We start from the raw sequence: 288358 nt of genomic DNA, 5'->3' as shown, positions 1-288358 counted from the left end.
CTGGGTTCCTTCTGACTCACTCTGAAGATCTGCTCCTGTTCCGCTGCGCTGCTTGCTAATGAAGACATAGCCAAATGCAGCTCAAAAACCTGATTAAATATTTATTTGGAGAATAGCTTTAATTCCGGCCTTTTAGGGAGGAAATCCCCTTAGAGATGGAAGGTGTGTGTTTGAACTTCTCAAGATGAGGCAGTGCTTAACCTGAATTCCTTTACAGCCTTACTCACTCTTACACTTCCCTCGTAAAAGGAAAGCAGCACTTCTTCAAAGGAAAGCAGTGGGGAATATTGTGTTTCAGTGAAATTTAACTCTGCTGGTTTGCCCTGGTATCATACTCCTCCCTCCACAACAGACACAGCAGAGCCAAAGCACTGCCATACCAGGCCACATCAAAGGTGCTCACAGGCCAGCATCCTGTCCCCAACAGAGGCCCATAGGAAATGCCTTGGGAAGGGGATAATTACAGGACAGAAAGTAGTTCTTTACTCACTTGAAACTATTTCATTCCTTTGATCGTTATTACTGCCCTTTCCTGAACACTTTGAAGGTGTAATACTTTTCAGGAGATAAAAATACAAGAATAGCACAGAGTTTAATAGATTTTAGTGATTTAAAATTAAGACATAGGGGTTTTTTATCATTATTCTTTTCCTAATAATTTTAATATCCTATCTGCTTCCAGCTGCTACTGCACATGGAGTTTTCCACAAAATATTGCTATGCTAAGATCAGATTCCCAAATGGCTGGTTAAACTGCATCCCCGCACAGGTGAAGTCAGGTTTTGGGATGTGAATTCTCTTTACATCATTTCACACTCATCTACATCGATTTTCTTTTGCCATTTTGTCCCCAGCTAACTCAGGCAGACCTTTCACTGGTTCTCACAGTCTTACTCTCACTTTGAATACTTTAGGTTGTTAGGACACCTTTTCACCTTACTTCCCATATTATTTCCCAAATAATAGCTGAATATTCTGAAAAGCATGAGCTTCCTGCAAATCTGTCTCGGAAAACATGCACATTTATTCCTATGCTTGCTTATATTACAGGTTTGTATGCTATTACTCAGACAGGTAAGAATCTTCACTTTCAATCCAAGAATCTCATGTTTGTAGGTGTTAGTATCTCCCACCAAGACAATCTTTCATTGTTTTACCTTCTTTCTTAAGATTAATCCATTCTTAAGCTTTATGTATAGAAGCAGAATTTTGGGCATTGAAAATACTTTCAGGACTGGCTGTAAACACAGCTGAAGTAACAAACTGTGCTTGTCACCAGACCTAACTCACTTTTACTGAGGGAAAAAAACCTGGAAACACAGCAGGTGGTGGCAGCCATCACAGGCTGCTGTGGGAGCAAGAGAACAGAACAGAAACTGTGTTGGGCTAGAAGCAAGCAGAATTGTCTCTCAGTGGCAGTAAAATTCATGCCACGGACACATTGCTCTGAGATTTCTTGTGATTCATCTCTTAGAGGTCCCACTAGCAGCTGGACTGGATGATCCTTGTAGGTTTCTTCCAACTGAAATTATTCTATTCTATTCTATTCTATTCTATTCTATTCTATTCTATTCTATTCTATTCTATTCTATTCTATTCTATTCTATTCTATTCTATTCTATTCTATTCCATTCCATTCCATTCCATTCCATTCCATTCCACTTTTCCTTATGGTCACACCACACTCTCTGTGTCAACACAGCAAAACACCGAGGCCAAATTCTTTAACAGTAAAATTTAATTTTACTCAACCTGCCTATGACTTTCAAGCTACTTCTCAGTCCATAGGAAAAATAGGAAAAAAAAAAAAAAAGGGAAGATTGACTGTGTGTTCACTTTTGGCATTTGTACAAACCTGTCTGTATAGACATCTCGTGTCAGCCTTTGCAAAAGACTAACAGTGTCTCTCAGTTTATCTAGACAGCTCAGTATTATCAGCACAAACCCCATTTCGTACCTGTGCTATTGAAATTTCATTTCCCTTGACCAGAAATCCTTTTCTGTGAGAGTACACATCTGAAAATGAAAGGCATAGGAAAAGCCAGAATCTCTGGAGAATTCAGTTTGGCTCAAACATCAAATAATACTTTGGATCTTAAGATGGTCTTAAACTAAAAATGATTTTTCATTCCTCCATGCAGAAAAGATTTTTTTTTTATTTCAGAGAGAAATACAGCTTTTTGTCACGTAATCTTCCAGAGCATCCAGACTCGTCAGTAGTATAGTTTGTGAGTATCTAACTTGCCTGTCAGTCTGTATCATACTCATCAAGAGCATCTGCTACCACACTGCACAGAGAGAGCTACAGATTTCATGAACAGGTGTTTATTCAATACTGAATTTATTTAAAAGGTGTTCTGTTGTCAATTGATATGCTTCCAGCAACACCAAGATGTTTCAGGAATAAAAATATCAGGCACTTAATGAGAATTCTGTCTGTAACAGGTGAGAAGACTATGAAACAGGTCAAATTCACTCCTTGGCAACACTGGTTTAAAAGTTTTCCTAGCAAGTACCAAAAATCAAGGCAGAAAAATTTGTATCTGCTAATAACAATAACCCTTTGTTGCACAGTGTCTCAACGTATCTCTTGCACTAAGAATTCCAATGGAAAATCTGAAGCCTTTCAAGGGTGCAGGAGAACTAAAGGAAGCCAAAACTATTATCATTAGCCTTTATGTAACACTCCTTATGACTGAGAGTAGTGAATATGCAAGAGGTGTAGAAGTGGATGAAATTTGCAGGTTAAATGACTCAAAATAAAAAGGGAAAACAAATTGTACACATTAAATTTTGATGCAGGTATCTTCAGAATCTTACATGCTTATGGTCTCTATTTTTAAGACAGAGTTCACTTTATACCTCTCTTGACTTGATGAAGTTTTAAAATGCATCTCACGTAATACAATTACAAGAAAATGTGTATTTGTTGCCATGATGATTAGGAAAGAGGGGTTTATTTAGCACAGCAGGTCATATTTATATGAATGACATGCAAAATAAGTGAAGTATTATTCCTTTTTTTACATATACTCTAGAGCTCAAACCTAAACTATGAAATCTCCACCTTATATGGATCTCTGCAAAAATCTGCAATCATGGTGATTCACAAAGATCTTGAATTAAAGGCAAGTGTAAAAATCTTCAAATGTTTAAATTTCCTTCAATATGTAAAACAACAGCCATTTTTTCTGGCAAAAGACTGATACCTGTGTCAATGAAAAAAACATGAGGTTACTACAATTTATAGAATCTCATGGAATTCTTGAGCAATTGTTTAATGAAAATATAGACACAAAGGTCTGTGTGTTAATTATAACTGTAATGAATATTCATTCCAAAAATTCCTGTTGTGTCCTAAGAATATATTTGTAACAGAGAAGAGGTAAGGAGGAGAGCAAAGGCAGAAATCATTTCAATATGCTCACTTTTTGCATCTTCCTCTTTTTCTAACAGTATTTCTTCTTCACCTTTTCTTTCCTTCACATTCATTTCCTTTTATAAGTTTTCTCCCTGCCAGCCCAGAAGATATGCAGTAGCTGGATTCCTTGAAGCAGGAATATTGTTCATAATTTATAATCCATTGCCACTGAAAGGTACAGGGAGAAAGAGAAGAGGAAGAGAAGAGAGAAAGAGAGAGAGAGAGAGCAGAAACACAGAAAAGTGAATGGTAGCCTGCAATAAAACCAGTCATTCTTCTCAAGCTAAGGGAGAAAACACAAGCCATGAAATAATGATGGGTCTTGCAGCCCATTTGTTGACTTTTTGAAATAGGATGTAGTAAGCACAAGCAGGATAATTTAAAATATCAATTGTAAATTGTAGCTTGAAGCAGAGGAGAGGATGGAGGAGAGAGGGGGGCTCAGGTGTGACTGGTGGTACTGACAACTGACATGGGGACTGAGAACTACGCGAGCCACATCAGTGCAGGCAACTCCAAAATGAAACTCCTGTCAACTCCATTTCATCTCCACCAGTGTCAACACTGCACTCCCTCCATTATTACAGTAGCCTTCTATCTCTTTTCTGATTGCTATTGCAGTTCATACCTCAGGGAATAATGCCACATTATTTTTCACTTTGTGGATAATCACCTGTCTCTTTAAATCAACATCAGGTGTCAGCTCAGGACCTTCACAACTTAAAAAACCTCTCACTGAGTTGGTGGGAAGTAAGACTCATATCCTAGTGCCTAATCAGTTTTTTTAGCAGCTGTTTTATGAAAGTAGTCTCACAGAAGGATCACATTTTCACCCGTTTTATTGTCCTGACACCATTGTTTTGGTTGTGGAAGTGTGCTCCTCTGGCTCAATTTGCTTTACTAGGACACACTGCACTGGGGCTTTCGCAGCCACTCCTGATTTGCAAAACAAATACCATTACAGCAGTGCCATATTTCTGTGGGGTTTTCTTTCCCCAAATGAAGTATGTATAATTCTGATTGGGATAATCCCAATATTTTATGGCTGAACATGTCTAATTAGAAACCAAAAAAATCCAACAAAAAACCAAAAAGATGTGAAAATCACTCAATTTTAAAAAAGTATTTACATGGTTATGATTCTTTCTAAGAACGAAAGTCTAGGAAGATGAAATCTGACCATTGAGGAAATACAGAATGAAGCTCTGTAGATGCAGCTAGGTAATTAGAGGGTAGACACAAGTTCTGCTGGTTGGAGAGTGTAATGGTTTAAGCCAAAACCAGCACAGAGAGCGTTAGTCTTCAGGCACTGCCCCTGCCTGAGGCAACTCAGTGAGACCCAGGAACTGGCCACAGCAACAGAAGTTCATCCAAGAAGACACATGTTCATGCAAAGTGACTAACCAAGGTCAAAATGTTAATTTTCTCCAGGAAGACAGACAGTGGAACCTCCTCTAGACCTGTATTTTGCATCCTTTTTCCATCTGATGCTATTGGTTGACAGGTACTTTACATATTAAAATCTTTCTAGTCAACCCAGATAGGTAAGAAAGGTGTAAGTGTGTGATTTTTACCTTTATTTCTTTAGAAATCCCAGAGATTCACCGGTACAAAGAAAGGGAAGGAGAAAGAAGAGGGAATAAGGAGCAAGACAAATTATTAAGAGCAGGTTCAGCAATCACTGTATCCCTTTTGAATGGCTCATGATGAGCTGCACCTGTCCCATTTTCAGCTAAGAACTATTTGAGATGTCTGAGAAGATGAAAAGACTGATAATGAAGGTATTAAAAAAAAAAAAAAAAAAGAGGGGTATCATTTCTGCAGATATAAGAAAGAGGAATTGGTGTCCAAGCTGCAAAAGGAAAGAAAGGTTATATGTGATACAGATCAAGGGGTAGAAATCTGCAGATTGAGAATTGAGGATAAAAAACACATAAAGAAGAAATGACAGAGGAAATAAGCTAAGTGGTAAGAAATGAGAAAGGAGTAGCAAAATTAGAAGATCATGTCTCAACATGGCTTTGCTGGAGAGAAAAACATCTGTTGAGGTAATCAGAGCAGTTGTTGGCCACTGACACCCTCTTCTGTCAGGTGCTAGGGTGGCTCCATGGGTCTGTGGTAACAGAGAAGAGGCTCATGAGGGTCAAAATGCCCTTAGAGAAAGCACACTTGATCCTGCTTCATCACAGGGACAGATAAAACTTAATAAAGAAATTAACTCAATTTTTTGAATGGAGAAATTATTGGCATCTTTTGTGGCTTTTTTTTCCTTGGGTTCTATCTTTTCTATAGTCTTTAGAGACAATAAGGGAAATTTACTTAATTTAATATACTTACAGTTAGAACAAACTTTTGATGATTGATTTTGGTATTAAGAAAAAAAAAAAAGGGCAACTTAAACAATTAAACAAGTGCTTAGGGAAAAATCCTTTGTCTGCCCTCCCCATGCTAACTTCATTCCAACATCTTTTGTGGTGTACAAAAATCGTCTACTTTTCACAGTCAGATTTGAAATCAAGAAGCCTTTTATATTCCTATACATAGTCTGCTGTTAATTACAGGACTAAAATTGTTATTGATGAAAAGACTCATTAATTCCAACAATACAGACTAAATGGAATGTTTTGCTGTGTATAAGCAATAAATATCTCCACTGTTGCAGACCATAACATACTTCTGTCCTATGTTAAACCTGCCAATTAACTGAAGTAGTTATGATTGATTTCAACACCCACCTTTCCTCTACAATTAAAATCCTTCTACTTTATGCATATTAAGTGAACAACAGCGCGCTTGGAAATCATTCCCTTTTTGCTTGCCTGTGTCCATCTTGAGAGTCAAGAAAAGAATTCCTTGAAACTTTTTAAAATATAAAACTATACTTTTTGCCATATAGGTCAGTTTTGGAGGTGTTGCTGTGGGGGATTAAGACATCATCATTAAATTCCCTTTGGCACAAACAGCCTCAAAAACATTTTGGACCTTTCACCCCTGCATTTATTTCTCAGAGTTTTAGGACTGAGAATAATGAGAAAATAGATGTTTTTGTAAGATATATATATAAGGAAAAAATGTCCAAACTACTAACTTTAATTTATACACTTACTAAATAATTGAAGAGAAGAAGGTAATACTAGACCTGCAAAAGCATATACTCTGAGAAGAAATTAGATCATTTTGGATGCTTAACAAGAGCATGAGAGCCATTAAAGGAAGAAAATGTCACCCAAGTAGGTGCTTTTATGTCAGTAGAGGTCCAGCTGATATGCTTTCCAAATTTCATATGAAATGTTGAATTTCATTGAATTAGTTCGATTTTTTTCCCTTTACTTTTTGATTTCCATAGGTGTTAATGTACAGCAAGAGAGGCCAGGGGTGAAAGGGGAGAGTGTGCACTGCAATCATGATTTCTGAGGAAACACTTTTAAATGCTGTGCAGTGCAGTTCAGTGCAATGTATGAGCTTGTTTTCTTATCCAGGAAAATAAGACATCTGAATAGTAACTGAAAAATAGAAAAGCAAACAAAGAGACAAACAAGTAACAAACCTACTTCTTGCTATCATGGGGCCCTGCTAGCATTTGGAAAAAATGGATTTCTCTGAAAAAAACATTGATGAACTTCCTCAGAAACAGACACCTGAGCTGAGAGGGAAGGGATTATATACAAACCAGAGCAAAGGAGGTGAAGAAGAAGGATTAGCAGAACTAAGTGTAAGCAAAGCAATTTACCCCTCACTGAATTTACTTTGAGCTACTTAGGAGAGAAACGCTCTTGTGCTAACATTTGAGCCTTAAAGGGACAAGGTGCTCTTTAAAGCTAAAGTGCTGTACAGATGCACTTAAAGGCTGTTTGCCAGTCAATTGCTGTTCAACCAGTTTGTTCCCTACATCACACACAATGTAAAAGAACTGACATACTGACACGAAAGGGCAGCCAGGCATTTTCTGGATATAACCAACATAAAACATAACCTTGGCTATAGAAACATAATAGTATTGTCTATTCGTACATAGCTTCTACTATTAGTTGTCTTTTTGGTATCAGAATCACTCCTTGATGCACTGTTTTGAAAAGGTTTATTTACCCACACACAGAACATATAGTTAGAAAAAAATTCTTTAAAGTTTTATGATGTCCTTCTGACTAACAGTACAAGTCATCCTTATTTGCTAAATGGCCAGGTTAGCTGCTAAATAACCAGCTGATGGAATTCATTATAATTTTGTTTTAAAAGCTGACATGCCACTGTCCTGTGGCATTAAGACAATTACATTGCCCTGTAATTGTCTTAACACAAATCACAGATGTTTTAATTACAAATTTCATAACAGCTGTCCTTCACCTTAGCTGCCCTACACTTGCTTGAATATCTGCAGCCACCAAGTAGTGAAATTCCTCACAGCCTCCTTTGATTTTCTGACTCTTACCATTTCCTCCAGTCCTCCAATTCTCCATTAACAGTCACTTGGACCACCTTAAAATGAGTCCAGGTTCCGCATTTTCATACTTAACAACTTATTTATAATAACATGCCACCTTCTGCATGAGTTAAAGCCTTTCATTTCTACTTGGAGCATGATTAACAGAACTAAACACATAGTTTTCAGTGTTGATAAGAAGGACCAAAAAGAAGACAAATAAGAAAGAGGGGAGAGGTTTTTAGGTGTTTGTTGGTTTGGTTTTTGGTAGGGAAACACATTCTGTGCTGCATGTTCACAACCAAGACCTGATAAACAACAAAGCTGAAAAAAGATAAAAACATCTCACACACACGTACACAGACAGACTCACACCCAATTTTAATAACAGGTGCTCTGCTCCCACACATTGCTCCTGGCTTTTCTTGAATGCACAACACTGACTGTCCACCTTAAGTCATTCTTCATGAAGAAGAAATTACACAATTTCTTATTTGTCATAGGCTTTCAGAGTCTGCAGTGCTATTTTCAGAGAGCATTTGTTAGTGTTTTCAGCCACAATCTAGGCTTTGATTCCTCATCCTTTTGGCAGTAGGGAAATTTTTAACTCTCTTCTCAGGCTTCATGAGCACCTGCATGTCTGGCTTTCATAAAGTACAGTGTACTTTGGAAATTTCAACTGTTAAAAAAAAGGTAACACTACACAAAAGAATATTGTTCTACATCTTTCCACTGAGATGGCTTTGGTCTACTATGGCCACATCTGGAAAATTTTAAAGTTACAATATTACTTTCAAAGACTACTGGAGAACTTTTCTATTATTTGTTTTTCAGCTCAGATTTTCAGCAGAAGCACATGTCTTGGTAAGAAGAATTGGTGCTATCACATTTATGACAAACACTGAAATCTAGATTTTCAAGTAGCTAATGCCTTTGATTTCAGATTATCAACTTGAAAGCCAAGAAACAAATTTTCACAATTCTCCCTTAAAATTTTTTCCTTAAAGTTGCTCTAAGGTATATAGTCAGATCTTTGAGCTCCACATGAGCTTGCAGAAATTTGAGCTCAAAAATTCAGATGAATTTACAACATACTATATCTCAGCACTATTTTTTCCTTCTACATTATATCTTTATATACTGCAAATATATATACAAAATGATGTAACATTGTCTTTAATCATGGTATGAATATCCCCTAAGAATGTGTATTCACAAAAATAATTGTGATCTGCAAGGAATTCATGGAACACCCACGTTTCATTCCTTACTAGAGTAAAAAATCATGCTTATTTTTTCTTGAGTAACTCTAAAAATTAGTTTGCATGAAACTATTTATGTATTTTTGATTATTTATTTTCTATGGCTATTCTTATTCATCACAGGCAGAATGTTTTAATTGTTTCCTAATTCCTTTTTTCTTATGATTTGTCCTATAAATCATACAAATAGAATAACAAACATTCTTTACATCTGTTCTCTGCCTGCCTGTATTTTATTTACCACTGTTCTTTAAAGAACAGTTGAAATATAACTTTCATAGACACTTATTACCAAGAGACAAAAATTACAAAAATCTCTTCTCTAGTGAATTATAATTAGTGTAAAAATACTTTTATTTTCTATTGATATTTTATTTTTTTTTTGAAGGCTTGGACCTACCTACTTTGCATGAGATGGCTTCTGCTGAAGCCTGATGTCTGAAAATATCAACATTGTTAAACCAAGCAGACATATATCCCCAAAATTCAGTAACTGTCAAAGTTTTGCCTCATTACAAAGGACCATCCAGATGCCAAAGCACTGGAACAGAGTCTACAAGAGGCAGCATCTGGCACTTTGGCAAACTAGGCTGGCAGATGGTTTTACATTTGCTGTTGCTACTATTTTTTTTTTTTTTACTGCCAGATCCTCTTTTTTTTTTTCTTGACAGAACTTCATTTTAGAAAACTAGACACTATTTGAGTAACTGTTCTATTATATACAAATATTTCCTTGCTTTCAAATAAGTGATAAAAATAAAAGAAAGAATAAAATTAAAAAGACTGTGGCTCTGCATCTGTATTGTAATTACAGTGAACTCACCCATATAGCATGCATTTACTTGTGTGCAGATATTGAATTCTAAATTCAGACATCATGTTGATTTTTTGAAACAGATGAGATATGTGCGTCTTTTTACAAACAGCCTCACAGTAAATTTGTATCTGAGAAGCATGAGTAAGCTTCTTAAATGGGGACATTTTATAAACTCCTGTTTTCATAACAATTATCAAAGACCCACTTCTATCTTGACTTTTAAAAATAATCTCATTAATAGCTATGATGAACAACTCCACACCACTGAGTTTAAATTTCTCTTCTGTTTTAGAGCAAAAATACCACATACTTCAGTTATTTATTTCCCTAAGCAAAAACTCAGGCCTTGCTACTGACTAAAGAAAAAAAAAATAAAATTATTGGATCTGGATTTGAAATCCAAAGCTTCACAATGAATTTCTACCTTTTCCAAGGAAGACACAGCCAAGAAAGACTCCAGGGAGGTAGAAAGTCTGTTTAAGTGATTCCAGGTTTATGTCAATATCTGAGATTTGCAAGAATCTTAATACCTACCAGTTGCTAACAGTGTTTAGCATCTGCAGTGCAGTGTGACATTTGCTGGTGGACATTGGTTCATCAAAAGTCATTTCATGATGCCTAAATACTCAACTTTCCTACTCAAATAGTAGTTACGTGCTCTACCAGCTGTGTCATTGAATGTGTGTGTCTCTACTGCCACCTACCAGTGCCAGCACATTTCAAAAACCTATAGAAACAATGAAGGCAGCAATAAAAGAATGCCAGAGATCATCCAAACTGCACAAAAAGACAATATTTTTCTAATTCCTGCCAGGCAAAAAGGATCTGAATCTATTCATATTGTTGCACAAAGGTAAAATTTTCTGTACTGGCTTACCCTAAGTCTTCAGTGGTTTTCATCTCAAGTCTTCATCTCATTTACTTCTCAGTCTTTCACCAAAATCAAAGCAATATACTTTAAAAAGATGAGTTATTTATACATAGAATTGATGCACTTATACATATGACTGAAAGATTATCTTTAAAGCAATGTAAAACAAAAAAATGAAAACACTAAGTGCAATTAATGATGAATCAAGTGAAAGGTGTAGGCAATTCTTGTCCTTTTTTGAAAACAGAAATCTTGAGAAGAGCACATTGAACTCTTACAGTAAGGGCACCACGGAGAAGGAAGCAACATGAGAAGGTAAAGTAAAATTCAGGACACAATGTGGCACATAAGTAGAGAAAACAAGTGAGGAAACCCTCAAACTTAAGAGGGGTTACTGCCCTGATAATGATAGGACTTGGATTCACTATGGGACTGATTCACTTTGACTCATAAAGTCATTGCCAAGAGGCTAAGCACTGGAGCAGTGCAGTCTGAATTATGCGGTAAGGTCTACACATGTAACCTGGTAATTTGCCAAGGCCAATGTCAGTACATTATGTTTGCTCACTGTTTGCAGAATAGACATTTTGTTGCCTGCAGAATTTTAACTTTTTCTGTACTTTGATGAACTCTGGGTCCTGAAAGTTGAATATGTGTGAGAATTTTGCCACCACTGTCCAAACATTATGACTAATACACTGAGGTTTCTCTTGGTATTTTTCTTGTAAATAGCAGACAAAAAATGTACTATTTCAAAGTACAGCAAGAACAACAGCTATAGTAACTTTTTTTTTCCTTTGCAAAGGTTTTTTTCCAGTGTCTTCTCATTTCAGTGGGGAATCAATTCAAGCATTGTACTAAAGAAGAAAGAAAACATGAATGATAAAACATAAGTGGTCCCAAGAACATTGCAAGTGGCTGTAGACTTTTCTACGCATGTATGAGGCCCTACAGTCTTTATGTCATCAGATAGGTGCCACATTTGAAAAAATATTTCTATATTACTCAGCATATTATAATAATGTTGGCTGCAATTTACTTCCCAATGTACTTGCAATTGAGGTGTGAAAGGCCCCTGGCAAATGCATGTATTTGTTTGTGTGAGCTGAAGTTACAATGCAAATTTTGTCTGAGAAGACTGATATGAGGAAGGGGAAGAAAACCTCTTGGTCTCACGCCTGGAACATGTTGACAGTGAATGCCAATGACACAGACAGGACTGTGAGGTTTTACTATATCAAATTATTGACTGGGACAAAAATGACCTCCCTTAGCCGGGAGAGTGGCACTGCTTGGCAAGGACCACCAGACAGGCGCTGTAAGGAGCGTCAGAGAGCACTCCAGCCAACGTGGATCTGAGACAGAGCCCTGGTGCTCATGGCAGAAACTCACCATCAGAAAGAGTTTGGATAATGCCTGTGTGGAACTGAGTTTTTGGCAGACATAATCCCTATGGACTAGAGACAGCCAGCAGTTCAGCTGAGTAAGATGAAGAGAAACGAATGCAGCCTTTCCAGGAGACATTCCCAGAGCAAGGCCAGAGGTACCCCATCTCCATGGATGTACTGGGTTTGCATGGCAAAGTTTCAGTAGTGGGGGTGAGGAGGGCTAAACAGGCGGCTTCTGTCGGAAACTGACAGAAGCTTCCATTCCCAATGGAAGCAATGCCAGCTGGCTCCAAGATGGGCCCACCACTTGGCAAGGCCAGTCAACATCAGCAGTAGTGTCTCTGGGGTAACAGAGATAAGAAGGGGAAAAAAGATGTTGTGCAGCAATAAATGGGGCCAGAGAAGAAAAGAATCAGGATATGTGAGAGGAGCAGCCCTGCAGACACTACAGTCAGTGAAGAAGGAGGAGTAGGAGCTGCTCCAGGCACAACAGCAGAGATTGCCCTCCTGCCAAGGAGACCATGGTGAGGAAGCTGTGTCCCTGCAGCCCGTGGAGAACATTGGGGATGCAGAGACTCACCTGTAGCCTATGGATGACCCCACACCAGAGCAGGTGCATGTCAGGAGGTTGTAGCCCCATGGGAATCCTGGACTGTAGAAGACTTCTGCTAGGACCTCGGCCTCTTGGAGAGAGGAGCCATGCTGGACTAGGTTTAGTGGCAGGGATTGTGACCCCACGGAGAATCTGTGCTATTTCTGAAGGACTGCATCCCTTGAAAGGGGACCCACACCAGAGCAGCTAATGGAGGTAATTGTCTCATGGGAATGGCCCCATGTTGGAGCAGGAGAGAAGTGTGAGGAGTGCTCCTTAGGAGGGAGGAAGAGCATAAACAATGTGTGATGAACTGACCAGAACCCCCACTCTCTTTTCATCTGCACCATTCAGATGTTCCAAGGTTACAGCTGTAGTGGCTTCAAACTCCCTAAGGGGTTTTGGGAGAGGTTGCAGAGGCAGGGACTGCAAAAGAAGGACATTACAGACCATTCAGGGCAATTAGAACCTCCACTCCCTCCAAACTCTGACAATTTGGATATTACCTTATATATTTACAGGTGAGTGTGGGGACAAAGGTGGAAATCACAAGACGTGCAGTGCAGTCAAGGTAGGGTGAACTGATTGCTGTGAGATCTTTGGGGACACGTGGATTTCTGCACAGTCAGGTGTCAGGAGATATCCTCTCTAGGTTAGGGTATTTAGGATGTTGCAGTTTGAACAAAAAAACATTTTCCAGAATGAGCTTCTACTGACAACACCATTTGGAAAATACACATGGCATAATAGGTGAATAAGAGCAGCTAATTGTGCAGAGGTGTAGGATAAACTAGTTATCTTATTGTCTTCTTCTTGGGGGAAAAAAACCCTGAAAACATAAAAAGAAAACAACTATGCATCCATATGGTTTAAAAAAAATCTCATTTGAGATATGAAATACAGCATACAAATTCATAAAGTTTCATTTAGGATATGCCTGTTCCTCAAGGTATTTCTGTAGCGTTACTTTCTTATACTCCTGGTTAGCCAAGTGTGGTACCCTGTAAAAGTCAGATATGATATTTGTGATTCTTATTTGTGAGCTACACTGTGTGGAAATCCCGCCTCCAAAAGTCTCATCCAAGACTTCCTAAGGAAAAGGTTTATCTCTGTTTCAAGTCCTTCACCTCAGGAGGTACACCCTGGCACCAGCAGGGACGCTGCAAACATGGCCAGCTGGTGTAACTGAATGTTAGAGTTAATCCCTAAGGGAAAAGTCAAGTTACCCACAGTATCCTATGAGTTACATGCCATATGATATATATATATCTCTAAAAATTCAGAAACTAAATGGTATACAAAGAGAATGTAAGCTTTTCAGACAAGTGTAAAAGGCCTCACCTTTAATACCCTACTATTAAAGCAACACACTTTAAAATGTTGTGTGTCTCTAAAATAAAAAATCATTTGAGCGTTTTGCAAGGTTCGAAAGTCCAGTTAGCTTTCACTTAAAATTATTCTGTTAGGTGTGACTTAGCTTCCTCACCCCACTGAACTATCTAGAAAAGACAGAATATGAAAGGATCTAACATTACAATTTCTGGATTCTATATGAAATACCATATCAGCTTAAATAACAGTATTATTTGGTACAAGTAAAAAGCTCTTACTTACTACTACAGTATATAGTCAACTGTCAGAAATTCCAAGCTGCAGAATCAAGTAAGACTCCCACAAACCACAGTATCATAAAAACACGACCATTGTTAAAAACACCTAGGTGAAATCAGCCATTTCAATTCCGTTCTTAGCTATATTCCACCAAAGCATTCCCTTCATGCCAAATGTGCAGAAATCCCAACACAGTGAACACTGGGACTATCGTACTTTGAAAAACTCAACTAAACCTTGAATAACAATCTGAGCAGATGTTCTTGTTTATCTCACAGTATTTTGCTGGTTTAAAGCTGTGCAGAGCTAGAAATCTGTTGATTAAGGCCACTCTGAATGGCCCCAGCAAGGGTGGAGAGGAGAGAAACTTAACAGATGCAGCAAAACTCATCTGACCTGCTAATTACAAGTGATCCATGGATAATACTGCAAGTGTATTGGAGAATGGAAGTATGGACTTCAGGCTTTCTCTTGCTGATAAGCAGTGCCTTGCAGAAGCTGCCAGCTGGCATGAGCTACAGTAATTGGAACCTGAAATGTCCTAAAAAACACTGCAGATCTTCCGTCAGAACTGGAGAACCACAACAGACTCTAAACACCTTTTTGTGGGATTTCTTTTAGTCCTAATTGTTTTTTGAATAGAAATCCAAAACTTCTAGTACTTCTCTGAATCTCTTTATTTTCCTCATCTGCAACAATTTGTTTGTACATTTGTCCTACGTTTGGCCAATCATGTAATTTTTGGCTGAGAATGGCATGGCAGCTGTGGCTAAAAAGACAAACTCCCCTGCTAACCTGTAGTATGTAAAGTGTATGGACATTATGGAGGAAGGAGTGATGTATTCTCACCTAACCCACTTTAATATAAGCCAATATTCAGCAAAAAGTTCCCATCTAGTGTCAAGAGGAATGTACTCCCACCTTGTTGAACAGCTAGATATATAAAGTTGTTACAGATGGAAGGCAAACATCTGTCATGATGCCTTACCTAGCCATTGTCCTGGCTCAACCACTCTTTTTCTTTCTGTTCACATAGTAGCATTTGTCAGCATGAGAAGATAAAGTGCACAGAAGAAAAGGACTGCAGAAGCAAATTTAATCTGTTCCTTCATCAGAGGAAAAGGAAATTTTAGGAGCAGAATTATAGCGAGGAAGTTTCCATAGTTAAAGCTTCCATAATTAAAAGTTTCCATAGTAAAAGCTGGGTATTTATATGCTGACATTTGGAGGGTTCTGTCAGTTACAGAACCCAGGAATCCTTTTTGATCTCGACCAACAGGCTGGCTTATGTAAAAATCCAATCTACATTTTTTCATTATTGGATAAGCTGAAAGATCAAATCCTGTGTGTTTACAAGGTGGAGTTGCTTTTCGAAATTAGCATATATTCTTGAAATGAAACCAATTTATAGCACCACAAAAGGAGCACGTACAGACTGCAGTTGTGCACAGTGTGGTGTGTAAACCCCATTTCTCACAAAGCGCAAGAGAGAAGCCAATTCCAGAGCTCGCAGCTGGGTCCCCACTCCCTCAGGCGACCTTGTTAGCAGCCTCTCTGCCAACTCAGTCCCACACTGCACACTCCCCAGTCCCTCTCCCTCTGTTAAATACCAGGTATCCTAATGAAACACGGATTGCCCGTCAGCAGGGAATGTGAAGCATTGCTTGTCTTCATTCTATGCTTTAAACACATCATTTGTTTCGTTGCTTTCCTTCCCCTTCCCAGTCATTACCTGCTGTCATGTCATCCTGTCTCAATTCTTCCCTGATGCTTTATGTTTCATTGCTTTTCTTTCACCTTCTCTCCATGCTCTGCTAAGCACCTTGGCTGCAGCCAGCTAGAGGAGATGCTCTCCCTCGTTTTGTAGCTTAACAATCACCATGCCAAACCCTGTTCAGTTTCACTGGGTGCATTGGAATTAATAACCATTTGTTGTCTCCATGCCTTTTTTACTCTGTCACTGATTTAATGGAGAAAAAAATGTTTTTACTGGACAAAAAATTCTACAGCAAATTACATAATTTTGAAGTATATAAAATCCACTTTGTTCCATTAATTGAAAAATATATTTTCATATAATTTCACATCTGCGCAAGCTGCTCAGTGTAAATTGCCTTAAAATCTACATTGGTCTTAGGTGAAATCTAGAAAATCAGGAAGGAACATGATAAATGTGGGAACCGTTTTGAGAGAATAGGAAATAGATTTTGCCTATATAGACGGAGAGGCAAAAAGTGAGGAAAGAACTTGTTTATCACCTTTTATCCTTCCACCATCCTTCCACCCTCACCTTCTCTTGGCATGACACTATACTCAAAGCGGGACATGCATAGGCTCAGTTTCTCTGCAATTGTAGACGATCTCCGGTTTGATGAGTCAACTCAGCTCCCAGTTTCAGTGGTATTTACATTCCAAAACATAAGACTCTTAATGTATGTCATGTCCATAAAATGGAAATATTTAGCGTGATGCTACACCCTGTAATTCCTGATGCTTATAAGCTTGCCTGGGAAAGCTATATTAACTCCAGCTGTGCCTTTCTGGTGAAGCACGAAGGGTATTTTTGGCATGGATTGTTTATGTGTTGACAGGGAGTTCCCAGTGACTTAGATATCTGATCTTGACCTTAATAGTTTTTTGACCTAATTATATAGGGTTAAGTGGTAAAAAAAATGTAAGCTACATGGGTTTTTTCAGGTTTGCAGTAAAAGGGTGTATATATGAAATACTTAGGTTATTTCAGGTTCTTTCTCCTAAAATTCAATTTAGAGTAAGGGATTAATCTTAAAAAAAATCATACAGGTTTGTGTGACTCATGAATTATTGTGATTGATAGGCCCTTGACTTGACTGAAATTATCTTTTCTCACTGGAGTGTGAGTTCAATGCATGGTATGTGCAGTGTTTCCAGTTTGTGAATGAATAAGTTTGTATCATTTTTCCCCAGCACGCTGAGAGGACGCAGCATGACACAGCCTGCTATATGAGGAATTGATAAGGAAAAATCATGCCTATTCAAGCAATCACAAACAATTGCTTCTGCAGTTGCAGTCAGGGGAAGAACCTAGAAAGCATTCATGGAAAGATATATTTCGTTCACCTCGTCTTTTACCACAATGTGAAAGTGACAGCGAAACCAAGTACAGAAAAAGAACAGATCAGCTGACTGGGCAGGGGCCTTCAGAAATTAACTGCTCAGGAGTGAACACAATGCTCACTAGTACAAGATCACTGCATGATACATACAATACATACACTTATGTTTATAATGTGTGCATCCGCACTAGAATTACAGGACAGAGGTGTGCTTTTAAAGCTTAACCTCTCAAATCTCCATTATGTGCTTTGCTTTATACTTCAAAGTCATCTCAAAACACACAAAACAGCATTTCTTTTGTGCAAGACGACCTGGAAAATCAGCTCCACCCATTCACATGTACTACTGAAGCACATATTCTTGGGATATTGGATTCTCAGCATCAACTGCTCAACTTTACCACTTCATTTGCCTTTCCATGTAAACACACTTTTATGAACCAAGGGGAGAGTTAGTGGGCACAAAAAATGGTCTATATATATTATACTCAGTGAAGCTTTTTCAGAAGTAGGGAGCCTAGCCTACCTCTAAGAAGGCATCTCATATTTCCTGATACTCCAGGACAGGTCTACTTGGAAAGGGAAGAATGTAAAGCATCAGTCACTTTACTCATTGGGGTTTTTTTTAAATTCAAAATGTCATAAACATGTTTCAGTAGAATAGTTCATTTTGAATAATTTTTATCTTACTGTTTTGTGTATTCTTCATTTGTCTTAATTAAATAGCATTTTTCCTGTACTGGATGAGTGCAATTTTTATTAGCAGAGAAGGACATTGGAAAGATTTAAGATGGACACACAGACATCTGGACTAAGTTCTTAATGACAGGGACATTCGCAAACACGTCCTTCTTAAAAACAGTGGGGATTAAAATTTGCCTGCACTATTTTTTTTCCTTCTTTCTGTATTTGTTTAAGGAAAATGATTGCAAATGTTATCCAAGTGACTCAGACTCACTCATTCAAATAAACATTTGCAAATACTTCCTGCTCTCACTTGTTCTGCGCATTTTATTAGCAAAAGCATTCAGATTATTCTGACTACTTGCCTGAACACAGACAAACTAAACATTTCTGAGATAGTTTTTGATGGTTTTGTACATTCTATGCAGTGAAACAGGTATATAAGTTTACATAATAATATTTGCAATGAAACCACTGATTTGTAACTCTTTGAGGAGGAGTATGGCTTTGTATTTTTTTCTTTTTTTTTTTTTTTTTGTAAAGAAATCTCCCTTACTGTTTGGGTAAAAATAAGTAGACTCAGAGGAATGTTCAAATACATGTCATGGTGCTAAACACATCCTGTAGACTCTCCAAAACACAGAACAAGCACTACCAATAAAATGGACCTCATGAAGAGGGACTGTAACTATCTCCATAAGTATCCTGCTGGAAAAAAAATTAAAGATCTAAGTTTGAATGAGAAGCTCTGATGAAGTCACAGAAATAAAAAGAGTACAAGTATTTGCCCTCCTGAGTTTCATTTTGTTTTATCTCCTCATGTATATATGTTTATTTACTAAAATCCATTCAGAAATAAGTAATAGTGGGAACATTTTACTAGCAACTATGTTCATCTAACTGCTTTCTCCTACTTTTCCTGTCTTTACTCATTACTGCTATGTAAATTATAGAACTTACAGAGAATTTCTATAAATTATAGAGAAAGACCCTATCATGTTTAAATGGAATAGAGCTTTACACTGCAGTTTCATAACCAGTTTAAGACGACATAAGCCAGCTCAACCATCAAAGAGTCATCCACCACCCCCTCATTCCTGGGTGATTATTTCTCCACCCATAACTGCAGGCACATGAAGTCATATGGCCTTGCAATGAACTACCTCAGGGAAGTCATCTGAGATAATTAACCTGGGGAGAAAAAAAGCCAACAGGAAAAAAAAAAAAAAAAGACTATATTTAAATCTCCTTCTTCCAGCTGGGTGTTTTTTCAAAGAACATCTCTTCAGCTGTTTCATGGTGTTGGGTTTTTTTTTTATTTTTACATCGCAAGGGACAATACTTGGGTCAAGAAAACACTGCCAAGAATTTCAGGTAGTAGTGCCACCTTATGCAGACCTAAACTAACATGAAATGATGTCATCTTCAATTCTGAGCACTTCAAAGAGCTATTAGCTAAAACGAATACAATGCTACTTAAAGCAAAATGAAAACAACCTGCTTAAAAAAAAACTCCAATGAAATATGAAGTAAAAAGCATATTTTTAGACTGCATGTCATGAAGAAACATTCAATGCAAGCATATATATCTATGGCTTAAAAAAGAAGCAGGAAATCTGTGAATTTTTCACATATTAAAAAAAAATCAAATTACCTGTGTTATTTCACAACCCAGCTTCTGTTTCCTGCTTAAGTAAGAAAATGGACAGGTATCTTGCATCATCAGAATTCACCTTAGCATTTGTTATTTTCTCATGAAATTAAGGTGAAGGTCACAGTAGGTTAAAGTTCATAAAGTGAGATGCTGACAAATGCAGGCACATACATGCAGAGTTCTGAGGACTTTTGCTTGGAGGCACTGTAATTCTGTACGTGGCCAGTTTGCTTCTTCAAACTCGGCAGTTTGCACATCCCACTCGTTACTCTCTCAGCAGTGTGAGCAGCTGATTTGTACCAAAAAAACAGGTCAAGATCCATGAGTCTAATATTCCTTAGCACACTTGGCACTGATAGAATTGACATTCCTATAAAGCGCAGCTACTGTTTTCTTTCATGGTGGAGGAGATGATCTTATCTTTTGTATTCCACAGACTGTTGAATAGCTCATCCTCACAGCAAATACCCTTAACTAGAAGAATGACATATCACTTCACCCTAGGCCATTTTTTGCAACACATCTAACATATCTTTCACTTCTCATTTTGAATCTCTGCTGCTGAACTGAGAGAAATGTACGGGTCAGGACATTTCTGAGCTGTAGAGAAGTAATGAGAATGTCTGAGTAGCCAAATATTTAAGGTACTAGCCTAGGAAGAGAGAATCCCTGTTTTCCTGTCTGCACTCCAAAATTATCTCCTGGTTTTGCTTTTCTTAGACACTTTATCAGGTACTGGGTAAAATAAAGATGTGGTGCTTAGAATCGTATGCTCGCTCCACCTTAACATCGGTACTGTAAAATCATACTGTACCTCAGCCTGAGTCACCTACAGCCCTCCAGGATTTGTTCTTCTGATCCATACTCCCTGCTGGACAGTTCCAGGCTCCTTTGGCATGGTGAGTTGCACGGGATAATTTTGAGACAGGAAACTTCCTTTGTTCACTGTGTGGGAATTTATGATATTTGTTGGTGTGTTTGGCTACATTTGGGGAATCTGACCACTAAAAATTCAGCAGTGAGGCAATCTGTCCATCTGGAAAGGGTCTGCCCTTTTTCATGCTCGTTTCTGTAAATTATTTATCCTGCAAATTGGGGGCCTAAAATGCAGGACCATAGTAATTAATAATAGTGATTACTAAATAAGGAATAATTTTATACCCTATTGATGCAGCCATAACAATAGAAGTATAAAATAATTCACAATTTAAAAGGAAAATTTATATTATTATAGAATAAAGCTATGGGGGAAGAGGAAACAAGGTTTATTTAAGAACATCTGCCTTTCAAGCAAATAACTCCTTCAACAGAAAATGTTTTTTTTATCACATCAAGTATAAAATCAACTTCTTATTTTACCTCAAGTTCATTCTTTCAAAAGTTCTATTATATCTATTTTTTTTTTTTTGCTTGAGACACATTTGCTTTCTCAGTATTTATTATGAATAACATTGTGATATTTATTCTTCACAGGCACACCTTAAGGTTGAAAATTTATTTGAGGTAGAGATGCAAACATCGCAATATTAAGCTCTGCCTTATCCCAATTTTCCATGGATTTTGTCAGTAATTAGTATTCTTCTGTGTCAATAAATCATTTATATTTTCATTCTGAAACATAATTTCAGCCCAGAGAGAAACTGTAATAAATACTTATTATGCACATGATATATTACTAATGAAGAAGATGATAAATTGCTAATAGAAGAAAAAATGTATTGTGTAAGCCTTGCTGAAATACAGGTAATAAATTATTACTAGAATACTTAGAATACAATTTTCAGGTGATCAAAAATTTTTATTAGGTTTCATATGCCCTTCATACACACAGGGCTCATCCAGAAAAATTCTACAGTTTTCTTCCTGCTCCACTGAATCCATCAGGACTTTGGACACTGATATCTGCAGGAGCCACGTCAAGCTGGGAATTAGCGAAGGAAGAAAGACATCTAACGTGATTTTATGCATCAGCAGGTTGTCACATTGTCCCGCATGATGTCAAGTCTGAAATAAAAGAAAATTGTCCAAGAAATATTTAGCAAAATCAGTCCTAGAAGAAAATGGGAGTTATCAGAATTCTGACTGGAGGTCAGGGTGCTTGTCAGGAAGCGGCTCCATGGAGGAAGCTGAGAGCCAAGTGTGACAGCGGTTGCCATCAGGGCAGGGACCTCACCAGCATGGGATCTGCTCCCAAGGCTCCTGAGCAGGAAGGGCAGAGCAGGGCCTGAGCAGGGTCACAGCTGCAGGATGGGCTGGCAGGGACACGGGGACGGGGATGAGCTGCAGCCAGGCTGGGGTGGTGGTCAGGGTCAGGAATGAAGAAGTGGGAGGCTCAGGGACACGTCCACCCAGCCCAGGCAAGACCAAGGGCAAGAGCTGCAGCTTCAAACCAGGTCAGGGTGAAGACAGGGAGGACCTCACCTCTCTCAGCCACTTGCACACAGCTCTGCTGCATGGCTGCATGGCTGCATGGCTGCATGGCTGCACCAGGCTGGACCCCAGCCCACAATTAGCCTACAGGTGGGTGAGTGGATGAGGGAAGATTTGCACACAGGAAGGCTTTGAAATGTTGTGCTGCTCCTTCCGGGGTTTTAATCATACAGTCATCAGCTATACGATAACATTTCCAGAGTTAAATACCAGATACCAGAGCAATTACAAGAGGTCAGACAAGTAAAACCACCATATATATAAAATACAAATTCAAATTTCTTATCATCTCAGAAAGGAGAAATATTCCCAGTGAACATCTGTCAAAGAAAGAGTTTGACATTCCTTGGATATAAATAACACAAAATGGAGAAAGGCTCACATTTTAATGCAAAATCCTTAATCCAGTAAATTTAAAATCAAGGATTTTAACATCCTGAGAGATGTTAGGCAAGGTCAAAACTTGGAGTACAAGCTCTACATTCCCAGAAAGCTCAAGCAGATTTCTTTAATAGTAAATCAAATATATTCAATGCAAATCTTTAGTCTTTTGAAAGTATGTATATTCTACCAGACATTAGAAAGTAGATGTCAAAATTTCTTAATTATAGGAGGATATTTTAGCATCATTATACACTGATTTTAGACACTAGGAATGTCTACAACAAGATGGCAATTATTTCCTTCCAAATAACCTACTTCAATGCTTTGATGAGGTTTATTTTTAAGGTTTTTCACATTCAAGTTCTAAATACTTCAATATTTTAGTTATCCCTCAAAATGTTTTTGTAGACAAAACCACACATTTTGATCCTGCCCCCCAAGTAACTTAAACTATTGAATCAACACACAGGATTTTTTTTCTATTTGGAGAAAAATAAAAATATTTACATTACTAAGTACATTACATTACCTCTTTTTCTGATTAGTATTGTTTTAATCAAACTTTCTGTCATAAAAAATGTCACTTGTGTATTATTCTACATTGTTTTTAAACAGAACCAAGTAGTTACTTTCTTGCAATCCAATATCACAAACTACCTAGTAGTTTTCCTTCTTTTAATACCTGAGACATATGGTTTAGAATGAAAATGCTCATATTTCACTCTATTATCTTTTGGATATGGCATTCACAGCTTATTAACTAGGGATTCATTAAGCCATATGGTGAGTAGTAGTTTCACATCAGGTACAACTCCGTCAAATAATGAAACAGTCGCTCTGTTCTAAATGCACTTTTCAGTCCCAATGAGACAGGTGAAGATAATGCTTACTTAAACATTATTCTACTTAAGTGCACTTAAAATAGATTCATATCCTGATTTGTAGTAGCAAATCAAATCCAAATAGATGGGTTCCCAATTTCATTATCTTTTAATCAAATACAAAATTGTGCCAAATAATGAAGCGGGGCTCAGACCTCTCATTAAGGAAGAGCTCCTTTTATCTTTCCAAATAATAATAGGGGTTTATCAACTGCAATTCACACTTTAATAGTTTCTGACAAAACTCTTCTGCTCACATAAAAGCTTAGCAAAAGCATCTTAAAATTTGTAATCCAAATTGAGTTTGCCTCTTCAAGTTTTTTTATTGATGCAAAAAAGTCTAGCTGTGTTAAGTATAGGTTGTCAAATTTTGTCTTACTCCTACCTGAGTCCTAAGATGATAAACAATTTGCACTATAACCAACATGTATTGCTGAAAATTCCCATGTTCTTAGCTCTGAAGTGCTTTAAAATTAAATGATAACAAAAAAAGTACACCGTTCTGTCCATTATCTGCTTTTATATTACAACAAAAAGATTTGATGTTTTTTTTCCCTATTTTCAGATGTTTGCTGATTCACACAAAGAAAACCCCAGATAATGTCACAATTTAAAATACTCTACAAATTTAAATGTATTTTAGCTGTTTGGGAAATTATTCACTGTAGAGATGTCAAGGAATTATTTATGCTACAACTGAAAGTATATTTTCACTTTTTAAGATTTATATACAAGAGATTTTAGATCCAGTATATCAATGCATGTTTGCTGGTACTTGTGAAAGGAAGATCAGTACCTTAGTGCTATTGTAGCTCATTTTTAAACACAAGACCAAACTGAGTAGAATTAAACTTTTTAATGAAAATATAGTCAATAAATAATGAGCTTCAAAAGTTGCAGAAAAGTATCATCCACACATTTATTTGTTTTAGGTTACTCTTATTAGTACTATTAGCATTCATTTATTTGTACTCTTTGTATTTATAGTTGTTCTACTGAAATTTAAAAAAAAAAAAGAAAAAATAAGTTAAAGCTATATAGCTGTTCTACATAACCAAAATAACACAAATGTAAACTACTTAATACTTCCACCACATGGCCTTGAAGAGAGATTCCCAAATAATTTCAAATTTCCTTGTTCTCCAAATATGGATCCTCTCTATTCAGAATACTTGTGTGCGCTAATTCTTCAGTCATGGCAGCAGCAGGCCTGGAGCTGGGGGAATCTGTACATGACTGAGATTCTACTACACTGAGTGAAAGACTGCACACTGCTGCTGTGAGAAAATTTTATACACAATTAACAATTTTCTACCTAATTTTACTTATGCAGATGGAAATATATACATTTTGATAGGTATATTTGTAACTATAAAAACTATTTCATCTTTGAATACAGTTTCTGGCACAAGTTTTTTGCAAATGCTTTCCTCTGTCAGCTTTTTAGAGCTCTGTTGGCCAAGATACAGAAGAGGAAGTAAAAGATGACATTTATAAGCAACTCAAGTAATTTACATCCTTACAAATTAAATCTTCTTGTAGATAGCCACTTGCTAAAAAGCAGCACAGAGGACAAGCTTTGAAAGAAAGCTACTGAGATGAATGCATTTGGGACAGGAGGAGTTGAACCAGAAATATCTACAATGCCTTTTCTACATCATCTATGTTAAGACTAATGTTTAGGAGCCTTCTCCCTCATTAATACATTCATTTCCCTCTAAAAATAAATGAGGAATATGATGCTATCTGGATGGCAATGTGTTAGTGGTCCAGACAAGGAGCCGGGAAATGTTAGGTAGTTTGCCTTCAGCTTTCTAGAGACACCCAAGAAAAAAGCATTTAACAAAGGAGGAGGTGGAAAAAAATTATGTTACGGGGATTATGGACACCCCTCAAAGCAATAGTTACATCCATCCCTCTGGGAATCAGTAGAACAAAGCTAAATCTTTCTTTTAGAGTACAACCAGCATCAAGTGCCTGTGAAATTTTTATCAAGATGTAGTTTCCTATCTGATTCTTTGCTCACTGGAAATGAATAAGTCCTTTGCATCCAGAAATGCCCTTCCCAGACAGAGAAAATTACTGTCTCCTCTGTAATGGGGAAGAGAAAGACAGCACCCTTCTGTTAGAGATGGGAAAAGAGATTATACCGTGGGAGAAACACAAGGAAAGCAAATCCTTTGGGATATTGACAAGACACTTAACTGTGCCCTAGATTTTGGGTCTAGCTTGGAACTGTACTCACATTTGGTGCTAAAGATGAACAATAAAGTGTAGCTTAAATACAAATTATGGGGGCTATTTATAAACTTTGCAGATATGTGTGTGTTAGATTCATTCTCAGCACATCAGGGATTAGACCATTTAAAGGAATTTGGCCTGGAAATACCCAGCTTCTCGACCTTGACTTGGCTAAAGAGTAATGAGAAGTACACCGGGTTCAATGCAGATCTCGCTGGCACAAAAGTTGATACATATTGGGACATAAATCTCAAAACTTTAAAAAGAAGCAGCAAGGCTCCTGCAGGGTTTGCATATCAGCAGAATTAAGCAGTATCCATCACAAAAACTTCAGAATTGCAATTTTGGGCATTTAGTCTCTAAATTTTGCCGTGTATGAAATAACCCTTCCATATCTTATTTCTGTCTGATCCATGGTCTTCAAATAAACTTCATACCTAGTTTTATACGAGCATATGAAGTTTCACTGCAAAGTTTTTATAAATCAGAGCTCAATGAATCCTGTTTATCATTCCTTCTGCATTGATACTGTCCTTGGCAAATGGCCTCAGTCAGTGATGCAGAGAAGTGCACTTTAGTATTCAGCTAATGTACAGCTGGGACCCCTAATGACTCATGCTATTATAAAACTGACTGAGATCACCTAAGGAAAGAAACAAGATCATTACAAAAACCTCAGTATTCTCCAAGATTTGTAATGCTTGTGCTCTGAAGACAGAATTCCCTATTAGGTATACTCTGAAATGTCTAATGAAGGCTGTTGCAGCAATTTTGATGATATTTGCAATTGAGGAGTCTCTAGCTATTCTAATTGTTCCATTTGTTTGGAAAAGAGATGAAGGGTAAAAAAAGGTCAAAATGAAATTAACAGATAAGCAAAAATTAGAGATGAAGATGCTACATTTAGTTCAGTCAGAATTATAGAGTATTTCTAGGTCACGGTTAATAGCAAGTGTCTCAGCTCTCTACCCAGAAACTGCTGTAGATGATGGATTAGGTTTACTGGAATATTTCAAGAGATTGGAAAAGCAAGGATTCCTGGTAATGTTTATCTCAAAGACCAGCATTTTCTTATTTCTAATGAATCTAAAGCCAACTTGACATACTGTCATAGTTTTAATGAAATTTGAGGTTTGATATTCAGAAAGAGGAATCAGAGAAACAAGAATCAAAGAACAGATTTTCAAAAAGGAAATCGTAGACAGTGGTGACATTTATTCACACCATGAAGATTTTCCCTCCTTTACACATAACTCCTAGTTTTCTAGATATTTGATTTTGTAGTTTTTTTTCCCACCAAATCATATGCAGCAGTGAATGCTCCTTATCCAATTGCTGCAGCAATGACCCTGCAGCATTGCACAAAACATGTCTTATGAAGAAAACAGCCATGCAATTTCAATGTATGATGGGTAGTGAACACACAAAAAGGTACAGATTGCTCAAATAAACAAAGCCATCTACTGAACACCATCAACAGCAACTTTTCTCAGGAGAGAAGAAGAAAAAGTTATGATTAGTTGAAAAGTTAGGTGTGGCCAGTTAGTTGCAAAACATAATTTAAAATCCAAATTAATGTCGTAGCAGACTTCATCATTTCTATAAACAAGTAACAGAATAGTAATGAGGGCTCAGCTGTTCACATACACTGTATTTGATCCTTGGGTTGGGAACAGTTTCTGCTTTCAGCCCTGCATTAGTATCTTGTACTAAACTTCTATTTCAGTGTTATTCAGAGTCAGAAAGTTACTAAACACAAATAAGCATAAAAGCACACTATGTACCATACTTTGCAGTTCAAAGACAAAGAGGAAGGAAGAATATATAAAGGCGAGGAAGAAATTCCTCCCATTGAGGCATTGAAGGAAGGAAAGAGCAGGGATACCTGTAAAGTGTTTGAATAGGATTTCCTTCTACAAACAAAGACTTTTTCTTAGGTCTGCAAAAACACCTCTGGAAATGTAGCATGAAGGAATCAACTTTTGAAAAGTCAGATATAATGGAAGTATACAATAGGTGACATAAAATTGCTGTTTAATAAATAAATAAATAAATCCTTGTTATCTTTTGCATTTTGAATATTTTCACATTTTCCTGGTCAGCATATTTAATTGCTGTATTTTTATACAATTCATAGTATATGTTCCAAAATATTCTGGCTTATTTTAACACTAAATAAAATTACTACAGTGTTTCTTTAATTTAACTTCCCTGTCTGAAACAATACATAGAATTTAATTTACCTCTATAACTAATGCTAGGTAGGAAATTTGTCCATTGAGTTATACCTTTGAACATTTTTCTTGCAGGTAATGGAATATATAAAAATAAATCACATTTCACTCCAGTATTTCATGGTATGCTGTCAGCAAATGTCCAAAGAAACACAAACCTAAAGTGAAACCATTAACTTGCAGATAAATCACAGAAACTTCTCATTTAAAAATGATTTGTAAAGGTCTAATGAACTGTTAGGGATAAGAACTGAAAATTACCACATATTAGAATGGTAATTTTCCTCATCTCTAAAATAAATACAACCTAATTTTAGCTGGACACAAAAGTAAATTCCACTAGTCCCATTTATACCTTTTAAACCACAGAAAGGGTAACTATAACAATGCATGAGCAAACACCTTCTTTCACATTCATCGCCTAGGGAAAAATGTGAATATATTTCCCTCACTTAAATAAAATTCATGCCTGAACTGAGATTAAAATTAGAAATTTATTCCTGAACACATAAATATGACAGTACTGTATTTAATTTCTGACGACTATAACTGTCATGCTTGAGTTGGCTTTTCATTCTCTAAAATAGACTTATTTATGTATCACACCACATTACTGAATACTGTTAATCTTCACTATATTTAATACATTAGGCAAAAAAAAAAAAAGTTTCTTGTGGGTTTTACTGCAAGAAAGTATAATTGAGACAGTCATTTTGGTCTGACTTTGCCAGTTGTGGGAAAAAAAAGACAAACAAACCAAGCCACCACAAACACAACAGAAATTTTGTGGACATTTAAAACATGTCTCCTGACAAAGGAACTATCTTATAAAATATAGGTTAGAGCCTTCCATTCAGAGATGCCCAAGATGAAGATAATTTAAATTCTGCTGGTTTTTGGGCTTTTTGTCATTATTGGTTTGGGGGCTCTTTTTCTTTATTTGTCCACATGTTGCCCACCCCCTCTGCCCCCCTAATGAGTAAGAGACTGTACAATGGACTATGATAAGATACTACAAGCTATCCCTTGTTAATATCATGCTTTATGAGACAACAACAGCCTCAACATCATTTATTCAGTATTAGAACAATTTTGAACCTAAAGGATTTCTGCCTTCCCCTATGGCTCTAGTTAGAACGAACTTACTCCATTTTTCAAAAGCAATGCATATTCGGTATACATGGCAGAAAGAGTGTGAGTTGAGATTTCACATGCTCTCAACAACTCCAATGACCAAAGCTTTGGAGCTTCTGAAATATGCAGTCAGGCTCTTTCTCAGAAATTAAGTACATCAGAGAAGTCATGCCACTACTGGGAAAAGGAATCTGAAATGTCATTTGAGAATTATGTAGCTATCATGTACTATTAACACTTTAAAAATAAATCACAATTTTTCTTTAGGAAATACTGTCAGTATCTTATCTATCTCTTCCTCTGACACCCAAAGGTTTGCTCATTTTGGCATTTCTGTGGATTGAGAGTTTTACAGAGCAAAGGAAAAACTCATGCAACAAGTGGAAATGTTTATTGAGAGAAAAGAGGATGGCTTCATTTTTCCTCTAACATCAAACTGAGTATTTCAGGTAAAGTAAGAAATCCACAGATTTCCCCTAACTTCAGATCGTATTCTGAAGCCTAGTTTTCGTACATTGAGGAAAAGAACAGGAAATTTAACAGAAATGAAGTGGGGGGAAGATATCACAAACCAGTTCATTTGCAGAGATTTAGTCTTCATTTTTTAAGCAGTATTACTGAAAAAAAAGAAACCAAAACAATAGAATGACAGGTGGTTTTTAAATTTTTATTTTTATTGTCAGTCAGGCAAAGAAATTCTCAGCACATATCTAACGCAGACTATTGAAACTGTGTAAAAAAACAAGACACTGAGTTATGATCACTCTACTACAATATCCAGGCAAATCTTTAGTCTACCCTACTCAGAATTACTATGCAGTTGATAGTGTTGCCATGTTCATAGCTACCATCTGACACCACACTATCTCAAAATCCTCAGAAGGTTACTCAATCTCATCACATAGGGGTGTAAACTATAATGATACTACTGAAATACTATTGCTACATGGCTGAAGATTCTGCAGCACCAGCAAAACTACCTTACCACAAAACCCCACTAACACTTGCTACTAAATTAATTTACTAAAGACAAATAATGGAGGGATGGGAGGTGTTGTTAGTAAATCCAAAATTCTTATGAGCAAATCTAAAATTCAGGGATAGTTTCATTATGAAAATGTATAATTTCAACTCCTAAAACACCTGGAGAAGGTTAGCCCTGTACCAGTACCATCATCTGAAGAAGACGCAGTACATTTCATTCACCTTCTTGAAAACTTTCACCTGGGAGGACTGGATGTTGGAAAGGAAGGATAACATCATACTTTTTTTCCTAATTTCAGGTCTAGTGGCAGACTTTTCCTAGCTAAACAAAAAAAGGCACAGCTGTGGAATTAGAGCTTTTCCTAGTAACCTAAATGCCTACAAGGTATGTGAGAAAATTTTTGAAATATGCTCTATGAAAAACAGTCAGTTGTGAGAGCCAATATATTGTATTGATTATTCATTGAGTTTTTCAGACTTTCTAACACGACCTCTGTATTCTTGATACTAGGTCTCTAATACATCAAGAGTAGTAAAACTAAAATTACTGTTTAAAAAAGGAAAAAAAATATTAAAAAAAGATGCAGTTAAACTCTTCAGCTGATTTGTAACGGTTTAGTTGCTCTGTGACCTCTGCAGTTTTCAGTGTTACACAACTAGGGAAACAGTGTGCACGCAGAACTGACCTGAGCCACAAAAATGCTGGGGTTCAGGGGCCCAGTGTTAGTTAGGTGAGACATAAGACACGTCTGCTGTCACCTCTGCAGCATCCCAAGGACAGCACATTTCACGCAGGGAGATATATTTGCTGTGAGTGCTGTAGCCCAGGGAGATCTGAGAAATGTGCATTGCAAAAAATCAAGAGAAGAGAGAGTGAAAGCACATCATTTATAAAACAGCTTGACTGAGCAAGTAAGTCTGATTACCTGCACCGTGCCACTATTGTCACGACGGCTCCGCAGGGAGCACATTCATTTGTCATTTCCACCGTACCGTATCTCAAGACATACAAGTATTACATCGAATGCATTCCTCAGCAGTTGGCTCACAGCCTGCTTTCTGGCACATCTCAAATCCATAGATAAATGCTCAGGAGCAGCACGCTGCTCTTCATCACCCTATTTCTAACCTCTTGTAAAGCATCTGCACGCAGGCTTTATTTCACTGGCTTCAGGTTTTCCCAGGTTACTCGCCGTTACAGATATCTGCGTCTGAAATAGGTGAGAGTGCTCCTTGTGGGACTCCAGGGCCGGCGGGACCCTGCCAGAGCCAGGGTACTGCCAGAGGGGCAGGAGCCGGAGCGAGTCAGGGCGGCGTAGGCAGAGGGAGAGGGGGAGGCGGAGCGGGGTAGGGTAGCGTAGCCAGGGCGGGACAAGGTGTAGGACGAGCGGTTCAAGGAGCTGTAGGGAGGGCGTGAAAGGGTGCCGTAGGTGGCACGGGTCGAGGAGTAGCCCAAGCGCCCCTCGGGGCTCCACAACGATCGGGAGGTGGGAGCCCACGTGGAGCCAAAGCGAGAGGTGCTCTCATAGGAAGGGCCCCACTGAGAGCCACACAAGGAGCGAGAGCCAGAGGTGCCCACAAGCTGAGAGAGGGAGCGAGAGGTGGCGGCACAGAGCGAGCGGGCTGTGGGACCTGCCAGGGGCCGCGGCGATGGGGAGCACGGCAGGCAGGCCGCAGCCGAGGAGTCCAAGGGCTGAGCGGCCGGCGAGCTGGCGGGGCGGGCCCCCACGGCCACCAGCGAGGCGGAGCTGGGCGAGCACAGGGAGTGGGCGGCGGGGGGCCCGACGGGGCGGGGGGCCGGAGAGCACAGCGAGTGCGAGGCCGGGGGTCCCACGGGACGCTGGGGCGCCGGGGAGCACAGCGGGCGGGATGCGGAGGCAGTGCCCGCCTGCAGCACTGTCGGGGTGCTGCTGCGGTCAGCAGCGCGGGGCACCGGGGAGGCCACCGGGGAGCACAGGCCGTGCGCTACGGCGGCATTCAGGGGCTGGGAGGACAGCGTGGCCCCTGGGCCGCACTGAGGCTGGGTGCTGGGAGAGGGTGTGGAGCTGCAAACGACGTGTGAGATGGAGGCGCCGGGCACTGAAAGGGGAGTTGCAGACTGGATGGGGTTGCCAATGGTGTGGATTACTGGAGAGCACATGGAGTAGGATGGCGGAGCAGTCATAGGGACTGCTTGGGTTGCCCCATTGGGACTGGGGCCACCCATGAAGTGGGTCAGCAGCGCACTCACCGCATTATTCGCGGGGACAGAAACAGAATAGGACATCGGCCCCCCTCCACCTCCAGCGGGGTGTGTGGGAGCAGGACCTGTCTCAAACACTACGTGAGGCATAGTGGTGCAAACAGGGTTGGATGCTGGGGCTGGCATGGAGCTGTACATGGATGGAGCCATTGGAGCACACGTAGCAGGAGGCACAGTCTCGCATATGACACGGAAGCCAGGATCGCATCCCATCTCAAAACCGGGATTGATGCTTGGATTGAAGCCTTGGTTGCAGATGGTGTTGCATAAGGGATGGCCTGCAGGGAGGTACACAAAGTCATACACAGGCTGTCCCCCTGCACTGCAGTTTGGGTTGCACACTGGGATACATATATATTCACACATGGAGTTGAAGGCAGGGTCTGCCACAGGGACAGCCGTTCCGGCTCCCCCAGAGCCGTTCATGGGGACGGAGCCATTCTCACACACGGGGAGTGACCCGTTCTGGCCGATGGGCAGGACACCGTTCTGGCCTGCCGAGCAGCACACCTCAGCTTTGGCACATCCCTTGCAGTAGGCAAACTTGTGGCACCCGAGGTTGGCCAGGAGCCGGTGGCAGCCAAGCCTGTAAGGTGTAAACTCCACGATGGTCCGTGCCTGTTGGTTGGATGCCAGCGTTCCCAAACTGGAGCAAGACAAAAAAAATAATTAGGACCCTAATCCTCAGCTCTCAGAGACCTAAGCACTACAAGATGAGCACACAAATAAATTTGATTTGCTATGCCATACTTTAGAAACAAACTGTTATGACAATTTTGTTATTCTTGTCTTTTTCCAAAAAAACCCATATTCTCTGTTGTGAAAAGCGTGGGAAAGCTTTTGTCCCAAGAGAAGATTTGGAAGACTCCCATAGTCACTTCTGTAATGGGAATTGGAAAACCATTTGTGGTACTGACTTGAATTCTTAAAAAATGCAGCATCCTTCTGCCTTAAAGGTGTATTTATTGCTTACCATTTCCAGCAGTTCAACAGGGCAGCTTTGTGGAATCCAGTTCATTACTATTCAGTGAGAACAGTTCTTAACTTCTTGCCCTCAAAACTAGTCATACTTTTGTCTGTTCTCCTTGTCATGAAGAGAAGCAATGCATATTAATGAACAGCTACTTTTACTAGAATGTTACAGCATCTCGAAAGCTTCCAGTTTCCTGTGATTAACGTGTTATGAGCTTAGAATGCATATTGCTATTTCTCACTGTCGTTCTCTAATTGTTCCTATATGTGGTTAGTGCCAGTTCATGAATATTTAGAGGAATTTTATTATAAATTCAATAAGATTGTAAGGGATGGGGGACCTAGCTAGTACTTCTTGTAAAGAGAAGTGTGCAGACAGATATTTGGTGCACCCACTTAAATTAAATCTTGAGAAAAATTAAGCAGCAGCATTCCTTGCCAGCTTTAAATGATCAGTTTCAAGAGGAGTGAGGCTTTTAATGGAGTCCTGTTCATGTGCTAAACATCAAAAATATCAGAACTATTTTCTCTCTCAAAACCTGTTCTGAACTTGCACACTTTAGTCAAACCCCAATATTGTCCCCATTTCAAGAACTGATGAACTTACTCAATGGTCATTGGCTCTTTGAATAAACCACAGCCTTCTAATGTCATTACACAATTCTTCATATCCTCCTGGAGAGGATTACAGAAGGAGATCTCTGCTGTACATGGTACTTTCAGTCTGGGTTGGCTCAGTAGCTAGTTAAAAAAGAAATAAACACATTTTATGATTTTTAATCCTTACAAAATTGACAATGAGGTAAATAAATGGAAGGGGGAAAATTAGAGTATTATTAATATGCATTTCTTTTTTACATGCTTCTATGATCTCTATACATTACTAAGTCAATTGTTTTACTTTAAAAATCACACCAATCTCACTATATTTAAAAAAGGCAATAATATAGAAGAAAAATGTAAAATATTTCAAGATTATTTGCATTGTACTTAGGAAGTGGCCAATAAGAGTCCCCAGGTCTGTTCCTTAGATCCCGAATTCCATAATTAAAGTTACTTACCTTTACAATAACAGGTGGTCTGTTGACCACAATATCCCTGCTCACCATCAGAATTTCTCCACACTCAGGGTCTGAGACAGCAACCACTTTCATAATGTTGTGATCACAGAGATAAGGTCCATATTGATTATATGATATACACAGTGGAATTTTTTTCACTGTAAAACAAATTTTTTTTCTTTTATTTTTCTGTATTTTTTATTGATATTTCCACTTTCCTTCCTCCTAAAGTTTAACTCATGCTGACAATGGCTTAATTAAGTATTAAGTTATCATGGCATCTTTGAAAATGGACAGAATTTTTTCCTAACTTAGGGTGATACATTGCTATCTTCAGCAATCAGTTTCGCAGTTTTCAATTCATCTATTAGTGAATTTGCAAGATTAGTTGATGATAATAATGATGATAATTATTAAGCAAAATTTGGAATCTTTCCTCCCAGTGCAATTCTTAAGACAATAATTCAAATATAGGCAAATTAAAGCCTCATAAAATAGAATTTTAATCTCAGTATGAAATTTTGTCTTATAATGGTGTGGTTTAATGAAAGAGATCTTGTTTCTTCCAGAAAAAAGACATTAACTGTGAAAACAGGTGTTTATGTTCTGCTACACATCTTCACTTCCCAGCATATGGTATGCCTAGGTGCTCTAAGCAAGTGTTTTGCACTGGCTGATATCTTCTGGCCAAAGAAAACATTGCTTTTCTGATAGACAGCTGCAGCTTTATCTTTGTATAGAGTCCAGAATTGAAATTTCAATGAAACAATTTTTTAAACTATCATAAGTATCTCTAAACCTTGAGAAATTAAGGAAAGACTACAATTTACTTGTCACTATACATGTAGTATTGACATGGTGTTGATTTTTGAGTGATCACCCTAAAGGGAATTCAGCTGTAAATATTTACCACTGCACATCTCATTTCCCACCACTATTAGGAAGTCTCCACAGATCCTAAAAACCAACTAGCTCTGAAAAACAGCAAAGTGTTAGGCAATTTCACCCTCTTACCTTCCCTTGGACCCAATGTGACATTCACACAGTCTTTCCAAAACTGATCCATTGGGACACCACTGTAGGTTATAATTTGCGCGCACAAATTGAACTTCAGGGTTTTGTTCTCATTACGCAAATTTTCAAGCAGCCAGTTCAGCTGGACATCTTCACCATACATTGGGCAGTTGGCCATCTTTAACCTCATGTTAATTCCAGAGTCACTCAGAAATGGATTTTTCAGAGATGATAGCTCTCTGTCTATATGACAGTTGGAAGCGTTGCAGTACCCTGGGTGAATCCTTCTGTAAGCCCGGTAATAGGCTTCTTTGTTTTTCACAGAACCTGTTGAAGAAGATATATGATAATGAATCTGCTGGAGGCACAAGAACCCTATTATTATTCTACCCAAATAATAAAGATAATTAAATTTATTGCTTCTTCTTCCTGAAACCCAAAGTAGCAGGTTGTTGTAGAACGAATGCACCAGATAATGAAATATGAGATACAGCAGACTGAACGCACGGAAAATGAACACCTCAGGGAAAAAAAAAGAAAAAATTATAAACCTTATTTTACTTTTAAGTAGTTAAATATAAAAAATAGTCATGTAAATCTCAAAATGTATAGTTAGTACAAAACTGAAAATATAACTCTAAAAGGATAAGGGTGAATATGAGATGCTACCATTCTCTGAAAAGACAAAATATGCCATTAAAACAAAGAAACTGTCAATTGTTTTCCAACCAACCAACCAACCAACCAACCAACCAACCAACCAACCAACCAACCAACCAACCAACCGAAAATAAACAAAAATCCCCACAGAGCTTGCAAATCTACAATCAGCTGTGATCTACTGTTCATTCCTTTATGCAGTCTTGCTAGTTGATCTCCTCCTGTCTACTGGAATATGAAAATCAGTAACCCCAAAGTAAGAGCAGCAGAATATGCTAATAATACAGGAATTTAGTAAGTAGGCATATTTTCTGACAGACTCAGTACAAGAAGCAACCAGTAAGGTGTTAATCCTAGGTTTAGAAGAATTTGTGGGTTTTTTTAAATTATCTCGAGTCTGCTAATATTTTAAACTACTTTCAAGGTGAGACCAAAACATATACATATAAACAGTGTTATTTAAAGGGCTGGAATGCACATCCTGTTAAGAACAGGTAAAAAACTTTGGCTTTTTCTAGTTTGGAGAAAAGCAGGCTGAGCAGCAACCTCATTGTTCTTCCTAGCTTCCTGAGAAGAGGAAGTGGAAGGGGAGGTGCTGAGCTCTTTCCTGGTGTCCAGTGACAGGAAGCATGGGAATGGTTCAAAGCTGTGCCCGGGAAGGTTTAGTCTAGACATTAGGAACAATTTCTTTATTGTGAGGCTGGTCAAACAGTAGAACTAACTTCCTAAGGAGGTGGTTGATGGGCCATGGTTGTCAGTGCCTTAAAAAGAGATATTTAATAGTATGTTTCAACTTTCATTTAGTCCTGACATGTGGCCAGGACGAGATGGTCATTGTAGGTCCTTCCAGCTGAAATTGTCCTGTCCTGTACTGTCCTGTCCTATCCTATCCTATCCTATCCTATCCTATCCTATCCTATCCTATCCTATCCTATCCTATCCTATCCTATCCTATCCTATCCTATCCTATCCTATCCTATCCTATCCTATCCTATCCTATCCTATCCTATCCTATCCATTAGTATGTGCTTTGTTTGAATCATCTAAATATATTTCGAAGTTTTAAAATCAAGACCTTTGAAGAGAAAAGCATCTGCCTTTCTCAAAAATGAAAAGACAATTTCAGATTGTTCTGCACATTTAAACACAGGAGAGATTACTTTGATACTTTTATATGATTAGCCTGTATAATTTCCTCTAACCCATTCAATATGTTTTCGTCATACCTAGCTCATACTTGTAAGCTCCAGTGATATCTTCAAATTGCTCACTGCCAACACTCTTGGTGATTAGGCGTTGTCCACATGGCCACGTGTCACAGAAAAGTTTTGTTCTTTTGGCATTGTTTTGGGAAAGCCAGCCAACATAATTTGAATTTACTCGAGAAAACATGTGATGACCATCATAATCCAAGTCCAGTTCCCCTTCCCTGATGCTCCGAACCCATGTAGGACCACTGCAAGCTGAACCTAAACCAGAGAACAAAAATGTTATAATACATTGAAACCTGAATAGCAGGGAAACTCAGCAACATAATCTGAGTAAAATTATTCCAACTGTAGTAAAATTACCTCTGCCTGTTTCCAGAGGCGTTGGATCCAGACACTGCCAGTCACCACAGCACTGATTTATATCTCTGCGAGCCATCCAAGATTCATTCCAGCAGTGGTATCGCCTGTAGAATGAAGGAATATTCAGTTAAAGATGTCTCTTGGATTACCAAATTTAACACCTATGACAGAGGAAAACCATGTCAGCGATAATTTTTTGATCAACTGAAGATTTTGTATCTCTAAACACTGTTAATGACATTTATGACGGGAGTGGTTTTGTTCACTTTATATCTCTCAGGCTGGAAATTTGTTCCAGAACCCCACAGACCTGATTGCAAAACATGTTTCTTTTATTAGATAACATGACAACACAGTTCTTTAGATTAAGTTTAACAGGCGTTGAAAGGTTTATAAGAATTAAACAGTCCATTACAAGGAGCATCAGGAGGACAGCACAGGTATCAACCAAGTGATTGTGATTGGAGATAAAAGCCCAAATTAGGGATAAATTTTCCCTAGCATTTAATGATCTACTGTACACTTTTATGGCTTCTAAGCTTGATGGCCTTATTTTTTTCAGCTGAGAGTGATAAGCAGGCAGCATGGATTCTCACAAGAGGTTCTGCATTTTTCTTTTTTGAAAATCTACACTGAGTAGACTACCTCTTTAGTAATGTCGTGGTTTTGAAATGCATTATTAGGAAACTGAAGAGCATTACCCAGATAAAGAAAGAGATACACCAAAGAGAGACATGATATGCTGAATTTATATCGGTTTTCCTATAATGTAATTTTTAAAAGGAAAAAAGAGCTTTATATTTTTCTTATTTACCATAGTTTGTCTTTGCCACACAGGTTTTTACCAGTAGAGTCAAAAATCTCATTGATACCAAGGGGATTTTCAATTGAGCAAGGAAAACAGAAGCTTGTGACGACACGGCTTGGAATTCCCAAACATCTCATCACTGTAAGAAAAAATATGAATAAATCATTACAAATCACAATTAGTCAGTCAAATTCTTCACTTATTTATAAATTATTATCTTATATTCTAATTTGCAGTTATAGAAACACAATGGATAGGAAGCAATATTTGGGGTCCAGTATCTTCAAAATTCTTTTTAGTTCTTGAAAAGTAGTTTGAAATAAAGCCTAGCAGAAAGGAATGTTTTTTTACTCTTCCATCTTAAAATAAAAACCAAAAACATCCACAAAAACAGATGGTTTAAGTTCAGAAATCATTAACCTGATTCTGCATTGATAAAACAATTTTTTTTAAATAAATAGTGTGGTACACATAGATTCACCTACAGGACTTCAATTTAACTTTCTTCATTCAATGTAGAAGCAGGTTCAGTAGATAAATAGTATGAAGCTGGAACTGAGATCATCTGTCTGTAGAGTTTAGTGCACTATTATCTAAACTTTTGCTTTAAAAGGAAAATATAGCCAAATACTCTTGTGTTTTGGGGCAGACATTACTATAGATCTTCCTGTTCTTAACTTAATGTTTTTTCTTATCCTTCAAACATCACCCAAAGCATAAATTTTGGCTCTGCAATGGGGTTGTGGAGGTTGTGTTGGTTCTTTCCAACCCCAATTACTCTATGATTCAACAATGCTGCACTTGCTCTGTGTTTTAATAAAAGTTTCAGTATTGATAACTGCATAATATAAAGGTCACAGAGAAGGTAGAACTACTTTTCTTGTTCTTCAACCTGTATAGGAAAGCAATAGGTTGATAATAAACACTTTATCAGGAGCATGAGAAAAATATTTCATTTCTTTTCTAGTAAAATTCTTACAAGTGAAATTATTCAAGTAGTTTTTAGGGTCAGAAGTTTTTGATCCTTCTTTTCTTTCTTCTTTTCTCTATAAACTAGGTAAAGGCAAACTGAACTATCATACCTGTGCACATGACTGAAGCAAGAGATCCACAGTACCCATATCTGACCGGCCTGCATCTACCACTGTACCACTGCTGTAGAATAGGGACACTTCCATTCCAGGAAAATGGCTTTGTTCCTTTCAGGTAATCACTGTTTTCTGGAATCTTCATGATACTGTTAGTGGTATGGCTGCTTATCTAGAAAGAGAAAAGAAAAACAACATTTTCAAATGGCCGACCATGTCTTTACATTCTAAGCATGTCTCAAAATCATCAGAGATTAGCATTAAAAGTTTAATTTTCCTGTGAATCTGAGCACAGGAAGGATTTCCCCTGCTCGCCTGCTGCGTTATATTACTGTGCAGTCTGTCCTTCTACAATATAATGAAGTGTGACCTATTCAGAGGTCTCACACGCCCACAGATCTTACCATGTGATTCACCACCATGCTGACATGCACGGGGTCATTGCGCCAGCAGTGGTCACGATCAGAGCCGTGATGGTAACTCGCACCCATATCTAAGATCTTCAAACAGATATCCAGAATCCCATCTTCAAACTGAGGAAAAAAAACGATAAATAGGCTTCATGGTATGCTGATGTTGCTAAAGTAACTTTCTTATCAATAATCCAGTCTTTTTCAATTATATGAGTTGCTTTTCATCTCTCCTGCCTTTGTTTTTTCTTTTCTTTTTTTTTTTTTATTTTGTTAAATCAAGCACAGCTCCTAGTGGTCTGCATGGTATTGCCTATCTGCCTGAAGGAAAACCAAAGGCAAAAACATGTAATTTTTACTTATGTTTAACCAATGGAATAATTTTCCTTCTGAAGCACAGTGTTTGTTCCACCTGTTCCCAGAACATTGTGCAATTTCCCTCATCTTACTTTGTTAAAAAGATAAAACTTTGTTCCAGTTATTTGGGCTACAGTGAAATTTTCAGACATTTTGGTTCATGTATGCATAGTCTGAACTGATCCTAAAAGCCTTTGCACTACAAATAGGGCATGCATTTCTGAAAAAATACAAACAACACTACATTTATCAGTATATGGATGTCATCTATTTCTGAACAAGTATTAAAAATATACCTGTCCAAAGTGCCATGGTCGAGAGGTTATGTGCTTGTGAACTCCTTCATACAGTATGCCATGTTCATTCAGAACATATTCTTCTCTATGGGCCTGATTGTCCAAATATACAGGATCATCTGGAAAAGATGAAGAGCTTTCATTCAGACAAAATGTACCTTTTTGGTACTTCTGTGTTTCTGCATCACTGGATCCCTCTCTCCTTTACTACCAGTTTTTGATGTATACTTTTATGTTGAAGGTTGTGGGCTCTTTAAGCACTCACAGAAAACTCATTCCTACTTACAGCTAGATAATATCTTTATTAAATCTCTCCCTGCTGTAAAACACATTAATGGAGGAGTTTGCAATTTATCTTCACACTAAGCTGTTCTACAAGTCAAACACTCAGCAACATAGAGTTGTGTATCTGATTTAGATCAAATCAGCACAGACAATGTGAATGTTTGTCATGTAATGATTTTGGCGAGGTCCTACAGACTCCAGAATTGCTTGCTACCTGAGCCAGATCTAAAGAATTTAATTTGTATTTGTACTGTATTATTTTATGATGACAACACAGTATTCACAGAATTACAAAATGGTTGAAGTTGGAAGGGGCCTCTGGAGGTGATCTGGTCCAACCTCCAGCCAGTTTCCCAGGCCATATCCAGATGGCTTTTGAATATCTCCAAGGATGCAGACTCCTTAAACTCTCTGGGCAGCCTGTGCTAGTGCTCAGTCACTCTCACAGCAAAAATGCGTTTCCTGACAAACAGAGGAAACTTCCCAGTGCTTTCTGTCCTGTCAAGACACTGTAGTAGTTGTGGGGAAAAAAAATTATACCTCACCCCTACTACCACTAAAAAAAAAATTGAAACAATGGCTTGAGACAGTCTTGAAATTGGAGGAAAAAGATTAAAAAGAACAGAATTAAATCTCTCCTTGATTCTCATTGTTTCTGTTACTATATCCTTTACGCACCAGGTAAATAATAAATATCTTCTACAGTTTTACTCATCACTAGTTTTTTTTCTTAAAACAATCTGATTGTCATTAGAGTTCTTACCTGCACACCAAGGGTTAAAAAGGACATAAAAATCTCCAAGACACCGCTGGTATGTGTGACCACAAGATGTGATTTGCATATTGAGAATATAACGGCCAATGCAGACATTGGAAGGAGGAAACACGCTGATACTGATGCATTTTGGCTGATGAACTTTGTAGGAAGCACTCCAGCAGGTTTGATCCAGACATCTGCCCATTGGGAAGGTGCATTTTGTCTCATTTGATTCACAGGGTCTGAGGCCTTTTCAGGAAAATAAAAACCACTTCCATCAGACTACTAAACAAAGTACATGTAAAAGGCTGGTAATTTGCTTAGGCATCATTTGCAAGGCGAAGCTCCCAAGGGTGGATTTCTTTTTCACTTGTCACTTCTCTAGCAGAGTGAGAAAACTTTACATATTAGAAGAACTACCTGATTTAGGGGAAGGTAGTCTCTTCCCATAGAACATGAGTATGTTATGGGAATATGAAGACTATGAAAGAAGTCTTCTGAAGTTTATGGGAAATATTATTAATCAACAAAGGACTAGGAAAGTCTGCAGAGTGCTTGGGAGTGACTACCTGTCTCCACGGTGAAAGCAGCCTGGTCCACGCAGTCATCCCATTCTCGATTTTGGAAGCGAGCGTATAAGCTAAAGGCTTGCCCTCTCCTTATTATCTGTCTGTCAGTTCCGAAGAAATGGGTATTATGTATTTGACAGTTGGAAGGACAGTTCAAGTCGACTTCTCCCAGCTCAATAACTGCAGGACAGAGAAAGGAGCACAAAGAAAAGCCCCATATAATTAAGTTCCAGCTTCGACTGTGGTTAAGATTAAGTGACAGAGGAGACAACGATGAAAGAGAGATAACTCTTTCAAAATACATTCAAGACTTTGTTCAGAATTCAGTGAGACTTAAATTGAGACATACATCCATAATAAAAGTTCCTTTACAAGTTCACTACTTTCCTAGCTTGCAGATGGAAACTTGTCTAACTCTTTGATTTTTGTAGCTGTGCTACAAGTTTCACTTCTTTTACATAGTGCCTGATTGTATTATAAATACCTGATGCTGAAGGCCAATATTAGTATCTCTATGTGAAAAACTGACTTTGCATTGTAAGTCTCTCCACACATTATAAAATTCTGTCTACAGTTTTGCACATGCTATCATTTGAGATGTTTGAGTTTTTTTATAAAAGAAATTAAAAAAATAAATAGAATAAATAAAAAAATTGATAACATGTATGTATTTGAAAGCTTAAGTGGCACTCCAAATTATTTATGAAAAAAAAGATATGTATAAATATCTATCCAAGACTTAAAATAATGTTAAATATGCATGCAGATGTCTCAGTCTGCACTCCCAAAGTCATAAAAAAGTTTGCAGATATCATTGAGGAACTTAATGGAAAAGGAAATATTCACAAATTGTGACATTTTAAAATGCTGACGATCTATCCCAGGTGCTGTGATTAGCTTGACAGAAATCTTGGCCGATTCCCCCTTAGGCATTCTGCTTGCATATCAGTCATTTCATAGGAGTAATTATGACACTGGAGCCAGAAGGATGGGTGGCAACATTCATCTTTACTTATTTGCATACAACTTTTTATTTTCCAAAGTTCTTCGTTCTAATTGAAGATGATGGGAGCCACAGATTCTCAGCAGTTTTGGAAATTGGCTTTACTGATGTACAAAGTCTTGTATTTTATTATAATATTAAAGTGTTAAGTTTGGTCCTGCTTGGCCTACAGAAAAATCTAACAGTGCGACTTCTCTAACTACATGGGTACCTATAGAATTAATATTTAAGGGAAAATACTGTTTCCTATCCAAAACCAAGGGTGTATCCACTCAAGGGGAGACACATAGCTAAGCCCTTAGGATCAGGACATTTTTAACACAAATCAGTGGAGTTTCCCAGGATCACATCCTGAATTAAATAATAATTTAAATTAACTGGGGAGAAGGTGGGAACGGGTGGAATAGGCAAAAAAAAAAGCAGTTTTTTCTAATTTGTTTTCCTTCAATAAAAATAATCTTGTTTCTCATCTAACTGTTTAAACTTAGTCATGCATTGGTCATTCAGATCTTCAGCAGAGATCAGCAACAAATGCAGAGCTGCGTACTACCCATGATAAAAATTTGCACACGATCAACAATAACCAAAAAATACAGGAGTGCATTGCATCATTATTGCTCATGAATACAACATATCGCTGACAAGAATGAGCAACAGAACTGAACTGAACTGAAAATCTCATATCTTAATGAGAGTTGTCAACCATAACAAAAAGTATCCTGGTCACACCGAAAGTGCTTATAGCACACATGGCAAATTCCTGCGGTCAAGAACACTGAAAGAACCTGATCCTTGCCTGGCCTCTGGAGGTGTTTATAAACCAAGACAACTGCTCTTCATCCACTCAGTAATCCAGCAGAACTGGAACATCAGGGAGCTGAGGTATTACATTTCCCAGGGTGTTCTCTAAAGTCAGCCCACAGTTTGCTTATCAGATTTAAGTATCGCAACTGGATCATAAACGAGCTAATGATTACTTTCTTAAGCAAAGACAGCTCAGAAAAATTATGAAAGGCAATTCAGTTTCACATTTCTTATTGGTTTTCTGCCTCTGGTCTGGGAGAAACCTGACTATCCATACCAGTCACAGGGTTTTCTCTATCAATTCATATTTTCCCTTCATTCAAGACAGAATATGTCAGGCATTCACTGGAAAATAATTGCTTCTAGCATGAGAATACTGAAAGCTAGTACTCTGTACTAATGCTAGCAATAAAGTTTATTCTTTTCCATGCTATTTCCTATTGTCAGAATTGACTGTTGTTTCACTAAATCTTTTCCATAGCTTTATCCTTCATAGTAGTTTTTTTAAAAGTAGTTTTTTTCCCTTTCTCTCTAGTTCCACAAAGAACATCCAAACATGCAAGTAATCCCTACACAAAAATATGTGCAATTTTTTAGGCCTGTACACATGATCATTTAATTATTTCTGTTTTCAGTCCTGGTTTAAGGGACATTAAAGTTTCAAGACACTTACCTTCCATTTTTTCTTCTTCTACATGTACTGGTGTCTGAAGCACAGTACTGGTGGATATACCAGCTCCTCAGCAAGGCGCACTGCAAGGTCTGGCTGATCTCCTCTGCCAACCAACCTAATTTCCTCTCAGTAACACTTATATTCAGAACTAAGAGGCCGTCACACGTGTTGCATCAACAAAATACCAGTTTTAAAAGAGGCCCCACCCATGTGTCTACTGATGCTCATAAATGATTCATTTTAACTTCCAGCATTATTAGGGAGAGTCCTGCGGCTGAAGGGAGGGAAGAGATCTTGGTAACCTCACCTATAGCACAGTGCTCTCAGTGTCCCACAGCTTGCCCTGTCTCAAAAATACTTTAAAGCCAGGATGAATCTAAACACATTTCAGGGTAAGCCATTATTTGTAGCCATCCAAAGTTGCCATAAATACCAGCACCTACTGTTCCCTTCTGGCTAGTCATCTTCAGAGACCTATGGAAAACAATAAGGAATATTAGACTAAAGCTGAATTTACACTCTCAGAATATGATAAGCAGTGGACATTTTTAGCATAATGTAAGCAGAAAGCCCAGTTTTCAGACAGACTGCACAGCACTCCCTCCAAGGGGAGGTCGGAACAAAAACAATCAGCTACAAACTTTTCCAACTAAATTGTAAAATATGCAGAGTGCATTGAAGTTGATGATAAAATTTAACCTGAAAATTACATAAGTTGTTTATACTATGTATGTATTTATTTCCTAGCACACAGTTTTGCATCTTCTTAGCTTAATCCACCTCCCTTCCCTGAAATTTTGAAAACCATTTTGAACAATATCTGTGAACAAAAACCATGTTAATGCTTTAACACAAAATTTGTGCTGTTTTATTTAGGTTCCAGGCATATGTAATAAAATAAAACAAAACAACCACAGCAGTGTTCTCTTTGTACTCTCAGTGATGAGTAGTTTAGCCTGCAAATAGGAGACATGGACTGAAATTTCTTCTGGCAAAACCAGAACAAACATGTGCTACTAGTTTCCTCCTATCCTTCTTATGCTTCTATGCCAAGCTTTACTCCATAAGCTATCTTTTGAATCCCTCAAAGTTATTCTTTGGATTGAAAAACCTAACGCTAAAAAAAAAAAAAAACAACAAAACTCCAAGAAAAACTAAACACAAAAATCATTCATTGATATGGAAAGATTCAGACACAATGACTGAAGTTCAATGATTTGCATAACTGCCTGGATTCTAGACAGTCCTTTAAGAAATTGTGAAATGAAAAAGCTTAACAAACAGTGAAATAACTTAGTAAGCATAACTTAACAGCTCAGGTATTGTGAAATAACTTCAGAGAAATTAAAGCAAAGAAAAAAAATCAGCGCATGAACAGTGAGTTTGGAAGAGAGCAGTTAAAAAAGTTTGTATGACTGATGCATATGAAAGTGAATGTAATTTTCAATGTGTTCATATTTTGAAAATTATAAATGTTTGGCTTGTCAGTAGACAGACATAAAAAGTCTGAATCCTAAGAAGTTCATTCACGTCTCATATATCAGAAAGATTTTCTTAGTATTTGCCATTTGAGTATTGAAATTCAACTCACTGAAAAAAGAAAAATTAAAACTACCACTTTTTCATAAGAAATAATTTAGCAGCCATACATACATAACCAACTTTCAATCAGCCTACAAAATCGGAATGGTAGTGGTCAAGCCAGCCACCAGAGACTTGCCTCCAAGCAGATGCACATACTTGCATCCAGATAATAGAACAGAAAAGTGCCAAAGCTGTTCACAGATTCCAAGAATATATTAAAATCCCCTCAAATACATTTAGTCCAGTCTTCTGAGTGAAATATCTCAGTAAATGAAAGCCTGTGACAAATAAAAGAAAACAAATAGCAAGCATCAGTAAGTGGCTGCACCTGTGGGTTCAAAGAGACTTAATTAAGCATTTAAAATAATAAAGACCTGAATCAGGAGAAGAACACTTTCTGTATGGATATGAGTCACTGGCTTTAGTAAGTATGCTTGCTTAGATCCTTGAAGCTGCTTTGGTGCCTATCTGTCTCTGCAGGATCATTATATAGATGCCCAGCCCCACAGCAAAGCCTCCCAGAGACCCAAGTTCCTGCCTATCGGTGTCTGCAGAGCCATCCAATTGCTGCTGCCAGCTCACAGCTAACAGACTGGTTGGTCCTCTCACTCAGGCCCAAGCCTCATGCACCTGAAGTAAGAATCTTTAACAAGGCAGAAAATCATAGCATTCTGGCTCTCTTGATGCACTCTGTTCTTACTCCTTTTGCCTACTAAGCCCTGCATCATGTTCCTTGCATTCATACAGTAAGGGCCACCAGTCATCCATACAGTAAGGGCCACCACACAGTAAAAGAGCCATGGGAAACTGAGCACGAACAGGAAACACAGCTGTGGTTCAAAGAAAGGCTTTGTCTCTCAGTTTATGGCGCCTCTGATGTGTCCAGACTGCTGACTTTCAAGGCAAGCTGCTGACATCTGTCCAAAGTGTCTCCTCCTGGACAGAAACAGTTCCCCTCCCTGCCTGACAGTGAGGTTGCCAAGCTGAGGCTGATGAGCCCTTGGTTCCAGCTCAGGGTGCTTTCTCCTCTGCCTCCATCTTTTTCCTTCACACTTTACTCATCATTCACACAAGCTGTCCTCGAGGTTACTACAGTATCTTGCACATCCAATATTCTCTGACATGTACAAATCAGATGAATGCCTGATGCAAGGCTGAAAATTCTGCAAGATAGCATAATTAGGAAGATATTCCAAAATTTAAGCTATTTAGGTTATTACGTTTCTTTAACGACCTTGACATTGGCCTTACAACAGTAAGGCTAAACTTCAGTTTTGCAGTGGCTTGGTGTTCTTAAATATTCCTTATGTTGCAATAGACTGACACGTGATGAGCATTTACAAAGTCAAGTGGTGGGACTGCTAAGGGTCCAAAACCCCCATAGCTTTCAATTACCCATTAAGCCACCAGGAAAGGGTGAGGATTGAACAACAGGGCACTGCAATCACAGGAAGAACATCTGTGAATGGCACTGATGCAGTTCCACTGCATCACTAATATATTTGGGAACAGTAGAGAGGTTGCAGTAATCAAGCATCCAAGCAAGGAATCCTTTCAGGAAAAAGGTACACAAAATGACTGCTCAACAGGGGAAAAAGGAAGGAATCAGAAATTATGTGAACTGAGATTAAAGTGTTTTGGTGAAAGTGTCATCTACTGGAAAGCTGGGGTTATTGCAGTTGTTAAAAAATATTTTTCAACTTATGCTTGTTTCAACAACCAGCTCTAAAGTTCCTTTTTTGTACTTGGTAATATAACTGTATTCCTTTGATCACTGGACCTGGAGTTGATCTTATAGCAATGTCTGACGGTGTAAAAAGATAGTGTCAAGATAGTGTATTTGAAATCATTAAGTGGCATCACCCTCTGCTCCTGAGAGTTCAGGAATATTCATGTCTAACAAGGAAGGGGGATAGAAAAGAAAAAATCAGATGCCACAGGTTAACTCTAAAATAAGCACGTGTTAGGAATCCACATTTGACCTTCTGAAGTTTCATATTACAAGGGCTACAGCCTGGCAAACTAATAGAACTCTGTCACAGAACACACCCAGAGTTTCTTAAAATTCATAAATTAATTTGTAGTGAAGTTGCCTTTCATTAAAGAGCCTGAAAGCACTGGCAGGTACTCTGTTAAGTGTAAGCAAGCATTACAACATCATATTTACAAATGAATTAGGACAAAGAAATGCTTCAAATGAAATCTTAAACAAGAAGTCTGTGTGTTTTAAGAAGTATATGGCAGCCTTGTCTTTCTAGAAGCTGGAGGAAATTAATAGCATTAAATAATTATAGGTGGTTTCTGACACAACCAAACCACCACTTCTCATACAAAGAAACCTAAAACTCCTTCAAGGGAGCTCCCATCCCATCCAAGCTGGACCATTACTTGGAGTTCTGGTGGAGCTACTTGCTCTCTTGTCTCAGCCTCTTTACTGGGTTTGCATTTACTGTGTAAGCCACTATTTTGCTCCATGCAGTAGGATGTTTTTTCAATATCTCTGGTGCAGATGAGGAGCACACATACACCTACAATGTTGCAGTATATGCAGAATTCAGAAAGGTCAGTTACAGGACATGTACCTCATGACAGCAGGCAACATCATTTGTGCTTAAGGCATATTGTCAACATATTTAGAATAGAACCTAGGTAAAATGCTAATCCATGTACCTTAAGTAACAACAGTGACCAGGTTAACTGAATAGAATATAACCATAAACATTACATAAGTTTCAATTAGTAGGTTATAATAAAATGAAAAATTTTATTTGTTTACCAAAAAAAACACCCAAAAAACCCCAACAAACAAACCCAAAAAACCAAGGCCCCACGCCCTTTTCACAAACTATGCTAGAACTTATAGCTGAGTAATTTGCCAGGTAACCTACTGTAAGTACTGTAAATTCACTTTCAAATGAGCTTTTTCCCAACTATATTTAAAAATGGAACTGGAATAAACTAGCACTACTGTAAATTCAAACCTCAGCTCACTGAGCAGCAACTTTCCCACACAGGGAAACCTATAAATCACCCAGCTGTGATTATAACCCACCAGTCTGACTGCCCCAACAATCCAGTAGATACCACGGATCTGCTACCTGCACAGACAATGCTAATTGGAGGAGACTCAGTCTGAGCAGTGGGAGTTGAAAGAATAAAACAAGGTGAGACATTTACCAGGTTGGATCATAGGAGATTTGAGGCTCTCTGGAAGAATGCAAATTGGCTCCTATTCTGTTAATTTAAAGCTTTAATTTTTAATGAAGTTGTTTGTTGTTTAAAAATACCCATTTTGTTCTCTAATGCTTTTTTAGTAGATGCTTGTTTAAAATTTAGTCATGTAGGAGTAGAGTTCAACATCTTGGGGCACAGGTCCAAACTACAGATCTACATCCCTGTAAAAAAGTGAGTCCCACGTACTATTATTTGGAATATAAAGAGTTCTTGATTTCAGCTGGGAACTACTTAATGTTAAAAACAGAGATGAGGAAATACATTTATTCTAACAAACTGAGTTCAACACTTGACTGATGTAACTTTCTCAAGATTTTTAAAATTTTCCATGCGCTGCTTAGTTTGAACTTAAAAATATGTAGTTATCATCTGGTTTTATTTTAAGCAGTCAGGAGTAGAAGATAAAATAGAGTTAAAATTAAAAGGGACAGAATCTTAAAATTCTTGTTCCTTTCAGATTTCTACAGTAGATATCTTACACATGTACACAACATGGTTTATAAAGAAGACAGTAAAGTGTATGAAGAGTAAGGAAGACACCTTGTATCAGAAATGCAAATCCCAATTTTCTTTTTTTTATTTGAACATGTTCAGGCACACTTTCTACATTGAGAAACAGCATATTAACTCGCTTGTAGGCTCTGGTGTCACTTTGGGGTTGCTTGCTCGGCTTGTTCAGGACTAATTAGACAGCAGGTTTAAGCAGACAAACCAACACATTTGCTGGAATACCAATCAATGGCACTGCTCTAATGGTATTTGCCTCAGCTTTCAGAGTCTTACCAATAGTAGGGGATTAGCAATTGATTTTAGTGAAATGTGGAGCTCTGTTTTCAGTAGTACAAACACAGCACAAGACACAGAATAGAAGTGTCAGAGGGTAAGGAGCTGGAAATGCTGGTTTAGATGGAGATGGGCAGTAGCACAAACCAAAGCAATAGCTATTGTTCCCCCCTTGATGGAAGCATTTTTATGTATTTTTTTAGCTGTGTTATAGGTTCCACTTCACTTCTGATTGCTCATCCAACTCAAACTCTGCTCCTGCAACAGATTTTTACTTCTAGTTCATTACTTTGTCATAAGGGACAGGCAGGTCACGTCAACCACTAATAGCAATGTATGAAAGGAGGTCAACACATAAGTCAGGACTGGCATGAACACAGCTGATGTCTCTCAGTATAAAGCAGCAAATACTTCCAGCTCCTGTACAAGCATGGCATACAAACATAGTCTTAGAATGATGCAGTAAATACTTCCAACTCTTTTACAAACCCAGCCATACAGACACAGATGTAAACACCAACACCTTTCTTTGAAGGCCCTTTTCTCCCTTTACTAGAAGTTCCTGAGTCAGTAGGCTTTCTTTTACTGCAATAAATGTTCTTGGCTTGCTTTGAGGTGTCTGCCTTGTGGCAAGATGATCCTTGATGTCATATGTGGTGACACATGAGGTGTCATAAAGCACCTTAACATAGAGTGGCTACAATCAGATTTTTAACACAACCATTTCATAGTATTTTATCTTTTCCACAATAGCTTCTGATACTCACCTAATTTTATATTAAATAAGTTTTACTAAGCAAAATACTCACTAATATGTTCTATTAGACTATATAGGTGCTACCATCTTCAAAATGGAAAGAAACAAGAAGTCTTACAAGATGTTTTAAGAAAGGTTTAAGAAACTACTTTAGCTTAATTTAGATTCAATATACAGATGTTATTCAGTACTCTGTCATAGGCACAGTGCAGGTGTTTTGACAAAACTTTTTGTAGTTCTTCTTGATTCAGTGTTAATTTATACCATCAAATGACATTACAGAATTCAGAGGAAAACAGCTTTTTTTATTAGAGATTTTTAGCAAGATGCAGTATATATAATGTCATTGTGCTCACTGGATTGAATTTTAAGTAAGTTAATAAACTGGATTTAGACAAGTGTAAGGTGTTAGTTACATCCTGCCATGCTTTGTTTTGTCCTGAAAATTGGTATGGACTATTCGTTTTTACAACTTTTAATGAAATTTCTTCACAATTTGAAAAACATAGCATAGGACTGAATATGCATTCTTTTATACCCAGATGATCAGTAAATGAGAAATTATTGGCTGTGTACTGTTCCCCTCTATACACAGGCAACTTCTCCTAATGCAGCTGAGCAAAATTTCATGATGATGAAAGTAGAGGAATGACAACTTAATTGCATCATAAAAATAAGCAAGGAGACACCTACACACCCAGATATCACATACTTCAAGCAGCACCATCCAGTTTTTCTAGTCAGGTTTTAAATACGACTGCATTTTAAGGATGTACTGAAATGCTTTGGGCAAGTTTGCTACCTACAAGCATGGATTCTCTGCTTGCTGAACTCACAGTAGCCATAACCTTGGTTTGCTGCATTTTAAACTAAAACAGCTGCCTTCAGTAATGTCTTGGTCTAATCATGAGCTTAATTATGTTTCAACGCTTTTTTTTAACATCAAGTCTCTCAGTTTCTGTGCAAAGACACTGAATACTCACATGTTCTATGTCAAATAATTTTGCTACACTAAGGAATCAATAAGAATATCGGGTCTATTATTTTGCTGGTTTCAAACACCACACGTTAGAGAGTGCCATCCTACCAGCCCATACAATAATCTGAAATGAGTTCTTTTCCATAAGCCCACATCTAGCTGAGCAGTAATTACAGTGAAATGTCCTGTCATCTTTCCAAAGAATAGTAATTAGGGATATGAGCCTGGATGTCTTGTATGGTTATGGAAACATTTGTTCTTCCCAGCTAATGATCAGCCAAACAGTAAATCATTAAAAGGAAAATGACAAAGGGTGTGGGTAGTGACTGTCATCAACCTGGTTCACCAGCCCCAAAGTTTGTCATCATCCTTCGGAAGAGAAAGCCTGATGATGCCAAAGTTTCAATTCTTTGTGCTTCTTTAAAGAAAACAAATATAGCTAATTAATCTTGTTTTTTTTTAATTGGTAACAAGTCTCTTCCTCTTTACTGTTCTGGGAAAACATCGTTGTATTAGACAAACTATCCCTGTTAGGGAGGGCAAAAGGAGTCAAAACCATCTCACAGAAAATGTAGCAGTGTATCTATGACTACTACAATAATTTAAAAAACCACCTAAGAGCTCAGGCATATACCTCTCTGAAACTAACTTAGAATAACCATCACCTTCTACTTTCTAGTCAGACCAATTTTTACTGCTTACCTACAGATTGCCAGGAGGAGTGGAAAAGACCTCCCAGGCTGCCTCACTCCTCCATTTTTCTGAGAACAAGAATCGTTTGTGTTACATGCACAGGTAAAAAAGTACCTAATGGACATGAAATCTAGAGCTGGTTTTGGTTTAATGTCATGGCATCAAATAAATATTTAACAAAGTAACTATTACCAGCTCTTGGTATTATAATATTTTTTTTATTATTATTTTGCAATTAACACTACTAATTGCAACTGGTACCTTCTTTGCAGTTTTTTGAGTGATACACACCAGTGTGTTATATGACCAGTAACAGTAACATTTTCTTGGGACTTGGGAGAATCACACTCCAGATATACAGGAAAAGCTGCTTCAAACCTAACAGCGTAGGTGTGACTTTAGCTCTTATCTTTCAAATTATGTATGACCTAATCCTAAAGCCCTTCTGGCAAAGTTTTATCCTCTCCACAAATTCAGTGAAAAATCATATTGTTAACCTCGTTTATCAAATAAGCACCTTTCTTTTTTTTTTCCTTTTTCTTTCTAATCTCAAGTATGGCAAACTTAGGTGAATTTCCCTTCAATGGGTGAACACATTCCAATGTAAATTTTTTTTTTTTATCTACTGCTAATTTTGAACTTGTTCAGACTTGTGAGACCTTCAGGCAAGCTGATGGCCACCACAATAATGATGCTGCTTTGATTTTGGAGGCAGGAATGGGACAGTTCAGAAAAAAGAATTTTTAGAACATAGGAAACATCAGCACAGAAAGAAGACAAAAATTGTGAAGATGATAACAGCAAAGCAGGATTGAGAGATTGTTTAATAAAGAATGCTTCCCTCTTTTCAAAATACTCTGATCAATCCTTTATTGATTTTTTTTTTCCCAAAAAAGTAAATGTCATCAGGTCAACTCAAAACTATTCCCCTTGCAAGTATTTGTTTTTCTTCTGCCAAGCAATAATGCATTTCAGGTTTTGCATTTCTTAAGCCAGTATACTGCATACAAACCACAGGCATGTTAAGACACAAAGACACACATTGCATTTCATAACCTCACCGTGATGAAACCGGTTTGTACATATTCCTGGAGCATTTTATTGCTCACATTGAAGAAATCCCCAAAGTGCGATGGCTGCTATTCATACTTGTGATATAAAAAATTTTAAAACTGATAACAGTCCACAACAATATAATTTAAACACAACCCCAGTAAAGTATGATAATAGATAGGACACAGGTCAAGAACAATAATGGTTTAGGATATTATGCAAGATTTACAAACAATGTAGCTACAATCTGCATTAAGCACCACAAGCAAGCTAATAACACAGAGCCATGGTTTAATCCCAACACAATAACCAGAGAGATATATTTTTTCAGATGTTTGATGACACACAAAACTGTAATTATAGGGATATTCCCATTTAGCTGTGTGTAAGGAATGGCAAACAAATTATAAAAGCCTTGTGCACAGAAGGAACAGGCTGGCAGCACCTCAAGAGCATGTCTATCTAACATTTGTCATTTACCACCGTCAACAAATCACTCCTGCAGAACAGGTTACACATTTGTACTGAAATTCCACTGCTTTCATTATAACATCAAAGAGCTTCCAGATCAGGGCTGATCTGGATCTCAGAGCTTGTTTGCCATTATGGCAGTATTTTTCTTTAACCATTTTTTTTAATGGACACATATGTATTATAAATTGCATATTATATTAGGACACATATACAATTTACCAGTCTTTTCTAATCCATGTTGTTGCTCAATTTTCTCCCTTTTGTGTTAAAAATTCCAGTAGATTTTCCACACTGAGAAGCAGACTTATTCGACCTTTTAAATAAGTAAATCCAATGCATCCTTCAAAGTCTGCCTATACCCCAGACCAAAATATATTTTTCACATGGTTCTTCCCATACATATTCAATTAGTATTTATCACTTGGTGGAAATCATGACAAAGTTATGAACCATTCTCATTTGTTTATAAGTCAGCTATACTTTATTTATAAAGTCATTTACAATCTGCTGAAAATTAGATAATTCTTTCCTGCACTTCAGCGTTTATGGATACGAATTTATCTTGTTCATATATCAATCTTTGTTTATATAATGAAAAATCTGTATTAAAATCTGTATCCTGCTACTGAACTGACCTTTCAAAAGTATCTGTTCTGACAATCCATCAGTATGATTAAAAATTTACACAAGTTTGGCTATATCTGGCAAGTTAACTTTCTGAAACAGCTTAGTCTTTCAAGTTCATTTAAAGATATATACAGAAAATCTTGGAGCAGAAAGAGTAGGTAAAAATGACAGAAAAAATAACATTATTCCTTACTTGACATATTATTAACCTGAACGACTTTTCCTTGAGACAAATTTAGATAGATTAAAAAGTTTACTAAAAAAAAAAATAAAAGCTCTTCCATAAAATAGAAAAAATGCCTTTGTATTTTAAAAAATGAGTGCTTGCTATACTCTAAGTTGGAATATAACTTCTCATATTTTATTAAGAATCACCATAAAACACAGCTTTAAAAGTAATCTAAACACAATTGGAATAAAAGGTCTTTAAAAAAAAAGTCATGATAAAATACAAACTATTTGTTATATCAGAAGGACAAATATGTAGCCAAGTAAGTCATATATGGCACATTTTTGAATAATTTGATGACTTATTTGCCTATCAATAATTACTTACTTAATTGTTACATAAGAAATAGGCAAAGTGTAATCATATCTCAGCTAGTGCACTGCTCGGTCCCATGGGGATTTTTTCTTTTTTTTCCTGTTAGTGAAAGACTCAGAGAAAACAAGCATTAAAGTAGAGAATATTGGGGGTCACACAGAGAGTAAAAGTTTTAATTGTCTTTCCAGGAGTTCCTACACAAAAATCATACAGAGCCCACGTAGCTAATGTTTATCAGCATGATGCAGAGCTAAGACATGTTTATGAAGAGCATTCAGGCACCTACATGGATGAGGCTCTTGGCTTCTTTTAAACTGGCATTCCATTGTTTTGGTGAAGAACTGCCTAAATATCTCACATATTGAGCTATTGGGGACTCAGAAAAAGAACTCACACTCTAGCGTTTTGAAGTATATTTGAAAAAAAAGAAGTTGGTAGATGGCTCTAAAAATTGTGTTTTAGAAGAAAATATAGTGTAAGAGTCCCAGAAATTCAGTTCTGTGACAATTCCGTAGTGCACCACATAAGAAATGTTTCCAGAACAGGACAGAATATCTTCATATTAGAAATGCATACATTCACATACTAAAGTTGAGTAGAATTTGTATGATGAGAAAGATACTAAATTTAACAAACATCTAAATATAACCCGTTTTATTTTGCTGCCTCTGTCCCAAATACAGACTACTGAAGAGTACCCCAGCATGGAGAAAAATAGCATATTCATGGATGAGTCACAACAGTAAAACCAAATGCATGGAGTTACAGCAGTGATGCTTCAAAGAAAAGGAAAAAGAGGGTTGAATTCGGGTTTTTTTCTTTTCTTTGGTTTCGAAATAGCATCATCATTGACATTTTGTAAGCCCACTTGGAACAGCACAGCAAAGTAATTTTCAAATTTTCACCATTTTAGGTGCATAACTTTTCTACAGAAAGGTATTATTTTGGTTTACTCAAAAGGCAGCTGAAGTAGGTAATCAAAGCACTTCTGAAAACTTGTTTATAAAAATCATGCAAACGGCTTGCAGCAGATAATTTAGCTCTACATCTAATATTACAGCTTTGACTCAATCATAACTTATACACATGGAACTATTTTAGAGCGAATCAAACCTGTGATTCCTTGTGGCAATGTAGTCCCTTTTGAGTAGTAGGATTTTTAACTGACTGTCATCCTTCTCTTAAATATATATGTTAGAATTTAAAACCAGTTGACCAGTTGACCAATTATATAAATTATTTAAACTGCTGACCAATTACTTTCAAACATAAAGCATTAAAAGCCACTTGTGGGTTTTATTGGTTGACTTAAACTAAAGCGTCACAAAGTGACTCTTCTGAGAGCTGGGGATCATGAATGAATGTCAGAACATTACAAGGAGAAAACATTAAAGGAAAATGTTTAGGATATTATGGAAAAGACTTTAAAACATTATTATTTGAATTTTCTTTTTTTTTTCTTTGCTATGTTTTTTCCCCAATTGAATTACTTTAAAATATTCAGTGATATTGCAGCTGCCTTGAACTAGGAGGACTGGTTTAAGCTCTTGATTATTAAGATCCCACATTAAGAACACACAGATTCAGAGACTTGGCATTTACTTTTATTACCATGTTAACAGAGAGAAATGGCTGGAAGATTAGGACTTGAAATCCCAATCAAATTCCATGGTCTGTTCTCACAAGAAATTGTCCAGTACTGTCTAAATTTTTGTTAAAAAATGTGAAGTGTTAACTACAGAGATGTTCCCATGGTGTTCTAAAAGTATTTTTCGGGGTGGGGAATCTGTATTTTCTCTATTATCTCCCTAGTAACTAGAATCATGTGCTGTTAGAAAATTGAATTATGCAAATGACTGACGGTTATAATCTTTTTTGCTTTTTATTCATTAGTGTGATTTCTTTTTCCTGAATCTCAGAAGACTTAAAGGATAGATAATTAAACAATGCTTTAATATTGCCCTCATATGAATATATTAAACTGGAAATACGTAGATATTAATTTAAATAGGTATATTATAATTTTTACCTGTGTAACAGTTACACCTCTGATCTAGGTATAAAATTTTATTTTATTAATGATGAATTTACTTTGAAGTTTTATATTTTGTCTCTCATTGCGATTTTCAGTTTTAAAGGAAGTTCAATTTTTCTATGCTTCCACTGTTCACATATAAAGACATTTCATAGCAATTGTGTAGCTATATGGAGTCTATAAAACTATAAATTTAGATTATTTACCATTATGCAGCAACTTACTCTAGAAAAGCATTAAGATGCTGATTGTTACATGGAATGCAAAAGCAATGAGAATGAAGCATATTAGTTTAGAATTCTGTTTCAACCAGTAGTATTTTAGAAAGTTGAAAGGGAGAGATTATTTTGCTTTGAAGAATCTGTAGATAAACTTCTATTTAGGTTACATATTACCTTAAGTCTTTTATCTCCCAGGATCATGGTTCAAATACTTCAAGGAACCACAGTTTATGAGACCTCAACTACATTTCTGCGGAACCAAGTTAATACAATTTTTTTCTGACAGACTTGAGGTGTGGCATAGCCTAAACAGCACCATAAAAAAATTGAACATTTCAGCTCATTGCAGCAGACATGGATACTAGAAATTACATTAACTAGCAGTCTGAATCCTAAGATTAATGAATACAGGCAAATTAACTTTTGTGATGTTTGGGGGTTGCATTCTACAAGACAGCATTTGCTGAATCATCATTTTTCCTGTTGCATTTCAGTAGGTTGCACAGAAATTTAGGGCTTGCCCAACTAGAAGCTTGCTAGCACAATACCACTGTCAAACAAACAATTCACAAAAAAAAAAAAAAAAATTACCTTGCAAAAAGGTAATTAACTACAGTGGTAGAAACATTTGAAAAATCTACAGACATCTTATAGTTCTTTCAAGAATAAAATATTTAGACTAATTATGAATTATTCTTGTAAATACTACACAAGCACTGGTCATATCTCAAACAAGGGAAATGGCATCTTTTCCTTCTGAGAGCTATCCTTGTGGCTTATCAATTGTATGGGACACAGTAGTTTGTTTCTAAGGTAGTCTGCTTCTATCTATGCTAACAAAGAAGAGGAAGGAGTAAAAGGTCTCCATGAGCACACCTTGGCTATTTGAGAAGCAGAGCATCAGTACAGCAGCCTGGAAGAACAAAGAACATTAGTTCTGCTCAGTTAAAATAGTTCTGCCAAGAGAATATCAACCCTTCAACAGTAACCATTGTGTTTTCCACAGACACTGTGCCAGTGCATTAGTATTATTCCCTTCTAGATCACATCATCTTCTTTCTTTAAATTCCACTCAAAACTACAAAAAGAGGAGACAAGGAAGAAAGAAAAGGACTCTGGAGAAAAAGCTGAAAGCCTACATTGCTTTTTAAATCTGGAAAATATATGCTCTGCATACACATTCTAATTAACAGGAATCAGTTGCTGATACTAAGATTAACTATATGAACACCAAGAGAAGCAGATAATTGTGGAAATTAATAAAAGCCTAGGGACAAAGTAGCTTGCAAGATCATATTTATCATCTTGAGTTAAAGATAAAACTAATCAGTAAATGCTTATCTGTATGTTTGAAGGAGAGCCTTAAATCCTGCATTAAGCGCAGCAAAAATTCAAAAGGAGCAAATATAAAATTCTAGTTCTCTAAATATAGGAGTGAAATGTGGTAATTCCTAAGGAAAAAGTTCAAAGACAACATGTTTTCTGTTCTGCATGCAAATCTGTTCAATCTCAAATCTGCAAGTTACCTGGAACAAGTTTTAATCTTATTTCAATAATAAAATAGCCCATTATTTTCAACTGAGTCAGTCAAAGTTAATGAGCAATACTAGAATGTTGAGCATGTTGGACCACTAAGGAAACAAAATCTTATGAAACAATGTGAGAGGTCACACAGTTACCTGATTTCTAACTATTTATTGTTACAGTGTTATCAGTTTTTAATGTATATTTATCCCTGCTATTATACAGGGAGGGAAATAATGAAGGATTAAAAAAAAAAGGGAAAAAAAAGCTTGGGAAAAGGCAGGGGAAACAAGATGGTAAAAGAATAGGAATGCAAAATACAAAAAGAGACAAAGAAAATTAGAGCAATGGGAAAAAGAAGTGAAAGAAATCAGAATAAATTGCTAGATATAAGAGGCAAGTGAACACCTGGTTGAAGAAAGTGGTCTTTTCGGTCATAAAGAGGGGTCAGCACATATCTCTGGCCACTGCTAGTTAAAGGTGCTTTCTGCTTTTCTGTCAAAGAGTATATATATTTATACTAGGAGTATAAAATAAATAATTTTTGGTACTGTCTCCTCTGCTTCTTCAAGTTTACAACCACATTGTTCTCATCTAACTTGGAAAGTGTTTCCAAAATAAAGCATTTCACACATTTGAGATTTTCATTGGACCTTCTCTTGCAACAGTCCTTACATCTATCCAGCTCATAAAGCTCTTAGATTCTCATACAGAAAATTATACAAAAAATTTTGTAATTGCTAAGTGCCAGATGGATCAGTCTAGAATTCCTTTATAGGAATAAAGGAATGTTTTCTCTATACATGAAACAAATTTTTCTTTTAAAATGCAAGTCTGAAAATCCTGTTCCTTCTTATAATAATGTAGCTCCTACTTCTCTTGGTTATTTGCATAAGTAGTCATGCACAAATGAAACAGATTGCTGAGTCTGGACTCAGACTTCAGGCCTTTAAAATTTTGACATGCACATGCAGAGCTTTAAAGCAGAATTTGTCTGCAAATGTGTAACCTAGTGAGTCATCTTATCCCTGTGACAGTGACTCCCCACAGTTATACTCTGTACATCCCACTCTTACCCAGTTACATCCCTTGCAAGATGCATTTTGCCAACATGACAAGGCTTCAGATTTTTCTTCTTCGGTTTTAACTCTCTCGTAGAAAGGAGAAGTTAAGAGACATTACAAACAATTTTATTTCACCACTGAAAGAGGGATCTTGGGATAGCAACTCAGTTCTTTCATTGTAAGGACATGGCCAAATCACCTTTGGTTTCTGGAGGGAGCAAGGAGAGGGCAAAGTTAATATGTAAGTAAGTCAGCATAGCCAGCTTGTCATGAAATACCATTAAAATGTTTCCCCCTCTGCTGCTTCCTCCAAACTCTTGGTCTCTCATACACTGCCACAATGTTCAAGGAGTTGTATTCAACTGGATCACTTCATTGCTCCACTCACAGCATTGCTTTTCCAATAGCTTGCCTGGCCCATAATTTGAAGGACAGCCTACAAAGGTATGAGGATAGAAGCTCCTTAAGCCAGCACTGTCATTAAAGTTGCCGTATAATGAAACTATGGCCTAAGCAACTCACTTAAAACTGCACTTCACGTCAAAGGGAGATGGCCAGAAACTGAACTTAATGCTCCATGGCATGTCTACACTCTAATTGAAACATGACAGGGCAAATTCACTGCCCAAGGATCCACAGGCACAGACTAACCTCTGTCTATGATCATGAACTTGCTGTCCCCAAAACAGAGAGGCCTTGTCCCAGCTTCAAACAAGCATGCATGGGCCTCAGCAGAGGAAATAGCCCACAGGCTTTTGTGTCTGCTCACCTCTGCACCTCATGTATTCTTCCTCCCCTTATGATACATCATCACAGCAATGCAATGATGACTTTTTGAAGTGTGCAGAGCGTCCTTTCCCCTGTGCCTTCAGATGGCCATTAAAGCTGTCTGCAGCAGCACACATCCTGGGTGTCAAAGCTGGGGCTCCTAAAGTCTCTGCTGCCACCACTTTTCTGGCTCCTGTTCACTGTGGCCAACTCCTAATTCTCTCTGAAAACCACCATGGGGTGACCCACATGTGTGTGGCACAGCTACCAAAGCTGCAGTTCACCAGAGATGCTGCTTTGTGCAGTCAAGCTCCTGCTCCTGGGAAATGGTGTGAGAAAAGCAGCTGGCTTGGAGATCAGCAGTATTAATTCATACCAAGGGTCAACATGGAGGTATCCCTTCTTCCAAAGGGAAGGAGTGAAAAGAACAGCCAGTGCTGTGGAAACTTCCCTTTTTCTTACCAACAAGGTGCATCATATCCTGACACAACCACAGGCTTATTAACACTCTTTAAAGATGACTGGCATGGTAGAGCAGCATATCATTTCAACATGGATATTACAAGCTTCATTATTTTATTATGTGCTTACTTTACAACTATTTCCTAGCCTCCATTGCAGCTAAACATGAGGAATAGCCTTCGAGATCACCATACCTTTAGCTCTCATTGCAAACTTCTCTTATGAGTTTTTCTGCACATTTCTAGCCAAGATCACACCTTTTAGATGTAGTATGAAATCATGCCAGTATGAAAAATTCCTCCCACCTCATAGCCACCATTTGTGAAACCAAAAGAAGGCTTGCAACTTCTCTTCTTGAGATTGTTTAAATCACAGATAATCAGATAATCTCCATTAGCTAACACACAATGCCTGAGTTGGATTAATTTTCCTCACATGGCTTGAGACTTTGCAAAGCTAAGTGAGCAATTCAAAGCATTATTTTTAGCTTATCTTAGCATTTAAATTTCTGACATCTGAAGCTGAGGCAGCTACAGCCCACAGAAAGAACCCCGTGCTTCTGAATTATGCTTGAATTCCAGGTGCTTTCTGGAAAGTAAAACCCAACACAGATTCACATTAATGCACTGACAGCTTTCCTAAGACAGACCACTTAAACTATAACAACACATATGCAATGTGTAAAAACAGAATGGAACTATGTTCAAAATTGATATCTTCATTTAAATCCTGTTGGAGAAATCAAGTATTACTTACTACCCTTCCTCTGCTAGAAATTCTTTCATTTTAAATCATGACAATGTGATACAAGAAGCTCCCAGCTCTTAAAGATCCAAAAAGGAACTTCTCATATTCTGGCATTTCTGTCTGTCAAAGGAATTGACACAATACTTCTATTTACCTTTTTAAAAATACTACCTCTTCTTCAACCCACTGCAAAACCCTATTGATCTTGCTTCACAGTAGTATCAGATAAATCTTAAGTTAACACCACAATATATTGAACCATCTCTTGTAACCCACAGCATTTTTTGATGGAATTTGGGGATTTCATGAATGAGCCATGAAGATTAAAAATATGTAATCCTTCTGCACTTGTTTTTAAAAAAGATATTTTTAAAAGATAGGAAAGCAAAAGATATGTACCGTGACAATGCCATCTCAAGGTTTAGCTCAATTTTCAAGTGTTTATTTGCATAAAGCACAATTTTGCATGAAGGCATAGCATAATTTATAATTATTTTATCCACCAGGAGCCAGACACAGCTTTTAGATGTTAAATCTGCTGACGACAGTTTATCTCTTCCTCCATCTAAAAGCAACTAATGCATTGTCAAGGGCTTGTCTGGGCCAACAAGTATTTCTCCCACCTTCTGCAGGAAATACCCTTAAATTTTATTTTCATAGTGACTGAAAAGAAGGAAGCCTTACCTTTCTTCTTCTTTATGTAAAGAAGATCTCTTTTCACGGTAGAATTTTATTCCAAGAAACTTTGTATTTCTCTACAGACCATCTACACCCTTTGGGAGGCAGTCTACCATAGGAGCACCATTTTGCTGAAGCATCTCCTGTTCTACCAGATGTTCTGTTCAGAAAGTTATTCTGATATTTGAAGATTTAACAGTTTGTTGACAAAATAATCTCAAAAATGTCTTACAAAAACAGTCTGATATTTTGATAGTGGTATCTGTACAGGGATTTCATTTTATTTCAGCTTTAGTCTGCTTTCAGAAAATGTTACTGAGTAGATTATAACACCAACCTGAGAACAACAGGCTATGTTTAGTGAATTTTCTGATCCTGCAAGAAGCACTAAGGAGAAGTGGCTCAACTGGCCCAGTATGCAAAGCTAAGATCCAAATAGACAGATTTTACAAAGGCAAAGAGGAAATGAACAAAATTACCCAGTGGCCATCCAAATCACCAGTCTGCATTGTAATTTTTCAAGTACAGTATGCTGTCACAATACTCAAACAAATGCTTTCATAAAAGCATGCTAAGAAAAAAAAAAAGAAGATTAACAGAAAAGTTACAATCAGTTCCAAGCAAAAATGACTCAATGACAAAAGAAAAAAATAATTACTTTGGAGCGGATTAAAAACTTAGGTACTGAAGTCATAAAGTCTTTTTGTTTTCTTTTAGTGTTGTGACAAAGTTTTAACAGTCCATGAACAGCATATTGTCTATTTTAGATTAAGAGTCAACATTTGCTGTTCAAGTGAAGAGAATTAAATTGCAGCTACTACTGCAATATTTGTATGTTTTTTTATTTAGAAAAACCAAAGCCACTTCTTTAAGATGGAAATACACATCCTACATTATTGATTAGATCTTTAATCTAATCTTTAATTCCTGAAAGCATTAAGACTACAAGTTAGCACCTTAGCACAAATTTAAGTATTCTACAAATTGTCATTCCTTTCAAGTAGAGGTGTAGCAACCTAAGACATAAGAGGGCTGGGGTTCAGGTCTTGTTTGGAACAAATGATGACCATTAAAGTATCTTGAGTAACCTGGGGTGTACATTTCTGTGGAGAAACAGCAAAAACTTCCACAAATAACCTTGATTTGGTAATAATGTTACTCGTGGTATGGCAGGCAAATTTATCAGCCAAAGGTCCTCTGCACAGTAAGTAGAGAATAGATTTCTTTTGGAAGGAATTAAATGCATAGCAGTGGGAGTTTATGTTAAACATAGCTCATAGCACAAGACACTGGTATGAAAACATATGGCCCTCCTTCATTCCTTTCTCCTATTCCATTTTCATCCCCTTCATGAGTAAGCCACAGAGCTTCGCAAAGCTTCCATCTCTTAACTCAAGACAGCCTAAAACCACCCACCATTTTGGCCAGGACAATCATCAACCCAGATGAAGTCTACACCAATCTTGCAACTGGACTACAAAGCAACTCTATTCCTCTCACTAGTAATTCCCTTGGAGGTTTCCTTGCTTCTCTTCAAAGGTTTTATTGCTGAATGTTATTATTGCCACAATTCTCCATTCAAAAATGCTTTATGTAAAATACTTGTAGTCTGTGTATCCTTGCTATTCCTGCATTTTTCTCTACTCAGTGTATAAGCAGAAGGAAGTTTGCTAGGAACAGGAGAGTTCACAACAGCTGCTAAATGGTGCTTTATGTCAGCATAAACTGTATATATGCACAGTAATATTTTAAAATGGTTAAAATTTCAGAAATCAGAGAATTGTTTCAGGAACACGTACACTGCCTAGAGAGCTAAGGAAAACCTCCCAGGAGCCCAACAAAGCATTCAGCACAATACTGTCAAAAGTGGCTTTGTTGGTTCCAGCAACAAAGCTCAGGGTGATTCGATCTGTTAGAGATGTGCTCAGTGATGGGAACAAAAGTGCAGAAAGTGGCTTTGCTCCCCAAGAAGATTTGAGAGCCAGTACAGTCTGTCACAGGATAATACAGCCTGAAATATATGGAGTCTCAGGAGATTTCAACAGCTTAATGGAAACACATTCTGGTTTTGCACCCTTTTCACTGACCTGAGTTTTTGGCTGTCCATAGAACAATCCTCCACCCTCCCACTCCTCCAAATACAATTCCTTCTCCAAACATGCCGACACAAGAGGAATAAGGTAAAGCAGTTCTAGACCAAAACAGAGCAAGCTGAACCTTTTGCTTAAGTACTTCATGAGAATTAAGCACTTTTGTGCCATCTTCATCACATCAGATGTCTGAGAGTGCCATCCTCCCGTCCTTTGAGCAGTGAGCTCCACAGTGTGGACAAGAGCTGTTAAAGCAGCCCAGGCACACAACGAAGCAGCATGAGACTGAGCACGTCCAAGTGCCAGGACTACTCAAGTGCTTCCAGAAGGAAATGTAAGCTAGGACAGGCTGACTCAGGTTCCCTTTGCTACAGAAACTCCTGTAGGTCTGGTACTTTAAAACTGCTTTTTCAGAGATTCATTGGTGTTATACTGCTAGAGTGCTCACTGAATCACAGACAAGCAAATATAAACTCCTACCTCTAGAGAGTATTTTCAAAATCCTGCAGAATAACAGCTGCATTTCTGCACTGAAAGACCGGGGGCCTAAAGTGCAAACATCCCAGGAAACAGCCTCCTACACAACATGTAACATCTAAGCTTGACACTGTAAATTAATCCAAAGGAAACATGCTCTTTTACGTCCTTTTTATTACAGAAAAACAAAAGGCTTACACTTGACTTAAAAAAGCAGCATTATTTTATGAATCCAAAGTTATTACAGTGAAGTTGCTTTAAGAAACCTCTAGAGACTGAAGAAAAGAAATAAAATGCCCCTCCTGAGACAGCATTCTAGATTACTTGAGTGACCACAGCAAACACCTTAATGTCACATCACTTCTGACACCCAGTATATGACTGTCCCCCTTTTTTTCTCCCCATGACTTGTTCAGTGTAGCTTGGGGAAGGATTTGATGAAAACAGCAGTACATTTCAAGTCTAATTTTCAACAGTTCAGTACACATCTGATAGATACTAGAGTTCAGAAGCGACTGACACACAGGCTTCCCTCCTAACTCCAGCTATTAAGTGCTACAGTTTGAACAGATCCCAGTGTGATCCATTTCTACAACAGTATTTATCATTATTCAGGTCCACATCTCAGAATACTTCCCAGCTAGTCAACTGGCTACTACTGACTATAAACACAAACAAAAATAACCACAAGAAAAGAAGGCTCCACGTTGAAACAGTTCAGCAGCAGAACTCAAGCATTTTTTTTTCCTTTTCTTTACACTCCAGAGAAAGAACAGCACGGTTCCAGTGACCACGTCAGGTTTTTTTAAGTCAAATGCTGCAGGTTTCCAGCCTGAGCCAACATTAAATATGCAACTGATCTGTACTGAAATCTTAAGAAAAGAGACAAAGAAAAGATACTACTGTCTTAATAGTCCTACATTTTGACCAATCAGCACCGAGTTGTGCAGAAGTCCAAAGAAATTTACAAGTTTTTCATTAAATGATTTTTAAAATTTTTTTCAATAAATTGCTCAGAGCTCAATGCCACTAAAGAAAATACCCCTTTCTAAAAACATTTTTAAGCACCTATTCCTCATGTATATGCTAAACCTACACCTCCTAAAGGTTCTACCAGAAAAATAAAACCTCAACAAAAAGGAAGAAAACTAAGGTCACTATGTACAACTGGCTATAATAAGAAAAATGAAAAAAAGGCAATTCATAGAAAGAAAACAGAGAAAATATAAAAAATGGGAAGAAAACCATATCAGATACCTGCTACTCAGTTTCTATGACCACACTTATAATCTTTCCTTCAAAAAGGAAAAGGTTTGTATTCATAATCTGACATGGAATTTTTTTTTAAATTCCTAATCTCTTTACATGTTGTTTATCTGTTTGATAACCAAAATCTTTCAAGTCAGAGATCTACTTAAGGTACTCTGCATGGCAACCTGAAGCCAGCTGTTACCAAGCTACTTAAATAGAAGAAACAAGTTTCTTTCCCACAGGGAAGAAGAATGCAATACATTTTCCCTGGTTGTAATTCTACAGCATTATCAAATTTACTCAAACATAGAACTTGTCTATTTAAACTTACTCATGGTTACTACTTAAAATTCCTTAATTTAGTGCTGTAGCACTAAATAGCAATTTCTTATGTGATCAAGCTGCCTTATAAGGAGGACATAATATTTTGTATTATGCAGTAATATACCCTTAAAAAAAAAGAGAAATAAAATGAAAAAACCCAGCATGAATAGTTTGAGGTGGAGTAATATAAGTTTTGTTTTTGTACTTTTCAAGGCATTGATGCCAAAGGCTGCTTTATAGCTTACCATTGGAGAGTTTTAGCCCTGGACACAAATTAGTCCTTTTTGCAGTCACAGGTTTGTATTAAAAGTGGCTTTTATGATGAAACAGGTAACAAACATGCTTTATACTGATCAATCTTTACCAATGTTAATATTAAGCTTCATTAACTCCCTCCTACAGAGAAGGTAACAGTCTCAAACAAAACTACCTATTTCAAAGATATATAACAATCTCAAGTATACACTGTAAAATAAATAAACACCATTCATAAAGCTTGTCATTAGAATTATACAAATAGTTGGAAGGTGTTCATATTGATGTCTTTCTTTATCAAGCTGTGCTGTGGATTCAGAAATCTTACAGAGCTTTTGCACTCTAAGTGTGCAAGCACTCACAGAAAGTAATTACCAGGCAATCATATTCTAAAAGGTTTTTAACATAATTTTCCAATATTTTTAGCTGCTAAAGCAGTAATAAACAGCATATAATTCCCATATTCTGTATCTAGTAAACATTCTTGACTGCTATGGTAGAAATGGTCCTCCAATTCCCAAAAATTTACATTTAATTTGAGGAAACAGAAGTTTGTTGTTTTGGTTTTGTTTTTCTTTTCCCATACTAATGTGCAACAGGTAGAACATGTGACTACTAGGAAACTTTTAAGTTGTCTTCAGCTATCAGGCTCTAAAACACTTTACAGCTCTCTTAACTTTTCCTTGTTTTCAGCTTTAATTTTTCTATGATTCAGTGCATAGCTGGGCTATATTAATTGCAGTTCATCGCATATAGTAAGGTCAAGTAACATTATCTCTGTTTTGGAAATGAACAACTCAAAACTCTTACAAAAATGGTATATAACTGTATCTGAAAATTTCTTCAGTTTAAATTGCTCTTTTTTAATCTACTAAGGACTATTAAGAGAACATCCATTTTTTTCTGTCAATTTCTGAGAAAATGTGAATACATGCAAGTCAAAACTACCATTATGCAGATTAAACGATCCTCTTTCATGAAGATAACCAATAAATGACAATCGCCAATAAATAAGTCTATTTGGAAATTCTAGAGAATTCTCTTGCTAAACAAGTTAGTCTTTTTTCTTTTCCATAATGTCTTTCTGTTTAAGCTCTCCATCTGAAAGTTCTGTGTATTTTCCATTCTTTTCCTCCTCTTGTTCTTCCTCACTGCCTTCATCTGTGAGCTCTCGATCGCCACTTTCCTTTTTGGCTCCCTCATGCTCAAACACCTCTCCCTCTGTATCAGCTGTGCAGATTCCATAACACATGATGCTGATGACCCCCAGGGGTAACCCAAAGAGAAAGCATCCCAGCAGTGGTGAACTCTTGAACACAGACTGTTGAAATAGAAAGTAAAAACCACTTTCAGTGAATATAGAAAGTTACTGCATTACTTCTCTTATCACTCTGTGTATTTATTCAAAAAACATCCAAAATTAAAGTCAGTGTTTTTTAGAGGGATCAAGGAACCAACTAGGTTGGAAAAGACCTTTCAGAATATCAAGTCCAACCTATGACACAACATCACCAACAAGAGCACAGCACCAAATGCCACATCCAGTCTTTTATTAAACACCTTCAGGGATGGTGAACCCCATCACATCCCTAGGCAGCCCATTCCAATGCCCCATCATCCTTTCTGTTAACAACCTCCTCCTAATGTCCAACCTAAACCTTCCCTGGCACAACTCAAGACTGTGTCCTCTCATCCTAATGGATACGTTATTTTGATTTTTCTGCTTGTATGGTTTGGGTTTTGGGTTTTATTATTGCTGTTGCTTTCTGGGTTTTTTTATAAGGTTTGTCTGTTTGCTTTCTTCTGTAAAAATGGCAAGGAGCCCTCCACTTCAGCAATTTCTACTATAAGTTCATAAAAAATGACACAAATTCAGTATTACAATATTGCATTGGGATAGTTAATATTTACATGCCAACTGCATATCCTATGCATTCTTTGAAGTTTTAGAAACAACTGTTCTAAGGGCGTTAAAATCCACTTTGAAGAAAAAAGTTTCAACTCTTACTTGTGTCTTCTTGTCAAAAATTAGTCTGCAAAAAAATTCTGGAGAGCTTCCTGTTGAGGAGTAGCTTAATGGCACAGGAAGAAGGAACAATGTTTTCAGAAACTGGTGGCTAAACACTTTACCTTCACAGAAGTTTGGAAGACACTCATTTAGAAGCAAGTGAATTTCAACTTAAATTCACATAGGTTTATTTGCTTGCGAAGGACAAGAAAAGAAATGGATTTGTGTACATCTTCCCAACAAAATTTTGTTAAGCATAATTAACTTACGAGAAAGATAGTAAAAATGCTTGCTTTAAAACGACACAAAGAGTAGTATTTAATCCCTTACGCTCTAAGTAATTAAACAAAAATGCAACATTCCTTAGAACAGTGAAGTGGTATCCAGTTTCAGGTAAGGATGTCAAAAGGGTCAAAGAAAAGACCTTGAATTCTCTCTGTTCTATCCCTTAAAATACATGTCAGGCATACAGAAAAGCAGTGAAAAATGAAGAAACTAAGATATGTTGAATATTTATCACACATATTATTAAAAACTTTATTGAAGTTGGGTTAAACTTATACATATACCTATAATACATACACAATATATACAATAAAAACAACTCATATAAAAATATTTTTAAAATGCTATGGAAGTGTTTGTATCCTGACTGACAAGGGCACCATCTAATTCAATGAAAAATAAAACTTACCACTATAGTAGACTTGGCATCATAGATTATTCTCTTGATTCTTTGCAGAAGTCCATCACCACCCTGTGCCTGAAATTTCAAATGGAACCATGTCAAAACTGCTGACACTTTTCAGTTATGATTCCAAAAGTTCATTCTTCAGACCTTGCAATCTTAAGTCCCTTTAGAAGGAAATGAAAAGTAATTATTCTTATATCTCATGATGCCCAGACACTCCCACTTGGCAAGCCTAGACAGAGATTATTCAGCAATCTCATGAAAAGGTCTCTCACAATTGTTTTAAACAATCAGTGCCAACTTGGACAATGGGCTGACACTCTCTCTCCTATGATAAAGAAACACTAACAAAAACTAGTAACTGTTCCATGTAACAATGGTCAAACTGCAGACTTCTTCTGAAGTTCTTCTGAACTTTACTGCAGTTGTTGAATATCCACTTATGGATTATGACAGCACAGTTAGAAACATCTAAGAACTAAGCAAAGAGAAGATACCAATATGTAATAAATAAAACCTGTGTCAAGCAATGACAGGCTATACCTACACTGCCCCCTAATTCAGCAGTGCTCAAAATAACTACATGAACCAGAAGGCAGTCTGTCTACTCAACAGGACTGGTTCTCACCTTCCTTGGTAGCCAGAGAAACAAACTCATATTTGGAAGTCAACTCATCAGCACATGATCTGACCAAAAACCCCTCAAACAGCAAAAGAAGTCCACAAAGATGACCTGCAAAAAGTTACCTATAGAGTTCTTAGAGAATAACAGTATCATCCAGGTGAATAATCCAACACTTCCCAAGGAAGAGAAGTTGGAAAGCCAGACTGCTCAGAAATTTCTCTGTGGTTCAGAAAGTCTGCATCCTATTAGTTGTTTACCAGCATACTTTGAAGACTCTCATTCCTCAAGAGCTGCACAATTTTTTGGGCAGAGAATGCAGCCAAAGTGGCGCAATTTTATGTCTACAGACACCTTAAATACAGACAGCTTAAATGAAGTCATTTTTGTATTTTTGTATTGTACAGAGATGTGAATTTAGACTGACCTTAATCACTCTAGCTGAGATACTGCAAACAAAAGATAGAAAGACCTAACTGACAATACAGCAACAAACACAAGGCATCACAAATGATTCTTCTCTAAGTAAAAAAAAACAATCAGACAGAAACCAATTACATTTGCTGTTTCAACCAGAAAGAGACATACAATTAGAGTCTAATTGATGCTGATAACTCAATGCACTTAAAAACCATTAAAAAAGCGAGAACTCAAGAATAAAGAACCACCAAGTTATAGCACTACCCCTCACACTGCAATGGAAAGCATGGCCAGTAATGTCCTGAACAGCACATAAATCCACCTATACCATGTTCTACAAAAACCAGGCAGATTAAATAAACAGAAATAAACCCCATATGACAAATATCTTCTGCATTATTTGCCATTACCAGCCAATGACTTAAAACTGCTGGCATGAAGTAAAGTGGGATTCAGCTAACACAGGAAGCACTCAATATACAGCCAATTGGGGTTTAAACCAAAACCAGGCTTCTCCCAGGAGGCAGCCAAATTATTAACTATCAGTTGCCCTTCATGGCAAAACCTTTTTTCCCCAGAAGCACAAATGAAAGTTCTGCTCCATGACCTCTTTCCTCATCCACACAACATAGCTTTCTGTTCAACTTACAGTACACTGAGGGAATAAATACCCAACAATATCCAAGTCATCAATTCCAATTAACTTTGCTGTTTTAACAAACGACAGCTCTTTTTTAGTTTTAGAGCAGAGAGGAGTAAGCTCGTGTCCATTTCTAACATCCAAAGCAAGTATAATACTGGCTTTTTGACTCTGAAGTTGTAATTCCTCCAGCTATTTGATTTATTAATTTTCCACCCAAAAGAAAAGGTGCAGTTCAATTATGCACTATCATTCAAAATTTTAAACAAATGCATTTAATGCAAACCAGGAGAATAAAAATCTCTCCATTTATGACTGCACCAGCAAAAGGAATATCAAAAGAAGCTGTCTACCATTATGCTATAAACAAAAGAAAGCTTGCTTTGTACAACATGTAAGAGCATGACTGCAGAATTTACAATCACATATTCAGTGACAGCACCCAAGAGTAAGACAGGACAGGAATATTAAACACACACATAAATATCAGAGTAACAAATTTTTTCCTTATTTTAGCATCTAAGGAAATAAACATTAACCAATATATTCCAAGCCACTATGAAGACTTACTTCAGCTGTACCATCCAGGATATTGTTAATAAATTGAACCATGTCTTCTGTGCTCTCAATGTGCCTATCTGGTAGAAAATATTGCTGATTGGAGGTATTCAATACAACAATAGTAGGGATTGTCAAGTCACTGGAAACATAAAAGAGACAGTTTATCTATTTAAACAACTACCATATAAAATATTCCAATTCAAGTAATCCCTACATAATTTCAAAAGGTAATCTATTAATCTCCATATGTGCTCTTTGCAGTAATTATTTAAAAACAAGAAAGCAAGAGAAAAGGTATGGTATGGCATGGTATGGACATGAATGGTATGGGCACATTTCTCACTAGTATTGTTTTCCTTCACATCTCTGTCAGTGACACTATTGAAGCTTACAGCATTTTACATACCCAGAGCAACAGAAAATCAGGCGCCTTATGACTTTGCAAATGGTAAGAGATCACAAATAGCAGCCTTGTATACAAAATACATTAAGTATTTAAGTTAACAAAGGCAGAAGTGTAACTCAAAAATTTAATCCCACACAATCATTGTCTAACTGATCACCTTTACCAATCAACATCTGCTGGTCCAGTTGAAAGAAGAAACCATGCCAAGCATAGCTTTTCTACAGCTCTTTTAGATACGGTTTATGAGGAACAGAGTTTTTAAAGAATTATTACTCAGCAGTTAACTTTCATGTGCACATACATCACAAGTGGAAAGAAAAAAATGTTAGACATTATCTCTGGCCACAAACCAGTTTAATCTCCTGCTTGCTTTAGCACTAAATTCAAAATAAGAGCAGGTTAAGAAATTTTAATACTGCAAAAGTACACAGTTCAAAAAGAAAGATTTAAATATATTACACAATATATTGTACAATATATCTGTAGTCTTTATCAATTTTCTATAATTCTGTCAGTAATGAATTCAAGTATTTCCTCCACAGCAGAAGCAATGCAAACCTCCTTTTTCTAACCTTTTCACCCTTGTCTAATGTGCCCCATCCATTTACATTTGTACTACATGCAAAATTGATGATGATTTCAGTCTTATCTGTGGCTATCAATTCATAGTAAGTTATTTAATGAAAATACTGGTTATTTACTCAAGATGTCCATTCTTCTTTGGAGTCACTGAAATTATCCTAAATTTTTTCTCACATTTTAGGTGGGGCTTTTGGTTTTAATTTAAATTCAAATGCAAACCTAAAAGTGAAAAAGTTTATTAATATATGCCAATTTTCTGAACTTCTAGAAAGCTGAATACTTAAAGATTTAAGGAGCAGACTCTCTTCCTAATACTGAAGCTGAAACCATGGTAACACCTTAAAAACCGTAAGGGCAATTACAGGGATAGCAAAATAATGCCATCTTTTAAATACAACTTTAGAAAAAACAACCAAATAACACAACTTTGTACACCAAGGCAACCTGCAACATAAGAGTCAATAAATACAATATTTCCCCTTGAAATTTTTATTCTCTTCTTACTAGGGACAAAGAAGAAATCTAAGTAGAAGGCCCTCTAACCAAGTCACTGTTTCTGCAAACATCTGGTAACAAGTTCCCAATTCCTGCCAAAATATGTCCTTCCAGCAAAACAGAACAAGTTTTACTTTTTAGATGCAGTATTTCTGTTGCATTTAACAGTCTGGTAACTGATGTTCTTGGAATTGGGTAGAGCAGCTGAAAGGTAACCTCCATGTACAGATTCTTTATGCTATACAGAAGTTCACAAAAGCACATTTAATGTGTTACTTTCAAGAGCAGAGGAGAGTTCTACATACCTGACAGTGATATTACACACCTTAGCTGTATTTTTGCTTTCAGTAAAATACCGAAATGCATTTTTAAGTAAAATTTTAGGCAAAATTATGTATTTTAATTAAAATACATAATATTCTGATTTCTTCTTTTGTGCATGGTTGCAAATGTACCATTTCTAATCCAACAAAAGCATGTTCATATACTGCTGAAAAGACAGAAGAATTATAATGTCTACTAATGGAGTAACAGTCAAGTTCATAAATGTACTTTTTTCAAGGTCTTATTCTATCCCCAGAAATCATACAATATTTTTTCCTTTGTAAAGAAATCAGAATTTGTTCCTATGTGCATGTAGCACAATAAAAAGTGTTTCGGGATACAGTTCTCATTATTCAGATTTTTTCTATTTCTACTTGCTGCCACCTGGTGACAAACTGAAGCAGTTGCAATACCTTTTTTTTTTTTAACTCAAATTATTCATGTAGCCACATGAAGAGCCACTACTTTGAACATTATTTGCTGCATTCTTTTGCAAATTCCTACTCATGCTTGAAAGGTATACACTGGATTTAGAAAATAATTAAAAGCCGGTGAGTACTTGAACCAGAACTTTCCATATACTACAAATAATAAAATCAGGCATTTTGCAGATTCAGGGAAACAAACCAGCTGAACAGACCTTGCCACTAGATCACTGCCACTCCAAGTGGCAGTTCTGTCTTTTTTCCCTTAATTTCCTTCCTCCCAGGTATCTCATCTCCCTTCCCTGTTTCTCTGCACATCCGTGCTGGTACTCAAGAGAGCAGAAGGGAAAACATTGTTCAATCAGCAAAATAACTTCCCTACTTGCTCAGACAAAAACCAGACACTTTTCTGACAGATAAACAGGATGAAAGAGCTCAGCAGACAGACATAAGAGCCTGCACAGGAGAAGCAATTAATGAAGTGAGGGAGGTCTCACTTTTGGCAATTATAAAGCACTAGTTCAATCAAATCACATAATTTGTATGGAGAGAATTGTTTTTAAAGCAGGAGTTAATCTACAGACATTCTAGAGAAATACAGACCTTGTGCTTCTGGGTCCATATGAAGCTTCTAGAATCTTTAAGGATCATGAACACATGCTTAATTAATGTTTTGATCCCCGAGAGATGGATTTGGAAAACTTCAAGAATTATAATACTGACTCCTGGTTTTCCTGTCTTTCAGACCTCCAAAGGCCAGAGGAGAAGAAGTAGTGAACTACAAATGCCAAGCAACTCAACTCTCTAATTATGCATGTTTTACAAAAGGATCATAGTAAGGGCAACTGTCAAGCATCTTGTTAAACCATTTATATATTTCAAAATATACCATGTAAAATATACCATGTACATATCAAGTGCAGACAGCATCTTCCACGCATTCTATGCTTCTCTGCTGAAGTGCATTTCTATGCATGACATAAAGATACACTAAGAATGAAAGCCTCACAACTCTAACAGTAATTTAACAAAGTAGACCTAAAAGATAAGCTTTGTTAATCAGCATTATCAGTAAGCTAAACATCTAACATTAAATTACGTATTTATACAATTTAATTTAACAATTAATTGATACTACAGTACAGGCTGAATTCTGATGACAGTGGGCTTTTTTAAAGTCATGAAAGCCAAGAACTTTCTGTAAGATTATTATCAATTAAATACATTTGGTAACAAATACAACCGAAGAAAGAATATTCAAATAAGAATTTACTTACTCCATTAGTAAACTATTAATGTAATCATTTCCATCCATATGGCCAAACTGGAAATCCCTGAAAGATAAGTAGTTAAAAATGAAATTATGAAGAAGAAAACGCAATAGTGGGTTTCAGCAAAACTTCTCCATTAATATTTTTCCTATAACTGAAAATGAGAGCACACACTCAGGAATGTAATTAAAAAAAAGTGATGATCTAGAACACAGCATTATCAAACACAGTCAGTTAATGGAATGGTTCTATTAAATATCAGTATAAAAATATAAAAGCGTGCACTGTAACATTTTTCACTTAGGAAAAAAAAGTGACTGCTGTCTTAGAAAGATTAATGCAGAAGAAGTATTAAAACATCAGAGTCCCATGTGTGTCCCAGAGTCCCTACCTGTGAAAGTGATCCCGATAATCTCTGGCAACTTCCTGAATAATAGACTTTAATCTGAAAGGAAAAAAATTGGCATGGATATCCAGGATAAAATCCTTCTAAATACAAACAACAAACATTGAGATTTCCCCAGTAAGCAGCAACGCATACCTCATCAGCAAAAAGGACTATAAAAAAACACCTTGTTCATCTTGCTTAGTTCCTAAAGGTTGAAAATGTCATACACAGTACTTGAACAGAATTTTTTTAGTCTGTATATGCACCCAGAATGGGATGAGGGAAGGTCTTGTTCCTCTCAGTCTCTTTGGCAAATCCCAACCCCAGCAAAAACATCCCTTGTTTTAAGTTCCACAGACAACTAATACATAAGCATCACTAGCTTAATTTTCAATGTGAGTGAACTGAAGTACAGTCATTTGTTTAAACTCACTGAGTTCATCTCAAAGTCATCTGAACTCAAGCACTTCTGTCTTTGTTTAAAAGGTGACACAACAGCTTTTAAAAGCTATGAGATCACCATTTGCTCCTGTGATCCCATTAACAAATGGCAAAAAAGTGATACAGGAACTCCCACCATCTCAGTGAACTCACATGCGCTTCAACCATGCCATAAATTAAGTAAAATTAGTACACTTAGTCAGAACATTTACAAGTTTAACCCACTCATTTAACCTATATTTCTCAATATTTAAGCAACTTCCAAACTTCCCTATGTCATATCAGCACATTTCTCCCATAGTGTCACCAATACTTAATTCTGTACCTGGTATGTTCCACTGAAGAGTTTTTATCATCAATGACTGCAATAGCCACAAGTTTTCCTAAAATAAGGAATAAAATTCTTGAAACCATTTAAAAAGAAACACACATTCTCCAATGGGAAATATGTCAATTTAGAAGATCAGGTACTTTCCAGGGACAGGAATTAGTTTCTAAGTATAAACAAGAATCACAGCCAAAGAGCCTCTTCAAGCTGACCAAGCTGTGGTCTTAGAGCTACTGAAAATAAATTAAGATGGAGCTCAATGCCACACCACTAGCATTGCATGAAAAGTCTATCTATAGAAAGAAGTCAAAAGGGAAAAAATTCATTTCCTACTCAAGCTGCATATTTACATATAGCTAAATATGAGGCTATGGAGACCTGTATTATATAGCACCAATTACAAACTGATTATAAGCGACTAAATCACTATTGTATGGATTTAATAACAATTATTTTTCATATTGTTGTGAGCATTAGAAAAAAAAAATGGAAAATTTACTGGCATAGCCCAGAATTCATGACATCAGAAACAAAATTTAGTTCACAGCCCTCTGTCAGTGGAGCTTAAATGTCAACACTAGAATATACCAATCTCTTCAAGATTGACTTTGTGAAGCTTTTCTGATTAAAAGAAAAAAAAAACTCCAAACCCAAAGAGTAGTATGGTCAATCAGATAAAAGTATGTTTATAAAGCTGCCCAAAGTTTCTCCAGATCAAAGCCTTGAAGTTAGGAAAGTAGATCTGCTAACAGTCATCAACCATATTAACCCAAGGCTCCAGAGGGCTGATTTTTCAGTTCTCTCCAGAGGCCACAATTCACTCAAAACCCTCCCAGTCAAGACAATTGCTCAGCTCCTACCTATCACCATGCCACAGGAAGCATTCCCCTCAAAAATAAAACGTCACTCTTGTTCAAGTAATACTGAAGGGTTTTAAGGGCAAGACTTATGATTCATTCCCATACTTCCTTGTGAAAAAGCAGTAGCTTCTCCCCATTCCACTACTTCCATATATCAATTCTCATTTTTTCCCCATTTCTTTCCACCCTAAGATGATGCCTAATAAATACACCAGTAGACAACTAATAACCTTTTAGACTATAAAAGATTATGTAAATAAATTCCAGGTACTATGTGTTAATACATAAAGCTCTTTAAAGTAAATAATGACTTCTCCAGTGTATTAATAAAGTTTTGGGTTTTGTTGGGTTTTTTCAGTTATTTGAGGAATTGTTAGTCAAAAATGTAACAGGAAGAAATACATTATATTTAAACAACTCACAACAGCATTTCTGTAAATAACGATTCAAAATGTAGGTGTCACAATATTAGCTTTATAAACATGTAAGAACACAGATACTTCATATTCTTTAAAACCTGAAAGAACTCAGTGTTGATTGAATCTAAGTATTTTGAAATGGAATACAGATGATAAGATGTCCTGGCCTGGAAAAATCAACACTTAAGAGTATTTCCACAGGTACCTCAGTGTGTATACACCTTAAGGACAGTACAAGTCATGTGTCTTTTCCAGAGGTCACCTGGCTGCAAAATTTTCATCTGACCTGCAGAACTTTTGCTAAAGGAAAGCTGAAGTTTTCTGGGAAAAGTCCACTTCAACACATGCTCCTCTCCCTTTCTTGCCACATCTATTTCAAAGATATCTAAATCCCCTAGACACAACATATCTGGGCAATCTAAATTTGATACTTCTAAATCTAGTTTTAAAATTTCCTGTATTCCAAGAGGTAATATGAAACTTATGCAAGATTTAAGGTGCTCTTAAATTAAAGTCCTACTAATTTTTGTGATTATCACAGGATTAGACACACTAACTTTTATGTCGTGAGGAATGGACTGGTGTAGACTGTGCTTGAAACCTCTAGTCACAGGTCAGTCCAACATCAACAAAAGATTGCCACTATCTGCTCTAATCTGATATTGATTAATTTCTAAAGTTTAAAAACCTGTTCTTAGTACTCTTTTGACTTTTCTTACTGTTTAGTACATAGTGTCAAATGGTTTAGCAGCAGCAGCAGCAGCATCTCACCTGTATCTCCAAGTTCATACAGTGTAAAGCCATCGACATGAAGGTAGCCTTGAAATCTTTCTCTGTTTATCCATGATGACAAATCACCATCTTCATACTCTAACATTAAAAAAAAAAAAAAAAGAAAAAAGTATTAATTTTTTTTAAGAAATGGGCCATCAAATTTACTATTTCAGTACTATTGAGGCAATCATTTATTTTTTTCCATTTTTCCTTTTACCTTTGTTACATCAATTATCACACTTCTATGGGCATTTCAAGTTTTAAAACTTCTAAAGCTATTTTCAATCATTGAACAAAAAAGCATATTATAGAAAAGCAAGAAAAGTTGATTTGATAATTTTATTTTCCAAATCAAGGATAAATTATACCATATTAGAAGCTAACTGTGATCCAGTGCAGAAAGTAACAGGTTTAAACCCTGCTTTTAAAGGAGTGTGTGTACATAACTTGTCAAGTAGAGATACAAAAATACAGAAAGCAGTATTTGTGAGAGTCCTTAAATGAAACAGAAAGATGAAAAAAAGCAGATGCATTAAACAGCACTGTGAATGTATATGAACCAATAATCATGTATGACTGACAATCTACTGAAGGCTAGTTTAAGATCCTAGATGTGTTAACCTATTAAGAATTAAATTCTAATACATACCATCAATTAGATCTAAACCACAAGTAAAAAGTAAAACATCTATAAATATATACTCCATTTTATATGAAAAAAAATGCACAATAAATAATTTGTCTCAAATTCTATTATAAAGACTGAAGTATCAATAATTTCAGGTTAACAATTATCTGCCATGAGGTAGCAGCAAGCAATTCCAAGCACAACACATCCCATGGATCTGCATTCATTTCCCCCACTATGGAGAAGGAAAAAACCCAAACAAAAACAAGACAAAGGTCAGAGCAATAAAGTGCATTTTGCTATAACTTTTTCCTTATAGCGCGCTCTTCATATTTCTGCCAGTCGTAACAGTTGCACATAAAACTTTATCCAGACTCTTTAACTGTGTCTTCATGATTTGTCTGACATCCAATAATTTTTCTGGTACATGATGAAAAAGTAAAATTTTTACAAAGTAAATTAAAGGCCTGAATTATTACAGTTTTTGTATTTGTTTTAGAAGGTGTGGAAAAAGCAAGCAGGCCACAGAGCAAAAGAAGTGTTTCTGTGACAAGCTTTCCTTCTCCCAAACAGCTAAAAGAGATCAAAAGAATTAAATGCAAATCATGGAGGCTGTAGAGTGAATTTTTATTTGGAAACAACAAACTCAAGAGGAAGACAAGTACATCCATTTATAAGGTCACAAAGAATACTACTTATCCTAAGAAATTAAACCCGCAGAATGACCTCTGAGTGATGTCCTTCCAACTTAAAGTGAAAACTTGCATTTGAAACAATCTGAATCAAGAGGAGATGCTTTTGAAAGTAAGTGGTTATGCAAGCCCAGGCTATGCAATGCAACTGAGTATGTATACGTGCTTCTAACATGCCTGATGGTACAGTCTGAGCACAATATAATACTTTTATGTGGATGTGCACACATATACACAGATATACACTTTTACAGCAGTGGCAGGTGTACTGGCCTTAGGTACTGCATATACACACTGTAGAAATAGCAATGCTATAAAACACTACCAGTTTCAGGTGGCCTTTCTACAGCTTACACACTGAACAAACCAGGTAAAGTAGTCTATGTATATGATGAATTTGTACAGTGAGGGAAGCAGTAACTTTTCTAAGTATGTTAATGCAGGCAAAACTGCAATACTGGAAGCTACATCTTACTGAAAACATAAAGCAAACATCACCACTTCAACTTCAGTATTGCTTGCATTGCAAAATGCAAAATTGCAAAATTCTTTGCAATGCTAAATTCCTTGCATTTTGTTGTGGAAGAACTAGTAAGTAAGTTTTATCTCTTTTCCTTCAAGAAAGAGCTGCTATTTATCCTAAAACTGAAGAATTTCCAAGTATCCCTACATACCCTTCAAAAAATCCCAACTCCTCCAGTTTCTCCATATATGCTTTAAATATCTTATCTTAAGTTAATGTCCACTTTTACTTACCATCATAAACAAAGTAAGTTCCATCTTTGAAGACCATCACAGCAGGTAATTCAGGCAATGTCACATACTGAAAGAGTCAGTTTTTAATCAATCCATGGAAGATTAAAAGATTTTTAAGCAAAAAAAAGCCCATCTGAAAACGTGTAAATGTAGTTCATGAGGAAAATCTCTAAGTATACCTAAATATTTTCTATAAATTTATCAGCTTCTGTATATTAAAAATAATGCAACATAAATATATTTTTGAGAGGTGGATCTCACAAAGCATAAAAGAAATGTGATTTTTACTGAGATCTGCAGTAGCATGAGCAGTTTATGGATTGGACATGGACTCTAACTAGGAAATTGTAACTTGAGGGTTTTATCAATCATGCTTTCAGTTCCCAATTTGTGCTGTTGTCAGCATACCTGTCATACTGCTGCCTCCACTAAATGGACACACAATTTTGCAGAGTAAATAAATAGTACCACCAGTAACATGTGCCACTAAATCTGGGCCATTTCCTGTGCTTCAGACTGATGGGAATATAAACAAAAAAGCTTCAGCACACAGGGCTGCATACAGACCTAATTTAGACAAAAGCCTGTATTACCATGCTAAACATGGTATTTAAGATGGCCAGTAACATACTAAAAAACAAGCCGCAAAATCTTTCTTCTTAGAACTCGAAATAATTTTACTCAGCTCATGTTTTTAGTGAACTTCCATAGAAAAAATACTGCATCTACTTCTTACAGCTTGCTAGCATTCTAAGATAAAATTTTCACAGCATTCTGGTTTAAGAAAGAACTGCATTATAAACTTAATTTTGATCATGTAATCTGAATCATCTGATTTACTGATGTTTTGGAAAGGTAAAGGACAGCATCATTTCCAAATGACATGCCTTCTGTCATTCTGTATTAACTTTCTTGTAAGTTAAGAAAGTTAAAAGCAGTAATTTATAAATAATATAGTAGCTGATATGAACAATCAAGAAGGTAGTCCCAGATGATGCTTTGTTCTCTCACTTGCCTAAAACCTAATTTAACATCGTTGAAGGACAAATCAATCTGTGTACAGCCTAAAGCTTGTGAAAGATGCCTTAAGCTTGGAACAATATTACCTAAGGTGATGAAACAAAGCCTAACAGTGAACAATGTAATGCAAAGGCTCATCACAGTTCACAACCACAAATTTCTGAACAATTTTTGCTTCTCTGAACACCATCACTACTTCAGCTTAAATGACACTGGTGGGAAATTATCTTCTGTGGGGAAAAAAGCTCACTGCTTACATCAGTGTGATCACAGGACCTCAAAGACTTCCAGCCTTTTTTACTCTTTCCATTGCACAACTGAACAGTATTTTTCTTGCTCAACTGGAGCTGAAGTGCAAATAGTAATATTTAAATTAAGATATAACTTTGGAGACAAGGCTTCTGGAGAACTAACAATGCACTATTTGTAAAGAGGCCAGTTCTACTTATGGCGTTGTAAAATGCAGCTGCCTAAAAAAAACCCCACAACATAAAACCAAATTATGCTACTTGTTACCCCATTAATCACCAAGTAACATCAAAGTCACATATCAGTAGGCATGGGGCAGACTTAGGTCTCACTTGGAGATAACAATAAATGAAAAAGTCTTTTAATTTTGTTACAACAAGTAAGCAACAATGGTTAGACTCACTACAGTAACATCAATTTTTTCCACCCTTGTGGTGAACTGTAAACAATTTCCTTACCACGGAAGCCTTAAAAAAAGCCACAAGAGAATTCTGCAGCCAGTGGACTGGACTGGCTGATGCCTGGGGCAGATTAATGTGTTGATCAGCTGTAGTGTACAAGATGAAAATAACTTACCTCTTCACTTACTTCTGCTGACTAAGGAAACAGCAGCAACTCATGCTACAAACCTCCTAGTTAGCTTTAAAAGTGTTTGGTGAAAAGACTGTTGGGAGCAAAACTGCAAAACTCTTGTTGGGAGCAACAAGAGTTTTGCACTGGCTAAAAATCCAAGTATCTACTTTCTTGAGCAAGTTCTGTGGCCCACACTGACTTCTGCTCATCCTCTGAATAATTTTATTAATATGACTGAACAAGTATTTTGGCCTTGTTCAGTCATATTAATTCAAACAAAGCAATGACAGACTGGAATTTGGGTTGTATTATTTTCCCATATAGAGTCAAACATTACATGTTTCAGTGTAATTACTTAGATATCTACCAAACCCAAACATACTGTAAGAAGCCACCTCTCTGCCATCAAAACGGCAAAATTACATAGATGAGGAGAAAAATGCCATTTCTGGGGAAGCAGTAGGAATGGAAACAGCTTACCTCAGGCAGCACATCTTCTGAGGCAGAAAAAAAGTATGTATAAACTATTAGTTCTGAAGCAACCTCAATGTATTTTTCCTGAAAAAATACAAACAATGTTTTTTTAATTTCTGAACTTTTAGTATGTGTCAAACAAAAGCTTTGTCACATACTTTATCTTTAAAGAGCAATTTGAAAACATATTTATGGCATAAGATTGTAAAAGATAAATGTAAAAAAACCCCAAGAATTTGTTACAAGCATGCACTTCAGTTTTTTTGAAAGATTTTTAAAATTACTCCCTAAATAGCCAAAAGAAGTAATTTTATTTAATCAAGGTTCAAACCTTTAAAGGAGATTCACCACCAACATACACAAAAAGTACACGATGTCTCTTTTGCACATGCTCAAACATATGCTGGCTAGGAAGTGGCCTGATGAGAGGTCTGGAAAGGGAAACAAAGACATAGAAAAATCTCAATTTGTGCAACCTGCCAAACCCAAACAAATAAAAATTCACAAGAAAATGTCATACAGTTTTTTGTAATGTTTTTCAAAAAATAAATTCCAAAATTTAGAAAATTAATTTAGTTTTTCTATTTATTACTAAAAGAATTATTATTATTGTATTTTATACTAAAAGAAAAAATGAACATTCCCTCCCACCCTGCTCCCCAACCAAGTAACATATTAGTTTCATCAAACAGAACACTGAAAATACGAAATTCAGATCTTACTACAAAATGCTGCTATGATTTAAACATGCATGCCTTTTACTGGTGACAGAATCACAGACTGGGCAAGACTGGAAGGGACCTTAAGGATCATCTGGTCCAACCCTGCCACCCTGAGCAGGGACATCTTTCACCAGACCAGGCTCCTCAGTGCGCCACCCAAACTGGCCTTGAACACTTGCACAGATGGGGCATCCAAAACTCCTCTGGGCAACTGGTTCCAGTGTCTTGCCACCCTCACAGTAGAGAATTTCTTCCTAATATTTTTTCTAAACCTATCCCCTTTCTGTTGAAAATCATTTCCCCTTATCCTGTCAGTACAGACCTTGATAAAAACTGTCTTTCTTAGGAGACGTCTTTATACAGTGGAAGGCCACAGTAAGGTCTCCATCATTTGAGAGAGAAAAATCTGAATGTAAGCACAACACCCAAAAAATGTGGCCTTAGATATAAATAATCTTAACTTAGTACCAGTCTCCCATGCAACCACACTCATAGCGCATATATAGTTTTTTATTTCAGTATCTTGGTATCTTGTTCTTTTTTAAAGAGGTCTTGGCCCACTTCAAAGTCCCACATAAGTTTGAAGTCAGCAGAACCAGTCTCTGAGAAGAGTATACTCACCCTGCCACTCTATTAGCAAACTCAATTATATCATCTTTGGTTCTAGGTCCTCTGTAGTTGTATGCCAAGTCACCTTTCAAGCTAGACAAATTAAGAACAGAAAAGCAATCATCTGAACTAAATTCTACATATAAGACTTCTCAACCTTCATGTTTACAGTCAGTGATAAGCCAAAGAAGTGGTCAGTAAAATATAAAACTCAATAATGCAATACAATGGAATTATGGAATAAAAGCTTATTTACACAGTATCTGATTCACTGATTTGTTGAAATACATAATATCCTTTTATAATTCTTTCTTCTAGTGCACAGTGCTCACTTTGTAAGCATACAGATAATTTAGAATACTTAGAACACATAGAACACTTGTTTATGACCATATTAAAAAGCCTCCCTAAAATGATGAAACAGCCCACACGCAAACCAAACCCAACCCACTCAACATCTATACTACTCAGGGATTAGTCCTTGTAAAAGGAAAGCATATACACTTATTTAATGCTTTTTTATAATTGAAATGTATCAAATGATCTGCAAAACCTTTCAAATTTATGTATTACGCTTCAGTGAAGTGTTGGTCAGGTTACAGTATTCTGTTGAGAGGGGATGTAGCACGCTTGCATTAGCAAAGCATTCAAGTCACTTTTACTAATTCTGACAGGCTTTCTTTAAATCCATAGAGATTTAGGAAATTCAGAGGAATTTTCAATTCCTCTATATGGCATGAAAATTTTCATCCTTAAAGATTATCAAGCTGAACATCTCTGCTTCCTTTTCTGAGAAAACTAACTTGACAAGACTTATTATCACCTATTAGGAATTCTGTTTGCTTAAAGAATAACCTGCTAAAATCCCCAGTATGTCCACAGTAAAAAGTACTCAGAACCACTGAATCTTTATTTAACGTGACATTGTACTGGACTATACATTACATGGGTTCGAAACTTCTAAATGGACAGGGCTATTTTTAATTTTTTGTCATGAAATTATTGATAGAAATTCAATAGGAAGGACTGACTTACAGCTTAATGGTTGGATAGCCTCGCACTCCAAATTCAGATGCAATACCTGAAAGAAATGAGTTCATGCCAAAGTGAACCAAGACTTTTTTTTCTCTCCTACCTTAATCTTTAAATATGTTTTACTATTCAAGCCACAAAAACAAATGAAAAAAATACCACTTAGTTTAAAATGGATTACTTTCCTTGCTTACAAGGAAAAGCTTGCTGTTATTAAGCTACATCATTAAATTTTGGAACTTCTTTCAGAGGTGCTGCAGGGTGCCAGGACAGCCTCCCAATTCATGTGCCACAACTCAAATGTCATGAGAAATCCTCTAGACAGACATGCTTGGTCTGCTTTCACCAAAAGTAGCGTGCATTGAATATGCACATACAATTGACAGAAAACTTAGAGGCAAAAATTAAGCACTGGGGATGAAGAGCTGTAAATACTAATGCTTGAAAGAAATGGCTAACGAGAAGTGCAGAATCATACTGCAGTTATTACAAAACGTTTTTAAATCATATTCCACACAAGTAAATGTCTACTATCATTAGATAGTAGACACCTGCTTACCAGAAGCAGGTGCTTTCTAAGCAGATACTTACCTGATGTTTACTGAAGTGATTAAAAGTAAGACAATTGCAGAACTTTTTCCCTCACCTCAGATCTTTTTAAAAACTTATCTTGCTTCCACCAATTAGAGGAGTATAATTTGCAACCACCCATCCACTTGTGGACATAGCAACAGCCACCTTCAACTATACTTTCCACCAAATTCAGTTTTTTCCAAAAGTTAAACTACACAGTCTCAAAAAAGGATTAAATAAGTCTAAAATTGTGGCAATACTTGTGCAACTCCCTGTTGAGCAACAATCCCCGCACTCAGAAAGCACCTAGAATCAATGCTTGTTACAAAATCATTCTGAAGCTACAAAAACACGCCACAGCAAGCAGATGTTGGATGCCTTGTGTGCAAAGAGTTAAGAAATTGACCCTAAGGTTGTTCACCTAGATCAGGTGCAAGCACCTTATTGCACAGCACTACAAATAAAACCAGCAGCTCACCTACAGGCATCTAATCAAAGACAACTGTTCTAAGAAATACGCATGAGGATCAATTTGATTCTGATCCTTTTCTCTTACAGTTTACTACACAGAACTACAATGCATTAAAATGTGTATTAGAGCACTCAATCAGAAGAGTTGACAACAGTTTATTTCTCCTTGTACAGCTCTTGTGAGTGCTTCGGAAAACAAGAAGAGACAATTTTTAATAATTCTTTAAACATTCCAGCCATGGGAATTACCAAAATTCTCTCATCTTCATGGAAATTACTTACTTACATCATCACCTCTACTTCTTGATATCAAGAATACTAGTATTGATATAGTACAGGCAAACAGCAGCAGTTGTGCCAGCCCTAGGTGTGATGCATTTCTACTCTGCTCACACACAGCGGACTCCTGAGGCTAAACACCCTGAAAATTAAACTGATACCACAGCAGGTGACTGCTCTGTTGATGCAAGAGCTGTATCCTTATTCCACAGAGCCACCAGAGGCAACATTTACTGGATGATTTATATGTTCACCTGTGATCTCAGCTCTCTAACAACAAGCTTCCCAAAGTTCAGCTCTTTCATACTACTTCATATTCCTATGCAGAGCAAACCACTCACGTTCCTTTCTAGTGACATGCACACATTGCAGCTGCATTTCCTTCTGATATTTTCAAGACTGAATTACTTTGATTTCAGAGAATCTTTAGACTGCAATGATATTAAGCTGAGTTGAGTTTTTTGTATTCAGATGTAAAATTTCCTCTTTCAAAATGAGAGTAAAAAACTATTTTAAAAGATTTATCAGACACTATGAAACCGGTAGCAAATCAGAGAAGAAAATCTTTTCCAGGGCAGAAAGGAACCCTTGCTGCTTTTAGTGATTTTTATATAAGTAAAAATTAATTATATAACAAAAACATAGTACCAATTCTGTCCTGGGTATAAACCACAAGATTTCAGTAACAGGATGACAAATACAAATATTTCAGGGTAAGACTTTATACAATTTATATTATTTAGAATTTTATATACATGACTGGAAAATTAGAGAACCATGAAATGCATTCCCAGTTTTGAAGTTACCTGGTTGCATCAACTTGAAACTTCTAATTCTCCAGACTTACTTTTCCATAGAAAATAAGTATCTTTAAGAGGAAACATGAAGTCATATTTATTTGGTTTTACAGAAAAAGATATATACAATAAATTGGTCTTTGAGGCAAAATGATTTTAATCTCAAAAGACCAAACTCTCCCATATCTAAGCACAGGAAAAACTGGAATACCACTGAGAAAAATAGTCTGCATAACATTTTAGGCAAATACAGCAAACCTGAATAATCAGGTTGAATGAATATTAACTAAAAACACTACATGTATTTACAAAATTTTACTTCATGTAAATCTCACTTGGGCTCCACTCCTCCCTATACCTACTCTTTTAAGTACTCTCCTGGTTCACCATAGATTTAAGCAAATTGACAATAAAGAAGCACACAAACACAAAGGAAGTACTGTTAAGCATTCAACAATCCTCTCACGTCTACCCAAACCACTTCTCTGAGCAGCGAAGGTTTGGGTTTTCTCTGAAAAGGTCGATACATATGAAAGGCATCAGCACTGAAAAAAGCACTGAAAGCACTAAATTTGGTTCTTTGAGAAGACATTTACAGAGAAACATGGGAAGAAATCAGCTGAGCAGTGATCAGTGATGCAATGAATTCAGTTATTTCAGCAGGCTTTGTGGAAGAGTTTCAGGACCGATTACCTGAAATGAGTAAGAGTAAGAGCAAGAGCACGGGCACTCCTCCAGCAGTAACAGAAGGAACCTAAAACTGGATGCTCTCCAGAGACACACCACACAAAAGTGCTTATATAACAGTACTCTAAGAGGCATATCAAAAGCAGATCTTTGAGAAGCTTTTACTTTCCATTTGTCAGGAAGAATTCCCTCCTCAGGCAGAAACAAATGCGCAAATAAAAAGCACACACTACAGAAAGTTGTCACTTTTGGAAGGAAAAATAATCAGACAATTTTTTTACAATTACTGTTTGTGTATTTGTGCTATGACACAGAAGAACAACTACAAGAAAAAAAATTAGTTTCAAAACAGAGGCTGTGATGAAATTACCCCTAAACAAACCATACTTACTAGAAAAGGAAGTTGCATCCATCTTCCCAACTTTTACTGGAGAACCCATGTTTCTCATTTCTATTCCCACTTCATTCCACACAGGCTCCAGTTTCTTACAGTGGCCACACCAAGGTGCATAAAACTGAGAAGCAAATACATTTCACAAAAAATAAAACTAGTAGGAATTAATTCTACAATTAAGCCTCAAATTATTAGCAAGACTTATTTTCCAGTCATGGTACTCTTTATATCTTAATTAAATTGCAAGTTACAAGGTTAGCATGACAAGCAGCATTTATGATTTAGTCCTACTTTTAACATGAATGCACAAGTTTGAAAAGAATACATTAAACTGCTGCACTACTATATGATTTCTTATTTAGGAATAGACTGCATGATAACACTTTTTTTGAAAGTTAGAAGATCATATAAACCATCTATCCAGAAATATGAATTTGTCAACAGGCAGAAGATGATATCAATGTTTTGGTATAACAAGATAAGGTCACAATTGAACAAAAGTTGGATTTTGTTTTGCTATACACTGCTGATAACTCTGAAGTAGGTCATATAGTTTTTCCCACTCAAAAAAATCCCTAATCAGAGTAACAGAATTTTGAGAATTACAGTACATATTTGGGTGAGAAAAGGAATGTTACCTCATTCACAAGCAAACTCATTCTTTTTAAAAACTCTTTGTCCCTGAAATAAGGGCCCTGAGTCTTTCCAAACAATTTAGAAAAGTAACAGGGGTCTCATATATTTGGTCTTTCAGTGCTAACAGAAGTCTAGAACACAAATCAGCCGATATATTTAACGAAAGGAACTATAAAAATTCTCAACAGAGGTTATCACCTCCTGAGTGTGTTAGGTAATCTGCTTTCCTTTGTAAAGCTCTGCAAAACATAGACTGAAGCCTATTCAGCAGTCTATTCAGCCTATTCCTGGCTCACCCTGAACAGCAGACAGATTGCTTATCTATCCTGTCAGAATCACTGTCATGAAGCTTTCCTGCACCATGTACAAACAATTTTCCAAGCAATGAAGCAGCTTGACTACAGGGTGTAGCACTGTGCATTCTGTCTTTTGATTTCCACCAGCAGAACTTCCTGTTTTTCTGAGATACTCACATCTACAAGCCAAATATCATCTTTGCGGTTTTCTTTAAACCTGGAAAGGGGAAAAAATGAAAGTAATAAGTTATGTATCCGAAAATAAAATAGTGAAATGCATGTATGAAATAGAAAAACTCTACAATAAGGTTAATATAGAGGTATAGATACAAGATTTCTGGTTTGTTTCTTTCTTTGAGGGCGGAGAAACAGAGGAGATGCTTATTTTTTAGCGTAATATTGCCCCTCTACCTGACACTACACACACAGCTGTGCCAATTAGGTTTCTCTAACTATTTCCTAAGACAAAAAACACCCGAAACAACAAAACAGAAAAACAGCAAGAAATAAGAATACACACCAAAACACACAGAAGATATTTGACTAGCATGTGGAATCTAGAGGGAAGAAGTATTTTTCAATTGCCTTAGTTATATTAAATATATTTGGTTTTTTGGTTAATATATATTAAATATATTTTATATATATTAAATATATTTGGTTGTATTTTTATATACCAAGTAATACAGACTCTTTGAGTATTGGCTTAAACTGTTAATCTTAGCTTTACTAAATGCAAACTAACTAAATTATCTTTAATATTAACTTGCAAAGCAATTTTAATTCAACCTCCTTTAAAATTCTACTATAGGCGTGTCAGTTTACAGTTCTATTAAAGCTGCACACAACCAAGAAATCAAGTTAATGGAATAAAAATGATCAAGTTATTGATAAAACCCAGAGAAAAAGTGGTGCTACTGAATTTTCTTAATGCTAGACAAATGGCATTTAAATTAACTGGCTGGTTTTATTAACTGATAATCTGTCACTGAATTCTAAAATCTCTAATACAAAACTAAGCTTTATAAATCAAAGTTCTTTGGTATCTCCCAAAATGCTGTTTACACATTTCACTGTTGTCACTACAACATCATAAGAATTACTGCATTAGTTGACTAGTTCTGCGTAGGGAATTAAATTAGCTAGAACTTTAACCGGAGGTTTATTTTTGTACAAGACAGACTTTGTAAGTGACTAGGACTGGGACTAAAGTCACACTATGGCATACATGGTACAACACTTCAACTGCACCACTCTTCTTGCAAAATGAGATATTTACATATAATTATGCATAAGCGTGGACCTATGATCCAATTAATACAAGTTATAGCTCAACTTGTCAGTTCCCAATATGCAGCATGCCTATAAATGGCCCATAAGCAGTAGGCAGAATTTATTATATTGCATTTAAAGATGAATCTGTAACACTCCATAATGGTCTTGAAGAAATACTAATGCTGATATTGGCTTACTGTTTGACAGAAATAATTCAGAAATCATGACTACAATCTAATTACAGTGTTGAGTGTTTGAAACTCAGAATTGCAGCATTTCACTGGTAAATTCCAGCCTATGTTATTGATGGCATACCAAGGCTGCTGTGCCTGTACATCAGCAGGAAAGGTATTTGCAGAGACTATGCTATAGAACTGCTAAAGGAAAGCAACAGTTTTAAGTCATAAAATTGCTTAGTTGACAACCTCACTAAAAGTTTACTTCACCACCCCAAGCACTATAGAGCTAATGAAAGAACCACTAAGAGGCCAGCATCTCCTGAGAAGTCTAACAGAGCTACAGCTAACTTCCAGTAACAATGCCAAATAATTGGCTATGATGCAAGAGACAGAAAGCAGTTACTGAATCATAAGATCCTAGGCTGTGCTTCAATTTAGCATATCACTTTTTCTTTGTATAAGAAGAATTTACAATTAAATGTTCTCCTTCCTCTGCCACAGTACAACTGTTATGGCAAATTGTAAAGAGCATTAAAGTACTGAGAAAGGTAGACTGCTACCTTGCCAGCACACAGAAAGAAAAGAGAGCAAGAATGAAACATCTGGAGGCTGAGCTTTCCAACAGAGTTTAATATTGTATAAAAAATACTGTACTTTTTATAGTAATGAAAAATTTCAACATACTTCTAATCAACTTCCACAGAAACTAAAATCTGAAGTATATAACAAGACCCTATCAAAACAAAACCCTATCACTCTAGTTTTGCCAACATCAATGACTAAATTACCAGACAATACTAAGGAAGTTCACTTTCACACTGCTGAAATCTCTCTACAATTTCACCAGAAATCTCTCTACGAATGAGCAGTGAAGCATTTTCTGAAGATGCTGTTTCTAGGCCCTATAAATATGCTTTCCAGGCAAAAAATTTCAGTGTCTCTTCTAACTGTTCTGTGCAAGCCTCTGTCAGCTGACAGAAACACAATCACACTGATGGGAAGATGGCATAAATGTTGCACATCCTTGAATCAAAATTATTTGTCTCAAACCCATACATCTTCCCAGCTACATGATCAAATGTTCTCTCAGCCCCCACTTAATCATGAACAATTAAAAGAAACCAGCATGAAGCAAAACTGAATACCGAGGTCACAATTTCAAGGGCCTTCAAACAACCCACTACTGTATCTCTTCCTTGCTTCCCCTTTGCACCATTTCTGATGCTTCTGATCCTGGTTTGAGCCACCCCACAGACAGAGAAACACTTCCTTTTTAATTTAGGTTACTTATCTGCTTCATTATGCCACTAGAACACCCATCACAAGTATGAGCACTGACCTGAGGCAGCAGATCTGCTATCAGAGCAGCACAAGCCAAGAGGAACCACAGCTCATTTTATGCACCCCTCCTGCAGCCCAGCTGGGCACTTCTGTCTGCTCTGCTCCTGGTTTTCCTATATCCTGAAAGCTTAGGAAAGGGACCCGTGCCCTGTACTAGTTCCCATTGTTTATAACCACTAAAATTCCAAAGAACACAAAGCTTTCAGCAACAGCAGAACACCCATAACGTTTTGTTATCTCTCAAATGGAAAACTTGAAACTCCACCAGTTACTGCTCTCCGGTTTGGAGTAAAATTAAATTAAAATTGAAATTGTTTAAAATAAGTTTTAATTTCAATTACATTTAAATTGTTTTTCTGACCTCTCTCACCACTTGCCAATTAGCTACAAAAAATCACCCACAAAAACTGCCTAAACAATTCTTCGATTCTTATTCTCAATTGCAAATACATGCTTCTATATAGTTCTACAATTGAAAAATTCAAGTGTTATAAAATATGATTTCCTTTTATCAGTTACTTTAAGAAGTTATGTGACAACAGAATCATGACTCGTCATTCCAGAACAGCAAATATATTTAAACACACACGTGTGGAAACATGATGTAGGTGCACAGATAGGCTAAGTAAATGCATCTTCAGACCGTGAATATATGAGCATGTTTTAAAAACAAAAAAACAAGCTTTGAAAACCAAGTCCAAACAGTTCCCATGCTTCAGTTGTTGTTTCAGAACACCAGAGACACTGCTGTGTCTCTCCTAAGAACTTCTTCCTTATGTTCCCATCCCCTCACCTATAAAATCACTACCCCTCATCTGATCTTATGATTAACAAACAGTATTGTGAAAATGTAAGGGGTTTCCTGACAGTTTAGCTCTTTGATGCAATTTATTGTGGACTGAAACTTCATGAAAACGTCACCTTAAACTGGCTGAATTTATCCCAAAGCAGTCATCTAATGCCAACTTCTCCTCCCTACCAGTCATACCTTCTCTTTCAATTCCAATAATCATGCTGCACTTTGTAGCACTTGATATCAACCTGATAATCTGACCCAAAAAAACCCCCAAAAAACATTTGGGTAATTTTCATGGGAAACAGCAACTATGTAGCTACCAAACTGCTACAGCAAACCAGTACACCAACACTGACACTACACAACCAAGCTCATGGCAGGACCAGCCACTTCAAATCATGCACAGTCTTGGGACTAATTCTGTTATAAAGGCACATTTTTACACAAATATTACTGGCACTTCAAGCAGCCATGAACTGGTCCTGCAGCCTCTTTCTCTCTTCCATTTCTGGCCACGCATGAACACACTTAGACTCATTTTCCCAACCCCTCATGGCAGCCAGGTTGCAAACTCTAATGAAGAACTTGGTTAAATGCAATCAGCTTTACCTGGGGCAAGCACCAACATACCAATGTATGTATTTACCCTACCAGAAAGAAAGAACAAGCAAGGAAGCCTAAGAAAACTTCTGGCAAAACCACCACAGTAACAGCTTTAAGGAGCTGAAAAATTAAAATGTTCCTCAGCTTCATTAATTGAACCTCCTCAATAGGTGAGACTGAGGAGAGACCTCATGGGAGTGTACACTTTCCTCAAGAGAGGAAGCAGAGGAGCAGTAACTCATCTCTCTGGTGGCCAGTAGCATGACCCCAGGGAACAGCATGAAGCTGCGCTGGTGAGGTTTAGGTTGGGTATCAGGAAAATGTTTTACAGCCAGCCAGTGCTTAGGCTCTGGAACAGGCTCCCCAAGGAAATGGTCAGAGCACCAAGCCCGACAGAGCTCAAGAAGGGTTTGGACAACATTCTCAGGCACGTGGTGTGACTTTCTGGGAGTCCTATGCAGCAACAGGAATTGTACTCCAGTGATCCTTTTGGGCCCCTTCCAACAGAGAATATTCTATGATATTTCAGGCCACAACCTTTCTGTCCTTCCTGCGACAAAAATCACAGTACTTTCCAGTGTAGCTTTCTCGACAAGAACACCACGCACAAAGTCGGGGGTCATGTTCCCCACAAGAAGACAAACAATATCTTGGCAATTACGCAAGACACCCCAATACTTACGACTCATCTAGATCCTCCACGAAACCCGCACCTGACGCCACCACATGTGCAACCACTGCGAGGGGAAGGAAAAGGGTTCCGTGAGTGATGCCCGAACCAACCCGGGGCGCTCACCCACGCCAGCTCACAGCATCCCTTCCCTCCTGCCCCCACCAGCGCTTCCCTACACTGCTGCCTGCCCCAGCGCTGCCCGCCGCCCAGCCCCGCCGCTGTTCCCCGCTGTGCCCTGCAGCCCAGCCCGGCGGAGCCGGCACCGCCCGCCCGTCACCTGCCGCCCAGAGGAGGCAGCGCGGCCGCCCGCCCGGCGCCGCTGCCATGTTGACAGAGCCGCGGCACGGCCGGAAGGGGAAGCGCCGACCTCTCGCCACGGCGCAGGCGCGGAGGGAGCCGCGGGCGGCGGGGCGGGCTCCGGGGGGTTCGCCCTGCTGAGGGGCGCCCGGGGAGGCGGGAGGGAGGCGAGCGTGGCGCCGTGACGGAACGCGGGGTGAATATTCTCGTGTCCTGTCCCCAGCGGGGAGACTCGTTCAGTTGAATCAGTGCTCTGTGTGAAAAACGCCAATCGTTTTTAAAATTTAAAAAGTTTAATAGTAATAAAATGGGTAAAGAAATAGTAAAACAATTAGAGTTATAATAATTCGGACAAATTGAATTAGGACAATATAAGACAATAAATACCAAGAGTTACGGACGTCCGGGTACCGTTTTCTTGGCAGCACGAGCCCGAAAAAGGACCCCCGTTAACAAAGGATTAACTTTTAAAAGCAATAGCTTGTTGCATATTCATACACTTCATACATGATGCATAAAATCCATTCAAATACAGGATTCTGTCTGGTCATCCTCAACTTCTTCCTCCGAATCCTAACAGCGCCTTCGAGGTGGGAAGAAGTTCGTTTCTTCTGATAAGAGGGCAATAAATTCTCTTTCTCTGAAAGATGTAGGTGTCCTGTGGTTGCTATCTCGCTGCGAGTCCTTTCTTTAAAAAAAGTATCCTACATAGCATCGTTTCTATTTTAACATTTTTTCTAACCTAAAACTATATTTAACACAGTACTTAAGAGAATTAATACAGCATTACTTTCTAACACAACACATATAATGTTCGTTTTAATATTTGCGAAAAGCCAATCATAAAAATACATGCATTTTTCACACTCTGCTTCTTTACAAGAGCAAGCCTCGCCCTCCCTCCAGCAGGAACACGCGTGCCCCCTGTCCTGTTGCTGGCTTGCTGCCCTGGGTAGAGCTCGCCACCTGCCTTGCTGCTGTTATAAATTATCAATAGAAAAGCCAAATTATCAAAATTGCAAAAAGATTTTATTTATCTTTGTCCGCGACCAAAATACGGCCCTCAAAACCACCACAGCTCAAAGAGAACGTCGAGCTGGGTGAACACGGATCCGACCTCTATCGCCTCGAACCTCCCTCTGTTCATGAGTGCCGCTTCCAGCGAGGCTATTTTATACAGCTTTTTATGCCTGAGGCAGGAGTGCCCCGATTTCTTTGGTAACCCTGCATATGCATGAAAGTTTCTTTCACTGTGCTGGGCTGGACAATTGCTGTTTAGGTAAACGGGACATTGTTCTCCTGCTGCCTTCAGGAATTTCGACGTTCCGAAATAGACATCTGACCCTGGGCTGCTTGTGGTCAGAAACTAATTTGGATTTTGCAATCTCATATAATACATTCTCTCTTTAAGCATGAATTATTTCATAACATATATTACACTGCTGTGTCAGCAGCCTTCCTTCAGCACGGGCATGAAAATTGCTCACTTTAATGTCAGTGTCATTCCCTCGTTCCTTCAAACCTGTTACAGTCTTTCCTATCTTCAGCTATGGGGTTTTTTTCTGTCAATGGAAATTTGCAGGTTCTTGTAGGGCAAGTAGTCCTACTTGTTTAAAAACTTCAGTTAAAACAGGTCTGAGATTGTTCAGCCTGGAAAAGACAAGGCTTAGGGGGACCTTATTAATGTGTGTAAATACCTGAAAGGGGCTGCAAATAGACCAAAGCTGGGCTCTTGCCAGTGGTGCCCAATGACAGGACAAAAGGGAAGGGCCGTAAAGTGAAACACTGGTGATTCTGTCAGAATTTGAGAAAACACTTCTTCACTGTGAAGCTGACTTGAGTGCTGGCCACCCACCAGTCTTCCACCTCAGGGATACTCATGATGCACCTGGACTTGGTCCTGAACAACCATCTCTAAATGGTCCTGCCTGAGCAGAGAGTTTGGACTAAAGGACTTCCAGAGGCCCCTCCCAACCTCAACTACTCTGTGGCTCTGTGATCTGTTCCATTTCAGTTTCGATTCCCGTAGTGTAAACCCTTATCATTTCTCCTTATGCTAGAATTACTTTCCTCGGCTGTACGTGTAAAAAGTTTGAGATCTTTGTCGGAAAAGGATAGATTCTTTCCAGGGACCATCCAGTTCCTCTGAATTAAGTCTTTAAGCCTTTTTATCTAATGATAGAGTCTATTATTCCTTTGAATAATGTCTACAACTTGCAGACAATGAAGTTGCTTCATTTTTGGGCTGCTCTGTGTGAGTGTGTGCACAAATGCTGGTACTTACATGGATGTAGATACATGTTGATGTTCTCTTGGCTACTCATTGCTTTCCACACTGGGCCATACCTGCTCTGGTGAAGATGTACTGTTCACATAATTCTTTGTGGGTATAGCCTGTTGGATTCATCAAATAATCCCCAGAGTTGTCCAGCCCTTTGCAAAATCTTTCATGTCATAGTATGAGAAACAGGTCAAGGCCTGAGAGTATATACAATAGCTCACATTAGAATTCTGCAATATCTGACTCTGGCCCATGGTAGATGCTTTTTTTCCTTCTTACATTTAACTGAAGAATTTTGCAATATTATGACTATTTATTTTTTTTCCTTCTCACCCCTCAAGCTCCAGTGTTGGGAGAACTAACAAGTTCCAGACATCTGTATTGAATGAACAGTGACAATTGTTCACTGAATTCAGAAAATGTCTTTTCCGCAGCATTTCACCCTCTGTACACCACAGTTAGCTAAGTGGTGTCTGTATGCCTGACAGACATATGACCAAATGAGAAATGGCATCTTTTTGATCCTAATCTAATTACTGTCTAGACTGAGACAATGAAAACTATTTACTCCATCAATCTGTTAGTAGAAAATCCATACGGGAGAAAATGGCCATAGCCAAGTAACTGTTAAATTAGTATAATCCTGTTCTCTTGCTCAGACAGTTCATGACTGGCTTTAAAAAACTTTTAAAGGGAAATAAACATTTTATATAGCTTTGCAGAGATTTGAATGAAGCTCTTTGTACACCCTCTAGATCCTATTTGCCAACTTTTATTCTTTTTGCAGGTAATGGAATATGATTGTTCTAACTTTTGTATTTAGTGAGCCAAACTTGTCTCCTGAAAAAAAACAGCCTGTACACTATTTTTGAGCTATTTTATCTTGAAATTGAAGAATTTGCTGTGTATTTACTTCTTTGTAACTAAATTTAGGCTCACATAGACAACTCTATGCTATATTTATACAGTTATTGCTGAAGCTTTACTGTGTAAAATCCATATAAAAGATGGTTCTTGCACTGCAGCCGAGTAAAAGTATCATGGAAAAACATGTAAAAACATGGGAACCAAATAAGCTGAATAATGACAGATGGCATTCAGAGAAATGTCAAGGGGGTTTTGTGGTTTTATTATTTCTACTATGGACATTTTGTTTGAAGAAAATGCAGGATTAATGTATTACTATTAATGGATTATTATATTGAGTGGAGAATTTAGTGTAGAAAAGGGATGATTTGGCATATGAACTGAACAGGAGATATGAAAAAAAAACATGGTGAAGGGTAAGAAGCAAAAAGCCCAGACAATAGTGTTGAAATCCTGGGAGATATTGCAGGGAAAAGTGGGAATTATAGGGAAATTAGCAAACAATGAAATATTGGAAATTGAACATACAAGGGTTCAAAGACTCCTTCCAATCCATATTGGGTAGGATGATTTAATGGTCCTGCTGTCTCTTTTTGTTTTTGAATCTCATAGTGGCAAGTTTCAGCAAAGACAAGAGCCAGGCTTTGCCTTTTGGCCTTGCCTTGAAGGAGGATTTGCAGAGGAATCTAAATGTTGCAGGATTTTCAGTCTGTTCCTGCAGGTTGTACGCTCTTCTTGATCTGTATGAAGGGCATGGAAAAGGATTTATATGTAAGTCTGTCTAAATTATGCAAGGTGGACTTAGTTTTACTGGAATGCATTAACTTTTGCTTTAGGATAATTAATATCTTTCAAATTATTTCCTGTCTAACTTTCGTTAACATTGTAAACAGAATATCAAGGTTGATTTCAATACATATTTGCATAAATAAAATACTTAGAAAATTAAAATTCTTTGTGCACATCTATGTTATTTTACAGGGGTTAACATATCCATGACACCATATTCAAGGGAAACTTTCCTGGGGAAATGGCCCAGGAAAACCAAAGGCAATGCAATAAAAAGGGTAACTTAAAATGAGGCATGAGGGAAGCATATCTTGACACCAATAATCCCTATATTAACGGTGCTAAACTTTTGGCCTGTGAGCTTGGTATGACTCACCTACAGAATCACAGAATGGTTTGGGTTGGAAGGGACCTTCAACATAATCTAGTTCCAACCTCCCCTGCTCTGGGCAGGGAGCTTTCATTAGACTCAGTTGCTCACAAGCCCCATCCAACCTGGCCTTGAACAGTGCCAGGGATGGAGCATGCACAACTTCTCTGGACAGCCTGTTCTATTGTCTGACCACTGCCATAGTAAAGAATTTCCTCCCAATATTGAATCTAAACCTGCCTTCTTTCAGTTTAAAGCCACCCCACCTTGTCCTGTCACTACCTGCCCTGTAAAAAGTCTTCTCCAGCTCTCTTGTAGGTCCCCTTCAAGTTCTGGAAGGTGCTATAAGGTCCCACTGGAGCCTTCTCTGTGCTGAACAACTCCAACTCCCTCAGCCTGTCTCCACAGGAGACGTGCTCCAGGCCTTTAATCATGTTTGTAGCCCAAAGGTTATTTTATAACTTGCTTCTGATTCTTTCCTTCATTCCTGAGAACCAGGAAAGCAGCCAGTGGCTAAATCTAGTAAATTATTTGTTAGTGTCACTATGCTCCCAGCCACCATCTTGCTAGGGCAAGTCAGGAGCAACTTCAGGGCAAGTTCAGGACATGTGTGTACTCTTTGCAGTGAATTAAGCCTGTTAGTCCCAGGAGTCTGATTCAAGCTTGTGTGCATGCACCCATTTTTTGTCATCTCGGGCACATTCATTTCCTCCTTTGCCTTGGGAAAACCTGCTGTTTCTCTTTGGCCAGAAAATTTGTGCATCCATTTTCTATGCTGTCTCTCAGAATTAAAAGAGCAAAAGCTGAGGTGCTTGACTGTAGAGAACCTAGAATAAGATAACTCTAACAATCCCACACATGACTGAGGACTTAGTGTAAGTATTATATAAATTAATAATGTCTTCAGTCTTACTCTGTCATGCACAACAGCCAGTAGACTGAGCTTATTTACTAGCACTGAAAGAACCAACAAGACTTAATTGTAGCATTTTTTGATGGTAAATAGCAGCAAGTCACACTGATGATAGAGATGAAGACACCAAAGAATTTTAACAGAACTCACAAAAATTACTAAAATTCACATTACAGATTTCCTTATTTTTGATCTTCCAGTAACTCAACTAGTTTTTTCATCAGTTCACTGAAGGAGTCAGACTCGATGATCCTTCTGCATCCCTTCCAGCTGAGATGATTCTGTGACCTGTACCATGGCACCAACCCTCATGTCCCCCCATCGATCTGGCTGCTGTGTTTGGGACCCCATGGCCAGAGATGACAGCTCAGCCTCTGACTCACCAGTCTCACACCCTGCCTGTCCCATGGCAGCCCTGGAGGCCCTAACTGAGCCCTCCCCATGGCACAGTGTGGCCACAGCTCTCCCAAGGCCAGGACACTTCGCTGCCCCTTCCCATGTCCTCGTCCTTGAGCCAGGACCTCGGTGGTGCTGGAAGGGAAGGCATTAGCAGGCCCAAGCCTCCCTCCTGGCCCAGTGCTGTTTCCCTTGCACTGCCAGGCAGTGTTCAGGAGTTTGTTTTTACAGTGCTCAGCAGTGAGGGCAAAAACAAAAGCCCTGTGGCAGAGGTGAGTAATGAAGCCTCCACCCTGGGCACACCCGAGCTGGCTCTGCCCCTCCCATTGTCCCCTGTGGCTGCCCCAGCTCAGGCCTCCAGGAGCCTGGGAAGGAAGGAACAGACACAGCTCATCCTCTCCAGTCTGCTGGCAAGCCAAGACAAATCAAGGCAAGGCAAGGTGTTTTTTCCCCTGTTCCTGCTGACTGACAGTTTTGCTGAAATTATATCCTGTTGTTATACAGGCAGAGGGGAGGGAGGAGCGTAAGGCACACATGGGCTATAGAACACAGAACTTCTTTATTGTAGGTAACCCCAGGAGTGACCCTGACCTTCAGCACTGTCTCTGAGGGTCATAGGGCTTTCACCATTAACTATTCAAGAGCCTACCAACAGATAGGGGGTGAGAAACAGAAGATAGGAAGGAAGGGCATAATGACAAGGTGAAGAACAAAGTGAATCACTGGCAATTTTGCTTTTTCTTCTCATTTTTTTTGCTACCAGTTTTTTGTGTAAGCTGAGAGATCATGGAAGTAAAGGAGGAGAAACACTCTGGCTGTGATCTCCTAGCCTACAGCATATTAGGGAGTATGAGAGCTGTATTGAAGCTGAGTGCAGGAGAGGAGGATGCGCAGATGGCAATTCTAGCTAGAACCATCTAACTGAGGACCAACAGGGCTGTGGGTGTTCAGATTATGTACAAGTGTGTCTGTGTATGTGAGAAGGGGGAATGTAATATGGGGAAGAATTATCTGCACATAATTTCATCTCAAAGAAACAGTAGCTTGTTCCTTCATTGTATCAAAACTTCTGTTACCTCTCAGCTCCTGTATATCCTTTAATTTACATAGAAACCTAATACACTTCTAGCATTGCTGCTTCTTACATCCTGAAAGACTGAATTTTGTCTTTTGCTGCAACTCAAAGCTCAATCCAATCTGTCACATATCAGAAAGGGAGACATGTCAAGGACTTGCATGAGGACTTCTGAAAATCATTTTCTTATAACCCGTGGAAACTTGATGCAATGGACCTTCTCTCCTCGCTTGCAGTGCTTGGTACCTGTCCCGTTGTAATCATGACCCTATGCTTTTGCCAAAAAATTACTTTAAGAAGAAGAGAGAGGAAGGAAATGTCAGGGTTTTCTCTAGTGAATTCCTGTGACTCTGTCCTTCAGGTAAGACTGCAAAGTAGAAGGTTGTGTTCCTTACCTGCTAACATTTTGAAGAGCAGAGAGAAGGTTTTAATCTCTTTTTTCACATTGATTTGGAAAGTTGCTAATGAGTTAGGAAATAATTCAGTGACACAGCATGTCACACACACTGAGGAGACATTTGACTTCATCTTAGTGGGGGGTTTTTTGTTTGGTTTGGTTTGGTTTTGCCTGCACAACTGTTTTCTTTCAATGCCCAGGGAAAAGCTTCAGTTTCAGTAGGTTCCGGACCCAGTCCTATCATATCAAGCACTTGCTAATAATACACTATTTATCTGTTTCAGATGCTGACATACAAATACTATATACTATACAGATTTTGGAAAGAGATGGCCTCCTTCAGCTTGTGATAAATGCTGTTTGGAAACAATGCATAGATAGCCACAAAGGGAAGCTTGAAGAATGGGAAAAGGCAAGCGCCCCTCCATGACCTGTACAGCCCAAGAGAGGAAGCTGTGACCACTTGCAGCACCAGAACAAAGAACACCATGCAGACATGATTTTGAGCCTGCAAGGGCTCGGCTGAAGTATGCACAGGCCTCAGAAAAATATGCTTTTGTACTGTTTCATATGAGGAACTACACCCTGCCACCATGCTGCAGAGCGCAGAACAGGGACTGTACAGCTGTGTCAGATGTGAGCTCTGGGGATGTGAGGTGCCCTGCACAGCTCATCAGTGTGTCAGCACATCCTCCTGTGCCTCTGCTGTCAGGATTTTTCCACCACCCCGAGTACCTGAACTCCATATTTCAACTACAGGCTGACAGTGTCCCTGTTCTTGTAATTTGCGGCACTTTCCAGCACGTGGCACAAGAGACTGAAATGGATTTCCTTCCTAAAATATCTGTGCAGCTGCTGCCGAGTCCGTGCTCCAACACCATCAGGGTTGTATTCCATAAAAGAGGGAAGGTTCTCCAGATTTCTTATGGCACAGTAGTGATGTTCCTTTACACACAGAGAATGATTGCATATAGGTTTGACTGTGTCTGGGTAATAGCTGCAAGGGAAAGGGTACTGAAATGCCACTTTTGCAAGCAACAGAGTGATAGAGGAACTCGTGCTCATGTCAAAAAGAGTAATTATCAAAAATCAGAATCTCATTTACAGAAGTGGCAGCTTTCCTGTGGTTAAACAGGAACAGTTGGTCCCCTATTGAATAAGGGCTCATAAATGCATAAATACATTGATACAGTCGGGCATGCAACTGTGAGAGAATGGAGGAGATTGCTGGCTGGAAATATTTTGGATGCAAGTTTGTGAAGGGAAGGGGCAAGTTGGGCCTTGCTCTGGTGGGGCAATGTCCTGCCCCACACACCCCATGTCCCTGGGCCTTATCCCAGCCTGGTGGCGGTGGCCACCAATCCCTGGTACACTGAAGGCAATGCTCCACACCTGCCTCTGGAGCCCCCATCCAGGCCTAGAGTGGCCGAGACAAGGGAAAAGGAGGAAAGAAGGCAAGACGAGAGGTTGAACACGAACAAGAGGCATAGAGGAAGGAAGATGTAAGAGTGTTCTGATATGGACTAAGTTTTGGAGGTAGATTTGCTGGTCAGTTGGTAACACAGCCCACGCCAAGAACTTATGATAGAGAGGGAGGAAGAGAAGTCATGAAAAGCCAAGATGCTGTCTAATGAAGAAGGCAAACCAAGGAAATTACACATCTTCTAATATTGCATACAGTAGTATCCCTCAATGATGCTGGTACTTTTTGGTTATATTTTATTATTTGTTTTGTATAATTTTGTTGTATTTTTTTACTTCATTGTTTATTTGCTAAATATATTAGCTATTATATGAGATGTGTAAACATCAAAATGAAGTTTTCAAAATACTATTTCTGAGCATTTACACAAAGCTTTTATACAAAAATTTTCCAGTTATTCATGGGGTTTTTGCTGTTATATGAAATCTTTCATATGTTATATGAAAGTATATAAAATATGTTTCAATTTTAGTAATAATCCAATAATTAATTTACTAATTTCTAAATTAAAATATATTCTGAAATTATAGAAAAAATATTTTTTTCTTTAATTAGGTAGAGGTGTTCTGTATTTTTAGAATATTCATGTCCTTAGTATTTACCTGGTATCAAAGGGTTAAGATTACAATGCTCACAATTAAGAATTGCTGTGAAAGACATGTTAAACAGAGCAATAATCTGAATAAATATTACTCAAATAGCCTTTCATATGTATCAGGCTGAAGCAACAAAGGGGAAAGGAGGATACGTACTTTAATTTGAAAGTGGTAAGCCCACATTTGTGAACAAATACTTTCTGTTGTTATATTTTTATGCACTTTTATAACTATATGCCACCTACCAAAGTGTTTGTCTTCATGTTTAATACCAATACTGTCACAAACAAGGTTGTCAGTAATTGCATCAATTGGTATTGAATATTTTGATAGAAATATGCAAATTTGTGCTGCTCTAAGAGTTTATATCAGGTTTTTTTTTCAGTACAAGAATAAGCTATACTGATATGTAGTATCTTCCCCTAATGACTTTAGCAATAATAATGGGTTTGTACAACTTTATCAGTACCTAAGTCTGTGCCATAAAATGAACTAACAAGTGACACATTTGTCATAAATCATAATTAAATTCAAAGCAATGATAAACTTGTAATGAGATAAATTCATGTCTAATTAGAAGGACAGATAATTACACATTATCTGGTACACTTTAGAGATTTTTTTAACGTGCTTTGCGTAAGATTCCTTTCAGTTTTTGCAAGGCACATCATAAAGTACAATCTGAATTAAAAGCATAATTTTGAAGGCATTAATACTGCTGACACTGGCAGTAGGACTGATCGCTAGAGGTTCTTTTTGGTTACAGGTTTTTGGGGGTTTTTGTTGGGTTTTTTTAGGTGTTGTTTTTTTTGTTTTGTTTTGTTTTGTTTTTTTTGTTTTGCTTGGGTTTGTGTGTGTGAATACGTTGAAGATTTAATTCCTTCTAAAACTTGTTTCTTAAAACATTCTCTTTTTTTGTATTTCTATATACATTCCTTTTATTACAGAGACACCTGGTGGTCTTCGGTTGTATTTGCAAAAATAGTGTTTTCCTTTTCTGTCCCTGGATTTGTTTTAAAGTTTGCTGTATCATTTATAATATATTACTTATTTAGAATCCCCTCCATTATGAGACTATGCAAGTTGCAAATCAGACTGAGAACACTTACACGTTATGCAGCATGCACAAGGTTTGATTCTCATGGCTGATCATGGGTTTGTCTCTTGAATCTTTCCTGTCAGGGCTATAAGTTGACCAAGTGGTGTAAAAATATATTTCTTCCAAAATTTATTTTTAGGATAATGGGTGTTTGGTTTTCATGCTTTGAGCATTAAGTTTGTGTTTTATTTCTGATTTGTCTGTTCTAAGAGATTGAAATGACGACCAAAAATTTATGTCAGAACGAGTTCAGTGTCCCAGTCAGCGTGTTAGTACATTAAGGAAAAGCTTTCTATACTAGAAACACTGGCAAGAGCAGGACTATTCTGCTGTAGAAGAGTTTTAATAATACTCCTTGCATGCAGCATTTTCTAAGTAATAGGCAATTACAGGTAATTACACGGGATGCTGATGTTAGAGCTCTTCTCACACTGCTCCCAGACTGTCAGGCAGACAGTGTTGATCAGGTCCTGTTCGAGCAGCCTCTCCCAGTTTCCAGGGCTGTAGCTGCCCTGTCACAGCAGTGCTGACACCCGCCCACAGCAGGGCCCTGCTTGCACAGCTCCTGCAGGTTCAGTGACCTCCTTGTAATGCAGCTGGGCATGGCCACAAACAGCTGCACTTGGGTGGGTGTGTGCTGTTGTCCAGCCATGGCATTCCTAACCAGCAGCTAGGTTTGGATTTTAGGTAGAAAAACCCTTCTATTCACCCTTTCCTCATGGGCACGTTCTGTGAAATTTCAAATGCTAGGTACCTATATTTTAGTCATCATATTGTTGATGGGAATCAAACTGCTTTTTTGCTGCTAAAACAAACACTATTCACTTCAAGAAGTACAAATTACATAGGAACATCCTTATCCAAATGTAGAATGTGCTTTTACAGCTTTTACCTTAGTGAAAAAAAATTGCTGTTGTATTTTCTTTTGTAATTATCCTTGTGGGGTATTTGTTTTGGCTTTCAACAGTTATCAGGCCTGTGCTTCATGATGTCATTTAATTAATGCAGAGGGGTTTTTTTTGGTTTTTTTAAAGAAAACTTTACAGACACTTTGAAGTAATTTTTTGCAATGCTTACATTTACACTTCAGTTGAGGAGTGGTTTTCACATCTGAATTTCTGTTATGCTTACTGCAGTGATTTTCAGCATGTTGCCACACAGTTTTGTTACAATTTGAGAGAATAATTAATGCAAAAGAAATGTATGAAACTCTAGGGAGCTGTCCTCTGCAAGATTTGTATTTAGCTTTATTATACTTTAATTTTCACCCTTCTGCTGGCTGCCAGAATGCTTGCCTATCACTATGAGAACCAGAACATAATCATTATATTTTTGGGAGATACAGAGGAAATATAAAAATTTATTTTCTTCCTAACTTGGCCACATCTTTTTATAGCAGAAAAATATTCAGCATATAGAAGGCAAAAACAAGAAAACAAAAGAAAATATGCTTTCTGTTAGTTACGTGGCTGCTGGTGTAATTTAAGTCAAAGCACATTAGTAATACTGGGATGAGATAAAATTAGAAGTATCCTTGGTGTGCAGATGTTACCGGGCAAATAAAAACCTTGCAGCTTGAGTCAGTACACAGACAAAATTTAAAGTTACACATGGACAAAGAAGTTAGTGAATTCTTGATGACCTGAGTGATTTAAACAAAGATTACTTGTACATCTTGATTTTTAGACCTGGCCTATAAAACTGAATGCATATATTTGGAGGTATTGCTTATTTTCACAAATAAAGATGATTGCAGACAAAGAAATAATCCTTTTGAAATTCATGTCAAATTGTTTGACAACCTCTTTAATTGATGGAACTATGCAGAATGCAGGACCTGAGCAAGCTTCTGTCATTGTCGCTCACTTAATAAAGGAATGCGTCCCCATGCTAAGAAATTAATGACTTACATGCCTCATATACTCTGAACCTACACTGAATGTAAAGTTAAATCAGAATACACTTTCTCATTAGGTTTTTTGAGTTTATAAAAAAGTCTCATTGTTTCTTAGCACTAGTAGAGTTATCTTTCCCCTTTCAGACTTTCCAGTTATATCTGTGTTTGACATGATAGTGTTGCTAGATAACAATGTTACACAATTTTTCTCTGATATCCTGATGACTGTCTGGTTGGGTGGTATCATTATAAATGATGGCACTTCATGTCAGAAAGTTGGAAATGTAAAAGTGGAGCAGGAGCCATCCTCTGAGTGCCAGAAGTAACCAGCTTCCAGCCTCTGTCTTCATGGGAGGCTCCATTTTCACACCTGAAAAGCACACAGTCCACCTGCACCCCCTTCGTTACTGTTAGGTTCTTGAAGCTGCAGATGGAGATGATCCAGGTATTATGGGATGTTATAAATGACCATCACATCCATCAGTTCCTGGCACAAGGGCTCCTCCTGCCTGGCTGTTGAGTAGCATCCCAGTGTGCCAAGACAGACAAGGTTCTCTGTCCCGGACTGGTCCTGGGCACTGTCTCTGTTGACCCTTTCTGTGGCCAGGTTTGTGTCTCTGCGAGCTCTTGTTTTTGGTTTCCCCTTTTGCTTATTATTGACTAAAGAATTGTCAATGTATTGAAAAGGTTTTCGATCAGATGTTGCATAAGAATTCCAGTCGTGGCCCAAGGACCAATGAGTTTGGTGGAGAGGGACTAGTGCCTTTCAAGGGACTGAGATGGCCATCAAAGGCTTCTGGGATAAATCATGTTCTAGTCAGCTGAAATATGGCAATGCAGTCAGAAAGAGATACTCTTGAAGTATAGCCTTTACAGAAGAGGAATTCTCTCTGCACAAATGGTCTGGACACGCTGAAGACCATATTTCTTTGGTTTAGGACTTCTGTATAAGATTTTCATTAATCAAAACAGAGCTGCTCTCTGATGATAAAGTTTGTGTGTTTACCCAGTTCTGTAGTTGCAGGGAATATTTCAGATTTTCAAGTCTCTTGCTTTCCTCCTTGTTCCCATAAAGGTAGCAGTATGTAGATCCCATAAATAAAAACTCTTAGAAAATCTTAAAACATTTTCCTGATTTGGAGATGGGAAATCTGAGGCCCATAAGAAATACAGCCAGGTGTCTATGCACAACAGCTTTCAGAGATAACCCAGAGCCCTGTAACAAACCATATCAAAAGCCACAACTAACACCTGGGGTGCAAAATCACTAATTGTAAGAAGTAACCATTTGCTGTATTTTTGGGAAATACACTGAATTAGTAGTAGGAGCCCGGAGTGTCTTAAAGGGAAGACACAATCTTTCTACAAAATCTACAAAAAATAGACCAAATCTACAAAAATCGATAAAAATTATACCAAAGGCTTTTTCTTCTGTGATGACTACACTATCTTGAAAATAGTCACAGCATATGTTTACAGCTTACCTATATTCTATCTCAAAATTAGTGACAAGCATATATGAAGTATGAAAACTATATTTTCTAGTTTGAAATACTGCATTTTGCTATATATGACTTCATTCTTATTGCACCTATGCTGGGACATGGACATTTTGCTTGTGCAGAGTCCAGCTAATGATAATAATATTGTTATTTTATATAATTTTGAGTTGAAGAAAATTGCTTATGCCAGCTCAATCAAGCACACAGCTTTAGTTCCTATGAAGCTAGTAGATGCTTGTTATTTATTTCATATTACATGTTCATATTGCATCAATATAGGGTGAATAATGAGATATCCTAATAGCTTACCATATTAATCAATTTGCTTAAAATACACCTTCAACAATTTTGAAGTATTTTATGTGCTCAGTTTAATTTCATAATTAGTCTCCAGTAAGCAAATCTACATAAATGTCTGAGCTGTTGACATAAAATGTAATAAACAAGCACTTACATTAGAAACTGGGTTTTAATTTTGTTTGATCCTACCAGCCAAAGAAGTCAGTTACAATTCAAAATTAACTGTATGCTCAGAATGTAAACTAGAAAGTGCATAGATACACTTTTTCAATTATGTAAAGGATAAATGGACTGAAGGAAACAACTGTAAGCAAAAGCAAAGGAAAAAAGGGCAAGTTTTATTTAAATAATTTGCTATTTGTTGTTATTCTGATACTGTGCAAAGTGTGATTTTTTTTCCCTCACATATGCAGAAAGTATTGTCGATGAGACACTATGCAACACCTGCAGGAAGAATTAGGACAAAATGTAATAACAGTTGTTCTGTAGCTTCCTTAGTCCTTTTTTGGCTACTCCACAGTTAAAATTTTCTACAGTTAAAATGGAAAATGATTTTTCAGTTTCAGGGTAAGGTGCCATATCAGATTAAATGTGAGTAAAAATAACTTCGTAATACTGACCACTATAATTTTAGTTCCTATAGATCTCATCAACCACCCAAGAATAAACCCACTTAGTTCGTGCAAGTTTATGTGTCATTATGCATATGATGACTACTACCCTTCTTGAACTGGAAAGGTTAATTTGTGACTCTAGATCTGCACCAAATACCTACGTGGTTTCTTTCTCCTTCTGATGGAGGGGGTTAAAATGCATACTGTAGCATGGGCTGTAATATGCTTGCATGGTAAAGAGCAGAAAAAAAAGAAAAATAGTTTTTTGTTTTAATAAAAACAGTATTGTATTGTTTTAGATGGACATCCAAACACATTTTTATTTCTTTGCAATGGTTCTGACATTTTTGCTTTTTCAAGGGCCCTTTGATAAAGAGGGTGATTAATTCCCAGGGTTCTTTTTGTCTTTGGCGAAATAGTTTCTAAATTGTGGATAATGGCAAACATCTGCAGAGCTCTATTTGCAGAGCCAACAGGATGCAAGTAGATTGTGGGGTGCTAATGTAATAACTGTGATAAAAAACAGACACTGTATTAAAGAAAACCAGCCTCTTGGGCTGGTAACTATTATGATTTTCTGTATTATATCTCTCTGTATACTTTCCACTTGAGAAGGGTTGTCCTCTTTTAAAAGAGAGTCACTGCATTATGTTATGCAGAGCTTAAACCGTGTCCCATTCACCATCTTACCTGCAGGACACCCTTCCCTCATTGCAGATGGGCTGGAGAGCTGAACAAGGTGCTGCCAGTGCACCCAGCGACAGCCTGAGCCTCTGAGACTGTGAAACACCAAGCGAGAGCCCCTCCTGCCGCTGTGAGGGCTGGCAGGGCAGGGGGAGCTCCTTGTGGGGGTCTGCCAGGGCAGGGCATGTCAGCCAATGCCTGTCCCACTGCCCCAGCACCGGCACCTCCTTGGGCCCATGGGTGGGCTGAGCAGGGCCGTGGGAGGTGGGGAGCAGCCCTGCTGCTGCAAGTGGGATTGTTCTGTGTGAGGAGAGGGGTGCAACAGAACCAACAGAGGTCATTCTCTGTATTTGAAATATTCAACAAAACATAATAGTGTCATGGATTTTCTGTCATTAAACCTCCAGTGCTGCACTGCGATGGCCTTTGCTCTCTCCTAGCTTTGTCATCTTCTCTTGGCCTGAGGTTGGAGGCTTAGAATAAGGGTTTACGTTTTGCCATGGTTCAAAAAGAAAGGTTTGTTTTTCTTTGATGTAATCTGAAGGTATTAACATGTAATCTATCCCTTTGGGGATTTGAGACACAATTAAGCATTCAAAAATTCAGCATTTGCTAGACAAGAGTTTCAACAGCAATCTAGAGTTTCCAGCCTCATGAGTTAACAAAGAAACAATGACAGAAGAATTTTCTAAATGCTGTCTCAAATTACCAACATTTCAAAAGTAGCATACTCATCATAAAAACACCTGCACAAGATACAGAATTAGACCGTAGACACGAATTAAATATTACTAGTTTACATATCTGGTAGTGCACAAAAATGACACACAGCTGGACACTCGGCTGTGGCCCCTAAGAAAAGCTTTTTCAGCCTATTTTTTTTACAGCCTGTGTAGAAAACAGCCCTGTTGCCAGATGTTTTGTTGAGGTTAGATCTGTGATATCCCCTCCAGAACGATGGCCAGCATCTTTGTAATGAACAATGTAGCTTATGCCTTAACTTTCCAGCATCCCACTGATTTTCACAGAACTCTATGTCCTCCTTCCAGGCTTTGAAGCTGCAAAAAAGAGTGGTGTTTTGTTGGCTGGTGAACCAGTCTGTCAACATCTCGGGACTGTAAATTACAGCATGATTTCCATGGTTTGCTTGGATTGGCAGAAACTAGTTGTACACATGTCGGCATCCTGTGATTATTAGCAGCAGCAGAAACTGGAAGAGCTAACATAACATGGGAGTAAAGGAGATAGCTGCTAAAAATATTTTTGAGGGTTGCTGTTATCCTGTTCTGATTCTTCCGTTCACGTGAGAAATTATTCTGCTTATATTGACCTGAAAACATTATGTTCTGGCAGGCAATCATACAGTCTTGATTGAATTTCAAGAATAAAAAGACCCTCACAGCATTTTTACTTATAGTATTTCAAATTTATTTGCTTGTTTTGGCACTCTCTTTTCTCCTATATCTGAGCTTTGGGTTTCTGCACATTTTTTAAAGATTCTAATCTGACAGCGTCCAGGAATCTGAATTCCATATCATCTGTCATTTACTTCATGTGGGACATAGATTATATGCATTTACTTCATCTGCAAAGCCACAGAAAATATTATTACCAAAAGGTTGTTGTGGGGTCTGATATTTATGAAGGCTGCTCTAATCCCTTCCACTGAGAAATCTCACAAGAGAAAATTTATGCTATTCAGAACATTAGCTCTGAAGAATATGAACATATAAGGCAAACATCTAATTAAAAATCTCACTGTGAGAAGATTTACATTGGCTTTGAGTTAAATAAAGCAGTATTATATATGATCTATAGATACTCCATGCATTAGACCAATATCAATCTGAAAAACAGTATTAAGGAGTTTAAGTGTTCACATAATTAAAGGGGAATGTGGAAAAATTGACGCATTATATGAAAAAAAAATATTTATGATTTCTGTCATTCTTTTATCTCAGATATTATATTTTCCCTAATACTGCTGTTTATAAAGTACAGTTTGCCTTTGGAGTTTTTTTGTACTTGTAATAACATCTGTGTTTATAACTATAGTTTTATCATTAAACCTCGTAATTTAATATGGATAAATTTGAAATATCCATGAACATCAGGGAAAATGCGAGAGATGGGTCCCCCACAGAAAATCTGGAGTAGGATTTAAAGGACAGACTTTAATAACCTGCTATGCCAGAAACTTTCCTTGTGAGAAGTCACAGTCATTGTGTTTTATGGTCTTAGTTTCAAGAGAGGGAAACAGTATGCTAACATTAATTTGAAAGAATTTAGATACTCTGAGAATGTTATATTTCCACCTGCCTGCTGGAATTTCTTAACAGGATTTCATCAGAATGTTATGAATAACTTAGTGCTGATTTAGATATACTTTTATTAGCTACTTACATTGAGAACATAGGTGCCAGCAACTGAAAATTAATTTCTGTGTGGATTCTTCCATAGTGTTGTTAGGCGGCTTTTAAAAACTTCAGTGTTCTATGGATAGTATGCCTTAGTTGTCTTTATTTTAATATAACACCCACACCAAATCCAAGTAAACAGAAATATGTTTCAGCAAAATGCTTTTTCACTGAGAATGCATGCCAGCAACAGAACTGTTGATGCAAAAGTTTTGTCTTCAATTAATTTGTAATGGGTGCAGAGAAAAGGGGGCTTAAATTTTAAAAATTATATTACCTTGAATATTTATAAAATATCTTTAATTTTTCAGTCATCAACTTAGAATTTTGAGATGGCTACATAAGGACATTAAGTGCTCTCATTTTATCCTTTCTAAATTACTGCTCTATATTTTTACATTTGATTGTTAGAAATTTCCAGAATTGTTAGAGTGTTGGAAATTTCCAGAATTTCTAATATTTATAATTTCCAATTAGAAATTGCTTTTTAGTTTAATTTCTCATAGGACAGTAAAAGGTTTTGCTAGCTGTACAATAGGCACAGCATTCTTTCTTAGATACCATAACACCATCTTTTGTCATTTCAGTTGGGCAGCTTTCCCCCTGAGACTCCAGCAGGATACAGCTGAGGAGTATGAAGGGATTTTTTGTTGGAGAATTCATTTGACAGCAGGCTAGACGTAGTAAGCTACTAGATTAGGTGTTTGCAACCTCTTTGCAAACAGCTGATTCCTCTTGGACCAGATAAACTGTTTTTTGGGGAAGGGCCAAGCTTCTCCAAATGGGCTGACCTGTCCTGCTGCTGCTTCTGTTGTTGCTGCTGGGTTATTGTCTTCCAGTTCCCTGGAGCTGGCATGAAGGGAAGGTTTTACTTCCCTTTTTTTTACTTCCCTTACTTTACTTTACAGTTTTACTGAGTCCTTTAGAGTCCTGGAGCTGTTAGCTGTCGCTGGCCCAACAGTTGCACTTCCATCTGTTTTTACTTTCCATATCTTGCTTGTTTTAGCTCGCCTGCTTTCTCACACCTCAACAAGAATTTTCTCAGTGAACCAGAGCCAAGGTCAGGCAGAGGGGCTGTACAAACCAGGGACAGCTGAACCCTGCAGCAGAGAGTCACACAGCTACTAATAAGAGTTACTGTGAGAAAAGTACTGGTATAGAAGCCAAGAAGGCAGTGAAGCAAAAAATCAAAGTCAGAGAGGGGGGAAAAAAGGGCAAAAGAACATAGTATAAATTTTTAAGACACTGGATTCATCATAAGAGTATAATCTATTCAAAGTCTAGTTTGGAATTTCATGTCCCTGAATGCAGGTATGAAGTCAGGACCAAGTATCAAGGTATGATAAATGAAAGATAATTGTCAAAGGTAACAAAGACCAAGAATATAATTTTAAATTCCTGCATACAATTAAGTTGATTTCTGTAATACAGTTTTGGTTTATATTAATTTGTTTTAAAATATCCAATATTAACTGGATTGGAAAAATACATAATATTGCCCCAGTCTCATGGCAGGTTACGCTGGGTGTAATGCCACAAACAATTTTGTTCATCTTCACACTTCAATGTCTGCTCACAGTAATGATTTCTGGAAATGAACTAGGCAATATTTTTGGCCTATTTATTATATTTTATTTTTAAGCTTATTTTGACAGCACAAATGTTTTATATGATCATACAGTAACAGTGAGTTTTGATACCTTTGTCTGACTCACAGTGTATAAAGTACATGTTCCACAGAATAGAAGAACAGTGTTCGTGACTAATTTTTAAGTCTGGTAAATATAATTATGGATAAATAATTTACCAAGTTACTTAACTCTTTGTCAAAATTTCCTTGGTATCCTCCATTTAAAAGAGGTTATTCTTAAGCCAAAGTGCCTGTACTGTTGTCTCAGGTTCACTGGTCAGCTCCAGTCAGGACTCAACCATAAAAATTGTTGATATAACTGATATAGGAGCTGATGTAATCTTTTCCCATGCGGGAGCCACATAAAGTCAATTTGAAACACAGTTTGTTTTTGACTATCTGGAAAAATCCATAAATGTCCCTCCCAGAATGCAGCTATATAATTGAGCAACATCTGGAAACACTGGTATGTTCAAGTCCAGCCTTCAAAATGTGACAGATGTTTTTCACATGGCTAGAAATGTAGGCACATGTCCTGGTTTTTCCCAGAACATTTTTTTCTGCTGAGTCAGTTTTACTGAGAAATAAAAAAAAATTCCATTTACAGCATTTTCTCTTTGTATTTTGCCATGGTGACAAAAGCTATCATTTTAATGTAACTATAACCAATATTTCTTTGTCAGAATCTGAAACTGTGGTTTCATACCTTATTGGATTTAAAAAAAATATTTCAGCAGCACAATATTGTTTCAGAAGCAACTATTTCATAGAGAATGTTTGGTCACATCAGAACAAAAAATAAAGATAAATGGATAGGAAAATAGTTATTTAAAATATTCAATAAACAACAATATAAGTATAAACATATTCTCAAAAATTCTAGCTTTTTCCATAACTCAGTGCGGTTCAGTTTTGCAAGCTTGCAAATTATTTGTGCCGTAGTATATATGGAAGATTTTATTGAAGCAAAGATTGTCTTGCTTTCAGCAAAATTTTATATAGATAACATAAGTACCTGTTAAATTGCTTTATTAGCTATGCCTATTAAAGATCTCCATTACTTCTTTTTTTTAGAATATTAATATTATTAGCAGAAAAAAATTTGAGCTGTGATTATGTGCTCACAGGAAAAAAAAAAAAGAAATACCAGAAGATATTTTAACCTTAATTGTAGTCCACTTCAGGAAACATAAAGAAAGCCTACTTGCAATCTAATCCTGCTTAATGTTAAGATAACTGATTCTTTTTCTTAGCTGTATTCTGTTGACTTTTATGACCCTGAATTAATTTGCTATGTTAGAATGACAACTGACACATCATTTATATGGCAAGAGATTTATAAAATCCATAAATGCATAAATTTTGAGTCAGAAACCATTTGCACAGGTAGTTAATATTTTGTGATAGACATTTTTATATTGTTGGAAAAAATAGTAATCTTACTGGGAAAGTTTTTGAAGCTATGTTGCCTCTCCTAAAGATCTTCTTTCACGTATTTAAATGATAATACATTTAACAAGGCTTTGATGAGCACTTGAACAGGACATCTAATCAGAATATGCATTAGAAATGCAAAATTGTTCAGTGTCTTCAAACATTATAAAAACTATACTTAGGTAAAATAGGAGCAAGCTACGGTCTCGTCTTTTCTAGTAGCAGTTGCTGGCACTGGTTGACAGTAATTCCTTTGCAGCATAAAATATTAGCATGATCATAATACTTTCTACGTTTTAGCCTCAGTTAGGAGTTAAAAGGTTTCTCTCTGATTCAGTTTAATCTAGTCTTCCTCTGGCGCAGAAAATATTTTATTTTAGCCAAACACAACTCTGATTAAATGGTACATGCTAGTGAACTACGCTAGTACAAATTAACTGTGTGCTCAGCCCTTTATGAAAAAAACATGGAATGAACTTTAGGAGAGGAAATTTTGTTATGCATCTCCTTGGTTTCATCTAAACATTGCACAAGTCAGGGAGAACAAAAGGGATGTTTCAAGTGACTGGAAGAGGATTGGAATAAAGTAATTTCCCATTCTTGTGGAGAAATCTAGAGCTCTAGTGCAAGGCACTCGAGCCAGGCACCTTTGGCATTTTTTCCCTGACAGAAAGGACCTTCAGTTGGCTGAGTGCTCACAGCTGCCCAGAGAGATCCCAGCAGGAAATGCAGTAAAAGCTAATACTAATGCAGGTGTTCTCACTCAACATGACAATCAGACCTCCACGGCACTATAATCTGCTGAAAGCAGTTTTCCCCAGTTTCTCTATCCTGCTTGCTAATTAAACTTGTATTTTCACATATTGCTTAGAATTTGAGGCTGTGAAAGATAATAATGTTTCAGATCAGATAAAATTAGAATTTATAAAGTTGGAAAATACCTCTAAGATCATCAAATCCATCCAATAACCTGACGCCACTGTGTTCACCTCTAAACCTTATCTCCAGGTGCAACATAGAATGACAGAATATCCAGAGTTGGAAGGAGCCCAGAAGGATTATTGATACATTGACATATCCATACACTGTTGGGACACTCCAGGGGGGGTGATTGCACCACTTCCTTGGCAGCCTGTCCCAGTGTCTGACCACCCTTTCAGGGAAGAAATTTTTTCTTTACACTGAGTCTAAACCTCCCCTGGTGCAACCTGAGGTCAATTCTTCTGCTTCTGTCACTTGTTTATTGGGAGAAGCAACAAACCCCCACCTCCTTTAAGGCAGTTGCAGAGGGGGATAAGGTCTCCCCTGAGCCTCCTTTTCTCCAACAAACAACCTCAGTTCCCTCAGTCACACCTCATAGGACTTATTCACCCTTCGCAAACTTCATTGCCTTTCCTTGCTATAATTATATATGATGAAACTGGAAAAATCAATAAATAAAGACAATATTAATTAATAACAATTTAATTTAGAGTTTATTACTTTTAGCCAGATCACAGTTTACATAAATGACAGTTTAAAGCCAAAAGCAGTTAAGGGATTTTAAATAACCTAAGGTCACGTGTCCCCTCTTGGGATCTAGCACTTGCTAAAGCCAATAAGGAAGAAAAAAATCACATCAAAGATGAGGTGATTTTGTTATTTTCTGAGTGCTTTCTTGACTATGAAAGCCTGTTAGTTTCAAGTTTATGAATATTTTTTATTCATTTGTGTTATCTCTGCCTTATAATCGTATATATTCTCCTTTTATTTATATACACAACTTTTAGGAATGGTAATCAGCAGGCAGTAAGTTTAATCTCATTTTTCAGTGAATATCACCTTGCTGTCTAATTTATATTTTCATATAAATTAAATTACTTTGTAGCTGGACTATAACATTAATTTTAACAAAAATAGGCCCAAAGTCATATACGTGAGTGTGGAGGATTTTTTCCTACAGTTGAGATAATTTTGTCTCAAAATACATAGTAGAACACTGCATTTAATTGTGAATAAAGACCAAGTCAAAACCACACATAAGTTAAGTTAACAAGTTTAACTTCTTCAGGCTGACCTCGGTGGTTCGAATCAGCCACAGATTAAAAAAAAAGTAATCATAGAAAACATGTGCATATAAAAAAATGGAAAAAGAAATGTTACATTTCTTAAATCTGGTCTTTTAGTCACAGGACTGTTGACAACTGCATCACTCACAATCAGAGTTGCCAACAGATATACTTAGCCAAAGGCAAACTTTTACCACTGACATTCTTTATTGACAGAGAAATAAAAGCACATACTGACAAATTTAACAGAAAGCAGCATTGGGTTTTTTCTTAAGAAAAATGTTATTATATCTGCTGTTCTGAAAGCAGAATTATAATTGCTTTTCTAAACACCATATACATTAGAAAAAAATTATCACTTACTTGGAAAGTTTCTCATTTTGCTTATTTGAAGAGTCAAAAGACAATTTCCATCTCATTTGGTCTTGCCATTCCTTCACAATGCTGTCTACATTTCCGTTTGTCTGCTGTAGCAAAAAAAAAAAAAAGACAAATAAGATCAATTGTCACTAAATCTTTTCATTGTAGTAAACTAAATTGTTATGATACAATAATATGTCAAAATACCAAAAAAGTATAATGTTGGGGGATTTTGGTTCAAAAACTGCTTGTGTTTTCCTTTTTTGCCACCTTTCTGTGGGAAAAGCTCTCCTGGAGGGTGAGCAGAGAGAAGAAAAACAAACAACTGAGCAGGAAAGTGCAGTATAGAAGCTGTATATTGAATATTTCTTAGTCTTTAGAGATATATCAAAAGCAACTCTTTTATACAGATCCTTTGATCTTTCTAGATAAAAATCTCTACCTTTACAGATACGATTACAAATCTCCTTAAACATTTTTGTAAGACTTTTTGTAATTAATTTTAATTACTAACATTTTCCAAGACTACATTACTTGGACAACTTTACCTATAACTTTAACAGTAGACAAAGTGCTACTTGCTTAAAGCAATCACTCACAATGATGTTGGCCTTAGCTTTCAGTCCCTGTTTGCAGAACAGTAGAACTCAAGACTCTGAGATTCAAGGCTTATCACTGTGATAGGCTGATAGTAGGCACAACCCATATATAAAACTAAATTTATCGGTAATCTAAGTACACTTGAGTTAATATTATATTAGTTTATAGACATTTTCTGTTTCTAATTCAATATCAAATTGTCCTGCATATTCCTTCTCCTCGCAATTTCATATTTTTAAGCATGTTTTTCATTAACAACGTCACAGTTTTTAGTGATTGTTAAAGCTGAGTCCTCATAGCTAAATTAAGAGGGGTAGAGAACAGAGCTCCTTTTGTGTTAGGAAAAAATGTCTCTCAAATCTAGGCAATGGATGGAGAGGAGATTAAACAGAACAAGGAGTGGAAAACCCTCACCAAAGAACAGCTTCTGAATGGATGCTTGCACTGTAAGATAAAACTATTTTTCTTAGATTACATGTAAAGATGTTACTGTAAGACTGAAGGGATCCTTACTTATAGATATTTTCATACATAAATGTGGTTGATTTACTTTAGTTTCCCCTCCCACACACCAAATTTCCATATATTATTCCCATCCTCATTTAATTGTCACAGATATTTGAGTGAGGGATTTAGTTACTAACACTTTATATTTTTAAAATGGGCCTTGTAGCTGCTCACATTATCTGTCTGAATTGCATTAATGAATAAAGTTTCCACAGAATGGTTTTTATTCTGTTTCTGTTTTGCTCTGCCCTTTTCTTCTCATTTGGAAGAAATGCTAGCCATCAACTTAGGTCACGTTAAACAGTACAGAATGTATTTCTTTGGCTTATCTATGACAGGATCTTGGATATTGGAAAAGTTCATCCTTTCATTTCTGCTGGGCATTCCTGTACTTAAGTGTGATGGAAAGTCACTAAGAATGGAAAGAGAGAATTAGATTAAGCAGAATACATTAGAGAGAAGATAATCTGAAGCAGTACAAAATTGTGCTGAGCAGTTTGCTAAATTTTTGAAAAATGTGAAGAAGTTAAACTTTAAAAGAAGGTGTTAAGAGAGAGAGTAAATATATTTTAATGTATAGACATCAGCCTTAGTATTTCTCTATAAATGATGAAGACACTTAAGTCCCTGAGCACACGTAATAAGCAGTGTCCTATTCCATTTCTGTAAAAAAAGTTGTACAACAACATGGCCATAGCTTTAGTCATGATAGTAAAAACAAAGTTTAAAATGGACTCAGGTTTCTCATTTATATATTCCCATTGAATATATAAAATTCAAAATAAAATTCAATTCAGAAGTAATCTTTCCTGTGAGATGGATATAATTTCAGGCTAACCCAGAGCAGCCCCTTGCATATGTTAATTTAGGGCTCTCAAGGGTAGAGATAGAACAGCTTCATTGACCAATGGGCTCCTCATTACTGAGGAATTATGTGGAAAAGTTTTGTAGAATAGATGCACTACAAGAAGTGTGGGTTATCTTAGAGGTGTGACATTTGTAACAATCTGGATTCTCAGATGTGTCCTTTATCTTCGTGGGCCCTCATCAGTTTAGATCATTGCTGACAGGTAAACTTTGAAATATCAGTGAGTATGGCTTAGAAACTACATAGAAAGAACCAGAAAAATTATGCATTGTACTTTTAATAAGAAAGTATTTTAAATCATAAAAAATGGGGTCTTTAGATGAATAACAGCTCTCTTTTACAACCTCTCCTAGTTCATGCAGCCTATTTGTGACATACGAGTACATCCACAAATACTGTTCCTGCTGTCATGACTGGAAGTGATTTGCACCACAACTCTAATTCAAGACATCTGCCTCATACTCTGCCCAGACCAATGCTTTTTTTTTCCCCCAATGCTCTTCAGTAATACTGTTGGAAGTAGATGTGTATCTCTTTTTTGTACTCTCTTATGTTGTATATAATAGTCTTAGGTGATTAATAGTGTTTGTTTTGAAGCTGTGATTAATTTTTCTTATAATAAAATGTAGAATAACAAAAAATAGAGTAAAAGTTTGCAAGAAGATTCTTGCAGAACAAACCAACCAAAATTACACTGATCCTATCCTAAACAAAAAAACAGCCAGATGCTTGACTTTCTACGCATAAATGAGTTCTGGATTTCAATTTACATTTAATCCTGGGTAAGGACAACTGTCCTAATCAAGATAATCACAGGAGTGAATAGAAAGATCTTAAATATGTTCTTGCTTTTTATGGCCTCTTTAACTGCTGTTGACCTATAAGTAGTACTAAGACACTAATTTTCAGCATCTGTATGCTGCTGATGTTCATCTTCGTTTTGGACTACAGGAAAAAATCAGAAACACATCTTTCTTCGGATGTTATTTATAATCTGATGATTCAAAGACCTAATTATTGTAGCTTCCTTCTGAAATAGACACAGATGAAGTCCAGATATTTAAACTTAAATAAAAACATTTGTTTTATTAATAACATAGATGCTTCCATCTTGCCAAATTTTGTCACTTAAAGTACTGAAGATACAAGATGTTTTCATTATTGAGAATGGCAGCCTTAAAGACAGAGAGATAGTATTTCATATAAAAGTGAGTAAACTAGTACTTTTTAACTCAATAACTGTTTTTAGAGTGATTAAGGTTTTTGTGGCAGTCCGTTTAAATGTTAAGTGCCAGCAGTATTGCTATCCTAGTAAAAGGAATAACTACTTTTAGATCAGCAATGAAAATTATGAATGCTCATTTACTGTGAAAAACTGGGGGTTTTTTTGTTTGTTTTTTTTTTTTTTTTCATAGTGGAATAGACAGTGTTTGTAGTACTAATTTAGGCATCTTTCTTGCTTCAGGTATGGTCAGATGACACAATAATTATATCCTGCTGCTGTTACAATCCCTTCTGTAGAGCCAGGGTGTTCTTGTGGAAGACATTGTTGTTCTTAGGATAGAGGAGGCGGGGAAAGAAAAGGTTGTTTCTAATGCTGTACTTATTAATATTACTCACATTCTAAGAACACAAAGCAGCATCTCATTCTGCAGCCTTCCCAACATGATGCTGGAAGATACATATGCTTCTTGTACACCTTACTGCAGTATTTGTCAACTTTTTCTGAAAAAAACCTTTGTTTTACAATTAATATCTGAGGAGGAAAAATTGCAAAACCTGAGTATACGAAAGACTCATAAAGAAATATATTTACTCTAAAACTATAAATTTTGTGTGTTGGACTTTTTGCATTTTTCATCAGAAATATATGTAGAAATTACTTGATTTCTTTTCTAGGAATGTGTTGGTAGCATGATTTATTCAAAGTCATATTTTGGGGTTTGAAAGTGGTGAATTGAAAAATCCTGATGTGCAAATTGTGTCTGTGCTTTCTTTGTACCCACCTATGCAAGTCAAAATCAGTGCATTTGTGGGCAAATCTAGACACCACAGCAGCATCACAGCTGTGTGCAGTTAATAAAAGATTTGGCAGGACTCTCCTTACACTCAGGTTATGCTGAAGAGCAGGATAACCATATCTTTTTAATTTAATTCCTTTTAGTTTTCATATTGAAATATCAGACAATAAGCAATTTTTTTCTTTCATTAAAAAAGGAAAATTCTTACTTTATTCTTAATTTCTTTTTAAATTCTTCTAAATTATGTTGCTGCTATTTCAACATTACATTGCTTCAACATTAAATTGTAGCCATAAATATAAATTATGAACTTCTTCCATCAAATGTACCAGAAATTTGTAATGATATTTTTTATTGAGACTTTACTTGGAAACTATTTTGCTGAGTTATTTATAAAGTATGGAAACCTTATATAGGCATTCAGTAGAAAATAATATGTATATCACAAACGGAGATCAATTGTTCTTGCCCTTTTACTTCTATTGCTCATCTTGAAACTGCTAGAGTGTCGTACTCTTGCAAGTTCCATAACTTCTTTTAAAAGACTTAGAAGAGTTTGTGTTGGATGGGACATTTGAAGGCCATCTAGTCTAACTTGCCCCTCACAATGAGTTGTCTTCAACTAGATAGAGTCAGAGACCCACCGAAGCTCACCTTCAATATTTCCAATGAGAAGTCGTCCACTACCTCTCCAGGCACTGTATTCCAGTGTTTCAACACTCTCAGTGTAAAAACAAACAAACAAAACCTCTTTCTTATATCTCATCTAAACTGATTTTCCTTCCGTTTCAAACCATTACCCCTTGCCCTATCCCTACATGCCCTCGTAACAACAACCATCAGTTGGTCAGGAGACACTCAGAATAAAATCAGGAACAGATAAAATAACTGAAATGACTAGTCTTGATTTTTTTTCTTAACCAGAAAACACTGAAATTCTGGTATCATGTGGAAATAAATTCCAATGAAGAAGAATCTTCAAATTTAGAGCCTATTTTGATAACCTGCTCTACTAATATTTCTTGTTGAGAATCAGTAGTAGTTCTGCCAAGCTGAGGATTTTTGAAGTATACTTCTGTATGATAAGCAATCCATTTTCGGGGGGTATATATTAATTTTCACTAAAGAGTGTAATGAGCAACAGAAAGTGAAGCTTATGAGAATTTTTAAGCATGTAAGTAATTTTAGCACAACTTTGCTTACCACATATTTGCTACCACAAAATGTGCTGAAAAGTATTAATAGGCCAACACATCAAGTGTAATACATAGTTATTTCCTGTTTCACTTCCTATAAGCAAAGAAGTTCAATCAGCAGCATAGATCTTTACAAGATAAATCATCCACATTTATCTGCTATCACTGTTTGCACTTGTGGATCAAATTAACTTGCACAGGCGAAGTCAGAACTGAAAACTAACAAGCTGAGTAAAGTATTAGCCCTAGATAAGCTTCTTACTGTTATGCTTTATCACTGTGCAACTAAGATTTTTTTTTTTAAGTCGTTGCTGTTTGATGTCGCTTTTAAGTTTTATCATCTGTTTTAGAGTTTCTTGGGAGTGAGGTGTTACATACATAGATAGTTTTATTAATGAAATCTAGTCTGCATGTCGCCTGTTCAGGTGGATTGACCCTGGCAGGACACTAGGTGCCAGCCAAAGCCAATGTATCACCTCTTTTTCAACTGGACTGGGGACAGAAGATACAATGAAACGCTCATAAGTTAAGGATGTGGCGAGATCGCTCAGAAATTGCCCTCAGGGTAGCAGAGTCTCAGGGAAATTATTTTAGTTCCTTACCAACCAAATCAGAATAGGGTAATAAGAAGTGAAACTAAATTTTAAAACCACCTTCTTCCCCTCCCCTCCCTTCCTCTCAGGATTAACTTTATTCTTGAATTCTTCCCCCCAGCAATGCAGGGAGACATGAAATGGGAGCTGTGGTCAGTTTGTCAGGTGTTGTCTCTGCTGCTCCTTCCTTCTGAGGAGGAGGAGGAGGACTTTTCTTCTCAATCTCCAATATGGGGTCCCTCCCATGGGAGATGGACCTCTATGAATTTCTCCAAGATGAGTCTTTCTCATGACGTGCCGTTCTTGACAAATTGCTCCAGTGTCCAATTTCTACAGGGTGCAGTCCTTCAGGAAGAGGCTGCTCAAGTGTGGGTCCCCTAGGGGATTACAAGTCCAACCAGCAAACCTGGTCCAGCATGGGCTCATCTCTCCACAGGGCCACAGCTCCTGCCAGAAACTGATCCAGTTCAGGCTTTTCAGTGTCCCAACCCCCCTTTGCACATCCACCCGCTCCAGCACTGGGTCCTCCACAGTCTAGAGATGGATCTCTGGTCTGCCACGGACCTTGGGGAGCTGCTGGGGCGCAGCTTTCTCACCACGGTCTGCACCACAGGCTTCTTGGGAGACTAATTTGGTGATTGGAGCACCTCCCCTGCCTTCTTCTACTGACCTTGGTGTGTGCAGGGCTATTTCTCTCACATATTCTCACTCCTCTCTTCAGGTGCAGTTGCTGTTGTGCAGGGTGGGGCTTTTTCCCTTTAACCACATTATCCCAAAAGCCCCATCACCGCCACAGATGGTGTGATGGCTAAGGCTCAGATGGCTTAGGCAGAGCCTTAGCCAACATTGGATCCATCTTGGCTCTGGGTGAAGTTTCTAGCACCTTCTAACAGAAGCCATCCCTGTAGGGCTCCATGCCATGCATACAGTACCTAAACTTTGTGAAAGCAAAGCTTTGCTAAGATCACGTTTAGAATGTGTTAGAATTTAAAATGGGAGGAGAATGATATCTTTCTCTTGCATTTCTAATTTTAGAGAGATATTCTAGGAAATAATTACCCTGTGCCTTTTTCCTAGACTGTTTATCAAATGGAACCACAGTATGTTTTCCCATACCGAGTACTCTGTGCATGAGATTTGGTGGAGTCTCGGTTTTGGTCGCTTTGCTTAATTGATTAATCTCTTCTGTAACTATATCTTCACAGGTTTGCCTTTTTTTTGGTATTTAAGTTTGGGGTTTGCTAATGCTGCTATAGAGGTGGGATTCAAAATTATATGACTTCTTTGCCTCTATTTTCTCCTTCTTCATGCCTTGAAGGTACCTTCTATATCAAGTTGTCTTCTATGTGTCTCCATCCCCTAAGGGAGCATGTCTGGGTTGAGGTACGGTAAAGGATGATCTCCTATTCTTATATATTCAAACGAAATTGGATGTTTATTGTTTCAATTGTATGTGAAATAGTAAGATTAAAAATATTTCTATCAATAAAAAGAAACTAGCATATGCTTGTGCTTTTTTAGAATACTTGAGGAAGCCGAATTTCAAAAAGTTACAATTTTAGTGCTTCATCCCCCTCTCTATTTTCCAATTTCAATAGAAAGAATGTTCTGTTTTATTGCAATTTGTATTTGAAGTGCTTTATTGTTTTTGGCTTGAATGATAATTTCTTATATCTGCTAAGGAAATTGCATCAATACAGTAAATATTGTAAACTTCCATGTTTTGAGAAAGACTTGCTCTAACTTTCCTCTGAGACAAATTATTTAATCCTCTTCATTGGCTCAGTGATCCTGAAAAGGATCAGGTCTCTTCCTTTGTGGCCCCCCAAAGGGATGAGTCTTGGCATTTAAAAATTCAAAATTTGGCTTTCATGTTCTTTTAATGTTTCTCTATGGATCTCGGAAAAAGCAGGTCAGGCATGCTGCCAAAGCTCAAATGTGCTCAAAGTGAAGGGAGTCTATCCCACCCTAATCAAGCACAATTGACAACTAAGGCCATACATTAATGCATATGTTCTAGATTATTGATGCAGTCTATACGCTTTATCATATTTTCTCAGTACCATTTTCTTACAAAAATAACAACCAGCATTGCTTATCATTCTCTTGATGAATATATATGAATGTGCTTTGTATGAACTAAGAATTGTTTACATACATGGAGGCTTCTAAAAAGACAATTTAGCTTCATATGTAAAGGTCATGTGTCAGCAAACTTGCCTGTTGGCAACATCTGTTCTGCAGTTATTGCAGTGTCACAGCATCAAGGTAAATGGTCAAATAAGACTGAAAACCAAGAATATATTTGCAAATAAAGATATAAAAATAGCACTGTAATAGCACTTCCTAATTTTACAGTAATTTTTTTAAATTTAAATTTGGATGCATTTATAGCAATGCTATAAAATTGAGGTTCCTCCAAGAATTCCTGATTACAACAGAATGCAACAGAATAGAAGCTGAGGGGTTTTTAATAGCTTTACTATTTACTATGGGTCTATTATACATATTTCTTTTTTGTGCCTTTTTTCTTGAAGAGTACAGTTTTCCTTCTCAAAAGGTACTTAAATGACACTTCCAGGATTACTAGTTCCTTCACATGCTGTAATGACTTTTTCCTTTGTGTTTGTTTCTTATTGAATGATAAATTCTCTGTTACATATCTTCACTTGGGAAGACATTTTCAGTTATGACCAAAGTTACTTCCCTTCCTTTCTGACAAAATAAATGTGCATCAATTTCTTTAGAATCAACAAATTTGTTTAAATATGGGCAATGGACAAGCCTTCTTGGATTGCTCAGAGATTGTAGCAAGTGAAGAATGGTGGAAAATGAACGGGAAATCTCATGAATGGGTTGAAATTTGAGTAGTTGGAATCTTAAATTATGATGTGTATATAACTTGATTTTTTTAAAATGTGAAGCAATTTCCCTCAGTAGGGGTAATGGAATGTAGCCAGAGACTATTCTAGGGGGAGATGGGATCTATTTACTTGCAAAAGAAGCCATGCAAGATGCATAAAGTAGCTGTTGCCTTATTTTATTGTTTGGATTTGGGTTTTGTTGGACTAGGGTTTTTTTTTTTGTGTGTGTATGCTTATTTCTAATTTGATGCAGACTTGTGGTTTTGTTTTGTTGTGGTGTTAGGTTTGGTTTGGGATTTTTTGCTTCAGTTTGGGGTTGTTTTGTATGGAGTCATAGTTTTTGTCTTGGATGTTGGGGTTTTTTCCTTTGGTTTGTGTCTTTTTTTTATTTGGTTTAGTTTGAGTTTTTAATAGAAATGTAGAGAGAGACTTTTTCCACCTATTTTACCTATGTAATTTGGAAGACAATGCCTTTTTTCTCCTGGACATGGAATAGATTTTGTGAGTCATGGAAGAGTTGGGAGCATTTTCTAGTTCATTTCCCTAAAAAAAAAATAAAAAAAATTGAATGTCCTAGTGTCAGACAAGAGAAGAGTCATGCAGCTGTAATTACTATTCATGGCAGAAGGACTACTTGCTATAGTGCTGCTAAAAGTTTTGGGATATTAGTAGAGAAGCAGAGATATGTCCCTTAAAGCTAAAGGAAATCTGGCTTCTCAGTCTGAGGTTGTGACACAGGAATTGTCAGTATTCTATGCATTATGAGGGATTTTTTAAAATGGGAAATATTTGGCTTTTCATAGCCATGGCAAATCACCCCATCTGTGTCTAACTGTATCAGTTTTATGCCTTGAGGACCTGCCAATTAGGTAGCCTGTGATATCAGGCTTGAGACAGTGGTGTCATTGTCATGTTGGTTACAAAGATGTTGGAGTTTGTATTCCAGAAAGAAATAATTCTTACCTTAAATTTTAATATATAACTGTAAATTTTAATGCAAAAAGAGCTTTTCAACGTTTTGGGTGCTTTTTCCTAACTTTCCTTGCCTTGGTCTTTTCACCTCTCTGATAATCTAGAATATGCAGTTTTTCCAATTGCAGAGCTAATTACGAGAGTACATGTATTTTCAAGGTTATATCATCCAACTGAGTGAAAAACTAGTCTTATTCTGGGCTATTTAAAACTCAGGAGGGATAGCAGGATCAAGTAGTGGCATAAGAATCCAACCAATTTGGCTGAACACTAGGACCCGTGCTTCAGTACTGTGATTCAAATAACTAATTTAATCTTACATAAAATATTTTGATAATATTAATATTAATATTTTGGGACTAGGGTCAGAGTCTTCAGTTTAGACACAGAAGGAGAAATAAAAACGGAGCAAATAATGCTTAGTGAACAACAATATGACCAAAAGTTTTGGTTTGTATAAATGACTTGTACTTAAAAGAAAAATGTGGTTTTAGTTTTGATAATGCCTGACCAATGAGAATCTTTTTCAAGTTACTGTGGAGTGGCCTTAATGCTGTAAATAATCCAGTTGGCCAAGTCCCAGTACAGTGCAGATGAGAAAAGGATGCAGGAAATTCTGTTGTTTACACATGTGTCTGTTACACTGAGAAGCAAGAGGAGCCCAGCAAACTCAGAAGGTAAGGGAGTCCTAAGCTTGTGAGTTTAATGTTTAATTTCTATAAATCTCTTCAGGGACAAAGTCTGAGTTACTATCATGCTGATGATAAGGAGAAAAACATCTGAACTGCCCAGAAAAAGTACTGAAGATCAGAAAACAGTATTTGAAATATGTAGCTAAGTTATATCTAGCTGGATTCTTCTCTTCTATGTTTTTTGATACTGTCATGTAGCATTACTTCTAACATCCCATTAAACATAACTTGTTTTTCAAGTGTAGCAGAATACTTGCTTACTATAACCAGGTAAGTTTTAAAAATTTTCTAAGTAACAGTCTGTTGAAGTTATTTCTTAGTTTTGATTAAAAATTAATATAAATGCAGATGTTTCACAGATTATCCAGTTTTACTACTGAAAACCTTTTTAAACTTACTTTTTGAAATGTATGTGCAATGGCATAAACTGATAAAACTTTGGTACCTTTTAATGGGGGTGATATTATGTACATAAGGGTCATGAAAATATTGTTATGAGTTTGCAGAAGTTTGTACTGCATTTTTTTTGTTGGAAAGCAGTGTTTTCACAGTGTTTCTATTTTGATAAGTTATGCTACTCAATAATGAGTTGTATAATCCTAACTTCCTTCAGGAAATACCTGAAGATGGGATAAGAAAAATGCATTCTTAGCTGTATGGTACTATTCTAATGCAATGAAATATATTTTTTGATACTATGATTTTTTGATGTTGGACAAATATATTCAATCTATCATTATTTTAAAGGCAAGTATCAGAGATGGTGTGAGACACTGTGGATGATCCTTCTGCAATAAGAACCAAGAGTCAAATTCCAAAGCAGTGTTCCTAAGTTTAATAAGCCGATATAGCAAATAATACTAACGGGCTTCCTACTGACTATCCAGATAGCTGCATTTTGTTTGTATTTTGTTCTCACTGGTTCTTACAAACATTTTATGAAGCAGACTCTGCTATAAATAATCCTCTAGCTAGAGTCCTAGTTTTTAGTTTAGAATTCCTGTGCTGCTAGAAATGTTACTTTCATGTTTCTGAATGCAGTTCTTTGCGTAAGATAATGAAGATAAAAGAATTTCCAAAATATATTAGCTATCGCTAATAGAACTAGTCATGTCACTCCCAGAGACATCTACAAAAATATGAAATTGAAAAATGTGAAATTAGATGTCTGAGGGGTTCTTTTTGTGCATTTGCACATAGCCAGCTTTGAACTGAGGCCGCTCTTTCACCTTAAGTATAAAATAAGCTCAGGTAAACCTGAAAAATAAATCATTTGAAAATGAATGCACAAAAGGAGCTGTTAATGAACAGGTTCAAATTATTGTTATTTACTTCAACACAGATAGATAGATATTGGACAGAAAGGTAGATATTAGAACCATTTGAAGTGTACAAATTTGATATTCATGTAATCATAGATTCCTAGAAAGGCTTGGGTTGGAAGGGACCTTAAAGATCATCTCACCTCCCAGCATAGCAGGTTGCTTAAGGCCCATCCAACCTGGCCTTGAATAGTTCTGGGGATGGAATCCACAACTTCTTGGGGAAGCCTGTTCCAGGGGCTCACCTGATCTATCCACTAGAAAGAAAGTTCTTTCTAGTCCATACAATGATCTTTAATTAATGGTTTATTGTGAAAATTATCCTTCCTGAACAGCTTGATTCTCTGCTCATGCTAATTAAGTAATCCAGGTCTGATTTACACTGGGTTAAATAAGACTGGATTTTTTACCAAGGTCATTCTTATTTTATGTCAATCGCATTACTGGAGGAATACCAGGGAGGAATTTTCATGAAAGCTCCTGTTGTTTTGAATATTTTTAATATGTATTTTCAGTTGACTTGGATGTTTCTCCATAAGTTTTGTAGGTGTCCATTTTTGAAAAAGTGTGCCAACTTCCCTTCTGACATGCTGAGTAGTCACCAATTCCTCAAATAATTTATTCTCTTTTAGTGGCACTACATATTGGCCTAGGGCAAGGGCACTAAGAGACTATACATGCTTCTCTAAGCATTTAAGTGACATCTAGGATAAAACAGATGATACTTAGTGTTTTATTTTATTTGACCACTCTAGTAACTGTTGAATCCAGGTAAAAGTCACAATGTTGATTACTCCTTTGTTCATTTCCCTCAACGATGATTTAGTTGCTAAAGGGATCATCATGGATAATGTCTTACAGCATTAAATCACACAAAATCATAGTCCTTGAGCTATTGATAGACATGAGATGGTGTTAAAAGAATAGAATGGTTAGGGAAAAATAAGGATAATTACATATAAATGTCCAAGTAGCAATCTTTTTGTAAAGAACATTCTTAAAAACATTAATTATACAAGATATGGCTTCTAAAACTGTTCTGATGAAACCAAAAGCATCTCCGCACAAGAGAGTTGTCAATTCTGATGCAATTATATCAGAGTAGTTGAACCAGCCAAAGGGATATGCTCTGACCCAGAGAAAACAAAATATTCATGAGTGTTCTTAGTTGTCTGCTTATGTGGGTGGGAAAATCACTTGTTTCTAGACTCTGAGGAGTGTTTTGAAGAAAAATTGTTTTGTGTCCTAATAAGCATTGGAATGTTTTATGTCTTGGTCTGAAACAAATCATCAAATATTTGTGATTAATTTTCCCTACTCCCAGTGTTATGAAATTTCCTTTAAAAGTAGGTCATGTTTTGAATAGGAAAGCATCATAAATGACTTCAACTCTAACAAGACAATTCTTGATCTCTCATATCATAAAGCATATGGTTTTAAGATATTGTTAAGAGTTTTAAAACTCAAGAATTTCTCAAGAGTATAAGCAGGGATTAGAAACTTAACTTTTTCAGGGATATGCCATTACATCTTCATGCTTCATTGAAAATAAAATGAAAGGAAAAAAAGAAAAGACGAAAAAGCCACACCAGAAAAAACCCCAAAACAAAACATGACCCCTTAAACTCAGTGGGATAAAAAAGCCTGTAAATGAAAGTGAAGCTATCCAGTTCAAGGTCACTTTCCAAATGAGTAACACAGAAGAAAACAGAATTGAAGTACGGACTCTAGAAAATAAATTTGTGATGATTTTGTCTAAATAATGAAGCTTCTCTATACATTTAAATGATCTCTACTGTTTGGATGAACATGTTTTAGCATTGCATCTGACCTAATTCTTGTTCAGTAAAGTGCTTTTCATTATGGCTAGTCTGTCTTCAGTTTCCTTTTTTTTGCTTTTGAGGCTGAAAGAAACCCAGCTGACCTGACCTGTAGCCTAATCTAAAAATGTGCTAAAAATCCCACAGATCTATGAAATCCTCAGTTGTGTTTGGGAGTAGTTGAGCCTTCTCCACTATATTCAATTATAAGCTACAGTGATTCTCACAAGGAGGTGGATTTGGCTTTTGAACATAAGTAAATGAAACATGAAATAGTAGAATGCTAATACTATCAATAGCTGGGAAAGGAATTTAACCTTTGAGAATTCAACATGATACAATGGTCTTTTGTTTTAATTGTGTGCTATAAGCTTATTTGTAGCTTATTTGCAGTTATTAATATTTCATATTAATAAATTGTTTAACTAATACCCTGAATGAAAATTACCAGCTGAATGAGATGTTTTTAGTTTTCTTGTCTTCTTTGACTTTTAACTTACAGCTGGCTTTAATGCTTGTAAAGACTTCTAAGACCAGTTATGACTTACATACTCAAAGGCAGATCTAAGCTTGTGGATGATGTATACCTTGGGTATTATTTCCCTACATTTCTATAGTCTTCTCTCTTTCTGAAAAGTTCAGAGGAAATCCATGCAAGACAGTGCATGTGTGCACTGGCTGAGGTCATATCCAGTGTGTAACAACACACTGACAACTCGGATTGAGCTGAGTCTTTTGCGATTCTCTGTTGTGAATAGTCCTTTCTATTGTGAATGACTGCTGGCTCTCTTGCAACATAGCTGAGTGGTGTAAGAAGTTAGCTGCTTATCCTACTTGTTCCCAGTAAAGGGAATGACCCTGTTAGCACTGCACCCCATTTCAATGTAGGTTAAAAATGTTTGTCATGCTAAACACTCCCTGAAACTAACTTACTCTACACTCTGTGTAAACAGAGGAGGAAGACACATGCACTCGGTTAATTTTAGTCTTAGCTGTGGAGCTGCTGAAAAACAAACCAAGCAAATAAAAAAAAAAAACCCATACCATTTTAATGTTATTAGAGTAAATTTAATTGTGCCTGAAGAACAAGATGCCTGTAGGTGTTTCTGTAAATCACAGGAAGAGTTCACTTGTGTCTTTAGCTATAAGCATTAAGATAGTGCTTCAGTATAGTGAACTAGTAGTAAACAGTGTGAACCCTATTCTTCTGAAGCAATTACTTGTTTCAAGTTTGAACAACAGATTACTATTGTTCTAAAGAAATCTCTCTATGCTATTCAGAAGATACCTATTAGAGCAGATGTTTAACTGATATGAATTATTTTGTATGAATTAACCATTGCCTTATTTTAAATACACTCTGAATCTGTTCTCAATTGAAGTTATTGTTAATATGCTGATTCATAATCTGTTTTTCCTAATAATAATTCAGACAATATATTCCATGGAGATTACCCATCTTCACATAGAACCACTGAGATTAAATTAGAATTTAGGGGACTTGGCTACTTGTTTAACTCAGCAGTTTACATTAGGTTTTGTAAACCTGTTTGTAAGTCATTTACTCTGAAAGGATCTAAAACTTTGAGAGTTCATACTTGCCCTAACTACCTAGGAAGTTTATTTTGCCTCTTTTTTCATTAATCATATCTTCGTAAAATGGGGTAATCAAATCTCAAAGGGGAGCTAGCCAAGCAAACTGTCTCAAATGCCGCAGCTACCAAGTTTAGTTGGGTTATGATTGGTTTAGCTTCTACTTAGCTCTTTTTGAGACCATCTGGGAAAGCTGATGGTGTCACACACACTCCCTTCCCTCCCTGCATAATCTGATTATACAATATGTTTTTTTAACTGTAGTGGCTGAGAATCAATACTACAGACTTGAATGTACAAAAGATATGGGTGAAATGTTATGGAAGTGTGTAACCAAACAAAACATTCTTGGGGAAATGAAGTTACTGTAAATTATATTTAAAGCAGTACTTCAGAGCTTCTTTTGGCCTTATGGGTAAATGACAACATCTCTATGTACAAATATTTATGTTACCCATATTTAACCCTAAGGATTTGAATACAACTTCAAAGATGTGAAGAAAGATCATCTTGTTGCTGTAAAAGACTTTGAAAGATATTGCAATGATATGTAATCACTTGCATTACCCAGTAGACCTAGATCAGAGTATATAATTTTGGTTCTCATCTGAAGAAATAGTATCCAAACTGTTTAAAGTTTATTAAAAATTGGCAGCCAAACAAAAAAAAAAAAAAAAAGTAATATTTTTTTAGTCTTTACATTTATTGTAATCTGTGACTACCTTCTAAACTGTCTTTTTATGAATGCATATGTTTATAGTATGTATACATGGTACGTACACTGTGTATATAATCTGTATAATGTTAAACAAGATATATTGTATGCATGTGCTTACAAAAAACAATTGAAATGCTGAATAGGATTTTATTTTAAAATGGATATGTAGACATGGAGAGAAAATGATAAAAGGAAAAAAGGAAAAAAGGAAAAAATTAAAAAATGTACATAGAACCACAGTGAAGTGGACCATGTCCTTTTTTTGGTGCATCCTTTTTCAGAGAGAATTCAGCATTTCATTTTGAGCAAGCTTTAAGACACCCCTGACCCCCATCAGCAACAATAATGTAAAATATGCTGTGAAAGAAATCTTGTCCTAAATTACTGCTTTTAATTATTGACACTGTTTGTATTAGTGTAACTTAATAGAACAAATTCCCTTTACATAGGGATATTTTATTCTGTGGAAAGAAGTAACCACTCAGTTTTTAAAAGCCTTGAGCCATGTCAGCTATACCAATCCTGTGGTCAAATTCTCCTATTGGCATGGAAATTTTCACTATGTTTTACGGAAGCAATTCACACATTATAATACCTCATGGTTAGATGAAACATGGTATTGCAATCATTGCAATAAAAGCATCAGTCCAAATATAAAATTTTGTGAAACTCCATGAAGAAGTAAATGTTTCCTGCAAGACACTAATTGTTCCTGTTTATTCTAGATTGTTTCCCCCGGTGCTTAGAACTGACCTTCAGCCTGGGAAGTATCTGGAAATCCTTGATTATCTTGTTCACCCCTTTCCTTCATACACATATTCTCATATTTTCAGTTTCTGTTGGCAGAATAGATTTGGGGTGAAAAGCCGTTTTTCTTCTTTTCTATGTCCCTTACAGCTGGTTCCTGACAAGAGTGCAGAATTGCTGCTTTTAAGGCAGTTCAGTGTTGTCACAAAAGGAGCTTATTTCCTGTGGCTCTTCCCTACTTACGTGGTGTTTTGTGACCCCTTTGGCTAATACTTACATATTCTGAGATTCACAATTTGTGATCATAATTTTTTATTATTTACTGGATGTCATGGCAACATTGTTAAAACTGGGAGGAACAGGCTTCTAGAGCTCTTCAGAAATCACACTGCTCACAGAATCATGTTGGGGGGGACTTTAGAGATCATCCCCCTTGCTCAGAGTATCATATTTAGGAATTCTACACGGCATGCCTTGTAGATGTTTCACAAGAATTTCTGTCACACTAGAGATTTAATTTTTTTTCCAAAATGAGTGGGACAACTTACACCTGGAATTTTAAATCTTATTTCAAATGATTAAAATAGATTGTGGAAAAGGATAGCAAATGAGGACAAACTGGCAACATGACTGGCATGGCCAGCTTGAGGGCCACTTAGGGCGACTTCATGTTTTGGGTTTTTTTTAAGATATAAATTATATATATGCAATTTTACCCTATATGCCTTCAAGTGAATTATTAAAACCTTCAGGAGAAGCAAACTACTATTAATAATAGAAAGGATTCCTCCTCTGGAGTCAGAGAATTTTGCTTATCACAGTGGATACTGGAATATCAAGAAGCAGTATGCTTACTCCTCTTGCATAGTGTAAAATTCTTATTTCAGCATTATGGTGATTGCTATATTTTCCTTTGGTTTCTGGAAGGTTTACTAAAATAGAAAAAAGTTTAACCATTTCTAAGTCCTTCTTTCATTTACTGCTTCCTCTTAAGGTTTAAGTAGTTTATTGTCTTTCAGTCACTCTCTTTGCTGCCCATCCTTTGCCTCTTCTCCCAGGAATTTAGCTATACATGGACAACTAATATAATGATGCACTTCCTGGGGGTACTTCAGAACTGCCTTGTCTATCACAATGTTTTGTATCATAGTAAAATGCAATTTTCCCTGCAGAACTACTGTTTTCCTAAAGTTACTTTTTTAGGCCTGATCGAGCAGCTGGCAAACTTTGTTTATGGCTTTTTTAATAGAATGCAAAGTTGAAACGTGAGCCTTTGTTTTGCCTTCCCTGTCTGTCATATTATTCCATCTCATCATCTGATGTTGATCAACTCAGAAGTGGGATCAGACTCCAGTTTTACATGGAGTCTACTATGAAGGGCTTACTTACATTTGGTCCTATACCTTTCTGCCTCTGGATTTTTTTAGTGTCTCTTGATAATAAATTTATTAATTTGTTTTCAAGGCAAAGATGTCCATACCATAAAGAAACAATGAGAAAAATAGTGATATTTTGGGCTCCCAAGATTATAAATTTCATCAGACCTCTAAGAAGTGTGGAACTTAGTACTTTTCTCTTTACTGTTTCCTCTGACACCTCTCAAATATTTTTGGTTTACATTCTTCAGTTCTATTTGCCTTTTTTTTTTTTTTTTGGCAAAGCATTTGAGTTTTTATCCTGTCCTTTAGGAACTTTGACAATTAAAGAACTTGGAAACTAAGATTTAGGCCTGACATTGTCTCTTGCACTTAAATTATTCAGGTGGATGTTATGTTATAGAAGGAAAATGAGGTTGCATAATTTCAGTCTTAAATATCAGGACATTAATGAATTGCCACTGTAATTTCGTTTTATCTCAAAGAGACACTTAATGCATCATACTATCCAAAAATTCATGGCTTAAGAAGACCAGTTTTTTCACGTATTTTTACGATTTCCTATTTGCACAAAAAAGTGCAAAACAACAACAACAACCCCTCACTGAAGCAAAAAACCTGACAAACCCCAAAACATTTCTCTTTGTGAAGTTAAAAGCAAAACTTTATACTTTGTCATTTTCATAGCATAACTGGTTTTAGTTATGCTATGAAAACGACATTTAGTTTATTTACTGGACATGAGAAGGAAATAAAACAGGTTTTGGAAATAAATGAGATATTTATTGACATTTTTATGTTAACAGGAAACTAGAGAAGTATGAATAGGAGGGAAAAATTATCATTTAACTCCTAATAGGAAGTAAACAATTAGTATTATTTGTCTCTTCAGGCCATTTTTTGGCTTATTTTTAGTTATGACACATGTAAAGAATACAATGTTTGGAAACAACATGGCTTAAAGATTTACCATATGGTTTAATATTGTTAATATATAATTTTTTTATAGCTGTGGGAAAAAAATAAACAGAATCATCTTTGGATGTGCATTAAAAAGTCCTGAATGCACTATGTTTTATTTTTCATGAAGTAGGACAATCTGTATACTATGTCATGGTCTGTTTGGATCTTTCAAATTTACAGCACAGTGTACTTTGTAAATTAAACTTTATTTTATGAGCTTATGAGCTCATTTTAAAAAATAAACCTTTTAAAAAAAGTTCTCTGTGTCCAACAACACCACCAAAACATCAAGGCATCAAACAATGGTGGAATCATTTTTGTACAGAGTAGTCCAACACATGAGCTCACTAATTCATTATTTCCCTAATTCACAATCGGTCTTATTTACAAGTTCTCTAAATTGTATTTTTTCCATGAACAAACTAGTTACCAAGCTGTCAATGACAGTGCTCATTCTTTCTCCTCTCTTGAGGAGTTAATGTCTCCATACCACACTTACCAGTGGGATGTTTTTTTCACCATAAATTTCTGTCATTTACTCGGCAATATTTTTTCATCTAGCCACTGGGTGGGACCCCTAGGGGTTATTAATTAAAACCAACTTTACAACAGGAACAGACACACAAAATTTGATCTCCTTTTCTTGAGTTCATCGCTTGGTAGTTAGCAGCCCTTAGTTAACAGCCAAGTTTTCAGGGAGTGAGTTAAATCACTTCCTATATTCTTCTCACAATGACCACATTACCTCCACCCATTTCCTTAAAGCCTTCTCTCTCTGTCAGGGTCTGTTGATGGGTGAGCTGCAGCAATACCATGGAAAGTTTGGCTTTCCAGCAGCACTTACAAAAGAACATGTTGAGTTCTATGATTCATTTTGTCCTATTCAATTTATAGATTAGACAAAAGAAAATTAACTGATTTAATCTAAAGCAGACATTTTCTCTAAAGACAAAATACCTTAAAAAAGTTTGGCTGAGGTCTTAATAATTAAGAGACATGTAAATAAAGATTAAGTCATGCAGTTAGAAAAAGGATGTTGAAATTGTATCCTCAAGCACTGCCCTAGCTACAGAACTGACTGAAAAAGCTGAGTTCAGTGAGCAGGTATTAACATGGGGAAAGTGCAATAATTCTTTTCTCTCATGGTGATTTTGTTTAATGGTGCCACCAAGGGTGAATATACTGCTGTTTACCTAAAACAAGAGGTGGCAAAAATAAATCAAGAGCTCTTCTCTTTCTTACTGGTGTTCAGGATCATTAAGTAAATAGGAAAGGTTGCAGTATAATTAAATATCTTTCAGACCCATGTTCTTTGCCGTGTTCACCAAATGTCTTTTTTTCCTCTGAGAACTATCATCACTCTGTTCTCACTCTGTCATCACACCTCACTCACATGACACAACGAATGTTGCTTCATATATTTTGTTCATGCTCATTTTAAATAATTCCATTAAGAAAAATAACTTTAAAGTGATGTTGTGTTCCTTCTTATCACTCAGCTGTTAAAAGGGAAATGATCTGAAGGCTTCACTGATCAGAAAACCCCCATTTTCACCAATCCTCTAAGTTTATTTTATCTTTCCATCCTATTATCTTTTATCTAGTAATTACGTACACTGACCTTCATATGCTGTGCTAGCAAGTCTGTTGCTGCAAACTCAAGTAGTGACTTTAAAACTAGCTCCACACAGTATTGTTTCGTCAGTTTTAGACTTGTGATATTTCTGATGTTAAGAAATTTGTGTCTAACATTAGCATGGACCTTTCTTCTTTGAATTATCTTTAACAGACAAGTTAAAAATTATTCTTGTTCCCTCTGGAACATATATGATATGTATAATATATATAATATATATTATAATAATATATATATAATATATAATATATATTATATATATTATATATATATAATATATAATATTATATTATATATAATATTATATATATTATATATTATAATATATATAATATTATATTATAATAATATTATATAATATAATAATATATAATATATTATATATTATATATTATATATAATAATATATAATATATTATATATAATATATTATATATTATATATACATGATATATATTATATTATTATAATATATTATATATATTATATATATATAATATATAATATATATTATAATAATATAATATATATCATGTATAATATATAATATAAAATATATATATAATATTTTATAGATTTTAGATATATTTTTATATTTGATTGATATATATTTTATATATAGATCTATATATAATATTTTATAGATGAGAGTTTTCAGAGATCAATGTACATATATGATGTTTTCTGTGAGGTGGTCGTGTACCAGAGAAAAGAATTATTTTTTAAATAGCATTATATATATATATATAGAGAGAGAGATGATTAAAGATTCAATATCAACAGATTCAATACTAAAAGAGTCTTTAGTTGGACTGTTGGACTTGTTTTCATCATAATTTCATCAGTCCAGTATTTTTGAGAACATGGAAGAGTAGATCGATATGAACTATAAATAAGATAAAATAAGTCCATCCTAATCATCCCTCTGGAACTGTGAAATTTTTGACAGTTTCAGAACTTTTACAATAATCAACACGTTTTTCTAATTTTTAAATCTTTGCTTTCTTTCAAACTAATATTTTAGACCACTTCTTTAAAAACAAATACAAGCACAAATCTTCAAAATTCATACTTTTAATAAAATTCCTATTACCTACTTCATTTATTCAGCAACATTTCTATTGTTTTTTAGTTTTATCCTGAGTCAGCCATCTACTGAAATGGGTTGTGTTGAGATCTGCCTCTTTTAATGAAAAAAATGATATTTTATTCTACCTCTTGCAATCTTAAAGAGGGTATCTAAAAAACCTGTTTTGATTAGATTTTCTGAAAAGGAGATAGGGAAGTCAATACAAATAGAAACACCTTTTATTTACCACCTTGGAGCGAGATAGCACTCTGTTTTCTGGAGGAGGAGTGAGTACTTTTAATTCTTAATTTTTCTGAATTTTAGGTACAGGGTTGGGATCATCTATCCATGCTGGAAAGTGCTGGCAAAGTTCAGCCTACCATAAAATGATTAGAAGCCTAAGGGACCACCAGCCTTCTGTACAAGCCTATTTCAGTTGTTCCAGTGTAAGTTTGATCTGTCTGGCAGTGTCCCAGCCTCCAGAACACTTGAGCCATCACGATGGAGGGAAGCAAGGATTCATGACCAATGTTTCCTTTTTAGCCTCATGTGATCTCTGATCTTAACATTTCTCCAGCTTTGGAAACGTTACTGAATGTCACAGGACAAAATCACCTCAAACCTGTAATGAAACATCAGCAACAGGCTATTCCGATTTATAAATAACTCTCAAGTCTTTCAAATTTTCAGATTTTCAAATTTTTCTAAGAAAAATATTATCATTCTTATTTCTCCATCTTTTAGGATTTATAAATTGCGCATTCCCCAAGTTCTCGCTTCTTTTAATGAATGTGCAAAGAAGTTAGCAAAACACAGTGAAAAAACTACTGATTATGAAAGGTGTAATAAGTACTTCTGTAGATATATGTTAGTTTGGGGCAGGCACAAAAACTGTTAAGAAAATTTATTGTACTTTTTTAAAGTCCAAAAGTTTCAACTATTTCATTATGTATTTATTACATTATGTAATATGTTTTTTGTATATTATTATGTATCTAATTTTTACAGTGGTTTTGATTTTTTTTTTTTAATTAAAGCTTTAGGAAACAAAGGACTTACTACAACCCAGAAATTAAATTAACAACTGACTGCAAGAGTTTAATATTCAGTTACTTTGGCTCTACTGGGCTGTGACGGTGGTCACAAGGGTTTCAGGTGAAGAGAGAGACGAGAATGTTGATTCCATGTTCAGAAGGCTTGATTTATTATTTTATGATATATATACTACATTATAACTATACTAAAAAGAAATAGAAGGAAAAGTTCTCAGAAGCTAGCTAAGCTAAGAATAGAAAAGAATGAATAACAAGGGAGCTCTCTCCGACTCTGTCCCAGAGAGAGCTCGGTCCTTGATTGGCCCTTAATTGTACTCATCCAACATGGGCCAATCACAGGTGCACCTGTTGCATTCCACAGCAGCAGATAACCACTGTTTACATTCTTCTTCTGGGGCCTCAGCTTCCCAGAAGGGAAAATCCTAAAGAAAGGATTTTTATGAAAAGATATCTGCGACACTGGGCCTCATACAAGTTTGTGGGTGGCAATATCTTTGTATTTTGGATTAGGCTTATTCAAATTATATTGCTGGAAGTAGGTCAAGGAACAAGAAAGGCTCGTCCCTGATGAAGCTTTGGCAGCAGCTCTGCTGCATCTGTGTAGTGCTGTTGTGGGGCTCGATGGTACTACACCAGACAGAGATAATGAAGGGAACTGGGAGTCCTTCATTGTCCTTTTCCTCCTCTCATATCCGTACTCCACTACAACAGCTCTCCATAAGCTTCTAACAAATGGCAAATAAATGTCCTGAAAATCATGGAAAAGTTGAAAACAGCTGGAAAACTGCAACAAAACATGCAAAAGCTTCTATTCAGTTGAAATGAGACATAACTGAATCATACTGCCAAAACTATCTACTCTTCAGTGTTTTGTTAGCAGCATCAGCCTTCTGCGTTTCAAATGCAGGTGTTAGCTCTAATTGCTGAAACAAATAAACATTTTTTTTTTTACAAATGGATATCACAATACAGAAGCAATTTCTTTTTTACTTCTAACTACTTAGTCTTCTATTGAACTAGTAAGACTCTTAAGTTTGTTTATTTGTCTGAAATTTTTTGTTTGGTTGCTCTGGTTTGCATAACCAAGATGAAAAAAACCCCAAGGAGATATAAGTGGCTAGTCTCTACAGACTTTCCACATCAGCATTTTCTCAGCACTGGGGTAGGGAAACAATCTCTGAGAAACTGCTTTTCTTCTGGGCCAAATAAGTAATAAATAATCAAAAGATAAATAATGAAAAAGAATGCAACAAGATTTACTAGCTGAGTCATACCACTGCGAGGTAGGCTGTACAGTAAAGTAATAAGGACATTGCTACACTTTAAAGAATAATATAAGAATATACTACCTGGAAATCGTCTGGAAAGCAGACAGCAAAATAAAGCCCCCCTATAAAAAAATACTTGCTTTTTGTCTTGAACAAAGGAAATCCAAAGGTCACAGGGATTTTGATAATATTTTTTTTTCTTAGGTATGCAAATTTTAAGGCAAGTTTTGCCTAGTATGAAATTCCACAGTTTGGGAAAGAAGGCAAGTAATTTGTGATTGTAGTTCTAGACAGATAGCTTCCTCTTGCTAGATATTTAAAATATATATTTATTCAATTCAATCTTTTCTTGAAGGAAGAAAGCTTTGTTCTGTTTTTTTTAGACTCAAACATTTTTGAGAGCACTATGAATATTTAATGACTCTTCCTTTCCAAGCAAATCATAGCCAAATAATAGATATGTCTGTTTATGCTGTACTCAAAAAGTATTAAATAAAAGATATTTTAATAGCTATGTCATGTTGATAAAGCACATTTCTAAAACATGGGCAGCATCATTAACTCACTACTACAGCAGTAAAAACCCCAACTGTTGAAGGTTATTCATATGATATAATTAATTAAAAGCTAAATTATTGTCTGTCTTTGTCTTTTTTAGGAGTGAAATTAGATGATGAATCAAAACATTAATTTAGACTGTATTCAGAAACAAATGGAAGAGATGGAGGCTTTTGGGACCCAACCAACACAACCTGATAAATTAGATAGATGTTGGCAACCAGGTGACCACCTGTTTCATTCAAATCTTCCATCTCAAAGTTTCTACCCAAATTCACCTCATTATGCACATATGCATACAAGTTACAGCAGTGATTGGGAAATTTTTGAAGCAGTAAAAATACAGGAACTGGAGGAAGTCAAAGCCAGAGCTGCCCAAATGGAGAAGACCATGCGCTGGTGGTCAGATTGCACCGCTAATTGGAGAGAGAAATGGAGCAAAGTGAGAGGAGAAAGAAATAAAGCACGAGAGGAAGCAAGACAATTGAGAATCAGACTAGACAGTGTCATAAAAGAGGTTAGTGTGCTTAAAAAAATAAATCAGGATTTAGTAAGTGAGAAGGAAAACTTAGAAAATGGAACTGCTTGGAAAACGGAATGCTGTTGCTCAGAAATATCCTGTATTAAAAAAGACCAAAGCCTGTTAATGTTTCTGGAACCAGAACCTCCAAAAGACCTAACCAAAATCATCAAAATTCCTGGGGCAGAAGACACAAAGAAGGTAAAGAATGGGAAATGTTTTTTGTGGTTCATGAAGTAGTGACAAAGTATGGATGTGTATGTTGAAATGGATTTTTTCAAGAATTTTGACCAAAATATTGCCTGATCCATTCACTAGCAAAACCCTTTGGCCCCCTGACCCCCCCATCTAAATATTTCTAATATGGGAAAATATAGAAAACAATTCATACCCTTGCACTATGACTAGACATTTAAGGAACAGAGGCAGACTATTATATCCAATAATTTACATATTGTTTTGATTATCTCTCATGTTTTACAGTAACAGGTTACCTCTCTTATCTGAATTAATCATGTTTTTTGTACTTACATTCTTTCTCCCCTCCAAAAAAGCATATTAGGTTCTTGGCTTCTAAAGAACCTAAAGTCTAAAATCATTTAATTCTCTCTGAACTTCAGAAGCATGGGAAAAGGTAGGCAGTTCTTTTGCAAATTTGCAAGAGTTCTTATTTGATAAGGAGAGTGATTAAATCATGATATAGAATTTAAAATATCAAGTATCAGCATTGGTTAAGCAGCTCCTAACTTTACACAAAAGATGCAATTACATTCATCAAAAATCAAAGCATTTGTTCATGTTTAACTACCTTTAATTCTGTGCCTTGGAGTGCACTGTATAGTCTTCATAGACATCACCAAAAATCTTTACTTGTTTTCTGACAGAGAGCAGTGTTTGTAAATATAGGCAATTTTTTTCATACATTGCAGGAAAATGTTTTTCCCTGCATTGTTGAAAGTAGGAAAGTTTCTACTGCAATTCAAGAGAAACTGCCAAGATTTTAGATCTGTATGTATTCTGTTTGGAAATTTTACTCTCTAATGCATATTAACAAAATTATATTCCTTTGAAATCTGAAAAAAAACCCCCAAAAATGGTAATGTTAGTAGCAAGAATAAATTTTGCCAAAAAAGCATAACTTTCATATTTTCAGACAAATGTGCCATTGGAAGGAAATACCGCAAAATATACTTTAACTATTTTTCCTTAGTATAAAATTTTTCCTACTAAAAATGAAACTTTATATGTGAATGGGAAACATTTTTATTTTTTCAGTGGTTTCTAGTATTTTCTGATGTAAATTTTGGTATTATTCTAAAACCTCAAAAGAACAGAGTGATGTAAAAGAGGATTGTCAGTAAACTGCTAAAATTAGATTAGCTTTTAAACAAAACTCCTCAGCTATGGTAAAGCAAATACATTTCTAAGGGAAACTTGTTTATAAGAGACATTCAGTCTTCCTCAAAAATGTGTATTTTACTTTTAATTTTTTTCCGATTTTGATATTAGTTTTTCTTTTGTTTTGTATGCAAAACAAGTATCTTCAAAATAGATATCTACATACTTTGTTCCTTATGAAAAACTTGTATAAGCCTGCTTTAGTATACTTTACATAAAATTTTGAGTTCCTAATGTAAAGTTTCTCAATACATTATTTGTATGGATAAATTGCATTGCTAGTTTTGTTAGTTCTAAGATTCTATCTTCACCAGAGTTATAGCCAAAAAAAGAGAAATTGAATATATTTCCTTAGTGAAGACACATTTGAAATATTTTGGATATTAAGCTTGTCATAACAGAAGCTGTAAGAAATCACAAAATTACAGTTATTAAAACATACTGACATTTTTGCACTTTCTACCCATAGAACTGTCCAACTGTCTAAGATGTTACCTATTTCCTTTTTTTCTCCTACGTTCCTTAAATGTCTAGAAGAGCTTTGGTAGGCCTTGCTGGAGCTATGTTAGACTTTTTCCTTCACTTATGTTTTTCTCAGGTGTCATTTTTTTGTTTTCTCAGGATGTAAACAAAGACCAAAGCAATGACAATAAAAAAATCACCCCAAAGCCTCCCGATTTCTTCCCCAATGGACTTCCCAGCATCTGTGTGGAGAAATCTAAAATCAGTTTGGGCACTACAGCTAAGACAACAGAGAATGATTTAATACATGTATCAGTCTTAAATTTGCATTTGGCTGAGATGAGGAAAATCCTACAGAAGGAAAGAGAGTAAGTGCAAAATATATCCTACTTTTGAAATTCTCATAGAGGGGTTTAGACAGTTTCTAAAAGAGATATGGTGATTTTTGCATTTGTAGCTCATATGTTTTAAACTTTATTCATTGCTATTTGCAAGGCTTCAATAAGAATTTAGAGAAACAGTTCAGCAAAGCGTGTTTATTGTTTTCTTTGGCTTGTCTGTCATTTAAATAAGAGGTTTTCCATACAAATATGTAATTTGGTATCAATGCAGTGATATCTAATGTATGTTATACCCAGTTATTGGAGTGCTTTGTGCATAACAACAAATTTTCATATACTCTACCAGCAGACTTTGAAAGAGTCCAACTGCAGAATGAAAAAGGCTGGTTTTGAATTCAAAATATATGAATCAGCTGCAAAATTCTGTTAACCTCTTCACTTGTAGCAAAGTCTCTGTTAAAAGCCAGTAACAAAGAGGGAGTAACAGATTTATCATACATTTATGTAGCAGATCAAATTTGTCTGACATAAATATTAAATGTATATTTTGATGGCCTGAAAGAAGTTTTATGTTGTATAAATGGTCAATATTGAGAAAGATTGAATCTCACCAGAAAGGCTTTTCAAGGAAACACGCAGCATGTGATGCATAATGATGTAGTAGCAGATGTCAGGTGATGGTAATTTCAAAATCAGTTGAAGTTAATTATAAAATTAAAAGGAAGAAAATTTCCTGTCCATTGCAAATATATTCAACACTTTCAGTTCAGAGAGTCTTCAATGGCAAACTGTGCTGAAGAATTTCCTTCCTGTCAGTTTATTTCATAACTGTCACATACATAGCACAAGTCTGAGGTAAAAAATCCTTTCAATTCCTAATTCATATTTAATGTGTTTGTAATATGAATTAGATAGTTGTAGAAAGCATACAATAATTCTCTAGTTGAATCATATAGCAGAAGATGGCTGTGCTCTTTCTCCTTGAAAGGTATCTCATTTGCCTGTGAAAGCAAACATATGTGTGAGTTAGGAGACTGATGCCTCACATACCCATTTTCCTGGGGTGGAAATATTTAGGGGCCTAGGTGCTTCATCAGCAGTCAAGTATGCATACATATATAATAACTTTCATTTAGAAAATGGAAAAATTTTCAACTCACTTTTAGTCACTTCTCAGGAAAAACTTTAATAGGTTTTTGTTTGTCGGTTTGTTTACATGCCTCTCTAACCAATATTTAACTGTACTTCACAGAGACAGATTTTTTCATTTTTTCATTTATTCATTTATTCATGTTTTTATTTTTTAAATTTTTCATTTATGAATAATTTCACATTCATTTATTTTGTACTGTGGTATAAGACAATAAATTTGCTGGCACACAGTAAGAACTGGGGCGTGATTATAACATGCAACATGTGGCAATGCCGACCTCAGGCACCGAGCAGTGATTTCCACATAACAGCAGGGATGGGTACAACAACTCCCTCTCCAGGAGGGCAACATTTCCTGCATGGAGAGATGTTATGTAAGCAGAATATATGCAGCTTCTAAGAAGTAACTATATTTGGCAATGCAGACAGTAAATAGCTAGGAATAATGTTACTAGGATAAGTATTATCATAGTCACCAGTCTCGAAATAGCTGAATCTCTGTTGAGCAGGCTGTCACCTGCTACCTCAGAAAGGGTTGGTCTCCACCACTTGGTAGAATTGGCAGATTTTGCCATATTTCCAACTTCAGATTTCCAGTTTTCTCTCTTAGGTTTTATTCTTGCTCATGTCAGTATTTTTAATCCTGTTTATTCTTGCTCATGTCAGTATTTTTAATCCTGTATTCTGGAGTTGCTAGTAATGACTATCTCAACAATCTCACCCCATTTGCATTTTTACTCCTCTTATCTTGTGTGGCTCTAGCTTAAGTATTTTCTCACAGCTTCTTTCTCACAACTTAGCAATTTTCTCAGTGAACTTGAGCCAAGAACACACAGCTGTGTTGCATCAAAAGCAAACAGATAATAGACAGCTTGAACCCCAAGGCCAGAGGTTACTTTAGCAGTCAGTATGATCTTACTCATACAGCAGAGGACTTCTCAGCAGTTTCCTGGTTTATATGCAGCACCCTGAACTCTGACTGCATTTTTCTAGAGTCAAGTTAGCTTATGCAAATCCAGTGTTTGAATTTCCCTCTAAGTTACCTAACTAGTAACCTTCTTGGTTTCCTAACTCTCTCCATAAGATATTTTGATTTTCACCCTGAGAAGACTTCTGCTTTTTGCATTCTGCTTAGAGCTATCATCAGTAATGTTGACATAACCTTATGCACACAGATCAGGCTTTGCAAAGGACAAAAAGAAAGAAGGTCTAAAAGAAATAATAAAAGTAAAGGGATGAAAAATAATGTTTTGACATTCAAAAAAATATCTTGGCTTGAGTTTACAGTGTAAAAGTACACACCAACATGCTCTACTAGGTACTAATGGCTCACATCAATTACACATTTGAGGTCCATTAGCATGAATAGAAATTACAAACCTTATGAGTGGCTCTGCATTTTGCATAATCATTTGCTTAAAATAGCTATCTTTTGTCATCTTTTGGATCAGTGTTCTCATCTAATTGTCTTCTAATTTTAAGATAGTAATTTGTTCTGTTTTGAACTTAAAAGTGTTTATTTCCTCTAAAACCAAAAGCTCGCAAATTAGTTGATTGCTAGTTGATAATATCAAAGAGGAACTTCTTAAGACTGGCTGGGTAACACAGACAAGGGATATAAAAGGTTCTGACTAAGCAACAAAAAAATTCCTCTTTTTTCCTGCGAGGATCACTGAACACTGGGAATGGTTTTCAGTTTCCAGGAAGGTTGCTGAGTGTGCGTCCTTGGAGACATTCAAAAGGCATCTGGACATGGTCCTGAGCAATCAGTTCTAGGCAACCCTGCTTGAGCAGGGGGTTTGCACCAGATGGCCTCCTTGAGGTCACTCTCAACCTCGACCGTTTTCTGTAATTCTGTAATTTAATTAGATAATGAGTTAAAATGTCTCGTTACAAGATCCATGAAAAATGTTCTAAACTTGATTCTAGTAAGTAAGTTGCTTCTGATGTCTGCTATATTCTTTCTTCCACTCTTCATTTTCTTTATTTAAATAGTAAACTTTATGTAATCAGAATAATTTCCTTCAATTAGTGGCATCAGAGGAAAGTGATCTCACTTAAGTACTGTAACACAAAACAAAACTAGTGTCTTCTAAATAAGCGAAACATGTTGTACATTCCTCTTTTACTTTTCAGAATAGACCATTTCTGAGTACTTTCACTGCATTCAGTGCAGTCAATGCACAATTATTCAAAGTATTAGAATGTCATCTTTCATACTTTCACTTTCTACCATATTAAATGTCCCACTAAGAATTCTCTTAGTTCCCCAGTGAAGTCATTATATCATTCCAATGAAATATCCCTTTACTTTGAAAGCAAAACAGTTGAGTTGAAATGCATGAAATACATATTGCTCCATTTTGCTTTGTGAATAATGGTGTTTATTTTATTACTGTAATGTTATGGGATTTCTAGGTCTTTGCTAAGATAAGCAGTGCTATATAATAAATCTAGGCAGAAAAAGGAGATCCCTGATTCAAGAGCACTAAGTTTAGGTATAAAAGAAGAGAGAAGAAGATATTTCACTATAGTGGATTGCTTCATTAAAGTAGCTGACATTGCTTCCAGGACCTGAGTCAGCCCAGTCAGTGGCAACTCTTGTTATCTCTATATAAGCCTGCAGTCTGCTGCACAGAAATGTTCCAGACAAGTTCCATCAATAGACTTTGGTTTAACATGTGAATGTTTAAACCAAATATTGTCAAAATATATTCTAGTAAGGCCGGCAATAACGTCTTTGTTAAAAAGGTTGAAAAATTCCGTTAGCCTCCATTAGAATAGAATATTGCTACTGAGGCACACAACAGTTTCTTTCATTGCCAAGGATTAGAATTTTCTTTTCAACTATTTCATATTTTTCTCATTGTACAGGCATAGTACTTCTACACTAAATAATACATTTTCCTAAAATTCTTCTAGCATTTAATTCCAGGGGCTATTATTTTTTGAAACATGAAATATACATCTTTTAATAATGTTTTTTAATATCAAACATCAATCATCTTTGGTTTCTGGTCTCTATAGTGTATATTTCTCCTGTATACATGTGTTTAATCTGCTGTCTGTACTAAATGCAAGTGATGTAATATGTTTTCTTTGAAGATCTTCACTAATGTGAAGAAACTTGTGATAAATTAGGTGTCCTGAATCACTAACTGAATTTAAATTTTCTTCAGTTTATCTCAAAATTTTATTTCATTTAAAGTTTCAATTCTGTACCACTGGATTTCTGTTTTCTCTTTAACTATTATTTTTGATGAATCTTTTGGACTAATTATTCAATGATAATAAAAGTTTTTGAAAAAGTCAAGATATAACATTGACAAAGGCAGCATAACTCAAGCTATGAGAAGGAAATTCAATGTAACTTTTGTTCTGTCAGCTTCAAAATCGTACAATGCTAAATTTTAAAATACTTTTTTAGAATGAATGTATTTCTGGAGAAAGAAATGGAAAAGATGGAAAACGAATTATTTCTTTGGAAATGGAAATATGAAGAACTGAGACAAACCAAGCTGGAAAGCCTGAAACAGGTATGTTAGCAGTACATTGTTATCACACGGAGTAAGAAAGAAAATTTAGACTTCTGATTTCCTGTGTAGTAGCTAAGAGTGAAATTGTCTCCATGGTTTATGAATGTGACAAATCCAGAATATATCAATAAGTATTCTGCGTAGCCAGGTGGGAGTGACCTGGTGAGGGTGTGTGGATGCTGCCATGGCAGCACCTGGTACTGGTAAGCTGTGAGAGTGGCACTGGGATGGCTCCACAGGCTTCCAGGAAGGGCCAGCCAGGGCTGGCAGGTTCCATGCCCCTTCCCATGTGTGGTGAGGCTGGTGGTCCCGATATACAGCAGTGTGTGATCAGGGTCCAGTGGGACTTGTGTTCAGAGAGAAAGGGCCCATGTGGGGTAAGGGGATGCTCAGGAAAGCCCTGCCACCCTTCCTGAGAGGCTGGAGAAATAGAGCAGTAGAGGTGTAGAAATTGCCTGAAAAAATGTGTTGTCCCCATCGACCTGGACAAGGAAGTAAGGCTGGGCAGGATCAGAGAAGGCAAAGAGGAGATTAACCGGATCTTCACAGGGATCCAGAGATAAAAAAGTCTGAACCACATGGGAGGGGCAGTCAGAGGCTGTGAGTTTCACAGTGAATTGAGTCCCACAGTAGGAGGGCTGGAAAGGTATGTTCTCCAGCAACTGCAGGATGGCTCTTTTTCCAGATCTGCACTTCAAAAGGTTCAAAGATGTGGTAGTGAAGTAAGTGAAGAAAGCGATAACTTGTGAGGCATCAGAGCCAGCTTTAACACACACCATGCCTTAACATCAGGAGAAGCAGCAAGTGGTGGTAGTAGGAGGCTTGCTCCTGTGAGGATAGAAACCCCTTTGCTCCCCACTTGCTTTTTAAGGGTTATGTGGCTTGCTGTGGGCTAGGATCCAGAAAATTGCAGAGATTGCCGAGGTCTGTCCAGTCCTTAGACCGCTATGCTGCTGCTCATCCTGATGGGCACCAGCTGGGGGCATATTGGGAATGATCACAGAGCTCTGGGGTTTAGGTCATGGGGACCTGAACTAGGAAAGGAAGCAATGAGAGATTGCAGACCACAGTGAAATAAAGAGGTGGTCACTGGAAAACTCAGGGCATAGGTTGATAGGACCATGAAAGACTTCAGGAATGGTAAAACAATGTGAAGGGACACCCGCCTCAAATGTTGGTAAAAAATGCACACATCCTAGCAAACAAGCAGGGAGAATTAGAGCTGTATGTTGTTACAGAACTACGATATTGTTGGAACAATTCAAATACTGTGCCAAGTCCATGCAAGTGGAGTACCGTGAAGGACTTCTAGAAACACTGGCAAGGAAGGGCTGAGGGAATGGAAGTTGTCCTCAGATCTAAAAGCAGCTCAGTTCTTTTGAGGTCTCCAGAAGGATGGAGGACAATCAGACTTGTGAATTTAGGATCAGAGGACAGGCCAGTGAGGGTGTCATTGTGGTAGGAGTTTGTTACAGACCGCCTAATGAGGAAACAGAAAAAAAGTGTTTAAAGAGCACAGATCTTGGAGTTGTAAATCCCAGTTCTCGTGGGTGACTACAGCTGCCAGAAAGTTACAATAGCTGGTGCAACCACAGAGATTTCAGTGGGGTTTCAGGAATAAATTCTTGCTGAAGGCCCAAAAGGGGTGATGAACAGCTGGATCTGCTGTTGACTAATATGAAGGAAACTAGCTGGGTATGTGATGATGAATAATTTCCTCCTCTGTGGTAGCTTTGAAATAGTGGTGTCAGTCATCCTGAAAGAAGAAAGGTGAGCTGCAGAGGACAGACCCTGAACATAAGGAGAGCAAGATATTGGCTTAGTCAGGGAACTGCTGGGAAGGCTCCCAAGGGAGACAATTCAGATGGGTAAACAAAGGAGTCAACCAAACCTGTCAGGCCTTGGAGTACAACCAAGTTTTGTAATAATACTCAGGAGAACAGGTAGATGTGCCAGGAGACTGATTTAGCTCAGCAGGGCCCTCATGGTGGAGGTCTGATGCCAGAAAGCAATGTACTTTTACAAAGATCAGCCTTGAAGGAGTAATTTAAGAACATTGCCTGGTTGTGTTGAATTGGTGTTAGAAAATACATGTTCATTTCAATCTGTGTCCACGATTAGAAGAATAAGAAATATTTGTATTGCAGTTTCCAGGTTTTATCTTTCAGGACAATGGATAGAGAACCTCTTTGGTCCAACAAAACTCATATATATAGCTAAACATAGATAGTGAATTTAAACTGTCCTATGAGTTTAACATCTCAGATTTTGAATAATGGAAGAAATTTAATTAGTTTTCTTTCATGTTCTGGAAAGAATTGCAAGCAGTCTATTAAATCTCAAGTTCCAGTTAATAGGTGATGCATATGCAACGCAGCAACAAACTAATATCTATCTTTCATATTTGAGTTCCTTTAAATTTTAGTTCTTTATTTTCTGTTTGCTCATTAAGTAGGATTTTAGCTTGTTATACTTGTGCCAAACAGAGGAACTCTAGGTTTAGTTAATAGTTTTACTTAAGCAATTTAATCTTCATGAAATGCTTTATGGCACTGTCATCAGGAATAGAACAACAGAAAGTAAAAATTTTCTGAGAATTCATTGGAGATAGAGAACAATATTTATGCATTTGCATGTCTACATATATGTGTTGCTGCTTTTTTCTTGGGAACATGCTCAATTGCTTTAATTGCTAACAGGAGGTAATATTTTGAGCATTCTTTTCAGCTTCTGACATTTATGACATAAATCTCATTTTTAAATTGCAGAAAAAAAACACTGATCTGGATGAATCTGATTAATTTGAAAGAAATTATTTATATCAGTGGAGGGGGCTTCTGTAAGCGGAAACTCTACTGAAATAAACCAAACCTTGTGTGTTGACAACACAGATGTTAATATTACTCACTATACATTACTGTTGAGAAATGGATGCTGGAACAACAGACAAGAATTTTGACAGTGAAAAATTTGAAAGTGGAATAAAGCAAAGTGCAGACATCTACTAGTCTAAGCATGGAATCTGATTCCAATATAAATTTCCAATATTAAATCACAAAGGAATTTCTAGATTAAAAGCAGATCAATCATTACATCTGGATTATTTTCATGTCCTTGACTAAATTAATCTGCTATTTCCTTTGGTAGATTGCCTAACACTCCCACTGTGAATGTGAAAAAAAAGTGCTTGGTTTGCAAGTGACAGTGCCACTGCAAATTAAATCATTTTTAGGAATGGATATCTCTTCTAGCCTTTTGAAAATTGGAGAGATTTTGGGGAATGTTAGAAACTTCACAGCTGTCAAGACTTGATTATTAGTGCTCCCAGTAACTAATCACTTTTTTTAGTTACTTTCATTAGAAGACAAGTATTTACTCATCTTGGAACAAACAAAATATGGAAAGCTTTGGTGATCTTGATCGTCGTTTTAACATATTATCCATTCAGCATCAATTTGGAAGTTGCAAATAAGTTTTCAATATATTGAGTTAATTTAAAAAAGTAGCAAAGTGACAATCTATGATCATAGTAACCATGAGCATTATAGGCAGCTTTCTGCAACACTAGCATTGATCTTGACTTGTTTGAGGTCATAAATTAGAACCATTTTAACAGGTACACCAGAAAGTTGCATTTGGCGTTGTAACTGATAATTTCTCTTTTTTTGTTCTAAGAATTCTGTTCATCTATTAAAAGATGTAACAAACTTTGTTATTTTAAAAACAGGAAAGAAATTACTCAGTATAAAATTACACTAATTGTTGTATTTGCGTGGGTATCTACAGAAAGACAAAAATTGTTTGAAAAGCTGTTGAGCAAATAAAGAGTATTGACATTAGTTATACTTGAGTTTAAAGTAAACTTTTTTGCAAAGAGGAGAAAGCACATGAAAATTTTTACATCCATAATTTTGCTGGTTGAATGTCCCCAGGAATGGAGTATGCAATTTTTTCAGATACAGTTTAGTTTACAGCTCAATTAACCATCAGTCTGAGAAACACAAAAAGTATGTCTGGGTTTGATTAGTTAGGTCTTTGGACTCTGGAAAACAAAGCAAATCCTTGGTGTGTTGCTGTGATGTTTGCAAACAGAGAATTGGAATGAGCAAGCCTGTTGAAGTTTTAGGTTTTAGAATTATCATTTTATCTTATGTACAATAAAACATTCTTGTTTATACTCATTGCAAATCTTCCTCAAAAATTTATATCCATCTTTATAAATCCTGAAGGATGTGTTTTCTGGTCATTTAAGAGTTAAATAAGATGGGATATTTACAAAACTATCCTGAAAAAAGTGGAAAAGTGCATGTACTACTATAGTCCACTGGTGTGCACTGTAGACTTACAAATGCCACTGTAGGCAGTGCAGGTCTGTGTGGTTTAAAAGAATTTTCAGTTAGCTGAAGTACAGAATGTACTCTTCATCTCCATTATTTAGTGCTTTGGTAGTTAATGAGGTAAATTCCTATTCTGTTCGTGGGATATGAGGCAAAAATTACACTAATTGGTACTTAAATCTTTTTGGAACATCAGTGATAAAAAAGTATACCTAGATAAAAAGGAAAACAAGCTAAATGAGCATTTTGTATATTTGGCAGAGACATTTCTGTTCTTCCTCTTTTTTTGTTGTTGTTGTTCACAATTGAAAATAAGTCACCAGCTATTGATTTTGCAATAGAGCCAAAAAAACCCTTTAAACATTTTTTAAAACAAATATTTTCTGTTCTCTCTCAGTATATAGATGTTTTACTCTATATTACAACAATCTATGTATTGTTACTTAGGAACATTACTTTCTTTAAGAGATTGTGAATGGTTTCCTACCTGTTGTCCCCAGATGAATGAAGCTCCACTGATGTGAGTGAAGCTTCTGGATAAATTAAGTCTTCTCCTATCACTGTAAGCATTTAAATGCTCTTTAAAGTGGAACAGCCTATTTGAAGGCTCAGGTTTTCAGCAGGTAGATCTTGTTAAAGACTCTGGATTATTTCTATCTTCTCCAGAAATCTTTATTCTGAAGTTACATTGTAGTGTGAAGGTGCTACACAGCTGTTTACCTGAAATTGCTTTTTTCATTCACTTACTACATATGTGAAATAGAAAAGTGATACTCTTATAATCTTACAGAAAATTAGGATACATATAGTAAGATCATCCATTCTGCCACCTACTCTCCACCTGACTCAAAAAATGCCTTCTGACTGTTCCTTGAATCCTGCAGAAAGCATAATAATTACCAGACATAAACCTGAATGGCTGTACTGCCTCCTATGAATTTCTCTGTTAAATTTCTTACCTAAGATGCCCAGAAATGTTCAGTACTTTGCGTGGCTATCATAGGAAAACAATTCTGTAAAAAAAAAATTTATAGTGCTTTCATAGAAAATAGACAGTAGTCTATTTTAGTGTGCTAAAGGAGTTTTTATAAAGTTTGATATCAGAAGCCTCAAGGCTGAGATTTAAAATGTCATTAGGCAATTTTCTGTAAACAACATCTGAATTATTTGAGAATGCAAATGACTTCATAGAATGGAATCTTGGTGCAGTTAATTTTCCTTAATAAAATCTCATTATTTTTAGACTAGGTCTAGAATTTTGAGTGTTCCTGTGTAAATTACAATAACTGATCGGTGGCCAGAGAGTAAGGACAGAATTCTGTATTGTTGCTTCAGCAGCAATTCTTGCAAAGAGTTAACTATTCTTTCCACTCTTTTCATGTATCAGGTCCCCATTCATATTTAGTTTTATCTCTGGAAATGACATACTTAATGTTCTTAGTGTCCAGCATAAAGTATTATTTGTCATGCCACATAAAATTAAGGTGCCATTTGATGTTTATTTTCCCACAAATCTAATTTAGAAAGTGCAAGATAAGCCTACAGTATCATTGACTTTTTTGCTCATACTGGCTTCTGACAAGATATTTAAATTCCATTGACTCATACTTGCCAATATTTTCTCTGTCTTCATTGCACAATTTGCATTGAAAACACCAAGCAAGACAAGGATTATTTATTGTTTATTTTTAATTTAAGGACAAGTGAGAGATGAAAAGTTATTTCTGTGAGAAAGCATGTTCAGAAGAAACATGTGTGTGCATGCTGAAACATATTTCTGCACACAGATTTTCTGTGAAAGGAACACCATGCCCAAATGGCACCATTTGAGGAGCTTTGTTTAGCTTGTTGTTCTGCCCCTGGCAGAAAGTATAACTTGGTGGTGAAACGAGGAAGATGAGGGAGGAATGTGCGAATGCACACACTCATAGATGTGTGTGTATTTGTGTGTTTGTGTACATGAAGTGATCTTGGTCCTAGGGATGAGTCAAGGTTCTCCTTCCCAGAGCAGGGGAGTTGGATGTAGATGATCTTTGAGGTTCTTTCCAATTCAGGTCATTGTATGATTCTATGACTGCATCTTTAATTAAAAGAATTTTTCATAGTTCAGACTGAAAGGCCCAAAATTATGACAAAGTTGCTTCTTAATAATGTATTAATGTGGTCAGTTCACCATATGGCTCTCTATATCAGAAATTAATTCTTTGCAGTGTATAGTAAAAAAAAAAAAAAGGCTTTTTAATATCTAATTTTTAACATATGTTTAGCTGCCCTGAATTTACCTTTTGGTATTATATTTTAGCATTCATTTAGTTGTTAAAGTAAATATTTCTGTTAGTGGGCTTACTTGTCATTCATACACATAAAATCAACTTGGGCTGAATTTACTTGAGAAAAGTAACAAATCACTGAAGAGCTAAATGTGATGACAGGTAGAATGTTGAAAATGATGACATCAAAGATATATAATTAAAGATACAAGCATTTTGCAGTTAGTGATTCAGTTCCTTTTTTTAATTCTTATCTGGATAAGAGGAGCAATGTGTCACTTTAAAATTAACAATCCAGTTTGGGAGGAGGCTTGATTGAGAAAACAGCTTTAGATAATTTTCTTCCATTTTGAAGCAAAACTTTCTCTCTGGTGAAATACTGCATATTTCTTCAAGTAACAATACCTTGAAGTCAATGAGAAATCTGCTGGTGTCAATGAACCTTTGATCGGTTCCTAAACTGTGTAGTAACAGGTGATTAGGAATTGTCACAAAAGATCCTTCAGGGACACTTGTAACTTCAAATTACCAGTATGATGTTCTATTTTGGGTATGGCTCAGAAAACAGAAGACATGTAAACTGTAAGCAGTAGAACTATTGCTATAGGCACTTTCCACCAGACCACTGCTCTACAGAAATTATTTTATGTAATTGCTTATCCAGATCAAACAACTAAAGTTGTATATTTCAGGTTCTTACTCTGAAAGGAGAGCTGTATGGAGAAATGACCTATGATATATTTATCTGAACTCTAAGCAGCACAACACTTTTAAATTTCCTTGAACAAGTAATTTCCTCTGTTTCTTGAATCCTATTGAACTTACAGATCAGAAGAGAAAACAAGCTTGAGTACTGGTTTAATCTGTCCTTTTTAGCATAGGTTGTTAATGTTTAAGGAGAAAGCTCACTGCCTCAGAACACGGCAACTTTTGGAATCTGGTGTACTATAGTGCAATTTATCTGTGCTTTAATTAACATTGGTATCATATCTGGTACTCATCAAAGAACCTTGATGCCATTTTGATTTTCCTGAATATTTCACATTATGTCAAATCAGACTTGCAAATTTTAATTAAATATGTTGGTATGGATGCTTTTCCTACAGGACAGTAATGATTGCAAATTCTAGCGTGATTTCACACTATTTAGTATTCTAGTAATCTGACATGTATTTATTTGTAGAGACCTACAGTTACAGAAAACATCCTATTCCCAGCATCCCTTGACCATTAATCTGAAAAGTCAACAGTTCTCATCTGTAAGATAAGTGAACTTGTGTAGTCCCTAAGTTAAATGTAGAGACTTTGACTGTTGCTGTCATTTTGATGGTTTTTGTTATGATTCATTACCAGTTACATTAAAAAATGTACTGTAAGTTTAGTTAGCATCTTATTTTCCAATATATCAATTAACATTCCTATTATACCTTCAATATTATTAATTTGATAGTTTTATATTGACAAATAAAATTGGGTTGAACAGTGTTCTGATCTGCAACATGTAATAGCTACACAGTTTAGGAACTTCTTGAGTCTGAGGAGAATTTGAACTTGTTTTGAATGCTTCCTAATTATGCTGACCATTATTGATTTTTCTGTTTCCTTACAGTTCTTTATTTAGCTATACGTTTTTCTCAATTCAACAATATAAAGTGAGGATGGGAAGTTGGCTAAGAAATTGGTTATAAGCAAAAGAGTTATTGACCTTCTGTACAGCAAATAAAACTTCACAAACAAACAAATAAGCAAATATATTACCCATTGCACTATTTACTCTTTTTTTCCAGATGATTTTCTACATGTCTGCATTCATATTCTTATTTGAGGAAGGGTTGTCATCTTCCTTTTACAGTGCTTATTAGAATGGCTTATGACATATTCTAGTTCCTAAATTAATTACTAATAATAACTACATAAACTCACAGCAGTAAATAACTATTTGAAGTAACAGAAGGCAAGCTTTTATAGTCTGGACTTCAATTAAATTTCTAGACTGTTTATTTGTAAAAATACCAAATATAAAAATTATGTTCTGTAAATGATATATAAATTGTTATTGCTCAGAAAGTTAAGAATGAAAATTCAATTGGTCTGGTCATTTCTTTCCATAGAATAGGAGCTCATTTTTTCTTCCGTTAAGGTCTGTACATGTATTTCTGCTCACAGCCATACAAATCTATATTTTGTCTTGCTATTTAAAAGAGGTTTTGCATTAGTCAGTCTCAGGTCTTCCAGGGCTTAGTCTGTGTTCCTTTTTCTGGGAAGAAGCTTGTTGTATTAGGTTTGGCTAGGAAAAACAACCAAAAATCCACGTACATACATGGTCCCCTCCCTCTGCTAAAAACACTAGTAACCAAAGTAAGCTAAATGCAGATCATAAAAACCCTTAAACCAGGAAACTTCAGTCTTGCAACAGTAAATACTTGCAAGAATAAATAAATAAAAAAAAACTTGGATGAAAAGGGAATTAAGCAGAGTTTAATAAAAAAGTTTCAGCAGATGTCATAAAAAAAAAAAAAAAGATTCTCAGCAGGGGCCTATTCCATCTTATTTTAAAATATAAACCAGAATTAATTCGAACTTTTCAGCATAGAGTGAGAAGTCCTCCCTGCCTCCTCTCCCACTCATAAAGCTAAGATGTCAGTGAGGAAAATTAAGAGGTAAAATTTCCTGCTTTGTTTAATATTTTTTGGGCTTAAGAATGCCCAAAATCATCTGACCTTTGAGATTTCAAGTTACATTAGCAAAAATATTAATGTAATCCTATGCCTAAAACAATCTTTGCCACATACTTAGGATTTTTAACCCAGTTTGCTTATTCTATTACCACTGCCACCGGTTCTGTGTTGTGTCATAATCCTAACATAATGCTGTGTCATAAACTGTAAGGAAAGGCAGGCTACTGCTTGTAAAGTAAACAAATCTAGTGCTTCATTGTAAAGGTCAAGACCTCAAGTTTTACCTTGTTTGTTAGTGAAACATAAATATTAAAGTGTGTTTTTATTATTTTAATTTTTTAATTGACTTGAGCTACAGTCATTAGATCAGTTGACTATTGGTTAATATGGGAATTTTTGCTTGTTTATTCCCTGGAATAGAAATTTGACCTCACCATGCATAGTAGCAAAAAGAAATAGTCATCTTTTCATGCACTGGAATTCTCACTCTCCACATGAGTGATGGCTTGTCAAGTTTTGAGAGTTTTGGTTGGCATGTGTCCCTTATAAATTTCAAGCAGTATTCTCCAAGAGATTAGCTGAAACGTGTATTATTTCCTTGAATGAGATTAGAGAACATTTTAAATTCACCTAAACCACTGTATGTTTGTATAGATGAATCTTGGTTAGAACTCTAATTACTATGTTCATCTCTAGTCAAAAAAGGAAAAGTAGTTTGATAAATTAGTCGTGTTGGTCCATCTCAAATCTCATTTTCATTTAGGAATACAGCAAACAGCATCTTGTACATGCCATTTTTATGTAAGGTCATGATTATCTAAGCACCAATATTTTGCTAAACACAACAACAACAGCAAGAAGATAATTTGAAGAGCTTGCAGTACAAGGTATGCTGCAAAAAGATGCCCAGTGCATTCAAATTACTTTAGATTCAGTCTCTGTTTCTAATTATGGGAAGTACAGAAACCCCTTGAATATGACTGTTTTTTTCATTATTAAAAAAAAAAATAGCCTTCAAGTCAAATGGTACTTTAAGGATGCCTAACATTAAAGTTATGAGTAAATAGTAATTGAATTATGCTGGAACCAATTATTCAACTTTTGTTTCTGCAGTCAGGAATTACTCTGAAAACTGCTCTCAGGTTTGTACAGGAAAGAGTGAAAAGTGTTTGACTTATAGGCAATTTCCAGAAACTGAGAAAACTTTTGGAAGTGGTTAGTATGAAGTAGGCTAGAAAGGAGCCCAAATAAAAACCGATATTGGATAGTCTGAAAGACCATAGTGAAGGAGAACATTTTGTAAATTTGTAGAGTCAAATTACTGAAGTCGGCTAGTGAAGCATCTTTTTTGTGCAGCTAAATTACATTTGATATAGATGTTGGTACATTTTATACCAGGAGCATTACTTTGAAATACAGCAAGCCATAGAAGTAGGAGGAGAATATGGCTGAACAGCAGCTAAAAGGAGAAATACAGAGCAGGAGAAGTTGAGTGATGCTGACAGAAATTCTGGAGGTGAGGTTCTTTGCCCTAGACAGAGACAAAAGTTTCTCTTAGGGCTGAGAAAAAGAGAATGCTTAGAGGTGCTGTTGGAATGGGACAGAATTGGGGTGTCCAGGGCACCCAAGTGGTCTGTACTGAGGGTCTTTGTGGTGTGAGCTACAGGTGAGGGTCTTAGTCCCAGACAGATGGAAAATAAAGTCCTTCCACTGTTGTCCATATTATAATAGAGGTATAAGTTCTGCAGGAAATTATCTATGGCTTGGGTATATATAAAATAAGAGAATATGAATATTTGTTTCTAAACAGTAAAAGTTTTAAAGGAAGAATTATTTGATGGACAATTTAGTATTGGTAATTTAATTGGATTTTTTTTTCAGTAAGTAAATAGCTCTCACTTACTGCATTCATTTTACGATGGAAGAGAGAAGAATTTCAGGGAAATTCTGGTAAAATTCCCAGTATCTTGATAGATTGGATATTTGCAACTGAGAGATAATCTTAAACCGGCTGTGGACAAAAAGAAAAAAGCAGGCACTATTTATTACGGCAAAGTTTTCAAAATGCTGGAGGAGCAGATTACAGATTACATATCTTTTTCCCTAATTTAGAAATCTAGGTCTCATTTTCCTTGCAGGGGCATTTTTTTCTGTCTAAGATGCAGCAAACAAGATTCTGGTGGTGAAGGGGCAGTTACTTCAATGGTTCCTTATGTGGCAGCAGCAGGTAACCACAAGGATCTGAGAGGGTTCCCATGAGCTCCTCAGTGATCTCTGAGAGGATACTTGGAAAGTCAGGACAAGATTTAAGCCAGAGCACTTTCAACTTCAACCTGGAGAATGTACTCACAGGGATTTTATCTAGGCTACTTAGAAATTCAGTCAATATCAATATAATTGGCAAAACTGAGGAATGGTTCTTACTCAAATATTTTATTTTGAGGTAGGCAAATATATGGCCTGCTACCTTTTGGACAATATGAGGGCTTCCCAACTAGAAATGGTGGTAAAATATTGATATATTTATATTAGTAAATATGAGAAAAAGCTGCATCAAGAATAATGTCGAAGTTTGGTTTTTATTATTTTTAGTGTTTTCACTAATTAAATTTGCATATAGAAATGCATTTCTTCTCATAAAGTACATCAAATGTACATTTTCCAGTGAAAAATGAAGTTTTTATTTCCTGTGTTTGTCTCAGCTGAAATAGACTTTACTCATAGCAAAACTAATAGGTATTTGTATGGACTGGTATGATAGGGTAATGTATGGAGGTTTGCATTTTAAACTACAGATTTTTAAATTCGGCTCTGAAAGGTAATAAAGTACATGGTTCATTTTTCATGTCCATTAGTGATTTGGCTGGTCAGGACACGTGGATACGTTTAATATATCGCCTGACTTTAAAAAAAATAAACGGCATTTTTTGTATTTGCTTGTTTTTTAAACAATGGGTGAAAGTCCCTTAGTTTCCAAGACAGCCTACAAATGGTTTAACATTTGGTTTATATATCAGTGGAACACTGAGAATAGAACAGCACAAAATGTATCAGAAAAAATAATCACACTCTTCTTTGTTTTGAAATACTCATGCAAATATTCATGCTTTTCTGGCAAGCCTACAAAAATGTCTACTTGACAAAATTGTCCTTACATGTTATAAATATCAGATTCTTTATTTATAGCATGTGTTCTCATATCTTCATCATAACAGTCCATTCTAGTTTTAAATTTTTTCCTATATAATTTTCAAAATTGTTTTTCACACATGAAAATGTTGACTAAATAAGCATTACTGTACCTCTTGGTAGACACTTATTGTTTGGACATTCCTCTAGTCTCAATCTTGTTATGAACTGGGATTACAGTGAGGAAGGTTAGCATACCCTGCTTGAGCAGGCATGTTGGCCCAGATGGCCCACTGTGGTCTTTCCTACTTATCCATTCTGTGATACTGAAAGAAACTTCCAGTATTTGTTTAGTCATCTTGTTTAGTTTTTCCAGATGAAAAATGTAAGTATTTCTTGTTTAAAATGAGATCAAAATGCAAAAACTCTTCATAATTTTAAGGTAGAAATGAGTGCATGATGTGTTACTGATTTCGAATATTTAGATAGGTAAAGGTAGTTCCTCACTAGTGTTCAATGATTTACAAATAATTGGTGAAAGTAGAATTTTAAATAGGCATTATGGATAATTTTTTATGATAGATGTTGATAGAAAATTTGTTTTCCTTGAAAAAATAGTAGATTCTCTTGAACAGGAGGTGTTTATTTTAATGTAATACATAGTCTGTATGAAATTGAACTCACAAGAAATGGATGAAAGCAGTGCCAGATTCAGATGGAAAGAAAATTCTGTAAGATCAAAGGTAATTTTCTCACCTGACCATGTTCCTATTCTTGAACTTATTTATGTCCCTCTTCATATATTATTTCTGATTGTTGTAAATTTTCATGCTTAAACATTTTTATGTATCTATGGACAACTTCTATTCCTGCATAAATCACTTCTTTTAAACTAATCATACACAGAAAAGAGTTTTCTCTGTGTGCAGACAAGGGGAGAGGAAAAAAAATACTGGTAAATCAGCAACTTTGCATTTAATGTCACCATAGTGCAATGATATCAGCTTGCAGCAGACTTAAGCATTTGAGTAGAACCAGGAGGAAGAAATATTTGATTACTAAATCTGCTGGTGCTAGGCATTGTTATGAATATAAGCATTCATTAAAAAGTTCCATTTCTTGCAGGGCTTGGTGTCTCAAGATATTGTCAGGCACAATAACATTTATCAAGCTTTCAGCATAGTTGCTGATGGACTAAATGGTGTTCTTGGCAGGCTTGCATACAATAGGAAAAAAAGCAGTAAATTTTTTTTACTGTTTTGAAGCATTTGTCAAATGAAATGGTAGCAAACATTTGTCTTTCTTGTGGAAAGAGTGCTATGGATTCTAGTAGTCTTTGATTGCACGTTTCAGGTGAAAAAAGAAAAGAATTCTAGAAAATGCCAGACCTACTGGAAATAATTCATTGCAAAACTGCCCAGTGTCACACATGCTAAGTAATAATTTTCCTTGCCAGCAAATATCACACCTGCATACAACAGTCCTGATCTTGGAAACAGGAAACCTGATGAGTTTTCTTTAGGACCTTAGGAGCTTTAGCAGTTTTCCTCATGTTCTTACAGACTTCTAGGAGTAGAAATCTCAAAATAAAATTAAAAAAAAATAGAAAATCATTTTTAAAAAACGAAAAACCAGACTCCCTCTCCTTTACCCCAACAAAATAGGGATTACTTTGCAAGTAGCAAAGATTCTTGGAATTGTTTTCTATCCAGTTGCACATAATTGTCTTGCTATGTGAAATCCATCTTCCTCTTACACCTTTCTCAAAGAGAAGTGAGCAGTGGAGTGGAACCATGGTGTATCTTCCAAGTTCCGTAGATACAGCTGAACTAAAACTGGAAGTGATTTAAGAGAACCAGATTCATCAACATAGCTGTTTTCTTCTCTTGCGTAACTCTTTGATGATGCTTCTGGCTGCATGAGTTTTTTCCTGATCCTGCAACCCAGAAGTTTTTTCTCCCAGTTGTGCTGAGAGACTCTCTTTAAGCACTTGATACCATTCCTTTTAAACCATTGATAAAATATCTTCAGACCCTGTACAACTATGTTACAAATTGTAATGACATTTCACAATTAATTCAATGAAGGACTGTGAGGCTTCTGCTTGATGTTTGCTTGATCTTTAAGCAAAGCTTGCTTTCAACTCATTGATCCAATCTACCTAGCTGCCATATTTAAGGATGCATGTTTGCCATTCCTTCTAGCAGCTGAAGCACATTCCATACTTTGGAAGTTGATGACATCTCATAAATTACCACTGTGAAAGGGTGGATTCTCTGTCCTTGCATTTCTTATCGATGTGCAATAATTTGAAAGATGGTTGGTAAAACTGCACAATTTTTGAGTTCTTGGCTCTGAAAAGACTGCTGGTTATGACATTTTTCGAGAGACAATATTCCTGTCTGAGGTACAGAAAAGAAATATTTGCCTCTTGTGCTGAGTTTTCTGACTAGCTATGGGGAAGAAATCTGTAAGAATCAAATTCACTTGTGACTTTATGAAGATTTATGGTTATTTCGATAGGCTTTCTTTATTAGGAGGGTGTCATGGTCCTTAATTCATAATCAACCTGTGGGTTATTAAATTTTCAGTGTAATATACCTCTTGCTTAAATTCTGTAGGATAATTTGCAGCATAGATGAATGGAAATTACCTCCATGCACAATACATTGAAGATATCAAGAATCCTGAAAATATGTGTTCATTTATCTTGCTTTACAACATGAAAAAAGCCCTGCATCATCATTTTAAGGACAAAAAAAAAAAATATTGGTTTAAAATTTTAATTTTTGACCTGCACAAACTGAAGCAGATGTTTTACATTTGCACTTGAGTGAGGCTGCCTGAGGTCACTATTTTAAAGAGGAATTCTTCCCTCTCTGGGTCACAAGTCTGCAGGCCTCATTCAGCTTGCCTGTAGGCTCTCAGTATAAAGTCAGGTAGCACTAGAAGCTAATGATTTGCTGTGGTTGTGTAAGACTCAGATTGGAAATTTAAAAAAGAAAAAATAAAACTCTTCTATCCTCAGTCAAGTCAGTTTTTATTTGAGATATGCAGATTATCTTTCACAGAACGTGCCTTTGGTAAATAAAATGACAGTTTTATAGAATAAACATTTTACAGGAAGATTTTCTGGTTGGATTGGCAGTTTTTTCTTTCTGACATCATTGTCAAGTCAGATCAGATCAAAACTACAGGTTTTTTTTAAACATAATGCTTGTGTTCTGTCCAACTCTATTTTAAAAACTTCTTTTAAAAAGGTGAAGATCACAGTTCTCTAAATACATTTTCTGACCTTTTCCAAGTTTTATAGAAAGCTAACAAATCTTTGCACTAAAAAAAAAAAAAAAAAAAAAGCAGAATGGTGCATGGAATTTCTTCTGTTTACTGTCTGAAATTGTGATGACTGCTAGATTTCATCTTCATCATCTATTTTTTTTGCATTCATTGCACCTTAATTGTTGCCCTTCATCCTACTCTATCTTTTCTTAACTAAGGGGAAGGACAAAAATCTTGTTTCAATAAAACTTTTGGAGCCTCAGCCACTGTTATATTGCCTTAAACTAAACAAAAGCATTAAGATTTTCCTTTAATGAACTGTACAAGGTAGAGTTCCTTTTTCTGTGTCTGGTTTTTTCAGGGTTCTGCCTTTCATGTTATTCATGAAATGGTGTGGGTTAGCTCTAAGATGTAATTATCCAGTTTCAAAAGGTCAGTACTCTGTACTTCATTTCCACCACTCACCTTTGCAATTATCCACTTCATTCACACTACCTTGACCTCATTCTATGCTTCCACCATTATTCTTGTCTTGCTATTCAAAGTGAAATTCAGTGTAAGTCTGCACAGATATTTTATGGAGAGAAAATATTCGCATTTTAAGGGAAAATTAATGATCTCAAGATTTTTTCACATGTCGCAAATTTTTTCTTAAGCTTTCACTTTTCTTTATAAATCAGAATTTGGAGTTTCACACAAGAGCACTGTATAGAATGTAATGTCCCTGTGGCTGCTTTGGTTTAGCTGTCCACTCCCAGATTCTTGTGCAGCCCAAGCCTCCTTGCTCACAGGGCAGTACAAGAAGATTAAAAAGCCTGGAGTCAGTGTAAGCACTGCTCAGTAACAATGGAAATTTCCCTCTGTTATCTCCATTTTTCTCATACTAAATTCAGAACATAGCACTGTACCAGCTACTAGGAAGAAAATGAACTCCTATCCCAGCTGAAATAATGGCTGTTAAATATGTAAATTTATCGTAGTTATGTCTTGGCTGCAATGAATTAAAAATTTAAAGACATAGGTAAATAAATTTATCTTTCACATCAGATCTTCATGTGATAGTCATCTTCTGCTTAATTTCTTGATGAAATTCAATCTCGGATGGTTTTGTGATTTCTCTCTATTTGATGTCTGACAAAAATGAATTTGTATTGATTAGTGTCAACACTGTGAAAAGGTGAAATTTCAGACTTAGAATTTCAGCTGTGTATTTTGGCAGGCGCTTTGCAAGAAGACAGGGTTTTTCATGTTCTGGAACTTTCATGGATACTTGTAACAATAAATATGCCTGCATATTTATTTAGGGAAAAATATGGAGATGTGATTGTAGTCCAGTAGAAAGTATTCAAACAATTTGCATAACTTTGATGGGGAAGAAATAATATTTGCTGCTAAATAGGGGTATGTGATTCCTTAATTTCCAACTATTGTACAGAAATTCAGTGGATAGGTTCTAAAGACCTCATTGGGGACATGTGAGCATCAAACATTTACTTGTGTGTTGGAGTTGGCAACTTGTAGTCTATCACTCTGGACCCACTCAAATACTTTGATGACCTGTGCCCAAAACTGCAGACAGTGCTCAAGGCGAGGCAACACCAATACAGAGCGGAGTGGAACAATCCCTTTTACTGTCTTCTGATAATCTGAATGAGCTCCTTTTACTTTATTTGGTTTCTAATTGTTTTTATTTCTCAGAAATAAGGTGGGAACAGAGAAGTTTGCAATTTGATTTAGCTAGAGAATGACGTTGTCACTATTCATAGGATCAGGTTATGCTGTAACCACTCATTCTCTTCGCTCAACATTCAGAATATTTTCATTATTTGCCAGAAATTGATTTTAGAATAAAAGTAACCAATCAAACTGAAAAAGCAACCTCTGTGGCTCTTTCTAAAACCTTGTTGGCACAGATATCCTGTTTCTTTAATGAAGAAGTGTCTCACAATGTTTTCAGTCACCATTTTTATCAAACCATTGATTTTAGTTCTCACAGAACTGAAAATTGTAAAAAGCTCTTAAAATTCTGACCTTTTATTTCATATATTCACAATTCTCTTTTTTTTTTCACCACAATTAAAAGAACTGGAACCTTTTATTTTCACAATTTTTAATCTATGTTAATCTCTTTTAATCTCTTGTTAAGAACCAGATAATAATAACTTGTTAACAGTAAGTACTTCTCGATAATAATCTTCCGAAAAGTTTCCACTAGTACCTGATAAGTACCTGGTTTCTGTTATAAACATAAATTCACTTTACAATATTTTCATTTGAAGTCTGAGAAGTATTTAATGCAGCCTTGACAAAAACCTCTATGTAGTTGTCTCTGAAGAATAAATCAGTTCTTTGATAATTACTCTATGTGACTTAGTAATGTGTCTTTTTGTTGATATATTTAATTTGTCCTATATTAGGATTTGATGAAAAAATTCACTAAGATATCCTAAAATAACATTACAGCATTGGTCATAAAAGATAATATTTCACTTAAGACTATTAACCATGACCACAAGAAAGAGATTAACATGAAAACTTAAAAATCTTTCCTCTGATTATGAGGATAACTCTATGTAGTACTGAAGGTATACTTTCGAACTTCTTCAGTTTAATAAACATTCACTGCAATCCTTCTAAATTGTAAACAGAATAAAAACATGCTGATTTTTGTCTAGAGAATAAAAAGTGAATTTTGACATTGTCAAGCCAAAATCAATTTCAGTTTTATTTAAAACATTTTATTATTATTTTAATACTGTTTTTCCAGAAATAGCAGGAAAAGAATAGGATTTTGTTACCAGTTACTGTATAAAAATTTATCTACGCTTTACTTTTTTGAAGGTACATTTGATGAGAAATTGACTGTCTTGGTTATTTTAAAAATAAAATATTTAACTTTATGACACATGGAAAACTTACACCTTGGGCAGTTTTCTAAGGTGCCATCCTTACTCTGAGGTGAAGTCATTAGCCTCACCCAGTGAAAACCAGGGGGTTTTAATCAGATTATTCCTCTTTCTTTTTCTTTCTTTTTTGGTGATTCTTCCTCCTACCCTCAACCTTCCCAGATGGAAAGAATGCGGCGTGAGAATGCCTCTGAATGGGGAAAGAGAGAGCAACTAGAAGCAGAAAAACAAAGTTTGGAAGAAGAGACCAGAAAACTCAAAATGCAGGTAAAAGAAATTCAGGAACTTCTGGAGATGAAAAAAAAAAACTAAAGCAACACTACCTAAATTGAGTTGTGATCATTAAAATGCACAAAGTAGGCTTTTGGTTAAAAATAAGCTTATTTTTACTTAGTCTAGTAGTATTACTTAGTTGGATTATTTGGGGAGCATTCACACCCAAAATTACTATTTCAAAGTGTCAAAAAGTGTCCATAAAGCAAAGATTATACAAGACAAAGCAGCCCTTACTGCATCCCAGACTTAAGCAATTGGACCTCAGTGGCGTAGAATTTCTGTAGGGTACAGAAACAGGAAATATTTTCTGTTCATTTTTAAAAGGTGCAGGGAGAAATGACAAGTATAACAAGACTAGGAAGCAAAAGTGAAGATTGGGAGGAACAGAAGAGATTAAGTGAGCTTCGCAAGCTACAGAGTTCTGATGAAGGTCAAAGCAAACTGTGACACAAATCGTTTCCCTCTCTTGTTCAACATCAAATCTCTTCTTAGGAGAGGGAGAACTGAAAGAAGCGCCTATTCTTATTTTTTTGTGCCTCCAAAGATCTGTTCATTTATTGTCCTGCTAGAAATGACTTGATAATTTATTCAAAGACCCTTAGCTGAGCATATTTCCTTTATTTTATGGTTCTTAATGCTGATGACTAAATAGTAATCCAGAAGGCTCCAACTTTCATTGAGACTCTGAAAGTTCAAAAAAGAGAAAGCAAAAAAGTCCCCAAACCCACCAATCAATCACTAAATGTACATATCTGATGCTATGAGTCGTATATTGACAAACAGTAGCTTTTTTATATTTGCCTGAATAACAAATCATTTCATCTAATTTATGTGCATTTGCTGCTGAATAATGACATCTAAGTAACTAGATTTAGGGTTTAGTAACTAGGTAATTTCTCTTGGGAAAGACTGAGAGAGAGGTTTTATACTCGATAGCTGTTAAATGTAATCATAAGATTTTTCTGTTTCCATCATGACTGAGCAATGGCAAATGGAAGCTCATGCATATAAGCCTACCTGTCTAACATACTTTGCATGACAAACAATGGGTTTTAGCTTTTCTTTACTACTATTTATTTTATGATAACATATACATATCACATCATACATATCACATCAGTACTTTCTTGATTTATTTGTAATGCAAGTAACTTGAGGTTGGAGATATGGCCAGAAAGATGCTCATCTGCTTAGGCATATTACTATATTTCAAATCTCTGTTGCTTGGTAGGTCTGTGCTGGCTCGTTTATGTGTTTGGTTTTGTTTTAAAAAACAGTTAGTTGCATAGACAATTATTCGATAGCTGTGATCAACTCTCTCTGTTAGTATCAGCTCTCTCCATCAGTAAAACACCCCTATATCTGATTTAAAACAACTGCAAAACATGGAATCACAGGACAAGTCAGACTGCAATAGACCTCATGAGATCTTCAGTCCTACCTCCTGCTCAAAGCAAGACCAGCTCCGAAGTCAGATTGAGTTATTCAAGGTTTTGTCTAGTGAGGTCTCAAAAACATCCAGGTCTGCACGACCTACTCCGGGCAGTGGGTTTGTGATGGCCTGACCCCAGCTGGCAGTGAAGCTCCCACCCAGCCTCATTCACTCCCCAGCAGTGACTTGCGGGGACAGAATTGGAGGGGCAAAATTGAGAAAAAAACCTGCAGATTGAGATAAAGACTAACTAATAACTGGGAAGGGGGAAAAGGGAAATGAAGGAAAAAAAAAACAAGAGATGAAGAATGGACCAACACCACCAGCAGACTGATTGCCTAGCCAGTCTAAGCAACAGCTGCTTTGGAAAAAACATCACCATGTTTTTTCATCACCAAGAGTTATTTTGCAAGGGACTCTTCCTTCCCAGGTGTAGGACTTTGTCACTCCTAAATTTCACAAGGTTCTTGTTGGCTCCTTCTTTCAGCTTAACAAGAGAGCTTCCTGATCCCACCTACAGGCAAGGATATTGCCCCTGCCTGCCCCAGCCTCAGAGGGACACAGCAAGACCTTGATGGGAGCATTTTCCCTCCAGAGCTGTGAACTGAGCATGTGATGTGTTTCTCCATTTAGGCTGGGAACCATGCCCTGCATCTTCCCCCAAGGCTAAGCTCTCCTGCAGTCTTCAGAGGCATTTCCAGCCACATCTCCTTGCCAGAGTCTGGCATAGAATCCTAAGCATTCTTCTTGCTGTGTCCAGGGCTCCTGGCCTCTGGCTGCAGAGAGGAAGTGGTACCACTAAAAACGACACAAAACACCCATTGACAACATGAGTAAAATTAAAGAGCAACAGGGTTAAAGTACTGTGGCAAACCCTTAATGAGAAAATTTACCTTGCTGCTGCTATTAAATGCAAAACAGGTGTTAAGAAAGGAGAGTTCATTTTTCAAGAATTCCATCCTAACTCAATTTAGATGGAACCTGTCTACTCCTTTGCAGACACATTCTAATGTCACTTGTTGAACTTTGCTAAATTCTGAAACTGTTTCTGATTTTCTCTAATACTATAAATAACCTGAAAACAATTGCTTTGACTTCTGGTTCCCTTTTATTCCCCTTTTATTTCTGGGATGGTAGCTTCAAGTTCAAATAAAATAACATTATAAGCAGGGTTAGAGTAGTAAAAAAGAATGACTGCTCTAATGTGGTTGATGGTTAGATGTCTAGGTCAGCAAAAACTGAAACTACAGCTATTTAAAGGTCTTTGTCCATCTTTATGTGTATGATTATGGCTTTATTCAACAAGTAAGCACAAGACATACAGCTAATTTTTCATAGAATGAATCCTAAAGCAAAATGCAGTTGCCTAGTATCCTAGTTTTTTTCTAAAACCTCCACTTGTGAGATTATTTGGATCATCCATTGTGGTTGTTTAAAACAATATTCAGTGTTATTATTTGATATATGGCTGATTTGTACTTGTAGAGGATATCAGCAAACAATAGCAATATTTTTTTATTTAGTAATGGTTTTAGTAGTACTAAAAACATGGTATTGATACACAGAAATTAAATCCTTATATCCTTGTCTAAACAGTTTCATGCTGACAGTTATCTTGCTCTTTAATATGTATACATAGCTCCAAAGGATACAGAATTTGTGAAATCTCTTGCCACTTATGGTAGTAAACCATGTAGATTGAAGTTCTGAATCTAAAATGTAATATTAATTATGTCTTTCAAAAAGTGTGAGTCTTTAATATTATTTTTAGCTGGCAGTTTGTTGGTTTAAAATGCTTCCCCATGCAGTTTTTGAAAGGTTAAGTTCTGTTGTACAAGATGAACAGAATTGATGAAACAATTCAGATCAGACATTGTTGCTGTGCAGTTTTATTGATTGTACTTCTTGAAATGGAAAATACCATTTAAATTAATAGATGTATTATTTGACTGATATCATGGTAAGAAATATTAAATGGATCTAACTGGTTGATCTAGGAAGGGATAGCATGAAAGAACCCCACCTTGTTGATGGTGTAAATCAATACCCAAAACATGATGTTTATGGAAAAATATTTTCTCTTTCATCTGTGAATATGACCTTGAAACAAATTTATAAATTAATTTTGAGGAATATTCACTATTCTTTTGTATTATCTCTAATGATTATGGTAAATAGCTGGCTATGAAATATTAAATTAATGGAATATATTCATGGACATGTTAAATTAATGGAATATTCAGTGGACCTGAATATTGAACTGTGGAGCTTGTGGATGCATGAAATAATTTTTATTTTAAGTTTGATTTCTAGCTGTAGTATGATAAGGTTATTATGTTGTTAGCAAAAAACCCATATATCTGTGGGGTTTGTGAGAGGAGCTTAGGAGCTCCCCCATGCCAGACACAAGCAGCTCCAAGTGGCTCCAAAGGAAACCCAAAGTGGCCAAAGTTGAGCCATTGTGGGAGAAACAACCCTGCAGACACCAAGGTCTGTGAAGCAGGAAGGGGAGGAGTGCTCTGGCAGCCAGAGGATGGGTTCCCCTGCAGCCCATGGTGCAGACCAAGGTGAGGCAGCCCTGGAGGTCCATGCTGGAGCAAAAGGCCATCTTACTGCCCATGCATGACCCTCTGCTGGGCCCTGTGCTCTGAAGGAAGGTGCAGCCTGGGAGAGCACATGCAGGAGCAGGCTCCTGGCAGGAATCCCAGACCCTGCGGGACCACTCTGGAATAATCTTCCTTAAAAGTCTTTCTGCATGGAAAGCTCCCATCCTCAGCCAGTCCTTGAAGAACTGTGTGGCCAGCAGGAAGAAGCCACGCTTGAGCAGTTTGTGAAGGGTTGTATCCCATGGGAGTGACACCCCTCACTCTGATACAGGGAAACGTGAGGAGGAAGGAGAAGCAGAGAGAAAATGCATCCTGAGATTCCTCTTCTGTGCATAGACAGAAGAGGTAGTGTAGAAAATGAGTACAGAAATGTTGAGCCTGAGAGGAAGGGTGAGAAGGAAAGTAGATTTTAGTTTTTTCTTTGTTTTTAACTATTCTACTCTATTTTTAACAGGTAATATATTTAATTTTACCCTAGTCAAGTCTATTTTTGTGAGGTAACTTTATCTCAATCCATGAAACCTGCTCTCTTCCCCTCCACTCCTGTCCTGTAGAGGAAAGGTGTGAGAGAACAGCTGGGTGGATATCTGGAATTCAGTCAAGGTCATCTCATCATAGTGTCAGAGGTGGGTGTGTTCCTCACATTTCACAAGCAAAAGTTACTTTTAATGATGCAACTTCATTGAGGTTGATTTTCCTTGTATTTGTAAAATATAGAAATATTATCCTCTGTTGCCCTTCCCTTAGACCTTTTCCTTTCCTCCCTTAGAAGTGAAAGGGGTATTTCTTCTTTCTAAATATATGAGGTATTTAATGAGGTTTTCTTATATGCAGAAAATAATTCATCTGTTGTAGCCTGAAGTCTTCCTTAGCCATGAAGTCTTCCTAACATTATCAATGTGTAAGTCTTCCTAACAGTATCACTCTAATTTTTATGGTTACAAAGTTTTGGTGTAGGAATAGGAACAATGTGAATGACGTTCTTCCTTACTTTAACTAAAAAACCAAAACAAAACTAGTAAAGGCTATAAGATGAAATTGCTGCTCCTTAAATCTATCTTTTTAGTTGAACAAGAAATCAAAGTTCAAATATTCCCTTTTTTTTTTTAAGATCTAGAAAAATCAAATTAAGAAAAAATCCAAGATAAAAATCCTCTGTCTCCACATCTCTAAAGATGTTATAACACAACTGTACTCACTTCGGATTTATTTTTTAATAAAGGCTAGACAACTAAAGTAGCACACTTTTGATGAGAGACAGCCTTATTGCTCTGAGCTGCACAGAAATGTATCACAAGTTATTAATTAAAACAGCCTTTGCAAATTCAGTAGAAAAATCAAATTTAAGTAGTCAAGAAAAATAAATGGAGCAAGATAAAATGAAAACTGCTGCAGCTGCATAAACATACCTTTCCATTTTGGTTAAAAGACTTAATGTGGCTTTAAGACAAATTCTTTCATCATCCCTGCTTGAATTCATATTGCTTTAATTCAGAGTGATTTTGTGCACATTAATTCTTTCTAAAGGAAACCATGTGGGAAGTTCTGCTTCAGGTGTGGACAGTCCTTGCTCTAATCCCTCAGAGAGCGGACATGGCTGGAGCACTGAAGTTTTTGGGATGGCCTAATGCCACATGTGGATTAAGGGCCACAGGAGCAGGAAAATCTTGACTCCTGTCTTTATGTTTTGTCATGTTTATGTTAACTTTTGCTGCTCTGGTCTGTTTACCAGCTTCTGCTGTGCTGAATTCGGGGTGTGAGTAGGGCCAAATGTGGAAGGAGTTGCAAACTGCTTCCTTGTCAACAGTGAGCACATTCAGAGTGTGTAGATGTGATCTGTCTGCAGGGTCTCTGAATGCCTGAGGAGTGACAGATGCGTTTTGAGAAGGCATCACAGTACAGAGGAGGAGTTTTATGATTTGCCTGGATGATAAGAGAGGAATTTAAATACTTAAGGGTTATATTAATTGCCACATGTTTAATTCCTGGTTTTGTGTCACAGATCTCTTGGACTGAGTTGTATTTATTTTTTACTGTTCATCAGAACAAAACTCGAGAAGAGACGTAATTATGGTAATATTGTTAAACCCTTTGACATTCATCTAGCACTGTTCATCCAGTGGAGAAATAGGTTTGTTTCAACAAAAACCACTGGGGCTGGTTGTTGCAATGATAAAACAGTACAGGCTGCACAATTTGCTCCCTAAATGGATTTCTAAAACACAATATATTTTGTCAGAATTACAACATGGAGTACTGTTGTTATTATATGCTTTTTTTCTAATTACTTTCTGGTGAAATGCTCATTTCAATTCCTTAGAAAATTGTCTAAATTGTAGAGCTAAAACTAAGAAAAATAGAGCTTTACAGATATGTTTCCTCTAGCAAGTTATGCTGATATTTAATAAAAGACAGGGAAAAAATTACTGGATTACAAACTGTTTAAGATCAACACTCAGCACTGTACTTTTCTCAGAAGTTTCCAGTTTCAAAGATATTAAATTCAGAATTCTTGACAAGAAAATCTGAAAGTTCAAGAACAGATTTAAAAATGAATCTCTCATTTGCATCTGAGTAGTGGTATAACTTTAAAGCATTAATATGCTTCAAATTTTTAATTTAATTTTATTATTTTATCATCAATTTTCTAACTTCTTAAATGGGCCTGTAAATTGCAATGATACATTTTTCAAAGTTCTTATGAATATTTTTTAATTACACATTTTATTGTGATGATGGAAACCAGAAAAGCTATGTTTTTTTTGATGCATGTGTATAATTAGCTATTTTATATTTATTCTTTCTTTTTAGAAAAATATTTATTTGACTTTTATTTCACTTTATTTTACTTTTATTTCACTTAAGGATAATACCTTTAGTACTGTTCTGTAGTTTCCCAACTCTGTTGCACCACCTCCCTCCCTGTTTTTTTCAGTCAGTAGGAAAAGCTTGCTTTAGAAAAGCCAGTTATATTTTTTTTTTGCAGAGTAGCATGAGAGTATTTGCAGGCCATCAGAATAAAAGTTCATCTAGCCCTGTATCCCATTTCTGACATTGACCAAAAATGGGTATGTACAGAATACTTGCTAAGAGCAGCACAGGAATACTGTCTCAGAGAACTGTCATGGGCTCTTAGCAACTCATGTCTGAAGAGTTTCCAGAATGAGATCAGTGTTTTTCAACTCTAATGCTTCTTACTGAATTTTTTTTGGTAATTTTTATAAAGTATTTTGAAGCACATGTTATTTTTAACATCCACTATGCCCTGCCATGAAAAATTGTAAATTTAGCTGCACATTAGGAAAATATTTACACTGTTTGCCTTACATCTACTTTTACATTTTCATGATACTGAGACAGAAAATTAATTCAGTTCCCTCTTTCTTCACACCATCACTGATATGATCTTCCAACACCATGGAAACTGCTCAATTATTCCTCTCTTCTTTCCCTTCTCACTTATTTTTTCCTAATTCAGTAACTAGGTATTCCTGTATGTAAGGGCATTTTTTAATGTCAGCTAAGTTTCTCTAAGAATCATTGTGAAAGATCTTTGTGAAATGACATTTGAAGGCCTGCCAAGACCTCTGATCCAGCAGAGTCAGTTTATTGATTCATTCAGAAAACTGGCATAAGTTAGTAAGCCCTAAGATTTTTTGAATAAAAATTGTTTTGATTCTTCCTCAATAAATCATATTTGCCCATGCCTTATCTTATTTGTAACTAAGAATATCAATATCAGTTCTTTCTGGGCTTTTTTATATCCTCTTGAAGCATTTTAAAAATTGTCCTTGTGTTAGCTGTTTCCTAGGCTTTTTGAATTCTTTAATGTCTGATATCCCAGGACTTTTTAATGACCCATTTTGTCTCCTTGATTTATGACAATGTTCAGTTTGAGATAGATCCTCTGATGTAACCCATACATATATATAAAATATGGACACTGAATTATTTATTTCCATGCTTCTCCTATGTGAATTCAGAGGAAACTCAAGTAGATTTCTTGTTTCCTTAATTTTTGATATTGTTTATGTAATTGTCAATAAACTATGAGGTTTCATGCTGTTGATTTGTTAGAAAAAGGATTAATAATATTTTTGATAATTTCTGTAAGTTGTTCCTCCTATCCAATTTGGCTTCTGTTAGTTATCTTTATAAAAGTACTGCCAGATTTTAAGATCTATTTTTCTCCCTTGTAAAAAGATAATTACGCTATTCATGTGATATAATATTTCATATAGTTCCCTTATGAAATAACCACAGTAAACCCTACCCCAGAATACATATATATGTGACATTGATTTAACTTTCTTCTGCTCTATTGTCAGACTTGAATATGCTTTCAAATTGTTCCCAAAATCTGTAATAAGATAAAATTCCAGTCTTTAATTCTCTTTTTCCTCCCATTTTATTATTTCATAAAATATTTTTCTTAACTTTATTGCTGTTGATAGAAGGTCAGAAATTTCACTTGTTTTTTTTTTTTTCTTTTGTCTCATGATGAAGTTGTCATTTGGTAAAGAGGAAAATGTGCGTCCAAGTGTGCCAATGCTCTGTTCAAGTTTCATTCCTTTGAATCCAGCCTGTCAAATCTGATTAATCAGTGATTAATCTTTTCAGTTACATAGAAATTTTGGCCCTGTGTGAAATATCTGAAAGCTTGTCTCAGTTGTCAAGGTAATTGCTACAGTTACTGAATATTTTAAAATACTTCCTCTGATTAAATTCCAGCTTCTTTGAAGTAGCAGACTTTCAAATTCACTTGTTACAGGAAAAGGAGTTGGACTTATCTTTGTGGGGGCCTTCTAACTCAGCATATTCTGTGATTCAAATTATTTTTTCAGAATAAGTAAAAAAATATTTATTAAAAAGTAAGGAGAGGCTAATTCAGCCTTCAATTTGGGACGTGTTTTAGTAATCTTGGAAAAAGAACAAAAGGAATTGTTCCTCAGCAGTATCTCTCAAAAATACATGCTCATGGATTTGAACATTTTTGACATTTGGAAATTTCAGTTCTTTAAACAGTCAACAGTAGATGTTTGGAATATCTTGTGCTTTGCCTTGCTGTGCTGTGCATAGCCCATTGCTTTCAGAACAGCCATCTTGGGTTATTGTGTTCATTGAAGAGATCATGGCTCAGCTGTCTGTGATCTGGTCTCACTTTTTAACCCTTTTAGCCAAGTTGGTGTAATGATATGTCTCTATGTAAACCTTCATAATGTTTCTTATTCCTTCTTTCTTTCCTTTTCCTCCCTCCCTCTCTCCCTCCTTCCCTCCCTCCCTCCCTCCCTCCCTCTCCTCCTTCCTTCTTCTCTTACTCATTAATCCCTTCCTCCCTTCCTCTTTTACTTATTTATCCCAGTATATCCAGCTCAAGAAGTGGGGCAATGCAAATCTCACGACATTTTAACAAAACCAAGTGCAAGGGGAGCACCCGGGTCAGGGTAACCCCAGTATCAACACAGGCTGTGGGATGAACAGACTGAGAGCAGCCCTGTGAGAAGGACTTGGGGCTGCTGCTGGGTGAGGGGCTGGACGTGACCCAGCAATGTGCTCCTGCATCCCAGCAAGCCAAATGTGCTACATCCAAAGCAGTGTGGGCAGCACAGCAAGGCAGAGGACTCTGCCCCTCTGCTCTGCCCTGTTCTGCTCTGGTGAGATCCCTCTGGAATGCTGCATCCAGCTCTGGGGTCCTCAACACGAGAAAGACATTGAGCTGTTGGAGCAAGCCCAAGCCACCATGATCAGAGGGATGGAGCTCCTCTTCTGCAAGGCATGGCTGAGAGAACAGTTTGTTCAGAGCTGGAAAAGAGTGGGCTCAGGGGTGCTGCTTGCAGCCTTCCAGTATCTAAGGTGGGGAGACAGAAAAGGACTTTCCACAAGAAAAACGCGGAAGGGTTTCAAACTGGAAGAGAGTAGGTTTGGATTAGATATTAGGAAGCAATTCTTTGTTATGAGGGTGGCAAGGCATGGAACAGGCTGCCCGGAGAAATTGTGGTTGCCCCATCCCCAGAAATGTTCAAGGCCAGGTTGGATGGGGCTCTGGGCCACCTGGTCTGGTGAAGGATGTCTCTGTCTATGGCAGGGGTTTGGAATCACATGATGTTTAAGGTTCCTTCCAACGCAAACCATCCTATTACTCTCTAATTAAAGGGAAAAAGTAAACTAAATCTAATTAGAAATAGTGGAAACAGTCTACTATTTCTTCATTAGACCTTATTAAAAAAAAAAATTGGCAATGCTTTGACGCTTGAGAATTTCATAAAAATTTAATCCTGTGCCAAAGAAGAGAACAGAAAAAACAGCTTTTATTTAGTTATTATTTAAGGTAATTTTATCAAGATTCAATGAGGTAGTCCTCTAACAGCATAAATACTTATCTATGGATGTGAACACCTCTTGTCTGACCTCATCTCTTCCCATATGCTTTGCTATTCTCAGTTTAGGAATATTGATGTCTTTGCCTTTTTCTGATCCAGAAAATTTGTGATGAAGGAAAATAATAGTTTATGTAAGATAACCAAAGTTATTTCTCTACCTAAAGGCAAATTCCTTTTTTTCTGTTTTTTTTTTTTTTTTTTGTTTGTTTTTTTAATTTTTCTTTTTTTTTAAGATGCTTTGACCAGAATTTTATTTCTACTTGATGATACTAAGGAAGTTCTTTTGTTATAGTCTGAAACTGCACTTGTTATTGCAAAAACATTTTTTTGCAAAGAATTTCCTTTTTTTTTGTATATATAACATCTAATATTTCTAGTATCTTTGTTTAATTATAGTTGGGAAATGAATGTGTTAAAAAACAATTTCAAGACATTCTCAAGCTGTGTTGACATATAACATAATTGCAAAGGAAAATAAATAGTCTTCAACATTATTTTACCTATTATCAACATGCAGAAATATCAATCATGTCGTCATTTAGCAGAAATTCTTAGATAGCATAATAAATCCTTACTCTCGGCCATACGTCTTACCAAGGATATTTATTTTCACATTGCCAAATGTGTAATACAAATGAATTGCAACCATGTTGGAAGATGCAATTTCTTTAGTGCCAGATATTTAATCGACTGTTTTACACTATGCTTAAGCATGTTGTAGAAACCCTTACAAATGTTATCTTAGAAAACATTTTCCTGTCCTAGGGTTTTCAAGGGTCCTTATAATTTTGCAAGTGATTAGTCTGTGGAGACTTCTTTTTTTTTGCCAGTGTTGTAATGGCTGTAAATATTTAGAATCCAGAATTCTTCTTCTGTTGCACTACTGTAATTTCAGTGTCAGTATGTTAACCTCTACCCCAATATGTCAGAGGGGCACCCATTCCCTAAGGGAAACAGAGTCACGAGCTGAGCAGCACTTACTTTTTGTTTCCAGCAGAGCATTTTGTCCAAGCTTTATTAAAGGTCCTTTCTCAAGGGGGAGCAGGGGCATGCCCTCAGCTATACTGCCTCTAAATTGGCCCAAAGCCCAGGCAGCCCAGCCGCTGCCCTTGGAGCCCCTCTGTCCATCATTTAGTATCAAATGACTGTATCTGAATTAGTACTTGGCTAAGAGGCTGTAGAACTGTTGAACAGGGATTGTTTCAGCCCAGCCAGATTCACCAAGATAATAAGTTTCTTTTGTTCAGATTGATTAAATGTGAGGTGGTTTGTTTTTGTTTTTTTATGAGTTTTTTAGTTTTGTGGGTTTATTTGTGAATGTTGATTTGTTTTTGTAGTTTGTTTTTGTTTCTTTTTTTTTTTTTTTTTGGTGTGTTTTGTTTTTTTGTTATTTTTTTGTTGTTTGTTGTTCTGGTAAACGAATCAATTAACAACTTTTATGTCATGTTGAAGGTCAGCACTGGTGATGGCTGACCTTCAAATGGAAATGACTGTAATGGGCTCCTGTATAGTTGAGTGGAAATACCTTTTACCAAGTCTAATGGCCTAGAACTGATAAGTTTAAATCAATTACTCTACATTCACACTCTTGTGGTTTTAATATTACTGGGTGTAAAGGTATCTGCAGTTCTGAATTGTCTTAGACATTTACAACTCATCACACGGCACACCATGATTGAAGAAGGTGCTTTTTCCTAAGTAATATTTCCAGCTAACTAAGTGGAAGTGAATGCTTTTGGCAGTTCTGCATCCCTGGCTCCCATGGTATAAGGCAGATCAATTTACATGAAGAATATTGTTGGTAAAATCTGAAAGGTCGTGGTACTCAGACATACATAATAGTCTGCCTTCTGAAAAATCAATCTGTCTGCATTGATTAGGTGAGGAAAGCTATTGATGTTTCTGTTTGTTTCAGAAACTGATGGTTGTGCTGAGAGTAAACTTTATTTTCATTGACCTTACTGGGACTTCTTAAGTCTAATAAATAAAATATTTCATTTTATATACCAGAATAATCTTTATGATTTAGAAAATACTGACTCCATAAATTAAAAAATTTTAGGAAAATGTCCTATAAAGAGAAAGAACATAAGATCCTAGAGAAAAATAATGAGGCATTTTAAAATTTTTTATTTCCCAACAAAGCTGGATTTGATTCTGTTTTCACAACGCTCCAAAACGCTGCAAAAATCTTGCAGCTTATAAACTGTTCCATTTGTTTCCATCAAGATGTAATAAAAGCTTCAATAATGTAAAAAAATTGTGGTGTTCATACTAAAAGATGAAAGATAGTGAAGATAACAAAAACCTTGAAAGCTTATGGGATTTTTTTGATGAATGTATGCATCCCCTGCAATAGGAATAGAGAAATGTTAAAGAAATTATATGACCTGACACCATTGTGACTACAATGGTGTCAGGGCACTGCTTCTAAGTGATTAGGTAACAAAGGGTTGGAAATATATTTTCTGACTTTCTAGTAGTTTTTCCAGTATATTAGTTAGTTCTTATCCAAGAAAAAAATTATTTTCTTCCAAGTGCTTATTTTTCTGAAATGTTTCAGGTAATGCAATTTAACCTCTATTTTTTTAATAAAGAATTTACTACTAGTGATCTAAATACACAATGACAAGAGGTTTTCAATACCTTTCTGAGTGTGTGGTGCTTACTAGCTTCTAAATGCAGATAAGTTAATTTCACTGAACAGTGGATGCAACTCATACAGAAATGCTAAATCAAATGCTTCAGGATAAGTCTATATTAAATTTCATAAGATCATGTGCATGAAGCAGAAGTTTTACACTTTGGAATGCTGAAGGTCAAATGCCAATCAAGGAGAAGTTATGAAAGCTGGACTTTATGAGGGAAATGTCTAGAAATAGTTTCATTAAAAAAACCCCTTTGTTTTTTCTTTCTAAAGAAAACAAGATTTTTCTCTAAATACTGGATCTGATTCCCTAACTTGCATGCAGTACTTTGGAAAAATAAAATATATTCTATATAATTTTCTATAATTTTCTGAGTAGGTATATTTATACTATGCATTTGTGTTTTGTCCATTATAAAAATGTGTTCACATATTGAAAAAATAAAAAAGAATCAATTGATGAAAAAAACCCTCCAAAATATCTGTAATATAAACAATGTAATATTTTAAATGGAGTTTTAAAAAATACTGGTGTTCAATTTTGTAAGCCAAGACTTCACTTGTTCTTTGTATTCTCTAAATGATTAAATGTTCAAATACATAAATGGTCATACAAAACTAAACACAGAAAAATTTTTTACTTATTTGGGGCTTCTTGCTTTGAACCAAGAAGAAGAATATGGAATTATGCTTTAAAGTAATACAGCTTTAAAAATGATTGTAAACATATTTGGATTGAAAGCACATTCCACTTTAGGCTGTTTTATGAAAAAGAAAGAGTTGTTAGCTGGTGTGTTATAAATGTACATTTTATTTTAAAAAAGCTTCTTTGGGGTTTGAATTGTTTCTGCATAGAAGGTAAAAATAAGTTTTCTGAAGAGGCGTGCGACAAGGGGGGAACAAAATTTAGAATTTTTTTATCCTAAAACATTGATATGAATGACAAAGCAATGTAAAAAATACAGATCTGTTACATACTGCCATATAGCATATATGGAATAATAGAATCAGAGAATCATAGGATGGTTTACATCGAAGGGAACTTAAAGACAATTTGTTTCCATCTCCACTGTCATGGTCAGGGTCAATCTCTGGGCAACCTGTTCCAGTGCCTCATCACCACCACAGCAAAGAATGATCATAATATCTGATCTAAACCTACCCTCCTTCACCCTGAAGCCATTCCCTCCTGTCCTGTCACTACACATCCTTACAGAATGCCCCTCTCCATCTTTCTTGTAGGCTCCCTTCAGGTACTGGAAGGTTACAATTAGGTTATCCCAAAGCCTTCTCTTTCCCAGGTCAAACAAACACAATTTTCTCAGCTTTTTCTCATAGGAGAGGAGCTCCTTTCCTCTAATCAACTTGGTGGTCTCCTCTGGACTCGCTCCAGCAGCTCAATGTCTTTCTCATATTAAGGACCCCAGAGCTGGATGCAGCACTCCGGGTGGGATCTCACCAGAGCAGAACAGGGCAGAGCAGAGGGGCAGAATTCCCTCCCTCCCCCTGCTGGCCGTGGTGCCTTGGATGCAGCCCAGGGCACATTTGGCTTGCTGGGATGCAGGAGCACATTGCTGGGTCACGTCCAGCCCCTCACCCAGCAGCAGCCCCAAGTCCTTCTCACAGGGCTGCTCTCAGTCTGTTCATCCCACAGCCTGTGTTGATACTGGGGTGGCCCTGACCCAGGTGCAGCCCCTTTCACTTGGTTTTGTTAAATGTCATGAGATTTGCATTTGTCCCACTTCTTGAGCTTGTAGAGGTCCCTCTGGATGGCGTCTCATCCTTCAAGTGGGTTAACTGCACCACTCAGCTTAGTGTCATCTGCAAATTTCCTTTATCTTTGTCATTAATGAAGATATTAAATGACTCTGGTCCCAGTAGAGACCAGTACAGAAAAATATAGTTTGGTTTTATAAATACTAATGGTAGAAATAGAAACGAGAATATTTTGTAGTGGTAGGGAATCATAGGAAAATTGTGAACGATCCAGTTCATGGCATGTTCCAAAAAAACAGGAACACTGATGTGAGTTCAACTTTCTTACATCTTCAAGCAGTAAATCAGCACAATAACAGAATCAGAAGTCTTTACAGATGCCATTTATGAACACTAAAATAGATACTATGCAATCACTTGTCTCCCTGTTGTGATCTCTTACCTGCCAGATGTATTTTTCCTTCAACACAGTAATTATTATATATTAAGATATTCAGTATCTTAAATTAAATGAGTGGTGTGTGTATAAATTACTGAGCTGTGGATTTGGACTAGTAGAAGCAGGCTGATAGAGTCCAGCATGTAGGCTGCAGTATTTCCAATCTACCTTTGAACTGTGGACAAAAGATTTGAATTTGTATTTTTCTTATTTTTAAATAGTGCTGCTGGGCTAAGGAACTTGCACTGGAGTATTTGTTGAGTTTGGCTCCAGAGAAAGAGGAGCTGTTTCATAAGATCAGCTAAATTGATATTTAGAAATGTCACCCGTGATATGGTGGCCTTTTCTAATATATCCCAAGGCAAATATAACCTTTCACTCAAAATTTTTGTTGTTGAAATTATGTACTTGTATAGTCTATTTCTTATTTGGAGTCCTTAATATTTAGATGATTTTACAAAAAAAAAAAAAAAAATTAAGCAGATCTACCTTTTTTTTTTTTTTGCCTCTCAACATCGATTTATTGATTCCTATTTGGATATATGGTAGAAAGCATGTCCTTAGCATGGTAGGAAATGGTTGAGCAGAATTTGAATGTTTGATTGAACGATTCCTACTGAGAAAGGGAAAAATAGGCCTTATTGGATTGGGCAAAAAGGAATTGTTGGTGTGAGAAACATATGGGAAATGGTGGAAAGCATGCATACTAAACAAAAAAATGTTTGTTTAGTATGGTGCTATCTTTCTATGCATTGTCCTCGCAAGACAGGAGGAATGATGCAATAGTTTATTCTTTAAACTTTTTTACATTTTCTCTGTATTGTGTCCTCTCACCTTTTGCCCCAGCCTGCTGCAAAACCTCCCCCAATGATACCAACAAATGTTGACAGGAAAATTATGCTGCTTTAGAATAGTCCTTGGGTAAATTGCTCAGGAGACCTGTCAAAAATGCCTTACAGCTCTCATAGCATAGATATTAAAGTTTCCTTCTGGGTGATCTAAGGGAAGAATAGTGCTACAGTAGAAATATTACCCTGGCTTTGGATATGCTCTGTAAATTCCTTATTGTGAATTGTTTCCACCATACTGTACTAACTCAATTGCTTCTAGGAATATATAAAAATTATACCATTTTGGGGTGGTTTTTTAACCCTTTTTGCCAGGTAGCATTTCCGTGTTTTTTACTGCAAAGATCTATCGTTCACAAAAAACTCCAATGACCAGTGGGACAGAAAAGTTTAATATGTAAAAACAAAAAATTAATAAGTATGAATTTATTAATATGTTGTGCTAATATAATGTGCTAATGTGTATTTAGGACAACTTTATGGAATTGCTTACACAAGCTAGTAAGATAATTTAGATGGGAACATGACTTTTAACTTTTCCATATGGATTAAATGTACAGCAGCTGTGTGGAATGGCAAACTGATCTGGATTAATGTATGCATTAGATATATTTGATGACATATGAAGGACTGTATTTACAGAAGGACTGTAACTGGCAAAACTAATGGTTTTGTCAGTGTGATATCACCCATCTCAAGATGTAGTACAAGGCTGCAATTAAAAAAAAAAAAAACAAGCAATAAACAATACTGATGTTTTATGTTAAGGTGTTCATACCTCTTCTCTTCCCCGCCCACAGAAATTATATTCAAGTGACATTCAGAGGTCTTCTCAATAGATGCTTGGTAGTGGTCTTGTTCAAAATACAAATCTTGAATTGATTACAAAATTTACTGAAAATCTGAGGATCCAGGGCAAGTCCATTATGTATATCAGCTTCATAAGACTTGTGCAGTCTTGCCTTGATTTTGGGAAAAGCAGATATTGTGCTGCAGTACTCTGCATTGTTGGTTTGACCACACACAGTAAATTGACATGAGAAAAATGTATTGCCTGTCCTGAATGTGCTCCTATCATCTGTGCACAACATACTCAATAGAGCTGACTTGGAAATTTTAATTTGTTGTACTCATTTGCTAAGTAGGACAGCTGTTACATGCTACTGAACACTAGGGCAGTATGTCTACCTGAGAAAGGTAAATAGTGAAAAAACCAGATTTTGCTATGTAGTTCTCCTATTCTGAATGCCCTCCCTTCTTCTTCCTCCAGCTTTGTATGCTGAGCATGACATGGTATGGGATATCTCTTTGTCCAGTTGGGTTCAGCTGTCCCAGATGTGTTCCCTCACAGCCTCTTGCCCATCCCCAGTCCCCTCGCTGTCAAGGCAACACGAGAACAGAAAAGGCTGGGATTTTGTGCAGGTACTGCTCAGCAATAGCTGAAGCAGCTGATGTCACAACACTGTTCTCTCCAGTTATTCAAAATACAGCATTGTAGGAGCTGCTATGGAGACAAACAACTGTGTCCCGGCAAAATAAGTACAACTATGAAAGATTCCTTCAGGTTACATTGATCTCTATTTTGAGGATGATTTAATGCAGTGTTACTTTGCTTAAAACGAGACATCATTTGTCTGTCAATAGCATCTCTTTCAATAGTTTATTTTACTTCTTTATTTTGATAGAATGTAGGCAATGAACAGAAAGAGTGAGAGAAATTAAACTATGTCCATGATATATACTTATTTAATTATGTTTATAGAGAACTATCATTATGCTTTTCTAATTGGACATTTGCTTCTAATAGTTTTGTCAGAATTAGATTCACAGCCTTTAGAACAACAGCTTTTGGCTATAATCTGGAGGTGGACCAGGATCCCTGTACCTATCTTTATTAAAAAATAAACATTCCATCTGCTCTTTTTTTTTGTACATAACATATGGTGACAATAACAAAGTAATAATACCTAGGGGGAAAAGTTCCATCTCTCTGTGTAGCTAAGGATGGCTGCATAATACTGTGAGATTCTGTTACTGTCATTCCGTTACAATATGTTACAGAGGCAAAATATACATTTTGTTGGTCTGTATCTACGATGTCTGTGGTAATATCATGATCACATTGTAGTAACATGAGAAGTTTTGTGATTTGAACAGGATTGCATTAGAAAATTACTAGTATAATAATTCTAGTTGATTCAGTCTTAGTACGGCCAAGCTAAAGGAAACAGACCAGTAGAATCATTTATTACTATATAAATAGGAAGAATGCATATTTATTTGACATATTTATTCAAATCTAATTTGAAAAATGATTTTATCATGGAGTTCGTGATTATCCCAAGAATCAGGAACTTTTTCCACCACATCAAAAATTCAGTGCTCCTAATAAATAATTATATGGAGCATCTCAATTGTACTTCAGTATTTTCTCTTCAGAAATTAGCACAATAAAAGTTGAAAATACTGATTAAATGGGGGTGATACTGGGGGTGGGGGAGGAGGGAAAGGGAGCTGAAATTTTACTTTAATATCAGTAAAAATTACAGATTTTTGGTTACTGTCTAAATTTTGTATTTTGAATGTCTAAAGAAACAATTTTACTTCCAGATGTAAGTGCCTGACATTGCAACTAAGACAGAACTATGGCAAACGGGGGAAAAGAGTGGCAAAATCAGAATTTACAATAAAAGTTAAAACAAGCTTATTGGCTTGCTCTTAATTGCCTTCCTTTCCCATCTAGCAATTTCTCTGTGATAGAGCTTGTCCTTTTTAAATTATTGTTGTCTCTAATTACTTGACCATATTTGAGGATTCACTTTTTCAACATAATTCCTTCCTTTTTGCCATAGTTCTGTCTTAGTTGCAATGTCAGGTACGCACATCTAGAAGTAAAATTGTTTCTTCTGTTGTCAGGATTAAGAAGAAAAAAAAAACAACACTGTCTATTATTGTCCTTTTGTGCTATTTTAGATTGTTCTTCAAAATATTTTTATTCTTTCCCTGTCTACCATCAACATAAGCAGATTCCATGAAATACCAGTAGAGTTCAGCTCTGTTATTTCAGTTTCTACTTCACTGTGTATCAAGAGCATTCAGAACACTTAATGGCTTTTTTTTTTTTTTCCCTTAACAACTGAGTTCAGGAAAGGCCTTAAATCCCATCTCTTCCCATTTTTTGAGGGACATGCAGTTGTCATCCTATGCACTTTTTGTGTAAGTGTGCAAAATTATTTTTCACATCTCAAAATCAGAAGACTGGAATAAAGCAGAAAACCTCTGGTTAGGTTGGCAGTATCTGTCAGTTTGCCAAACTATTGGCTTAATAATAGAATGTCCATCAAAAGTAAAGAAAGAAAAAATGTTGGGGGTTTTTGTTTGTGCACCATAAATGGATATTTCTGTTAAAACCAGTGAGGACATTGAGGACATCTCAAACTTTTTTTACTTCTTGAGCCACAGCAAAGGATACTTCATTTGAATTTTTCTGGGTTCTGTGATTTTTTTTTTCACCTAAGAGGGATTAGAAGCAGAATAAAAAATAAAGTAGTCTCTTCACAAATCCAATCCATCTTGATTTTTGTATTACTCTAGTAATAGACATTAGAGAGGAAATCATTAGTTAAATGCTGTTTAATCATATCCTTCATTGAAAATCAACTGTCACTCTAAGATTTGGACTTCACTACTCTAAGTAAACAACAGTTGGCATTGTTTCAAGCATAGCAAACTTTGAAGCTGTTCCTGATTCGTTGCTTTTTCTTTTTGAGTGATTGATGAATGTTGTGGAGTGGTTGCAGTGTCAGACTAAGACAAAGAAAGAAAACAGAAAATAAATAAAGGAGTTCATAATGAGTATATCTTGAAATTAGGGGGATCACATGAAATTGGTACGAATTCAGGAAGCACATCCACACTTTGGATTATGTTATAAAGTTCATCTAATTAAAATCTAATTGTATAATCCAAAAGGTAGTTACTATCTCAGTTACAATGACACTGATATTTACAGACAAATATCTAGGTAACAAAGAAAAGCTTTCAGTAGAAATACAGTTAAATTTGTAGTATGTAAATTACTCAAGTTTTCCACTTCTCTGATATTTTTTTCATCTTTCTGCTGTCAACCTAGTATTTTAGGTTGGTACACATCCTCAGGAGGGATGGAGTCAGGGGGAGGATTACAGGAAGCTATTGGTCCTGATTTTTTTAAATGAAGAATTTTATGATTGGTGGTGACTATTTCTTTCTTCTCAGATTTGAGTCTGTCATGGGATTTTTTAATTTTTTTTTTATTTTTTTAAACACACTGCCATTGTTTGACTTCTCTTTTTTGGTTGCTGCCTAAACTGTGTTTGTCCCTTTGTGAAGGCAGTTTGCAATTATTAGTTTGCATTCTGTGATGGCCTCCTCCGACCCCAGTGTAACTTATAGGGGTAATGTTTGCTACTTATCAGCTTTATAGATTTGTCAGACCTTTGACATAAATCATATTCACATTGCTAAACTCAATTCTCAACTCAACAAGACGAGACATGAGAAGTTGCACTGCTGAGTGAATAGAAATTCTGTGGCCTTCCATGGGTAAGGTCAAATCGCTACATGGACTGGCATCACCACCACACTCTCAGTGTAAATTTTGAGATATATTCCATGTAGACATCCTTTACTGCGTGGATTTTTAAATTTGGGGGTTGATCTCTTGTTTGGATTAGGGTTGTTTTTATATGGTTTTGCAGGGTGGCTGGTTCAGCTTTTAAGGCTAATAAATGAAATTAGTTGGAAAGCTAGTTATTGATCCTCTGACAGGTAGCTGTAGCAAAGATACACTATAATTTTATTGGATTTAGCTGGGTTGGATTCTATGATCTTAAAGGTCTCTTCCAACCTAGTGATTCTGTGAAACTGTGAAATGTTCCAAATCAAGTTGCATCAGACATCAGATTTGCTGTTAATATATTAGAAGTATTTAGGAGAAAAACAACAATAATGATTTAATCTTTGAACAATTGAAAGTGAAATATAACTCAATATGGAGAACCAGAAGGAACCCTATGATCTTATCCATGCTCCTGTTCTTTAGAATATTCAAGGTTTGATGTTTGCAGCCTTACTCAATGACCATTTTTCCTTTTTTAACTTTTCATTCAAGGAGACTGATGGACAGTGAGGTCTTCTGAGATATATTATGGAACTAATCAGCTTCAGTAGAACAGCTTGCCTTTCTCACATTTTTATTTTCCAGCTCCTACCTAATAATAAAACAAATTAAAAAATTCTCTCTCCCTTTGGTCTAAAATGCTTTCTTCCAGTGTGTGGTAACATTTAGTTGTTTTTATGTACCTTGCCCTACACTGCTGTTTCTCAAAATTCTACTGCCTGAGGAACATGGAGTCTTAAACAAGGAAAATTTGCTATAGTGCTGTAAATTCCTCTAATTGAATGGCCCGAGGTGCACGGATTCTTTTGAAGGTAGCTTATTTAAACCCATACTTCACTATTTGTAATACATCCCAGCAGATCCTGACCACAGAGTGACCCATAAAAGCTGTGAAGTGGTTCAGCTGATACCCATAAGAGAAAGTAATTGACTTGGGAGTACAAGCAAAGGCTCATCTGTCCACAGATAACTCATTCTCTAAGATATTGCAAAGACACTGCTTGGAAAGGAATTTGCTGTGACTGGAGTTAGAGAAATAAAGTCACAAGGATGAGTTTGTCTTGGAAGTTCAGAAGTGCTCAATGAAAAATGTGGAAAACAAAAAAAAAAATTTAGGAAGACTTGCCTACTGACTTTGGCTCTATTCCTATGGATTTGAATGGATTTAAACATTTGAGCAATATTTACTGCTTTTAAGAGACAAATATGAGAAAAAATAAGAAAAGAAGAATGTAATTTCAGAGTATATGCACTATTAGGTATAAAATTTATCTTTGAATTGTTTTTTCCACCTATTTCTCTACAGAACATTTGTAGAAATTGCAAATACTTTCCCCAGTTTCTCTTTCCAATTCATTGGAAAAATGAATAATCAAAAATTCAACAATTTTATTATTCAATAAATTGACAGTTATTTATGTTCTCTGAATAGAGAGGATAATAAATCTTTTACCTTGAAAATCTTGGTGCTTGATGGATCAAACTGCAGTGGGTAGAAAAAACTAAGGTAATGCTGTGACTTAAGTTATGGATTGAATATGAATCCATATCTACCAACAGGTAGATGGATTCTTCCTGTACAAATTTGCAGGTGTGTACACCAAAAATGTCTATACTGCAATCTCATAAAGCTACGTTAACTGTTGAATTTTATTTTCTATATCTGTGTATCAGAGGATTGTATAAGGATTTTTGTTGTTTCTTCCTCTGACAATTGTTGCAGGAGACCTGAAAATAGTTAAATGAAACATAATTGTCAGTTCTGTAACATCTAAAAAGAAAAGGGACTCATAATTTACAATATTTGCATCAGTAAATGTGGTAGAAGTGTAAGGCTATTTTCAGGGTATTCCTCAGGCTTGCTAAGCAGAATTTCTTATTTGGCATTTTAAATCTGTGGAGACCTGCCCTTGTTAAATAAGAGTCACATGTAAAGCTAGGATTGTCTTAGCTTGAATTCAATCCCCATGTAGATGTCTTTGTTAAAATAAAAGTAATACAGGCAACAGACTTTTGACCCAGATTAAAGGTATGTGGATCTGCTCAGTGATTTTATTTTATGTAAAGAAAGGTGGTAACATCCATTTCATTCACTCCTTGTGGGTAAACAATCATACTGAGTAATCTTCCTGCTTACTGATTTTTGTTGGTCTTTTTGACATATCTGTTAAGGATGTTGAAAACACCTCTGGGAATTAGAAGAAGTAATTATTAAAATTGATAAGTAATACCTTGAAGAAAATTTTCAGTGCCTTAAGAGCAGTGAATTATATGACGATAAGAGATTTTTATTTACTTCATTTAGTAAACTGACAGTCGATAAGGAGGGAAGGTTTGGAAGTATGCTGTATTTTATGCCTTTTACACCTGCCCTGGAGAATTTTCAGTCTTTGTGAGTGGAATGCACATAAGTTATGTCAATAAATAAACTATTTGCAGTGCTTTCATTTTTATAGTTTTTTCTGTTACGGTACTCTAAAAATTCCCTATTGTTTTTTTGCTCCTGACTAAACATGAAAACAATGGTAGTTCTCATCAGGGAGCGTTGGAAGGGGGTCACAACAGTATTTGCCACAAGTGTCTGCACGGCCTAAATGTGACGTAATATATTGTGTATAATTTTGAAAGACATAACCATATTGCAGAGATGTTTCCAAACTTCTGGAACTATGAGAAGTTGAAGAGGAGAGCTGCTAGGTGAGCTCTGTGATGGTACATCTCCTTTGCCTCCCCTATGTAATGATCTTATTGCAGGAAGTGCTCCTGAAAGCTTCTGCCTTTTGAATATCATTCCTTGTCAATTGTTAATGAGCTGGTCATTTAGGAAAAAAGTGCTGGATTAAACCCAAACAACACGTAGGTCCTAATTGCACATATTTCTGTGAAAGTTCATGAATGGCCTGAAGGATCAGTGCAGACTGCTTGCTCTGTCTCTAGAACAGCATTCATTCAGCACAACTTAGTATTTTGTGATACCTCAAATTCTGGTGATTGGATATTTTTATCTCATAAAATTAACTGCAAAGTCAAAAATTTCTGTCTTCCAAAATTTGTACATGAATGCAATATACCTAAGAGAGACATGTAGAAGATAAAATATTTAGTTAATTGTTACTCAGTAATTGATCTTAATCAGTAATTACTAATAGCCGACATTTGTATATTAGATGAGTAGTGCTAAATAATTTAAAGAAGGTTTTTCCTGCATCTACTGTAACTCGATGATATAGTAAGTGAATAAAGATTTAAAACAATACTCATACAAATAAAGCTTAGCTTTGAGATTACACTTAGTTCTCTGTGCTTTAGGGATATTAATATTGGGATGTTAATATTGATTTTTATTTTCACAATCTGTCAACTGGAGCTGAGAAATAACTCAAAGGTAAAAAAATAATAAAGAAGAGATGACTATGAGTGAAATATGATTAAAAGTAAAAGAAAGATTTTTGGCTTGCTTTGGTATTGATATGCTGTACTGTCAGTAACTGCAATAATCAGCAGGTCTCTGCAAGGTAGTGATTTTTTAAGCATTAAACTTCTGCATGTGTTAGTAGTTTTAGGTACTGCTACAATTGCTTTAATGATGGGGAAATTTTTTCATCTTCACGTTTATTTTGTGAGTGCTGCTGTAAAAACTCAAAGACAAATAGAATAAAAGAACAGAGGGTTTTTTGTGTAACTGCCATATGTATGTGTATATTTACGTTCCACCAAAGTAAAAAAGGAAGAATTTTTACTTTAAAACTTTAATCATTCTGGTTATTTTCAGCAAAAGAACTTAAATTTAGCTTGCTGTATTTTAATAGAGGAAACTTAGAGTTTCTAGATTTTCAATGACTTTTTTTCCTTATTAAATCAAAGTCACCCTGAATAATATTATATTAAGAATTAGCAGGAAATCCTCCACTATCCAAATAGAATAGGTTCTGAAATTATTATATTTTGGTTTTGCCTAGCCAGCTTCCAGTGATGGTTCTCCTAGGCAGAGAGGCAATATTTATTATCTTGATTGTTAAAGTAATCTTGTTTGTAAAAATATCTCCTTATTTTTATTGTTTTGATTTGAAAACAATCTTTGCATCAAATGAGTTATAAAAATAATTGAAGTATTGATAAAACTGCAAATCTGTAGGTTTTAAATTGTAAAAAATATACAGTTAATTTGGTTTCTGCATATTGATCATGTTGAGAATATAAAAACCTTGATAAAGTGGCAACGATTGCAATTTAAACAAAAGGAAATGAAGCTGAAAAATTAAATGAGTCTTTGAATTAACATCAGTAATTGAATTTTTCCACATTCTGAATATTTGTGATTTTTTCATATAAACTGTGTAATACTAAAGTTGGAAATTAATCTAATCTATTGTGGATATTAAAAATATATTGTTCGTGTTTTAGAGTATGGCAGACCAAAGTGCAGCTGCTAAAATCAAAGAACATGGAGAAACTATCATGTTAATATAACACTAATTTAAAAAGAATTGTGGAGAGAGTAGTGACATCATCTTCCTGTGATGTTTAGCTTGGATACAGTTCAGAGTACAGACATTTTCAGGTGCCATTCAAAGCAGTCCTACAACAAACTGTTGATTAGAAAAATGAAAGATAAAATTGTTAGAGTTGTGGAAACTTGAAGTATTGCCCTACTAACAGGTGTCTCAGGCAGCTTGGTCACAACTAATGTTTCTGGTTATTGACAAATAGCAGCAGGGCTACTGCTGATTAGCTAACAGCAGCTATCCTGAAGGAAGATAAATGGTTCCATGCTGCTCTACCACCACCATTTCCATGATTACCATAGAAACAATCAAAAATGGGATATTGCTGACAAAACTGCAAACTGCAGCAGTAGTCATCAACTTCAGAAAGGCTGAGCTTTGCACTTGATCAACCTCAAACTTAACAGTGGGTATTTTTCCTTGTATTTGGTGATCTGTCCTTTTTCAATGGGGTAAGCAGGGGCCAAAAATGGCTTGAAGTGTGGATTGTTGGATATCCAGGCTCTGGCTATTGGTTTATATTTTGCTCTTTTCTACTGGTGCATTTATGTTTGCACATATTCAGGCTTACTTGGCAGAAGCTCAATGGAATATATGGTGCAGTACTTTTTATGTGAGAAGAAATGAAAATGAGGTTTCACCATGGTTCTCATGATTGATGAGATTTGTAAAATAAGAGGGAGTCCAATTACTAAACGGTGTTTCAGGCAAAAAGATCACTGAGTTTCTCAGTCACTCCTGACTGCTAATCAATTTGTTGAGTGATGATTAAAATGTTTTGCTTTGACCTAAAATGACTTAGCAGTTTGAGTCCTAGCTAAATGGTTCTCTTTGATAAGGAACTGCATTCTTATTCTATATATAAGTTGCAGTTCCCTGTTTTAAAATGAAAAATTGTGGGTAGCTCTTTCAGAATTTTATAATTCCCTCCATTTTTTACTTATCCAAACCAGCAATTTGTCAGCTTCACAATACCTAAGTAACTTTCTATGAAGGTAGGAAAAGAGGATGAAATATGTCAGAGATGAAGTTATTAGTGTTCTCAGAATGTTTTTTCAAGATATTCCTCCTCAACATTTTGCACACTTCATTTTTCTGTTTTTGAGAGGGTGTTGAGACAAGAGTGCCAAAAATATATTTGTAAATGTAGGTGACATCATGTTTTATTCCAGATAGTAAACGCATTTTTCTTAGATAAATGAAAAAAAAATTAAAAATCACTAAATTGTGATACAAAATATTTTCAATTTTTTTTTCTGGAAGAAAGATTTCATGCAAGAGTGCCAGCGTAGTCATGGTTTTTGCCTGCATTTCTGAAGTTTTATCAAAAATATATGGTTGTATGTCAATTGTATTGTTGAATTACCAATTAAGAACTTCAAGAAAACAAAGAAAATTCTGATAGAATGCATCCCATCTACAGGTAGACCAAATTTCATTGCAAACTCTTCAGATGCATAAAGGTGATGCTTGGATAAAATCCAGATACAGTTTTGGAGAATGGAGCCATCATTGCCAATAGCTTTGGTAATCCTTTTTCAAGATTTGTCCAACAGTCAGATAAAAACATAAAAAATTTTAATTTGTTTGGTCTGAGAAAAAAAAATGCTGATACATCAAAATGTCAAAGTAAATGATAATATCAAAGTAAACCTTTTCCTCATAGTAACATAAGAAACTCCTGAACCCATCAATTTCCAAAGTAGATTTATGATATAAAAGCTTTGTGCAGATGTCAGGTATGATTCAAACACACAATTCTGGCCAAAATCCCAGATTAGATACTGTACCGTTAAATCTGTTACTAGGCAAAAGACTTCTTGTAAGTGTCTGTACAGTTTGTGAAGTGATTCAAAACCAAAGAGGTCTTAAGCAGTTTTATTTAGGCAAAACCCAAATTTGCTTTAATTTTTATTTTTCCTAGTTTAAGCCAGCTAGGTTATATGGTAATTAGAGGAGTAATATATGCTTTCTTAGAGTGTTGCAATGTCTTTGGAGAGCTCTAAACAAACTTCTTTAATTTTTTACTAGTTTGTATTTCAGTATTAAAATTACAGAGAATACAATTGTAAATTAGTAGAATTGGTTTTGAGTTTACTTTCTTTTATATGGAAATCTATGAGTGTAACTTTTGTACATTAAGAGGAAAAAGTCATATTCCATATGGAGGGTTGTTTTGGTTCACTCATTCTGAATTTAACTGAATTCTTGAAGTGTCACAGGAAAAAAACAGAAAGTCAAATGCAGAAAGCAGTGTCCTGTCTTTATTTGTATAGGGACATCTGTATGAGCACAACATATAATACACAGGCTTTCTTGAAAAGTGCAAAGGTGGAGGAAGAGCTGAATTGGCTTATCCACTGCCTAGCAGCAGAGCCAAGCTGTTCTTTGGAATACTTTGTTTTGCCCCCAGGCACAAGTAGTGGCAGAATTCCCTCTCCACATTTACTCCAGATAGCAGAGCTTTTTGGGAAACCACTCTAAGCAATGCTGAGTAGGAAGCTGGAAATGCAGAGCAAGCAGACTGTTTACTTGTGGGGAAAAGACAATCTGTCTGTGCTCAGAGGAGTAACATCTCCCTTTAGCAAGATTTATTGCAGCTTCAAGCTGAAACCAGTTTCTTGAGATATATAGGAAAAGAGGATGTGGTTGTCTTGATCAAAGCACCGTCCTAAAGATTAATTGATCTGTGCTGTGTGTTCGGTTTTGTACAGACTTGAAGAAGACAGGTAGTAGTACCCTGCTTCAAATTTCTCATCAATCAAAACAGATGATACTTTCCTCCTTTTTTAGCTTGTTATGGCCAAAACTAATTCCTCATAAGGGCTCTAGAGTGTTGTGGGTCCATAGTTCTGGAGACAAAATTAAAGTACTAATATTCAGTACTTCTATGTACTTTCATACTAATATTTTTCATTGTGTTGTGACCTCAGCCAAGAAGTTGTCCCCTGATTTGTTTGGATTTAGAGCAATTTGCCTGCATCACATAATTGGCTGTGGGTACCTTTGCCTCTCATCTCTGTGTGCATACATGGAAATTAAGTTTTCAGATTGATTTTAGGTATAAATCATTCATATATGTAAGTAGATGAAAGTTGATGTCTTTTTGACACTTCAAGTTATTTTTTAAAAATCAGAAAAATGTATAATTATCTAGCTGACAACAGATAAATACTTAATAAACATTAGGAATATTTCTGTATTATATGGTCATATGAGGTATATAAAAATTCTCCACATTCACTACATGATAAGGCATGTCTCCGTCTGTGTAGTACCAAATATTTATAATGTTCCAATTTTCCATGCTAACCTTTTTGCAGAGAAGAGCTGTAGTTTCAGTATCTTGAGGAAAAACCCAGGTAATCTACCAGCACAGAAGAATTTCTTTAATGAATAAGCCCTTTAATTATGTTCTCGTTCTGCTATATGCCCAAGATTGTAAAATTGCTGGAGAGAAGAGTAAGTAATTGAATAGCAATTTAAGTGTGAATTTATTAAATCAATTAGATTTACAAAAGTAATTTGAGACACAGTGCTGCTATGTTGGGCGCACCAAGTATATAAAAATTTTAAATAGATGCTTGTAAGTGCAGCATAGTTTCTAATGGGAATTTGTCTTGGTTATAATAGTAAAAATGATTGATTCTATGTGTCTTGTAAAGCTTATTCTGTAAGTTATTCTTATCCTAATAGCACCTCAGAGGTAGGCCATTTCATTTCAGATTGCTGGGGAATCTCTAGGCATAATAAAAGATTTAATAAACTGATGAAAATTTATAACAGTGATGGAAATATTTCTTTGCTTTTATTTTCCTCTAAAACAAACGTATCCTCTGTATTAACTAGTTTGATAAAGCCATTAATTTCTCTGCACTTGGCACTTCCATGAACATTATGTTAAACCTTTATGTGTAATGTACTATGTCATATTTTATGTTGTACTTTAGAAAACTAAAGGAAACTAATTTGTGCAATTTGATGGGTGTGTGTACTGTAACTAGCCAAACATAAGGACAGAAGTTGGTTACAAAGGCTTCTGTGATCAATTGCTACATTAGCAATGTCTTCCTAAAGACCTGACCTCATACCACGGTGTTAGGTGCAGGGCATCAGAGTGTGAGAGAAGTTATCATGCATCAAAAACCAGAAAGAATCTTACATGAACAGTGTGACTGCTACTCATTTCTTACCTTTCCTGCCTTCCAAAGGATGTGCCTATTTAAGCTTTCCTTAGTGTGATAAAATAGATTTAATAGATGCAGAATTTATTGTCTCTAATGGAACTTAGGTCTCATGATACCATTTCATTGTCCCTCCAGTTTAGTGACCATCTTCTTCCTCTTCTGCCTCCCATAAAGTATCTGTCATCCTTCAGATCATCACATTTCCTATCCCATGAGACTCTCCTTCCCTGTTTACCATCCAGAGGTACATGGTGCCATGAAATACAGCCTTATTCTTCTCCATTTTCAAATTTCCTTTGACATCTTATATTTAGAACTAGAGTCACTGTTTTTGTGTTCCTTTTTCTTCTTCTTACTTCACCTCCACCAAGTTATTTGGATATTCAAAATCTTCTCCTCTTCTCCTCTTATCAATCAATATTTTAGTTTCCAGAGTCTGTATATTAATTTTTCACTACTATCCTCAGTCTTTTGCATTCAGGAAAATTTCAGTCTGAACAGGAAAATTTAGTGTTTTATGAACATTTATTATTATAAGAATTTTTTCCTGATTAGTCCACAGTACAAAGTCAATGTTAAGGCTATGTGTTTGTATCCACATCAAAAGGGGTTAGGAGAGTGAATTAAAAAATACCATTTGCTAAAGAGTATATACATATTCCTGTGACATTGAGTGAAATATCATAAAGACCAAAGCAGTAAATTAAACTGTTCAGTTTAAATAGATAAATCATTTATTTAATTCAAAGTGAAACTTGAAAAACATTTAGTTTAAAATTTAAAAAGTGGGCAGTTGAAATATTATTATCAAGAGTTAATTTTGTCCAGAGAGGATGATCTCAGGATAGTAATATAGGAAAATCTATTTACTATCTGTTTTTAAGGCAATAAAAGAGAAGTGTTGGTCGACTATCACTAAATTAGCTTGGGTACTTTCTGTATGGCCTCTTTGGGTATTAGGCAATCATTTATGGAAGTAAAGTAATAAACCCTATGTCTTAAAATATTACAGCTCAATGAACATGGAAATATCCTAAAAGTCAGATCCCTATTTTGTAAGATATGAAGTGTTAGAGAAGCTAATGGAAAAAAAATGAGCTCGAACTGCTTGGCTTTATTAAAGTTTCTGTATGTATTGAATTTATAACCACAAGGAATAGTGAAATGTGAAGGACGGAAAACTTCTAATTAAAAACTTCTTAATGTCTAATTGGTTGCCAAAACAGCCAATAGGAAAGCTGATTGGGCACTTCCTCTTGAGCAGACGACAGAATCTCAGAATGGGTGAGGTTGGAAGGGGGCGCAGTTGCGTCATCCAGTCAAATATTCAGAGTCAGGGTCATCTAGAGCCCATGGCATGGAATTGGATCCAGATGTCTCTTGAATATCTCCAGTGAGGAGACTCCAAAACCTCGCTGGGCAGTTTGTTCCAGTGCTTGACCAACAGTCAAGTTCTTCCTTGTGTTCAGGTGGAACTTCTTGTTCATCTGTGGATACCATGGGACAGAGAGAGAGAAATGGCAAGCGTTTCGTACATCAGCTTGTGAGAATTTTTAGGGAATTGTAAGGGTAACTTGTTAAGTATAAACAATCTGCAGGTGATGTTTTTCTACTTCATCTGTCTGTTCTTCTCAAGGACAGTGTGTGAGGAAGATGTTTTTGTTAGTTAGCCAATCAAATAGAATCTATCGGATCACTCTATAAAAACTGTGCGGTTCTCTTGAATAAAGCCTTTGCTCTTTCTACAACACTGCCTCCTGCCTGTTCCTGTGTTATTCTCAGCACAAGAGTGACATTCATCAGATTTTTTATGTTCAGCCATCAGTGGTTGGCCGGGTAATACTTTCCATACGTGGGAAACATTAGCAGCAGTGACACTTAGGAAATTCAGCAACACTTGACTCTTTGCCAGCTTGGGACTTCAAGAGGCAGAGATATGTCTCCAATATCCACAGTCCCTACTCTCTGCTGTCACATTACCAGTCAGAGTAAAATGAGTTATATTCCAAATCCACAGGACCTCCTAGGCCTGGCCTCACTATCTTAAGCAATGAGTTTCCCTGTCTTGCACCACCACCACTCCACGCACCACCTACCCCAGCCCCTGCTCCTCACTAATTATTTGATAGAGCCATTGCCCAGCAAACTTAGCAGGGCATATGAGCCCTTCAGATCATCCACAGGGCACTGATGCCTTAAGTACACACTGCTGCAGATTCTTTCCCTAGGGAGTCTTGTTTAAGGATTCAGAAGTATTTACTGTGAAGTAGACAAGTACCATGCTAGTCACTTCAGAGCCATTTTGGTGATCCCCCCTTACAGAACTCATCTGTTAGTGGGTGTAAAGTAAGTGCTGTCTTCCAGAAAACTTTCTGGAAACTAGTGATAATGGTTATCAGGAAAAACTGAAAAAGTTTTATGTTCTTGACACAGAAGGCCTTAAAATTTTCCTCTGTTTCTGAAGGGTTAATCTTTTTTTCATCTTTTTTTTTTCATCTGCAGTCGCAATGCACCAAAATCTGGTAGCATTGTAACTCAAGGAGACAGTAAATTTGATGGGGAATATAGCCATTTCTTTTTCATCTGCATATAAAATGGTCACAGATGAAAGAAATGTTTTCTTCTGCTGCCGTCTAACTGAACATGCGACCAATATTTTACTAACTAATGCATTTTAGATGCATTAGTTAAAAGCTGCTTCTTTAGGCAGAAGAAGTATGAATTCTAAGGCTAGTAGGTACTGGATTTGAGCTGACATTCTTGTGAGAGCAGATTGTATCCTCTATACACAAGATATTTAACAGCAGGCATTTAAATTAACATTACCCTCACGGCATACTTTAAGCCAGGCAAGGTATGGTGTGATAGTATTTATGCAATAAAAATTGAGTCACTCTTGAGGCTGGTTTAGTAGGGAATTCCAGAAACAAAGTTGAGATATTGCACATTTCTTAGGAGAGTGATAAGTAAGAAATCACTTCCTTTCAACAATCATGGCTAAAGTATTGCTGAGAGCAGTGCTGGGCCACAGCAGATGTGGTAAACCTCACAGGGATCCTGAGAAAAATGTGTGAAAATCACACTAATGTGCTATGAAAATGTGCCAGCAAACCATTCCAAGAGGTGGACTATCTTTTTATTTTTCCTATTACCAGACTTCTTGGGGTCTTCCAACTAGTTATGGAATATGGCCAAAGAAAAATTGTTGCACTCATGATCAGATATCACTTAAAGAAAATGTCTTAATGAATATTCTGACCATTGTAAAGGTCAGGCAGAGACAGACGGCTGGATCTCAGCTGTAACAGGGATGGTGGATGCTATACAGGATCAGGAAGTGTGCCCATGTTCTTTAGTGAAGCTCTGTTATTTCAGTATCTCAGTGCCCTTATCTGTAGTACAAGTGGTCTGAGAGAAATTAACACTTTTGCCTCAATACATTAAGCTCACAAACTAACGTAAAAATTGAAAATCTTACCAACTTTATTAACAATTTCATTTTGGAGTCAAATGTCTGTCCTCAAATTCTGTCATGGGATAGAATTCAGAAGACAGGAAAGTCAGGAGTAGTAGAATCCTTTTCAAATATTATGTCTAAATTCATCAGAGCTGAACTATTGATCCTAATTTTTAAAATGTTTAATGATTGATTTCAATATCAGTCGAGCGTATCTGTGAACAGATTTGTGTTAACCAAGAATTGCACAGTTCAAAATGAAATTACAAAGTTCTGGTGTGTGAATACTGTAGTACAGGCCATGCTGCTTTACTCCCACATAGCTTCTGCTCTTCTTCACTGTGTGGACACACACACACACACAAATCTTTGCATTCATGCATTCCCAGACAGAGTTCTTTGTGACCCTGAGCTGTGCCATGAAGAGTTTTGATAGAAATAAGTGCAAATAGCAGTCAATTTTTTTTTTTTTTTTTGCTGCTCTCCTGTTGGTTTTGTTGTTGTTGTTTTTTTCAAGCAAATGTTTGTTTCCTCTTAGGTTTTCGAATTTTTGCATATTGGCACTGAGCATTTAATGACTTATCTATAGTCAGATTCCTTTTGTGCTGGCTCCTTTGGTAGGTAAAAAGGATAAAATTCTTAGTATTTTTCACTGTTTTAATACTCTATGTAAAAAGACAGCTTGCTTTGACAGAAGGTATTTAGAAATGTTGGGACGTAACAGATCTAAGACTATCATGATGGCCATTATCACAATCTAGATTGATGTAATTGAATTCCACACCTGTGAAATAAAAGAATGCAGTAAAAAGTGTTTCTCCAGTTACTTGCTGTTTCTTGACCATGCAGTATACTTGGCATTGGATGAAACCTTAGCAAAAGTTGTGGCATTGAACAGATCAAAAGGTGTTTTACTGTAATTTCTAGATTGAAAGTTAGATAAATGTTGAGAAATAATTTCTCTTTCCTCCTTTGCTTCTAACTTTTAAGATTAGTTTGCCATGTGTTTGTAGGAGTGAAAAACTAGTGTGGATAAATGGTGTCACTTCATGCTAAGATTAAACTTTGCCCATTTCTTCACTTACCACCTTGACTTACAAGGGAGAGGTCACCATCAGAAAAATACATTTTTATTCAGTCACCTCAAAAGAAAACAGTGTGTTCCAGATAATAAGGAAATTCTTCTTTGTCTCTGGTGCACATTTTTCTACTTTTCCAAGAATCAGTGATGTTCTGGAATTGATATTTTAGTAATTCCTCGTGGCCTTTGAAGGCCTCATGACATTCAAAGCATCTATGTAACATTAATTTCCAGGTCCCCATGTCAATAAAGACAGCTATCCTCATCTAGATTATATTCTTGCATCGATTGCTATGGAATGCAAAGCTGATAAACAGTTACAGACATATTAATATGTGTGTTTATAGCAGCTGAAGAAATTTGCAGCAGGTAAAATATACACATGTAAGGGAATTAAAACAGTTTTCAAAAACATGTTTTAACATTCAGAATTCACAGACTGAAACTTTGTATACTAGTTTTTTGTTTAATCAATTTTTAGTCATTGTTTTTACTGAATCATAACTTTTTACAGACACTATTATCTCTAATGTGCTCTGGTTCTGTCAGAGAATCAGACAAAAGTAGTTTCAAGTATTTGGAGGAAATATTGTCGCCTTTGAGAGTCATAGATTCAGTAACTATTTCAAAGTTCTTAGAATATTCCAGGCCACTTCCCCAGACAGTTTTGTTTATATATATTTATATGTGTGATTGAAGGGAGAGAATGAAACACTGTTAATACTAAATTACAGAAGAATTCTAACTGATGTTTGTAGGTAATTAATATTACTGATAGGGGTCTGATCTCTAAAAGAGGATGGATATTTTTACACCGTAGGTGAAAGGGAGTGGGTTGTGTAACCTGAGTCTTCTGGATGTGAGGTGGTAACCACAATTAGCTGGAAAATAGACCGAATTAAAAAAAAACATTTACTATGCAATAACTATTTACTATAATGGTAGTATTTCTCAGTTACTTTTAATTGAATAAAAACATCCATTTTACCTTTCCTTCAGTCTCCAACTTTCCTGCCTGCATGAATGCAGTTCAGACTTCAAATGTAACTTTGGATACAAATAATGAAACTCATTTAACTTAATTTAGCAGAATGGGCTATTCTAAGATACAGTTCATTTCATCCTAAAGTGGATGTCTCTCTGAAAATTTCTGTTATCTAAGAAGTCACACATACAACATCAATATAGTGTATGAGGTATGAGTGTTCAAGGTCTAGAAATTATTAGTTCACTACTTAGAAGCTCAAAACAAATTTTATTCAGTTCAGGCATTACAAAGTCATTCTGACGTATTGTTGACCATTTGTGAACTACAGGAGCTGGAAATTGCAGTAATAGATGGTGGAGATGGGAAATATGGACCGTTTCTTTCACATAATCACCAATGTGGCTTTTTTCACTACTATGAGAAATTAACACTATGGTAGTCAATAATCATTGTTCAACTTTGCAGATGATGGGGCAGGTTTCTTCAGATTTTGCCTTCTATCAAGTTCTAGTTTATTTATGTTCTATGTTGCTTGCTTAGGATAAAGTTCTCTTTTTCTGTGTGCTCTCACTAGACTGTCATGGGACTGCATGTTTTTAGTCTAATGGTACCAAACAACAATGTGATGAAAAACACAGTGTTTGTTCTTAAGTCATTTTTGCACATTTGTAGACTACATTGCCTTTTTTTTTATTTTAAAAGCAGGTTCCATTATCTGCCTCTACAAGGTAAAAGAATTAAATTAACCATACTGTCATTTTTCCATATAAAATAAAATAATTATTTCTGATCAAATGCCAAATAAACTATCACAAGGGAGGGATGGTATTGTAATGTAAATATAAATGTAAATATATCACATTAGTGCTCAGGAGGAAATAGCAGATTGTGCACAGGATTGGTAGAACAGCACATGATAATAGTGACAGTGCCGCAGTATGGTTATTTTATTTTTTTTTTCCAAACAGCCTCTGTCATTGCTTACATTTGAAATAAAAAATACACTTGTAAATAAATATAAATTCAATTTTTTAGCATAAATAAAGCAGGAATATTTTTTTTAATTATTTAAAAAGTATATATCTCTGAAAGTCTTACCTTAGATATAGCAAATGTGGACAAATACAGATCAAAAAGAATAACAATCACCAATGTACCCTTATACAATCTTTTTGTCCCTACATACTGGAAATATTATAATGCTTTTTTCCCCCCTAATAGTCAGATTCTTTGACAAAACTCTAGATAAGTTCTTGGAGTTCCAGTGGTGGGTTTTTTTCTGTTCTTAGTTAAAAGTAACTCCAAAATCTACAGCATGCTTACACCAAGCTGAAAATAGAGGATCAAGAAAAACTAGGAAACTGATATATGCAAAAAAAGTAATAGAATGGCTTGAAACTGAAGCTTAAATACTGATAATTCTCAGGAAATCTTAGGGAGTTAAGTATTCACAAGCTAAGGTACATCAAATGAGAAGATACTAGTAGTACATTATTTTATCAGAAGCACTTGGCTGGCAAGGTTTGGGAAATTTATATATTTATTGGAAATTAATCAAGGCTTAATCTGAATTTAGACAAGGATCAGACTAATCCATTGCTGATACTCTTCTTTCAATATCTTTCCTCTACACACATACATACTTTCCTACCTCTGTGTGCATGTACCTATAAAATTTAAAATGTCTGTATTTATGTAAGTCATTGAGATCATGACAGGCTAATCTGTAAAACACAGCATGGTTTTAAGGTAAAATCTTAATGCTTTTAAAAATATTTTTAAGTAAGTTTCAGCAGTCGTGTTAGTGTAAATCAAAAGAAGCTGATTTTTCTTCAAGTCTCAGGATTATTTACTTTGAAGAGACCTGAAGGAGTTATAAATCAAAATGGTTATCAAGAAGGCAATAAAACCACAGTTAGTTATCTAGAAATTGGTATTGGGCAGAAGCAGGGCACTTTTGTTAATTAAATTTAATTGTAAATAATTATTTAGCAGGTTTTTTTAAAATGCGGTCATAAGATCCTCATGAATACTTCATTCGATAGCTCCCTCAAATGAAAAATTATGTGAAAGAAATCAATCTTTACCTTTAAATCTGTGTGTGCAGGGTATTAGTTCTTCTGCATCTGTCCTCTTTCTGAAGATAATCTGGCTTAATAAATGCTCTTGCACCAGTGTTAGAGTGAAAGTTTCTTGTTTTTGCTGTTGTGATTAACTGTCCTCAGTAAGACCATGGGAGTATCTGCATTTCATTCTCTGCAAAATGGCTGGACTTTCATTATTGCACTTCATTTCAAGGATCACTCTTCATCTACTAGTGTGTGCAAGATCTGTGTTTGCTCTCCCCTGCATTCATGGAAAGGGACAGGGAGAGGTGACTCACAAGCTTTATTTTGAAACCTATAATAGTCCTTTGTGTAATCATAGTCATGATACAGTGTAGAGAAGGCCTCTCCCTACTGTTAACCCTGAGTTTTTCTTTCTTACGCTGAAGTGTGTAAGAATAAACATTTTCTTATCAAACAATATGACCCTTGTGAAAAACCACAATGCATAAAAAACTCAGGTGGAGGTGAAGTAAAATAAAGAAGCTCTTCCTTTATCCTGAAGAATGTGTCAATTTTTGTTGAGCTTTTGTTAGGTTTTTCATTTCCTGTGATTGAATTTCTGACAGTCAAATCCACACAAAGACCAGACCCAAGCAAAGAGATTTCAAAGAAAAGATAGGAAATCGTAGGAATAATAGGAAAATATGGGATGGTGGGCTTTGAAAGGATTTTTAGGCTCATTTTGAGTATTTTGGATTTGGGTGTTTAGTTTGCTTTAGTTTGGCTTTTTGTTTGTCTGTTTTAAGATCAAATCCTTGCTTCATATATTCCTGTGTAAAACCTTCAATTGTCTCACTTAAGCTGGAAGAACTAAACTTGCCTCATTGCTTGGTTTTTCATGATCTTCCTGAGCCTAAATGTGAACCTCACCAGTGTTTCAACAGGTGACCCAACAGGCTGCTTGCACTTTAGGTACACAGATGCAACTGCTCATGGCTTTAGCTTTATTTACCGTCAATAAAGCACAGTAGAACTTTTATGAATGAATACACATATATTTGGCATGCCTGCTCAAACATATTTTAGTGATAAGGATACCTGATCAAAAGTGTTTGGAGACATCTGTGCTAGACCTTCTCCAGAGGTACCGTCCAACCTCAGCACTTCTATGATTTTTTGATTCTGAAATTAATTGACACATTTCATAGAAGTGTCAGAAAAGGGTTTATATAAGGAATAACTACAAAATAATTTAACTTCCTTTTCTAAAATATACATCTTGCTGTACTGTAAATGCTTTTAAAATAAAACTACCACACATTTGGAACCTTTCTTATAGTGTGAAAATACAAGCTTCAAGTCTGTAATATTATTTACCTACTGAATTCCCTGATCCTCAGCAAAAACTTCCTCTCTGATCTTTCTGGAATAATGAGTAAAAACTCAGGAAAATGCCTACAGTTCTGGAAGAATATATTTCCCTCTATTGCTTAAAAAAATCCCAATGTATAAGGAGAGAGAACTTGTAGTTATAAAGTATCACAACATTTATTTATTTTCCTTTCCCTAACACAGCCATTTATTAGTGATTTAGCAAAAAACAAGAAGATCCTGTTTTCATTTTAAATCTGAGTGGTAGGAATAAAAGGATAAGACTAATGCTAATATAATTTTCTTTAGATTGCCCTGAACCACAGCATATTTGCAGTTAATATATTCTTCTTGCACAGAAGAATAGTACTTAACAGCACGGGCAGCATGTCTTTAACGCACCACAAAAGTGGTTGTTTTCTGTTTTCTGTTTTGTCTGTTTTCTCTGTTTCATTTTGTCAGGAAATTATCTTGTGTATTCAGATGAAATGTGTAATGTGATTATTTGTATTCTGAGACTCACAGGAAAATGAAAAGTTCTTGGTTTTTCTGACTCTGCTACTTTTCATTTTACTGTATGGTACATATTAATTTTCACTGCTCCTCTTAAGACTACATTTATACAGCCATAGCATAACCTAGCAGGTTTTGAAGGGATATTTGACATGCAGTTAATATTCAATCTGATTTATGTAGATTAATGCAACAATGGGATGTGCTGTCAGATTTTCTCATTATTTTGTGCACTGTTTAGGACACGCATCATTAAAGTGATCAAGGCAAGCAAGTGTGATTCCAAACACTGTTGGCAGTGAGTTTATAGTAAAGTTTACAATTTCAAGGATAATGAGGTTCATTTTTTCTTTAGATTTGTTATTCTCAAATCAAATAAATTTTACAATGCATGTTAAAAATACATAGCACTCAAGTTTTGTATGTGAAATTACATTTATGTACAGCTGTGGATATTGCTGAAAATGGCAATATTGCCTTGTTTCCAATGAGGTAATAGCTCATTATTATAGTATACTCCTGTACTGGGTTTTCTTTTTTCCTATGGCTATAAATGTTTAAATCCTATCATGTGGTTTTAGACTAAATTCTTTATGGTGAGTTAGGAAAATGAAATTTTTCTCACGAGAGACAATAAAAAGATACTCCTTTAAAGATTTACGTCCAAAACTTTTTGCTGTATAAAACCACATACAACTGGAGTATGCATGATTGGAGTAAGCAATACCCGTTATTTATGAATATTAACGTTTTCTGCCCAAAACAACATAATGTTGATTGTAACGTGGCTAAAAGCAAAGAGAATTTTGATGCATAATTTTTTTCCCTCAATAAATAAAATCAGAAACACCTGTATTTTTTTAACTCTGTTATGGCATTGTAGGATACTGGTCCATTAACTTTTTTTGTGAGTAGGAATTTTCATTTAGGCTCTACTCTATGAGGTGTCTTGTAGTCTGTTTTCCAAATGAGTAAATAATTGGGGTATTTTACTCACAGAGTCACTTTAAAACTCTATTTAGGATTCCAAAACTCTTTGTGTTAGCAGGTTGTGTGTTCACTTTAACCAAAAAAACCACAACCAAACACAAAAAAATTCAGAATGAAAATGTCAAGAGTCATGTTAAGCCTATCTCCTGTACTTTGTGACAGTAATCTGCATTTACAGATGCAGTGATATTTGTGCTTTACAGAAGTAGTTGAAATTATTAAAGCCTTTCAAGTACTGGAAATATGTTTAATTATCATCTTTACTGTATTTAATCCCAGTGAAAAATGAGAGTCTTTACACTTGAAAACTCAAGGCTGGAATGGAAGGGAATAGAGAAGAAAGGAGTGCTCTATGAACTAAGAAACAACAGAACAGGAACATTAAATCCATGGAAGGAAAAGGAGATTGGCTAAAATCTTGTTCTGGGGATACTAGATGAACAAGTGGATAATGACTTCTACATACATTAGAAACAGTCTCCCATTCACAGATCCGGGTCCTTATGAGAATTTCAATCATGCCAAAATCTGCTGGTTAATTAATATTCAGTGATTTTCTCTGAGCTTTAGAGTGGTCCACCGTGATTTTTTGGGTAAAAATCCTAGGAGGTCTGCATGGGTGAAGAAGGAGCTCCTGGTAACACTCAAAGGCAAAAAGGAATTCTACAGAGGGTGGGAGTAAAGACAGGTAATGTGGAAGTGATACAGAGACATTACCTCAGCATGAGGAAATACAGCTAGGAAAGCCAAGAACCAAGTGTAATTTAGTCAGGCCAGGGCTGACAAGGGCAGCAAGAAAGGCTTCTTTAAGTACATAGCAGACAAAACAAAAACTAAATAGAATTTGAATGGGGTGGGGGCCCCAGTGACAAAGGATATGGAAAAAGCCATGGTCATGAATGGTGTCTTCACCTCAGACTTTACTAGTAAGATCAGCTTTTAGTAATACCAGGGCAAAAGTCTGGCCCAACAAAAATGTACACTTGCTGGAAGTGGATCAGATTAGGGAATTCATAAGGAAGCTGGGCATACATTAGAAAACTGGACATGCATAAGAAAACTGGACATCCCTCTGGGCTCTGATGGGATGCAGCCACAAGTGCTGGGGGAGCTGGTTGTTGTCACTGCCAAGGCCACTTGATTATCTTTGAGAAGCAGTAGTGGTTGAGAAAGATGCTCGAGGTCTGGCCTATCTCCTATCGTCAGGAAGGGTGAGAAAGAGGACACAGAGAATTACAGTCAGCCCCATCTTGATCCCTGGAAATGTGACAGAGCAAATAGCTTCCAGGCAAGGACAAGATGTGGGTGTAGTCAGCATGGACTCTAAGAGAGGAACACCTGCTTGGCTAGCAGGGAGAACCTGTTGAACTTATTGGGTTAATTTTGTGAATATTAGGATCTGAACTGGAGAGGTACACAATGCATATGCATATACAAGTAGAGATATCTTCATATTAAAAAAAAAAAGAAATTGCAAAAAGAAGTGGATTGCATGAAAAATATTTACTTGTAGGTCTTCTTTCATTCAGGACTTTTTTTGATGGCTTTTGCACTACAGACTTTTTTCTGGGAAATCATTCAAGGTGAAGCCTTGAAGCTTCCAATTGCAAATGAGATAATGAAACTCCTATTAGGCAGAGTCAAGACTCATAATTTTCAGATTTTGGTCTTGATTGCAGTTTGGTTCCTAGATTTTGTGGCTCCAAATGAGGAAAATACATAGTAAAGATTAATAATTTTGGCCTGCGACATGCAAATAGGAAAAATGCAGATGGCTAATTAACTGATTAATCACTGGGAAAAAATGCAGTTTTTCATAGCTTTTAATTGAGAAAAATCTATGAAAGGAATAAAATTAAATAATTTAATTTTAAAAATTTAAATGCTATATGAAACTAAAAATATTTAAAAATTAAATTTATTTATTTATTCATTTTCATTAGGATCATGGACTGCCCCAGTATACCATGCAAATGTGTGAAAATTGTCTCAAACTATTGCATAGTTTCAACCCATCAGATTTATAAGTCTGTGAGCTGTTCTGATGAGGAACAGACATGGTAACAGCTCCATGTCTTTTGAAATGATCTCTAGCACAGAAATGGTTGGGAAAGCTGATGAATTCTGAGGAAAAGTTAAATGTACAGTGTCGTGCTAGCATATATTTGAAAGGAAACAAAGTTTTCAGCCCAACAGATCTGAATTCTTTTCTGCAAGCTTCCAGATGACAGAGTCTGCATAACAAGTTCAGCAGGAACTTGCTCTGCACATAAATGATTTTAATAGAGTGAAAATAATTTAAAAGATCATATTTAAGCATAAGAAATGATTGAGTGATCCTAGAAATTACTAAGAGGATATAATTTTTGTAAATATTTCTGTTAACTAAATATCTGGCCCTTCACAAAGCTCCTGAGATCAATATTGTTCTTGCAAATTAAGAAAAAAATAAAGGATGTCTATACCTGGAATAGTGCCAATAAATTGTCTGCATCTAGAGGGATATCTTGTTATAGGTGAAAAGATAAATTGGCACTGCTTCTGTTTTTAACTTCTTTCCCTGAAAATAGGTAAAATTGTCTTTCCTACCTAAGGATATAATGTCTCTCAGATTTAGATCAACATTGTTTGAATAAGCCTACTAGGATCAAACAGCAAAATTCTTACAGATTTATATTTTTATCTTTCCCTGACTCGAAGGCCATTACAACTTTATACCTTGTACATTTTAAGACAAATATTACCCAAAAACAAAAAAGGCTCAATGTATTTATTTTTTGTTCAACATTGCCCTAAGGTAGATAGTTTGAAGGCATGGTCAGTGTGGCATACAGTTTATCAAGCTTCTTCTTTATTTCAATAACAAACAATATTCAGATGTGTGGAATAATAGTGCACTGTTCTACATATACAATTTAGTTTTTTATGGTAAGGTGAATGAAGATTTAAAACAAAGCAGTTGTATGGATAAAGCGAGACCATCCTCCTTGTAAAATTCCTTCCCATAAAAAGGGCCACTTTTGTCTGTGTGGAATTAAAATTTCTTGTCCTACTCTTGAACCATCAGTCCTTCAAAACAGTATGAAGTCACTTGAGAGGGTAATAGACAGATAATTTAAAAGAGAAAAGAAACTTCAGAGAGATATTAAAAGTAAGATTAATAAAATATTTTATTAAATTTTGTTTTAGATAAATGTCATAAAAACATCTAAGAGATATTTGAGGTCATGGAGGTCGCTGTCATGTAACAGATGATGAGCCACTGAATTAAGACTCAGAAACCTTGAATTCTCATTCTAGTTCTGCCATTGAGGCATCATGATGTCAAGAGAGTCACTTGTCTGTACTTCAAACTGACAGCCTTGAAAATTGAGATAATTGCATGTCTTGAATCAGATCTTTTCTGATATACTCATGTTTTACAATGTACCATTTCAACTGACTACAAACCATGGGACAAAACCAACTTAGAAATAACAAGTTACTTTTCTTTCAGAATTTTAATTCTTCGAAGAACTATTACCAGTATAAAATATATTCCATTTCAGATGTGATACCAGGTTCTATGCTCCAGCATCTCCAGCCCAACAGGTCATGCTTTAAGTAATTTTGGTGGTAATTCAAGATTCTTACTGTTTAGAAGACTGGGATGATTTCTATGAGAGTCAGTTGTTTAAAGATAATCTATTGAATGTCTAATCCTCCAAAAGAGGCACAGGGCCAAGGTACTGACCACTTGCAGTGATTATTTCCCTCCAAGGCTCAAAGGGTTTAATCGGTGCTGAGCCAAACTGTGCCCATTGGTTTTACTGAGATGGTATGACTGCAACAGATGGCAGAATTTGTCTTGTGTTCCTCTGGCCTCCTTCCAAATTGGGTAATTACATTCGACATAACTACAGTTATGTTGAGTTTCAGTTCAGTTCAGTGTTTTTCATCCTCTTCATTGCTAAGCAGTTATCATATTTGTGGAACCTGTTTGAGCTTTTTATGGGTTCATAGATGATACCTTTTTATAGTTAAACCAGTATTTTTTATTTATAGCAAAGCAGCCTGCTAAGAATCTCTCAACACAGAAAAACACAATACAGGTTTTGAGAATCTTAGAGCCCTTTTAGATTGTAACAGTTCTAATATATTAAAGTATGCCTGGCGACTGTGTTTATATAATGTGAAATGTATTGCCAGTGTAAGGGCCACCACTTCCAGTCCTGCAAGAAAAATGAATTAAGGATGGTATTCTTTGTAGTGTAATATAAATAAATCATTTTGCCATCAAAAAACATTTATTTCATGTGAGCCGCCCCAAACAAAACCACTAAAACAAGCAAGAAAACAAATGAAACAAAGCAAAAGAAAACAAAACAAGACAAAACTCTTTTTATGACAAAGTACTATTATGTTCAGAAATGCATTGCTAATGACTTGCTTTACTCTTTTCATAACTGTGTTTCAGAACAACAGATGCAAAACCAGAAAATTCTGCTGCAAGTTCTAGCCTAAATATAGGAAAACAATAACCAGAATAAATAATGTACAAAAAATTAATATCTCTGTGTGAGGAAAAATTTTAACATGTAAGCATAGGCTAGCAAAATACTTTCAAAAATAATTACAAGGATTGCTAATCTTACTAGAACTAATTCTAGATCAGAACTAATTAGTGAAAGCCTTGTTTTCATACCTGGTAATGTTACATTAGAAATATCCTTTTCAGAGTCCTTGAAGAAATCCCAGTCTTCCTCCTTCTCTTCTGTCTGTCATAAGTATCAAAAAAGAACTTTTACTTAAAAGTACAGATTTGTGCCAAATGTTGGGTTAATTACACTGTTTTGAGGTGCTTACTATTTAGATTTTACTAGTCAGTATAACCTTAGTTTTTAGTTGAATTCAGCAACAGTGAGATTCCCGTATTCTTTCTGTGCTCTTATAAAAGTATACTGACATTTTTGGATTTAAATACTTATAGTTCCAATAAACATTTCAAGTGATTTGAAATATGTTAGATTGGAATACCTATCAGCTTTTCCAGTTTCTTTGTGTTTAGATGTTTGTTTGTTTCTTAGGCTCTTAATAGCATCCATCATAGCAAATTGCAAAGTATTTACCCACCAAAAGTCCTCTGGTTTAACATTTACATTTAGTTGAAGCAAACAATATAAATTTGTGGGATTTGACATATGATCTCATGGATGTATTAAGAATGACTACATTTCTTTCCTTCCAGGTGAAGATTCACTGAAATAAAGAATTAAGTTGTATGTTGTGTTCACATTGAACCCATTTATCTGAAACTGCTCAGAAATTCACAGGATATCTTCAGGGATTCCAGAGGTCATGATTAGGAAAGGCAATTACATATCTGTAGCTTTCTTAATTACTTCTCTTTTAGAGAGTTTTATTCTCTTGACTCCTTTACTGTGACCAAAGCATCTGGCTGGGACATGTTTTATTATTTCTTAGGGACTGTGATAACACGGCTCATTTTGTGACTTTTTTCACAATAAACCATATGTAATGATAGTTAGATCCTCCCAGATAAGTTCATGGTGTTACCCTGGTGTGAATAAAACTTGCAGTAAATTAATCTGGGATCCTTTGGATGACATAAGCTATTTGGTCTATTTTTTATAAAATGAAAGTCCCTATGTGCATTATGTGTAGGAGGAAGTTTCTTGTACACTACAAACTCACAAAGAGAAGAAAATCTTTGGTTTCTCCCTCCACAAGCATGGTAGCCAATGTCACTAGAGGCACCAGCTATGGCCAGAAACATTCATGCATGCTTGGAGAGGCAGGGTGAATCATACTACTTGTTGAGAATTAATTTAAGAAATGAAGGGAATTTGAGCTTTTAAACTGAAAACATGTTCATTACATCTAGACAAGACGTTGGAGGCCACCAAAGACTTTACACTGAGTTTGTTTCCTGCTTCCTCTATTTTGAGTCTGGTGGATACCATACTGTGACAACTGATGACTTCCCTAACACTGCTGTGAATGGTCCTTAAAAAAACATTTGTTTTCTTTCAAGTCCAGGTGGCCCATGCTTACTTAATTTTCTTTCCTTTTAAATAAATAAGTTTCACTCTTCTGGGAAAACTCTAAAATATCACAAATGTTTCCTTTCTCTTTCCCATTCAGAACTTGCCTGTTTATTTGTTTTGACTCTTGAGAACAAGAAATATTATTTTATTATTATTTTTATTGGTGAACATCATGAGTTTTCTTGACTCTTGTGGAAAATTGTTTTCTTCACACAGTTCCTGAGATGGCAGTCACTGTCAATTCTGTTAAATTCTGACCATTAATTATATTAACATTTAGTTCCCTTGTGAAAACAATGAGTAACACATTAGCTCTAGGATATGTACAAGTGATATGACAAGAAAAAGTTATGAATACTTGTACAGAAATGATCCATCTAATTATTGCGTAGTTATGATTTCTTTATTTTGTACTCTGTTTCTAGGGACCTATTCATGTCTGGTCAAAACACAAAAATGAGGCTAGTTTTACTTGGAAACGAAGCCAGACAAAATTGCTACCTCTAGTGGAAAACTTAATGAATTTTCTGTGACTTCTATTTGTAGATAGAATAGTTTAAAAAGAACATCCAAATGAATATTTTATTTTTGCCTCATGCTCCAAATTGGTTGAAGAGGTTGCATTGCTTATAGTGAAATATATATACATATACATATATATATATATGAAGCAGAGCTGTTATTCTTTTTCCCTGTGCAGTTTTGAGTGGTTTGGTAAATTCAGGCAAATTCATTGACCTGACAGAGGTTAGTAGAATATTTTGTCCTTTTTTCCAAGGTTGTCAAGCAAAAATAGCTGTACAACAGCAGTTTCTTCCCTGACTGAAAACAGTCAGAAACACAATACAGTTGTAGCAACAATAAAAATGTGTCATGTTTATACAGAGCCATAAGAATAAAATAATGGATCTGGAAGTACTGAAGAACAGCTTGATCAATAGCATTTCTATTTTTTTACATTTTCTTAGTTTCATTTAAATTATTTTATGCAAATTATTTCTATTTAGCAAATAGTGAATGAAAGTTGAACAGAAATGTGGTTTTTTCCATTTAAATTTGCATTTCAATATGGGACACCATATTTCCTGTGATGTAAATTTGTCTTATGTAATGCAGAGTAACACATATAGTCTTATTAATGAGAATACACTCAATTAGGATTGAGTAACATTCCATAAAATCAATATTTTAAAAATCAATTCAGTATATATGACTTCATGACAATTTAAATAACAAAATTGATTATTTTAAATTTTATTTTGTTGTATCAAACACTTTAGTTTCAACTTCAGTAGGACGTTTTCAATAATTGTAGTTTATGGCATTATATGTAGTATAGCGAATTATGAAAGGCTTTTGAATTATCTTGGAAGAAATTACATATTAACCAACAAAAAATAATTCAGCATGCCAATCACCATCTTCTTCTAGTGCCTAGCCTAGAAAAGAACCAGAATACTTTACAAGAAGTTCAGTATTAGTTGAAAAGATTCTCCTCAATCAGTATGGTTTCTGAGCTGTAATATCAACCCTCTCATTAAAAGATTTTCCTCTATTTTATTGACTGTTGTCACTACATGTACGTATGTATACACATGAATACACTCAGAATTATTTTCGCAAGTATAAATGCAAGATTTTGGCCCACCAGGTTAGGCCTTTGAGAAACTTGACATACTATAGTCTCTTCTTCATGATTAGTTTTTTGTTCCTGAGACTAAGAATACCTACCTCAGTCCATCAACTGTGTCTGAAAGTACAGAAGGTTCCTTTTCCATGGAACTTGGAAAGCAGCTCATGCTTGGTTCGAAGCTTTTTGATGACTCCTTTAAAAAAAATGATATGTTTATATATTGATTGTTAATGTATCAAAACAAACAAAAAACCCAAAACAAACCAAAAGTTTGATCCATTAGAGGTTTTCACTGGAGAGATTTCATAGTGCTCAAATTACAGTCCTGTAGTGAAAATTTTATGTGACTTATTTCTTAATAATCTCTGCACTATATTGCATTTCCAGTCTTGTGAAAATTTTGTTGTCAGTGTCACAGGAACAGAGGAAATACATTAAGATAAAGAAATATCCTTTTCTGTCATTAAAAGTAAAAATGTGTGTAATGGCCTGTTGTCCATAAACTGTCATTCTCTTTAATGGAAGAATTTCAAGGTAGCTAAGACATGTATAGCCTAGAACATACTGTACAATGATATGTAATAAAACATGCAATAAGATCTGAAAATTTTGTTTCAAGCATGAGAAGTAGAATACTACTCTTTGAAGTTAAAAACTTTTAAAAGTGAAACGTACATATATATAGAACATCTTCAAATATTCTTGGATGTTACTTTGCACTATAATCAGCATCAAAGCAAAAATGTGCTTAGGATATTTAAAAACCAGTCTATTCATTTTGAGTTTAGTGTTTTGCTAAATTAGATTCAAAAGCTACGGCAGTGCCAGGATTAAACAGAAAGAAGCAAAAGAAAACCTGCAAATTCAGTCTAGGCATTTGAAAAGTATTTAGATGACATTAACAATTGGGTCTCAATGGTGATGTTCAAATGGATAGATTAAGGGAAGATGCAGTAGATTTTGATTTGCTTTCAGAACATTGATTTGCAGTTCACAACAACAGTTAAGGTGATTTTTTTTTTCCAATTTTCTGTTCTGCATCTATGTTTCAAATCTAAAATGTTGGATTTAAGGTCAGATGGATGTAGCAATGTTCAGACAAAGTACAAGCAAGCAGTGTCGTTTCTGAAATGAAAAAATCTCATGTTCCCGCAGAAGGACTTTCATGAGGAACAGCTAATTGTGCATATTCACATTGTGCCCATTATTCTGTTCTTAATTGTTTTTGTAGAAAGGAGATAGTTAGCAAAGTGTTAAATACAAAAGATTTAACATTTACTCCATTTTTAAATATCTTTCAGTTACTTGACCCACATTTGACCTAAAATGAAACAGCAGATCAGCTGGCTATCTAAGGTTTTTTAATGTCAGTTCTGCCAGCTACATTACAAAAAGTGGTTACCACAAGTGAGCAGTTAAGCTCTTAATTACAATATTTTTCCTGCCTTTGTGGTGTTACCTTCTCAGGATAGAGGAAGGCTTATGTATTTAATAAACCAAGAAAGTATTAATTAATATACTAAAATTGGCAGACAATTTAGTGGGGTCTGAGTGTACTTTTGAAAGAATCTGCAGATATTGGAAAAGCTCCAAACCACATAGGAGACCTCTATATTCATGTCAGCAGATGGGATTTTGTTTGAAAATGCAGGGTTGCAATAAAAATTTGGGCTACTGCTGGAGGTGTTCAGTTCTCTGAGCTTTTAATGACCAGCTGTTTCCTGTATCCATGGTTACCCTGAATGTTAAAACCTCCTTTTTGAAAAAAACTATTTCTATATTGCTCTTTATTTATGTTATACTGCTGCATCTAACTATGGAACAATATTTAAAAAAGGTCTGTAATAACACAGTACTGGTTTTGCCTAAGAAAATACACCTAGGTAAAATAGCCTAGATACATCTAAATGAAAAAAATAGTAATTTCTTTATACTTATTTTCTTTTAGTAATTAATAGTCATGAAGAAATAAGTTACTTTATGGACTAATAAAAATCTTAGATAAAAACAAATGTGATCATGGAAAAGAAATTCACCATTTCAAGAAAAGGAATATGTACAAATATCACAGATTGAGCTGTCTTGGCATTTTTGTTAAAGTGCTGATGTCAGGTTGCATAAGCTATAAATTATAGAGTTATGAAGTCCCAATAGACAGTAATTAAATTTATGGGATTTTCACAGAAAATGATGCAACTAATAAGATACACAGAAACGTTTGTCTATAACTATACTGTCTATGACTCTGGTCTGTGACTGCCTTGGTCTTTGTGCACAGCTTCAATGTTTATCACTTCATCAGAATTAAAGTTCTTTTTTAATGTAAAAAAGTATTTTTGTAGAAGAAAAATAATACAAAATATTTTTAAGATATGAATTAGTCTGTATGATGCACTTAAATAGAATTATTGCAGTTAAGCACTGTGTTTAACACCTGCCTGCATCTTCCTATACAGTTAATTTTTTAAAATGTATTCCTACACTCCCAATCAGTCCAAGATATTTTCCAGTTTTCCTGCTGAAAATGTTCTATGGCTGTCCTGCAGTCAAGTCAAAGTTACTTAGCATCTTAAATTAATAGTGAGAAGAAGATAATTTATCAGGAAGTAATCCAGAAACTTAAGTAAGTATGAGAGTGTTCTTCATAAAAGTGAGTATCATGCTTAATCTGCTTCTCTCTGAATCTTAACAGCAGCAAAGTGAACTGCTTTAATGCATTTTCAGAAGCAGAATATTCACACTTTCAGAAGACTATTTTATGACAACATAAATAAATTTTTTATCTTTTGATAGTGGTTTTTCCCTAATATTATAAAGATGCTTTATGGTATGTAAGAAATACAGGTACTGTTTAGATTAAATGTCATTAATTTTTTATGCAAATCAAAATATTTTGTGTACATTACTTCAGAGATATTTCAAACTTTGGCATATATTTTAAAAATTTTGTGGTTTATGTTTAAAATAAAAGAATATTTTAAAACATCTTTTATGCCTACTAGATTTAGTAAAATAATAGCTTCATTTCAAGGGACTAGATGGTAAGGGACAAGGTTGACACACAACTATTCTTGCACATTGCACTTAAATAGACTAAGGTGACAGTTTTAAGTAAATGTTCACTGATTTAATTTGAAGGAATTTTCAATTTCAATTGAAGTCAGTTTTTATTGACACAAGGTGCTAACATTTTAGCCTTTCCACTGTCAGAATCTTGGCTGTGTAATTGTCTAATTTAGTGTCTGTCAATATTTTAAGATTGGGTTGCTCTTTAGTGTTACTCAGAAAAAGAAATTTTTGTTCCCAGTAAAGATGTGAAACAGTATACCTGTGATAAATTCGAGGTTTGATATCAAAATGATGACACATTTATGTTGGGAACAGTACTGAAGATTGTCTGAACTCAAAAAAATCTGCATGAAACTAAAAAGCCTCCCTTAGATCTCCTGCGACTTTTAGACGACGGCAGGTCCCAGCTAAATTGCTCTAAAAGATTCAGCAAAAATGGAGTGATGTCAAAAAGGAAAGGAAGAGTCTATATGAAAAAGAAAAGCCTATAATATTCTTCCCATTTCTCATTATGTGTAATTCTACTGGATATGATACCTTCATTACATTATGAAAGCGCCATGATCTGTTGGTGAATGCTGCTGCTCTGGGTTATCAGTTGGGCTGATTAGACAAGGATTTGGGACATGCTGTTCTCTGGTGGTGACTCTGCAGTAGATCTTGGATCAATCACTTCTCTGGTGATTCTCACTTCTTGAAGCAATCATTTCTTCCTTTTTTTACATCCTCTCCTTGTCTCTTAATTTTAATTTCTTGTCTTTTTAGACTGTGAAATGCTCCCTCTTATGCACTTCTCTAACATCTAGAACAGTTGGGATCTAAATTCCACTGTAATTTTAGCACTTCAGCATATAAGTATTCTTGAAGGACTTTTAAAATCACAGAGGTTGTGATAATTACAATTATATGAAGTGTTTAAGATAAAATAACTTTCCTGAGTCAATGTTGTAAAAATTTAGCCTGCTGAGTTCTGAAATATTTAGAGTGAAGTTTCTCTCAGAACATCTCTTCATTTTATTGTTGGAGAATGCTCCAAGTCTGCTTTTCTTTTTTGTGATCTTGGGGAGTAAAAAAAAAAATATTGCAGCCAACTACTGTTTCAGCCTCTTTCTTTCTCTCTCCCCTTCTCCCCCACTGTTAACCCTGTCTTGGTTTTCCTTTTTTTTTATTTTTTCAAGTGCAAATTTCTATTTGAGAGGAGAAAGAATATTGTTACACTTCTCTCTGTTTTGCATAGTAGCTTACTGATTCCTCTATTTCTTTACTGGTGGTGTTTTGGCAGCAAGTATTAATCCCTTATTTTCTCTTCCAGTCTCATTATTTTTTTTGGTAGTCTTGTTTTGTGGGGTTCATTATTTTTTTTTTTAATTTTTAAGACAGACAGGAAGCTATCAAATGACTTTTGATAGCAATGCAATTGTTCAATGGAGCTTTGACTTTGCTGGTAGTTAGATAATGTAAAATTGATGTTTTCTTGAGATCAGATTACCACAGTCTCCATTCAGGTACCAGATTTTTAATAGCTACGCCAGTGCATACAACAAATGAAGTGCTAAAATACATAAAACCAAGCTCCATCAAGTCAAGTGTTGTTGCCAGTTTTATGAGTTCCAGATCAATCAACTAGGAAAAGAATGCAAAAAAAATATCCATATATTTTACTGTGCACTTGTTTAGACATGGTGGAAATAAGAATCTGTCTCCCAGTCAGGTAACAACATGCAGTGATAGTGTACTCTGAGAAGGAAGCTGCTTCATTATTGACTTGGAGTAGTGTTAAGAATAAAGAAAGGTCCTGATTCTTGAACTTTGATGTTTTATGTAAACTAGAATGCTGATATTTAAACACAAACTACAAAAGTCAGTTTGAAATTCCTCATTTTAAAAAAAGCAACCCACATGAAAAATACCCCAAAAGCTAGTAAAATTTTATGCAAGTCTTGCTGTGGTTCTCAGTGATTACAGTATTACAGCACAACAGCTCTTATTTATTCAGTCTTCTTGGCATTCAGAAATTGTACTTTCAGTAAGATGTCTTATGCTTATTTTATCTTAGTATCTTACTTTCAACATCTTGATGCAATCTAATCTGGCTACATGTAAGTACATAGGGTACCAAGGATCAAAAATATTTTGACTTATTCACTTCAGTGTGAGTTGTGTTTATCTGTAACAACTAGCAACTTTGCTGCAGCAAAGAGTCCCAGCCTTGCACTATAGAATAAATTCTAACAATAATTATTAACTGTTAATATACTTGCAAAATAAAATTCAAGAATAGTACTGTATTTTGTTACCAAATCAGAATGAGTCTAGGAAGGACAGAGGAGCTAGATGATACTGAAAATTGATCATGGCTCAGTTTCTCTGTGTGTATACATTTTCTCTGTGTACTTTCTTTGCTACATCTCTTTTCCTTAGATTAAAAGCTAGAGAAATAAATATGTTTAAAGTTCACCTTAATTTTTCCCTGACTCAATGTCTTCTTTGTAATACTGACTCACGTATGAATTACATCCATCAATAATACTCAATACATTATGGTTTTGCTACCTTTACTAAGTACTTTACTCACAGAGTAGGATGATAACCTAGAAACCATGTTTCTACTAAATAAAGTCAAATAAATCACAAATATGTTATGTGTGTCCTTAGAGAATGGGCTTTGTGGTTCTGCTGTTCTTATGACATATCACAGCAAGGTCAGGGAGCAGACTGAGCATTTCTCCAGGCATTTTATCTCATTTTAGAAAGGATGCTGATAGTAAATCATCCAGAAACACTTTTATTCCCATTTTCTCATTATGGCACTGTAGTCCCTTTTTTAATAGCCAACCATTTATTTATTTTTACATGTATACTAAAATATTTTCCCTCCTTGAGCTCAGGGTCAGAGTCCATGAAAATGTATCCGTGAGCACTGGCTAAACTGCTCCCTCTGTGATAATTCTGAACTTCAGTATAATTTAATGTTGGTGTTTGGTGTGCTCTGACTCTCAGTAGGTTGTTGCTCCTGTATCTTCATATATTTTGACTTTGACTTTTGAAATCCTGCCATTGCAGCCATTTGAACTGTGTAATATTTTTAGGAAAATCATACAAAAAATGGTTCAGCTTGCCATATCTCACATTCACTTACGTGTAACAAATGTTGGGACCAAGTTTATTATTCTTTTTACAAAAGTGGCCACTGTGACTTGTTGAAATTTTCAGAAGTTAAGAAATTATTATTACAGGTTTTTTTTAAGTTGCTTATATATGGCAAACTTTTGATGTTTCCACTGTTTGTAGTGGAACCAGGTAAGATTGAGTTGTTTTTATACTGGCCTTTTATGTACAAAATTTCTTTTAAATAATTTCATAGAAAATATGTAATAATTCAGACAGAAGCTACCAAAATAACTCTTTTGCTAGTTGAAAATTAAATTTAATGGATTTCTCCATGAAAATATTAAATGTTTCAGAGCAACGTACCGTGTTTTGCTTCAAATTAATGATTTTTCCCTTAATCTCTGAGTATCTTATTCTTCTACCCATTATGCTAAGCAATGTCTGCTTGCATAACATTTACGTAGCATTTGAAGCCAAGGGAAAAATAGCAGACACACAACCCAATAGGTGGTGTATTTCAATAAACATGACTGCTTATTGGAATACACTGAATTGAATTCTACTACTTCAGAACACTAATATGTATTATAGTATTAAAAAGGCACAAGCATTCCTGTTTTCTTTAGTTTCTGTGCTCAGTCTGGACAGTATTCTCAGGTAAAATTTTAGGAAAGAAATTTTTACATGTCATTCGAACTTATCCTAACAGAAAAAAGTTTTTAAATTTACTGTAAGTTTTATAACATGTTTTCTTTAGAATCTAGAACTGCTGTCCCATTGTAGTTAAAGTTCTGGTGAAAGACAGGGACATGCTGCTTTGCACTGGTGATATTACAATGAAAAATCATAGACACAATGAGATTTTTCATAAATAAGTCAGATAATAGAGAACTGGAGTATAATAATAAAAAGCAAAATATTCTGAAAATAGTCAAATAAATTTCTCTCTGAACAGTCAGTAGGCTGTTATGAATCTGTGGATGTTTATAGTGAGGACAGAGTATGGAATATTTCATCTTTCAAAGCTCTTTGGGATTAATACTTGTAAAAACTTAGAGCAGATTTTCACTGAATATGCTTGATCTTATGGCTGGGTGGAGCAGATGAGCATAGATTTAGAAGTATGCACGGGAGTTCTGTTCAGTGTTTGCTACAAATCTCAGCCTCCAGACAAAGATTTATTACTAAGAGACGCTTTGAAACACCATTAGCAGAAATAGCAAGAAGAAAGAAAATTTTGTCTATCATTTAGTAATTGTGTTAAAGATGAGGTTTTCTTTTTCTTCCTTTTTTTTTTTTTTTTTGGGTTTTTTTTTTTTTCAATAAACTTTTTTCCTGGCTTTATTACATGAGTTGGCTGGGAAGAGTGCATAAAGAAAAACCCCATGGTCTACTGGCAAAGTTCTTGGTGACACAAAGGAATTAAATTTAAATCAAACTTAATCAAGCCTCATGAATGAGTAATCAGGTTGTACATTAAAGCTTAATTGCCTTTTTCTAAAATATAACAAAGATACTTGAAATAATTTTTGCAGTGAGGCAGTGCTTACATTAACACTTCTCAGTCTGATAATGTTTCATGTTCTCTAATATGGGTAATGAGTTGCCTTCTTAATTCCTTTCAATTTTTTACTATCTTTCATGTATCAAAATGTTTACATTTCTTTTTAGAATTACATGGAGAAAAAAGAATTTATGACCTCATGGAATTAGGCTCTCCAATACATTTCCATGAACTATGCAACAACACAATGATTAAGCTGAATTATCTCAGTATTTTTTTAATTTATATTCACTGTTCTTCTACATTTGAAGTAATTTATTTTGTCTGATCCTGCAAATGATACATCTTTGCAATTGATCAAAAAGTATTAAGCAGCATACTCCTAATGAGGTATGGAGATTTCTGAGGTGTTCTGCCTTGAAAAACTAAGTTTACATATGATTTTCTAAAAACCCCTCCAATTTACAATTGATTTTGTGAAATTTAAGGATAAACTGAAAGTTCATTTGTGCCCTGTAAACAGAACAGATGGATAATGAAAGAAAATAATTGATGTGGTGCTTGTAAATGACAGAAAATGCCAGTTTAAAGCATATAAATGTAATAATATAAATGTTTGAAAGCAGAAGTTTGGGATTATTTGTGACAATTAATGTGTATTTCATATTCCTAATACTTACTGCTTCCTGAAGTGATGCCTTCTTTGGCACAAAAAGATAATATTGAGTGGTACAGTATATTCAGAATAATTCTGAGTGTTTTTAAATTCCACATCAAGTCCTTAGGATTAAGAATTCTGTAGACCTCAGTAACCATTGTTATTTCTTCATATTGTGCATTTACCACATTATCTCATATAATAATGCAATAATGGGTGGAGGGAGGGAGGGGGGTGGTTTCTTCTTTTTTATGGTGATTCCTGCTTTGGGATTACTAGGTTTGTTTGTTTTCTATCACATCCCTCATAAAGCATTAAATGCTGTGGCTTTGGTTGCCAAGACTCAGCTGTAGTTCACACCACCCCAGATTTCTGACCACACTTTTTGTAGATCATTAGTTTCATGTAAATCTGCTCATTGCATATAAAACCAATGTTGCTTTTCAGGTTATGGCATAGCAATTGAAACATAATTTATTCAAACTGCTGAAAGTTCACACTTCTCTTACTTTTGTGTTCAAGATTTCCAAGCTCAATATTTGCTCTGGACAGTCCAGCTTGATTATTCATGTTTTCTTCTTGTCTTGGTTGCATGACAGTGTTTCCAAGGAATGGATTTTAGTATCACTTCTCTAACACATCAATATTTATTTCACTGACAGATTTCTTTTGTTTTTCATATTTATTGGGAAGATTAAATGCTTATAAGTGCTCAGTGCTTCAAGAGCCTTGTCTATTCCAATACACTTTTTCATGACTCTGCAAGTTCAAATTTTGGCAATATGAACCTGTAGATCCAAGGCTTGACTATCTTATTAAAAATTTTAATTGTTTCTCTTTGATAGAATATCTGTATTTTACTATTATATAAAGTAGTCTTGGTTATTGATACTAGTATTTTTTTCCTGAGAGCCTACTTCATCACTTCCAAAAACACAGGTTTTATAGTCAAATTAAACCCAGTCCACTTCCAGCAATGCCAGCCTGGAACAAAATCAGAAAGCCCTTTTTATGGTGCAGGATAAATGTTAGGCTGGTGTATGTAATCACTGATAGGACAAACCTATTTCTTATCGGTCTTTGCGCTACCCTGCATCCTTTCTGTTTGCCACTCCCTCCAGAAATGAGCACAATTCCCTGAGCCTGTGTTCATTCCCATTATTTCATAGTTAGTGAAAATGCAGAACTCCTTTGTTATTTTCATTTGAGCATGACTATTTTCTATTAGCATTTTTTGGCCTTATTTGTATTACAGGAAACAAGACGGACTCCATTGTAGCAAAGATAACACCAGAAAACGTTTGCAATGTAATATAAAATGTATAGAATTGGAATTGGAATTGTTTACTTCATTTCATGGGGGTGGTCATGGTGTTGTTTTTTGCTGGAGTTTTTTGGTAATTTCATCAGTGAGCCTGGGTCTAATGCTCTTAGCAGAAGATTTGATATATCGAGAAATGGCAGCAGAGGAATTTTGAGAAAATACCCTTAATGCTGCCATTATATGGATAGGTGAAGGATATTAAATGCAATTCTATTCTTAAAGGGGTAATTAAATGGGACACAGTCATATACTGCATCTATTGCTGTTCTGGGAAGAATCCTAATTGTTGGATGATATATTTTTATATTAGTAGTCCCTGAGTCATGCACTGATCAGATGAGTCATCAATGTTTCTTAATTTTTATTTTTTTAGCAAACATCAAAAGAATTTAGTGATTTGGTTAATTAGTTGTGGATTTTTCTCTTTCTTCAGGTTTTTCCTTATTGGACTGAAATTGTTTAGGTAAAAGTGGGCAGGTTTAGTATTTCAAGCTGTACTTGTTAGAAGGTTTCACTGCTCTCTGATTCTCCAAAAATTCTGTGTAATTTTATGTCTGCAGTAGAAGTTGAAGCACATTGTGTCTTATCACTCTTTCTTTGTTGTTACTACCAGAAACGACCAAAGTCTGCAAGACTTCTTGGCAAAAATAAAAATTAGTCTGTTTAAAGAAGACAACTTTGTGAACATATTTCTCTAAAAAGGCCAATTAACTGTTGCATAAAAGCAAATTTAGTTCAGAATATTCAGGAGAAGACATTAGGAAATAAATAACAATTCTAGCCTAAGTTGTGATAAGTGAAAAAGTCTTTATTTTTATAGCATGCCTTTGTACTTTAAATTGCTTTAAACATTTTTTTCTTTTCCTTTTAAATTCTGTTTATATTGCCATTTTCCTTAATATGAATTAAAGATACTTTAAACTTTATAGCATATAATTAGATACATAAAATAATTTATTTACAGTTTGGACATCAGAAGATCTGACTATTCTTAGTAAATTATACTTCTTACATAAGCAAATCCATATTCATGTCTTGTGTCTTTGGAAATTTAGATCCCCTCTCTTTCAAAAATTAACAAAGAAGATTATTGAAGTTCTGGAACTTATGTAGATTTTAGAGAATGTATGTTTTCACGATTTTTCAAACCAAAATAATTGCAACTGATACAAATCCAAGTTTAAACCTGATTGTGTTTGATCTTCAATCTACATATACTGTACTTAAGCTGAAGTCTTCAGCAGTATCTGAGTTGTAAAACATTTATTCTATTTTATTATCAATCCAATATATTTCTTTAAATCAGGCTATTTAATGGATCCTATTTACACTTATTGCTTAATAACACTCTGGAAAATAGTCAATGTACCTAAACGTTCCTAAGAGTCTCTGTTGTAGAATCCAGTATCATCTCTTATTTCTAATTAAATTATTTGGTAAGGAAAATCAAAAAAGACGCTGTGTTTTTGGAACTTTTCAAAGTCCTTAACAACCATTACATTTTCATCAGAAGGAAAACTAAAAAAATAAGGTCTACATTTTAGTCAGACATAAATATTTCAGTTTCAGTAGCATTTTGGACTTAAAATAATTTAGATTGGAAAGGACCTAAGAAAAGGAAGAGATCCAGCCCAATTCTATGCTCAAAGATGGACTTTGAGGATAAATGTGGTTGCTTAGAGCCACTCAATGCTTTGGATGTTTCCAGCAGCAGAGATGCCACAATTTTTCCAGAAAACCTCTTTATTTGGAAATTTACCCACATGCATTCAACAAGAGTCACCATCCCAAACACAATATATGGTAACACTACTGATTAATAAATTATTAGTAAATATTGTCTGAGAAAACAAGCACAGTAGGATTCTGAGATAGCATCTATCTGTATATTTGCAATAGTTCTATGGCAATAAAGCAAAGTTTTTGAGAGGATTCTCAAAGACTGGAAGAAAGTAAATGAAACGGGTAAATTCGTATCTATTTTAAGCAAGTATAATGTCACTGATTTAGTCAAAACAATGATTTTTTATCTCCGCCCAGGAGCTTCTTTAAACCTTGTCAGTTGTAATCTCATACTGAGTTTATTTTTTATTTTATGTTCTGTGTTTTTTCATCTGCTTATTTCTTCATTTCATATTAATTTTTATTTATTCAAGATCTCTTAACTCATATAAATGATTTTGATTTTTTTTTTTCACACTGGTTTCATATTGGGTGTGACAAATGTTGCACATTAAATGTACCAAAATTATGAATCATTGTAAGGCTTCCAAGCCCAGTGCTATAAAATAAGAAGAAACATCTTTGATAAAGTGATAGAGATGCTTCCATTATTCCCACAAGATGCAAGAGTGAAATACATGTTTTCTTTTTTATAAGAAACTCTCAAACTTAGAAACTAATATCTGATACCACATAATGGGATTAGGGCTAACACTGTTTCTGTTACAGTCAGGAAGAAGGATATTTGTCTCCTGCATTGAAGGAAAGGGCAAGATATATTTGTTCCTATCAGGACCAGGGCTGGAGCAAGAGGCTAGATACACAATGTCTCTGTTTAGACTTTTCTATGGTCAATATACATTCTCAGTGCCAAAGTGAATTTGGCTCTCAAGAGAACAAAAATTAATAAAATTCTGAAGTTTATGTTCTGAACAAAGCAATTACCTTGCAGTCAAAATAAACAGACAACATTTCTGCAGCTGTCTGAATCATGGATGCTTACTGTATCATTTTTCCCTGTGGTCCAAGAATAATGTTCCATCTGCAAAATGATTAAATGGATTTCATAGGTAAACTCATTTACTATTCCATTTTAATGGAGTTACCCTTCATTAGAGGCTGTCATTCAAAATTAATATGAGGAGCTATTATTGAGATACCAAAAGTGAAGAGCTGAATGTCATAGTACTCATTTTTCATAAGTATGGATGCTCTTGAAGTGAGAATTGAGCGCTGAGAGCAGATTGATCAAATAAATATTTGGTGTAGTACTTAGTTACATTTTTATGTCAATTGCTTCTGTCAGTCAAAGCATGGCAAACTAAAGGAGAAAATACAACAGAACAAATATTCAAAGCAACAAGCACAAACAAAATAATGTCCTTCCCTTGTCCTTTTTGCTTATAACACTTCCGCAATCATGGAAGAAGGGTCTGGGTTCTTTGTTTGTTGGGTTTTGTGTTTGTTTGTTTTGTTGTTTTTTGTTTGGTTGGGGTTTTTTTTTAATAATAACGGAAATTATTGACTATTCAATAAATTAATATTTCAAAAGAAACAAGTGGGCACTGAGCCTGTACAAGTTTAGTGAGCTAGAAGACAATTTGTACCTCACCACTGGACTTACATTTTTACATAGCAATTTACCTGACAATGGAAAGAAAAAAAAGAGTAATGGAGAAACATCCAGTACATTTGTATTTTCAGTAAATACAGTGTGTAAAATATCTCTGTTGGCCTTTCTGATGTATTGCTGAGTAATATATATAATGCCAGGATTATTTGATCTTAGATATTACTTCCTAATGTAATTCATATAATTTTCTACTCTTGTTTCCTAGTAGATATCTATATTTCTGGTCTCTTTAATGAAAGTCTGGATTGTCTTTCATATGTAATCATAACTTTTAGAAGATGACAATATGTATTCATACTTGGTGTGGGTCTTTTTTTAAGGTATGCTGTGGGAAATGGATTTGTGGAGAGTTCCAAGGGCCTGACAGAAGGCCCACACAATATGCATCTACATGCAATCTTTGAAATAAGAAATGCTGACTTAGAAATGCCATGGAATAGGATAGATATTGTTGAGAGAGAAATGGAGCTATAAAAGTTTCAAAGGATGGCCTTGCAAATAAGACTAGATACTTTGGAGAAATAAAACCATAAAAGATGGATTGTAGTAGGACTGACGAGGGGTAGTTTTAGATGATTGGCTTTAAGGCGTCTACAGCATGGCGTGGCAAAAAGCTGATGGGCCAAGAAACACTTTTAGTGCATTGTAATTAGGAAATAGTTGGCTGCTGATTGTGATAGCATGAATTATAACATCTGAATTGTCTCATTCCTCTCATGAGACTGAAAATGGAATAAAAGTTTTCAGAATGCCTCTCAGTTGCCCCATCTCTGGATCAGGAAAAGAGTATTGTCCGACAGTGTACATTTTTATGTCTTTTTAAAACATATAGCATCTTTTGCTGTCAGCTAGTCAAGGCTGTAGAAATATTTCTTTGCAGCTATTCGATCCCTCAGCTTATATTTTGTCAATAGAAATGCGCAACAAGGGGGGAGTGGGTCAGAGACAGAAATCACACACACCTCAGAATTCCCATGCAACACCTGATTGTTTTATTGTCCTTAAATAGGAGGACTTGAATCTCCCAGTCCAGACAGATCATTGATCTGGCTTAAACATCACTCAGCTCCAGTGACAGTGAGATATCTGCTGCTCAGGGTGGAAGATGATTGGGTCAAGTCCCTGTATGTGTTCAAATCTATCCTATCACAGCTCAGCCCAGTGGCTGGTTTATGGAACTGGGCTGGGTTTCTTATTTATAACCAAATTATTTGCTCAGCCACAGACCAGCTGTGACAGTAATGCTATTAAAATTTACATGTAATAATTAGTATTGTTTAGTTTGATTAGAGCATGCATCTGCTCCCGAAAATTATGATGCTTCAATTTTTATTTTACTGTTTGCTCTTATTACAATGGCAAACCATTGTCAGTAATTAGACTATTGTTTACTTCAAGAAAGTGGAGTAGTCATCTGCCGTCAGCAGCATCTGTGTGCAGATACCATCTGTTCTTCTCAGGCGACCATGAAGTACTCTCTGTAAATTTTCTTCCTTTCACCCTGTGAATGGTGTCTAAAATTTCTTTATATTTGCTGCTAAGCAAAAAGCAACTTTTTGTGTATTAAGTTAATAAGCGGTGGTATAATATCATTTTAGAATATAGAAGACATTATGTCTTGGGGAAAAATCTTCAACCTTCAGAAGATGAAGGTCCACAGAGACCTTACAGCAGCCAACCAGTACCTAAAGAGAGCCTGCTGGAAAGCTGGACCGGGACTGTTTACAAATGCCATGTAGTGATAGGACAGGGAGGAATGTCTTCAAACTGGAAGAGCAGAGGTTTAGATTAGACATTAGCAGGAAATCCTTTACTGTAAGAATTGCTAGGCACTGGAAAAGGTTGCCCAGATAACTTGTGGATACCCCATCCCTGGGAATGTGTAAGGTCAGGCTGGATGCAGCTCTGAGCAACCTGGTCCTACTGGAAGGTGTCTCTCTCTGATGCAGTGAGATTGGAACTTGATGATCTTTAAGGTTCTTTCCAACTCAAACCACCCTATGTTTCTATATAAATTATTGTCTACTAATCTGCAAAGACTATGGTTCTATGATGTGAAATCTAGTTTTCACTATTGCTTGAACATTTTGTAATAATTTCCACAAGAAAATGCGCTGTAAAAGTGAGATGGTAATAAACAGAAGCCTTCTGTAAGCTTAGAAATTATTTCATTATCAGTAAAATTTAGGAATTTTTTTCATCATGATAATCTGTTGTTAAGTTTAGAAGGTTACATTTAGACTACTGATGATTAGGTCAATTAGGTATTTTTTCTCTTGAGGAAGTTAAGAATTAAAATAAGGCCAGTTTAACATGTGCATCTCATTTATATTTTTACAGAAGTCATATATATATATGCTGAGAGACACTGTTAATCCTGGCACATGGTTAATAGACACCATAGAGAGGAATGAGCCTCATGTTAATACTAAAATTATTTTATTTCAGAATTGGTTTCAAAATATCTTTAAAACAATAGCAAATTGGATATTATTAGTGTTGAATTCATTGCTATTATCACAAAATATGCAGGGCAGAGTTTTGTATAACTTCTGTACTGCACAAGTTTAGGATGTATTCTGTGACTGTGACCTAATTAGTGATGAGGTTAGGGATGGAAGGCTTTATAAACCTGCATTTGTGGCCAACCTCTTGGGCAAAATAGCATTTGAACTGGCAATATTTTGCATTTTATATCTGCTTTCTATAGCAAAACGTTCTTGTGGGGTTTTTGTGTCATTGCTTGTCAACAAGTGGGTATCAACAACCTCGTTGAAAATGTAGAACAGAAAAATAATAAAAAAAGGAGAAAAAAAGGGGGAAAAAAAGAGGAATATTACTAAAATGATTGAATTAAAATTTGAAGACTTCTTTCCTGAAATTAACGTAAGAATACAAAGGCAGATACTTGATATACTCATTATCTCTGGTTTATATTTTCCCTTAATCCTTTTCTTCCCTCCACCACCAGATTCTCAATATTAAATGGAAATATAAAGAATATAACATTATAGACAGGAAAAAGTTTGGTTCAACCAGACATAAATGAACATCAACTCTTCATAGGTAATCTGCAGTTCTTAATCTAAATGCAAGGTTACTGGTAAGACAAATTCTGGGCAAAGAGATATGGCTATGGTGGTTAGTCTTTTCTGGTTAGTCTTAATGTAATATCATTGTTTTCCTTCCACTACTTAATTTATTTTTTCTTAAATGCACATATATAAAAACCTATGTAAAAATAAAAAACTTAAGGGATGAGAAAAGGAAACACACTGCAGTATTTTCATCAGATTTTAAGTATGCATTATTAAAGCACTGGTATTTCCAAATTCTTGACAATATTCATCAGAATAAGGGAAGATTGATCAAGTGGCCAATGTAGGTTTGTTTCAGGAAACTGAAAAGATGAAAAATGCCCACTTAATGCATGCACTGAAGTGTTAATTATAGTCAAGTTCTGCTGATTTCATAAAGCTGAAGTCACATTTTCACATCAGCATTCAATGAACATAAATAACTAATGAGTAAAAATGTTATTTCTATTAAAGATTCTTAATAAACCATAAAGAATAGATTGGAAAAATGATGGTTGTTCAATTTTAGCATAAATAAAGGAAAAGCATGAGAAAATTAATCTAATAATGTTTATAGTGACAAATCAATTTTTAAAAATAAATTTGTAGGACAAAAAGCCAGTATTTTGCTGATAAGCAGCAATTTTCTGCTTAATAATTATCTTTTAGGGAACAGTCACATTTTATTAAAATGACTAATTAACTCACTGTACTGCTGTGCTAATAGTGAAGGAAGCACAATAAATGAATATTGATAGCATGATTTTTTAATAAGAAAAGAATTAAATAACTATGTGTTCCCCATATTTCATAGCAGCAATTTAAATGCAAATGTACAATACAAAAATTACCCCCACTCTCCCCCTACACAGAAGGAATACCCATTCTGGTAAAGGACATTCTTATTCTGAAAGAGGTCTGAGAAAAGAGATGAGCTAATAGGGAGATATCAGTTGTTAAAATGCAGTTGATCTGTCCAGCAAAGGGAGATTTCAAGCAGGGTTATCGTCCTTGAACTGAGATTTCAAAAGCTGTCATCTCCAACAATCTAATTTCCTTAGTTTTATGCTTCTCAACAAGTGCAAAACCCACTTGCCATTTGGAACAAAACTGGGAATACAGATATTTGGAGAACAAAAACCTTTTCTCTAGGAATGTGATAGATGGATACGGTACAGGACTAATAGAGGTCTCATTGCTACCAACTGCACTTCTGTCACATAATATTCAGAATTTTTGCTTTACTTAACAGACAATACATCATGCTCAGAGGGGCTATATAGAACATGAAGTCATGGCAGGAAACTTGAGCTGATGGAAATTTTTGCTGAGAAAGAGAACATGGTATAAATAGTAATGTAAAAGCAATTTGGAGATTTTCATCAATCAGTATTTTTCCATGTCTAGTCAGATTTGGGTTAGTCATGTACATAGAAGAGCTCACATTTAACAGGAAGATTAGAGTTATGTGGTGATTCAAGGCATATATTAATGATAAATTAGAACTGGTTTATACATTGTTTCAAGCAAGCAATATGCTGTTTTGGAACAGCCCTTACCTTCTATAGAGAGACTTGGCATCCAAATTTTACATCCAGCTAGATATTTGAACACTACTATCATATTTATAGCTTGATAACCTTACTTTGCTTTGGCATTTCTTATTTATAACTATGCAGTCGTCTAAATAATTCATACTGAATATTTGCACTTGCAAAGTGGAGAAAATTGAAAGACTATGAAAGAAAAACTTTCTTCTAGTACCTTCCAACTATGCTTCCAGAATGATGAAGGGAACAACAGATACCAAACTGACATTTGGACATGTTAGTAGGTGCAGTACTACATTGTGTGTCAATAACAGGTTTAATCCCACAGTGTTAGTTGTGTCATTGAAAATGTTGCTAACAATTAGCTCCCTATTATGGAAATCTAGTATGGAAGCATTGCATCAGAAGATGAGCAAAATACAAATAAATATTGCTGTCATAGTTTAGGCCTGGCACAGAGCCAGTGCCCCCATGAGAATACCTTCTCCCTGGTGTCTGCTGTGAGATGTGACCAGGAATAAGCAAAGCAGGCTCCAGCTTAGAAATAAAGAAAACTTTATTAACTAAACTACAAGAAAAGAAGGGGAAAAACTATAAGGGAAAAATTGAAAACCTTACAAAAAGCACTTTCCTCCTCCCTCCACCAAATTTCCCAATGCAATACATTCCCCCAAATCACCAACTCTCAGTCCGGCACCACCCTTTAAAATACTCAAACTTCAGTCCATGAAGAGGAGTCCTTCTTGCACCATAGGCTTCCCCTGGAAACACCATTGTAACCTCGTGTGCTCCCATGTCACTCAGCACCGCCTGGAAGAATCCTTTGCCATCGTGACATCTTCCTTCCATGCCCAGTGCTCTCACCACTGTGCATGGACCAGAGCTGCTTCTAGGGTTGTCTTTCAAGGATGCCTTGTCTCACTCCAAAAAGGCACAGTCTCTCCTTCGGGACATCTGTCCCCCCCAAATTTTTCACCCCCTGGGGCCGAGGGGTCCCCACAATGAACCCTCCTGGTTCTGAGGCACTGCCTCCCCCTAAATGCAGTCTCTGTGTCACAGGAAAAAAACTGGTTCAGTCTATGGCCAGACAAGAAAAGTCCAGCCAGAAGGCCACTCCGTCATCTCTTCCCCCACTCAGCCAGTCTTCTCCACTTCCCTCAGGCCTATTCCTTGTTATCTCATCTCTTATCTCTCTTATTCAGCTCCAGGAGGATCAGCATTTTTGCAAGGTCTCAGTCATGTAAGAAGAGGGTTAAAAATTTCAGTCTCTGCCTGTCCCAGAGCTCCGGCACTCCCACGCTGCCCTCGCACTCTCCCCACCTTCTCCTCCTGGGCCACCCTTCCATCCTTGGGCTGGGCCTACCTCATGGCCGCGTGGCTTTTCCTCTCTCCCCGCCCAGCCGGCAGCTGGGACAGGGGGAGAGATCCAAAGCCTTTCCCGAGGGAAGTCCCAAGAGACTCTGGGCGGGCACAGTTCTGGGTTTTAACCCCCGTGTTTTTCTCAGAGGCAGTCCTACAATCTGAGCATCCATTGGCCTGATGGTAGTGACCACAGCATCCCAGAAATCCCATTTCCACTCCAACCAGCACAATTGCCTATGGAATTTTTCAGATGATGCTATAAGTTTTTTCTACTACTACTACTACTACTACTACTACTACTACTACTACTACTACTACTACTGCTACTATTACTATTATTATTATTATTATTATTATTATTATTATTATTATTATTATTATTATTATTTCTACTAATGTTTTCATTCTCACATCATGCAATCTCTCTAGTTGAGTGCACAATTTTTCATTTCTTTTGTATTTTATTTTATTTCTCTTGCCCTTGTTTCTCTCTGATTAGAGTAGCCACAAACCTGAAAACTGTGGGTTTCTATGTGAATTGAAGTAAGAATTGATTAAGGTACTTTCAGCCTGAATTTATGATGGGAGTTATAGCAACTACTTTCTTCACAATGTTGCATTTTACTACAGCAGTTATAGCTAAAAGTACTGAGAAATTATTCACATCAAAATTAGAATAAAAAATGAAGCTTAAAACTGCAGACAGCAAACAAAGCAAGAATTAGATTTTCAAAAGCAACCGTAACCCAAGGCTAGGTTCTTTAGAAACCTGGGAGCTGATAAGGGTGGAAATTAATAATGGAACTCAAAAAGTGTTATGAATAGTTCCCAAGGCTAGAGGTAAATAAGATGTCATGCAACATTTCTAAAAAATAACACTGACAATCAAATGTAATCTTTTAATAACAGCCTCAGACAGGATCATACTAAACATAATGTGTTAGTATATACTGTATTCCTGCCATTCAGCTCCACATCATTAGTTAAATGAGATTTATGTCTTTATAAGCATATCTAGAAAGAAGCTTTTAACTGGAATTATGATTTCGATTGCATTCAGTTAGGAACTACCCATGTTCCTAAACAATACCTGTGCCATTAAAATGTAATGTACTCTGGAATTTCCTGTGTTCCTATCACCTTGTAATAGCTCAGTAATGAGAATCTCCTTCAGGAAATGATGGATTGGGTTCCTACTTTGCTCTACTCAGATTAGCAATTCATTGTTCCAGCTGTAAAACTCAGAAATAACCCCCACACATTTGAGCTCCTACTTCATTGCATTTCTCCAGTCTCAGTATGGAAACATTTTCTGTCTGTCAAATAACATTCTGAATGAGTATTCAGGTACAGAAAACCACTTAATTTGCAATTAGTGATCGTAATAATTATCAGATATAGAAAAAATGCTCACTTCTACAGCCATTGGTCATATTTTTCAATCACAAACCAGTACACATTTATTTTCAATTTAGCTCTACTGAAATGGAGTTACTTGCCAGCAAATTAATTGACTAAATAAACAGAGACTTTTTAATATACTGGTGCTCCATGATGAGCATCGATCAGAAGTTTGGATATAGTTCATAATTTAATTAGCAGCTTTAACTACAGGCATTTTTAAGATGTGTTGTGGTGACTAAGAGAAAAACAAGAAATACACATTATGCCAGTCTGTAGCCTTTCTTCAGTGAAAGATTAAGTACTTGTGTCCCTTTTGGTTTTACACTTACAACAGGTCATCTTCAAACCTCCTTTGCTTTAGCCTTTAGAAAAATACTGATGAAGAGACTCATTTGAGACAAAATAATAGATTATATGTGAAAATACTCACTATATATATCAAATGCTTTCAAACAATGTAAATGGTCAAATCTATCCACATTCTTTTCACTGTCTTTTCTTTTGATGAACACATAGGCAAGAAGCTATTCCTCTAAGGGTTTTGGATTCAGAGTTAGTGTTTGGAAAAACAAGTTGAACATTTTCGATTGTATCATCAAATAAAGTTATGAAGGAAAAGAGACTTGTGTAAGACTTTTCTACTTACTCCAGTCAAAGTATAGCATGGTCTCCGTAGCCTGCCTGAGCTGCACCCCAAAAGGCAGTTTAGAAAATGTGAAATTTTCACAAAATTGGAAGACTGTGTGTCCTTACTGATTTTCCACAAGCTGATACCTTTGTCAACAAATTTTTATGTAGCACTTGTCATATGTTCTGAAATTTGATGCAGTTTGAGGTTGAAATTATTCATTTTTAAAGGAATTATCTGCAACATCCATTAACTTTCTCATAATTTCAATTCCCTTTCAAAAGCTAAAGACCTTTCTTAAACACTCACAGCGCTGGAAGAATGTTAATCTACAGTTCTGATTTAGATTATTTTGGTTTTGTTTTACATAAAAGATATGCGGGAATCTCATCAGAATACAGCAATTTTTTCTAGTGGTGTTGAGAAATTCTCATGTGTAATATGTAGGCAACTGTTTGGACACATTAAAAAAAATCCATGGCATTACTTCATAAAGGTATTCCTTCCTGTGTGAATAGTCAAAATTTTAACTCCCTTGATTGTGAGATTTTGTTGGCTTACTAAAGACTCTCAGATAGTGAGCAATAGCAAGCAGCCTTATATGGCTTGCAAAATTAGTTATGCTTCTTGAGTTTTAGGTTAGCATTGTCCTAAATCCTTGATTTCCCACTATATGAAGCTCCAGAGTGATATTTGATATTTTTTTATATGATGGAGCTCATCATCAAACCCTGAGCACTAGAAAAAAAAATAAAAATTAAAAAAGATATGCAAAGTTACCTTTTTAAATTAAGTATTTGGTTACTAGGAATATAATGTACATGAGTTGTTTAAAACTAATATGAGCTGAAATTCTTCCAATAAACAATGATTAAAATGACTCAAAACTATAGTTGCTGGGTTGGCTTTTTTGTAATTCCTAAATGTCAACTAAACACAGACTGATGTGCTGAATGTAGCAGAGCACTCTGTAATTAGTGTCAGGACTGACAACACTCAGCCTGCTGAGTGAGAAGTCTGGGCTTTGGGCTGCCATTTTTTCTTTCTTCTTGTAATATATCTGTGCTCATCTATTAAACTGCTGGACTGTCTGACTAAGTTTTTATTGTAGAGATAGCCTGCTTCAGAGCCAAATGAGTTTATAATAATCAGGGTGCAGACTTCTTTATTTTTTTCATGTCAATGTTGTTAGGTTTTTCTGTAACACCAAAACCAGCAAACCTCCAGCTCCCTTCACTGCTGAGGTTATGGAAGTGTACTTACACCCTCCTGTAGGAGAATTCTGCTCAGAAATGGCCTTAAAGGCAGCTGTGAGGAGCAAATTCTCACAGCCTGTTTCTGTAAACAGCTAAGTTCTCAAGTCTGTCTTCAATAACATGGAGGCCTTGAGAACTTTCATAACAGGGTGAGAAAATAAATCTTGGATTAAATAATAAACCACAGGTATTGAAAACAAAGGGAGGGGATAGTGTTTGCGCTGCAGCCTATGGTGAGCTCGAGTTTTGCAATACGTATGATCTTAATTAACACGGTTATAAAAACGTGCCTTTTGGATCAATAAATCTGGAGTTCGATGCTGATCAACAAGGATGGGTCGTCTCCCTTCGCTTTCAACACCCCCCATGAGAAAATGTTTTTTGAATTTGTTGTACTTTTTAGTCTTAAAAAAATGTAGATAATATTGCAGGCTGCTTGAATAACTTCCACCATTGCCATCCTCTAGTGACCCCTTATGGTCCCCAAAAATTTCAAATTTCTTACTTAAATATTCAATCTGACATGAACAATAATGTGACTTCTGAAAAATGTTCCTGGAACAAAGATTAAACCTAGATATAAACCCTTTAAAGACAGAGACATTGAAGAAAGATTTTATTTAAGGTTATGCAGAAATACAAAGGAAATCTCCTAAAAAGCTCATCATATTCAGGATTTCAAATAATCTGTATAAACTTCATTGTAACACATAGAGAAAATATAGTGAAACAGAAAGCATAAAAAATGGCTAAAACCATGCTACAAAATTAAGTAGCTTGTGTGGTTAATTACAGAATAAGTTATTTAAAAGGTTTAGGTGAATATTGCTTTGTAGACTACATCCATCACTCATCCTGCATCAACCAAACTTGTTACTTTGTTGTAGCAGGACATTGGATTTGAGAAGCACAATTTGCCCTTGGCGAACCTGTGCTGGCTTTTCCCAAACCCCTGCTTCATCTCATTTTGAGAACCTCCAGGAGCATTCATTCCATAAATGTCCCTGATGGGCCTGTAATTTCCTGGATCATCCCTCAATACATTCTTGTTAATGGGGGTGACATTAGCCTCCTTCTGTTCTGCAAGGACATCCCCTGACCTACATGGCCTCGCAAGGATCACGGAGAGTGGCCTGGAAATTGTGTCAGCAGCTCCCTTAACACCCTTGGGTAGATAATGTCAGGGCTCATCAGTTTTTAGGGGTCATGCTCATGTATCATTCACACATAACCCTTCCTTCACTGACAGCAGCTCTGTGTTTTCATCAACCTGGATTTTTGTTCCCAAGGCCAGGAAGCCAGCAGGCAGAGGTAAAGAGACTGTTGAGGACCTCTACTTTTTTAGATCTCCTTTTCAACATCAGGCTAATATTTTCCTTCTGATTTTGATTGTTATTTATGTCCCTGAAAAACCCTTCTTGTATTTTTTAACATCTCTGGCAAATTTCAATTTGGGCTGAGCTTTTGCATTTCTAACTCCATCTCTGCATACCCTGGCAATGCCCTTGTGGTTCTCAATATGTGTTTGTGCACTTTTCCATTTCTGGCACAATTCTTTATTTTTGCATTTGAGCAGACTCAGATTCTTGCAGTTAAGCCAAGGAAGTCTCGAGCTTTGCCTGCTTTCCCTTACCTTAAAGAGGATGAACTGGTTTTGTGCTTCCAGAAGAGTGCTCCTAAAAAGCTTCTAGTACTCAGTAACTCCTTGATCCTCCATGGAGGCTTCCTGCAGAATCCCTCCCAACTGAGCTCTGTGCAAGCTGGAGTTTCCTCTTCTAAACCCAGAAACTTTTGTCTTAGAAATAACCTTCAGTGTGCTCAGCAGGATCCCAAAGTCCACAGTCTTGTGATCACTGCAGCCAAGGCTGTCAATAACAGAGATAATACAAAGCAGTGTTTCTTGGTCTGTGGTCAAAATTTACTTGAACTCTTAAGACTTAGTGGCTGTAATCTATTTCCAGAAAAACAGCAAGTGAAGAATAATAAAAACAAAATTATTTATCCATAATGCCTGGTTGTTGGGGTTTTTTTGGTTTTTTTAAAATAAAACATAGTTTTGTATAAAGAGCAATTACTGGCACTAACTATAGGATATTAAATTTAAACATTAAAAAATAATATTAGAAAAGCTTTCTATCTCAAGTTTGGTAATCAGTCACAGCATAGTTGCTTGAAGAGCATTTCTTAGAGTTCAAAAATTGCTTTAAGAGAACAGTCCATTTTCTGAAATATGAGAGCAAACTGGGGTGGAAAATTCACAACTACAAAAACCTAGGGCATGATGCCACATTAGATTGTGAAATGGCTCTCAAAGTTTTCTAAAACTAATATTCCCCAAGTTTCCTGAAACTAATATATCTCCTGTGTCCTTATATAAATAATATTCAGTGGTAGAGAAGAAGTGATTTGAATATATGAGGAACTGATATATGTGCGTGACCATGAAGAGTAGATGTTCCCAAAAACCAATATACATCAATGACAGCACCATCCCTAACCCTCCTTGATGTAAACCAAGTGGTCAGGAGAGAGCAGAAGGCTCACTTTGGTTGTCACCTTGGTATAATACCTTTTTTCTCCCATTTTGCTTTTGAGTGATTCCCTTTGACCAAGCTTGTCAGGCTGGAATAAAGGTATAATCTGTCAGTAAATCTCAGTTCCATGAACAACCTGGTCTTGCATGAAGGTGTCTCTGCCCAGGGCAGGGAAGTTGAAACTCGTTGATCTTTAAGATTCCTCCCACCTTCTGTGATTCTATGATTTATCTTTTTTTCTCTCTGTGATTTGAAGGAGATTCTTTCCTTAGGTACACTTTATTAGCTAGAGATTGCAAAAAGTCTTTCAAGTATGTAGGAAACTTGCAGGTCTTTAGCAAAGCAGTTTAAGACAATAAAACCCTTGACAAACTTATAGAAGCATTTCGGTCTCTAACCTAACATCAGTCTTCTAACATATTTTCTAGGAACATTTTGGTGACAATATCCTGTACAGAAAGTGTTTGTTTAATTGATCAGTGTGCAGTCATGTAGAAACAAGTATTTACCTGCATACACTGACAAATATTTTTAGTTTTAAAAGTTAAGTGCAGTAATGATGCAGTAGGTTTCACACCAGCCATATAAATTCAGAACAGAGCTACCATGGTGGAACATTTAGGGGAAATTTTCTTTTTAACTGTGTTCTGAAAGTTGAAAAATCCCAGTTGAGCCAGATCAAGGCAAGAATGCAAAAATAGAGGGCTGCTAAGAGAGAAGTATTATTAGCTCATTCATATCTCTCAAACTCTTCTCTCAAGCTTTCTTCCCTCCCATTACTCTCCTCTCCTCCCTCAATCTTTCTCTTCCCCACTCTGTCTTTCCCTCTTTTCAGTTTTATATTTTTAGTACCATGGATTATCAGCTTCAGTATGGTTGTTTTTCAACTATGGTGGCAACAGGGAAACCAGATTATAGACCAGTGAGTACCTAATTCAGCTGAGTTATCCCTGTCTGTGTAAAGTTTATGCAGACCTCAGTACAGTGACACACGCTGTCTGGTTCAAATGGTTGGTCATTCAAATTTATTACACCTTGTCTGAGCCCCATAAGTGCCATGTGTGTTCCCCAGAAAAGCTAGAGGATGTACATTTTTTGTTAAGCAGAAATGCAAAAGGGACACATTTCATGTTATTTGATCTCCGAAACTCCAGTGAGGCTTTCAAATATAAATTTGAGATCCATTAGGTGAAGATTTATTTTTACACTGTGAACATGACTAAGACATCTATTTAAGAAAAACACACTGTTTAAAAATAATGATTTTGACTTTGGTATTTGAAACTAGACTGGAGAAGGTAGGTTTTTTAAAATGACTTATTAAAAAGTGTACAAAAATATTTTAGGCATTATGAACAATGTAAGTTAGAATTTTGAAAGAATCTTAAAATGTTAAAATGGAAGAATTTGTAGGAATAAGATTTTCCTTTCTGGAGGAAATAATTTCAACAGGTTATTCCCTTATTAGTAACAGTCTGAAAAATATCCAAAGCTGCTAATAATATTTTTACCAGAAATTGTCAAGAAGTGTTAACTAAAAATTATTTTATTTGCAATGTAATGGTATTTTTTTAAACAAAAAATGAGGTTTGCAACTAAGAGCTCTTTCATTCCAGCATCTAGAACGATTTCCTAAAGGCGCTATAAGCAAATTCCATCATCTAGATCCTGTGTACTTTTTTGTATAAAGTATTCTTAGCCAAAATTTCTAGATGCTTCTGACGTAAACAATTGCACAAACATGGAAAATAATCCAAATAATAACATGTAGTACTTATGCCTATCTTATCTATTTAGATCTTGCCCCTTGCAATTCTGCATGAGATCTGGATTCGTCTCAGGAGCTAATGAAGGGCAAAACACTTTGGCAGGAATGTGTCTGTATGACAAGTATTGCTTTTTTTTGCTACAAAGAATTGAAGTACCATTTTTATTTCTTGCCTGCAGTATTTTCCACAACACTGTTGACTACTCCTGATTATCCTAGATTGTCGGACTGAAATGAGATATTTATTTGCTTGTTGGCTCAGAACCTTCAGCAGTGTTTTGCATCTCTAAAATTGGCATTAACATTGCCCATTGGCTTTGATAATTAAATTGTACACCTGTTCAAAAATAAGCACCAGATTGTTAATGGTTCTTGGCCATCACAATGCCGGTTGTTTTCCAACAATATTTCTCTTCAAATTATCAGAACATTTTTGTATTCTTCTAATTGTGACATTAACTATTCCAAGTCTTCCATGGCAATGCCTGGATAAAACCATAACACCAGTATTCTAAATCAATAACACTCTAGCTGAAGTGGAGAACCTTATGAAATGAGGGTCATTATTATTAAAGGTTTCTTTAATTAATCAGCTCATAATTTCTCTTAATAAGACATTTCATTTTGGTTATTTCTAAAAAGATATAACAACTCCACATGTAACTAAATCACTGGAGGTTAAGTAGTTTTAGTAAATTGAAATCCATCATATAAAATTTGCTGAAAAAATTGTTTTTTAGATTTAAAAGTACATGTTACTGAGTAATTAAGAGGAGAATAAGAGGCAGAGAATATTGAAGAATAAAGCATGCCACCCATAAATTTTATTGGTTGGTATCTTTTTTTATGTAATAGATGTGATGAAACACTATTTGCCTGTTAGAGTTTGCCTGTTAGAGTTTTATGAACAATCCTTTCTTGCAAATTCCTTTCCTAAATAGGTCATTAGAAGATTTATGAGTTTTGTGTTTCATATCAAACCTTTCCACCAGGACAATGCTTCAATTCACTGACTGATTGTTGAAAAACAAAGTACAAAAGGGACTAATACAGTGTAATAAAGTTTTTCCTTAACATATTATTATAGTCTGATTCATGTATTTCTAGACACCAGAAGGGCAGAAAGAAGAATCGTTGGATACTTTCTGAGTACTGAAACAAAAAAGAGTGTTGTCTCTTGTTGTCATTCACTTTCTGCAAATCTGAATTCCTTCTAGAGTTGAAGTTTAGCTTCTCAAGGATTGCACTTTTTTCCTTTTAATGTCATAAAATAGAATTAATCTTTGCTTACTTGTAAACATAATTCCAAATTTCCTTCACAGCTGATTTTGACCTGATTACTTGTGGTCTGTACAATCACTAGGACATGAACTATTTTGCTCTCCATAGCATCTCATCCTGCTCAGCTGGGTCTCAGCTGCTGGGCTTCCCAGACCTAGAAGCAGACACACAGCATCAGTGTCTGTTCCAAAGTGCCATCTGTGTGGTGCTCTGAAGTTGGTTTACTGCATCTGGCAGCACTTCTGCTTTTCCTGGTCTGTGCCTTATTCTCACCTTGTAGAGCTGCAATCTCAGTAGCTGGCTCTGCAGAGAGATGAGCATTGCATTCAGCAGGGTCACCTCCCTGGTATGTTCTAACAGCTACTGCTCGGAGTGCACATCTGCTGAATGGCCAAAGGCAATCTGATGAAGCTGTCCATGCAAAGCATCATAACCAGCAGCTCCTTCCCCACCTCCTCTCCCCTCTCCATATGCACTGGGTGACTCCTGATTTTATACAGAGTACCAAGGAGCATTGACCTGTTCCAGGGGTGGTCTTTCTGATTTCTTCATACATTAAAGCCCTTGGTTTTTTTTTTCTTTTGTTCTGATACGGTTTGCATTACCTTTCTCAAAGCTCTGTAAGCTTCAAATAAATATGAATGAAGAAAAGAAAATATTGTTTAGGCCACATGTATCATTAGACTGTATTCATGTTTGTAGTGAAGAGATTCACGTCATAATTGGCAGATAACATAGGCATCTCTCTCTAATAGTCCCAGAGGTCAGTGTTCCAAAATATGGTTGTATGCTGCACTAATCCAAACCTTGTATTGTCCAAACTTTCTTCTTGGTTTGGGAATGTATCTTTAAAAGCATTCTGAGGTGCCCTCACAGTGTTTCTTATATACTTTGTTGATTTTTCTTTCATCTTTGTTTTGACTTTCCCTAGAGTGACTCTAAGTTTCACATCCCACTGTGTAATAGCATAAATATTTTTTGTTTAAAAAACCAAATCGGTTCCATTTTTTAGGACAAAACCAGTTTGAGTAGACTTGTGAATACAACTAGTATGTCAGAAAAACTTTCCCACATCTCCTCCAGTATTTTCCCTTCTGTAGCATGGGATCCTCTTGTCTTTATTTAACCTACAGGCAGATTGGTGTAATCTGTGACAGCAAAATAATGTCCACATTGTCTTTATAGATTTAGCCTGAAGCAAAACTGAGAGAATAGTCCTTCCTTCCTCTCATTAGAGGCAAAAGAAAAGAATCTTTATAAGGGAAAATTAGTTTTCCTAATCTTGTAATTGGAAAATCCAAGCTCAAAGAAATATCAAAATATTAGTTCAATGTAGTGAGACCATAGAAAAAATTTCTGAAACACATTATAAAGCAATTTAAACCCATATTCTCTGACGGTGTTAAACCTGTATTCTCTAACAGTGCTGTGTTATCTTAATGACCGCAGGTAGCAGTTTTGGAGGATACCATGTTTCTATCCAGAAAAAAAATAAAATTGAGGTTTGTTACTATATGGAATTTTATGAATTTATGTGATAGGTGTTGTCATTTACAGCACAGCAACCATGAATGACATTAGTCCAGAGCTGTTGCTGTATCTGCATTATAAGAGCTGCCAGAAGCAGCTGGAGAAATAGGATGGACTGGCTGCACATTTCAACACGTGTCTGTTTAACAGAGGATAAAATGAATGTAAAGAAAATAGTATCACCAAGAACATGGAGAATCTTCTAAAAAAATAAATCACTAGTTTTAGGAATTGAATTCCTAGCATCTTTATCCCAACTAACCTCTCTTGTAAATGATTAGGAAATGCCTTTCAAGCCTGTGGCACCACTTATACTAATGAGTACAATTTCAAATGCATTTGCAAGACTAGAAGAGAGATTGGAACCTCACATGGATAAAAATGTATGCCAACAGAGTCAACAGACATAAACAAATAGTGGGAAGGATGTATAAAACTCTTAAATCCAGGACTAAAGCAATAAGTAAATATCTTTTTTAAATAAGTAGATGATTCAACTATTTCCAATCAGATTGTAGTAGAATTTATATATATATATATATATATATATATATATATATATATATATATAATGGCTAATACTCTCTGTGATTTGTGAAGAATCTTCACACTGAAATTGTACTGGTTATATTGGGTTGATCAACACAGATATCTGGTATACCTATTGTAGTGTCTGGGACAGCTGCATTTTCAAACACAAAAACATTTAGTGGAAAACAAGTGACGTGGCTATATCTCCTTTTTTGACAAGATACTGATATTGCAGCTCCTTTTGTTTACACAATGTTTACACTTAATAATATATTAAGTAACGAAAAATTGGAAAAATTTAAGAGATGTTTCACAAAATCTGTAAAATACTTATTCTTTTTTGGATTTTACGGGAATTCAATTAGGTTTTCAAATTTTTTTTAAAAATACCTTTATCGAAAGCAAAACCTTTTTAGATATTTCAGTCATACCTGCATTTGTAGCAAAAACCTGAGGTAACAAAGGAGGTGATATTTTTAAGTTCATTTACTCTTCAGATAACTTAAAGATTTTATTTGAATTCTTGGAAATGAGAGTTTATTCAGTGCATTTACTTTTCGTTCATTTTAACTCGGTGTTGTTTCTAATGTTTTAGCTGATGAATATCCCACTTTTCCCTCCCTCCTTTCCACCCTGAGGGCTCCTGAGCTCTGTCACAGGATCCTGTCTGTGCTATCATCTGCCTCTTCTTTCTGTGTGCAGTGGGGACAGAATTAGAACCAGTGCATTCAGCTCAAAAGGAATCAAGTCTGGGAAAGGGTCAGCAGGTTTTAAAATTAATGGTGGTGTGGACCCCACTGATCCTGGTACTAAAGGCTCTGCACTTTTAATTGATTGAAGTTTAACTTTGGATAAATCAAGTGAAACACAGTAAAATCTGTACCATTTAATAATTCCTTCTACAGACATGATTCTGGTGTTAAACCTGAGAAATGGAATTTATATATAGGGGTTATGTTAATGTTTTTAATATATATAAAGGTAATGGGAAAATAGCCAATACAATAAGGCACAATAGCTAATACAATACAATAGTTTTAGGAAAATGTAAAATTCTACGAATTTTAGAAAAATTTAAAAAATGCAATCGTACAATGAACGTCAAAATAGTGGAAGAATAACCCATGTAATTTTCCTGGAAAAAAGATTAATGTACATACAGACATATATATTTTCTTCTAGTCAATTCTCTAGTTTGAGAGATTACGCTGTTATCTACTTTATGAATTTTGTTAATTACAGTTGCTACAAAAGCATAATTACCAGCAAATAAGACTTAGTGAAAAAGGAAACTCAAAACATGCTGCATTTTTTCTTCTGCATCATTTGTGCCACCTTTTTGCTATTCCTCAAATGCATAATGTCATTTTTAATGAGCTAGTTTCGATTTGGAGCAGGAGTACAGCAGAGAGTTGACAAATTAATACTACAGAGCTGTATGAGCACATTTTTCAGTCCCATCTGATTTAGACTTCAAATTCTTTCCTCATTTATCCTTTGAAATTCTTTTAGTTAAGCTATTTCTGGTTTACTTAAACACAATGGCAAAAAGGTTGAAAAAAAAATAAACACCAACAAAATATTTCCAAATTAATTTGAGTGAAAACCAGAGGCATGTTATGATACAATAAAAAATACAGATTTTTTTTGGTTAATAATATATTTCAGAATATGGTATAATATACATTTTCTCTTAGAACTTGCTCTAAAAGAAAATTCTGATGCTTACCCTTCAAAATCAATTAATCTCTTTTGAAATACATGAACCAACATTTCTACTATCTCAATTCTTCCCACTCTAATTTTAACAGTGTAACAGATAAGTGTGGGTTTTTACACTTGGAAAGGATGTGACAGCTTCGTGTCCTGTCTTGTGGCTTACAATGGAAGGATAACAAGATTTTGCCTCCTGTATTCACCTTAGACTTTAAGCCAGAGGAGGACTTGGTGGCTGTTAAGAAACATGCAACTCTCTGAAATTTATGAAAAATGCAGCTGTGCAAGGAATACAATTTTACTTCTGTGTTTAGAAGGTTAGAAAGAAACTATGAACATCTGTAAAACAGCCCCCGTAAATGTTGAAAAGCTCTGCTCCAGCACAGTAGCATGCATGTACAGCTCGTAAACAGAAGAGACACCAATCTTGATGTTCATAATATTACATGGATGGGAATCTCATAAAGCAGACTCTTCTGTTTGCACAGTCTCCTATAGTTGCTCATTGTTGCAGTAATAAGCAGACAGGACTCAGTTTCTTCATGCAGGAGAAGCTAATTCTTCATTCACATAACTCATTTTTAAACAGTTTCCACAGATCTGTAAAAACCTCCAACTGCAATTGTCTATAGTGTTCTTGCTGCTCAATTCATTGGTTAAATGGTGTTTTGTATGTAGGTGCTGAGACTCTCTATTCTTAAATTGTTTATATATATATTCTTCACTTGATTCTCATGGGGTAGACCTATTGTTTCTGCGGGTTTGAACAGCTCTCTTACCAGAATATTTTGTTGTGCTAACTTCTTTCATGCTTATGATTTTTTACATGGGAATTTACAAGCTGACTGCTAGCTTAGCGAGAGCAACAAGGCCCAACCCATATTTTATAAGGACTTTCTTTTATAATATCTCTATCAGTATGCAACAGCTCAGGTACCGAAATAAAAAAAATAAATTAAAAAAAATTAAAAAGACATCTTATATAGCTTTGTTTAAAAACAGGAACCTTTATTCCTGGATATGATGATGACGATGATGATGATGATGATGATGATGATGATGATGATGATGATGATGATGATGGCAACTAAAAAAATTCATCTTATTATATTGTAAACTTGAAAAACTTCCATGGCAGAGCATTACGCTGTCTGGAAAGGCCTGAAGCTGTGTGTGTGCCTCTGTGAGTGTTCATTGGTATATAAAGCTCCTATAAGCCTCCACGAAAACACAAATATTTGCTTACTTTAAAATAATACCTGAGTTTAAACTTTTTGACTCACAGGGCTTTAGAGTACTGACTTTAAATCAGGTAAATTGATTGTTCTGCTGTCAGATGCATGCCTTTTGCCTTCCCTGTTAAAACATGGAATATTCTGATGAAGCTGGCAGAAATCAATTTCCTGCACTGAAGATTCGTTGAGAGTTTTGAAGCAAAATGCTTCATAGCTTTTCAGTCTACCTGTTGTACATCAGTCCTGAATCATGAGGTAGTATAATATTTGCTAGAACTTCTTCTTCCAGCTGCAGAGAGCCTGTGGAGCCTGCAGTGTTTTGAGGCAGGTTCTGTCCTGTGTGTGCAGCTGACATTGCCCTCTGGCATTCACGTGTTGAGATGGGCAAAGGTCAGCAAGACTGGGTTTGAGGTGATGCTCAGTGGAGGAACTGGGGGCAGAGGTAAAATAGGAATGGCAAACAAGGGAGTATCAGATAGTAGGGGAAGGGACAGAAGGAGATTAGGAGAAGAAAGGGTGATTAATAGGGCAGGTGTGAATGGGGATGCAATTCTCAATCATGCTAGTAAGACTGTATTTTAAATAAAATTTGGGTCTACCAAAAAGCTGTGAGGGTCAGTTCTTTAACTTTTAGCTTATGAGACGTTTGATTTTTGCAACCGTAAACTTATATGGATTTTGTAGCAAGAGGCAAGAGGAGAGCCTACCCAAAAGTCTTACCTTTCCATCATACAATTCCTTCACAATTTGGATTTTTTCATTTTTTTCCCCTGTCCTCAGTGGAGAATAAATTCTGTAGTTCTGTACCACTTCTATCCCCCCAAAATGTCTGTCTTTCTGCCAGTAACATATGTTTTCCAAGAGTAAGGGAGGAGGAGAAGGCAGACTTAAAGTTTCAGCACGATGTATCTAACTAAACTGATCAATATCACCATCTTTACTCAATAAAATTAAGTTTTTCTTTATATAGGATTGAAAGAAATAGAGTGAGTGGTTTTTCTGTATCAAGGGACTTCCAAGCCTCCAGTCTGTGATCTTACGAGGCAGCCATCCAGTGTAACTCAGTTCTTTCTTGAAAGTATATGAGTTATTGCCATGGAAGAACAGTTTGCAAAGAATATATAAAATTTTCATTTCTTAAAATCAAATTTGACATCTGGGAATAAGGTTCCAGGTTTCAGACTATATGAAAAATGAATTATTCAGATGCTTACAGGGGCAGTATTCTTATTTGAGGTAGTTTAACCTTATTTCACTGAAAACTTGCCTTCCTGAATAACCATCAAATATTCAGCCCATATTCAGACACTAATTACTCTGAGTTTTCTTTTTTATCCATTTTTTTGTGTTTAATGCATAAAAGCTTTTGATGAGGGTTAGCTCATATTTAGATACACACAAAGGAATTTTTAAAAAGTTTAATTAAATATTATATAATTGATTAACTCACCAACAGCATTAAGCAACAAACCTTTAGAATACATGTTGTAGTAATAATTTCAATAATGAGTTCCTCTAAAAATAAAAATGTATTTAAGCAGATTCAGAGAGTGACAAAAGGTGAAGGTTTCAATTACATACAGCTAGATGCATGGGACTTGGAACAGGCAAAGCTGAAAGATGTAAAATATGATTGGTGTGCATGCTACAGTATTATATCCTTCAGGGGCAGTAAATTATGGCTACAAATGAATGCATTGTAACATCAAGCAACATCACTAAACTTTTATGCTTGTATCAAATTCAAAGTGGAAATTTCATTTGAAAGTTGGGTCCCAAAAAGGATTTTTTCCCCTTAGCAAAAGAGTGTGAAAAATTGCATTTGAAGCTCTTGCCTCTGCAGTGGAGATATTAAGTACCTTGAAAGGATATAAAATTGGGTTGTTTTTTTGTTTGCTTTTGGTTTTGGTTTTTTTTTTTTTTTTTATTTATTGGATTTTTAATGGATATGCCCATTTTTTATAGTGGAGTTGACAATTGAAAGAGTTCTGAACCAATGGGTCTTGGGAAAGGAATCACTTCATGGGGATTGATTCATTCCAAACTTCTAGCACCAAAGCAAACCTTCCTCTAATCTAGAGCTTAAATTATTCACATTTTGCCAACAAATCACACGGATACTATTTCAATGAACATGAGCTATTACATTGTCTTGTGAAAAATGAATGTAGAAAAGAATATCAAGTGATATGTAAAAGTTTTGTAAAGACAAGATTTTGTATACTTCTACCAGTTTAAATATTCCAGGCAAAAGGCAAATTGTACAGCATCCTGATGCTATTAGCTTCTGCAAAAAAATGAAATACTAATATTGTTTCTCTTTAGCTTTAGAGTTAGTGTTCCAGATAATTCAAACTTATTTTTCTATGTCCTTCATTCTCAAATTGAATGTGTTTTCTAAGTTGACATCAGGGATGAATTTATCTTATGACATACTTATGAAGACCTTGAACTCTTTTTGTTAGTGATTTAATGTCGGCACAGTAGTAAATTTCAGTACTAGAAATAAATATTTAGTAATGCAATAATTCAAGTCCTTTTATTTTTCATTGTGACTGACAATGTTGCAATGCCCACAGCATCAACCACATTGCTTCCTATAGGCCTGCAAAACTTTGGCTTATGAGGATATTTTTATTATATGCTGATTATCTGCTATATCAGCAACACATATATCATTATTATCTACTCATCTGAAAGGTTCTTTTCCTTACATTATATTCTTTTGAATTTTGTGTCTGAACTAAATATCCACCCCTGCAAGCAACAGCATTTTGACAAAATTCTATAAATGTTCCAAAAGGGAAAATGGAGCATATGATCTCATGGTTCCATGAGATCTATTTTAGTCTATTATTTAGAGATTATTAGGTCACTAGTGGAGTAAGAGTTTGGCTAAATCACAAACACTTTTTAAGAAAACAAAAAGTTAGATTTCAATATGTGAAATAGGTGATCTTTTTTTCTAAATCTTCTTCATGATTGCAATAACATATTTTCTTTCATAGTATTGAATTCATATGTACAGTAGAGATAACCAGTGCATTAGTCTGAAACCTAACCTGAAGTATTGGATTATTTTCTTAAATATAGAAATATTTCTGTCACCGTGAATGTTCTTGAAATGAGTTGTTGATCTTTCCTGAAATTGTTCTGTCACTAAGCAGAAATACCATTTGTAGAATGATTATTAAGATTATTAACTTTTAATTAAACAGCAAAATGCTTTACTTGAGATGGGATAGTAATTATCACAGTCTTGAAATGTACAAGATGGTGATTTTACAGAAGCTTTTTAAAGAACCATGCAAGTCACAAAACTTTTACACAAGAAACACCTTTTTACACATCGTTTAAAGTTTCAGCTTTTCAGAAAGCATGACTTCATGCTGAAGAGTATGAATGTGTATCATGGCCAAGATTAGCTAATGGTCTTCAGCAGAATTTGAAAACGTTTTCTGTAGTCAACTGTGCATTTTCTGGTTCTGAAAGATTGCTCAAAAGATAATTTGTCATGACAGTTTCTGTGTCAGCAGCTCTTTTCTTTATTCCTGAGAGCTTTAATTAAATCTTTTAGCTGTGCTTATCACTTCTTAGAAGATATTTCAGTTATGTTTTATTCTGGGGACCAGAAGAATCACTTTCTTCTAGTTTTCACATAGCAACGTGAAGAATTTTATTATATAGCTTCTTCCAACAACATTTCCAACAAGTTAAAACTTACATTACATACACTTTTTTTGGGGGTAGCATGTTTGTCATTCATCAGTTCCACACTTGAAAGCCTCCTGCAGTGCTTTGCATTTACTGTCACTTGCAAAAAATGATACTGTTTGTTACTCATTTTTCTTCAAACAAGTTCCTGAGATGCTTTTAAGAAATGGATTTTGTCTGCTTGTCCACACTGAAAGTGTGTTTAAAGACATAGAAGCAAACAAAAAGCATGGATGGTTTTTGAAGCATCAATACAGATCTGCAGTGACCATCACTAAAATATTATGATAAGTCTCACACAACACAGCCTACAATTTTTGAGGAAGTTCCCCAGGGTGTGGCATCATTCCATCACAGCAGCAGATGGACTGAAGTTACTTTTCAGTAAAACTTCTTTATTTGTAATCACTAGACTAAACAAGAGCAAATGATGCAATCAATATTTGGAATTTGAGGAAGTACAGGTTTTCAATATTTAAGCAAAACTATTGACTTGACACACAGAGATCAGTTTTTTATCATGTTATATCATTTTAGAAACCAATTCACAAGTATATATATTGCACTGCAGTTTCTAAATAGACAAGCTTGTAGTCTTCAGAGGCACTAAAACTTTTGTGGTTTGATATCTAAATGAAAAGTTAATGCTTCTACCCAGAACTGATCTACCAAAAAGCTTGCAATTTGTAGCAAAATATATGACTTCAGAATAATTTAAAAATTAACTTGTATATTCAAAACAAATAGATGCAATAGAAAAAAAGAGAATATGGAAAGGAGTATAAAAGAGGAACATTAATTAGAAAGTGATGTATGACCAAGTGGTGGGATTTATAAGCAATTATGCACTTTGAAGAAGGTCCTGGAAACCTATCATTGGAATGATTAATTATTTTCATAAGTGTTTCAAAGATTTACTTCCATATTCTAGAGTCATGTCCCTAAGGAAGCCAGCTAAAGCTGGTTTCATGAGATATGAAAAATGAAATATCTTGGATGGGATGATGGGAAAGTGTGAAATGGGAGAAGCAATATTGCAAAATGGGCGCCAAATAGGCTAAGTTATGTGAAACTGGAGCATACAGCAAAAAATTATAAGACTAGTGATGCTTCCAGTTTTATATGTTTTAATAAGGCAGAGTTTTGTTGGAGTCCAGTGCTACACTAATCAATTTTAATTCTCAAGTGACAATTATGGAGATGTTATTTCAACATTTTTAAGGCCATTCTTGATCTCAGAAAAAGAAATAAAATACACTACAATTATCTGAATTACTTAAATTCATCAATATTAACAAAAAATTTAGCATTGATTGCAATGCTAGTAAATGAAGTAGAAGGTTAATAATAGCCCAGAGTCCTCCAAAGGAGAAACTGTAATTTCACCTTATCCTTGAAATCATAATACAGGCAAAATTCTGCTGGGTTTTAGTGGACAGAGAAAAATCCCAATCTGAAATCAAAAAGGCTGAACTTTTTCTTATGCTGCATTTTGCTGCATTGGGAGCGCTTTAAAGTAAAAGAGAAACCCATCCTTATAAATAGGAATGCTTCTCCCTAGTCAGGGAGGATATGTGTCTTAAATTCAGTTCTGGCAGACTTCAATTCAAGTTCTGGCAGACTTCATTTCACATTTACAATTCTTCAGATGCCACCTCAAACCCAGTTGGTTTCAGATGTTGTTCTGAAAGCTCAAGAGTGGCTAATGAGTGCCACAGAATAACATCACACAAAATTCCATCTAAACTGGTGTCCTCTTTCTGGGATGGAAAAAAAGTGAAATTCTTAAAGACTTTAAGAATAAAGCAGGTTTCCCAGGGGTACCATGCAAGATTCCAGGAAAATCAAAATCCAGGACTCCTCAGTCAGAGGTGATGTCTTTTAAGCCTTTTAAGCCTCTACCAAATTGTTCAGTTGCTTTTTGCTCCCCTGTAAAGCTTTTATAACAGATTCCTACAAGAAGTCTTCAGACTCATGTTTTGTTAAAATTTATTTTGTACTGATAGAGGTTGTAACCTGCTCCCTTTCACTCCATCATATGCATCATGAGGTTTGTTTAGTCACCTCTGCTGTTCAAGCCAGACCATATGTGTGTTAACATGTCCATGTGGTTCTGCAAACCTTACCTTGGTTTGGCATGATTTCTTGTCAGGTACAATAAATATTGTATTCAGTATTCATCATGTGTCCATTTATTGGATTAATATTGTAGCATAAATATTGTGTGCCTCACTTATTTTCTAGCAATTCACTTTTTTCTTTTTCTTTTTTTTTCTGCTTTACCGTTCCAGACCATTGTTAAACTATCTTATCACTTTCTAAATTCTTCATAATGATCAACCATTTTCTTCTTTAAAAAGAGGGTAAATGTTCTCACTGAAAAAGCAATGGGATAACTAAGAAAAGCTATTAGTTTTCTAAATGGAATATTTCAGAAGTTTCCAACTTCAACTCCTGCAAATTAAGATTATTTACAATCTACTTGTCTATAACTAATCAGAAGATCAGAAGTTAGTTATTTCCAAATGACTTTTTTCTTCTTTTTTTGAATGCTGACAGTCTGATGATTCCTTTCACTGAATTGATCTCACTGTCACTTCACTGATCTCAAAATATCATATTTAGAAATCCTGAATGATGATGTGCAAAATTTTTTCTAGAGCCTATAACTCCAAGTACTGCACTTTCATCTTTTTAGCCAGAGAAATAGTAATGTATTTTTCTATATCTATCATGGTGTGACTTATGAAAAAAAAAAAAAAAGAAAAGAAAAGAGATAATCTATTTTATAATCTTTAAAATCTACCAAAATTAACAGCAGCAAGCAAGGATGGTCTGTCAACATGGGTCTGTCAGCATTTGTGGTGCCTATAGGCTTGTGCTTCTTTACCGTTATCTGTAAAATATTTGGCACTTAGTTTTTCATTTGTGCAATCGTGCTTCAATTGTGTTCCAAACTTTAGAAAATTAATAGAGGAAAGCAGATCCAGTGTTCTAACATTCTTACAGTTTTAGATTCATAGCTGTTTTTCTTACAGACATAAGATTTTTAAAGTAAAACAGCATCTCACACTTGGAGAATGCAAATGTATTCCTCTTAGAGGCGCTTTAAGTGCTTCCTTATGCAGATGACACTGCCACTAAAGAGCTTCTTTCCCTTGCCAGTACAGTTGCACTTGTCGTAAAAAATTCCAAAGTGAGAGTTGAAGACTGCAAAGTTAAAGTTGAGCAAAGATTATTCATATTCGTTGTCTGTTGTATCTAAATTTCTAGGTTATAAGGAGGGGAGGCTCAAGAAAACTTAGAAATTCTTACTGACACCAAAGAGTTGTTCCACAGAAATTATTTGTGTGTGCTCACGATTTGTATTAGTTCTGTGAATATAGCTCTATAAATTTTACAGATACATCAATGTTGAGCTGTCAGTGGTGCTTCTTTCACAATTTCCAGGGGAAAAATATATTTCTCCCATCAGGTTTTGGAGTAATCAAATGCTGTGTTCAGGCCTCTTCTTATTCAGAGGTAAATTAACTCCTACACATACATGAGTTTGTAACAAACATGTTTCTATTTTCATGTATGATTGGACTATGCTCAATTTTCTATCTAATATAACTTGAAATGGATGAGCTACTTTACCAAAATGTCAAGGCCAATCACTATTGCAACCTCACAGTGAATAATTCTACTACTCTTTGTGCATCCGTTTGTGCAGTTAATGTAACTATAGTGGCACAAAACCAAACAAATCCGGCACATACAAGACATGAGCAGAATTCAGAACCACATGGTGAAACAACTAGCTTGCTTGGTTTAACTTTTTGTGGTCTTTAGCATAGCTCATGGATGTGCCTCTGAATTCTGCATATTCTATGGATCTTCTGTATCTTCTATAAAATGCTGTAAAAATTCCTAAAATCTAAGAAAATCTACCAAGAAGACAATATTCTCAAACTGTTTTTTGATATTTCTGAACCCAGTAAAGTGATGCTCACTCTAAGTCCCCTGCTGTGTTTCATAATTTTCAGGAAATAAAGAGAATACATTACATCAGCTATGCCTGTTTAAAAACATAGCAGAAAACTGGATTCTATTTCTAGTCAGAGAAGAGCTTCACAGCATTTTGGTCCAATATTCTATTCATTTTAATGACATAAATACAACTATAATTTTTTTATTATATATATATTTAATAGTAGCAATTTACAAGTGTCTAAAGAATTGTTTGAAAAATTTAATCTGGTAGTAGCAAAAAATTTAGAGATCTGAAAAAACAAGGAACTACAAAGAAACAGATAGAAAATTGGAACAGTAACTAAATTAATCTATGAAAAAAGAGGAAAAAATTACAAGATTTCTGTATTGCAATTGAAAGAAAGAATGTTCAAGATATAAGACCCTTTCTATCATTAGAAGTTATAAGTAAAATCGTAGAGATGTGAAATTAAACTCACACACAATTTGAGCTATTCCAATATTCCATCTTCATGTAATGTTTAGGGGTTTTTTTTAGCTTTAAAGCAAAACTGTGCAACAAACCAACAGCTGTGTGTGCTCCAGCTGCTGAATGGGTCAAGTGAGAGCATTGGGTGCTTTGCAAGGAAAGAGTCTTGGACTGTTCCCCTCATAGCCAGCGAGCTGAGAGGGGCGTGAATGAGATTTACAGAATCATGAAGGCAGGGGATGGGCTGAGCATGGAAATGTTGTTGGCCAAAGGTGAGAAACAGGGGTCACTGGAGCCTGGCTGAGGGCAAGGATAGCAAGGCAGCGTTTGCACGGCCTTTTGCGCAGAAAGGAACAGAAGGGGGAGACGGGAAACCGTAGGACAGTCAGTCTCACCTCAACCCCTGAAAAGGTAACAGCTAAACCTGGAAAACCATTTCCAAGTGCACTGAGGACAATAAAATAATTGTCTCGATCCAGAATTGGTTATCTGAGTTGCTGGGCAACAGGACAGTAAGGGAATCCTGAAAGTAAAAAGTTGGAACATCTCCTCAGACATTCCTGATGCAATGGTTCTGGATGCTAGAGAACTACCAGAAAAATAGTGGTAGAAATGCAGTCATTTCATTATTAATTTTGTCCCAGCAATGTTGTAATCCAGAGACACCAAAATTGGACTTTTCAAAGGAGTGTGTAGGTAATAGGTCAACTTATCCTGAAATGCATGGTGAATTAGGTGTATCAATAATATAATTAAGATATGGAAAATTTCAGGCAACTTTTCTTACCAAAAAAACCCCCCAAACTTAGAAAAGCAGTGTTGTTTATTTTTACCAGACCTATGAATAGTATTTGGCAAATATTAATTTGTTTTCCTAACACATTGGTAAATAGATAAAACACTATTGTGAAAAATTGACAAGGGAAAAAAATAAGCATGATGTATATCTTATCTACTTGTCTTTTTCCTAATCTTTAACTGCTTTACTCTTTCACTGCTTTTGTCTTTGTCAGCTTTACTGCCATTTTGTCATCAGAGGCTTTTCCCCTGCTGTTTGCATACATAAGATAATTTTACTGGTCCTGAGAGCCCTTGTACAATTTTTATCAGACATGGTGGGTCCTAAGATAACAAAACCTTCATGTCACTAGATTACCATCACCATTTGTTGCTTTTCACTTCAGCTCCCACATGATTTCAGCAGTCAAAACCTTACTAGGCACAGAACTGGAGATTAGTGCTTTGTGATACTTGAAAGCTGAGGTTCCAACTTGCAGCTGTATGATTTTCCAGCTGCACGCTATCTTTAACAGCTGGTGAGATAGTAGCTGCTATCATGTCAGAATGTGAAGCTGTGAGGAATGGAAGGGAGCAGAATGACTAATTGTGATGCACAGATTCCCTTTCTATCTCTAGCTTTGCAAGTTTTAAAAGAAATGCTTTCTCTGTTGCAAAGCTCATAATCGCAGCACAGCAGTTGTGCACAGTATTTGTTCCCACTCCAGCCGGTTCAAGAGATACCAGAATTTAATACTGCCAGAGATGAGCAGTGTTTTGGGCAATGATCCAAGGCAGAACATGGTCTATAGCATAACTCTCTAGTACTTCCCAGAACTCTCATATAATTTTCGTTCAATGACTATAACTAGGAGGCATAATATTGAATGATACCACAATATACTAAGCAATTTTTTCAGGAGTTAAATTATTTCTTTTCTTGAATGTACATGGGGTTTTTTTCCCTTTTTTTGAGGAGAACTTGATTTTCAATCTAAATCTTAGCACACTGTAGTTTTTTTCATTGTGAAAAGTACAAAGAACCTGCCCAATATAATTCTGAAATTACCTAAGTTAGTTTCATGTCATATTTGGATGGAAAATAGCAAGTGAATATTGGACATGGGGAGGACAGTTAATGTCTGCTTCATAGAGTTGTATCTTTCATACCTGGAAGAAGTAAGAGGAAAGCAATGAAGATGCATGCTGAGCAACTGTTAAAAGTTGAGAACTCTGAAAGGGTAAAAGAAAGGAAATTGAAGCTGGCAACCATGTAATTGCTGGGAAGGGAAAATATCATGATTTTTATTGGCCTGGAGATTATGTAGGTGAAGATTTTGTGGCAAGTGAATTTTAATGTATTAAAAAAGGAATGAGAAAAGGGCTTGTGCCAAGTGCACTTTCTTAGTCTTTTTTTTCAATTCTTAAAAAAATTGCTCACAGAAAACATTCTATACAAATCACACTTAAAACAGAAAGGAATGTATATATTATTTATATCTTCTTCTTTGTAGGACTAGAAGAGCTATTCCTCTGTTCAAAATCAGAAGACATTTTAAAAAAGAAAGAAATATTAAAAGCATTTAAAAGAAATATTAAAGCATGTTATACAAGTGAGACTTCTTGTGTCCACTTGCAAGTCCTAAAGCAGACACCTGTCCTATCTGCATCCTTCAATATTCCAGAAATCTCTTTTCAATTTTTACTTTCAAATGTACTTATATTTTGAGTGCCTGCAATATTAATGTAAAGTTTGAATAATGAGAAAATGCTTTGAATAATGAGAAAAATGGCAAAATCAGTTTGTATTTAGCCTAAATGTATGCTTAGCAAGAGCAAAAATGCTGAGCCATGCTTTCTTTTCAAACATAAGGAAATTTTCTGATATCTAGTTGTAATATGCAAGGAATTAAACATTTATTGGCAAAGTTAAGTGAGTGATAAATGGAGATGTACATAAGAGAAAAAAGCATTTTCAGACAAATTTTGAAAAATATACTTTATTCTGAAAACTTTCACTGTAAAAGCAGATGATATTGGTATTCTGCTTCATTCCAGGAGGTTCAAAGTATTCTAGAAACCAAAGATAGAAGGGCCATTACTCCCCTATTACTATCATTCCCCTAAAGGTGAAAATTTTACTTCTTGTGTTCATTTTCTTGGGGAGAATGGATTGAATTTTTCTTCTATCATGTAGTTGAAAGGGAAGGTTGTCTTATTTGGACATCCCATAGCCTGCCATGGTCATATTCTAAAATGTTATAAATGAAGACAGATGTTATTATGCAAAGCTACTATGAGAAAAATATCTGAATATCTGAGAATTAACAACTTAAGAAAAGGAGAGATTTTATTTTAAAGGTCATTTTAATTCTTATTATATGTCAGAATCATATGTCAGAACAGCAAAATAGTTATGTTATAAATGGAAATTATTCTTTCGGAAAACCACAGTTAACAAAGTTTATGAAAGACTGTTCAAAGGAGTCCTTTCCTATTAAGTATCCACTGACTTGTATTTATCTTCTACCATTATGAAAGTTCTTACAGTGGGTAATGAATTCAAAATTTCAGTACAATACAGAAGCAAACTGTCTTGTTTAGTAGCAAAACTTTGATTAAAATATTCATTTTGTCATATTCTATTCTAGGGAAAACATTACATGTGATTATATAGTGAATTCCAGTGATACCTATTGTAATAATACACTGTACCCAGAAATGTACTTGGGAAATTTATTCTGACATAAATTTTGAAGTAAAAAGGGATTATAATTAAATAAGAAAACACAAACATTTTCTTGAAAGGAAAATAAAATTATAATTTATCATGAGTTCAGTAAGTAAAAATAATTTAATGAGAAATATAGAAAAGGATAGCTTGTGCTCTGGTGGATCTCAAAGGAAACACAACCTTTAACATTTAAAGAAAAAGTCATGCTGTTTGAGAGCACATGTAGTATTTTTAGAGACTGGAATGGCATAGTGGGTGAGTTTACAGTGGGTTTGAGTAATTTCTGCAGTATAAAATATGAAACCTAATTCAATATCCATATGTTCACTCATGATCTTTTACAGTCCCCTAATGCTAAATGGCAAATACATTTTAATTAAAGTAGAAGCTGAAATAAATCCATGTTCTATAATTTGGGCACTAGCTTGTAATTCCACTCAGAATATTAATTATTCTATTCATAAATAAATGTCTAAAATTGTATTTTAGTTTATACCAGTAGATGCTAGCTCAAGCTTATAGAGTTTTCCTTTCTGAAATCTGATTAGGTTTCATACCAGAGATCCTTTCCCTCTATATCCACCAATGAAAATAGCTTAGCATAGCACCACTGTTGAGACAGTAAATAACAAATGGAAGTGATTCTGAACTGAAATTTATTATTGATTATTGCTAAGTGAATTCCCATCTTTTTGTATTTAAAAATTACATATCCAGGATATTAATTATTTGGTCTAAATTATTTGATCAAAATGTTTCTGATGCAAGTATTTGAGATTTTAGTGGTAAGGGCTCATTTCATTCTTATTTCATTTTCTATGTCAAGCTCATGATGCAGTATATACCTTTTAGAAAAGCACATGACATAGTTAAGAGAATTCTTTTGAGAAGAGAACTGTTTTTTAGTCTCCATAGGAGTCCTAAATTTAAATAGGAATCTTGATAGGATTGAGCTAGTGTGGCAAAATTCAGCTAATCTAAGAGGCCTATGGAATCTGTAAATACCAAAAAGAGAGACAATGTGTTTTACAAATAACTGTCATTGTGTTTTTGGAAATCCATAAATTCCCTAAACTTTAGTTTTTCAAGAATCAGTGTCCTAAAAGGAAAAAAATATTTTGTACATCTTCATTTCCCTCTCTTCTCCACATGTACAGGTGGATATTTATCAGAATATAGTCACCTTATATTTCTTGCTGTATTTTCATTCATGCTGCTACACTAATCCCTTACGATTTTGCCTCTAATCTGTAGTCCTGAGAAAAGCACACATCTGTCCTTGGGAAGTCATCCTTGATTAAAACAAACAGCAACCTTGTAATGCCTCTCTGTAGAATCATTACAGCAAATTGTGTGAGGATTAAATAAGATGACAATAACAATTTAAGTATCATGTGTAGCTACCTTAAAGTAGTTCTATCTAGCTCTTCCATCTATTCAAGGTTTGGAAAGAATCCTACCTTCCATTGATACTTACTGTGCACTTTCACTAAAAAAGAGATTAATTGAAACAGCAGTGAAATTTTTTAAAATATTCTGTGGAGAAATGCATGCACAAACTATATTAATTGAGCTCTAAAATACTGGTGCTAAACAACAAAAGCAAGGAAATGCACAGTGAAGCAGGAAATGTACCATATGTTATTGTATACCTGGGTACAATGGGGACACTATCTTAATGACTTTCTTAATATTTCTGTTGTACCAGATATTGGTGGACATATGGTATGCTGCCTTTTTATATGTTTGTGTCTTTTCACAATTTTGTTAGCTGACTTTGATAGCATTTTCTGTTTGTCTGCTGTTAGGAAAAAGGCTTTAAAATGTTTTGCTTATTTATCTGGAGTTTGAAACCCATGCGCATCATTTTTCTTATTAATTTATACTGCATTTTTAAAACTTTCTTCAAGAGCTGTTCCTTATTTCTTTTATTTTTAAGCTTTCCATAGACTTAGTCCCTGTCTGGAAGTAATTTGAAATACAGTTGTGTGTTTCACACGCAGATGGGTTTCAACTCAATGTCAGTGCTGGCCAAACAGATGGCTAAAGCAACAGCAACAGCTGCAGAGCTCACCAGGCTTTGCACAACCAGAATGGTACAACCATAGAATCATAGAATTATAGAATCCTTTCGGTTGGAAAAGACCTTCAAGATCATTAAGTTCACCAGTTAATGCAGCACCACTAAACTCTGTCCCTAAGCATCATATCCACACATCTTTTGAACACCCCCAGGAATGATGACACAACTACTTCCCTGGGCAGCTGGTTCCAGTGCTTGACAACCCTTTTACTAAAGAAATTTTTCCTAATATCCAATCTAAACCTCCACTGGCACAACTTAAGGTCATTTTCTCTTGTCCTTTTTCTTACTTGAGCACTCATGCAACTGGCTTCTTCCCTACTGACCCAAGGAACCTCAACGAGCTCCAGCTGGCAGAAAAGTTTCCCATTTCAGTTTGCTCCTAGTGCCCTTCCAGCTGAGAAACAAAACAAAACTTCTTGTGACATAATTTGCTGAACACCATGTGTTTTCAAGTTTGGCTGATACAGAATACCAAAGGAAAAGGTTTCCCTAATTTTTTATGGCCCAATCTTCATAAACGTTCGCATTTAAATAGGTTGTTCATTGCTTCCATCACATGGAATGCACACATTGAAGTCGCAGAAGTCCAGAAGTAGTCAGAGGAAATATATCATGTAGCAGAGAAGAGCAACTGGGCCAAATCCTTTTGACATACATGTGACTTACTCCTGTTATATCATGGCACAAATTCCCTTCATTAAAGTGATCTCGGGGCTTCTTACTGGAGGTGTTTAAACCAATGTGGAAATAAAGGACATTGTTGTACATTAGCTGGTCAATAGCCATTCTTAAGGCTTATAAGACATTACAGATCAGGTTTTAACTAAGATTTAGTAATTTCTGGCAATTGTGAATACTTTTGTCTGAACATTTAAAACTTGCCACTCTAATATTCACAGAGCAGTTCTGGTAGCAGCTCATTATATATGCAGCTGCATTAGTTTAAATATGAAATAGAAGGCATAATGAAAGTCTCCTAACTTTTTTATAATGTCAGTAACCTTACATTATATCTAGCAATGCCAGACTAATTGTTTCTGAAATGTTTAAATAAGAAATATTTTGATTGTCCTGAAAATTTACCATGTGTATTCTCAGGAAATCAAGTAATTTAAGTCCATAGCCATCAGTTACACCTAATAATTTTTCATATATTTTAGGTTTTTTTCTTTAAATTTAATTTAAACCTTTTTCAGTTGCTAGTTTTAGGAATTCTATTTCTAATTTACATTAATATATATTTGATTAGCACTTGAATGGGAAAGGATAGAACTGAGTAATTTTGCACAAGTATTTCAATAAGGAGTTGTTCATATAACTTATCTGGAATTTTTTATAAGGCATAGTCATTATTGGAAATCATTAAGTAAAAGTAATTAAAAAGGAAACAGCCATCTCTTTCAAAAGGATTCCAGTAAAATTCAATACCAGCGACCAAGTTGCTGCACAACCTAGTCTTGTGTATCCAGCAGGGTGAAGAACTTGCCAGCTTATTGATTCTTACTGATGAAGGGCTTGGCAATCAGTCTCTATCTGGAATAATTAGTGGGGATGTTAATCAGTAGACAGGAGCATCATGGTGTCCCTGACACTATAAAGAATTACACTGCTATGCCAGCTCAAAGGCTTTTACACTTTGGCATCTTAAATGCTTTTGACATCTGACGCTGTTTTCTCTAAGAACATTGTTGTTTTATAAATAGTAGGCAGATTAGATTAGATGTGTGTGCACAGTGGCATGACTGACCTGTCCACACTGTCAGGGAATAGATTTACAAATGCATTACAATTGCAAAGAATTAACTGGGTACCATTACAGTGGCAAAAAGTCTCCACATTTTGGTAAAAAGTCTCAGGTTCTTTGACATTTTATTCAGACTTTGTTCACAAGACTATTGGGGTCCAAAAATCAAGAGTACACAATGTGTTCATGAATTCTCCTTTCTGAAAACCTGTTCAAGACATATAAAGGGACAAGTAACAGAGTAATTGCACCATGGTAAGATTTGAATGAAAGTGCCAAGATGATATGGAGGAAATTGGAGATGTATGCCCCTCAGCTTAAAGCATAATTAATTAATCATGGATGAGATAAAAACTAGTAACATACAGAAGCAGTTTAGATCTGACATGATTTCCTCACTTTTACATAAAGTCTTCTCAAGTCAGCTTGTACTGTATCTACTTTGGGTGTACTTAAGATCATAAATTTTGATAAATGTGTGCTGTTTTGTGCAAGGCTACTGTCTGTTCACGGTCCTCTAAATTCCCCAGTGTAATAGCCAGTTTCTGGCACCCAGCTTGAGTGGATGTTCTTGCTCTGCTGCACATTGTTATTAGGAATGCGACTTATCAACTCAAAACTTATAAAAACTGACATACTTTTATCATAGTTATGTTTCAATTATAAATTTTATAGTGCTTATACTATCTCCTTATTGTTATTAATTTAATATGCAGACATTATGCCAAACTAGTGGCTAGAATTCTGTCAAATGAGGAGTTTGAGACCTGTTTGATCTTTTACACTATTTCCCACTTTCCCTTCTTGCCAAAAAGATATATGAGTTGAAAGTAAGTGCTTTAAATGTATCTCGAATAGCAATAGGACTGAAGTTCAGAACTGCCAATCAATAAATAATGGCTCCTAGTCATCAAAAGTGTAGCTCACTTCTCTCTGTGAAAGACAATTCCAAGTAATTGCTCTGAAACCCTATGTTTTTTCATTTCTTATTAAGGAATCAGCTAAAAAATTATCCAATGTGTATAATACAGAAAGATTTTCTCATCTAAATTCTAATGTCCCCTATTGAAATCTTTTTCTTAGAAGAAACTTGAGCTGCAACTGTTTAAACTTGAACTGACTTTTGTGTTTCATGTTGTGGTCACACCTTTTTAAAAATTCCATTCCAGAGTAAAGAGGCGGAAGGAAGTCAACGCAGGATTTGGGACCAGACAAAGTTCCTTGTCTGTTGCTGGAGATTCTACCATGACAGTGAGTGAAGATATGGGAGATCACCAAAAACCCCTGCAGCAACGAGACTGACAGCAAAGAGGAGACGCCAACACTGCTCATGAAGACATACAAGAAAGTTTCATCAAAAAAGTGCATGTCAGATATGTATAGGAATACTGTGTGCATTGTTTCTATGCATTCCTGGTTTTTTTATAGGAACCAAGGAAAACATGCTAGAGTCAGGGTGCACATTTCTAGAAGTCGTGTTGGCCATTGTCCTTCCTTTCCAGTTGTTCTAACTGCTCTCTTCTGAAGCAAAAGGTGGACTTTAATTAAAATGTTCTATATTTTACCTTTGGGAAAAAGGACTTTAAAATGTGCATGATCTATGACAGGTTCACATTCAGTCCTGGGAAGACGTTGAGTCTGAAATGGAAGTCAGTGGTTTGTTTCTTGCTTTGGTTGTGTGTTTTACTTTCATAACATAGTGGAAAAAATATCTGTATCACAGGACCCCCAGTTCTACCAGAGTGAAATGTCTATTACACTTTTCTTTCATTAGAAAAAAGAAGGAAAAAATTATTTTAAATACCCAAAAATTATCACATACACATTTAGATTTAAAAAAATCCTTTCCCTATGTGTTTCTTATACTCACCACATAACAAAAGAAATGCATCTCAAATTTACCTTATTGTCTACATATCGCATTTTAACTTAAATTTTACTTTATTAATTCTCCATGAAAAAGAATTGTAATTATCATGGAGGAAGTAACATAAATAAGATAAACTGGAAAAGCAGATTTTGAAGATTTTAGAAAATTTACAATTTATAAAAACAACAACAACTTTCAGCCATCAAGGGAGACATAAATTATAATTTTGATTGCCATGTGTAATTGATAATGGGTATATGCAGATTCTATTTCACAAGGCTTGCTGTAATTGCTCAGGAATATATTTGTTTCACTCCTTATATCCCTATAAACGGAAAACATATCTTAGGGCTCTAGTTCTATTTAAAGCTATTTCCTTTCCAAGAGGGGGTTGTTAGAGCTCTTGATTTCTTTTGCAACCTAGGACAACACACAAAAAGTGAGAAGTCTTAAAGATTATTTCTTGCACAGGAATTGCATTTTTCCCAGGAATTCTCCGAGCTGCAGATGCTTTGAAGCTGGGAACAAAATGTTCTTATGACCCTCTCTGAGCTTTAGGCTGCTGCTGGAGATGGGATGTGAGAGCAGAAGTATCTGTGTTTTGATAACCTTTATGTATTCTTAACCCTCTTTCATGTTTGTAATGCTGAACTAATTTCAGGCACTACCCCTCAGTACATGCTAAGGGATATACAATGAGGGAATTCTGTCTTTGCTGCCAGTAGCTGATTTACAACTTCGTCAACAAGGTACAGAGATGCTGTGAGACAATTTATTTTTAAATGGAATTTAAACATGTAATACTTACAAGAATTGACAATAAGATTCATAATTCTTTTTTTTTCATAATTCAAATTTCCTCCCTTTATTAGCTCACTGATTCAAGGTTTTATATTAGACAAAAGATCTCTGGACTTGTTCCATGCATTGTGAAATAGCACACTGACTTTCTCTAAAACTCCATCTCCTTTTCTTATGCCAGCGTCTTCACGATGCCACAGTGTGTGAAATGGCTGCATTGAAAATGTTGATGTGAACAATAGAAATGGAAAGTGCGTAATTATTGATTTTTAAGTGCTGCAGCAGCCAAATGTACTTCTAGGGCTATACTGAAGCACTAGAAAGAATGGCAACACAGCAGCTTACTGATAAAAGCTTGTATCATTTAGATTAACTTCAGAGATAAGATCTTTCTCTTTTTTTCCCTTTGACAGACCATTAGAAATACAGCTATTTTAGAGATAAAGTATGGTTTCAGCACTGACCAAAATACCTATAAGCTCCAGAGTATTTTTTTCAGTTCTCAGTAATAACTGTGCCTAAAAATCAAGTCAAATTATATTAGGGATTACTGGGGAATTTGGGATTCTGTCTTTTCTGTCTCTATTTCTAAATCTGAAAGAAAACCAATTGGTGCTGGAGAACACTTCTGTGCTAACAGCTTGGTAGTGCAACATGGATATTGAGGGAAATCAAACCAGGAGCTACTTTCTGCTGCTCTTTTTTAACTCTATCATAAACCCTTTCATATGTGTTCACTTATTTAATAATAATAAAAGTATTATACAGCCCCAGCAGATGGGACACACCCGGCTGGTCTAAAAGTCATGGTGACAATAAAATATCACCACATGATGCTAGTTTTACAATTTATATTTCAGTATGTCAGTACAGTATCTTTTCTTTCTCATGAGAAAATTTTAGTCTCTTTTGGGGTAGTTAATATTGACATTTATCCTGCACATATCTTTCTGATCACTTATTGATCATATTTTACTTTCAGGCACCTTCTGAATAGCACTTTTTAAGTTTTCTTTCTTGCCTCTTATAGATCACACAAGATGCCTTAACTTTTCATGATTTCTCCCTATTGCCTGAGACAGAGAAAACTCAGCTACTTACATTACCTAAATAAAATATTTATTTCATCTTTATATATGCAGAGAACTTCAGAGGCTTCTCTGAAGAAGTAAACGCATAAATTAGTCACTTGAAAGTGAGTCAAAATAAGATGATGTATGATTACCCTGGCTGCAGTTGAGAATGTGTGAGAATGCTAATTTATGACCTTTCCATAATAATACTAGAATATTTCCTGATCTTAAATATACACCTATGATATTTGCTATATACCAATGTTCCCACCATTCCTCTTCACATTTTCCATGTGGGAAGTGAAGATACACACATTTGTGCAGGAGTGGTTTGCTCAAGGTCACCAAGCATAATTATGGGAAAACCAAGAAAACTAACCTTAAATCTGGTAGGAAACAATTGAGCTGTTCATCTTTTGAGATGAATGGTGCCTAAAACAGTGGAAAAAATAGTCGTTCCTATTTTCCTTTGTAAGATAATAAATAGCATGAATCTTTTATGTGGTCAGTTTTGCAAACTGATTGTAAACACAGTGATAGAATGACATGGAAAAAATTTTCATAATGCTCAATTAAACCTTGTTTGATACCATCAACGTGTGTATTATTTAATATTGTTACATGTGCAGAAAGATAGGAAAAAAAGAATGATTTACGTGGTCTTGTGGTCCCGTATTAGTTGATATGGAAACAGTGGGTAACCCTGTGTTTGGAATAAAATAAACCAAAATAGCTCAGCTGGAAGAGACCTACAGTGACCATCTACTCCAACTGCTTGACCACTTCAGAGCCGACCAAAGCTAAAGCTTGTTGTAAAGGGTATTGTCTAAATGCCTCTTAAACACTGACAGCTTTGGAGCACTGATCTCTAGGAAGCCTTTTCCAGTGTTTAACCACACTCTCTGCAAAGAAATGCTTCCTAATGTCCATTCTAAACCTCCCTTGGCACAACTTTGAACCATTGCTATGCATGCTGTTACTGGACACTGGAGAGAAGGGTTCAGCAATTCCCTCTCCACTTTTCCTCCTCAGGAAGCTGCAGAGGGTGATGAGGCTGCCCCTCAACCTCTTTTTCTCCAAGCTATACAAGCCTAAAATCCCTAGCTGCTCCTTCAAGGACATTGCCTCCAGCCCTTTCACCTGCTTTTTTGTCCTTCTCTGGATTCATTCAAGGATCTTTTTATCCTTCTTATATTGTGGGGTGCAGTATTGCACAAACGCTCAAGGTGAGGCCACACCAAAACTGAATAGAGCACGACAATCACTTCATTTGACTGGCTGATGGCACTGTTTCAGCCATCCCAGGATGGGATTTTCCCTCAGGACTTCCAGGGCACTCTGCTGACTCACACTGAGCCTGCTGCAGAGCAGCGTCTCCAGGATCCTTCCTCCAAGACTGCTCTCCAGCCATTCCTCTCCCAGTTTATTACAGTGCCTGAAATTACTCCACCCTTGGAGCAGAATATGACATTTGTTCTTGTTGCATTTCATCCCATTAATCATTACCTAGTTCTCCAATCTGTCTAGATCCCTCTGCAAGGCATACTGTGCCATCAACAGCAGCTCCCAGCTTGGTATCACTAGCAAACCTGTTGATGGTGTATTCAGCTCCTGCATCCTGATAGTTAATAAATATACCGATATATTTTTGATAAGTATATTGAACAAAACAGACCCTAAAATTGAGCCCTGAAGAGCACTAGTGGTGGTCAATTGGCAGACAGATGTAGCCCCATTCAGTACAAACCTTTGAGCTCTGCTCTTCAGCCAGTTGATCACACAGCACACCCCAAAAACATTCATCCCACAGTTGGACAACTTGTTCAGAAAGATGCTGTGAGGCACAGAATTAGCAGCCTTAGTAAAACCCAGACAAGCTATATCCTTCACACATAGGCAGATGACTTTATCATGGAAATATATCAAATTAGTCATGTAGGACTTTAATTTTGTGAACCTATGTTCACAAAATATTGTCTGTGCCATGTTGATTTCCTCCTTCCCAAATTAAGCACTGCTTTTCTGAGGGGTATATCAATCTCCCTCTAGAGTACTTTGAAATACTTTTCAAGATACAGGCCAAAATAATGTGCACTTACTGCACTGCTGACTTGATTAGCAGTTAGAGAATACTACTGAAATCTCTACCCATGAATTCCCCAATCCGCCTGTCTCCACAACTTTCTCGACTGAAAAGTTTTCTCAGAATTATCTGAGTCTATTTTCCCCATTTTAATGGAAAGAAACTTTAAATGCTGCATGTAAAATAGGCCAGTAAGCATATTATTTCTCAGAAAACATGAAGATTCTTGCATGTCTTTTACCATTACAGACCTTTTATCATGTGACTTCAGGAAGAAGAGAGGCAATTTTAGTCAACTGAAATCAGAAAAGGTCTATTCATAATTTTGAACAGTCTAAATCAAAATGGCCTAAAACCCAATAATAATTTCAAAGGATATTCTAAATATATTCAACAAATATAACTGTGTAAGACTGCAAATGTGATTCAATTGCCTCCTTTAATCATGAATAGAATATTTTCCAGGCAATGCCATTTCAGGAATCTATTGATCATAATTAGAAAAGGGCCATGAATGACTGCTTATGCTAAGATTGAATAAAATAATTCTTAAGGCTATTAACATTTGAAAGGAAGAAAATGTAGATAAGAACAGGACAAATAAAACCCTGTTATTTACTGTTTAAGCTTTAGGGTTTATCTTTGTGAGAGAGTTTAAAGTGAAATTTTAGCATACCATCAATCAGTGAACACATCAGAAGATAAAATTGGATTTACTAATCATCTTAACAGAACAAAATGCTATTTCTGTTAACAAATTAATGCTTTTCTTCCAGTTAGATAATCAATAAAAATACAAATGGATTTAAAAGGCAATGTATAACCAAGCTTCTCATTATACATTGCATGACTTTATTGGCATCCACAAGTAGAATTTAAGAAGCACAGGTTTGACAGTTTTGAAATGGCAGCATATTTCTGGAGACTCTTAGTTGTTTCTTAATGTCCTATGGGCATTGACTAGAACTCGATGAAATCATGCATCTCTCTCTTAGAAAAAGAAAACTAAACACAAAGACTCCTGTGTGGAGGAAGTAGTGACATGGAAATTTTCTAACAACTTAGAATTAGGGAAAATATTAAGCTTTTAGGTATTTGCGCTTAGAAAACACTGTTTTAATCTATAGACATGTATTTTGAAATATTCCCCTTTACAAGCAACAAAGAAATTAATCAATTTTTTTTACATAATATAAACATATAAATAATCTCATATTTTCTTCTTTCCTTACTGTGTACTAATTCTGCACCATTATTCCTATTAATATATTTTAAGGTGTCTTGTTTAAAATTGTGTTGAGAAATAAGAAGTTTAAATGCTTTTACTGTTTCTAATGGAAAAATAATTTGTTTTACAAATTAAATGCCCCATGAAAGCTTGAAGGTAATTACATATAAATAATCATGGATCATATTCTCTTTTTGCAGTTCTGTGGGTTAGCCATGGCTGGCTGCCAGTTGCCCACTGAGATGCTCCTCCATAGAACAGAGGGAGAAAAAAGATTAAAGAACTTCAGAATAAAGCTAAGAACATGGTGATTTCTTACCAGTTAGTTTCGTGGGCAAAACAGATTTGACTTGGGGGAGTTCAGCTGATTGGTATTTAATAACAGTGTAAGATGATGAGAAATAAAAAACTAAACTAAAAGTGCTTTCCCCTTCCTCCTCTTCCCAGGTTAAGTTTCAGTCCCTTACCCCTGACTTCTGTGCCTCTTTCGACCATTATTCTGTTGTTGTGATTTCTTATAAACCAGTGTACCAGGACTACATGAACTATTCAATACAAGCCTGGCTATGCAGCAATCTAGTGAACTGTTCCAAAGAGGTCAAATTTGATATTCTTCTCTATGGTGATGAGCTGTTTCCAATACTGTCATTCATAATACTAATTAATGAAAGAGTAAAAGAACGACATAGTTTCATTGAAAACCATGGGAAATTTTACCTACTATATTGTTAGCAAAGTAAAATTTCTTTCAAAAAACCATCCCATGCATTTCTGTTCTGTTAATAAAAAAAACAGCCATTCATAAGAGCTCATAGAACCATAGACCAGTTTGGGTTGGAAATTACCTTAAAAATCTCCTGCTTTCAACGCCCCTGACATTGCCTGCCATGTCTTACACTATACCAGGGTGCTTAGAGCCCCATCCAACCTGGCCTTGAACACTTCAAGAGATGGGGAGTCCACAACTTCTCCAGACAACCTGTTCTGGCCTTGCCAACCTCACAACAATGAACTTCTTTTTAATATCCAATCTAAGTCTAATCTCTTTCAATTTTAAGCCAATTACCCCTGTTCAATCACTACATGTCTTTGCAAACCATTCCTCTTCATATTTTGTCCAGGCTCCCCTCATGTCCCGAAAGGCCACAATAAGGTCACACCAGAGCCTCCTCTTCTCCAGGCCAAAGAATCTCCAATTCTACCCATCTTTGTGCGTCTTGATTTACCATGTACAGAATGATGGACAAAGAAAGAACACCACAAGTTATGGGACAGATGACATCTGTGGCCACCAATGACCACTGAATGCCCCTCAAATATTCCTCTGTGCATACCTGGAACACGGACTGTAGATGAGATAAAGGGGTACTGTTCTCTAGATGTTACCTCAGACATAGGGGGAGGTTAACATAGCTTTGGGAGAATGTATGACTGAAAATGAACACAAAGAATGAGGAATTTATGGGCGATGAGGGAAGCCAGCTTATCAGCTGCGCTGAAGTCAGCTTGGACTGGCCAAAATCCAGTTCTGGCAGGGGCAGATTGCAATCACCATCTCCCAGCCCAATGACCCGAGAAACCACTGACTCAAAAGAAGAGAGACTGAGCACGTGCTCTAATTAGCATTAAAGAATGGTGTAACCAATGAACATTCATTCTTTCATTTGCTAAAATGTGTAACAGGTGAAAAGTCCTGAATGACATCAGGACCCTCACCACCAAGAAGCCCAGGGTGAAGAAGGACCAACAGGATGTCGCTGAATCCGTGGGTGGTGACTGACTGTCTTCTGCTTGATCTCTCTCTTCACTTTCTTTTCTATTTCTTTCTTTCTCTCAACATCACATTTACTGTTAAATAAAATCCACACTATTGACTTTGGCATATGGTCTCCTTTGTGCCTTAATTCGGGCAGAGGCATCTCAGTAGTCAGATCTTATCTATGTTTTTAACAGATATGCTTTTTTGCATATTCTGGGTTAAATTTTAAAAAAGTGTTCAAACATATGAGAAAATGAAGGAGTGTTTTTGGAATATAACCAACACTTCAACGAGAATGAGGACTAGACATATAACTTGGCACATTCAAGATAGCTCGGAGCTAAAAATCACCAAGATCTTCAATGGTAATGGAGTAAACATTCCATTTTTATTAATCTGACTCATTTAAATTCTCACAGTTTGCATCAATCTGTGTTCCAGCCTATGTGAGAGGGAAAAGAGAAAATATTACCTACATGTTCCATGAAAGTCTTTTAATGCATCAGGGAAAAACCTTGCAAACTGGATGGCTATGGGGAAACTATTTAAAATTTGGTTTAAAATATCTTTCATTAAGAAATATGAACAGAAACTATAAATGTGACTGCTCTGTAATTATTTGTATATGAAAATACTGCTCATAGAACAAAAATATGTTCTTAAAGAGACTTCACTTTCACAGTACTTTTCAATAGAAGACCACCATAACCGTTCAGGGAAAAAAAATACAAAGATTCTTGGGTACAACACTGGCACAAAAGTAATAATAAAGATATATTTTATTTATGAATTTTCTTTCCACTCTTTCATTTGTTCACATTTTTTGTCTATATGGAAGAACTAACTTCCTGTTTCAGTTCTGCCAATTCTCTCAGCAAGATGCAGTTTAATCCTTCAAAACTCAGCATTGTAGTTTGCCTTTATGTCCACACAGGTGATAGAAAAGTCAGATTCAGTTTTCCATGTAATTTTTTTTGGAAGCTGGAAAACTTTCTGTGTCTTTGCTGTACTACTAGATATTTCTTTCCAAACTGATCCGAGTCATGTAGAAACAATTTCTTCTGTGTTTAAATTCAGCAATTCAGGATGGTAGAGAAAACAAAAAAAAGACTCCTGGCTAAGTCAGTTACATTTTCTTATATATCTACAAGAAGTAGTTTCTAAACATGAGCATTGGGTAAGGGTCACATAAAAAGGGCTGACTAAAGAGTACTATCACTACTTTGTGAAAAAGCTTTTACTGTTACTGGTATCCCCCTCTCAAAGCCGATCCTAAAGGGAAAAAAATAGCTTCATTTTGCTTTAGAACTAATGCACAGTATAACTCAAAGTCCTCCTTAATTGCCATTTCTTCAGGCTTGACTTTCCATAATAAAACATTTCACCCATAGGAAAAGATATATTTGGCTGCTGAAATTTAACCATTTTCCTTAGATGGTGCCCTGTGGGAGAGACGAGGCAAGGAAAGACTTATTTTTTACTCCTAACTAATTTTCACACAGTAGAAAGGAGATGCTAGAGCTCAAAAAATAGTCTTTTCTTGTTATATATTTTTATTTTTACAGCACAATTTTCCGAAGCACTATTTAATTGGTGTATTTGTTTGATTTGGCAAAAAGTATGTTGACCCTATAATATTTTCAAGATAGATTCTTCTCAAGGTTAGCTTCCAATTAAGATCTTGATGCAGTAACCATCTCAGCTATTAGTTTGAGCATATCAAACTAATATAGTGTATTAATGTGATGTACATCAAATAATTTATGTACATCATGATCATACATCTAGAAAGCTTTTGTGCCCTTAAAAAAATCAAGCCAGAAAAACTGGGGAGTTTAAATATGAAAATATTCTGCTAATTGCATAACTTTTTATTCAAGCTAGAAAAGGTATAATACAAAAGATTTTTTACCAGGAGAAACAGATATGACAGGTTTTTTGTTGAATGGGAATATCATAGAGTGTAGCTCACTGTTTGCTTTGCTTTTTTAAGATAGAAGCTCCATATTCTCTGTTCTAAACATTTAGATTTAGGACTATTAAATAATAAACTTAACACTGAAACTTATCACTGAAAATTATTCATGTAATATATTTATATTGAATTTTAAAAGCCAGTGTTGTTTCATGCAAGTAGAAAAGATCATATCAAAATGATACAAAAATTCAAGCTTCTTCCTATACACATCAAAGCTACCTGATCAAAGGCATGACACTAAAATGGAAGAAAAGTGCTAAAGATCTAAAAATCTGGTAACTCATGGGTCAAAGGACTATAGCAGTTCAGGCCAAAATAACAGGATTTTGTTGTAGGGAGGAAGACAGAAAGAAAGGCTTGCTAGAACTAAAAATATATTTGAAATGTACATCATCTCCAGCAGCCAGCATGTCCCATGCAATCTCAGACTGCTTTTAGCGTAATATAAGGCGCTGGTATCAAGAGGCTTGATGAAGAGCATAAGGATCAGTGAGTGCATCTGAACCTAAATGTAACAAAATATACCTTTATCTTCACAAAACTCCCATCTCACTCTTGCTCATACAAAGTTCTTACTCATACAAAGAGAATGAGAAATGTGGAAAAAAAGCTTTTGGAGCTATACTTTGTGTCTGAGAGTGTGTTTGTGTAAGTATAGAAAAACATTACTTAAAAGACAAGTTTTTTCTTTACCATGTACTGATTTTTACACTCAACATCAGTTAGCAAAACAGGATTAAACTACTATAGATTGACTTGCAAAGTTTTATAGGACAATTTTGAAAGATATTAAAATGTACAGAAAGTCATGAGAAGTTTTCAGAAGTACCTTGCTGTAAGAGGAAACAATAATGAGAGGCGCTGGAGGATATATAATAAAACTACTTAGAACTCTGGTTGTTCAGAAAAATAGAATTAAAATTTGAGCACTTGCAGTCAAGGGCTACTCAGATGGATATAGACTAGAATGTGGGTATGTTTGACTAGAAGAGCTGTCTCCTTTTATTTTATTGTGGAAAGCTGAGGAGGACTCAGAAATACACTATATGTGAGCAAAAGCAGCAATATAGACCATGCAGTAATGACAGCATCACTTCATAAGGACGTCAATTGACTATGAAAGATTTTTCTTCACAACTAAAATGATGTGTCTGCGCTTTCTTGTGGAGTCATGGTATGATACAAGTTGAGTGATGCAATGATTTAATTAAATTTTTAAAAAATTTCAATAGAAATTTAAATATTATGTATTACATGGTTTTAGAATAGGGATGAAAATGTGGACTGCAAAACCTTCTGAGTCTAATGTGTGAGCTTATTCTGGTGTACTAGGAAAGACAGAAAGTGATTGAATGACTGCAGTAATCCATCAACCCAGCTGCACGCTGTAACGCTGTGTTCCTGCTGCAATAATGTAATGCAAGCATTGATCACATTGTTCCAAGATTCCTGTTCTCCAAGATGTTTAAGAAATATTGTAGCTAAACTTGTAGAAATAATGATAATATTAAATTATATCCAAGTGAGGGGAAAGTGTGGTATTATGGTTCTATTAACTAAAAGGATCCTGCATCTACTGTCTCTGAAATTCTGTATCCTCTGGGATATTAGGAGTAAATTGTTTACCTGAGTTTGTAGAGTGAATGGAAAAGGTTTCCTGACAAGTTTGAAATGTCCCTGAATCTCAGATGAGAATTAATCACCAGATGCAGCAAACAGCTGGCTCTGCCCCTGCCAGCTCAGCCTGCAGCTGAACAAGTTGGGCAGTGCTGGAAATGGTGTGCTGTACAACCCCTGCTCCCTGGCTTTGCAGGGAACTCCGGAGAAATCCTTCCATTCCATAGGGACAAAAGAGGTTTGCTGCCTTTCACAATAGGAGAATGTACTTCATGAGGCTGAAGAGGCCTTTCTCAACTGTTAAAGAAGTCAGTGGCTTTCTCTTAAACCCAAAAAGTTGTATAATAACCTGTTATGGTGTAGTGCTTCTATGCTTTCAAATAATCCACAGTTTCAGACTTAACTAAATCCAGAACACAGTCACTGTCCTGACAAATGTTGTTATAATACCTAAATACATAATATTCAAATATGTTTTTAAGTTACTAGAAACACCAGAAACCTGAATTCTGCCCCTCCAGCAATAAGACTGATGACAGGAAAGACTTGCGTTAATAATTTTGTCTTCTGTGTCTTTATTCCAGAGCAGTGAAGTGCCATCAACCCTACCTTACCCAACAGCAAATTGACATTTTACTTCTTAGACAACAGCAGGAGAATTGATCTCTGTGTGGGAACAACCACTAAAACATTTGGTGCTCTCTGGGAGTTGTTCAACATATGCTCATCCATTGAAACGTTCTGCATGTTTCCTGCATAATCGGGGCTGGACCTCAGCCATGCACAAAGTCAATGACAGCCATAAGCACCAGGCCATGAGCTATATTCTCTGCACGGCCTTTTCTCAGCACACCTTCTGTTCCCTCCACTCCCCAGAAAAGAACTTGTTTTCTAAATGTAAAGGTTTTGATTAAATGTAATTTCCTCCTTTTTGCCAAATCTGGTAATTGTTCATACCATTTTCACTTTAAATGGAGAAAGAAACAGTGTGCTGTTTGGCAGAGTGTTCCTTTCTTAGTTGGCAAACAGAAATTTGTAACAATGGAATAAATTATGTTATAGCATAACTTTTTAAAGCACCATTAATACAAATATATATCCTTCCTTTTTGACAGAAATGCCACTGCTCTATTCAAAATCGAAATTAATTTTCAGACTTTTATTGACTCAACCATTATCCTTTTCATCCAGGACTCTAAAATAATGCATTAACTTTACATGTTAGAGAAGTGCAGACGGTTCATACATCCTTTCCAATCTTCAACATGTTATAAAAATACCCAGGAAAAGTAATTTTTTCCCAAATGATCTTTACATGATAGCATTATTGTAACTATGGTCACATTTTATTTTCAGTTTATGGGTCTGTAACACATAGCTACTAACAGTTATATTAAAAGCAGAAAATGGCATTGAGAACTTCTAATGCTGGCTGCAAAAGATCCATGAAACCATAGATGGTTTTATTCTCACTAATCAATTAGAAAGGCTTTATTAGCATTTGAGAAACCAACAGATCTCTCCTGTGTGAAGATGGAGATCATTCACTGGTCCCTGGGGCTATGTGCATGGCATATCAAGCCCTTTTCACTGGCTCTGAGATCAAAATAACATTGCCTAGCTCACATTCACATATCCATGTTCTCTTGTCCCCCAGAAGAAGTGGGCAGCATCACAGCTGCCAGTGTGGCTGGTCCTTCTCATATGCCATTGGTGCCAAACTCAGTTGGGCCCAGTGCCACCTGACAGCAGCCAGAGCTGTAAAGGACTGAGAAAGCAGCCATAGCACACTGCAGCCGTGATAAAACACAGACCATAACTGTGGGGCCATCTCAAAGCTAGCCCTGCTTTACTTTTTTGTGAAGACAGACCTCTGCAACCTGTGAGATCGTAACAGAAAGGTGTTTAATATTTGCAGAATATTAATAGGAAAAAAGCTAATGGAATTTTAGTGTGCTTTGATTTTTTTTTGCATTCTTGTTTCTACGAGAACTATGAATTTCAAAATCCTACACCATTTTTGATGAGTTCTAAACAGTGTGCTTTTATTAGCTGTTGAGGCTCCACTTTAAGGAAGCCTCATCGTTCCATGTACTTAAAATTATGGCAAGTCTCACAGAAGAACAAGTGGAGTACAATCCCCACACACCAGGGTAGCATAGGTTACTATTTCCAGCAACAAATTCCTGAGTTACACCAACCCTGCTTTGACTTCCAGGTCTAAGTCCCCTTTCTGTCTACTTAGCAATTTGGGGGTTTTTATGCCTTTCTTATAGACTGACACAACAGGAGTAAATTCTCCTCTAGAAAGATATATATAGTAGTCTCAATTCATCATGAAAAGCCTATTTTAATCTTTGAAAACAGGAAATTTGGAGAATGGAATGGGACTCAGAGAAGCAGAAACTATAGATTAGCATAAATAACATATAGTAGAGGTGCACTAGAGTGGGTGAGAAGATGTCTCAAGCCCAAATCAATACCAGAAAACGAGCCACATAACAGATTTCTTACTCTGTAGTTAAAGTTTTGAACTGACTTGAAGTTCATAAAGTTATTCCCTGTGGAAATAATAACTTATTAGACAGATTTTTCCTTTATTAATGTGTTTACAGAAAGTGCAAATGATCACAGAAGAAACCTGCCCATTTTAATGTTTTCATTCGCAGCAAATAGAGTTGCCAAGTCTATGTCTTGTAAAACTTAACAACTTGGATCCAGCTGGTACATCAAAGCAAGTTATGGCCCATCAGGTTTTGGAACACAACCAAGAAAACACAAAAAAATTGCAGTGTAAGGAAAACATTGCTTACTTTAAAAAAAAATATAGGTGGTTAATTTTTTTTCCCCAACAGCAATCCAGATGGGAACTTCAAGTGCCAGTCAAAACCTGAGTCCTAAAACACCCTGTTTGATTTACTCAAAGTTCACCAGGAGATAAGGGAAGTATTTTCTAGATACAGTACGTTCTAGATACATGAACAATGCAAAATCATTGTAGCAAATTTTTTTCTTAAGAGTTTTTTTTTGGATTCAGTTTAGGTATTATTGTGACATTACAACACCTGAAAATCTCTATGCATAGTTAGTCATAAGATTTTTCTGAAAATATTATTGTTTTGTGTCAGTATTTACAGTGTGTTCTAAAATCTTTTTATATTTGCACTCTTTTTTTTGTGTAAGACCACTTTTTTTGACATCAAAAGAATACAGTTTTAAATACTTTAATGATATTGCAGAGCTGATTATATGTGATGAGCAAACTCAGAAAATCTTTTCAGTCTTAGACCCAGACAATAGTGATAATTACACATTTCTGTTGTCTCGTACATGAAACATTGCAGGATTATGATCTCCTATGTAAGTCTGGTATCATCGATTTCCAGTTTGAGCTTCAGTAAAGTTTTATTTTTGAAAGCTAGTGCTAAAGGTATCAAGTTGACAGTAGAAATTCTAAGAGAACTTTATTTTCTTCTGTTATTCCTCAATGTATAACCTGGGGGAAAAAAACCTCAGGTGGAATTTTTGTTCTTTTGAGAATTATTACTTATCTGATTTGTTATATTCTCTCTCTACATTTATGAAATTCTTTACTCCTTTATTTTATTGAATTATCCATAAAAATATATTTAAAAACTGAATATTTTGCTTTATTTTCTCTTAGTATTAAAAAAAAATCCTTATAGTACTTTGTCTTCATTATGAAAACAATACTTCTATTACATATACAGTAATTTAATGGCATATCAAGACCTTTTCACTGGCTCTGAGATCAAAATAAGATAGCCCAGCTCACATTCACATATCCATGTTTATCATACAATAATTTAAACTAAATATCACAGCAGGTGTCTTTAAAATGAGGTGTAAAACACTCTATGAAAATAGGAAGCTTTTAAATGTACCAGTGTTATTTTTTTAAGCATCTTCTTGGTGTTTCTTTTTCTTAATTATGTCTATCATAAATTCAAAAACCTTCAGTTTATATTACCTAAAATTATTATATTTATTTCAATTGTAAATGGATGTATTTATTTTGTATTACATGGTGAAGTTGTGTTTATTACTCAGAACTGTCTGCTTTTTAAAGTCAGATGATTACTCATAAGAATGGAAAATTCTGCAGAGTACGTATGCTTTAAAAGTTAAAATTACATGCATCATAAATATTTGGGCAGTTTTCATGTGCAAAAATTATCTACTTACCTCTGTACAGGACCTCTAAGTTTCTAAGCATGGCATGACAGAGACCACAACAAGCCTGAACATGGTTTTCACAGAATCATAGAGGCATAGAATGGCTCAGGTTGGAAGGGCCTTTAAATATCCTCTAGTTCCAACCCTGATGCCATAAGTAGGGACACCTTCCACTAGACCGTGTTTCTCAAAGCCCCATTTAACCTGGCCTTGAACACTTCCAGTGATATGAGGTATCCACACCTTCTCTGGGCACCCTTTTCCAGTGTCTCACCAGCTCACAGTAAGGAATGTCTTCCTAAGAGCCAATCTAAACCCATCGTGTGCCATTTGAAGCCATTCCCATCATTTAAGGGCATTAGTGCTCTGCTGGTTGGGGCAGCCTGTGGGCTGTTGATTGCAGTCACAGGGTGGGGATCCAGATGTAACAGGCTGCACAGCAGCTTGCAGTCACTTCCTCAGGGGCTCTTAGTCAAAATGCAACATCTCTCTAAATGTATCAGGTCGGGGCAACTTGCAGAGGATTTTGTGGACAATGAGAGGCATCACATACAGCCAGAGGCCCACACTATCCCTCAGATCTGTATTCAGTTTTCTTCCACTCAGAGTCAGGGCAGCACCTCAGGGCTGCCTGAGCATCTCTCTGGCCAAGCCTCTGCTGGTAGCATGATGAAAATTGCAATATAGAAGTGCCAGTAATCCTACACTGTTGTCTGTTTTATTTAATGATAAAACCATAAATCAGGGAGAACGACAGTATTATATCCTTTTCACCTTCTATTAGAGTTCAGTGTTCCCCTGATAGGAAATAATTCTCTCCAGAGAGAGAGAGCTGATCCTAGATTGATTTCTGAAATACTCTCAAGCTTCTAGGATTTAAGAGGAGATGGAAAATTGATTTGTATTTCATGTGCTACATTCATTTGTGGAACATGTCTTCAGCTGCAGTAATATAGTATTTCTCCATTACAGCAATCTGTATGAAGCCTGATTTGCATTAGGGTTTTGTAATATAATTCTCTTTTAACTCCCAGGACCTTAGGAGACAATATCAATATTCCTTATTTACTTTTGGCATGAACATGCGAAATGTTTGAAACCTGTTTCTTGAGTCAGAAGTTAATGCTTCCCTCTCTGCCCTGTAAATGAACTCTTTTCTGAAAATCCCAATGATAGCATTTTCAAGGCAGGAAGCAGGAGACATTGTCTCTGCTACATGAATTAAATAGGATTAAACTGCTGGCAAGGTTTAACTGTTAAAGTGACAATTCCTGACAGAAATAATATGAGGGTTTTTTTAGAAATTATTCAGGTGAAGCCTGTATATTAATGAAGAATCTCATAGAATGCATAAAGCAAGTATCTGTAATATTTGCCAGTTGGAATTACTCCCCTGGTAAGCCTCAGTTTATTGTTTCTTAAGTTGAAATTATACTGATTATGAAGACTGCTTCAGTCCCTTGAAACTATTAAAATTATCTAATAAATTTCAATTATAAATCTGACCTTCCTTAAACATGTAATGCCAGATATCTTCCATGACATTTATTTAATTAAGTCATAGTCTTGTTTATTTCTGTTATGACTACATAGAAATATAAAATTAGTTTTGGTTAGGACAAGTAAGCTGAATGATCTGAATTCCACAGTTATAAAACTCGTTGAAAAACAGGAGGTTAGGAGATAAAAAATCAGACCTTGCTCAATGTCAGGAGGGTGTGAATTCACATGCGGATTCCCATTTATGACAATTGACTTTTTGCAGCATGAAATAGATGTCTCAGTACCAAAATGATGACATATTGCTTTCATAAAGTCTCTTAAAATTGACAAAGACTCTGAAGGTAATTCTCCTAGCATTTTCAGCTTTTTATTGGCATAAACAAATGGGAACATTTTACATCCTCTACCTTTATTTCAGTGGCATTAAAAATGCAGTAAATTGTACTGTTTGGGTTTTGTTTGTTTGTTTTTTTTTCTAGCATGCAATAAATATCTCCTTGATTGAGAAGCACCATTTTTTCCAGAAATTCTTATCCTTTTGTTCCTTTCCATCAAAGAACAAAGAAGCGAAGATTGTACTATTTTGTATTGCCTCCTAAAAATACTACATAAAAATATGTTTCCCTTTTGATCTGAAGATGTCAACACAGAGATACCAAGCAAACTTCCATCATCTATCTTTATGAAAAAATCTTAGTTATTACTTGAGTTACTAAAAATTCTCTTGAGCTTTCCTAGGGACATGATGAGAGGAGTAGCAACTGAAGAATGATGAAACACCATATGAATTGGTCCTTTAGCAATGTTTCATAGAATCAGAGTGATTTATGTTGGAAAGGACCTTAAAGATCACATAGCTCTAACCTTCCTGCCATGGGCAGGGACACCTTTCACTAGACTAGGTTGCTCAGAACCCCAGCCATCTAAGTTAAACATGTTAGCTGCTTAGAGTAGTAAAATTTACATGCATTTTTGCAGGAACAAAGGGAATGCACTGCCAAACCAGTGAGTGTCTGCCAGAATATAGGCCTAAATTGTGCGTTAATTTCATCAAGCCATCAGTTTGTCTCCTAGATGTTGGAAGGTAGGACATTGGATTGCTACTGCTACTCCTTGTTTTAAAGAATGATCAGTAGCAGGCATGATGGATTGTGCTAGCCAGAGAAAGAGTGGTCCTGGTTATATGAAAGATGCCAATTACATTTTGCCCTGTGGGGCAAACTTTCATTTCACAAAAGTGCTAATACAAAACAACTCTTTCTCTCACACAGCACTTATTTGAAGACTTCTGTACTCAGACTTGCAGCTCTAAAAAATATGGCATAGAAACTTTCCAGTTACATCACTGTCAGGAACATAATGTTTCTGGCTTCAAAACTGTTTACAACCACGCTGTGTCGAAGAAGGCTGCTCTCACATGTCTATAGCAATTATCCCAGCTGAGTGTCCTAAAAAATTTCCTTGGTTTTATTTCTGCTAGCTATTTCTCTGCTGTCTACTCTCTCTTCCCTCTAGTTCAGCCTATGGACTGAGTACAGTTCCCTGATCTTCAACCTGCTTGTCTAAAAATTCCCTATTGTCTATCTATATGTTGCTGTTAACTGAGCTGTAGATCAGAATACTGTGTATCACTATTTATTAAATTACTGTGGTTATTACTTCATCTTGCCATCAAAAAAGGAAATATGCCTGTGACAACTCTCTCACAAATATTTTTGTATCACCGTGATGTGCGAGAATAAAGGACAATAAAATTGCTTTTTCTTCTTTTGTGTCAGAATGAATCTAATATACTGTTAGGAAAAGCTGTCTCCATCACAGGAAGGCTTCCAATGGTTCACTGCCCTAACATTATTCACCATGCATTGAATGCTGTTTTGAAGAGACGAAGTGACAAATATATGTGAAAAATGTTGTGGTTTTACCCAAAACACATCATCTTCTTATACTCTCTCTCCATGTTTTCCAAATCCAAAAGCAGATATGAGAGAAGAGGGTCAACACTGAACTTAAAAAATAACAAGTAAGAAAAGAAGCAAGATTTTGAAAGGTATTTTAGAACTGAACCCTGCTTTAGATAATTTTGAATTCATTTATTTATCATATTCTTACTTGCAGATACATATTTATAAAAGTAATCATAGGGGTATATATCTCTTCAATATCAAATAAAAAAAGAAACAAACTAAAAAGTCTACAAATCTGAAACATCATATTATTTAAAAATTAACATTTAACAATCCAGTTGGCTTACTTCAGCATGCCAGAATCATATCTTTGAAGGTTTCTGCAGATGATATAATTTCTGACTGTGTTATTCAGATTAAATTATCAATGGAATTCAGATTAAAATATCACTGAATTTCAATGTCTGCAGTTGTATTTTTTTTTTCTTGTATCATCCTACCACCAGTATATCTTAGAAAATAAAAGTTGTGAAGAGATATTTCAGCATAAGGGTTTTTTTTCAAATGTGTTAATATTGTAATTGCAGTTTTGGCTATTGCAACACTCCAGAATGGGAAGTTAATAATTGAAGTGCCCTATTTTTTATGGTCTCTATTTCATGTAGCTTACCCTGGCCAGCAACGTGGAAAAGACAGACATATGAAAAGGAATTAAACCTTTTATATTCAACATTTTTATCCTCTAATCTTGCTTTCAATCTACTGCCACCCTCACTTTCACATGATGTCCTCACACATTTGCTTTCTGAAATTATTAGTGATAATTTCTCTCATCGTTACGCATATGGCTACATCTTTTCATTTCACAGAATGAGAAAAAATCAACCTTGAAGTCTAAATGTCCTTATCATTTCCATCTGCTAATACTTCAGCTGAAAGAGAACACTGTTTAAAGCCCTGACATCACCACGTGAATTTTAGACTAAGGCCTTTGGAGGAAGAATCACTGGTAAGTGACTCCAGGTTCTGCTGCTGCTTTTTGAAGTATTCTTGGTAGCGTAACACACCAACATTTCACAGTTGTGAGTGCTGCTTGCAGTAATGCCTTGTTTGGGTCTGTCATTTTCAAGTAACAAGCCACAGGAAAGCAGAGAGTCATGTTGACAGCCAAATACTTGACAGCTTTGACCTGGAGTAGACATGGCATTGACAAACAGCAGCAACAGGATCCACCCAACTGCATTTCATGGGTGCCGTGATGCACAGACAGACCTTCGGTTCTCCTCATTTCTATCCCTTTCCCTCTCCTCTTGGTGAGCTCAGATGTTTCTTCCTTAGAAGAGGAAATCCTTTCACAATAAGAAGCCTATAAACTGAGACTATGCAGATACAAAGTGTGAGAAGTCTATGTGCAGAGTGCAGCATAGGACAACAATTCTAGCAAAGAAAAATTAATTGTGCTATTTTGTAGCTCCTGGCAGTGAAATCATGATTGTTGTTTTGAAAAGTGGATAGAGAAAAGCAGAGCAAGTCTGACTTAAAGTATAGGATGTTAACGATGTAAATGGCAGAAACCATAGTGTTTCTCCACAGTTTTCCGTAAGTGGTTCCTTCAGTGTTTGCTGATATGTCCAAGGAGATTTTATGAGCTTTCTGCTGCTGAAACAAGGAAATAGATGCGGGAAGAATCTCACAAAGACTGAGATTTCTTGAAATCCTGCAGTTTAGATGCCAGGAAACTTTATGCTGAATCATGTAGTCTAATTAATGATCAATATTTTTTATGTATTCTCAAACAGTAGACTTATACTATGACAATTTTGTTTAAATGTCAGGAAAATCTCATACAGTGGCCAACACAATTATTCCTTTCCTAGAATCCATCATTATCTCATATATAACAGGTTTGACATCACCTTAGCAATAGTTAGCACATGATTTCATCTGAGATGAGCAGGGTCTCATTTATAATTAGAAAATCTAGTCTGCATAGTAAAGTTTAACACACCATTTAATATGCTTTAAACAGGATATGAGTAAAGAATAAGAAAGGTCTCATTGCTATGATACACTTTGGTCCATACCATAATATTTATAGCCAGAATTAATAAGTTCAAAACATAGCCAAAATTCCATGATTTCCAAATGTCATGAAAATAGTTTTCCTCAGATAAAAACTTAAGTGCAAGGATGAATAAAATAAATGCAATTTTTAACACATTCCTAGCGCTAATAATCTTTGTTACAGCACCTAAGACTTCCAGCTTATCTCTTTCATTTAAGGGTCTCACAGCTCATAACTAGTTTAAGAACCCAGGCATCTTTATAAGGGGAAAAAAATGTTATCTTCATTTTGCAATAGGAATAGTGACAGAAAATTATCTCCCAGGAAAGTCACTGACATCTCTTTCAGGCTCTGTTCCTCCCTTCCTAGTCTATATTTCTGCATATTTTAACTATCCCAGCACTATTGCTTCAAAATTGGAAATGTTTCAGCCAGTAAGAATCCAGGAATGCTGCTGCAGTTTTGACTGATTCACCCTTGCAGCTTAGTGTGTGTACTTGTGTCTCAGTCAGTCATTTTCTTGCACTTATATTTGCATAATGTTAGAACAGTTCTATCTTGGCAACTTAGCATAGTATGTAAATTCCCATAGTCTGACATGCAGGCAGCTACTATTAGTCAGTCAAAGTACAGGGATTTACATTAATCAATGTATTTCTCTTTCTCAGTTACTTTTTTGCAATTATCCAAATCTCATAGTTCCGATTATGAAGGAGGAAAGACCTTTGAGACAATTGAGATGAAGTGAACAGAATATTTGAAATCACTATGTTATTTATTAACAATGGCTTTGTGGACCATGCACTGTCATCACAAAGATTACACAGGAGGGAAAACTCTAATAGGTAAAGACTACAAAAATCTGATTGAGGGCACCATTTATAAATATCTGTAAGATAAAATGCATTGCATCAATCAGTAACTCACCTTAGTCTGTTATGTACAGCAAGCATTATCCCCCCTATCTAGTTTGTTGATAACTATACCCTATGTAAATACTTTGATGCCTAGAGAGGCTGACCTGGAACAGAGGCTGGACAGAACCAAAGGAAAAAATCAGGTATTCATTAAAAGGCCTTCAAAGGATACATCTTGGGCAGCACAAGAGCCCAGCTGTGGCTTGGCCCAAGATGGACACAAGATGGATGCAAGATGGATGATCAGTCATGAGTTTTCACACTTCTATGAGTTTTGGTCCATTTGCATATTGGGGTTAATTGGCCAATTACAGCTTCAGATTATGAAGTCTCAGTCTGCTCAGATTGATTTCCTCAATTTGCTGTTGTTTATGCTTCTTGAGCCTAAAGCTGCAGCGGTGTCCTTGGTCCTCAGGCTGGAAAAGGATTATTTTGTCTAACTACCCCGTGAAGAGAACTTGCTAACACTTTATATGAAGTTCAGAGTCACACACTAGGGCAGTACAGAATCTAAAAATATGAAAGCTAAAACTTAAGGCACC

The 288358-nt window shown here is 35.9% G+C and overlaps 3 protein-coding genes across 8 annotated transcripts; 1 reads left to right on the top strand and 2 right to left on the bottom strand.

The window, feature by feature from the left end:
* Positions 1 to 31298: 31298 nt before the first annotated feature.
* Positions 31299 to 45692, bottom strand: LOC134414614 (protein-glutamine gamma-glutamyltransferase 5-like). Its single transcript, XM_063149478.1, has 13 exons — positions 44674 to 45692; positions 42194 to 42373; positions 41631 to 41873; positions 40583 to 40701; positions 39924 to 40052; positions 39514 to 39691; positions 38438 to 38570; positions 37624 to 37727; positions 37279 to 37521; positions 35393 to 35719; positions 34379 to 34536; positions 33925 to 34058; positions 31299 to 32991 (listed from the first exon to the last, which is right to left on the bottom strand). The coding sequence occupies exons 1-13, from the start codon at positions 44678 to 44680 to the stop codon at positions 31299 to 31301; spliced, it is 3648 nt and encodes a 1215-aa protein (XP_063005548.1). The 5' UTR covers positions 44681 to 45692.
* A 19932-nt stretch (positions 45693 to 65624) lies between these two features.
* On the bottom strand, positions 65625 to 99745 carry TMX3 (thioredoxin related transmembrane protein 3). Its single transcript, XM_063149336.1, has 17 exons — positions 99594 to 99745; positions 94985 to 95217; positions 94717 to 94771; positions 90018 to 90057; positions 88906 to 89029; positions 85711 to 85756; positions 84688 to 84768; positions 83676 to 83775; positions 83351 to 83428; positions 81029 to 81095; positions 78950 to 79048; positions 76897 to 76954; positions 76134 to 76187; positions 75749 to 75805; positions 72249 to 72378; positions 70000 to 70068; positions 65625 to 68618 (listed from the first exon to the last, which is right to left on the bottom strand). The coding sequence occupies exons 1-17, from the start codon at positions 99743 to 99745 to the stop codon at positions 68352 to 68354; spliced, it is 1710 nt and encodes a 569-aa protein (XP_063005406.1). The 3' UTR covers positions 65625 to 68351.
* Positions 99746 to 128379: 28634 nt separating this feature from the next.
* On the top strand, positions 128380 to 269154 carry CCDC102B (coiled-coil domain containing 102B). 6 transcript variants are annotated; one of them, XM_063165485.1, is made up of 9 exons: positions 128380 to 128454; positions 140038 to 140159; positions 142695 to 143315; positions 145134 to 145342; positions 149895 to 150003; positions 168765 to 168869; positions 173471 to 173542; positions 177423 to 177519; positions 265988 to 269154. In XM_063165485.1, exons 3-8 carry the CDS (start codon positions 142707 to 142709, stop codon positions 177510 to 177512), a joined length of 1194 nt encoding a protein of 397 aa, XP_063021555.1. In that variant the 5' UTR covers positions 128380 to 128454; positions 140038 to 140159; positions 142695 to 142706; the 3' UTR covers positions 177513 to 177519; positions 265988 to 269154. The 6 variants fall into 6 exon arrangements, with proteins under 6 accessions (XP_063021555.1, XP_063021563.1, XP_063021528.1 ...); XM_063165458.1 differs by lacking the exon at positions 128380 to 128454 and adding an exon at positions 128536 to 128739; XM_063165493.1 differs by lacking the exon at positions 140038 to 140159.
* Positions 269155 to 288358: the final 19204 nt, after the last annotated feature.

Source organism: Melospiza melodia, chromosome 1, assembly GCF_035770615.1.
Source record: "Melospiza melodia melodia isolate bMelMel2 chromosome 1, bMelMel2.pri, whole genome shotgun sequence".
Taxonomy (NCBI): Eukaryota; Metazoa; Chordata; class Aves; order Passeriformes; family Passerellidae; genus Melospiza; species Melospiza melodia.
The sequence above is the reverse complement of the archived record's forward strand: the minus strand, read 5'-3'. Positions and strand labels throughout refer to the sequence as shown.

Coding starts and splice junctions, on each gene's coding strand:
- CCDC102B (XM_063165493.1), top strand. CDS start 142,707: ATGATGAATCAAAACATTAATTTAGACTGTATTCAGAAACAAATGGAA. Junction 143,316..145,133: donor GGGCAGAAGACACAAAGAAG/GTAAAGAATGGG, acceptor TTGTTTTCTCAG/GATGTAAACAAAGACCAAAG. Junction 173,543..177,422: donor ATCTCATCATAGTGTCAGAG/GTGGGTGTGTTC, acceptor CTCATGATGAAG/TTGTCATTTGGTAAAGAGGA.
- TMX3 (XM_063149336.1), bottom strand. CDS start 99,745: ATGATTAAAGGCCTGGAGCACGTCTCCTGTGGAGACAGGCTGAGGGAG. Junction 89,030..90,017: donor ATGATATTTGGCTTGTAGAT/GTGAGTATCTCA, acceptor TTTGCTTCTCAG/TTTTATGCACCTTGGTGTGG. Junction 68,619..69,999: donor ATGCCAAGTCTACTATAGTG/GTAAGTTTTATT, acceptor CTATTTCAACAG/TCTGTGTTCAAGAGTTCACC.
- LOC134414614 (XM_063149478.1), bottom strand. Junction 35,720..37,278: donor AGCTTACAAGTATGAGCTAG/GTATGACGAAAA, acceptor CTTCTTCAACAG/GTTCTGTGAAAAACAAAGAA. Junction 34,059..34,378: donor GACCACCTGTTATTGTAAAG/GTAAGTAACTTT, acceptor TTTTTTAACTAG/CTACTGAGCCAACCCAGACT.